This window comes from Strongylocentrotus purpuratus, unplaced genomic scaffold (genome assembly GCF_000002235.5).
Source record: "Strongylocentrotus purpuratus isolate Spur 01 unplaced genomic scaffold, Spur_5.0 spur5_scaffold_7, whole genome shotgun sequence".
Taxonomy (NCBI): Eukaryota; Metazoa; Echinodermata; class Echinoidea; order Camarodonta; family Strongylocentrotidae; genus Strongylocentrotus; species Strongylocentrotus purpuratus.
The window spans coordinates 4241696-4526030 of NW_022145613.1; the positions used below are offsets into that span (position 1 = coordinate 4241696).

A 284335-nucleotide genomic window follows, 5' to 3' on the forward strand; every position below is an offset into this window, starting at 1 on the left:
AATTTTAAAAAGATATCACACATCATATCAAAATTGTTGACCACAACTTTTAGTTCCTAAAGTTAATACCTTTCAACAATATCAAAGCAAGTAGCCAAACTATATTTTTATATCATTTTGCATGCAAGTGTAGACATGGTAATACTTCTTTCATGTAGTTATTTGCCTCCAAAATACTGTATCTACTCATAACCATAGTCTGAGATAATTATATACTGCTAATAACTCTGACTTTAGGGTATTTTATTCTCACTTTGAATTGGAAAGCTTTAATGATATAAATAACAGAAATCATACTAAAGCAAGTAGACAGAAATATACAAGTTAGTCCAATGATGGACCAATGAATATAATTAATTAAATCCCAAAAGTGGATTATTGGCATCCCTTGGCAATAAGAGAGTGGGCAGAAGAAAAGAAGGCCTATATTTGGCCAAGACCTCCTTGGTCAAAACAAAAAAGGTAATAAACCTGTTGCTATTTGTTCACCCTGTTAAAGTTACAAAGTTTCATTTTTCTGATTGATCTAAGGTTAATAGAATCTATTTGACATTGACAACAGGGAATTACAAAGAGCATGTTTACAATACTTCAGATTTTATCAGCGATTTCAGCATTTGGGAGGGGAAATATTTAGAAACCTTGATAATTATGTGAAGTGACTTGTAGGTTAAAGCACAGAATGTTGCAACTTCTCTTCAATGTACCAGTATGATTATTCTGCGACCAAGGTGTGGATACAGCATAATTTGTGATCATTTGCTTGAAAATGTTGTCCTCTACAATGCCACAATTGACATTGCATAGAAAAGTACTTGTATGTCCAATTTTTTGTGGCATTTCAATTAATCGTATTAATGACAATCCTTGATATCAAGGATAAGAAAATTTGTTGAGCAACAAACAGGATGGTGAAATTGATTCATAATCTTCAATTTTTTCCCCTGACATGCTAACCCTCTATAAAATCATATTTTTGTGCCTTCATTAATACCAATTTGGTCCATTTTGATATGTTTACTTCTGGAATCATCTTTCGTGTGTTCATAATCTAGATATCACTCAATACATCTAGTTATAATGAACCGCCCATTCATCTGAGTAGGAAGATGACAATGGAGTAGTCCAAAGCGAAAGAAGGCAGCCGTCATTATTAAATTAACCCTATAACCAACCCCTGATCCACAAATGTCACAAACTAACACCAACTTACCGCTGCTGAGCGTTTAAAGGCAGGGACAACAAACAAGACAAATGAGGCTGGCTGCCTGGAAAAATTGAGTCACATTAGCTTGTTGTTTTATTTACTTTGTAAATTGTGATGTAAAGGGAGTGATTGCTTTGGCAGATTAAGTGATCATGGTTTACATTGTAAAATTAAATTTTGAATTGTAATGAATATGGAAGTATCGGGGTCACTAATGGAAAGTACATGTCTGGATATACATGTACTTTCCAAATCAAAGCCTTTGCAAATTTTGCATGCTTTCCAGATTTGAAAAAAAAAGTTTCTTCTTGCCCACCCGAAAGGATTGAAATTACAACATTGAATTTGTGCCTTTCATGAAAGTTTCGTGTGGAGCAGATGACTGTCATCACCTGAAAACATTCTGTATCTGGTGTTCAGATCAGAAACTAGTGGGTAGAGAGAAAAGACTGAGGACAAAATATAAGTACAGAAAGAGAAATACTATTAGATGGAGATGACAAAAAAGATTGAAACTACTATTATACAACAATGAGGGGGGAATTAGAGGGAAAGGGTAGAGAGAGAGAGAGAGAGAGAGAGAGAAAGAGAGAGAGAAAGAGAGAGAGAAAAGGCGGAAGAGAGAGAGAGAGCAAGAGAGAGAATTATTATCAAATGTTTAAAAGGGATAGATCAAAGAAACCAGAAATATTTCAAAGTATAAAGAAACCGAAAAGAATAAATAAAGAGAAAAAAAAAGAAGAAAGATATAACAGGAAGAATTAGTGAGAAGACAGAATATTGTAATAGGAACAGGAGACAGGATACTATTCATAACAGATTATGCAGCATGAAACAACATCTCATCTCATCGTTAGGAAGATTTAACCTTCTGTTTTACATCATATTTCCTCTTCATCCTGATATCTGTCTATACTGATGATTCATTTATCCATAATGCAAGCATCCGTCAAATCATTAATGTTGTCACGATGAAGATGTCCTGCCAAACTGATCATCCTTTGAGAGCCAGAAGGGCATTACCCTGTCATCGAGGACATGACTGAATGCCCTTCTAGCTTCGGGCACAGGATATGTCATCATATTTGTCCACCTAAATCATTGAATTCACATAGAAACTGTCAACCCTTTCGAGGCTTCCTTTCCTTTCAGATGTAAACATCCCCTAACATGATACAATAATCAATATATCACCGACTATCCTAAATAATATCTCAATTCCCAATCACCACTCCCAATTTCAAGCTGTGATCCCAAGCAACAATGGGAAAGATTACAGAAACCTGTCCAGTTCCCTGATTTATATCTACAATCCGCTCACATCAATCGTCATTTGTAATTTTTGCCCCCTTATTATTCTCTGCCCACCGAAATAGTTCCTTACACCCACTTGAGTGCCTTTCAGATGAGATCAGGGAATTATTGCCTCCAGATATCCTGAATACACCTCCATGGTTGTGAACTAAAGATTAGCCGACTTTTAGAATGTCTTGCTTTAATCTTACAAGAAGTTACTTTTATCAAACAAATCCAAACAAATTTCAGCACAATGATCCTTCTATAGAACCTCTGAGTTAGTACAAGATAGATTACTGTATCAGAACATCCCACCCAATAAGCGTGCTATTCATACTTCTGTTAAGTGTAAGGTGAAAAAGAGTTCTATGCACTCTCCTCAGCAAATATACCAAATTATTCAAATATACTTCAACAAGATGTTGAAGCAATGACATTTAATCATTTCTACTTTTTAGCATCTGCCAACATTCATTTCAAGAACACAATTGGGATAAAAATGGATTACATGATAAATTCCATCAAACGCAATGCATGTATGAAAAGTAGGTTACTTCACACAAAAAATTCTTTGTGCGATATTTTTCTTTTTTGTTGAAACTTGTTTGTAACTTGTTCGTATTTCTTGATACAGCATACGTTTCACTTTTAGATTGTTACATATTTGTATTTGAGTACTCTGTGAACTATGAAAACAACATCCCTTCTTTCGTCATTTCTATTGCACTACCAACAAATCCTCTCACAATTCGCATGGTATCTATTGTTTCATGGATGCTAAGATTGTACATGGTTAAAGCTTGTAATCTGTGGACTTGTGTCTCAGGTCATACCCAAGAGAATAGCAAATGGATGGCTATACTGTCCTGCATATAGGAAGAACCTGGTATAAAACCTCATTTTATTGGAACTCCCAAGATCAACTTCCTAGACCTTTTTTCTTACCAGTTATAGCTATTCTATTTGGAGAATTCTAAATCTTAAGAGATGGCCTTCTCAGCTCGCATGCCATATCTTCTTCATAAGTATGGCTATTCTTGTTTTGATGATTTTATCTGAACATCAAAGTTAGATGAACTTCTCCGTTCATCCTGCAAGAAGGTTTTCTTGTCTCCATGAAACCAAGCTTGTGTGTGGTCTATATCATATGCTTATTTACATTTTGCCATGATATTACTATCCCGTATTTACACTACATGACAGCTACAATATACACACCAAGGTCCGCTGATGGGGACGGGGTGTCAGTCTCCACTGAAGATGGGACGAAGAAACACAGAGGATCATGGGATGCCTCAAGGTGATACAAACAATCGACAACCATAATATCACTTCACTGTTGGTATCAGGATGATAGGAAATAGTGTAAACATGGAAAGTATAGGGATGATGTCATTCGTCATAGGGGGTCGTCATATCTCAACTTGTCTTCATGTATGTAAATAACACAAAGAGCCCGATTTCAGATTTCCGCAGAACAATGCAACAACTAAGGGGTATACACAATGAACTCTTTCTTCGGAGGTCGACTGAGATTGGTAATTGTAGGATTTGTGTGCATGAGCCCCGGCCTTCTTACAAATGAGAATGTGGGGGGGGGGGGGGTAAGACTTACATTTTCACGTGCCATATATCCCTGGTACATGTTAGTGTATAAGCTCTATAAGCCCTCAAAAGTTTCAAATGAATTTCATAGAATTCCAATGACTTTCCCAAGAATTTTTAATACTATATTGAATACGGTATATATACTCTCTTCTGCCAGTTTGAAGACTGGAAGGATAGGACTTTGCATACCCCTTGAGGAAGAGAAAAAAAGAACAGGAACTTCTACACCAGCTGCCAGACGGAAGCAGATTCCAATCAGATATGAGAGCAGAAAGGTATTAATATTCCATCATCAATGCAATAAAACAAACTCCCTTAGGACATCAAGTTCCTTGCTTTAATAGAGCAAGCTGAAAACTGATGACTTCCGATTCCTAAACCTAACATCAAACCAACCATGAAATTAGCCACCATTTCAACACCCCATCAACGACCGCAAAAACAAATATTCTTGCATGCATTTAAAAAACAACCATTGATCTAAATGGCTATGGTATAGCACCTTATAAAACCATCATTAATACAATTCTGTGATATTTGTACTAATTTGTTAGTCCCAGCATGACCTATTTTAAGAGCGTTCAAAGCACTGCCGGGCAGGATTGAACTCTGTCATGGTTGGAATTCCTGAAAATAGAAGATGAATGTGTAGTTCTTGAAAGGGTTTAATATTGCATTAAATTGATCGTTCATGGTGTGGTGAATCTATTGAGGGGTGTTCAGACACCTATTCGGGTGCTCGGGTTGCCCCCTTCATGAACCCAGCAGATATTGAGAATCCATTCATCGATCTATTTCATCCCCATAGCACATTCTCTCACAATGGACCAGACTTCCCATAAAGTCACTATGTTGAAGGTGATCATGTCTTCTGATGATGATTTACTAATAATGTCAAAGACTGCAAATGAATGTTATCTGCAAAAGAATTTTGGTTGAAAATGTATGATAGCTGAGAAATAAGCCGAACCTACACTTCTTGACTTGAGCCTGTACAGGAGAGAGTATTCATCTACCGGTAGACTAGACTACAGACCAGGAGGTTCTCTCATATTGGTCCTGGTATAGGTTGACAATCTATCATCCTGGACCTCACTCATCACAGCATACCAGCCAGGCTTGGGTCCAGTCTATATAACATCCATACTGATACAGACTTAAAGTGGTTATTACACACCATCTAAACCCCTTAACACTTGGAAGGATGCATGAATCCCAGTGGATTTATTCACTTTAACTTCATTCATGAATGACAACAAATAACAAATCGTTTGGTAAGAGAGCTAGAAGTAAGCTAACTATGTCTTTAATTTATATGAGATTATGCCGTTCTGGCTCTGAGCAGATAGGATTTAAAGAGAATCAGTTTTTTTCCAACACTCCAATGAATCAAATAGCAAAGAGTGTGTTCTGTAAGACTCCAGATAGGCCTATAGATTTGAGATGACATCTGTTTAGACCCACAAAGGCATTAACTCATATTTGATTAACAAACACACAGAGTTAACACCCTACTGGTTCCGAAAGATGATATGAGATAACAATATAGAATAACTTGGTGTTATCTTTTTTTTTCTTCATCAGATTCCTTTCTATTTACTGCACTTCAACCAAGGAAGGTGCTTGTGGCAATCCTAACTATCCTGCTTCATGCCCCGTATCACAGCTATGAAACGTAAGATATTTGTGATGGGCTCTGCAGGAGGATGTACTTCGTCCTTTAAAGTCAGACCAGATGTGATATACCTTCCAGTATAACTCTGCTTCTCCAGCTTGGTAACCGGCTAACATTACACCCCTCCACTCCCGAACGAACCCACTCCAAGTCCAACACTGACACATGGAAACCATTTCCACCATAATATTATTCCTAAAGTAATTTTAGAAGGGGTATGCTATGAGTATGAGTGGGAAATGCTTTTTTTTCAGTGATGATATACAAATTTTGTTTGCTTTAGTATCGAGGTGGGCGCATGTACAAGTGGGATTATGATTGGGTTGATAAGGTCATGTGATCATATTTGCGATCAATTATACAAGGGCATGAGAGATTTATAGTGAACATGCCCCTCCCCCCAGAATACAAATATTCTTACAAAGATGTCTCCTTCAACTTAGTTGTGCTACTGTGAATAAGTAATATTAATCATGGGAAACCAGTCCTTTTTGAGACAAATTCTGTCTCTAACATTTGGCTTTCTATTAATGAGATAAGTACAGATAGATATTCATGTATTGTCTGCTGAAGGTCAGGATGTTAACTCTGTGTTAACTAGTGAGTGAATGCCTTTCTTGCCCGCTCAACAGCCAATATTGTTTCTGCCAATCAACATATCATTATATATATATAACAAAATAACTTACAAGACCACAAAGTCTCTGACTCTATGCAAATCTATCTCAGTATCTGTATTGTGTGTACCATCTAAATCCTGTACATTCGCATAATTTGGAATTTATAAAAATTCATTATTTGCACAAGTACAGAAACACTCTGTGAAAGAACGTCTTTCATCTATTACAGGTACATGTATTTTGGCCTAGTTCTACCTGACCTTGTAAAACTATAATAATAGCTGCACGCTTCTCTTGAGTCATTCATAAGCATACTATCACCATCACATCCAATTAGAAATAATTGTCGCAGCCAGATGTGAAAAGATCTGGCCAGGACTCAAACTATCGTTGTACAAGACCAGGGTCGGATTACAATGAGGAAATGTCATTAAGGACTCATTATTCACAGTCTAGACAAAATACCAGGGAGTGATGATGGCCAAAACTACTGCAGAAGGTCATAAAAATTAAAAACTAACTGCTTTTATCTATTAAAGTAAGTCTACTAATAGAGTGATAGGCCCAAATCAGTAACACCCCCCTCCCCTTTAAAAAAAAAAGATAATAATAATAATCAATAGCCAGGAGTCAATCTTGTAATGTAAGACAATTAGAATATTATGATATATTATTGAGACAATTTCCTGGGAGATTTAATGCATAAGTACTCTAAAATAAAATAATTGCTTTTATATAATCCAAACTTGAGTATTCAGCCTAAATTGTCCACAGTCCCCCCCTCCCCCCCCCCCCCAAAAAAAACAGGGATCAACCTTGCATGACAATTAGATTATTATTCTATGGAAGGAAATGTTTGCTACTCAAACCCCAAAAGACATAATGGACGGTCCTACCGCAGAAGGACTCCAAATTCAAACTAAATGCTATAGGCAAATTAGGCAATTAACAATAGTTATATAATTATCCCAAATTGCTACCCCCCCCCCCCCCCCACAAGGACGTGGTCTAAGCCTTGCATGATATTAAAATGGTATTCCATATGAAGAGGAAATGTTTGTGAAAATTGTCATCAACAGATTGGGCCCATCCTTGAATGTGGTTTTTGGCATGCCCCACTTCAGGATAACTTGTTTGTTGACAGCCACACATACACTCAGTTTAATACATTTCCATATTAAAAATTAATAAATGTATTAATGTATACACTGTAAGATTTGATATAAAATATTAATTAAGATGAATCCGTCATTACCGGTACATCAACCTGTTCATGTCCTTGGTTCAAACATATGCCCATCCTCTACTAGCTATCAATGGCAGACATTTGAGATCATTGGGTAATTAAAGTATAGACCACTCTTGGGAAATTGTAATGCTCTTCAAGAAAGAGAATGCTAATCGAGAAAACCTCAATGACTAAATGGCCACCATTGACATCTGTGCCTTTGGTTTGTGAGTTTGAAGTGCTGCAATTACCACTTAATAGAGTCAAATGAAAGCATCTTCAACCAAGCTCATTCAATGTGAAAGAGTGACAAGGACGAGGGTATAGATAGGTCCGAAATGCCTCTTTATTTTCTAAGAGTTAAATTACCCTCTTCCTCAAAATTACCCGCCTACGACTCTAAAATTGACAAATAGCCACAACTAGTGATAGGAATAATAGCTCAAAGTGAGACCTATTGACAGGTAGGTACAATCCTTTTAAAAACCATGAATTTAGATCGTTCTTTTCATTTAGAGTGGTTTAATAGGTAGAATAAACCCAGAGCGGGAATAAGAATAGAGGTGTATTACAATCAAAACTTGATCACACCAAGTCTTTCTAAAGGAGTACAGGAAGAAATAAAGAAAAACAACTGACACCATGTATCTAAGAAATGTAGCCATGCAGGTCCTAAAATTACTTGTTAATCTAAGGAGAACAAATGCAATTCTTGATGTTAACACACACAGCATAAAAAGAGAGAAAAATACATGTACTGGGTGGAGGATCGACTGCCTAGCTACGATCTAGGCAGCATGTGAAGCTTTATTCTGTAAGTTCCTAAATCATTGTTCACCATTTCATCTCCTTCTCAGCGTTTCACCTTCATCCATTGGAAATAATTTCACTAGCAAACATTTTTGAAAAGTTTGTACCTGAGCATTACTTGGCTCACAAATACCAATAATTATCAACTCACCAGGAAACAAATGGCATTAGATTTGAACTTCAGCCAACCTTCAAGAGAACATTTTATCATTATATAATCCCTAAACATTAACCTAATGATTGTCTGCAGTTCTGAGAACTTTAATAGGAGGATTTACAAGAATCTACATAGCCAAATCTCCAATTTGAAACTGAATTTGTACAGGTAATTCTCACACGCAAAGTTGCGATTCAGACAAAAGTCATTTTCAGAACCCTGTTACGAATTGAAGAGCCCCCTATAGCGAGACACACAGTCCACCTGACACTAGATACCTTGAATTCCTACCCCAAGACATCACTCCCCTTTCGTACCTAATCAACTATTTCCTATAGAACAACTGTTTTGTCATGTAACATACCTTATAAAGCTTGACACACTCGCAAAGCAAAACTTCCTAACGACACAGAAAAGAGACGATGATGCCGGCAGCTAAATATTTACTTAAAGGTCGTAAAGGAAATTTTGTGTATAACATAACAGATACAAGTTCATTCCGTAGCAACAGTGGGTTCTTAACCTTTATTACACGTCTCAACTGAAAAGGAAATTTTGCATTTTCATGTATACTAATTGGATTAATTATATTGTGTACCTGGCATAGAATAAATTGAAATCCCATCAAAACACAATCCCACTTTGAAAAACATATATCACATAATTAATGGCATAGTTTATTATTGATATCTTTATTTTCCTGCTACGTATGGAAAATGTACTGAAGGTGGAAACTGAAGAATATTCCTCCAAAACTATGCTTACTATTTCACAAAGCGGTATCTGATATGCAAAAACAAGTTCTATAAACTGATGTTTATCTAATATAAGAAAAATTATTTGACCCTTCTATACAAATTTTGATAGTACACTTACATATATATATAGACTCTACGTAGTATTACCTGAGAGTTACAATATTTCTTCCTTAGCAGTTGTTCAACATGTGTTTGAAAGATGTGTAAGTTTTCTGATTCACGACAGGTGGGATGAATGGTCAATTTGTAATTTGGACTTTTAATCATGGGTCACCAAATGACCACAGAACAAATATACTATTTCCTGTAGTCCATATGTGTCAAATAAGAAAAAATTGCTACAATGACAATGTCCTACAAAAAAGTAACAAGCAACCTATGCACCATTTCACAGCTCAGGCAAAGGAGAGTGTTGAAGATTGTCAGCGTGAAAAAAAGGGAGAGTGGGCGCAAAGTGACCTCCTCAATGTTCAAGGGCAATTCGGCAAATGTTAGGAATAATATTGGTGCAAGGGCAAATCAGAGACAGAACCTCTTCTAGTTAATAGCAGATAAGAGAATCTATAACCTTTTACACATGAATAAAGATCTAGTAGTATGTCTGACTGTCAAGTGACCTATGTCTATGACTTCAATGTCAATGAAGGATCCAATCTTATCTCATTGTCTACATCAGGCAGATGGTGTGCATCTCTCTCTCTCTCTCTCTCTCTTCCTTTCTTTCTACTTGCTCAATTTCACTGTTCCTCTGGTATCTCCATCTTTCACTCTCCCATTCTATCTTGAACTTGGAGCAAAACAATTTTCCTCCAAACTCGCCACTGAACAATTGTACACCAATCCCACAACCTTGAACCGCACTATGATTTACCAAATCAGTTATTTCTGGCTTGAATTTGATCTCTGACTGAACCCAGCAAATACCTATCCCACCTAGACCAGTTTTAGCTCATTACACCTGTCTCATGCCTGCTTCTCACATTCCTCTCACCTCCCCTCTCTCTCCCTCCCTCCCTTCTCTCTCTCTCTCTCTCTCTCTCTCTCTCTCTCTCTCTCTCTCTCTCTCTCTCTCCCTCCCTCTCTCTCTCTTGTGACACCTGCCTCAGTGTGGAATGTGTCGTTTGACATCACAAATTGAAGAAATATGACGGCTTTGTGACAGATTCTCACAGGTAATGTGTAGCTATCCTTGGATAGTGACAGATTTTCATACCCTGGAACAACAGTGTTTACCATATCCACGTTACCAAGCCAATTGTTTGCTTTCTAAAACCAAAATCTTCAAAAGTGTAAATCGGGGTAGTTTATTTCCTTTTCTCTTGAGGTTTCACCATTGTCGATGAAGCACACCATATGGTTAAAAAGAACATACATAGTGGGAAATTCAGAGCAAATTATCAGGATCTATCATGTTCAAAGAAAATTTAACTGTAAATAATATGATTTTAACTTATTAATTTTGTACATGTATGTCAGGGACCCCCACAGGAAATAAGCTTGAGCTTTCGTGGGTTATCCTGTTAGAGCTGACTTAATATTGATCTGTTATTATCGTATATTGTTGTATGTTGGAGGCTTAGCGATTAAAATCAATCAATCAATCAATCAATCAATCAATCTTTGAAACACAAATACTAATACAGGGAGGTCCGTAGCTCCCACCTCCCTCCTAATACCGGTACCTAATCATTAAAATTGAATCACATGTACATGTAGGTTTTCATAGCTTCCTGCAACCATAGAAATGAGATGATTGGTTTAACACTTGACTGACTCAACATGAATGGTTTATAGTGACTTGTTAAGCATTGATCCAGGATAATCCTTCTTGGTGAAGCTCGCATGGACCCTGCAATGAACTGACCAGGGATTGTGGTTTGTCTGAATCCTCTCCTCTTTGTATCTTACCTAACCCTACATCATGATACCGCAAACTTGAAAGGTTAAAGAGGTCAAATTCACAAATTGATTTGAAATTATAAATTTTGTCAGTTACCCAAAGGTATGAAAAACAGGTGATATTGGCTAGTGATATACATGTAGGATGCAAAAGTTAATGTGGTTGGATGAGCAATTGTGCGCTTGTAAAATGGCGACTGGCTGAAATGCTCCCCAAGGAGTGGAGAATGTGCACACATTGTGTGCGGGTTAGCCTTAATCCGATGACCAGGGTAATAATATTTCTGTAAAGCGCTTAGACACATCGTCGTATCAATGTATTGGGCGCTATATGAAAGCAGAAAATTATTATTATTTCTTAAAAGACAATATTTTTGGTATATCTTTGCATTTGAGAGACAATGCAATTCAGGTCTGGTTTCACCCGAGAGTGAAGAATGAAATGGTGGTCGAATACTCCATGAAAAGTCTGTCAAATTAGGTTCAGGTATGTGTGAATCTAATTTGCCACTTTTGATTTCCTGTATTTTGTCTCAACTGTGATCGTGAGTGACAGGAGATGGAAATAAGCCTAAAATCGAAACATCTTTGGGGTAAATAATATATTTATACTCCAAACTGCCCTCAGTGAAATAACACTTTTACATCATGTCCAGAGCACACTATATAGGCCACACACACATACCGGTACATATTGTTTTCATATGGTTTTGAGGGAAATCGCTTTAAAAATATAAACGTCATCAGGCTACAACGATTGCATGGTAGTCAAGTCATGTTCAACAGATTACCAAATATTAAAAAGGGTGATTTGCTTCATATTCAACCCCAAAAGAATCCTCCATGTGCCAAAGAAACCCCAAAAATACATATTAAATTTTGAAAAGTTTTCTCATGTTTTCACACTCAAATTATGCCATTTTAAACAATCCTTGTTTAAAATGAAGCTAAACTAAGTGGTAACAGATATTTTACAAATTATCCTGAAGTTTTCTACAAGGAAAAGGAATAAATATAATGGATATGTCATGGCAAGAAGTTACTGGTAACTTCTGGGTCATGGTATAGTATTAATGACTGCTTTGAGAGAAATAGTTGTTTTATTACGCTCAAGGGAAGGTTAGAATTGTGCTATTCCCCGAGGCTTGCCGAGGGGAATAGCCCAATTCTAACCTTCCCGAGAGCGTATGAAAACAACTATTTCTCGAATATTAAAGCAGTCATTAATACTTTTATATGCCGAAAAAAAATAGACTAAAAAATGAAAAATTAAAAATATTTATCACTTTTGTCGAAGACGGGATTCGAACTCTTGCGTACAACAAGAGGTGTACCGAAAACCAACGCTTAGACCACTCGGCTATGGCCCGCCGTTAACATGCTTGGCAGTTTTCTCCAATATATACATTAAAATGGATTGAAACCGGCTTCGCGTGTGATGCATGCTTCGCAAAAGCTCCATATACGGACTCTTCTTTTACTTTTGCAATGCATATTGGCACGAACTTAGATCAAGATCTATCGGCAGATGTTGTTTTTAATACTAGCAGTCATTAATACTTTTATATGCCGAAAGAAAATAGACTAAAAAATGAAAAATTAAAAATATTTATCATCTTTGACGAAGACGGGATTCGAACTCTTGCGCACAATAAAAGGTGTACCGAAAACCAACACTTAGACCACTCGGCTATGGCCCGCCGTTAACATGCTTGGCAGTTTTCTCCAATATATACATTAAAATGGATTGAAACCGGCTTCGCGTGTGATGAATGCTTCGCAAAAGCTCCATATACGGACTCTTCTTTTACTTTTGCAATGCATATTGGCACGAACTTAGATCAAGATCTATCGGCAGATGTTGTTTTTTTGTTTTTGGAAGTTTATTTTCGTCTTCATGTCAACAATGCAAGATAAAATTGTCGGTAAGATCGATCGAGATTCAATTGTATTGAAATTACCGACCAATCCTTCGCACACATACGGCATCCTCCATCGCTCAAACCATTTTTTAACATGTAAACCTATGGGGTAACCATGGACGCTGACCAACTTTTTTTAATAACCATGGTTATTAAAAATATTGAAATGTTTTATGCATGGTTACCGAGAATTTTACAGGAACAGTTGAAGTTTATGAATGCAATTCGACCAATCAGATGGCTGGATTTCTTAAGTGAGGTATATAATAACAAATAAACACTGAGAAGGGGGGAGAAAGAAAGAGGAGGTGGGGAGCTAGGGTTCCTATATGGTTTACATTAAATTCTGAGCAAGATACTATTTTTGTAACCTAGAAATTGGGAGAAAACACATCATCCCTTCTGGCATGGCTTGACAATTTAATCGAGATTCAAAAACACACAACATCATGACTTCGTTTTCAACACCCTGAAGTTATTATTCACTTTCCACACAGGGAATCTATCTTTCTTCTATACTGAGTAGATATAAAGAGAAAGAGCACAAGAAGATGAATGAATCACACATGAAATTGGGTAGATTTTGGCCTATGGCCTAGATTGTAATTCAAGGAATATGAGAAAATGGGATTTCCTTGCCCGGAGTGATACTTCTGACAAGGCATGCATGCAGAACTTCAAAAGTAGAGACAGGGAAGACATATAAACTTCTCATAGTGGAAAGCTGGTATTCAATTTATGCAATAGTACAAGGGGAAAGGAGGAACTGTGTTTTCTTTTATTATATTTCTATTCAGTTCCAAAACGTTATTGCACTGTCTAAAGCCAGTTTATGTTTTATATTTCAATATTCAGTTCTCTCAACTAAAGTGTACTCTACCAAGAGCAATTTATTGAAAATACTTGCCACTTTAGGCGCATTTATACTGTCAAATACCTCATTTTGAAAAGTCGCGATGTTTCGTGCACCCGGTTACACTTGTGCTGAAACATCACCGACGGAGCTGTTCAGCGATGTTTTGGCGTGTTTCGGTTGGTAATGCGCATGTGCAGTCTTCCCGACCTTTGACCCCGGCCTGCTATAAGATTTTTAGCGCGCGCAATTTCCAGCTAGCGCTATATATAGCTAGCTAAATAGCGATACATCCCATGCGCATGCATGCGATATGTTTTGTTTATCTCGCGTGTAGTATTTGAGGCAAGAGTGGATAAGTTACGAAGTACGGACTACGGCTGCTGATTCAGTTTTCCCAAATTCAATCGAAATCTAGTAGTAAAAACGATATGGGAAGGTTAAGAAAATCATCGTTGTTAATTGTTAATTTCATGCTTTCACTCGTTTCTCTGAAGCCCTTTTCCCCACGTTTGCAGGGACGCTTGGAAGTCTGGTGGAGGAGCTCTCCCTGCCTCCACATCGAAATCAAGAACTTCATCTCATCATCAGTCCAATGGGAATTGTTCACTTCCATATTAATTAATCTAACAAAACACTCAAATACTACTACTAGACAGATATGGCCAGACGGGAATAACGAAGATTGAATAAAGGATGAGTTAACGGAATTGGAACAAACGGAGCTGAATGAACGGATAACACGCGCGACGATGGAAATGCTATTAATATCACACGGGAAGAACGTGGTTTAAAAGAGCGCGGGTAACAATCCGGAAGTGCCGGAAGTCACGTGCCTAACATCGCGATGTTACAACTGCGAGCGGTTATACTTGCCAAACACGCCAAAACACGCCAAAACACGCCAAAAGATCACACTTCGTTTTGGAATGTTTGGGGCTTGGCATGTCTGCCGGTAAAGCGTAGTTGCCCTTGGTAACATCGCGGCCAGGCCCCGGTTTGGCATTTTTTGGCGTGTTTGGATGACAGTGTAACTGCCCCTTTTGATAGAAACAAAGTTTGTCATGGATCTAATCTGGGGGGGGGGGGGTGTAAAGGTAAGTTTAGTTTAGACGAAAATCAATTGTTTCCATGGCAACTAATAGTAATGTCCTGTAAGATATTGAGAACAGGTTGATATAAAGTGCTATGAACTTTGTTTTGGTTGTGGAATCTCAGTTTTTAAAGGATTTCCTTCTGACCTTGACAGATCTTAAAGGTGAGTGGGTCTAATTCGTCAGGAAATGTTTTACCAATGTCAAACAGATCTCCAACAAAAATTCTTCTTATGAGAGATGGGGGGGGGGGAGGCTGGTGGTAGAAATACTCTTTCCTTCTCCTCTTTTGAATTGTGGGTGTGCATGCATCTGTGTTTTTTTTTGGGGGGGGGCAAGGTCATTCATATTGATTTGATATAGTTATCTTGGGACTGGCCTTTAACTTGACCATGTGACCTAGGCTCTACTGCAAATCCTTGGTAATTATTCACAATTAAATAATATTTAGACTTGTGCAATTGTTTTTAATCAGTATTAGAATCTAGTGTGGGCATTAGAAGCGATAACAATGGGGGCCTTAAAATAATAAGTAACATACATCTGATAATCATAACAGTATTGGTAAGAAACAAACATATGAAGTTGAGTAATAAAAGGTCCTATTTCAAGTGGAATTTGAAGTAATATGATATTTCATCCCTCTGGTATTAAATATAGATCCCTAGAGTCTCCTGATCACCCTATATTCCAGACAGTCAGAGATTGATTACGTGCCAATATTGATCTTCTTTTCACACAAACATAAAAAACTTTTCTAAAATGAAAAGGTACAAAAATCTTACCCTCGGGGCTATTGAACTTTCTTGATACTTTGATCAAGCTTTTTGGTTCGGTTATCAAAGGTAGATGCCGACACTGATTTATTGCTCCTAATTCATGTCATTTTTTCTTTCTCCCCATCCAGAAATTGTATATAAAGCACATGTTTAGACAAACAGGGTCCTATTGTCACGAAGACCAAGCCCCAATTGGATGCCGGCGGTGCATAGCATTATTCTGTCTCTCCGAAACATTTCTACTGTGCTGGAGAGATTATTTGAGAGGGGAAATGTAACAATTGCAGTCTGCATGTGGGTACATGTTACGGTTACGATATTGAACAAGACACCCATTTACCATTGTAAATGAGCCATGGCATTCGCCGACTTGGTGTCGAATTTTTATGCAGGAAACACAGAGGCACCGAGCTATGCTGAGAAATGGCTCTTTAAAGAGCGGTAACTTCTGAAGTATCGTTTCATCAATTATCTCTTTGTTTTGCCACCTATTCTCAATTTTTCCCCTCGACTAAAGTCTATGAATTAAATCAGAATCAGTTAAGTGTAGGATACATTTCATAAGCAGACAGGCGGCAACGCTAATGGTCCATAAATATGGACATGTATCATTAGTTAAATGAAATTTCAAATCAATCAAGTGTAAAATTCACTTAGGACTCGGGAGATCGATCACTCTGCCATACTCATTATTCCCACTGCACTTCTGCCAGTGTTTGGATAATTTTCAAACAATATCTTATTAAAATGATTAGAGAACATTGGGAAAAAACAGATAAGAATCCTCTGAAATCAAGTGGAACAAGTAAGCATTAGAAAACCATTCCCACTTCTCTTTGTCATATCTTTTCCTCAATAATTTCAATCAATAGTTTATCTCTGCAAACACACACTCACAGAGGCACTGGTTTAATCTTGTTTATCAAGGTATTTCAATAAGATTTTTGAAGGATCAGTATTTCTTTGATGTCTGATAACCCAACAACAAGGCCTATAGAAATATTTCAAATCTATACAGACATGGTATTCATCTTGTAAAGATCTCATTAAAATTGAACCTTTCTTCCTTTATAGAAGGCTTTCATCTATTTCCAAAGCTGATATTTGTCACTGACAATAATTCAAAGAATACTGATCTGCTTTGAGATTTTATTTAAGCCATTTCAAGTTCACCAACAACAATTTAAAGTTAGTTTTGTGTCATGTCCATACAGAAAATCTTACAACTAAAATTACTGAAACATAAAGACTGGAATGAACAACAAAAAATGATCTGAGCCCAGAACACTCCCTCCATTTCAAAGGGGTCTAGCATGCCTCATGATCTTGACTTCAGGAAAAAGTTATATGCTGCAATAATATTGATACCTGAAACTACACATGAAACTTAGTTTCAGGTATCATCGTAAAATGTAAAATGACATTATTTCTGCCGTCTATCTGCATAAATCATCTTGAGAGCTCTGTAAAAATTCCTTTTGCATGAATCAGTGTCCCCCTCATCTTGTTGAATATTTTCTAATCATGATGTATTTCATGGGCAATTTATCATTAATTTGATATCGTCCTTATTTTCTTTACATAAATATGCTCTTTTTATACTTGTCACAAGGGATAGCTGTAATATTTTCCTGTGATCACTTACCACCACCTCCCCCGCCTCCTGGCTAGCCCTTTTCTTTCTTTCTTTCTTCCTTTCCATCTTTCTTTAATTGTCTCTCTATCTCCCTCTTTTATTTATTTCCCATTTCTAATATTATTTTCTCCATTGTATATATTGTGTTTGTTCTCCTCTTTCTCCCACCCCCTGTCTGTGTTTTTTGTGTGCTTTTTTATTTGTCTGCATGTCTGTCTATTCCTGTCTCCATCTGTAAGCCTGTGTCTCTTTTTATCTCCACACCAAACCTCTGTCTGCAGGTTCTCCTCCCTGACATCCCCAAACTGAATCAATTTTACATCTCTTTCTTCAAACTTATTCTATCATTCATCGCCTGGTGAATACAGCACTGACCACATACTGCGAAGGGGGTCAAATTTGACCCCCTCTACCATTAAACTTGGCTCCTAAAGCTAGCCCACAGTATACCAATTATTCAGCAGGTATCAACTGCCCTCAGGTGGGACCCATTTAGAAAGGGTTAATCCTTCATATTTCATCCATCAACATTTACTCTAAGATGACTCATACATTCTCAAATGATGACAGGTACATGTAGATACTTTACCAGTTTACTGAATATCCCAAGATGGTGAGAGGAGAGAGTGAGAGAAGGAGGAGGGGGTTAATACCTTCAGGTGGTTTCGAGAAGGGGCAATGTGAAAACAATCAGACTTATGTTCCTATTTACTGAGTGATTGCATTTTTTAAATTAAGTTCAATATCAGATATTGTGAAGATAAGCAAGTGCTTGCTTTAGAATCAGATACAAATATTTTTTAGAAAAGACAAAAACAAAACATAATTTACAGTAGGTTTGCGGTAGCACCATGTGAGAGAGAGAGAGAGAGAGAGAGAGAGAGAGAGAGAGAGAGAGGGTTGAGGAGTCCTGAAAAGGACTCTGACTCGGTAATCTTTCTTGGGGGTGTGGTAGTCCTGAAAAGGACTGTTTAGGGGCAGTTACACTGTCATCCAAACACGCCAAAAAATGCCAAACCGGAGCCTGGCCGCGATGTTACCAAGGGCAACTACGCTTTACCGGCAGACATGCCAAGCCCCAAACATTCCAAAACGAAGTGTGATCTTTTGGCGTCTTTTGGCGTGTTTTGGCGTGTTTGGCAAGTATAACCGCTCGCAGTTGTAACATCGCGATGTTAGGCACGTGACTTCCGGCACTTTCGGATTGTTACCCGCGCTCTTTTAAACCACGTTCTTCCCGTGTGATATTTATAGCATTTCCATCGTCGCGCGTGTTATCCGTTCATTCAGCTCCGTTTGTTCCAATTCCGTTAACTCATCCTTTATTCAATCTTCGTTATTCCCGTCTGGCCATATCTGTCTAGTAGTAGTATTTGAGTGTTTTGTTAGATTAATTAATATGGAAGTGAACAATTCCCATTGGACTGATGATGAGATGAAGTTCTTGATTTCGATGTGGAGGCAGGGAGAGCTCCTCCACCAGACTTCCAAGCGTCCCTGCAAACGTGGGGAAAAGGGCTTCAGAGAAATGAGTGAAAGCATGAAATCGGCCGGGTATTCTCGGACGTGGACCCAGATCAAAAACATTTTCTTAACCTTCCCATATCGTTTTTACTACTAGATTTCGATTGAATTTGGGAAAACTGAATCAGCAGCCGTAGTCCGTACTTCGTAACTTATCCACTCTTGCCTCAAATACTACACGCGAGATAAACAAAACATATCGCATGCATGCGCATGGGATGTATCGCTATTTAGCTAGCTATAGCGCTAGCTGGAAATTGCGCGCGCTAAAAATCTTTTAGCAGGCCGGGGTCAAAGGTCGGGAAGACTGCACATGCGCATTACCAACCGAAACACGCCAAAACATCGCTGAACAGCTCCGTCGGTGATGTTTCAGCACAAGTGTAACCGGGTGCACGAAACATCGCGACTTTTCAAAATGAGGTATTTGACAGTATAAATGCGCCTTTTGTTATCTTTCTTAGCATATAGTTCTAAGGACAACTATAGCGCTTGGAGAGGATGAGTGGCTCGACGTTTCGAACAGGTTGACTATCCGTCGTCAGGAGTGTCGACGGATAGTCAACCATGCAAGCCGACACTTACAAGCAGCATCTAAAACATAATTTGTATGATTTTAACTTGTTGTTTTCTCCAAATTTGGCAACTGCCTGATCTGCCACAGGTTAAACGAGCTGTAGAATGAATGTTTCACTGAATCCCCCAGAGATGGGAATTTACTTCTGAAATATGATATAGCTATTCAGAGGGGTTTTAGTCATGACTGCTAAGCTCATTTTTCCCCAGTTTTATTTCCAAGGGATAACCAGGGACATTTCATCACAAAAGACTCCTCACAACTTGAAAGTGGCTCACATTACCCCTCTTGGGCCTCATAATACCACCATTACATCAATGTTTTGCCCTCATCAAAACTGCAATACACCCTAACCCAAACAGGCTGGATTGGTAGTGGTCACCCCGTCCTATGAGTCACACACCCAGATTTAGGACCTCCCACCACCTGCTAAGAACCTGTAAGGGGGGCAATTTTGTACCCCTCAAAAAATGGGTGAATCCCAGCAATGTCCTGAATGAAAAGTCTACTGAAACTTAAAGGGACTATGTCCCATTTGCAGGCCAAAAAAATGAAAAAGTTAAATTCCAACTGCATTTGAAAGATAATACTAATTTAGAACTTCCCTAAAAAAGGTGGGGCTTGAAAATGTCTTCAAGTGGGAAAATAACGACTATTAGTTGTCAAATTGACTTTAGGGCTATAGAGCCCAAAAGTAATAGTCTTGATTTTCAGACAATTGTACCGAATGGTCATACGTTTTATGCTGCGAAAAGATTCAATCAGTATAATCTTGGCCATCACAAGAAGTGGGTTATTGATGTAGACAAATACTCATGTACCCTTTACAACTCTTTTCATGTATGTTATTACCAAAGAAGAAAAAAAAGCCAGTCAGTCACTCAATAGTGTCTAACAGTGAAGTCTAGCAAGTAAACGGTTTTCCTTGCATAATTTGAATATGAGGACACTGCTAACATTTAAATTTCACAGATAGGACATACATGACATATTCATAATTCCTGCAAAGTTCAACAGCATTTGAGGTTGGCTGCAAAAGGGACAAAGTACCTTTAAGAGTAGAATGAACTGAAAGAGTAGTATGAAAGAGTCATTCTTATCTTGAATAACTGTACCGATTGCAAGGCAGTCAAGAAGTAAAGAAATTTAAGTCCCAAATGTCTTTTTCACAGATAAACAAATACAATACATGTATCAGGTCTAAAGCAATCAGTACTTAAACTTAGCAAACACAGATTTATCTTTCTTTAAATGAAAGAGTGAGTGTCTTTCATGCATTGAGGGCCACTAATACCATTGTATGGGGTTACATCTGCTTGAAGTTACTCAATTTCACAGTTGGGAGACTTGAAGGTGCTCCATAACTGTTGTACACCTAAGAATTAAAGATGAAGTTGAGTTCTGGTCATGCGATTGCATTGTGAAAGAAACGGTGTGGAATCGACCAGAAAAGGATGATCATCTAGCGTATAAGAATTTGTGTGAATTGCAAGGTTCTGGAATCATCAAAATGATAAGAAATTTGGCCAAGTCTTGGTAAAGTTTCAAACACTGTACACAGAAAGATGTATATGGGACTACACGAACACGTGGCGTAAAAATCCTACCCCCGAGTTTTACGATGTTACATGACATATTTAGAATATAAAGGCATTTGAAGAGCCATGCTTTTTATGGAACATGTCTTATCTGATGTTCTTCCACACTTGCATAATAAGAACGATAACGCTCACAAATTATTTTTCACCTCTTCCCAGAACTCAACCCTCTCTTTAAGTCCTAAAGCTGAGGAAAAGCCAGATGTTACGGGTGGCTCCAACAATTTCTTTGACGCTTGTCTAGAAAAGATGATTAATATGACTTCAAGTTTAGGATTGTTTGTACAGTTGGATGAATACGGTCTTCTAATTGTATTGAAAATGAAAATTAATATTACCCTTAGATATAAGAGCGTTCGTCTTAAAATTTCCAGGGATGACCGTCCTATGAGAAAGTTCTGAACAATTAAACTACTTTAAAAACTATATGTTTAACAGATTTTTAATATTAGTTTTTGTTTATTGGGGTTCTTTTCGATTTTCTACAATTAATTGAGATGATTTTTTGCATTTTCTGTTTAATCAACAATGATTTTCATTGCAATATTGAGGTTTTTTGTGATAAGTCTCTCTTCGCTCCCGAATATTTGTTAAACCGATTTTAATAGTACCTTTAAAGAGCCCAGAGGTGACGGGTCTGGGCGGGTGTTATCGCGGGTTTAGAAACCAACATGGGGCTTGTTTGTAGTGGAGTTTATTTGAGTACACAACCCCTTTATCGCCTGCAGAGATTTCACAAGATGTCTATTCTTTGATACTTTGGATCAAATAAGAAAGGCATGGGGGAAATGGAAGTTTGTGGTTTCATGCGCACTGCCTTTTTAGTTTTCTGTATGGACTGCTGGGTGCAGTTTACGGTAAACATCGAACACAATCTAATTGATGACTTGTGAAATAAATCAGTGCCATGCTAGGCTTTAGAAACCACAAGTTTAAAAGCATCTGCCATTATTGGCATTGTGTAGTCTGAAAATAAAGTGTTTCATGAACTTCTTTTTACAATATAAAGGTAAACAGTAACAACGATTCAGTGATTATTTGGAATCTTCAGGAGTAAACTGAGCCATAACACACCCTTTGCATGAAAAGATCCTTTCACACTCTAAGTCCAAGGAATTTAAACCAAGTTCAAATATTTTAGCTTTCACACACATCAAATCTTCTTTAACGATATTTTGAAGGACGTAGACATTACAAAGTCACCTTTCCCTGTGTTTATTTTTAAAGGAAATTTTAACATTTTTCACATAATTATGTGAGACCCATTAAATGCTATAATTGCGCGTTAACATCAAGGTCCCAACACTAATTTGTAGGAGTGGGACCAAGACAGATTTTGAGATGCCTCAGTAATGGGCGATTTTCAGATCCAAAGGGAATGTTGATGAACATCTCATGAACACCAGGGGGTAATAACTGACACTGATTAGTATAGAAGGGACTAAAAGATGTTTGAAGTAGGATTCACATCTCAAATAGTCTATTTCCTCATAAATAATGATACGGTCTTATTTATATAAAGTAATCTTCTTTACATTCATACTAGTTTTATTTTCATATCCTGCTGCCTCAAACAGAGGAAGACGAGAGAGGGTCTAATTAACCCCTTTTAGCCAAAGAAGAAGAAGACCAAGGAGGAGGTTCTAATGGTCTAATTTACCCATGATAGCCATATCAGTATTGATACTGCTCGTCCTGCAGGCCCTGCAATTTAACCGAACATTACCAGGTACCTGATTTACATCTGAGTAGAGAGGCACAAAATGTGGGGTGAAAAACATTGTCCTACGATGTAAGCTTCGAGCCAGAATCAAACCCAAGATCTCTTCTATGAGATTCAAAAGCCTGTTCTGGGTGTCTCCCCATTATTTTAAAAGGAACATCTGATACAATTGTTTTAACTATGTTTTTCTACGCTTCTGGCATTGGGAAGAAAAGTGTTATGTGAAGACTGGAGAGAAAGCAAGATGTCTCCTAAACTTACAGTTATGAAAGACTCAATTTTAAAAAGACATGCACCTCTCATATGTAGGTCTATAATATGACTTCAAAAGCACCACAGCAAAATATACTTTTGACAGATGTCAGAGAAGTGGCTTTGAAAGAAAATAACTGCCCAATAAAAAGTGAATTTGAAGGTGACTGAAACTAAATCCAGACCACTATTAATTCAATCAGTTTGAGTTTAATTTGCTTGGCCTATTGCCAGAACTGGACAACTTTAGTCACTATAAAGAGTACCATGAATAAATGAGATTTAAATTGTTGCAAAGTACAAACAACCTCTTTTGTGAAACACCTTGCTTCATATTTACAATAAATGATCAAAGAAACAATTAAGGCCTTGAAAGGCTTGTATCAAATCAAATTAATCTTTTTTCCATTATCAAGTGACAAGTATTTGACAGTTCATTTTGAAATCCATCAATATTTTGATATAGTTTCTTTTATCTTGTGATCGTCACAGGCACAGGCCAGATGAGATACTTATCATTTTATAAAACAAATTCGTTTCAGATGAGAATAAAAAAGACAAATGGCTATAAAAATGGGAGATTGATAGACTCCTGTTTTATGATGTTTATGATATTGAGCCATTTATTACTTGAAAGAATATCACATCAAACTATGACTCATACGAATATCATATTATGTTTATACAGCTGACCTGAAGTCAAATATACATTTCACCAGAACAGAGGGCAAAATTAGCCCTGGAAAAGCTGAAAATACAGTGGCAAAATATTTGAGTTGTAACATTTGCCTCAGGAAATTCAAATTTTTTGACAAAAAGCTGAAAAGAAGCCCCAGAATTTATACCTGGGGCTTGCCCTGCCATTGTACATAAAATCACAAAGTTTATGAAGTTCAATAAAGAAAGTAATAGAAAAACTTTGAAGTTATTCATATCATTATTACTGGTATCAATTTTTATGTAATTGTAAGACAGTAACCAACTTGTAGCATGGACATTATAGCATGAACATATTATAGCTTCCAGCCATGCCTATGGTTACAGCAATTTCTTCAAGTAGGCCTATATCTTTTTTCTAAGAGGTTTGTCATCCTACACCAGCAATTAGACCGAAGGGCCTATCTATGACTGGTCATTATTATCATTAACAGTGAGAGGGAAGCTATGCTTGCTATGTGTGCTAGGTCATCAGGGTATCCCAGCATCTCAACCATGTTGATCTAAGGAGTCACCATCATCATCAAGCCAGGCCTTCTATTTACACTTGACAGTGATAGGAGCATCCCTTCTGCAATGGCCGGCCGGGGCACCCACACCGACCCCCCCCCCCCCACCCCCCACTCCACCACCCTCGAGTCACCATCATCGTCAAGCCGGGCCTTCTATTTACACTTGACAGTGATAGGAGAATCCCTACTGCATGAAATGGCCCAACACCCAAACTGACCCCCCCCCCCCCCACCACCACCCTCTAGTCACCATCATAATCAAGCCAGGCCTTCTATTTACACTCTTGACAGTGATAGGAGCATCCCTACTGCAATGGCCTGGCACCCACGCTGATTTACATTTCAAATTAATGCTTCTACGACAGTGACTATTGCTCTGCCATCAATTCCCTACACTACCAAAATTCCTAGCTTCAACCTAGGACCAAGTACTAAACCTAACCCTAACTCTTACCCTAAACCTAACATAAAACCTGATTGCATCCCAACCTTAGCTCTACATCTTGATGAAAAACAATGCTCGAGCAAACGTTGCTAGATCAAATGTCAGTTCACCATTTGAATAGCATATACCCCATCTGCTCCTCTATTTTCTACCTCAAATCTTATTGAACTTGTTGAAAAAAATAGACCTATGATGCAAAACCAGAAACTTTTGTGAATCCTAACAAGTTAAAAATGTTAGTTGTGATTCAATTATTTGCTGCAAGAAACTTTGGACAACTGGACCACTTGCAGAAGTTGTCCGCATTTTGTCTATCAATCTCTTCCTTTCCAATCTCTTCCTTTACAATTTCATCCTTCTCCTTCTCCTGCTTCATATCTTCCCTCCTTCTCCATCATTATCTCACTAACCTGAAATCATCCTCAGCTCTCCTCTATCAATCTCTCCCCATCTTTTACTCAAATGGAGATGATTACATTTTCATATGAAGCATGCATTTAATACAGGTATGGAAACAGCTATTCTCAGTTGAGATATCAATGAATAGCTCATGTCTTCTTTTCCTTCTATTAACCATGACGAGATCTGTGATGTAAAGCAGATCACATTTAAGACCATTTCTTCCTGTCATTGTATACAGAGATAACATCATTGCTTTCACCATGATCACTTTGGTCTCGGTAGAAGGTGCGAAAATGAAAGCCGCTGTGGAAAACTGATATATGAAAGGCAGTCATAGAGAGGATTGAAACAAGATTGACTGCCTGGCCCAAACCAGGACTGTTATTCGATCTAAAAGTAGGTACAGAAATTCCAGAAGTATCAACAAATAATTCACAGCTACCTTTTCCTTCCCACTTTCTCTGTTTGGTCCAATAATAAACATTGAAATGGTAACCTTTTTGTCCACGTTGGGAAAAGTTGTTTTTTACACCTACGAATAACTGCAGAACAAAGACGTGAAGAAATGGAATGTATAGATATATATATATATATATATATATATATGTATATGGTTCGACTTTATCATGAAGGTCATTTAAAAAGATACTATGAAAAGAATACTTTGAAGCATTAGGTTTTAGTACACCTCCATACCTTACACAACTGAAATTTTGAAGGAGAAAAACTGACATGATGCTTTATTTAAAATAGGATACCCAGCTTAATGGATTTATTTCATCTGCATTCATAAATACATGCAATGTGTGCACCATCTCCACTCCTTAAAGCCTTGTTCAAAGGTGCTATGGTAAACCGTTGCAGGTTTTCACTTTTTCGATTTTTGGTGGCGATTTATGGGATCATATCTGAACAAGCTTTTAGGAAGTATAACCATGGACCTACTAAGAACTATATAAGAATGGACTTTCGACAGCGAGAGTAGTTAAACTCTCAATATTCTGTAAGAACTTGAACATCAAACCAATTACAACATTCTACCAATAGTACCAATACATCTATAGTAGAACAAGTATGAATTCTTGATGCTGATCGAGAGTGAGAGTGAAAGTGTGCCAGGGGGTTTTCAGGGATTGAAAGTAGTGAACCTTTAAGAAATTTAAATCAAAATAAACAAATGTCTGGCCTGGAAGTCTATCCCAGATAACAGGACAATGGTTCTGTTTTTTTAGGAGTCGGAATACTACCACATTGTTGTCTGGTCTCATAAGATTTAATGGATAAATAAAGGTCTTTCAATGATTCACAATGAGAGAGTACACCTATTTCTCTTCGAACAGGAAAACAGCAATCAAAACGTCTCTGGATTCACATTAATTCTAAACAAGCTTTTCCTCATGAAGCATTAAAATATTTGCTTAAAAAACAGATGCACAGACCTTGAATTGAATGAATCATCTTGGGGAAATGGTGTCTTGATAATATCATGGACCTACTATAATAATATACAGGAAATCTCCAGACAATTCGACAGTCTTCCCCCAAATAGTCAAACCTTGTTTACAGATCCACTGGATTAACAGCCTCTGCTACTGTTTTTCTTTGTCAGATATGACAATGATAAGACAATCTTTTTAACCTGATCAGGGATGTTTGAAGTTGAACCCTTTCTGAAGATCTGGATTTGTGTATGTTTGTCAATTTTGCATGTTATACTGTTTTCACACTGGCAATATTTTGCTTAACCCCACCTATAGTACGGGGTTAAGCCTATTCCACTTTCTGTTCAGACTGGTTTTTACCAAAGTGGGCTAAAGTTGGCTAACCCCACCTATAGTACGGGGTTAACTAACCCTGCAAAATAGCAGGGCTAACTCCGCAATTGTGGTGCTAACTCCTGCTAACCCCGCAATTGCGGTGCTAAGCAAATGAATGAGAACAGAAACGAAAAATAGTCCGGTACTACGCAATGGAGCGTATCGCAGCTGGCCAGATGCGAAGTATGTCCAATCATAACATTCACGATATCCGGGGTTAACGAAATGCAGTGAGAACAGCGGGAATTTTCTTATTCCGGAATAGGCGCTAGTACGGGACTAAAAACAGCGAGTGTGAAAAGCCAAAAAAATAGTCCGGGGTTAAGGATAGTACGGGGCTAAACAAAGTACGGGGTTAAGCAAAACCAGTGTGAAAAGAGTATAATATAGTATTCTTTCTACATGACATGAACATTTGATGTTGATTGAAGGTCAACAACATGAATGTGGAAGGAAGCTTATAAACCCAAGGATTCCATCTGTAACCTTCCATTCTTTGCAATATTACAGGGGAAGTTATAAATATCCATGTCCTTAAAAATCTAGACTACTGTACCAATGGTTTTTACAATTTGATGGTGGAAGGAAGGTCAGTTTTGACATTTTGATATGAACATCATGTTTTTCAAAACATAACATTTTCATAACATTCCAGGCAGGTATCAATGGTCCTTCATACTATCCAAAGAAGCAATACTCTAGGTTTGACTGATATGATGACGTTTAGTCACCTGTCATACTACTGGTATTGGTAAGGGATACCGAAAAGATAATAGGCCTACCTATTTTAAGGCCCTCATTTTCATGGATATATTGCAAAGCCTACTTATCTATTCTTAAAAAACAGCGCTTGCACAGGATTTGGTCTCCATGTTTTGTTCTAGAGTGCAGCTTCAAATTTGTCATAAATTTCATTTTGTACCAAAATATTGCCATGAAAGGATTTGTTTTCTTGATTTTCTTGCATATCATTACATTTCGGTGTGATCTGCCAATTTGAAGATATGTCAGTTAAAAGTGTTTCACCAAGCCTTTTTTCAATGACAAATGACAAAAATCAGTGACGAATCTGCTGATAACCAATCAGAAGCAAGGATTTTCAGTAGCTTATAACAAAACCTGTCATTTGTCACTGATGACAAGTTTTGTGAAACACCCACCAGGTGCTAATGAGAAATCAACCTGTTGCGTGTATTACGCAAACCAGTAAACAATCCCTGGAGTCTAATGAGGTTTGGAAATAATAAGGATATGAACAGGGACAACCTGTGTGGTTAGAAGACTTGTGATCATTGGACAGGAGGAGGAGATGACTGGATTGTTTTTTATTTTGGTGTAAAGTGGAACAAACTCTTGTATTTCTCAGCATTTTTTCTAATTTATGGACCTTTGCATGTCATATCTGCCTTCAATTCAAATTCAACAACATTTCACCTCACTTTTAATATTAAAAAATATGAACATCTGAACAAAATACATTAAACTGTTGGCAATTTAATTTCATCTCATCGTCTTTTTTTCCTTCAACCCAGTACATTTTTTTTTTTTTTTTTTAATTCTTTTAAGAACATAATAGGCAGGGTCGAAGAAAGAACATCCAAACAAAGTGTGTATGAAATATCAATATGCTACAGTATCTGATGTATCATGTGTGAAGTTGGAGTGGTACAAATTCAAAATGCCAACAGAGAGACAAGGGAAGTACACTTCTCTTCAAAATGTCAGTTTGGACATACTTCAGAATGTTTAGGGATTACCTTACAGAGCGGAAATCTCTTGGAATCCCATCTTACATATTTTCATCTATCTCCAGTATTCCAGTGCCTAAGGGCTGGTTTCGACTTGAATCAAGTACTCTTATCCGGTTTACTGTTGGAGATGTTACACAGCCAATAACCAGAGGCATCTCTTCAACATCCAAGAGGGGAGGGGGATTGGCAATATCATAAATTGGCAGACAATTTGTCTAAAAATGTTTCCAAACAGCTGAAGTTGTCAGATTTAAAAGAATAAATGCAGACTAGGGTAGAAAGGCTAGATTATAGACCTAGACGTACATGAAAATAAATTCTATAAAGACGACTGAAGAAACACAACTACAAATATCACCCACATCAATCTGAATGGAAGTATTTAATGAGAGTACATGTAATTGGTTCTGAGACTTCAGTTTCATGTTGACCCCTGTGACCCTGTTTCATCATGACCTATATTACATTTCAAGTTCATCTCAATGGTGGTGAATTGTTTTGTCCTTGTTTTTGCCCATGAATGGATATTAGAATTAGAAGTTAAAAGGAAATATGAATGATATTTGTTGATATGGTCTCAAACTGTTCCAAAAATTTCCAAATATATTGGCCAGATATTTTGATATTATGCCCACAACTTTTTTGGTCAACATTTCATGTTTTATTTATCAGCTTTAGAGGCAGCGGTATTGATTAGTTTGATTTGAAACAGAGTTTTCTAACATGTGCCCAGTATCAAAAAGTGTGAGGGGTTTACCGGTATGACCTCATTTGATTTCTTACAGCAATTTTCAACTTACATAAGACATGTCAGTTATATTAAAATGGGATACATTGCCAAGAAAAAACAGCTATCATGAGACATTTCTACTGGTTCAGTTAACCAATTAGGTGATTCATTTCCTTCAATGCTAATTGTCCAATACAGATTTATACAGAGCAGATCAAATTCAAGAAATGTGAAGAATGCTTCTCTAACATTTTAAAGCAGTAACTTCTCACCAATGAATTTCAAAACCCTAGATATTAATTCAGTGTACATTAATTTTCTGCTCTCTTATATTCCTTTAATCTTTATACCAGAGAAAAAGAGAAGTTCAAATCAAATATTATCTATAATAATATCTGAAATAATGTGCAAAATTAAATTATACCAACAGAATAAATGTCCAGATGAAAAACTATTGCAGAAGACAAGTGCTTCAAGTTCTACTGCCATATACCTTCTTTGAAAAAGTTGAGGCAATTTAGGATTAAAAAAAAACTCTTCACCTTCACCCTCCCCCCCCCCCTCCCTTCCTGCCCCACCTCTCTCTCTCTCTCTCTCTCTCTCTCTCTCTCTCTCTCTCTCTCTCTCTCTCTCTCTCTCTCTCTCTCTTCTCTTCATCTCCATTTCCTCTCTTTACTTCCATCTTCACCCTCTCCATCATAATCTTCCTATTTTAATCTAAAAATTTGTTCCACATCTCCTATCTATCTTTCTCTCTCTCTCTATCTCTCTCTCTCTCTTCCTTTATCTCCAAACTTTCATGGGCATGCTACAGAGGGCAAGCATCTCCATAGATCACTACCATGTCTAAACAACTTATAAATCTCTCTTATGATCTACAGATGATAACCATCAAGGGTACAATAAAAATGACTGTGACTGTGTCTGACCCCCAGCAATGACCTTTGACCTGAGGTAAGGACAAGCACTAAAGGAGAAATAAAATTCAGTACTTCAAATATGAGTGATTTATTATGGAGCTGAGGAAATGGCTAGAGGGACAGGGTTATAATTCATGGGTTGTTATTATTTGTTAGAATAAAACTGTGAACTTCGTTCAGATACAGTTTCCCTACATGTTTTAAAGGTAAAGACCAGTATTGGAAACGCCCTAATTTCAAAAAATGAAATGGAAGCTCTTATTACCACTCATGTGAAAGAGTATGTTTTGACTAATACATGATGATAACAATTTTGCCGGGAAACCGCCAACTAATTGATGTATTTGGTAAATTAGTTTATCTATTGGTGTGTGACAGATAAACGCACGTGTCGCTCACGTGTGCGTAGTCCCATATACAGTGCTTGTAACTTTACAAAGACTTGGCCAAATTTCTTATCATTTTGATAATTCCAGAACCTTGCAGATGCTAGATGCTAGATGATCAACCTTTTCTGGTCGATTCCACACCGTTTCTTTCACAATGCAATCGCATGCATGACCAGAACTCTACTTCATCTTTAAACGAAGGGATCCAACATCAATTTGTCATCTCCCATCCTACGCACATTCTATTTGAAAAAGAAACTACCCACCATCCATTATTTCACTTCCTCTTTTTAAGTACTGAGGATTGAGTAATTTTAAAACTACCCTATCCATCTCAATCCATTCTTTTCTCCTGTTTCGTTTTCCTTATCTTTCCCCGACCTTCTACTTTTCTCCTCTCTCTTTTCAAATCAAGCATTCAAAGCGGGTAGGCTCCTAAACAAGTGCACCTACCTATGTACAGAATGTTTCAGTGCTTTGAAGCGTGATTTTAATGTCATATATTCATAAATTCTTCCAGCCTTTGATGTGCAGACTACGTGTTTTCTTATCCACACTGTCAAGTTCTTGTTCTTTAATTGCTAGAATAATCAAAGACCTGTAGGCCTACATCCTCCACTAATTACAGCTAGCCTGTGGTATGGTCACACACATATATCGCTATATTTAAACATTCTCTGCTGTATAGCTCTGATGGTATACTAATGGGGTCTTTGTTGTGGTCCATTCTTGCTTCCTGCCTTAGATCAGGCCACCCCTAACCACAACAAGGTATCCTTATTCTCCCTGGAAACACTCAGTGAACTATAAGCCCACATGTGAAACCCTGTTTCAATATGTCTTCACAGGTTTAAAATAAAAAGTTGAATCTAAACTAAATCTAAATCATGGCTAGCACATTTAATGACAGTCCAAATAGGGAGCACAATATCAGACGTTGTCTTTAGGCCTATATTGTGGACCTTCTCAAAGTATGAATTCATTTTACTTCAGCTGCCGTCATATTAGTGCATAGTACTGGCGATCAGAAGAGTGGCAGCTTGCTTCATTTTGCCAGTACTACAAGTTTAAGAAAGGCATCTGGATGTATACATTAAACTGTTGTTTCAGAATTCTCTTTCCTAATTACCTAATTAATTAAAGATGATATAAAGATGAAGATATACAAAAAATATACAAACGTGACTTTCTTTAGAAGGCAAAGTCTAAAAATATACATATGTGTACATACATGTATATATTACAAGAAAACAATAAATAAAAATGATGTGAAAATATCATCATGCAGCAACTATGGAGGTTAAACAACAATATTAGGAGTAGAATAACATCAAACAAGTTTGAGTGAGATGGCTAGAACTTGGGTGAATTCAACATGAAAATGAAACAGAGATATGTTAAAGTGAGGATGCTAAAACAGATATTATTCACAGTCAGCTGGATATTATTACAAAACAGTCACATATATAGCTATGACATCATAAGTTAGTATACAATAGTCATGAGGGAGAGTTATATTTATAAACATCATGCTTTTCTTAAACCAAGCATCCTCAGGCTTAGTGTTTAATGGGCTGTCAATCATTCAACGTGTAAAGCATAATAATAATAATAATAGGCATTTCTCTAGCGAGGCACATTTATTATTACTCCGGTTTTAGCCTAGCTGCCATTACAGCGCTCCAGTATTTCAAGGAATTAATTCCTGTCAGGTAGTAGGTAACCACTTACCTCACCTGGGTCGAGTGTGACAAATGAAGATTAATGCCTTGCCAAAGGACATTAGTGCTGTGTCAGCTAGGATCGAACCACGACCTTTGAATTTCAAGTCAAGTGCTTAATCAAACTTAATTTAGTGAATCAGGATCAGAGTATTCTATGAAATACATACAGCATGGGTTAAGTTAAACACATGATGCTGCATGGTAGTTACTCCGGTGCTGGATGGGATGATGAAACACAAAAGACCTGTAGTGTTAGGACATAACTTGAAGGGTTAAGAAATGAAAACTTCCGATGAAAAATGGAATTAGATTTGAAGATGCAAGGACGAAGATCATGCTGAAATGAAACCTAGATGAAAAACGAGCAGGACGTGACGATGCATTCTGGTGGTCAACGAGAACAAGGCATGCTGGGATAGGTGGTATCCGTGCAAGGAGGACTTACTGGAGGGATCACTGGTATTTTTGGTGGTTGCCACCGTGCTCAGCACCTCGCTGGATCCAAACTCGTTGGCCGCTCTGAGCGAGAGGACGTAGTCAGAACCAGGTTTGAGATTAGACAAGGTATATTGCGTGACCTCCGAGTTAATGACCTGGACCTCGGTGGCTATCTCCTCCCCGTATGTAAGGAGATAGTGGGAGATGGGGGTGGAGCCATTAGCAGGAGGGTCCCAGTGGAGGGATATTTGGGTGGAGTAGGGTGTGGCACTGAAGGCAACAGGTGCATCAGGGGCTTCCCCAAACAACTTGCTTTCTTCCAAGACTACGAGGGAGAGATAGAGAGTGAGAGGTAGAGAGGAACAAGGGGTATAATGATTAGCCAATATGAAACAAGCCATCTACTGTTAGCGATAGACCATCATCGTTTTACACAAACACATTGACACCGACTATTTTGAAAATTAAGTGCAGTTATAATCAGGGTGGATGAGGGATGTACACACAAAGAATTAGTTATAGATCATTATTCATCCAAGGAACACCAATGTACTTTCATAAAATGGATCTTACAAGGAGAAAGTACAGATTACAGAGAAGGAGAAGGGAAAACTGATCTAGAATCATCAAGTATTAGTTCTTAATCACTCACTAATTGTTTAAGTACGTACACAGATTTCATTGAATGCTGCATATCATTAAAATCCTATCAGATGTGTCTTTCACGTAGGCCTTTTTTTTTTACCAAAAGGCAATCCCTCACAAAATTTTCTTTATATATTTATTTTGTTTCATGCAACGACACATATCAAACAAAAGATGATAAACAAAACATTTAAAACAATTACGTATGCCAATAAAGCCTATATATGTGATAGAAATAACATGGAATACAATTAAGACACAAATAATCACACAGATTCATAATGATATATATAACAGGTATGATAAAAATCAATAAAAAGTCTATATGTTTTATATGTTTTATATCTTTTACATTTTACTTTTTTTTTTGTTACTGTGCATTCATGTCACAAGACCCCATTTTACATCACATATACTCACCATGAAAGGTAAAATGGCCGGATTACACAAATCATGATATAATGTCATCTGTTTAGATCTAGATGAGCTTAAACTCACTGCAAAATTATATTATTATTATTATTAGTTAGCGCCCTTCTTGCTTCAAAGAATTGTTACGCACAGTTTAATCTGCACCTGCTAGGACTGGTCAACGCTGGAGTTGCCAATTTGAGACAGCTGAGATTGATCATCTTCCTGCAAACCTCCTTGGCCAGGAAAGAAGGAATCTTCCTGACTCAAATGATTATGTAACCAATATAACTTAAGTTTGTCCAGACATTTCAGCAATGCATCTTGTATTGGATGGGCCCCTCGTACATTGATTGACATCATTCCGCAACTGCTACAAACTCGATCATTGACCCATTCTGAAGGCTACAGACAAGTTTCTTATAAAAACAAAATTCTTTCTGTGCCACTGGGTTATTCAACGAACACCATGGCATTAAAGATAATTTAATATTTTTATTTCAATATTTGATATTTATCTGCATTGACACACAAGAGATAATGACCATGAATTATATTCATACAACCACGCACTGCCTGTTTCAGACATACAATATTAGATCATTCCAGACCATCACGACCACAACAGTACTCAACTTTATCTTAGTTGAAGGATACAAAGTGCCTACCTGTTTGATGATAATGATACTCATGATTACAAGTAATTTAAGTACCCTTAATAAAGGATTATTCAGGGATGAGTAGATACTCTATTCAAAGAGGATAATCTCTGCAAGGAACGCATCCTTAAATCAAGATGTTTGATAAGTGATCATGACATAAGTATTTAGAACTGACTTGATAGTTGTCAGAATTATTCTGTTATTTAAAACAGGCTTGATATAATTTGCTTGATATAATTTGCTTGATATATATACTCTGTTTGATATATGCTCTAGTATGTAAAAAATAGCTCACCGGTACTTTAAAGCTCAATTACTGTGTTTGTACATGGACCTACTTGGTAGAGCCCCATAATCACATCTTTACTTAAAGCCCATTGATGCTGAGATATCACAAACAGCTTAGGGACATAATGTCTGCTACTAATCACATGTCTATCAGATACCTTTGTTCTTATCTTGGTATGCATGTGCAGATTGATTGTATCTCATGTGTTGTGTTAGGTTAAACGAGACAAGAGCCTAAAGGAGCAATTTAAAGTAGCTGGACAATAAAGATTTGTCTGTTTGGGCTACCTCTATAGATTGGCCTGATTTCAAGAGCTTTGTAAACAGGGCGACACAATCACCAGTACTTCTATTTCAAAGTCCTGTGTCTTTTTGGACAAGATTTCAACTATTGGGAGGAGGAACTTGGCTCCAGGCTATATGTGTTTTCATTCTGTAAAGTGGTGTCTTGGTAAATAGTCCCTAAATTGAAGAATGTTGGCTAAAGAAAATATCACACTTGTATGACTGGAAGCAATAGGGATCAAACCAAACATGCAATCTTTCTTGCAAACAATCCCTGTTTACATGGGAGATCTTGTCCCACTTTGGAGGAAATTGCACAGGTTTCTTGTTACGAAGAGTAAAATACACATGATAGAGAAATGAATGAGCAACTTTTTGAATAAGACCATGTATTATTTCAATATTGAGCCAAATAAAAAACCTGAAAAGTCCTGAATAATGTGGCTCTCCACGATATTTCAAAGATAATGTAGTGTTTCGTAGATGTCAATTGGGTAACAAATAAATTATTATTATTAAACACACTTACAAATTGCACAAAAGATTACTTCAACAAATCTCAAAGAAAAAAAATACTGCAATTTAAAAAGAAATATCTAAACAGACTGACTTATAGTTTAACACAGCAATGTCCTTGACCTAAACATGCATTACTTTTTGTTCTAAAATCTAGAATCCAATAACAGTACCTAAATGTCAATAAACTTTGGAGAAGGTTTATCTTGGTTCATTTATAAAAACAAATAAAACTTAATTTGAAACAAGCTATATTAGCCTTTTTTAGGAGTTCAAAGGTTAAATTACACCACGCTAATCTCAAGGAAATTCTGACCTACATTTTCTCCCCAAAGGTTAAAATATCGCCATATACTTCCCCAAGACCAAATGTAATTCATGTCATCTGGGTTCCATTTGGAGGTGAATTTGACCTGAAGTAAATGAAAATTGCTCAATTTTTATGCCTTTACAAAATCAAAACAAATTGAAACAGATGAAGCTTTACAAGTTACATTTGCTCCACTCGGACTCCTCCTGTCCCTTCCCTTCTCCCACAGCTAGTCTCCATTTTTTCCTGCAAAGTGGACCCTCCGGCAATAACATGGCTGTGACCGAAACAAAGACCTTCTTAAAGGGCATATGATGGGAATATGCCGGGAATATGCCAGATATTTCTGTTTTTCATTGATATTAAAGTCCGGGAAATAAATATGTACTGTATTGGAACTCAAGGAATGAAACCATCTTTAGACATTCAGTTAGTCAAGTTCAGTCATATATCCAATCTCCTATGAGACCAGATGGGGAAATTATCTCTTCATTAAAGTTTTTGACTCGACCTGTTAACATTGGTTAAGATTGAAGGAATTACATTCACAGATGAAGTAGAAATTGAGTTAGGCTTTGGCAAGCTTTTTCTTTACATTAAGTACTTCATCCAAAGATGGTTTGGTTCATGGTTATCGAATGAATAAATTCTTTGTCAATATCAGTGGTAGCAAGTCATGAAAATCGCTGCATTGAATTTAAATGATACAATTAGACCCAAAGAAATATGTGGAATTGCCAATGATGGATGTTACATTTACTTGGTCTTCATTTATGCATATTTGTAATAATAATACACAATATTTATAAGGCGCTTAATACTGGTGTCTCTAAGCGCACCATATTCTGACTAAACAATTATTTACCAAAACTTATTTGTAAATTATATCTACTTCTTTCGATTCAGACATAGGAACACAAAAGGATACAAGTATATTTATCATAAATCACCATCTCAGGCATCCTTTAATCCAACCATCTCAACTCTTTTGCCCCCCTCCCTCCTTCCCTCCTCCTCCTCTCCAAAAGACTGGTATCCGTTGTCAATAGTGACCGATCTCTAAGCAATCCAGACACCATCTAAATTGATGAGGGAGGGTTGAAGAGATTGCTCGTCGACCAGACGTCATGCCTGATTTGAGCCAATCAATAGAAAACTTCCAGTCCAAATGGACATAGAAACCAAGTCTAACGAACATCTGTTGTCTGTGCCCCCTGTACTGATACCAGATACCCGAAGATTTTGTCTTTAACTTTGATTTACATGATGGGAGAATCATGGGATGTTTGTGACACCCTGCAAACACATGCATCATCTTATTGAAGGAGAGTCTTGTTTTTCACCGTTTCAGTCTTATTCAGCATCACACCCTTTAACTTCAGCCTATTACTATTCAAAGCAATAAACTTTAATCACAACTTCAATTTGTACTTGTTTTTTTTTTTAATCTGAGAAGCGGGACTAGCTGATCAAAGTTATACATTTTTAGTTTGAGTAAAATTAAGAGGAAGTTATATTAATTCTAAATCATGTAACATGGGTTACTGGGTCTTGCAAATACTTCAAATTAACTCAAACTTGAGACAATAGCAAGAAATCACTTATCAGTTATCACGATACCATGTGTTAAGCACTTGGATTGGGGATACAATTAATGTTAACATCATCTCATTATCTCTCTACAAAACTGTTATACATTTTATATTTTAAAAAATACAATGGCAAATCTAATATCTGTCAACTCTTGAACATTGAGTGTAATATACGTTTCTCTTTGTTTCCATTCCATATATAAATTCAATGTCCTTAATAGTGTTGTCAAATCAAATGTTTGATTTATTTTTTTCAACCCACCAGTGACAAATATAAAATATTGCCAGTCAATCAGTCACATAACTGTTATAACTATTTAACATTTTGTTTCATAAACATTTGTAGCAGTATGTGTTGCATGTAGGTCAACATAAATAACGACAGCCTAACCCTTTAAACTAGTTTTCAATGAGCTCCAAATGTAAAAATCTTGAAATAGAACAATATTTCATACAGAGCTAATTCCCTCCCGGCTCTATTAAAGCAGACAAAATTATCTCATGTTCAACCATTGAACCGAAACTTAAATATGATATCTTGCGAGAAAATGGTCACAAAACTCTTCATTTGATTTGATTTGAACTAAAATGATAAAAAAGTATTATTATAAAAATGTTAGAAGTATTTATTGCAGACATAAAAACTGCAAAATATGGCAAAGATTGTGGAGGGAAATGTATCCCACGATGGTAATAAACTTGAAGGTTGTGATTGTTTGATATTCCGCCTACATGTAGCCCCCTCGAAACATACAACAGGTTTTGATACTCTTCTCTTTCTCACTCTCCTTCATCTACTATTTCATATCTGTCGCTATTGCAGTCTTTTCATCAGACTTCTGTCTCTTGTACCCTCTCCCTCCCCTTCTTCTCTTTATACATATATTCCTTCATCTCTTTTTGCCTTCTCTTCCTTTTTCTGGTCCTCTACCCACCCTCTTTTTTGCCCCCCCCCCCCCTCTCTCTCTCTCTCTCTCTCTCTCTCTGCAAGTCTATACTCCATCCTCTCTCTCTCTCTCTTTCCCATTTCAGGTTGCACCACCTTCTTTCTCTCCGTGTGTCATTCTCTCCTCTTTCTTTCTCTCCCTCTCTGTGTCTCTCTCTGTCGATGTATGTCTCTGTGTGTTTCTCTGTCTGTCTGTCTCTCTCTCTCTCTCTCTCTCTCTCTCTCTCTCTCTCTCTCTCTCTCTCTCTCTCTCTCTCTCAGTTCTGTCATCATCAGACCGAAGTTGCAAATAACCCGCTATTTTAACTACCCCGATCTCAAATTATAGCCAGCTGATTTGAATCTTCATCAGCCCGCAGTTGCAATCAGCGGGCTATTTGATCAAGAAAGTATCCAGAGAAATATTGGTCGTGTTTCCAAAATAGCCCGGTTAATTTGTCCGAGCTAGTTTGTGATGAGCATATCTGTCTGGTGAAGATGCAATTTTGAGCTTCGGGAACATATCCAGAGTCTGAACATAGGGGGTTATTTTTGCAACTTAGGTCTGATGAGGACAGGCCTCATCTCTCTCCCTCCATCTCTTTCTCTCACCCATCTCCCAGGAGGTATCATCCTGACCTTGCCTAGCAGCTGAGTTCCAGCGCTTGACTTGTCTGAATGTATGCCAGGTTCATGAATCAGATACCAAACATTGAGACATTGATTACAGCATGGACCTATACTACGGGCTAGGGTGTTTAGGCCTTTTCATGTGGCAGGAAGTTTATCCTGGTATAAATACATCCTATTAAAATATCATTTATTGTGAGCCAGAAGGAGGTTAAATCTGAGTTAATGCCCTTCTGGGTCTCAGCAGACGACATTCTTATACATCCACAACATTCAAGTGGCTGCATAATCTTGATAAACAATTTTTACCATACCGGTAATCCTAAAATGCAGGAAACCTTCATCTTTAGAATATCAATTTTGCCATCATAGAGTACCATACAGCCATATCCTGTGCGAAAACTGTGGACATGATGAAAATGTCATTCTTAACTGTAACGCAATAGTTATTATTCGATACACATATAACTTCCCAGTGTGAAAGAGGAGATGATTACAGCTGTAGTCTTTCAGGCAGGCCATCATTAAAAACTTCTCACATTTATTGCACAAGTACACATGTATCTACAAAATACTCTATCCACATCATACATAAAAAGCCAGTCGATATATGTCAAAAGGAATACTAACTGATGTTCATCATTCCAAAGATGAAATCACGAACGAGATGGAGGAATGAAGAGAAAAGAAGATGGGTAGGGCATGGATGAGGGGATCGACTGAAGGGGTGATGAGGTGAATGAGACAGACAAACAAGAGTGACACGGCTGCATACTTCAGAAATAATCATGTGAGATATCTGTGGAATAGCAGGACTTGACAGTGACCAAAAAAATACCAGCACGCAGGCAGCTGAGGGGACGATATGATGAGAGTGAGGAGAAGAAGATAGAATGCTAGCTGTTACCTATTTTGTGTTTCAATTTGAATCAACATACAAACCATGTGAGCTGATCAGTATGAAGAGTCAAATAAAAGTGCTCTAGTACATACTGTCATAAAACAAACTCTCAGGACATCCAACTGTAATAAACCTTTTAGGACAGCCATTTTCATGGCATGAAACTTTCACAAATTGCAAAAATTGTCCTGCAATTCTTTTGCGCCATGAACTGTTGCTAATCTGAACCACTTGCGAAATTTGTGAACATTTCATATTTTCAGTTTCTGCTTTTACAGCGCACTGGTTACACATTTGAACGAAGGAGATACATAAAATGTAGTTCTGTGACTGAATGGAGTATTGAAAGACGGAGTAATATATCATCAAAATGTACACTTACAAGTAATGCATGTCAACAGACATTTTGAGATCATGATGACAAAAAAATCCAGACAGATCACAATGATTGGATTTAAAGCAAGACATATCAATTTGAAGTAGTCTCTCTGTATCAAAAGGATGATGAAAGACAAATAATTGCAATTGATGTACTGAAAAAAGAGATAAGTTGAATAAAAAAGGAGATTTGGCATGGATGAAGAAGAGTACTTACTTATGGCATATGCCGTAAGTAAATTTTGAAGGTTTGTTTGAATGCCTAGATTGAATGTCTTTGTCACAACATAAAGTAAATTGATTTCCAATTTTGGTGTAGGGGTGGGGGCTTAACAGCTATAATTGGTATCATTCTCATATTACAAAGGTATGGCCCTTGATCCTTTCTAGCCCTCACACCCACAGACACATAAATCTTATTCTTCTTGTCATCTTCCCAAACATGGCAAAAGTTCATCTCATCACAGCTAGTCTTTTTACAGAACATGCTTCAGACCCTTAGAAATAAACCAAAACAAATCTAACTGGAAATTAGAAATGCATTACAAGGTATCGATTCAAAGAGTGTCTATTGAGAACAAGGAGGACATTAACTATGTTTTATAGACTTAACACCCTTATGGTCCTCAATAGATGATATATCAGCAAAGATAAAGAAAAAAGTAGACCAATGTCTAAAACTTTAAAAGGAACAGGGATCCAAGTCTCAGCTAAATAGAAAGAAGTCCGTTTTCTGGAAACATAAGACGAGATACAGAACATGCAGTAGGGAACCTAGGATCTACAGCTACTCAGCCCTGTTGACGACAACAACCACAAAACTGTCACAGAGCAAAAGCTAAAGAAAAGAGGTTTAAAAAAAGAAATAGATAATCTTGACATAAAAAAATACCAACATGGTATGCCATATAACATGTTTCTGATTCACATCACAACTGAGAGGAGACAGGGGACCCATGTAGTTTAAGTGGGACATATCCTAATTTCTCCCCCATACTAATCCATAGGACAACATGTCTGGATCGATACTATTTCATCTTTTCCGACTAGTTTCGCTCTGAGTATCAGCATGCTCACAGCCTCACACCTGGGTTCTAGTCATGCACCTTGATATGACGAGGAGAACTTCCTACACATCCTCCATGTGATCATGTTCCTCTGATCACTATCAATACTTGCAGGGATGACTTTCGAAAATCCATTTACGAACAATGATTAGAATCTCGCTTTTTGTATGTGCGAATGAACAAAGTCACTAAGATTCTAATCACAATGCAATGAGTGTAGATGAAATACGATGAGCAATTTGAGGTTGGACATGAATAAGCTCTTGACCAAATGGCAATTTACTATGAACTAGACCCTGATACCTATGTGTGGGAAGTGGTATCATGGAGAGGTGGGTAGGGAAGACTGCATGAATTTCATAAGGGCTAGTGAGAATATATCTAAGAATTTCTAGGAGAAAGATATCAGTTACTGATAATATCTTGCTTGCTGATCAATATTAATGAGCCTTTAGCATCCGTTTTCAAAGATCCAATACCTCTTCTATGACATACTTATTGTGGTCGTTGTCGTTGTTTCACATCAATATGTAACAAATCCTCATGCCTTTACCTTGAGGAGTTTGTGGGTTCATTAGTACATCTGGCTTCCACCTTACACCTGGGAGAAGGAGAACAAGCCGACCAAGAGGCCCCAAGAGCTCTCAAGTCGAGAGTCAGACGAAGTTCAAGTCATGGTTTCCAGTCCACCATATGTCACGTCTCAGGGTCAAGGTTGTCAAATGAGTCTTAATGGGTAATAAGATCTAAGAACTACCGATCCCACCTCACCTCCTCATTCTAGAATTTTGAGAAAGAGTTGGAAAGGAGGGTGGAGCATGAAAACTGCTCTGACAAAATATGTAAGGAACATACTATGAAGCTTGAAGACATCAAACATGTACAAGGTGCATGTTTGAGAAGGTTGACATTATTTGTAAAACTCAGGGAAAATTATTGCACATTTTCATAGAATTGAGAAGCTAAAGTACTTGTAACCAATAACAAAATATTAAAAAATCAGCACAATTTAAATAGCCTAGGCCTACTCAGTAATATCTTCCTACATGGTACCACTTGTGCTAGTTGTACAAAGTTGCCAGATTCTGACTCGTCTAATTTAATTTTAGCTTTAATTTAAAAATAGCTCATTCGAACATCAACTTCCCTTGTAAGAATTACAGCTTTATAGGATCCAAGGAAAGAATGGCTTATTGCTAAACTCCGTTCCCCCTCCCCCACCCCTAAAAAAAAAGACACCCATAGACCTATAGAGCTTATTGAATTATCTTACAGAGTTGCTACCCCAATCACTGAGTTACTACTAGGTAAGCTAACATTTCCCCCCATCCACCTGATCTGTTACAGGTCACATTTATGTAACTGAACTAAAATTGCATTAAATGATTATCAGGTGAAGTGCCGGAGAATCGATCAGACCGGTGGTTAGAAAGAAGCGGGCTCCTATGAAGTAAACACTACAGGTGTGGACGAGAGACACAAGAGACAGGGGTCAAGAGAGTGACAGGCACAGGGGAAGAGAGAGACAGATAGACAGACAGACAGGCAGAGGGGTAAATAGGGAAGGAGAGAGTGGTAGATCTAAAGATGAAAGGAAGTTGTTATACAGTGAATATACAAAGACAGAAGTACAGGACGAGGGTTGTTTGTGGAAGGATGTTGGCTCTTTTGGGGTGCAGTGACATGAATACATTTTGAGATGGGTAACAGGTGTACTATCGACAGGGGTGCCAGGGACACTCAGCATTCCCCACCCCACTTTACATGAAATAAGGATTAAAAATAATACTCTCTCAATTAAGGAAGAATCATATTTAAGGATCATAACTACGACCTCACTGGCCAATTTCAATTTAAATAAGACTGAGTTAAGAGCCAACACATCTTCCGTCATAAATCAAGTTTCTAATCTCTTTCATCATAGCCATACAAGACTTATGGGTTGGAAGCTGCAGCCCCCTTCAATACAAGAATGTTAATATCACACCAACATTCTGGGAGCTGCCATGTTTCGGCTGTGAGGTGGTCTTCATTGTAATTGAAATTTCTTATCCAATTATTGTATGACAAATAATTATATCATGAAGATTATGTCAAAGTTTGCTCACTCACAAAATAAAAAAAACAGGAAATACTCAGGCAGGAGATGTCATCCCCCCCCCCCCCTCCCGATAAAAAATTGTGCCCATATGCCAATGCATCTAAGCAAGTTTTAATATTTCCAGATTCCTTTTACTGTGTTGTCCTCAGGTTAACCTGTTAAGGTCATGATGATATAATACAAGGCATGGTCACTGCTTATATCATTACCTGTACAAGCTAACAAGATCCAATTTACCAATCAACCTGAGACGACTTGTAAAAAATTCCTTCAGAAACGTTGCAACGGTCAGTCTGATTTTGGTTCGTTCATTCAGAAAATGCAAAGTTCTCATGAAATACAATAAAGAAACAACTAGAACTCTGTCAAAATCCACTACTGAATTAATTTGCTGAATTTGAGAGTCTGACAATGTAATTTATAAAGAAACGGTCAGGAAGGTATAACCATGACCAGACTTGCCAACATCTTCTAATTTAGACAATCTTCTTTTGAAGTATCCGTTGTGATGACCTTAGAGATATTTTATAGTCACACAGGATGTTAAGACTATTTAGTTGGTAAATTACCTTAATATAGCTAAATGTAAACAGCAAATCTAATTTACTAGAAGGGAAAGGTGTAAAGTGGTTGTTAGGCAACAGACAGAAATGAAAGTATTGGTGATGGTGGTGGTGATGGTGGTGGTGATGGTGGTGGTGGTGGTGGTGGTGGTGGTGGTCAAGCAGCAGATGTTGGTAGAAGAGGGCACAACTTGGTTGTGCAGGTGGTAGTAAAGATGGCTGTAGTAAAAATGGCTGTGTGAAAGGAAATTACGGTGGCACATGTGGTAGTGGTTTTGGTATGTGTTGGTTGCACAGGTGATAATGGCAGTATTGAGGTTGTGGCCATCACTGAGTTTGTGGTAGTTGTGGTGGTGATGGTGGTACATGGAAATGGTAGTGGTAGTGGTGGTACCGGTACTTGTGGTGCTGTAGGTGGTAGACTGTTGGTGATGGTATTTTTACAGGCTGGCATCATTTTACCCACAGTTCAAATGACACATAAGTATTGAATACTCCTTTTCTTTTACAGATACATATTTTTACATGCATATTTTTAAAAAGCTTTTCAAAATACATTTTTTTGTGTGTGAGTTTAGGGACACAAATTTCAATTTTAAACTGGAGCTAATCCCTCACTACTCCCTTCCATTTTTCTTCTGTGAGGTAAAATTCTCCTGGTGGTAACATTTCAAAATTGACATGTTGTTTCAAACTTATAGCAAAGTACAAAAACCCAGACAAAAACAAACCATTCCCTAAAAAATACAACTTCCTAATTCCTATTCCTTTTCCGGGAAAAAGTTAATCTTCTCACAGTGAGACAAAAAAATAATAACAAATCTCTAATCCAGATCACAACTGGGAACAGCTTCCTACTCTTTCTTGCAGATGTGTGTTTAACCGATATATTTTTTTTTACGAATAGTCTGTGTCATTTCAAGTTTATCTTTTACACTGCCCAAGCTTTCACCATAAATAAAAACATTGAATTGTCATATATCTCATATAGTTCAATTTTTTTACAATAAGTATAGTTTTATAGTTTCACTCAATTATGATCTGAGTTGGTTTCAGAGTAATAACAGTGAAATAATGATATTTTAAAAAAAAGTAAATGAGAAATATTGCGTATTAGGAACATTGAACATTAAACAAAAATTAAACTGTTTTTTTTTTTTCATTTGCCCCTAAATTCTTTCCAGTTTGAAGATACACAGAAAGTACACTACTAGGGCTATTGTTAACAATAACATTAAAAAACAAAAAAACAGTAAATATGACTATGAAATTGCAATTTTTGTTATTAATTTAGGGGTTTGCTTCATACCAAGATATTTTTCACATATTTCACTACAACGGACTAAACAACTCAATATGTCCGAAAAGTGATTAAAATAACATAAGCCTACAGGGGATAGTAAAATTCCTTTTTGGGTGAAATATTTTCCCTCCTAATCTCAAATAGCGTCTTAAATCATATTTCTTTAGTATACCATAAATTTCAATTTTGAGGGGGTGGAATGTTGGCTTCAAACTCAGCATAAACATTTTTGAGATGTGAGTCAAAATTTATGTCCCTCCAGCGATGGATTATTAAAAGATATTTTTCTTTAAATATTTTATGATAAGAAACATTCCTAGATAATATGCATGCCCATGCATGCTATGCTAGATTAAACATTAATGCCAAAGACTTTAACTTTATTTATTGCCAATGGCTATTCATATCAGACATTCCTACAAATCTACAAGTTGTGAATGAGCCAGGTAAGATTTTTAACAATTGTGATTGAAATCTGTCACAAATAATCACAAAATGTTGGACATTTTTGCAAAAGTTTCAGTCTTGAAATCATAAAACTTTCTTTTAATACAGGGTGGCAAATACCATCATGAAATTAACTCGAGAAAGGTATTTTAATACCTTATTAAATCTACCATCACAAATTGTAATAGGTATATGACATTGTTCACACAATAGCCAACACTGTACCTCATCACGATTAATGACTTTTTTGAAATAATTACAGTTAACGGCTTTTTAGAAATATCTACAATTAAAATTGTGAGCCGAGAAGCTTAGGAGTAGATTAAGTTTAATTATCTAGGCCTTTGATGGTCCAGCAGTACCAGCATTGTGCTTGGTTAAAATTATGTCTAATTAAACTACAGGTTTTATGATTAGATTACATAGTTCATTAGTTCAATTATTATATGCAGGTGGGAAGTTTGACCATATCTGGGGCCTAGCTGGGATAGTTAAACTAGTATCTATGCTGGCTAAAAGTTATGCTATCCTTACTCTCCTAGCTACTAATGGGTCTTTGAGTGATAATGGGGTAGGGATAGTTTACCAGCCTGCTGACCAGAAGGCCAAGGGTTCAAATCGCCAGCTCTTTAGTCTGTGCCAGTGCAATGATTCTGAGGAGAAAAAAATAGATGCTATGCCACTATTATAAATGAGGAAATATTCCAAAGGTTGGGTGAGCGAAAAGAACAAGAACCACACAACAACAACAACAACAAAATTTTAAACACTATACACCTTCAATTTTATTTCAAAAAATTAATACTAAGATTACTTATATTCAGGCAACCATGAAGCTTTGTAAGAGATATAAATCAAAGGAATTTAATTGCTTGTAATGGAACAGTGAATCAACAAGCAAACAATACAGACCTCACAAAATATTAACACAAAATAGGTGAATGAAACCTGGATGGATGCTTCATTTAAACAGGCCTAAGTGTACGGGTATTGTCAGAACATACATGTAACATTAGACCAATCCAAATACTTTTCTCAAAATTTCCCCAAGAGGATAATGTTCCATGGGCAACATTGTACCAATCCTACAAGTCCTCAAGCACTTAAATATCCCCAGGACAAAGACTGGAATGGGTTTTACAAAGCTACCCTCAAGTACCGAACTGAAGAGCAAAGCCAAAAAACAAACTCGGTCTGTTTATTCTAACCCTGTAAATCGGTCTGTCAACATTCTTGAACCCAATGTACTTAACGAATGTAAATGCTTCATGAGTAATTCTGGGCTTTTCAAGAGGGATAATGTACAAGAGCTTGTATTTCTCCATTCTTTAAATGTGATATGTCACAAAAAGAAAGGAATTTCCTTTATACCATCAGTATATGGAACTACAGGTAGGATTGCACATAATTGAAAGTTGTGACACAGGGACTGCCATGGAAGAATCAGAGATTTTTTTAGCCAGACAAAAAGACAGTCCACGTAAATCGTAAGAAATGGTACATGAAAATATGATTAAAATATCTAATATTCAATGTCTTCATAAGCCCTTAATTATTACATTCCTTAAATATTTTTGTTTGTTTAATCATTGAAAAATATACTACATTTTTTAAAAGGCCGAAACGCATTCTCATAGCTGGCATGATCATAGATCTTGCCTTGTGCAACTAACAAGAACAGGTGATAGACTGAAATTTTATAACTCTACACACTGTTACTTGTGAATAAAAGAAGAATACAAACGTTTCATGACAATGGTATTTGAAGTACTTTGAACTCTAGGGTTCTAATCAAACTCAATGAATGGAACATTTCTTTCATTCAAATATCAAAAAGCGTAATCTCTGTCTGACCTGTCTCCTTAGCTTTCACACAACGCTCCACATGATTAATGCCGATGTCGATATGTTCGCATGGCACCAGCAACGCAGTTTCAAACTTTAAGTGATGCAAAACCTTAAAGTTATGACCTTACTAGAAATAATATGGGTTCACATCGCACCTACCCGAAGACTGCTCATGGTTTTAGACTACTGTACAAGCCTGGCTACAAGTACAATGTGCCAAAACATTGAGGTTCCATGCGTCTGACTGGTATGTCTTTGATTTAAAGCCCCTCTGCACTATTTTGGCATGGAGGGATTAGACCTCCCTGCATGGTCACTGACAAGTGGTTATCTCATCAAATCAACTCTCAGTTAACATAAGAAAAAGGGCATCATGGGGGACCAACGGGTACCGATTAGGCATTGTTGGCTGTGAGGGCGCAAGTAGCTATACAGTGGGGCTTTAACTTTGATAGAGTGCCCCCTGATGGTCAGGGGTATTGTACATTTCCAAAAACTTTAGTTCATCCATAAATGTTCTTTACTACAATATACCCTTGAAGGTTAAAACTATAGGCCTGTTTTCATCGGCTCGAGATTGCCAAATAACCGGATATTTTAACTACCAGTATCCCGATCGCAAATGACTCAGCTAATTTGCATCTTCATCAGCCTGCAGTTGAATTAGCGGGATATTTGGTCGAGATAATCATCCCCAGAAATCTTGGGCTAGTTTGCAAAACATCCCGCTACTTGTCCGGCTGCTTCACCAGCCCGAAGACTCGCACAATGCGCGAATGCTGAACAAAAAATCTTGAGGTCAAGTTTCGAGTTTCGAGTCTCGAGCTGATGAAGACGCGATTTGTAACTTCTGGCTTATTTCCCAAATCAGTCATAACAGGCTAATTGGCAATCTCGAGCTGATGAAGGCATACCTATTGAGTCAAATTGGAACTTTATAGACTGTTGTGTAAACCAATCTGTGACGGGACATTGATCTGCATTGACATCAAGGTTAATGTGAAGGCTAAGATCAGATGAATAACAAATTTTATCAGATTAGATTTGATTGATGTAAAACCAAAATATCACAAGTTAAAAGTTCAACCTTGCAATTTTTTTTATTTTAAGTCTTTTATCAGAGCAATCATTAAAACATAAAAGCAGGTGGATTTGAAAACCATGTACCATATACTGCTCAAAATGGAAGAATTTAAGAAACTGATGACGCTCGTCACTGAGAATATTTACATAACAAAATTCTGACAAAAGATGTTATAGTCTGGGTAATGACCTGACTAACGACCCACAGTATGATTGAAAGCAACCAACTGAAAGATGAACTGATCCTAGAAGGTTGCCTTTCCACAACACGTCTCTGAAACTTCTATACATTTGAGAAATGATGATGCCAGCAATTTCAATGAATAACTGCTGGAGCTAGAAGGGCATTATCTCTGTGTAAAATGAAATGAGTTTCAACGTCCTTCTGGCTCCAAGCATATAAATTGTGTCTTGCAGTCTAACTATAGGTGAGATTATTACCAGTAATCTAATAGGCCAAAGTTATTGTTTACCGCAATGCTATGCAAGTAAACTGACAGACACATTCTCAAATATCGTATTTGTATCCTTCCCTCTCCCTCCCCATGTTGTAGTTAATTTCATGCATACCGATTAAAATTGTTGCTTTTTCATGAAATGATAAACAAATTTTTAAATATATTTCTGTAATTGTTATTTCCAAATGTTAGTATTTTCTAATCTATGAGATTTCTCCATGAAATATTTTATCATGAAAAATATTATCATATCATCAATTTTGCATACACGTACACACATGAAAAAGTCCAATTGAGAATTGTGTCAATTTGTATAATCCTTATATTTATTAAAAATACAAGTGGTATATAATGGGAATGAGATACAGGAGCATCACTCCTGGCAAGGAATAGATACTCTCCTGAGTTTTGGACTAAAGGAATTATTACTTCCTTCGCTCCATCCTGAGAGATAACAAGTTGCAGGAGACACAGGAACCTCAACAGCCTCCACACTTCCAGGAACATCAACCACAATAAAGTACAGGCGACTTACTCAATGACTCAATTATCTACGTCTCCCGATGATGTCCAAATTCATTACTGACCATGCATCAAATGCTTCCTCCCGAGTCTCAATTGTGAAGACCATACGTTGTACGGTTTACTTTATCTCTTGACCCATAACATCCACAAACATGCACGTTGTATACTAGTCCACAAATCATGATCAATAATATTCTACCACCTATTTTACCTATACCATTCCACATACTATTCCATCTATATACTATTACACCTATACTATCACACCTTTACTATTCCACCTATACAATTTATATCAACATCCCCAAGCAAGATTTCGGGTCTAATCTCCTATATTATCCTAACACTAACTTTGAGTTTACATAATAATCCCTAAATCAAGCTAATCTTAACTGATTAAGTCTATTTCTTTGGCACACACACACATTATCTCATTAGTATATTGAGAGATTTAATTTTCTATAGAATACAGTAGTTTATTTAATATGAAATAGCTCTAAAATTGGTTTGTTATAGCTGCTTAGTCAGTATCAACCTTAATACATGTTGACTAATAGCAAACTTGTAGAACAAATCAGTTCTGCTAAAGACAGCTCTATGTTACTAATCACTTCAAAAGATAAAACATATCACTTTGTAAATATACTCCATATTGTTCACCTCAACAAACTGCACTTGGAAATGTAAGCTACTTAACTTCTTACTCAAGTCATCAATTTTGTGTACATCACTACTTCCTACTAAATAATATATTGCTTCAAATTGAGAAACTTAAAAACACTTCAAACATCACTTTAATTCCCTGTAAGAACTAGATGATTAACCTTTCATTTATCACCAGTGCTATTATGCACAGTTGCCTGTTAGTCACATTGTGCAGATTTGGACAGAACAATAGGCACTAATTAATGAAAGTATTGCTTTGTTTTACACAAAAGCTTTGCAGAACTGCCCATTTCTGGTCCTGATTTTCTACATGAAAATCCCTGTAACACCTGGGGGGTGTTTCACAAAGATCCTAAGTTAAACTTATCTCTAAGTTGGACTTTAAAATTATGGAAAGCCATTAGCATCTTTGAAAATATTTTGTAAAAGTTATTTTGATAGGCATAAAATGCTGATTCAAATCATTCATAGTTTCTATCATCAAGGAGACTTCATGTTCTGGATGTGGAATTCATAAAAAGTCTGAAATACTTGAATTTCTGCTTTTGAATATATTTCATTTTAAGGCTCCAATGGCTTTCCATAATTTTTAAGCCCAACTTAGTGTTAAGTTCTACTTAGGATCTTTGTGAAACACCCCCCAGTAGTCATGTTCACTAAAAATTGACACAGGGAGGTTATTGTAATAGTATATAAAGAGTTAAATGCTCTGGCTTGTTTTCACTCTATTACAGACACACTCATCAACTTTCATTTTCTCAAAAGAAAATCTTCTCAAACCAAAGAAAAATGTATCATTGGAAACATGATATGTTCTTCCAGGTCTTGTTTTACATGCTTTTATCTATGAACAAAAATATATATATATTTTTCATCTATATTGACGGAAAGTGATATTTCTTAAATTTTGTGTAAACTAAAAATAATGAAGAGCTCCTGAGGGGAATCATAGAGTTGTCAGTTGGTGTAATAAAAAGGACCAAACAACCTAAACAAAATCATTTAATAGTGATTCTTTTTCTGTATTTTTCTTGTTTCACTTTGAAATATTTAAATATATTAACTGCCAGGGTGGAAAACCCTGCCCTGTTACGTATCTTCTATGTTGTGTGCATAATGATGATTCTTAAAGGAAGGACCATTAATAAAGATATAATGAATTCAATCTTGTGCATGAGACACATTAAAGAGCAATAAACACCAAGATTTTACTTCAGAGTATTGTTGGCATCCATGTTTGGTTGGAAAGCAATTATCTCATTCCATTACATTTTGATGTGGGTTTTTGTCAGTTTTCAAAGCATGAATACTGATTAAAACACACCTTTACAAAGGGGATACATTTGTAGTGAATGAATTGCTAGGCTTTCTGTGATAGCCATCTTATGACACTTACTCTGCCTCTGTATACATCAACCTTTGATTGAACCGGTAATTGCTTCTTTATTCACTGATGTACATGTACGACCACATGTATTCTTCACTGCTTAAAACAAACCTGATAAAAACATTCATGTTTTTGCCCCAAAACAGTGATGATGAGAACAATGTGATTTAGCGGTAAACTGTAAATGGTGTCTTCTACAAATCTTCATTGTGCATTCTTGGTTTTAGTAAAGAAACATCGCTTTAAAATGAAATAAGTATTCAGATGCCAGCATTCCTTGTGAAGAATTGAGATTCTCACATACCTAAAGAGGACTGTAGGCATCATAAAGTAGGCTTTTAGTTGAAGTTGCTAATAATACAAAATAAACCGACAATTGTGTTCTATTTCCTGTCCAGTTTGTCCAAAACAGTGATGATATGAGAAAATCTGATTTAGCAGCAAACTGCAAATGGTGAATTCTACGAAGCTTTATTGTGCATTCTTGGTTTTAGTAAAGAAACATTACTAAATAAGTATTCAGATGTAAGCATTTCTTGTGAGATCCTCACGTTCCTAAAGAGGACTGTACGCGTCATAAAGTAGGCTTTTAGTTTTAGTTGCTAATAATACAAAATAAGCCGATAATTGTGTTCTATTTCCTGTCCCGTTTCCTTATTAGGAAGACAACCTGATTTAATACTGCTTCATCCTTTTAACACTAGGTTGAAATTTTTCTTGTAAATGTTAAACAATTTGTTTACCCCAAAAGAAACAAGAGAAAGTCGATTAAGACTAACAATGGTTCTGAGAGGCTGCATGGAAGTACAAAACACACTATTATATCAAATTGAGTATAAACCTGAATACATTGGTGGAGGTACATGTATACAGGCAAACAAAAATATAAAAGAGAGAGAGAGGGGAGAGAGAGAGAGGGGGAGAGAGAGAGAGCAAGAAAAAGAGTGAGAGCAAGATAGAGAGAAAGAGGGGGAGAGAGAGAGAGGGGGAGAAATAGAGAAAGAAAGAGAAATAGAGAGAGAAATAGAGAGTGGAGAGAGACAGAAAGAGAGAGACAGAAAGAGAGAGAGAGAGAGAGAGAGAGAGAGCGAGAGAGATGAGGAATGGTGTGGGGATGGCGGAGAGCTCACAGACTATACTGTTTAAATGCCCCTCTGGTAGAAATGGCAATATTTATATTTACTCCCTAAGCCCATAACTCGGAAGAGTATACTTTCCTCCCCAGAGTAGGCACCTCAGTACATTGACCTGAATTTATATAGAAGCAATAAAAGGAAACTGATATGAAAAACATCTCAACAAATATTTTAGGCATGCCTGGAGAAATTCCTCCTAAACCTGCAAATCCCACATCACACCTTAGGGTTTGGATAACACTTCTGTCAAGCCACCTTGGGGCTTACCTCCTTGACCAATGCTAACAGATTGGCCATCTCGTTTAAGGAGGACTTAGCGCCCATTGTGGACACAATCCCTCAGTAGGACCAAAGCAGGGACCAGTTCATTAGACCTTGATCTTTTTTGAGGGCTTAGCATCATTTCTACGATTTCAGGGAAGAATAGGATAGCTTTCTTGGTCTGTAGAAGGTTGGCTTCAAGTCTGTGTTTTGGGCTAGGTGACCCAAGAACAAATAGGGTTAGGGACAACCCACTTCTATCTCTATCTCCCTTTCCCTCCCCCTCTCTCCCTTTCTCTCTCTCTCTCTCTCTCTCTCTCTCTTTGTCTCTCTCTCTTTTTATCATGCACTACTTCTCAGACAAAGGAGCTCTCCACAAGTTAACAAATTACAAATGTAGAAGTCATACCACTTCACCTTCTGCTGTTGAAGTAGTTATGTAAGAAATTGACGTGTTCTAAACGGGAAGTGGTTTAACAATCGTTCATTGTGCCTACCTGTCTGGTTTTACAAACCACTTACAAGTCTAGCTGAGGTTACGAGCTGTTTTAGAAGCCCAGCATGTAACTGATTCACACCACTAGGATTCACACATACCTGCCTAGTGCATCCTTCCTACTAGCCTATAATCTAGGCGGAGTGCCGAGCTTTTTTCTTTGCTGCTAGACTAACCCTAAGCAGAACGTCTGATACGGCGAGACTACGAACCGTGAGTCGCGAAGCGGCTCACCGCCTATAATCACTGGTCTAGCTTTAGTCGTTGTTTTTTTATTATCGACCTTGAATCCGTGGCAGTTTTTCATACGAAAACTGGCACGGATTCAAGGTCGATAATAAAAAAACAACGACTAAAGCTAGACCAGTGATTATAGGCGGTGAGCCGCTTCGCGACTCACGGTTCGTAGTCTCGCCGTATCAGACGTTCTGCTTAAGGTTAGTCTAGCAGCAAAGGAAAAATCTCGGCACTCCGCCTAGATTATAGGCTACCTTCCTACCAGCATGACCAGCAAAACTGATGACATATTTTGATGTCCCCTTTCCTGTGACAGGGTACATGTTTTATAACATGTTCTTCTAAAAATTGAAAGTTAAGGGCTTGTCATAAAGGTGAATGTAATCTTTTAACATGGGCCTGGTACCATAACATTTACAAATGGTCTTTTTAATGAGCTGAACAGTCCATCTCAGGCACAACAATGCTTATTAGGCCTGTCTTCATCAGCTTGAGATTGCCAAATAGCCCGCTATTCTTTTAAGCGAAATCACCTCAGCTTTTGTGCACTAAAATCACTAATTAATGCAAAAATCAAGCCATCTCATAAAAAGACAAGACTTTTCCCATTTTTTTTCTCACTTGGAGCCCAGACTCAAATTCATATGGTTTTGGGACAATAAATGGGTCTATGTTTCAATTACAAAAACATATAATTTGGAGGCCTGTGTGTTCTGGGCACCCATCAGAGTACCAATCAATAGCCCATAACACTAGTCCAATATTATAATATGTGAAGTAAGAGAAGAATAATTTACTTATTCATCACTGAATCTTAATTAATAGAGTTACCTGGAAACAATCCTACAACATTCACAAACCCTTCTGAAAGTCAAACTTTGACAGATCAATTTAGTCCACAATATTTCACAAGACCATAATCCAGCCACATTTTTGCCACCTGCAGAAGAACCAATGTGCATCCATCGGAAGCACTCTAACACCTCTCAATAGGGAGTCTAATTTTTTAAACACTTACCAATTACTGACTAATGATTTAATGACCTCAATATATTTCTTGACCAATCTGGGTGACCACTTTGGCCTTTAGATGATGACTATACCAAACGACCATGTATCCCATCATACCTGGAAATGTGATCAATCTTTTTCAATTACAGCCATAACTTTAAAAGCTGATTTAAGTTCAACCAAGTCAGTTTATGGAGTCCAATATTTTTTTTAACTAATAAAGCATCCTGAAGAAAAATATTGTAACACACAGAAATCTTTTATAAATAATTTTTTTAATTTTTTTTAGTCAATAGTGAGTGAAAATTGATTTTTTTTTTTTAATTACAAAAGTTCAAATTTGGAATTGATCATGCCATTTATACAAAGCGGTCATTGTAACATGTACAACAGTCTTTAGAATTGAATAATGAACGGATGACCACAGGCACCAAAGTGATAATGACCGCTTCCACTTCGATGGCTGTGAGGTTCGTTTATCACAGGCACCTCACATGAAGGTCAGGTCATTATGAAAGGCGTGACCATCACTCATTGGTCAAGCCCCTTCGTCCACCCATTGACCTACAACAAATTTTCTTATGGGTCATTCTTGTTCTGGGCATCTGGGTGGGCTGTGTATATTACACCTTCTCTGACCAACTGAAAAATGAAAAAAAATCACAAGTTGAACTTTAGTGTAGTCTTACATTTTATAACAAACCTGTGAATTACAACAACATAAAAAAAAACTAGACCAAACAGAAGAAAAAATAAGAAGTAACATTTGGGGGCATTTCTAGATGTCTCCACTCTCCAGGCTATTTCTATGATTCAGGGGGGGGGGGGGGGGAGGCGGCAAATTTGATAGAAACTCTCAAGTATTCTGATATATTTGTTGTTTCCCTCCCTCTAGCTACTCTCTCTCAATTTGTATGACCTCATCTCACCTGTGGAGCTATGTTGCTCTCTCTCTTTCTCTGTCTCTCTCTCTCTCTCACATACCTCCTCTACCCCCTCTCTCTATCTATTTCTATGTTTTCCCTTAACATATCTCCTCCATTATCTGGTCTCTCTGTTCTTCTTCTCCAATCTGTCTGTCTGTCTGTCTCTCACTCTCCATCTATCTATCTATCTCCTCATCTACACCCTGTATGTCTCTCTTTCTCTCTCACACTCTCTCTCTCTCAGTCTTTCTCCTACACCACCCGCCTCCTCACTAATACGGCACACCCAAAGCAAGGTGATGGAGATGTCAACCCTTCATTCTCTAGAGGTGTCATACGAAGGTTGATGTCAAGGTTACAGAGTCTCAGATCTGTTTGCAAGGTATGCCCAACATGTGTAGATACATCTGTAAATCATGAGCCAGCATGCTTGGAAATTACCTGTTTAAGAAACCCTCAATGCACTTTCAGTATGTCAAAACTCTAGACCAAATGTATTTTTATCAATGGACAGGGTTGCAAGAGAAAGTGTCAAGTCTTTATTTTGCTCTTTCAATCACACCTAAGCCTAGGAAGGGAGCTCTCTCTGTCTCTACCTATCTCCTCATCTATTATTTCTCCCTAAGATACAAAGTATGGAAATGAGGCTATTTTGTGAAGAGTAATTGTTTTAACTTCTGAATATCATTTCTTCTTCAATGTAGAATGTGGAAGTGAACATTAATACAGATTAAACCTAGTTATTACAGGCTGAAATCTGACAAAGAAAAGTATGGCCTATATTAAAGTTCACCTAACAAGGGAACCATAGCAGACCTCTTAACTTAGCCTATCAGCGGGGAAACCTGCAGGAAGGATATCGCTTTCATCTCCCAAACATACCAGACAGTTCATACACCAGGTACAGTCCCATATGTTCCTTCATGCGTCGGCTAATACATACACCCTGGCGATTTACTCTAGCCGGCTTATGTTTACAACAACACACCAGGTTGAATGAACGCCTCTGAAGTACGATACTTCAAATGCCATTCAAACTGTGAAAATCCAAGACTTAGGTTACAATAACATGATTCCTTTTCTAACAAGCTTTTGAGATGATATCTTACACCTTATTGTGTCTGATGCATGCATTTATGAAGGATTGGAAAGTGTGGGTCATGTGTAGATTGACAGTGCTACTACTTGTCTTAATGCAGCAGTTAGGTTGTTAATTACCAACAAACTTTACTGTAAATCCATGAACCATCAAATGCTTAAATGGCCTTTTTATTGTCTAGCATGACATGGGTTAATTGCTCCTTAATTTTAAAGTCACTTGATAGAACAAGATCAAACTACCATTTTACAGCTCAAATGATCTTGGAAGTTTCCTTTCATCTCTAATCCTTCCCCTTACAATAAGATCTTCTCATTAACCTTACTCAAATGGCAGTAAATCGGATGTATCATTTCACCATGTGCAAGCAGCATAGATGGTACTGGTAGCATCCCAAGTAGTTAATACATACGATTAGAACCCTAGCTTCCCCATTCCCAAGTTCTCAACTTCTCAGCTCAGAGCCCTATCAACAAATCATCTACAAGGGAAACTCTAAAAAGAATCAATACCGGGGAAACCACTAGACTGTTAACAGGGGCTCCTAAATAAATGAGCTTATGACGGATGAATTGGTCAGATGAAAGGAAAGCAAAAATAGTTGGCAAACGATTAGCTTGGCCCATTTTCATTGCTATTCACCTTCACTGTTGGCATTGAAATATACAACAATATATCTAGGTATAGAGTGGTAAACTGGTAATAAACTAATATTCATGTAGGCCCACATGGCACTCCTTGGTACTCTGTCAGTATTGCATTGATAACTAAATGATTGCTCGCAAGAAACAATGACCCTCTATGAAATTCTAGTTAATTCATACAATATCTAAATATTTGAGAAAGGTTTGGGTCTATTTTATTTAATTCAACATTATTTCTATGACGGTTCTTTCACGAATTTATCTTTTTCTAAAATTCAACTTCATACTTTACAAATATGAATCCTTGGTTCTATGATTTAGTAATCCTGGTAAATAGCATCTTCAAGCACATGCACGATACATGTATTTTTTGTATACAAAATGTTTTAACTTAGGCCTAGGTCCTTGTCCTTCTCCTTCTCCATTTGAATATATTGATAGAAGAAAGACTGATATGTTTAACTTCCAAAAAATTAAAATCTCTACATAGAATTCATTATTCTACATCCAAGAACAGCCTTATTATTGAAAACAACGCGAATCAACATTTACATGTGTAAGGAAGTATCAAAGTGCAGAGTATTATTTTCTTTTGTATGTTGCTCTGCGAAGATAACGAGAACTGACAAGACAGGAACACAGTATATTTTCAATCACATTGATGATAATGAGAAACAAGATTCATGGCCATGGTTTCACGATGATGTTTGCTGAACCCACCTCCCATGATCCACCAGACAAGTTCAACAAATGTTACAGGTGCTGCATGGGTAGTCAAAAGTCAAATGCATCCATTCACAAAACCTGGCCAGCGTGCCATGTCTGCCAACTTCTTCTCCCAGTCCAATTCACTGTTTACCCAGACACCCCAAGAATGTTTTTGAACCCCGGCCAAGAATAAAATCTTTTCCAGGCTTTCACAACATTGTCACATTTCTCACATCTCCATTGAGTCTTGAGAAGTTATTCTCCTTCTCAATAGGACGGCATCTTGGAAGTGAGACATCCTCGACAACTTCTTACAACTTCCCTTGACAACCATTTGTGTTAGCAATCTGGGACAATGGCTTGTAAAAACTCGGACAACCTTGTACGAGTGGGAAGAAAATAGTTGTTTCCCAGGTCTTTTGCTATTTTTGTATTGTTCTGCTTGACTTGATTGTAAGCCCACTTGACTTCTGAATTGATACGAACAATATTCAAGAAAGCACTTGATGTAGTGGGCGGTTTCAGTAATTCAAGATGAGAATACACCTTTAAAAAGGCCAAGGACTTCAGAACAGGTCCATCCATACCAAGTCCTAACAAAACAGTACTTAGGCCTGGAAAGAAAAAAGGTAGAAAATATGTTGGGCTGTGAGCCATTGAGCTACAGACAGGGAGAAAAAAAAGGATCTTTGGAGGTTTCAAACAGAGCTCTGGAGAATTCAGAAAATAAGTCTAATTATTGCAATAAGGAGCAATACCAATTACTGCAGTCTGCAAGCAGATCTATGTAATATTTACATGTACAGTGGCAAAGTTTCCACGAACAAAAGAGTACTTTTATTTACACCAACATACAATTAACTACTAGTACAAGAGGGGGCAAAATACAAAATAATATACAAATTAAAAATTGTAATTGGTTAAAATTTCAGGTCTTTGATTATTTGTGTTTCTTTACTGAAATTATGAATCATTTTTTCGTGTCAAAACAATAATCTTCCTCAACCTTGCCAATTGCTGATGACACTTGTGGACAACTTCCTTTAATTCCCAGTGAGAATATGGTTCATGTACTCCTGCTACAGGTAGTTGGGTTTTTAACCTTGAAAACTGAAAGAATGAATTGTGTGAAACAGGGACAGGAGACGATGCGTGAAGTTGTTGAATGTAATTTTTTTTCTTTTTTTACATGTTGTACGAAAATGCCACACATATCACGTAGACACGTATGTCAGATTTGTTTTCTTCTTCAAAAGATTGATGAAAATCCCTGGGAAAATTTTGGTGGTGCAGATATCATTCAAAGTATTGTATGGAGGTTATCATTTTTATATAAAGTTGTAATGAATAAATCAAATACCAGTTAGGAATTTTACAACTGCACTCTGCAGTCTATATTTTGAGAATGTTAACTAAATCATTTCCCTAGCCTCTATAGTTACCTAACAAATGAATATCATTATCCTCAGCTGCATACAAAGCCATTCTTGACTCAATATATGATCTCATGTACAATATCAAAATGTCAATGAATGATGATACCTTGCAGATCACAAAACATGCAATTGGTTCTACTTTTCAAGCCCCCCCCCCCCCCCCCCCCCCCCTCCCCTTCAAGACTACCAGTAAAGCCTTTAAATTTGTATGCATAATAAATTTGTCTAGGTGAATGGAGTTGCTTCCTATTCCACAGGAAGTAATATTTCATACAAACAATGCCAATAGGGTTTACATAGACTAATTCCTCTCATATGGAGCCTGGATCTATGTCCCTCTTCACACTAACAAAATTCCCCATATACATTGTACATGTAGCCAAGCTAAAACCATATACATGTTGTTATACCGGTACACTAATTTTTCTAGTGTGAATGTCCTGTAATGAAACAGGCTGCTCTACATAGACTGTTGCCCTTAAAAGTTGGAACATTTTCCATACCTCTTTTCATAAAGTAATTGTGACAATAATATGGTTTATTCTTGATACACGTAGATAAGGTTTTGATCTTCTTAGAACTTTATTGATCACTCTTAACTAAATTGTCACACAGATTGATTAATAAAGTTCTGAGAAGATATCAACTTTATCTAATGCATCAAGAATAATCTGTATTACCAAAATCATTTCACGAAAAGAGGTATGAACAAATCATTCCAACTTTATGGGCGGCAGTGTAGTAAAATAGAGGATTGAGCATTACTTCAGGTGTTTATGTCATATATTGTTTGAAAAACCATAACACTGAGGGGGGCTTATTGGGAGCATGTCCAAATATATTATCATCTTGTAGATCCTCAAACAATACCATAACATTAGTGAACATTTGATGTCAAATGACCTCCCCCAAACTATTTTTAGAAGATATTTCTTCATACAATACTTTTTCAGGTTTTCAAGCATGCATGCCCCTTTCATCAAGACGATGAATCTTTATACATGTATGAAAAAACAAAGTTTGTACAAATTTCCCCCTGGTCTGAATAGGTCGTATAATGTCACCTGCATTTGACCCTGGTATTATTTCTTTTTCTCAGGCTTGTTTAGACCCCTTAGGGCACTGGCTGCTCATAATGAGGGGAAAATAGTGGTTTTATGCTTCAAAGAAATACTCTCTATTGTTCCCAAGCGGTTTGTTTCCTGTTCAGAGGTGTGCAAATTACAGAAATTGTGTCCTTACATTTGCAAGTTGCAACTACATGACAGACAATACGCCTCACTTATAAAGTTTTATGTCAGTTTTGTGTATATTTTAGTGTAATATTTAGTACAAAGGCACACAGGTGCATAAACACTGGGATGGGGCACGTTTGAAGGAAATATCAAATCTTGTTTATTGTTAATTTTTAATGTTTGGATGTGGAAAAGAGCCAAATAGTGACCAAGATTGAAGGTACAAACTTCAAAACTGTGGTTGATGAACTCAATAAAAGTGTGAAAATAATGATTCCTTCTTGAGAGGCTCGTTTTAGATATGCTGCAATATATTATTATGCATTTCTCGGTTTTGTTTGTTCAGGAGGCTTTTCTACCATTTCATTTTAATTAAACATGTTTTTGGGGGCTCCTTTCTACTTTCTAAAGATAAATCTCTTGCCAATTCCATACATTCTTTCACTAATAGTTTATTAATTAATATTTAGGAGGTGTTTTGGGGGAGGCAAGATTACATCCAAGGAGCTCCCATACAATGTAGGTCTACTTTACATTGTGAATCACCCATATCATATTTTTCAATCTCAGCAAATATTCTTTGCAGCCATTTCCTCTTCTCTGAGTGATAAATCTTGACTTGGGTCACTTCTGATGATGGCATCTGGTCACCAAATGGTTCTCTGGAGGGCCATGAGTATAATTGGAAGGTACTCTGTATATAAGTACTTATATGGCTGGTGACCTAGCTAGCTATCAAAAAGTGCCAAGCAACTGTCTGCAGACTTCAGTTTCAACATGGTATGCAGCATAACCTTCTCTAAGACACCGTTCTCACTCACTTTGAAAGTGGTCTTAGTTAGACCGCTCCAGAGGAACGGGTCTTGAAGAACGGTTTGCGAGCGTTCACACTCCGAGCAGTTTTTTATGGCTCAAACCGCTCCACGAGTCAAAGTGGTCTTGTTGCTATGGCAGCTCAGGTCAGCAGGTCAATTTTTTCGCGCGCGGAATACAAACCGTATGTACCGTACTACATGTTTTGCACGGAACGTCACTAGCTCACTTCCAGTCAAAGTACGCTTCCGTTCACATTGCACGTTAGAGCGGCCCAAACCGCTCTTAATAAGACCCGTTCCTCAAGACCACCTCCCGAGATGGTCTTCTGGAGCGGTCCAGAAGTCCACTTCCTGGACCACTTTGACCGTTCACACTCACCTAAGAACTGTTCCTGAGGAACGGGTCTTAGTTAGACCGCTCCAACGAAGTAAATGAGAACGGGGTCTAAGTCTTCTTTGCGGATAATAATTGGATGAAATCTATTCCAAAATATTGGATGAACATGATGGAATGCTGCCTGAAATATTATTATTGTGTAATAGAAGCACATTCAAAGGGGAAAACAGTTGAAAAGAAAGGAAATACTTGTAACATATCAATTTAAACCCACAAAAAATGTATTCACAAGCTTGCCCTTAACATACTAGGAAGAAATACATATCTTCCCCATATCATTTTTCTTCATATTCTAACAGTACATATTCATTGCATGAAACCCTGGCTAAATATTGACTTAAGCCATCCCCGCCAAGTGTCTGCATTTTATCCCATCTTCCCATTATTATTATCCTTCTCAGCCCAGACATGGGGCATGAAGCTGAACTTGATATCATAATAATCATGTTTTTTTCAACAAAAGGACATTATTGACACAATGCTCGAACTTTGGAATTCTCTCTTTTCATAAAGGAGAATTAAATGTCCATTTAATACTGTTTTCAAGCGTGCGTTTATGCCCTAGAATTAATCCAAATATTGACCTTCCAGTCTGATATTCAAAAAAAAATTTATAGATTCCTTGTCAAACTGTTCTGGAGAAGGTAAACATGCAATTCTTCAGCTTAGACTAGAGCCAGAATGCTCTGAACTCTTAGCAAAATGATGTGAGCAAGCTCTTTGTGTCCTCAGAAGATAGTAACATTCAGGGCATCTTGTCGGGATGAGTCGGGTTTACACTTTGCAACTAGTTTGAATACATTCAACTTTTTTTTTACTCAAATGGATGAAAGAGTCTTTTATCAATTCAAGAAAGAAAAAAAGGTATTATGCAAACCAAACTTCTGCCAAGTCCAGTACCTGAGTTCTATTTTTCAAGCACAGAAAATTGAAAAGTGCCAATTGAAACTTCACAAATCTAATGAAATTATTAATATCCCTCATTATCTTCATTTGATGTACAACTGTTGTTCCCGATAAGTCCGGCTCTTTTCATACTAGAAATCCATTTTTTAATTACAGAGTTCAAATTGCAGAAATGGGCACAGTTTTCAATAACATTGGCCCAGGGAAGTTGATGTGTCTGTATCATATGATATTGTGTTTACAGAAGTTGTAAAAAACATGAGACGGATTCTTAATGTCTCGCCACAGAACAGGAAACTGTGTGTTTAAACAAATATAGGAAGGAAGGATGTAAAAAGATACATCTAGGTCCTACCAGTAAATGTCTAGGTGTGTTGTTTTCATTCAGAGAGCGAGACAGAGAGAGAGAAGGAGGGGTGGGACAGGGAGAGAGGAGTGCAACAAAGACCCATACTTTCTGTATATAAAGTGCCTTCAGGGTTAAGCAGAGATCAGTACCAAGTCTGCTTGCCTCCATCAATTCACAATTCAGGTGAAAAGGGGTCTGTCTTCACTTCTTCCAAAGCCCCTTGCCGTCAGCATCACGCAACCGATGCCTCCGTCCTCTAGAACCGCCCTGAAAGTCGCTACCTACCAAGCCTTTAAGGGCTCTGGTTGGTGAAAATTATCCAAATATGACCACCTGCACTTTCTATTTCCTCTACTTCTGGGAGGATACATCTTTTGAGGGAAATCATGGAGGATTTTAGAAAGGTTTGGGAGGTTTTTTTTATTTGAATAGGCTGTGAAATGGCTCCAGGTTGTATGAGCAGTGGCAGGGAGGAATGCTTTTCTTCAATCAAGGCAGTAGCCTCATTGTGACCTACACCACAATCAGAAAGACAAACAGGTCCTTCACTAAATCAGCCATTCAATATCTTCAAAAGCTAAGTGTAATACTGTAAAGCTGTTATATTTAAAGGAAAAAAATCCTAATCTTAATTCTGATGTATGCCACTGTCTTAAGCATCTGAAGAATTTATCATGATTGTATTATAATAATTCATACATTATTTATCTAACAAACAAAAGGCTATTTGTCTCTTCCCTGGAAATAATTTCAGCACTTTCATCAGTTTATTACTAGTTACATACCAGTTACTTTTTAACAAATCCTTCAACAAATGGCCTTTACTAAATCCATTTGTACAAAAATATTCAAACAATCAAGAATATTAGTGGCATATGATTAATATAAGTGCCCTTATCCCATTTTTTATTGACTTGTTTTCCTCAATTTCTTGCTATCAAAAATTGATTGATGGCAGCAACATTCTTATCAATTTGATTGAAACCCAAAAAGTGAGAGTTTTCAAACTATTTATTCAAACAGAACAAACCTGACACTTGACCCTTCAAAAATGTCTACAATATAGCCTCTCATATTACTTTGGTTTATATCTAGTGTAAATTTACAAGACTTTATTAAAGTTCTCTATTAAACGAACAGGTTCCTTTGATAATCTCACAGCCAAGCTCCCCATGCCATTTCCATACTTTTGTCATATTTCCCTGTGCTACTGTGTCACAAAAATGGTTGGAATTCTTTGGCTATGAAAATAAACTTGACCTGTTGGCACCAGATTCTTGCAGGGTCAGGCATCGGACAGGTGTAGATCATGAATCTTTCTCCTAGCCCTGATAAGGTTGATTTCAAAACCAAACTAAAGAGGATTTGGAACTTTTGGGGATATCATCAGAAATTTTCTTTGAGAAGTAAAAGGTGGACGATATCATATATTGAGAGCTAGAACGGTGTTTGCTGTCGACACTTTGTTAAATGGTATGCGTTAACGCCCTTACAGCTCTGATTAGACATTTTATTAGAGTTTTAGACTACACTGGAGAGTCATGTTCAAAGGGCCATCACAGACATAATTATGGTCTGTCTAGACTATACATGGACAATTAGGTCTATGGTCTACACCAAGTCCAAAAGACCTTCCAAGGGAGACAATTTAAATGAACAGCGTAAGAAGTTAAGAACAAGCCACAAACTCCTTGGTCACTTGGCGGTAAGGAGTTGGCATCCTGAACAGGACAAACAGGTACACTCTATTTAAGAATAAGATTACACTGGAGACCACTTCACCTGTACATAAATGGCTATTATTGCCTGTGTCTACATACATGTAACTGATGGGATTACCAATGAAGATCAAGTATCTTTGCATCACACCTACTCTTCAAGGAAATAAAACCACTGCTAAAGTGATACAATCCTAGCTTATCTCTCATTAGAAGTGGTTTTCATTGTCTTCGAAGCAAGCTCTTGGTCAGTCTCACTGTCAAGTGTGTTGGGATTAGGATGAACCAGCTAGGCTAGGTGGTCTAGTAGACACAAGAGCAGTTACCATTGTGCCCATTGTTCAACAAAGTTGATTTGAAGTTTTAAACCTTCATGATGTAATATAACAGTATTCTAATCCCCTTTCATCTCTGTTGGAGGCATTTGTACTTGGTGAATTGTGAAAGCGGGATCATCTGAGCCACCATAGAATAACAACATCTAGACCATTTATCCATTTAAAAACTAAATAGTTAAGTTTGGATACTTCAAAAGTCAAATACATAAAGAGGAGGCAGTGAATGGCGGTGGTGACTTACACACCAGTCCTGAACAGCACGAGGCACCTTTCTTACTCTACCTGCCCATCCATCAGCATCAAAGAGTAAAACAATTTTTTCTGTCATGCTCAAGTAACCCAGCTTAGAAGGATGTATTCAGGCCTATTACATCATATCCAGAAATTTCAAGCTTCCATTCTTTGTAATTCTCTGTGGTATTATCATCATAAACTTATAACGCAGTTAGCATGGTGAATGGGCTTAGCTTAAGATATTAACCCCACCTCCTCACACACAAAAAAAAGGTTGATAATTTTACTATTTAAAAAAATATCAATTTTACAAACTTCCAGAACAAACTCATATTTCATATATACGGTAGGCCTACATGTACTTCAACAAAGAGCTAATTGATGCCATTTCGCTTTCAAAACACTGTGCAAACAGGCTTTCAAATAGATGCACTGGAGATGACCAGACCACCAGCAGTGAAGGAATGCTATAGATGAGTCTGGGTAATCCATTGTCATTGTCATATCATTCACGAACACCTCTACATGTGAAGCTAGTCAGATAACAATAAGAAACCTTATTACGCAGAAGAGAAATACTTACAATCCCTTATTTAAACATTTTACCATGAAAATAACCTTTTGACTTAACCTATTGCCGGGAGGGTGGTTCCTGTATACTAAAATTATGGAGATGACAGAATTAAGTAGTAGACTAGATTTAATAGTACATGTATGTATCAGAATATCTCACAATTACATTCAAAGTGCACTCACTTCTTATCGAGGGGCTCTGTACGGGGCATGGATGTTGAAAGATATCTACGAGGGAATAATGTAAAGATAGCAGACATTCTAGCATTCAAGTTCAAATACATACTGGCATACATAACAAGCCGATCTTACACACATGATAAGGAGGGCATGTTGTACTGGGGTGAATGCAGACTATGCATGTGGGTAATGAATAAATAGCTTGGAGGAAGCATCCTAGCACTTGGTAGTCGTTAGGCGAACCAGCTTGAGACGAGGCCACAATTGGCCACCGCTGGTTTAGTGGCAGATCTTGCCCGCTGCCTTCAACTCTATGTGTCCATGCCTTCACCTAGCCTAATTCAAAGCAAATTGTTTGACATGACTTTTTTTTTGCCTTCATAATATAATAGACCATAGTTTCCAAGTAGAGTTAACTGCATCAATCCATTTCATCTTTCCTACATCGAGGGAAAAGTTTAGAAAGGCAAAGCCCTAATATCCATCCTTGACAATTTATGGCAAACATCAGACTGATTTAGAAGAGACAGTATAGCTAATTCATCCTATCACTACCGTATATGGCCAAGAAGGCTGGACTTACTTGTTTCCCATGGAAGTAAGACTATCCTTTATCCTGTACAACATTGCATCTAAAATCCATGTGCTGTCATCTATTAAGACAGGTCTACGTTTGCCGGACATTTTTCCTCCATCATCGCCGCACGACATCACCTTTTTCGCAACCCAGGTGCCAAGAAACAAACCGTGCATCCTTGCTGGCCCATATTTAATACCAGATCCATAATCTCCTGCTCAAATCTCTAAAGAATTAGTCATGACGTTGGGCGACACCTTGTCAGACTAATGTTCATGTTCACGACCAATCATGCTGGGTTCTTGTCTGTTACGATGGCTCCGCGGAGGTCAGGCCCTCGTTCTGGCATGTTTCAAGGTGAAGAATGCTAACTAAAACATTGATGGGTGGCTGGGCTACTCCTACGTCTCATTAGCGTCCAACCAACAAAGGTGATGCTTGGCAGACAATGTTTTTGTCTGAGTGCTACATTTTGTTATTTCACCAGCAGCTATTTCTCTATGAGTAGTACAGGTATTCAACATTAGGAAAGCTAAAGCACTGCTACAACAGGCAGGCATCATATATGTTTTTTACAGAACTATGACGATTTATGCACACTTCAATCACTTTCAATATGGATACAAGAAAGTTTGACACCACACTTCAATGTGTCTTAATTAATAAAGAATTCAAGATGAGTGGGAATTACCAAATCTGGTTGTAAAAACAAAAAGAAAATACTTGGGAATTTCTTTTAGGCAATATACCGGTAATCTTTTGCCTGACCTGAGCTGTGCTCAGTAGAAATCCACAAAATTGAACTAAAAATATACAAACCTCTACAGTCTACACAAAATAACAATCCACTATCAACAGGTATCTAGAGTTCTAGACATACTGACAAATATCAATCATTTCTACATGACAGACTTTCACATTCAAGCCATACCCTCTACAGTATCTAACACATGATTAATAACAAAAATATATCAACTTTGAACACAACGACCTAGATTCTAAGTCATTCATACCAAACTCTTCAACAAAGAGTCTGCATTACACAAAGATTCAATTGAGCATGAATAGAGAATTAAATGTTGTTATATCGATGCATGTACAGTTTTACACACACATTATCATCCACTTTTCAGATCACTATCCATCAAATATTCTGCTGGGAACCTGAAGATCTATAAATGTTTGTAAATTGATAATCAAAGATGATAATCAAAGTTCTTGTATTGTTTATAATCTTACCTTCATAACCTTGGGGGCTTGCTTGGTGAATCGCACTCAGTATACAAAACATGAATATGAATCCACATTGAAGGGCACTGGAAGGCCCAAAATGGTGCCTGAATAAAAAGAAAGTGAAATAAATATGATTTTTCATTAACTGATAAAAGGTGTTTCCCCTGAAATTCTATATTACAGATGTACATACATATCATTAAACAGATAGAAGCAAAGACTGGCAATAAATTCCATAACAAGCCTTAGTTTTATTGTAGGGGCATATTGCATTGGTGTGGGGGTGGGGTCCATGGCATGGGGATAGATCATCTCCATAAAAAAAAATGGTAATATTTACAGGGGTAGGGGCACATGCCCTGCCAGTACTGTATTTCTGTTTAAAGATGATTTTTAATTTTGGTATGGTAGGGCCTGGTACAAAGGCAAACTAGTCTGTATCTACTCAATAACAATGATAATGATTTATTTTAAAGCTATAAGTTACTCTTCATTGGACTTTTAAATTGCCACAGACTTGTGATATATCATTCTTTGTTATGTTAATGCAGAACTGAAGATCAAGAGCTAGTAGTAGCACTTGCAAATTAGAAAATTAATGTCAAAACTTTGTGTCAAACTTTAATGAGCATCGATCCCGGCATCAACAGGATCAATGAATTTCATTTTCAAAATTGAAGTCAATGTGAAGTAAATCAATATACATGTACTGATAAAAAGTAACAATGTATGTATTCCATGTTTTCCACCACATACATCATTGATCATCATCACTAAGACAAAGATACCAACTCATCATGGACCATGCCGACTGAATCAAAATGTAATTATTCAATAACTCAACGTGCTCTGTAAATAAAAGTCATGAAATCACGCATCTACTTCGTCTAGTTCATGCAAAAGCAAACATCCTTACCTTGGTGCCATGTTGACCAGATTTCTGTGATGATATCCAGATGTATTTTTAATGTTTATTCCGAAAAAATAGAGGCAGGTCCAATCACTAAATGGATACCAACGGTGCGCTAACATCCAACTATGCCGGAGCTGCGGCACTATCGGTATTCCGTATTCTGTTTCAATCAATCCAACTCATACAGGCATGGATGCCCCGCACTCACAACCTCTGTCAGCTGTACTGTTCCAGCTGAGATGCACACTCGAAGTAAGTTTTGGGTTAAACCGGTGTATGTATCTAGCTGTGTGTGTACCGTGCCGAATCGAACTATCCACAATTTCTATTGCCAATTTGATACAGAATAATATTTTACCTCGAGATAAGAAAAAAGTTGTATACAAAATATATACAATAATTTTATTTAATATATAATAACCAATTATGTTTTTTGTTTGTAAATTTTTTAATCGTACAAAAGACATTATATCTAAGAATATACAGTTTATCTGATTAACATTTTGTATTAATCTATTGGGCTATTCCATTACTAAGAAAATAGGGGTAGCACTGAGGTTATAAGATATAAAAGTTGGTATCTGTTTTTGATTACCAGTATTAAACAAAAAAATAATAATATAATTTATGTTGTCACTTTCTAAAATATTTTTAAGAGTAAAATTATCAAAGTTTTGATGATTTAAAAATAGATTATTTTACATTTATCACCCCATTATATGTGTGGCAATCTCAAATGGGTTGACCAATCAGAACGGGTAAAAGTTTTACACCTGTTGTAATATCCTCGTTGAACAAGTTTCATCGAGGGTTTGTATTGGAAACCTGGGTTGTGGTGGATATTGGAGTGGGTGTTGTAAAATGCAAATAATAAGGTGAAAATAATATTATGTTATGGTGGTAGTGGTAGTGTATTGGTCATGCTGATTGTGGTATTCTAGTTCGTAAAAAGTACTGGTGGTGGAGGGCAAAATAATATTAGTTGTTGGATTGCTGGGGATTTGTTCTTGGATGGTGGTTGGAGTAATAGTGGTGGTGGTGTTGATGTGGTTGTTGTTGTTGTTGGTGGTGGTGGTGGTGATGCTTATGAACTTAGTGGGTTGTGGTGGGGGTGACAGTGGTGGGGGTATAGGTTGCGGTGGTGGTTGCGATGATAATATTAGTTGTTGGATTGCTGGGGATTTTTTCTTGGATAGTGGTTGGGGTAATAGTGGTGTGGTGTTGATTTTGATATTGATGTTGGTGGTGGTGGTGGTGGTGGTGGTGGTGGTGGTGGAGGTGATGCTTATAAACTTAGTGGGTTGTGGTGGTGGTGACAGTCTGCGGTGGTGGTGATGGAAATAGTGAATGTGGTAGTGGTGGTGGTGGTGGTGGTTATGAGTGACGGCTATAAGTTGCAAGATTGATATAGGGGTGGGTGAAAAGTGAATATAGGCTGCTATTGCGATTATTGCCGGGCTGTTGCAATATAAGCGATGTATGGATGGAAAGAGGCACGCGTACGAACCACAGTGACAATAGCTCCAATCCTATCCCAATAAATTTGGCGTCTACTATACCCATCGTCTACCACCCATCCAATTTTCTTTCATTACACATTTTACGACCCATTGTCAAAGTTCTTGCGGTAACTTTCAGAGAAAAAGCGGGAAGGGAGTCGGACAACAGTAATCGGTAGTGGGTGCCCATTTTATCGCGTGTGGTCAAGCTACTACCCGCATAAATATAGAATGACGGTGATACGGGCATCTTACACAACACATTGTTGTTTGTTGTGTGTGTGCATGTCATGAGATATGAACCTGATTCCTCTTTCCTCCATCGTGAGAGATTAGAGGGATGTTAGAGTAATGAAAATTATGACAGTGATAAGACAGTGGGGTAGTCAACTACCCCACTGTCTTAACTACCCCACTGTCTTATCACTGTCATCATTTGCATTACTCTAACATCCCTCTTTTCTATAGAGTAGCGTAGAAAATCGTTGAGGAGAGTTTAATTACTTTTTCATATATTCAAACAATGAGACATTGAATACCATTTCCTCAGTTTTAAAAACAGGTTTTTGTCTACCAATAACACTTGGATTTCTGTTTTGTTTATAATTATATTTGTTTAAATTTACTTTCTGGCTGTCTGTTCTGGTATTTTAAAAAAAATTGTTTTTCTCTTCGGTTTTGTGTTGTTGTTGATGTTTTTCGTTCGTTTGTTTGGTTAAGAAAATTGCATGCACTCTGTAAAGCGTAAGATATGAAAACAGATGATCATTTACATACCCCAAACTTCACATTGTATTTCACCCTATCGAAATAATATATTTAGACTTCATGCGATTGAATGCATTTTTCTTTTAAAAATATATAGTGTGTAGACCTATGTATACCTTCTCAAAGTTATTTTGTCAACTTTGCTGGGTTTCATTTATATTTTGTGTTTACTAAAAGAAGAACTTTCTGCACTAATATAACCCGGGAAGGAGGAAACAGATGTAAAAATAAAAGGTGGGTGTGTTTTCAATTTACTCTAACTTGGAAATATTATTTCAAATGTAATGAACAGCCGTTAAAAGACAAATGATAAATTATAAGTTAGGAAATGACAACTCTTATATTTTGTTTACATTTTTCCTTCCGTCAGCATTCGTATTATATCTGTCATTAACCCCTCTTACCAGAACTATAAATTACGTCAAAACAAACGGGCTTTCTCGAACAGACGCTGACCTGATATAATTGGCTAACCGAAATAATAATCAATCTAAAAACCAACTTCACAAGATAACGTGTAACCTGTGACACATTATAGAGCTAAGCTAAACATAAGGAAGTGGATCATTTTCCGACTATTTCCCCGTTCGTGTCAATCAGACTCCTTATCAGACAGGTTCATGCAATTCATCAAGTTGATGTTTATTTACGGAAATGAGCAAAGGTAATTCACCTGGTCATTATTGTTAGCCGCTGCGATTACTCATCGTTATTACTCTCTCGTCCTTTGCCATTCTTTCCTGTTCCTAAGGTTCTCTTATGTCTTTCCTGCTGTTTATTTCTTTCTTTCTTTCGTTAATTCGCTCTTTCGTTCTTCCTCCCCATTCTCTCACTGTATTCTGTTTGCCTCATTTTTCTCAGATCACTTTCTTCCTATTTCAATGAGTCTTTATGCTTTTCCTTTCCAATGATCTTTATTTTTGAAGAACGTTTTTGAACATTGAACATAACTTGTAACCGGTCTTTCTGCTTCCTGCCTCTACCCTCTCTTTCTCTCAATCACTTTCTCTCTCTCTCTCTCTCTCTCTCTCTCTCTCTCTCTCTCTCTCTCTCTCTATCTCCCCCTGTCACTTTCATGCTCTCTCTCTCTCTCTCTCTCTCTCTCTCTCTCTCTCTCTCTCTCTCTCTCTCTCTCTCTATATATATATATATATATGGAGGTGGTAGAGGAGGTGTCGTGGTTCAGTCACTCGACTCTCAAGTCTCAAGCCAAGGTTTGAGGGTTCGAATCCCAGCCCGGTACTCATGTTTTGGCAAGATAAATAGTCCACGATTGACACTCTACACCCAGGTGTAAATGGATACCTGGCAATTGCTGTGGTAAAATAATTGCAGGGCCCACCGGAAGAACATAATGTTCATCCATTACCTCATAAGCTAATCTAAAGAAAATGACGTTATGAAAGGCTGATAGTGGGCCAACGCAAATTTTGTTTCAAAATACAAAATATAGCAAATAATATAGGAGTAAATAACAATGAAGGCCAACATTACATATTTCGATACGAAAGAAAAATTCATCAAAGGGTAATAATGTGAAATGATAAAGACAAGCTGATATGGAACAGAAAAATAGAGGTTGTCAGTAAAATCCGTTCATTGATCTGTTGTGTACATTTAAAAGCACGCAATATCTGTATTAATAGTTGGCTAGACAAGCCTAGAAAGGGCACTTCGACAGCTTTAATTTGCAGTTTCGAGTTAGAATAGAAGAAACATGGGATCAAAAGTAGTCCCTTTTCGTGTTTCCATGTCTGAAACCATTTTACCAATATCGAAGTGAATCGAAACCCTGGGGTGATTGAAGTCATAATACATTTCAAACTGCATCCATCAACAGGACATTGCAACGGGTCAGAAAGATAGAAAGTGCTTTTAGTCAAGATTTACGCAGAGTTTCGCATTCTTAGACGCTGAGCTCAGAACAGAGAGGTGTGAGAGTATTTGTCTGCCGTAAATGGCGCTCTTCAAAATATTACTATTGATCTCAACACAGCTTTGGCCAAGCTGTCTGATTTCGGTAGCTTCGATCTGAATGACTCATGAAAATGACACATGTGTGGGAGATTTTTATATATCTTTATTTGGTTTACTTCATAAATTGTCAGTGAATACATCTATGACAGCCATGGGGCTTGATTGTGGTGGACCACCGTAGGTTTAATCATGAAAATAGGCTTGAAAATAATGGATTTAGAAGGAAATACCAACCTGTGGATAATGCATTCTTCTTGCAATAGTCATCTTACGAATGACTTCATGACATCATCCCTCTTCCTGTGCAGTATGTGTTTTTTCCATAACAGTCACAATTTGAAGAAGAAAACAAAAAATTCTTCAATTTTTGGTTTAGCTGTTGTTGACAATGTTCTGCCACTTGGAAAATCAAAATCAATCTTGACCTTTACAACAATCTTAACTTACATTTAAAAAAAAACACTTATACTTTTAAAAGAGATTATTCAGTAGCCCAATGCACCACCTATTGAAATAAAAATATTGCCCTTGAAAATTTGTTGAATGTCTTTACAATCGTTTTTATTACCATCTTCCATGAATGTGCACCTATACACAAGTCTAATATTTAACCAGATAACTGTCTATTCACCCAAGGAGCTCAAGTGTTGGGTTTGTATCATCCATGTGTTAAATATCAGTAGATCAAGAGGCTGTGAATTTGTTGAAGAGGGATATATTCATATTATTCTTAGTGGATAAATCAAGAGAGAGGGAGGCAGACAGACAGTGGGTGAGAGAGAGAAAGGATGAGAGATAGAGAAAAGGGGGGGGGGGGAGGGGGAGGAAGGGAGAGCATGAGGGGAACATGGGGATGACCAGGAGTCTGGATACTGAAATAAGATTAATTGGCGATCGGTCTAAAACCTGTTCATCTACTACCCAGTTTGTCTATTCCCATATGGTCTACACCCAGCTCGTTTAATCTCCATGTGGTCTACGTATCAATTGGTCTAATGACCATTTGGTCTACTATCTATTTGATTTAATAATAATTTAATCATGAATAATAATCATCAAATGATTACTAGACTTTATGGATGGTAGACAAACTGGGAATTAGACTAACTGGTTATTATACTAAATGAACAATAGATCAAATGGGTAGTGGACTAATTATTGTAGATTAGATCATACGGACATTAGCCTAAATGGACATTAGACCAAATGATAAGTAGACAAAATTATCATTAGACAATGTGGATATATTAGACGGGCTGGGTGTATACCACATGGGAATAGACTAAATGGGTAGTAAACGAACTGGTTGTAGACTAAAAAGCAATTTACCGGTACCCTAAAATAATACCAAGGACACATATTTTTTGCACCTTATCAATCATTTTATTATTGATCACAAATAAATAATTATAATTCACAACTTATATCAAAGATTTAGAATTTAGATATTCGAAATACCCTTTCCGGCAAAGATTTCATAAAATAATATACACACACAAATTCAATATACAAATATATATTATATACTTCATTCATATATTCTTGTTCATTGATTGGTTAAAAGTGTGTTACATGATAACAAAATAAACACACTATTTTGCCAAAAGGAATATTTACAGTTCCCAAGCCGTAATAGTACCTCAACTAAAAGAACTATTCATCAATCAATAGCATAATATTTACAAGGCAAAAATGAGACAAAAGATTGAACCCCTCCCCCCCCCCCCAAAAAAAAAAAAAAAAATATATATATATATATATGTATATATATATATGTATGGTGTTGGTTCACTATAAGCACATATATAGTAGCCCAGCAAATTGTGGAATGTCCTTATACCTATTGACACTATTTACAGTTTTAATGCAAATTACAACAAAGATCAACCTTTTAAGGTTTAATTAAAGTCAAATGCAGCAATAAATAAATTTCTGATATATAAAAGCAAACGTTTTAATTCAATTGTTACTCCATGTACTTCTTGTATAGATTTTACAGGAAGCACTATATAAATATATGGCACTTTACAAAGATGAATTATAGCTATGTTTGGTGGTTATAGATTTTACAGGAAGCACTTGCAAATAATGCACTCTTTATCACTATATGGCACTTTAAAACTATATAAATATATGGCACTTTACAAAGATTAATTATTATTGTTTGGTGGTCATGTTAAGAGGAGGCTCCTATGGGTTAACAAAAATCTGCGCATAAACTGTGCCCATTTTAATAAATAAAAATATATACAAACAAATTGTCAAGTTTTTCTAACTTCATGAAACTGTTCTTTAAGAGTGTAATATCCTGCAGGTATATACTGCCAGCTACGGCAGGAAGTTGCACAGAATGGAAGTGCTTGAAACAGAATGTAGAGGTGTCGAATAAATTAAGTGTTTTTTCCTGAATATCCTGGTTCAAGATATATCTTTGTCAATGTCAGAAAGATAGAGATATTACAACAAGCATAACATACATACTGGTCAATGTATTTTACAAGAAATGTGTGTGCACATATGTCAAAATTAAATAGGGTAAATCATGTTTCTGATTACCCTCTCCCACAGAATGCACATGAAAACGAGAGACTGATCGTGAGCCTATAGAGTGTGACCCTTTCTACCATGAAGTGGATCAAGAGTCCACACATCCATGCTGTAGTATTGCACATTGGTGGTACAAGGCACACAAACACTCTTCCTTCATTTTTAGAATTTTGGAAGAAGGCATGATACAGTAAGTTGACTTTGGAATGCTTTGAATTTCAAGAAATCACTTCTTAAAGAGAAGGTCGAGTTCTGGGAAGAGGGGAAAAACAGTTTGTGAGCATTATCATTGTATTATGCAAGTGTGGAAGAACATCAGATAAAAAATGTTCCCTGAAAAGCATGGCTCTTCAAATGCCTTAATATTCTAAAAGATATGGCATGTAACATCATACGAATCGGGACAATTTTTTTTGCCACATGTTTGTGTAGTCCCATATATACATCTTTCCGTGCACAGTATTTGTAACTTTACCAAGACTGGGCCAAATTTCTTATCATTTTGATGTTTCCAGAATCCTGCAGTACACACCAATACTTATATGCTAGATGATCAATTTTTCTGATTGATTCCACAATGTTTCTTTCACAATGCAATCGCATGACCAGAACTCAACTTTATCTTTTAGTCCTTGAACTTGACAATGATCGAATTCTCTCATTCCTTTAAAGCCTCGGTTTCTGTACGGAATAGGCACTTCTTGGATTGTTTATCGGACGCTCTTGCATTCTAGCTGGCTCGCTCAATTCTTCCTGGGAAGACATGATTTCATGGAAATACTCAGGTCTGAACTCCGCGTTACTCCGACCAATAATCTGTCAAGAGAGTGATATAAAGCATAGCCAGTGAAAATGATAAAATTCCACACACTCTACAACCAAATTGTAATACCAATATTGTAAACGCTAGAAGTACACTGCAATGAAAGTTGAAGTCACATTGATAAAAACTAGATGGACCTTCGACCGCGTGCAGTCGAAAATGATGCCTCCGCCTTGGAGCAATTTAATTACAAACCAAAACAGAAGCTAGCTATTTTTGCATACATAATGAGCCCTGTGACCTTTGTCTCGTGACCCCAAAATCTAATCAGTTCATTGGCTCTGCAAGATAAATACATGACCCAAGTTTGGCGGGAATTCATCAATGGGTTCTTGAGATAAAGCGATCACAAGCTATTTTTTAATACATAATGAGCCATGTGACCTTTGAACTTATGACCCCAAAATCTAATCAGTTCATTGGCTGTGCAAGATACATACATGACCTAAGTTTGGCGAGAATCCATTAATGGGTTCTTGAGATAACGTGATCACAAGCTATTTTTGCATACATAATGAGCCCTGTGACCTTTGAACTTATGACCCCAAAATCTAATCAGTTCATTGGCTGTGCAAGATACATACATGACCCAAGTTTGGCGGGAATCCATCAATGGGTTCTTGAGATAACGCGATCACGAGCTATTTTTGCATACATAATGAGCCCTGTGACCTTTGATCTCGTGACCCCAAAATCTAATCAGTTCATTGGCTGTGCAAGATACATACATGACCTAAGTTTGGCGAGAATCCATCAATGGGTTCTTGAGATAACGTGATCACAAGCTATTTTTGCATACATAATGAGCCTTGTGACCTTTGACCTTGGGTCTCGTGATCCCAAATTCTAATCAGTTCATTGGCTGTGCAAGATACATACATGACCCAAGTTTGGCGAGAATCCATCAATGAGTTCTTGAGATAACGCGATCACAAGCTATTTTTGCATACATAATGAGCCCTGTGACCTTTGATCTCGTGACCCCAAAATCTAATCAGTTCATTGGCTGTGCAAGATACATACATGACCTAAGTTTGGCGAGAATCCATCAATGGGTTCTTGAGATAACGCGATCACAAGCTATTTTTGCATACATAATGAGCCCTGTGACCTTTGAACTTGGGTCTCGTGATCCCAAAATCTAATAAGTTCATTGGCTCTGCAAGATACATACATGACCCAAGTTTGGCGGGAATCCATCAATTGGTTCTTGAGATAACACGATCCCGAGAACGGGACGTACGTACGGACGGACGGATGTACGGACGGTCGGACAACCCGAAAACATAATGCCTCCGGCTACTTTGTAGCGGAGGCATAAAAATGAGTATGCTTAATCTCGTTGAATGAAATTTTGTGCAGTCTGGTAAATTGAGAACATGATAAAATGTTAATAAACTTAAGTAAAGTATGAGCCTCCCTGTTTAATATGATGAAAAAGCTTAGGTTATAATGAAAAGCTATGAAAACAGATTAACATTCAAGGAATTCCTTTCTACCAGTAACCGTCTAATCGATAGGTGGAGAGTGGGAAATGTGGATTACTGTCCCGCCAAAAGACAGTAGCGCCATGCCGGGGTTCAACTCACAAGAGTTTTAACCCCTTGACTGTGACACCTCTATATGTACTTGGCGTTCATACATGAAGAGCCCTATACACTTACTTGATTCCATAGACAGCGAGTAGAAGTCCAACGATGATACCCACAATCTCATCCAAGTACCAGACATGCAAATCATAATGGATGACTATGGTGCTAATGAGCATACTGAGTGCTGTGATCGCCCCAGCCAAGGAACTGTAACCTAAAAGAAACAGAAGTTATAAAGGATAAACGCATTAATTTGATGAATAATGCCATGATGTTGGCAATTAAAATTACTGATTACTTGTAACGAGAACAAAATAAATTAGGTAATGAAGGTAACCAGATGTTTTTCTATTTCAAAATATGTTCAGTCAGTCTGCACACAAAAACAGCATACAATAAAACATTCATGAGATGATATCAAACAAATAGTCTTCTATAGTATCAACCTTCACAATGCTTTAACTTCTGTTTTGCATTTTCACACAGAATATGTAACTCCATTTCAGCACACCATACATTGTGCACTTATTTGAAATATTCAGGAGAGTTGCCATAAGGATTCTGAATACCGGTAATAACTTCTAGCATGTGCTTGTTTTTTACTTCTAGTTGTGTAAATATATCTTCATTGTATATCCCATGAAATGTAAAAAACTCAAGTAGATATTAGGAGGTACAAAGGCAACTGTTTCATCTTCAGTTTCAATTTAAAGGTAATACAAAGTTTTGGTATGGGGTCATGAATTTTGGTTCAAATGAACATATTGGAAGCATATAGACTGAAGACTATAAGACTGATATTACTTTAGCTTTAAACAAGGTTTCTTGACTACAATCGACCAATTTGCTATTCCCGTCTGGAAATTATATATCAGAACTGCATATTCTGAGAATTTCATGGTCGCAGCTACCATGGAATGGCCTTAGGAGCATTTCAAATATTTAAAATTTACTGGGAGCACTGGTAAGTTTTGATTATTCAGATTTCTTGAAAGCAGAAGTGTTTTAGGGGCTAAATTTTCTAGTGTTCATAATATATCTACAGGGACATCCAAATATATCAACATTTTAAGAATTACTATCCATCTAATTTTCAAAATTTCCCAAAACTTTGCATTACTTTTAAGGGACCAACCAGTAATAATTTATGTATTCAAATTCTTTTGAATAAAATGAAATGATAGCCATCAGACTTTCACATAAAAAATTTAAAAAACGAAACTACAATTTTACAAACATTTTGGTTGTAACTTACCATCAGACTGAACACTTGTGCTGTCTAATTTCTTGGCAATGATGAACTTGAAAATGGCTAACGTTGAACATACAAAAAAACTCACTATTGCCAGAATCAGAAGCCACATACCCTGTAGGCAAAGAATGAAACGATCCACTTTGAAATGTAACAAATTAATTTTAGTATCATGATGTTCTTTGAAAACCTAACATAAAATTGCATTGCTACTTTAAAAAGCTCCTATGCCTCCTTAAAGTTTGAAGTCATATTAAGCACATGCAGAAAATCATAGAAAAGGTAAAGAGAAAGTTTGAGAAAAACCTAATGAAAATTTTTTTTAAAAGCTTAAAAGTTTCAAATATCCCGAAACAAATTTCTGACTCTATGGTTCTTTTTGGAAGCACCTATCCATTAACTTTTCATGGACGAGTTAAAAAAATATCTAAATTCTTGAATTATGAAAGAGTATAGATGTTTGATACTTGTTGCCAACAATATATATTATGGGTATCCTGTTGAAAAGTTTACATTAAAATATGTAGCTTAACTATTATCATTTTTTTTCTTTATTTTTTTTTTTTTTTACTACTTCCAATGAACAAGAAATGACAGAAGAAAATACATAAATATTATCGAAATTGGAAATATCAATCAAGAATATAGCTCAGAACTTGAACAGCTGGTGTGATATAGAATAAATATGAATAGATCAATACTCACACTGACAGTCTCAGTGTCGTCAATCAGATCTGGAATGGCTCTGGCAAATATAGATACCGCTGCGATGATAAAGAGAGCCCCTAGGAACAGGAGAGATCTGCATGCAAAATAATAAATACGTTTCTTTCTCTAAAACAGATGTCAAATTAATGAAGAAGATCATCTTGATATGAAGTTGGTTTTAAAGTAGACATTCCAAGAAAATCACAAATATGGCCGAAAATGTATCGCTAGGAACCAGAAAGCTTACAGATGGCAATTAAAATCAATAATTGTTACTTTGAATGTTTTTAAGTGGGGAAGTTTGTAATCCTTGTTCAATCTAACTTTCCCTTATGCAATAATACAAATTATATCAATATATGGCATTAATGAATGTCTACTTTAATGAGAGCAGAAAGTTTAAGTTTATGTAAAGTCCCATATAGGATGAGAAACTTACAGGTATGTACATGTATTTCGAAGAAGTAATTGAATGAAAATGTGTAAATTTACTATGCACCCTCCCCCCCCCCCCCCCCCCCCCCCCATCATAAAGCAAGTGAGGTGAACATCATGTGTCCATTTCTATATATACCTACTGCAATTGTTCTTTCGAGAATAATTATAGAATGAATAAAATTGGTCAGTAAAAAACAAATGGGTAGCTGCTTACAAGGGAATCACAGAGTTGGCGTCATTCACAATTGTAAGCCATAATTTGTGTTGACAGTTGTCAAATTTTCATCAAACCTTCACCAATATGTTTCTCCATCCCCCCCCCCCTTTAAACAAAGAAAAATTAGATTCCAGGATAGACTTATCCTTCAGAAAGTAAAGTACTATAACACTTCTTTCAAAAAGTTACCTTGAAAATAGCCAATGATGAACAACCAATCGTGTTTTATTGAGAGGTCAGCCTCGAATATATTATCAAACAAAAACATGAAACAATGGTAGATATGACATTTTATCGTAATTAATACTTGAAAATAGCCAATGATGAACAACCAATCATGTTTTATTGAGAGGTCAGCCTCGAATATATTATCAAACAAAAACATGAAACAATGGTAGATATGACATTTTATCGTAATTAATACTTGAAAATAGCCAATGATGAACAACCAATCATGTTTTATTGAGAGGTCAGCCTCGAATATATTATCAAACAAAAACATGAAACAATGGTAGATATGACATTTTATCGTAATTAATACTTGAAAATAGCCAATGATGAACAACCAATCATGTATTATTGAGAGGTCAGCCTCGAATATATTATCAAACAAAAACATGAAACAAAGGGTAGATATGGCATTTTATCGTAATTAATACTCCAACACCTCTTTATAGACAACATGCCCTACTCTAATCCTTGGCAAGGCCATCAGGTAATAAAGTAGATACCATTTCATAAGATCTTAATTCTCAAAACAAAACAAGTACATCTTTCAAGGAATCTAAAAGCCTATTCTTCCTCTCAGCTTGCATGTCCTTCCCATCCTATGACTTTCATTGCATTGTTACTTCACACCAAATTATGCTGGTAGGGGTGACCGGTCATTACATGAATACAAATGGGAAGGACAATACCAGTAAGATTACAAGTTTAAATAAAGAAAGGGTACACAGACCGTTGTTGAGGTCACTTTGACAAGAGAGTACAAGTTTCATAGTGATGGTATTCAAGTTAATGGTTGCTTTCTAATTTCTAATTCATACTGGTATAGCAAAACGTTTTCATGTTGCTGTAAATAAATCATCAAACACATTACCACAAAGTCTTTTATATTTGATATTCACATATCATGGAGAAATATATAACTCTACTTTTAGTAACATAACATAACATTACATAAACCACACATGAAAACAAATTGAAATTTAGGGTTTGGGTATCTTATTTCTCCAATATCTACTGGTCTATTCTTATCTTAGTTCAAACAACTAAGCAGAAAGCTATCAAGCTATTTTCAGAAGCTTTCTGTAAAATTGCAGAACATCCACATGAGATATCCGTGGTAGATGTGAGCTTCAATTTGTACCTTGGGAATGAAGAACAGGGAGCGTTTCACAAACCTTTTTTGATGACAAATGACAAATATCAGTGACAAATCTGCAGATAACCAATCAGAAGCAAGGATTTCAGTAGCTTATAACATCAAATGTCATTTGTCACTGATGACAAGTTTTGTGAAGCACCCCCCTGGTTGTATCTTTATGATAATATAACCATTTATTAAGGGTGCAACTTTGTTGGGATAAAGGGCTGTCACTGCAACGACTTTCGCCAGCTAGAATATCAACATTCTAGTTTCTATATTTTGCAAGCAAGCAAAGCAAGCACACACAATATTTTGTATATAATGAGTAAGGTCATCATCTACCTTCCTATTTCATGATAAACATTTTTAAACAGACTTAAGCAAATTCTGAAATACAAAATCATAAGAAGAACTCATCATGAACTTTTACAAGAAGAAAATAACCAAACTAATGAAAAAACAAAAAACAAACAAACAAAACAAGAAGCTTGTTGAGTTTGTAGAGGTACCTACATTCTTTCTTTCTTTTCTGAACGAACTGAGCTGAGCGAACCCATGAATCTCCATATAACTACTACTGAGGTTCCTACATCCAGCAAACAGTCAAACTGTGAAAAGAGTATTTATACAAGTTATATAAGAGATATATGAAAAATTATTATCATTATCAACATCATCTTCTTCTTTTCTGCAGCAGTAGTAGAAGTAGCATTGTTATTTGCATCACTATTATTAACTTCTTAATCATCATTTTTGTCATCATCATCACCATCATCATCATCATCATCACCACCAGCATCACTATCACTATCATCATCATCACCACCAGCATCACTATCATCATCATCATCATCATCATCATCACCACCACCATTACTATCATCATCATCATCATCATCATCACCACCAGCATCACTATCATCATCATCATCATCATCATCACCACCAGCATCACTATCATCATCATCATCATCATCATCACCACCAGCATCACTATCATCATCATCATCATCATCATCATCACCATCAGCATCACTATCATCATCATCATCATCATCATCATCATCATCACCACCAGCATTACTATCATCATCATCATCATCATCATCATCAACATAATCATCATCATCATCATCATCATCATCATCATCATCACCATCATCATCATCATCATCACCATCACCATCATCACCATCATCATCACCATCATCAACATAATCATCATCATCATCATCACCATCATCATCATCATCATCATCATCATCATCATCATCATCATCATCATCATAATCATCATCATCATCATCACCATCATCATCATCATCACCATCACCATCATCACCATCATCATCACCAGCATCACTATCATCATCATCATCATCATCACCACCAGCATCACTATCATCATCATCATCATCATCATCATCATCATCAACATAATCATCATCATCATCACCATCATCATCATCATCACCATCACCATCATCACCATCATCATCACCATCATCATCACCAGCATCATAATCACCATCATCATCACCACCAACATCACCATCCTCCTAATCATAATTTCCATCATCATCATCATCATCATCAGCACCACTATCATCATCACCACCATCATGACCATTCTCATCCTCATCATCATTGATATCACCAACATTATCACTTGTTTTTATAATAACATAAAAACTATTTGTTACTTTCATTCAGAAGATACCATATAGAGCTCTATACCAGTTCAAAATATTTGATGGATTTCCTTTTGTTAATTAACCACTACTACAAACAAAAAGCATGTGGATGTATATTACTTGCTTAGCTCATATACTTACACCGAATCCAAATGCTGCTGAGCTGTTGGTTGTATCTGATACAACTATTGATAAAACGAATAGAAAAGTAAAGTGATATTACAAAATATTATTACTACTATCACAATGCATTGTCTAAAATCAATAGAAAGTTGGTTAATAGCATTACATGATGCTCACATTCTCATTTGATACGTAACAAAATACATTGTGTCTTGAATCTAGCCTAAATCAGCTTTCACAAGGGGAACAAGTAAAGTACATTGTCTTTATCAGCATTCATGTATTGATGCTAGTGTTCAGTCTGGATAGTGCAGACCCTGTCGAATATGTCATGAAAAAATGTGTCTTAAAGCCCATGAGTACTAGTGTAAAGGAGGGATTAGACTACCCTGCAAGATCACTGGACAGGTGGTTATCTCATCAACTCAGCTCTAAAATAACATAAGAAAAAAGGGATCATGGGGGACCAATGGTCACCAATTAGGCATTGTTTGTTATATAGAGGGCGCAAGTAGCTACAAGTAGTGCAGTGGGCCTTTAAATTTAAGTCTGGATGACGGCAGGTTGTCGAATGTTGGAACTTACCGAAGCTTAGAATACCGATTATGAGAAGAACGATGACGGACGCCCAAGAAATGGCCAAAGCTGCATGGCGCCATCTAGAGGTCTGTTCCATGGACAAGGGTTCTCTTTGCTGCTCCAGGAGATCTGAACAATTACATCATTGGGAGAGAAAAAGAATTACAGGAAAAAAATGTGAGTCAAGTGTTGTTGCGCAAGAGAGAGAGAACAAGAGAGAGAGAGAGAGAGAGAGAGAGAGAGAGAGGCATACACACAAACACACACACACATGCAGAGGTAGAGAGAGGTAGAGATAGATAGAGAGAGAGGGGAGAGACATAGAGACAGAGATAGACAGAGAGAGAGAAACAGAGAGAGAGAGAGAGGGATATTCCTGTCACAAAAGTAATGGTATTCCGACTCTCTGATAACAACATTTTGAATTATAATTGATTTACTCATCTGTCTGAAAAAGAAAATTGACTTTCATCAGTTTAACAAACATCATTTAACAGCACTAACACCTAACACTATAATTTACTGAAATAGACATTACAATATGTACTAAATATCAAAAACATATTTCCAAATGAGTGATAGGAGTATAATGAACCCTTGCAAAGAGGCAAAGAGTTTTGTTGTTGTGCATTTTCAATTGAGAGCAAAGGGGTTCTGTTCATTAATCAATAATTCTGTTCTGACAGAGTCTCTTGTATTGACGCAAGTCCTTGATTGCTTACAGGCTTTGTGTATTTACTCAATCTAAGTATTCACATGATTTCAACCAGATGTGCGATATGAACTCTGGGCTGTTGGTTGGTATGCCGAAAAATAAACAATGAATCACAATGATTGTCGAGTACACACAGCATATGTACCCTCATTAATCTCCCAATACACCTGTAATTTAGAATTATTCACAAAGGGACAAGCATTATGCATGGCAAAGTATTTCCAAAATATACCATCAGAAATTCAGTGTTTTGGCATATATTTAAAGAAAAACTAAATTCTAATAACTAATAAAAAAACATTTTAAAAAAGCTAACTAGAAAGATTTTGCCCTATCTAGTATCAACATTAGATCAACATCCGCCAGAATATACGATTAAATACATATATGGTAAATGTATGATCTAAGTTGCTTATAATTTTTTTTGCAAAATAAGAAAACAACTTTATTTTTGTGGAATACCTAAAACAATGATTTGTTTGTTTGTTTGTGTGTTGTTTTTTTTCTTCTTGGGGGGTGGGTGCTTCATCAATGACACGATGGCTGATTACTCAGAGCTATCTCGTAGCTACTTGTTTGAACTTACTTTCATTCATTGTAGTGTTCTTTCTACCATGATCCCTTACTCCTTCTCCATCCTCCTGTCTCTCTCCTTCACATGCTGTGTAATTCGGTCCAGAATACTTGGAATTAAAGGGCATGTGCTCAAGATGCAATGCCTCGACTGGTAAGGTCCCCTTCTCAACCTCATTATTGTTCATGATGCTGATTGATTCCTTTAAGTTCCCTTAGCTATAAAGCAGGATACAGAAATCTGTGAAATCAACAAATACATTCATAAACTGTAGACACCATGCTTTTTAAAGTTTACGAGGCAGAAATATAACATTTGTCTGTTATGTAATATATTCTAAATTCAAGTTATAAGTGTGACAAATCGAGTGCGGCGGTTCCCTGTTTGTTCCATTAGATGATCAAGGCTAATAACAACTTAACCGATTCACTATCAGATTTTGTAAAGGTCCCACCCAGTTCCTGTAGGCAATTGGTTTAGATCAAGTTAAGACAACAAAAGAAAAGAAGGAAGACATTCCAACATGAAAAGAATTTAAGAAAACATTCAATGTGCATGCATGTACAAGTATTAATTAGTAAACTATAGAAGAATAAAACTGTGTTCCCTGTTTCTAAACAAAGGCAGAGACAGATGAGAAAACAGGGGAAGGAAAGAAAGGAAAGGCTAGAAGGCTACCAAGAATGTGAGAGAGAGAGGAAGAGGGAGAGAGAGAGAGGGGGAGAGAGAAGGAGGGAGAGAGAAGGAGGAAGAGAGAAGGAGAGAGGAGGGAGAGAGGAGGGAGGGAGAGAGGAGGGAGGGAGGGAGGGAGGGAGAGACAGGAGGGAGTGAGGGAGGGAGAGAGAGGAGGGAGGGAGACAAGGAGGGAGGGACAGAGTGAGGGACGCAGAGAGGGGGGGGGGGGAGAGAGAAAGAGAGCATTCAAAATACTCACTTCCACATTTGAGGATATTTTCAACAACAAACGAACAAAACTTCATTGCAAGATCAAGATGTCTTCGTCGACTCACTGAAATATCTCTATGTCAAGGCATGAGCAACAAATACATTGTACAAACCACACACTTGTACCAAGTAACTCCTTGCTCGTACTAAGACAAAGTATTAATCAACAGCTTCAAATATGATTCACTTGAGGATCAAAGAGCTCCGCCGAAATGCCAAACTAAAATCTGTTTGCTGCTACAATGCAGAAAACAAGCAATAAGTGAGGAGAATGCTGAGTGTATTATTGACTGATCACAGCTGTACCATGGACAAAAAAAGCAAAAGACCAGATGTTTCTGTTCACCTTGGGAAAATCATAAAATTAATCATAATCGATTCGAGAGCTAGGCATGAACACCTTCTTCTGGCAAATTTCACACAGAGTAAATAATAAATAATAGAGAAACGTATGATTGCAGAGCCCTTAAAGAGAAGGTTAAGTTCTGGGAAGAGGTGAAAAATGATTTGTGACTGCTATCATTGTATTAATTATGCAAGTGTGGAAGAACATCAGATAAAAAATGTTCCCTGAAAAGCATGGCTCTTCAAATGCCTTAATATTCTAAATATGGCATGTAACTTCATAAAAATCGGGACAGATTTTTATGCCAGATGAATTGGACACACCACACAGAAGCACCCCTACTTTGTAATGTGCTGGATAGGCCATTGCAAGTAATACCTAATGTTCAAAATGTCGCCTCTTAATGCAAACTTTTTTCCTGCTTTATGTCATCTATTATTACTCGTATCAAATTTATCGAGCTGGAGAGCAAAATTTTACACTGCACCCTTCTTACTTTCTCATCCGGCATCCCTTTAAAAGTTACCCTATAATTTACAGTCTGAAGACAGACAGTCTGTAACTAGCACCCTAAACAAGGCAACATGTTGGAAGGTTCCCAAGCCATGTGAACATAACATCATGTATGTTTAATACCAGTATGTTTAATACCAGTAGAATTAAACATTCTGTTTTTGGTTTTAAATTCAGAAAATACAATTCAAACACTGATCTGATAGACGATATTGGTAACTACCGTGTGTGTCAAAAAATGGTTACACTCAGAAAATTGTCATTTATTTTAAAAGTCAGCTATGAGCGAAAGGTTATCGTACATGGTGTAAAAGAGTGTTATATCCCAATATTGGTAACTAAATGAACCGTGTAAGTCCAAAAAAAAGTTTACACTCAGAAAATTGTCATTTATTTTAAAAGTCAGCTATGAACGAAAGGTTATCATACATGTTGTGAAAGAGTGTTACATGTATATCCCGAATCGTTTGGTATCATTTTTGTGTGGTATGTGTTCACGCCTGGATGAACAGGAGGCATCTTTTGCGAGAGTGCAAAAATCGACTCGTGCAAAATTACCAAAATGAGAGAAAGAGTTGAATGTATCAAATGAGACGCATTGCATTTGCTTTTTGCAGAAACAAAGTCACACACACACACACACGCACACACGCGCGCACAAATGTTCTTTGATATTTGATATGTGTGGCATGATTAATTTTGTTAGGAATGTTATTTGGATCTGCAAAGACCGAATTAATACCCAAATCCCAATTGTTTTATTCAAACATCACATGGATTTGGCGCAAGTCGATTGTTGCACTCTCTTAAACAAAGTCTCATGTTCATCCAAGCGTGAGCACATACCACACACAAATGATACCAAACGATTTAGGATAAAACACTCGTCAGTAAGATGTATAATAAATTACTGTTCATAAATCACAAAAATATGCAAATCTCAAATTGGCAATTTTGGCTTTGCAGTTAATTGCTTTTCTTTGCAAATATGCCCATTTTAAAAGAAAGACATTATCTTGCTGGAAATTTATTTGAAAGAAAGGGGGAAAACGGACAGGTTGCTATGTGTAGTCCCCACAAGCTTCATGCCCATCAAGTTTTCAGAGTGTGTCCCTTATTGGCTAATGGATTTTATTTATGTATCATCTGGCAAAATTGGACAGTACGATTTTGGAACATATGATAGCATGCAAGATTGAATGATACATTACCTTTCTTCAAAACTTGAATTCAACACTGTAAATGTATTAAAGGTACTACATGTATGTCCCATTTGCAGGCCAAAAAAATTAAAAGGTTAAATTCCAACGGCATTTGAAAGACAATACTAATTTAGAACATCCCTAAAAAAAGGGGGGGGGGGCTAGAAAATGTCTTTAAAGGTGAAATTCAAAGAAAATCACAAATATGTCAACTAATGTATCACTACAAACTGGGAAGCTAACAGATGGCCATCGTACAACTTATAGGTCAACTTCATATCGGGTGATTTATAAAAATACAAATACAGCCACCTCCATAGCAGCTGGGATATACAAGAGATTCGCCAGAAAAAATAACGATGTTTTAATGACGTCACTATATGGACCAACACTGCCCAAGCAGACGACATCCCATAGAAAATGAACATAATTGCAAAGCTATTATTTCTCAAATTATAATGAGTCTAGTGTATATCAATGTAATGGCATGTCAAACCATTCAAAAGGGGATATGACCCTATTCTGGTAACTAAAATCTGTTGCTTGTAAATACACAGGATAGAGGTTAATTAACAATCAAAGAAACCAGACTTTCAAATTGAAAACCCCCCGGAATGATATTAAGGACGGCATTTGTTCCCTCTTGAAACGCCGAACATACCCTGGTGTGTGCAGTTGAATATACAATGGCGTCTTATTTTGTTTACAAGCGACAGATTCCTTTATTTTAGTATCACTGCATTTGTCATCAAAATAAAAACATGCGCGGGGTTTAGAGTGAGGCAATAGATTATACATTTAGCCTGACGGTAGTGAAGTAAGAGATAGAACTCAAGAGAAGATGAAACACAGCTAGGCACTGAAAATGTGTGAGATGTCATGGGGCATCGTCTGCTTGTGCAAGTCATGTCCATACTGTGATCTCACACATCTCAGCAGCGTTCGGAGAGCTCTTCAGGTGCTATGCCGGGGCTGTATTTAAGCATTTTGTAATTTATAAGCATTACTTCGAATGTTTCCAAGCATTGAATTTTGATAACCTTGTCGAATCAAAGTTTCAACTTCGCAATAATGAGAATAAAGTTAGTTTTTAACATCAATGAATATCTACTTTAAGTGGGAAAATAACGACTATTAGTTATCTAAACGACTTAGGAGCTATAGAGCCAGTAAGTAAAAGTCTGATTTTTCAGACCATTGTACCGAATGGTCGTACGTTTTATCCTGCGCAAAGATTCAATCAGTTTAATTTTGGCCATTTCAAGAAGTGGGTTATTTATGTAGACAAATGCTCATGTACCCTTTACAGCTCATTTTATGTATGTTATTACCAAAGATGAAAAAGCCAGTCAGTCACTCAATAGTGTCTGACATGAAGTCTAGCAAGTAAACGGGTTTCCTTGCATAATGTGAATATTAGGTCACTGCTAACCTTTAAATTTCACAGATAGGACATACATGACATATTCATAATTCCTGCCAAGTTCTACAGAATTTGATGTTGGCTGTAAGAGGGACATTGTATCTTTAAGCAAGCTTACCTTTGGCAGAGTAGCTGATCGATGTCTTCAAGTTGACTATTGTACAAAGACCCGAAGTAATCAGACAGGTATGAGTCAGCAGTGTTTTCAGGTTGAAAGTAAAAGAAGCAGTCCTGAAATTAGTCGTCCGTTGGCGGATCAAGGGATGGGTTTCTGGTTACAATCAGGAGAAAGACAAGACAGTAATAAAACAACTTCTGCAGGGAGTCAAAACCTCTTTGTAGATAGAATACTTTACCTCAAAATGTCTATGGTAATACCATGCAGAGTGACTGTAATTATCCAACACTATATAAATCCACAATGATATAATATTGGGTAGGTTTAGCCAAAGGATGGACTACAATTTGCTCTCAAGTCTCAACTATTTATAGAAACACAACAGTGAAAGAAGGGAAGTCTAACGGAACAAGTGAACATCATGAAATAAGGTAGATACATACAAAGTGCAGGCATGTATATTCCTATCAAGCGGCATTCAACTTCCTCTCATTTACATACAAGGCAATGAAAAACGATGATCTCATTTCCCAAAACTGATCTGTGCGCTAATGCTTTATATCACATGATTGCTTGTATAAGAAGTGTAACCTAATTCCTGGGATTAATGTACCTTGATAACTGCTGCTGTAGTGTGATATTGAGTGGTACCCTCAAGTTTGACAATGACTATGGGAATTTAATTTTTTTTACAAAGAGCATGTGAAGATAACTAAAGCTTCACCTACTTTCTCAATTGGAAACAGATCATGGCCACCAAAGTTCACATGTGACAGTAATTATATATTGCTAAACGCAGGTTAAGTAAGAAACTTACATAAAACAGCTAAGGGCAATCAAATCTTTGCAAGAAGTTGAGTTGTGTGAAAGAAGAAAAAAAAAAATCATCAGAGAAATAGGTTTGTGAAAAGTTCTTGGACATTGGACAAATGATAAGTCAGTTATGAATTTTTTCAAGGTGTTGATCACTACATCTATGTGAAACTCAAATTTGTAAATTAATAAAGGTTCTTTGAAAAAATTCAATAGATTTGAATATTTTGTGAACAGGTTTATCAAATTAACTCCATCAAAGTGCCTAAAATGTGAACTCTGGATTTATAATAATTAGATTATACTAATAATTATGAAAATATGAAAAGTCTTACAAAGTACCAGAGCTGAAATTCATGCACTTATCTATCAGTACTCAGCAGACAATTCTCCCCTCTCTTTCTTTCTCTCTCTCTCTCTCTCTCTCTCTCTTGTTCTCTCTCTCTCTCTTTCTTTCTCTCTCTCTCTCTCTCTCGTTCTCTCTCTCTCTCTCTCTTTCTTTCTCTCTCTCTCTCTCTCTCTCTCTCGTTCTCTCTCTCTCTCTCTCTCATGATTCTCAGTTTTAAAGCAGATTGCACTTACCTTTTACATGATGAAAAATAAGAGCAACAAAAACTATCCTGAATCAATTAACATTGTAAAATCTTTCCATCTGTATTCAAAGGGGTTTGACCAACAGATCTCCCTCCCTCGATTCCTAGGACCGTGCTCATCCTACTCCCTCCGTGAGAACCTGGGAAGACTTAAACACTAATATTGACCACTCCCATTGTACTTCTGACCCTACACCTCAACAAGATGTAACTCTATTGTGTCAATTATGGATTTCTTGTTCCGTCCTCCCTATGGGAAATATCGGCAGGCTTTCACACGATTGATCGTGGCTGGAGGGCAAGTTAATAGCTAATTCTTCCACACTTAGGACATTATAATGAAAAGGGAAGTTGAATAAGGTTGGGATTAGATTCATTGTTACATAACAAATTTACAAGATTATATTTCTGTTCTGTTATAATTACACACACTTTACATTGAATGAATGATAACATATTGATGAATAGTGCTACATGTTATATTTACTTTCTTAGATTTCAATCCATGATTGAAATTTGTCATACAGGGCCTAGAAAAAGCCGTTTTAGACTTTATTCCAACAAAAGGAGAACTAGACTAGAGCTAGAGCTATGCATGACTGACATGTCATGTGTAGATATAAAAACCTAAAAATAGCTAAATTAGGGTCTATATTTATTGTTAGATCTAACTTAGTCTTAAGTTAATACATTCATGGTTTGGTTGTTTAGATTAGGGCTTGGGGGGGGGCAGTTGCATCCCCCAATTAAATTCCAACATGGTTTATTTCTAATTTGATACCAGTGATTTACAAAATGTTGCCCAAATGGCATGATTTTACCAAACTTCCGGGGGCTCTGACCCCTGGACCCCACCAAGGGCCCTAAGGCAAGCCCCATGAAGGCTCATCTGATCGTAATTAAATGCCTAAAAACCCTGAGCTTCTGGGGGCTCCGTCCCTGTACCCCACTCCAATTAGTGACCTGCCAGTGTCACAAATAAGGTATCAAAATATGCTCATCCGACCTTAATTGAATGCCAAAAACCCATGAGCTTTCGGTTGCCCCGCCCCCTGGACCCCACCAAGGGTCCTAAGGCGGGGCCATGGATGCTCATCTGATCGTAATTAAATGCCTAAAAACCCTGAGCTTCATAGGGCTCTGCTTCCTTTAGCCCCCCCCCCCCCCCCCCCCCCCCCCCCCCACTTTAAAAAAAGTTCCGCGGGGACTGCATGTATGGCAGAGTGGTGGTGATGCAGATTTTTCTCTGCACCCCCTCCCCCAAACATTTTTTGCTCATTACGCCACTGGCTCCAACCAGAGCTGAGGCAGAGCCAATAATGACAGCATCAGAGTAAAGAGTGGCTCACAAACTGAACATTAGACCTCTAGTCTAGACCTAGTAGAAAGTAGTAGTAGATCGCATATAATCTGAAATGATTTCACATGAAGTAGAGTGTAAAGCCAGATTTTTATAAGACAGGGATCGATCATAGGGTCTTACATGTAGATAGGAACTTAGCCGTAGCCTAGCCTAGGCCTGAGATTAGGGTAACTGAAAGAAGCCCACGCCCCACTCCACTCCACTCCACGAAAGATACTGAATTGCACTCCAGCAAAGCATAGAGAGTCAATGCTAATGCGTATTGACCTCTAGCACTGCATAGCATTGCACTCACGATCATGAATAGTCCATACACACAAATGCACGCAATAAAGACGATGGGGCTGATCGGCAAGTTTGACAGTAGAATTTTTAAATTATTCTTTCTAACGAACATCGTTAAGTTGTATTTTACTGCTATTTAGGTGTCATCAATTGTCACTAGATTCTAAAGTACCAATTTTTTGTGAAATCAGTTGAGTTTTTACAGTGGTGTTTGAAATGTTGAGAATAAAAAAATAGCACAAATCGCGTGACCGAATTCTATTCAGCGTGACCGAATTCTATTCGGCGTGACCGAATTCTATTCGGCGCGACCGAATTCTGGGCAGAAAAATGCTCTGTCTTCTTTCGGAAGTATTTTGCTTAGGGTTCTATCATTATTCTATATTTGAAGTGACTATAAAATCCTGTTAGAGTTAGAGGAATAAATTTCTTTTCTTTTGATGGGTAGATTGCCAAATAAAAGAGGTAAGAATTCAAAATAGCGATTCCCCCTTACATGTAAGTGACCGAATACTGGGCACTCTACCCCACAGGCCACAGCTTTTAAAATTTTAATACACTAGCTAGCTAGTACACAGCCAGGAAAGTAATGCAGCTATGTGTGACTGAATTGGAGAGTTGGAATTGGAGAGTTCAAACTCACAACTCCCTGATTTAACTTTACAAAACGGTGCAATAACTTGAGCAAGGTTTGGTTAGATCTAGACCCTAGTTCAAGTTCAAGGTTATTCCCCAAAATCTTATAGTTATAGACCTAGGCCAAAATCTACATCTAGAAAAGTCTAGACACGCCCACTCCATTTTTTTGGTATGGTAGTTCAGGCCTTAAATTTCAACATTTTTAGGGCAAGGCCACTTTTCTGTAGGGCACATTCCTATATTACAGCACTAATGGGAAGAATTGGAAAGGGCACAAAAAATCTCCAAGGCCAATGAGAGGGGCATTGAGGCCAATCAAAGGGGCATCCAAGGCCATGGCCTTGGTGGCCTTGGATTAATTTAAGGCCTGGTAGTTTTGAGTAACTATGGTAGGCTATCCCAGTAGATCTACTACTTTTACTCAAAATGTACAAAGTGGTGCGTCCTAACTTACCCAAGCCTCCGGCCAGTCCAAGGCCCAGCTCGCTCCTACCCGATCTCACACATTATCATATCATGTAGTCTAGTCTATTTAGTCGAGAGTTTGTCGGAGCTAGCGGGATGCATATCGTGCAACTAGTGGATGCTTAAACTTTAAGTTCTCTCGAGGGCGCTATATCGTCGAGCTTAAGGCTAGCTAGCTGTTTCCAGCTATCCCCGCATCGATCGTGTGGGCGTGGACCTGCATCGCATCCTAGTCAAAGGAGAGATAACTTGGGCGAGATGTCCTCAACTAGGCTAGCTGCGTGCGCGCGCGGTACTTCAGATTTTCTTTTTGATCTAGTCTACTGTAGATCTAAATACACGTATAAAGGTGCGATATATGCGCCATTTCGTAGAACTACATGTATCATACAGCATTTTCTCTCCAACATTACGTGCACAAGCCTACCAAAAGAATATATGTAACTAAGAATGCCTCTTTTACTTTGACAAGTGCCCCTATTCATTTGTAAAAGTGCCCCTTCCCCTTTTGTATAATACTAGTGCCCCTTTTATTTGGACACGTGCCCCTTTTCCTTCGACAGGTTCCGATTTTCCTTAGCAATAAGTGTTCGAGTGCCATTTTTAATTTCTTGGAGGTGCCCCTAGTTAAGTACGAGAAGTGCCTCTTTTCACTTTTGATAAGTGCCCCCTTCACCTCTGATAATTGTCCTATTTAAATCTTGAGAGGTATACGTGCCTCTTTTAATTTGACTAGTGCCCCTTCCCCTTTTAATAACTACCTCCATTTTAACTCGGATAAGCGCACCTAATATTTGCACATGTGCCCTTTTCCCTTTCTAATAAGCACCCCTTTTCCTAATGATTAGTGCCCCATTGAAAAAGAGCCCCTTCCCCTTCTCATAAGTGCCCCTTCTCTGGTAAATGACCCTTTTCAGGTACGAGAAGTTACTCCTTTTCACTTCAGATAAGTGCCCCCTTCACCTCCGATAAATGCCCCTTTAAAATCTGATCGGTGCCCATTTTCTTTCAACTAATGCACATATTATTACAAGTGCCCCCTTTTCATTCACATAAGTGCCCCTTTTCAGGTGCATAAGTGCCTCTTTTCACCTCTGATAATTTCCTTTTGAACAATATATAACAATATCTTATAAATGTCCCTATCAAAATCTGACGGGGCCCCTTTTCCGTCGACAAATGTCCATTTCCTATTCTCATGACTGACTTTTTTCATCCCCGGAGAGTACCTCTTTTTGAGGGTGTAAACAGTGCCCCATTTTCACCTCTGATAATTACTCTTTGTACTTTGGCACATGCTCCTTTTCTTTCCAGATAAGTGTCCCCTTTTTCTCTCATCATTAAACACGCCCTAGCTAATTTCAAGCGACTTAGAAGAGCAATTTCCTCCAAAAGGTCGCTCGTTACGCTCGTACGCATCTATAGATGATATACTCACGTTACTTTTAAAAGGTCTTTTCAGTCTTCCGTCATGAGAATGTGCTTAAAACCCTATTAGGATTGGGATTTTTCCTCTTTATAAGATGTAATTTTTCGCACTGCGACCTCACACATCTTCAAAATTTTCCTCGCACACTTGCACACAATTTTTTATACAATCGAACCCAACGGCAAAGCATGATGCTTAAGCAATATTTTATATGGTGTATAAAGTGAAACAAAATACTGAAATCATCCCTGATAATTGTAATCACAATGTAGGGGTATATACCAATGTGTAAACAAATGTATATTTTCGCTTTGAGATTTCCCTTTGTAGGTGCCCATTTTTTCCAGAAAGTGCCCTTTTTTCTTGGTGCCCTCCCCCCCCCCCCCCACTTTGAAAGTCGCTCGGCCGCCCCTGGCCTCTAAGCACTGTTATTTGAGTCTCAAAACATTTGCTGACATTTTCGCACTGATTTTGTGAATTTAAAAAGGTGAACATGTCGGACTATAAGAAAATGCTCTTTTACAAGCACAAGGGGGTAAGAGGAGACATTTTTTTTTTTGGGTCCCGAAAATTTGACCGATCGATATATGTTGGGGGGGGGGGTAAGGTTACCTATTAGCACAATTTTTTTTTTTTTTTTAATTAAACAAAAAATGAGGGGGGATTTCCTCCAAAAATACACGCAAAAAAATAAATTGAGGGGGGGGGGTTCGATCTAACAAGTACCCCTTTTCACCTCTGATAAGTTTCCCTATTTTTTCTAATAGGTGTCCTCTTTACTTTGACAAGTACATTTTTCGTTTGTATTAAATGCACCCATTTATTTCTGTATCTTGCCACTTCGCTATTCATTAATTGTATCGTACCCTTTCCTTTTCAATCAAACGTACCAGTATAAGGAGCAAAGAAATAAATATTAACCTATGATATCATATGTTATTCCAAGTTTTAGTTATATACCGTTTAATTTATGAAGAAAAAAAGAAACAATTTATTAAGCTATATAACCGTGGCAAATAATGATACTAAATACTGTTGATGATGATGATAATAAATAATAAAACTAACAATGATTATAATGATAATAAAAATAATAACGATGATGATGATAATAATAATGATACAAATAATAATAATAAAAGATAATAATACTTTTTCTGATTTCTACGTAATCGTATACATTTTCAATAGTGTTGTGAGTTCATTTATTTTCTTATATTATTCCACTATATAAAAAACGATTTCTATCCGTGTTTCCATATGAATATGTCATTGTACATTTGCTACTGTGTATTATCTATTTGTGTATATTGTTTGTTATTGTATATTGTTCATGTGCTTTATGTAATGCCAAAAACTGAATTTCCAAATGGACCAATGCAATTAATCTAATCTGATAAGTGTGCCTTTTCAGGTGCGAGAAGTGGTCCTGATTACCTCTGAAAAGTGCCCCTTTTCCTTAATTTGTAATAATTGTATTTTTACCTTTAAAGTGACTCGGTAACATTGCCTTAGATTCTGAAATAAAATCCTGTATTTAGCTCATGCTGCAATCATAAGTATAAACCTTTAGGTCAGTCAGGAATACCATTACTGTTTACAAGCCGATCGCCTGTCTGATTATCAAGATATTAATGATTGGAAATCGAAATTTCTTATTTCGTTTTCCTTACGGTTTTTATAACACTATATTCAATTGGGGGGGGGAAATGAGTATGGTAAAACCGGTCACTCAATGATTTTTACGTTTTTGAGGCACTTCATGATCATTTTGAAGCGCAAATTTTTTTAGGGCTTCAATATTACACTTATAGGGCCATGGATCTCAGATTTAACATTTTTAAACGATGATGAGTGCCCCTTTTAGGTATGAGAAATACCTATTTTAAGCTCTGAAGTATAAATATATAAAATATAAGTTCTCCTCGTTACTGTTGATGTAATTTCCCTTTGATAATTAGTACCCACTTTATCTATATTTCCCACCGTCGCTTACAACTTTTGTGCCCCTTTGCGGTCATCTAATACCGGAGCCAAATCTTGTTCTAAAGAATCGAAGCAGCCCAAACATAATTATGAACGAAATGCCCCTATTAGAAATATCATCGCGGTCGTTTTCAAAGCTATATATTTAATGTTCCTTATATAGACTATCATGTATAATAAGCGTGCCCTTTTCATACAAAAACGTTTTTCCTATAGCTTTAAACTACCTTGGCATATTCTATACAAGCGCTAAAACACATACTTTCCTACCTACCATCATATAAACCTCATGTCCTCTTAAAATTCATAGAATTCCAAGGTAATCATTTGCTCTGTGTTCAGGAATATGAAGTTTTATAACGGATGTTAATATTTAAATTGTATATTCACAGAACAAAAATGATTGCATCGTTATTATTCAGTAGATTTTTCACTGAATGTCATTTTAACACCAGTATGCAATTACTGACTGCTATATCTTTTTAATAAATATTGGGATATTAGAATTGCAAAAATGGTAAATGTTATTTTGTAATATTTGCTGGTACGTCTGGGATTTTTTTTGTTCCCTTCCAAATAGTTTGAAATCTATTTTGCATTTGATTCGTGAATTGTTATGTATATACAATATATGACTACACATTTTGGATCCATTATTACCATTACCCTCATCATCTTCAACAACATTTATAAGCTGATATAGCTCATAATTATGTAGGCCCAGTGGCGGATCCAGCCGACGGGAAGAGGGGGGGGGGGGGCAATCCGTGTGAAAATATTAGTTGCGACTCAGCCACCGGTGAATAACCGTCAGCCCCCCCACGTGGATCCGCGCTTGCAGAGGATCCAGACGGCGTCAAGGGGGGGGGGGGGGGTAGCCAAATCTTAATACAAAATTTAGTGCCGACTAAGCCGGCCGGCGAATAAGCGGGGGAGGGGCGCTTTTGTTTTTTGTTTTATAAAGGTTTACTTTACGTTATTATCCTATTTAAAAAAAAAAAATCGTTTTGGGGGGCTAGGGGGGGGGGGGCGGGCCGGAATAATCGCTACGTGGATCCGCCCCTGTGTAGGCCATTATCAATTAGAAAATTTACATGCTTTGTTATTTGTTAAGCTTACAGGTTACGAATACCGAGTTGAGATAATGTTGGTATCTAGGCCTAAATATAGACTAATTCACGAACGAAAAACGTAATGGATTTCATACTCTTGATAAACTGAATTGGTAAATGCTCCTCTACTTTATTCATCACACTGTAAACCAATGTGGTCTAGCAGGGGCGGCGATCCCGGGGGGGGGGGGTGGGGCGGGGGGACACGTCCCCCCTCGATTTTTGTAGGGGGGATCGTCCCCCCGGAAAATTTGAAAAAGTGCAACAAAATAATGTACAGCAAATACTGACCAAAGACTGCAACACACTATTAGGCTTTGGAGGGCCGAAGAGTGCAGCATTTAGACAAATAAAAATGCAAATATCTTCTGGCTCGGGAGCTATGCTCCCTCCCATAATATCCTTCAAAATATACAAGTAAATATTGTAGAAAAGTGAAGTTTGAAAAGTAGTATATTGTTGGTTTTCATACTATAGTTTTGCTAAGGAATATAATTTTGTAATAGAATAAAACTTCAAAACCTGTGAGGGGGTAGTCACTTCCGTTACCTTCACCCCTCTCGTTCTACTATGCTCCCTAACTCGTGCTTGGGGCAGTCCCCCCCCCCCCGATACAATTCAAACGTGGTTTATTTCTAATCCGATACCAGTGACTAATTTACAAATGTTACTGAAATGGCATGATTTTCCCTGAGCTTCCGGGGGCTCTACCCCCTTTACCCCACCAAGTGCCCTAAGGCAGGCCCCTGGTTGCTCAGCTGACCATAATTAAATGCCTAAAACATCTGAGCTTCCGGGGGCACGGCCCCCTGGACCCCACCAGGGCCCTAAGCGAGCCGCTGGATGCTCATCTGACCATATTCAAAAGCCTAAAACCCTGAGCTTCCGGGGGCTCCGCCCCCTAGACCCCACCAAGGGCCCTAAGGCGGCCCCTAGTTGCTCATCTGATCGTAATTTAATGCCTAAAACCGCTGAGCTTCTGGGGGCTTCGCCCCCTGGACGACACTCCGACTAGTGACATGCATGCTCTATCTGATCACAAATACTTTAGCCCCCCCCCCTCCCACTTTGAAAAACGTTCCGCGGGGCCTGCATGTAACATGTAAGAGCGGTGATGATGCAGATTTTTTCTCTTCTCCCCCCCCCCCCCCAATAAAGGTTTTTGCTCATTACGTTACTCTTCCCTCGTTCCTCGCATTTCGTCCCCCCCCCCCCCCGGTCATGAAAAGAAATCGCCGCCCCTGTGGTCTAGGGTAGGAGAGTCCAAAAGCCCTCACAAGCATCAAGAGTGCACCTTTTTCAAAGCATAGTCTTCTTCCTTTTCAACGCTACCAAGTGCCCCTTCCAGAAAATAAATCCTTCTTTGATGAAAATTGCCCAATTAAACAACTAAGCGTATCAAATCAACATGGAGAGATGAGATGAGAGATGTTCTCTGAAGTTTAGTATTAACTAAATAATTGAAGAAGTTCATCTGGGTGGTGATGTAGTTTGATTTTTTCCCCCTTCATAATCAGTAGACTTCCTTTTTGGGGGATAAACTTTCATTTGCTGTGCTGAAGCTTCTTCAAAACTATGTCGTAGCTGGCGCTGTCGCTGATGCTGCAAGATGATGGATAGGACCTAAAACCCAACGGAACGAAATGTCAATCGGTCAAATTTTCAAGTTTCGGGACCCCCCCCCCCCCCAATTTTTTTTCTTCATGATTTTACTGAACAATTTTACTCTATATTTGTGCATCCACACAAAAAATTATTACTATCAATATAACTTGGATGGCTGGTGTGAAGAAATAAGATTTTTAGGGGGGAAATGGGAAATTATATTATCAACTAAACATGCGTCCCAATATGGATTCTTCATCCAAATGTCAACGAGAGGCAGTTTTTAACTTTAAATGCCTACTTCCAAGGTATATTTCCAAATTCCAAGGTATAAATTAGTGGATAGTGAGGCAATGACGTCACGGACTCATGAGTGAGTTGCCAATTTGTCTTGTGATTTTCAATTTTTTTTTCATGTAACTTTCTTATTAGTTATCTGATTTTGCTCAAACATTTTTAGATTGGTTTGTCTGATTTTTCTGCTTCTCATTGAAAGTAGTTTATTTTTGGAGTAGACTTGCCCTATGGTCAGTGTTTAATATTTAATTGTATATTAAATGTTTATGTTATATGATTAAATAATCATATGTGTTTTGGCAAACAAATATATGAAAAACCTTGTCAGATCCCCAGAAAAGAAGCTTCCAAAGACGTGAATAATATGTATGCAACACCTACGTGGATCCTTGTCATTTGATTGGAGGATTGTTGGTCACATGATATTCAATATATGTTATATTGCACGAGCGTGCATTTTTGGTTATAATTATGCGCCGTGCCTTTTTGGCCAGTATAATGCAGACTGCGTACTCTCTGCAGTGCGCGTATCCCTGCGTGTATCTGACGCGAAGGCTTGACTCCAACTTTAATTTATCTTTAATTAAGGAGTAAAGCATAATTTGTTGATTAACGTTCTATTAGATCTTCTTCGATGTTGTATAAAACAAATAATGAATGTTTTTCATTCGTTTAATAGTGCTAATATTTTCATTCGTTGAAAGATTAACGTTAAAGGTACCATGTCCCTTTTGCAGCCAACCTCAAATGCTGTAGAGCTTTGCAGGAATTATGAATATGTCATGTATGTCCTATCTGTGAAATTTAAACGTTAGCAGTGTCCTCAAATTATGCAAGGAAACCCATTTACTTGCTAGACTTCACTGTCAGACACTATTGAGTGACTGACTGGCTTTTTTTCTTCTTTGGTAATTATATACATGAAAAGAGTTGTAAAGCGTACATGAGCATTTGTCTACATCAATAACCGGCAATAACCCACTTCTTGTGATGGCCAAGGTTAAACTGATTGAATCTTTGCGCAGCATAAAACGTATGGCCATTCGGTATGGTGGTGTGACCAAAGTTCGCGCGTGACCTAAGTTCGCTATCTCAAAAAATCAGTAAGATTTCGAAAATCTGATATCACCAACGGAAAGAGGAACATAAAATTACCCACATATGAAATTCTTTTTGGAATTGTGTACGAAATTGTGAAAATATTGACAAAAGATCGGCAAATTTTGCAACCCGTTTTAGTCCGTTCCGAAAAATTATCAATTTACCGATAAGGGTCTGAAAATCTTCAATTTTTAGAGCAGATTTCCTCTAAATTGTAAGTAAAAAGTGGTACCAACTGATTGTATGATGTCTTGCCTTGCAAATTATAACATTACCTTATTTTTGATGCATCACATTTTTTGTTAAATCAACTGTAAACCCCCGTGCGTGAAGTTAGGTCTCGTTGTTTTTATGACTTTTTTAGATGTAGCGCGCACGCACGATCGGACATCGAATTTTTAGATTGCGATATCTCCGAAATCCTTCCACGAAATTTTGTTTTAGTTGAACCGATCTGTAGCAAAAAACTTTGCCGTCCATTTGGTAATAATTTAAATAAATAAATTTGTGTAGAATATGAGAAATCATAGATCGAACATCACATTTTGGCATTTTGTAATGTGTTCTAAAATGTCCGCGAACTTTGGTCACCCCTACATACATTGTCTCTTTGGCTCTATAGCCCTAAAGTCGATTTGAAAACTGTCGTTATATTTTCCCACTTGAAGACATTTTCAAGCCCCATTTTAGGGAAGTTCTAAATTAGTATTATCTTTCAAATGCAGTTGGAATTTAACTTTTTCATTTTTTTTTTTTGGCCTGCAAATGGGACATAGTACCTTTAATTCTATTTAACTCGGTTGATGCCTCGTTGAATAAAAAATGAAAATATTCGCACTATTGAACTCATAACCATTCATTATTTGTATATTAGTCAACCGGTCTATTTGCGCTCTACATAAAATTTGATATACTTTTTTCTACACAGGGGTTAGAAACATGTTCGAATTAATTTTCAGTGCATTACGTATGATTGAATATTTATTTTTTTGAAATTTTGTAGTAGAGTCTAGTTATTTCAAATCGGATAATGCCTCAAACTTTCACAACTTTGTTTCTTTCATTTTCTGCTCAGAGTTTCTGTTACAGAATCTACTATAATTAATATTATATCGAGTTTTGATGTAAGTAAATGTCCTGGTTACGATGAAATTAGTGCTAAAATTGTTAAATCTTCTATTAATGCAATTGTGTCTCCTTTGTGCAATATATTTAATTCTTCTCTTGAAAAAGGCATATTTCCTAATGCATTAAAAATAGCTAAAGTTATACCAATTAATAAGAATGGCAGTAAAAATATGTTGAATAATTATAGACCAATCTCTATTTTATCAATTTTTAGTAAAATTTTAGAAAAAATTGTTTATGAATAATATATTTTATTGAAAAACACAATATTTTGCATAATAAACAATTTGGCTTTAGAAAGGGATATAGTACTACCCATGCATTGATTGAATTAACAGATAAAATTGCCAAAGCCTTTGAAAAGAAACACATAGTGATATCTCTCTTTTTAGACCTGTCAAAGGCGTTTGACTGTATTGACCATTCAATTTTACTTAAAAAACTGAAATATTATGGAATAAGGGGAAATGCAATACAGTGGTTTGAAAGTTATTTGTGCAATAGGAAGCAATATGTAAGCGTTGATAATTTTAATTCAGAACATAAAAGTATTTCAGTAGGTGTACCTCAGGGATCTAATCTCGGCCCCCTTTTATTTTTACTTTATATTAATGATCTGCAATATGTTAGCAATATTTTATCAGTAATTTTATTTGCAGATGACACAAGTTTATTTTTATCAGGTAAAGATCCAGTTGCATTAAATAATCTATTAAATTCAGAAATGAAAAGCATACAAACTTGGTTTACAGCCAATAAACTCTACATTAATCGCGATAAAACATGTTATATGATATTTAAGAGTAGGAATTGTAGAATACAAGATAATGTAATAAATATTAAACTTAATGATCTAAGTATAAAGAGAGAAACCAGTACTAAATTTCTTGTAGTAATCATTGACGAAGACTTGAACTGGAAGGAACATGTTAATTACATTGCTTTAAAAATATCTAAATCCATTGAAGTCTTTAATATTTTAAAACACATTTTACCTCTGAAGATTTTAACAAATTTGTATAACTGTATGATTCTATCACATTTTATGTATTCTAATATTGTATGGGGTGGTTGCTCATTTTATTTATCACAAAAATTGTTTTTACTACAGAAACGTGCAATACGAGCAATTACCAAATCAAACTATTTAGCACATACCCAACAATTATTTAAAAAGTTAAAAATATTGAATATATTTGATATAAATAAATTACAACTAGCATCGTTTATGTTTTCTTATTCTAAACAACTATTGCCCAATAACTTCCATGACTATTTCGAATATAATTGCAACATCAATAAATATAAAACAAGAAATTCCAATAAAATGTATGTACCTTTTTATATTTTTAATTTTTCAAGAACTACAGTAAGTTTTAAAGGCCCACAGCTTTGGAATGAGTTGCCAAACGTATTAAATGAAATATCCAATGTTTTTACATTCAGGAAAAAATATAAATGTTATCTTCTTAATTGTGAGTAGTTTTATTTGATCTAATTGCCTTTTATGTGATTTATGTAAATAATTATGTTGTGTTTTTATGTGATTATGCTATGTTATATTATCTGTTTGTTTGATTGTTTTTATTTTTTATATTTTGTATAATGTATTTCTTTTGAAGGGTGGAAATATAGGGGATCAACCTTGACAGGCCAATGGCCTTTGTTGATCCCTCACATCCTCCACCCTTCATCCTTCTTTCATCAGTACAATGTAAATGAATGTTGTTTTTTTGTATATATTTATATTGTTTTAATTTATGATTTGTTTGTATATCTTTTGATGTGTTTTTAAAGTGATGTGAAATAAATTGAATACTTGAAAAGTTTGAAATTTGAATACAGATCGTGTCACCGTAAATGTACATAGACGTTGTACAACATGCACGTGGATCGTGCGTTAACCTTTGACCCCACTTTATTCTTAGGAAAGTGTATGAAATGGCGGACAGACGACGTCGGAGAAGAGTTAGGCTTGATGACAGTGAAACCAAGGAAGGAGAAGACGTAACTAACAGCTCAGGAGATGTTAGTATGATTATGATGATTGACTAGTGGATTTTAGTGACTTTTTGTCTGCCAATTTTACACTTTTTTAACATGTACCGGCACCTGCGATTGTGACTGTGTGGAGCTTGCATTGTAATTTGTAGCGTGCGCGGCCGGTGTGTATGCATGTTGTACCCGCCCCAGCCCCAGTCCCTGCCTGGTGCAGTGTGCTGTAGTGAATGGAGTCGCAGAAAGCGGCAGAGTAATATGAGCTTGTGTCTTTGAAAGTTTGAATGCTTAGTGTCTATAAATCTGTGAGCCAAATTGCCTTGGAATTGAAAAAGAATTTGCTTTCTATTTCTCTAATGATTAATCTTTATGTTTTTGATGTGCTGCAGAATATGTGATTGTGAGTCAAATTCAAAAGTGAAAATAGACTAGACGGTAGACCTATCTCAAAACCTGATGATCAAATTTGATTTTGACAAGAAAAATGGTTGTTTCGTCCTTACTTGACATGTTGATTGTCAGTTCACATAGAAGTTCTTTAGCTTTCGTCTAGCGCATGAGCATTATGTTCATCCGGGTCTCGTCCGGTCTCATTTTCCTCAATTGGCGCCTTCAAGGGCTCTTCTTAAAAGTGTTAGGAAATAGGAGCCCCAAATTGGCAAAATTTCACTTAAATTGTAATTTAATGTGAAAGAGGATGTAATTTAAGACACACTTCTACAAAGATCCCCAGAGTGATTGAAGACAAACATTGATGATTGATAAAAGAAAAAGAAATTTGGGTTTTCTGTTGCTGTGCGCAGAAAAACGTAAATATTGTATACTTTCATCAATATTCAACTTCAAACACATTTGATGACATCCTCTTTCACATTATGATACAATTCAAGTGAAATTTTGCGATCAAATTTTAGGGGCTCCCAACAGGCTTCAACTTGAAAGCTTATTGTGTTTATAAATGTAAAGTTATGTTCATTATATCAGCATGGTTACATGCATTTCCGGACAACTTCTGCGCTTTCTATCTGTGTTTCCTGTATTGCTTTGCTGAATTTTGGCATCAAATTTTCATCCATCTGATAACTATTCATGAGAGTTTAAACATGGATAGAACTCGTGACCCGTTTCCAAGAAGATCTGTGGTGCATGTGGGAAACTTTCTTATTGTTAAGATGAATGCATTTTTCAAATTAGTGTCAACTAATAGTCAATGTCTGAAGTGTGCATCTATAGGCATTTTACACCAGATCAGAAGTAGGCCTACCTTTCTGGTGTAAAGTGTTAGCAGTTGGAGAGCTTTAGATGGAAAATTGTGTCAAATATTGATGAGCAGTAAATCTAATAGGGACAACATGGCTTAGTCCCCTTTGAAGAGAAAGCAATACTTGATGTCAGTAGCGAATCAAACGGTCACTAGGTCTCATTTGATTATTAGAGTGCAGATTGCAGAATGATTTGTGGGTAATGGTGTTTCATAATCTTATAATTTCTGATTTTGTACTTTGTCTAATGTTATTCCCTGTACAGGAGAGTGATACAATCTTAGATGAAGATGAAGAATCTGATTACGCAAGTGCAGAGGAAGCGGACGCTCCCACAATTACAAGCAGTAATCAAGAACCGGGAACAGAGAATGAAAAGGTAGGCATGTTCTGTCCCGGGTTGAAAGACTTAAAGGCATCGTTTAACAATGTTAAATCTGAGATGCATTGCCTCAGGTTATCAGTGTCTGTGATATGGTGTAATAATTGAAGCTCTAAAAAAATGCGCTTTAAAATTATCATGAAGTGCCTCAAAAAAGTAAAAAACTTTGAGTGACGGTTTTACCATACTCATTTCCTCCAGTAGACTGAAGTGTTATAATCTCAACAGTTTTTGAAATTTCTATTTCCAATCGTAAATGTCTTGATAATTAGACAGGTAAAAGTCATGAGATTCCTGACTGACCTAAAGGTTTATATTAATTATGATTGCAGCATGAGCTTAATCCAGGATTTTGTTTAGAATGTGAGGCAAAGATACCCAATCCCTTTAAAGAGAGGCCATCAGATTTATGTTTCTAGAAGTATGTTTCAAAGTTTTTACTCTTCTTTGACCATCTACTCATCTTCACTTCACATGATTGCTGCTACAGTGTATACAGACTTGTGCCCTTTGGAATGAAGAGAGATTCCTTGACCTCAGACATATCAATCAAAATGATATGTTAGCAGTTGTGAACCCGATGCATGGAAATTATCCTGTATTGTTTGTATTTAATGGCGTGGCTTAACTCTACTTTTTTTTCTAAGATATAATTTTAATTCACGTTCTGAATGCAAGAGAAAATGTAATCATTGCTTCATTTCATTTTCTTCTATTCGTTTTCTTTTGATGTCTAGGAGATATTAGCCGCACCAGTACCTTCTGAAGATAAAGTGGGGGAAGGAGACCAAGATGAAGAAAAGGTGGAGGCATTAAATGTAGTAGCTAAAGAAGAACCAACACCTCCTGGAGACAAAGTGGGAGAAGGAGATCAAGATAAAGAACAGGTGGAGACATTGAATATAGCAGCTAAAGAAGAAACAGATCCTTCTCCTGTTTCTCCTACTCCTCTGGATACTCCTCTGGATCCTCCTGCACCTGCTCCTATGGCTACTTCTGTAGACGTCCCAGTGGAGCAAGATACTCATGAACCGCAACCTGTGGAGAGCATTCCTGAAGCTTCTGATGATGTCCCTGACACCACTCTTGGAAGGGAAGTTCAAGGAGAACCAGGAGGTTGTGATGCCGATGGAGTCCTGCAGGAGAAGGAGGGGGAGGAGGAAACTATCACTACTCATCCAGATGAAGGGACCCAGCAGGATACGAGTCACGATGCTTCCATAGATGGTAAGTTTGCTTCATGTAGATCTTCTCATTTGGTGCATTTGTTCATGTCATAAAAGATTTAAGCACATGAGGGAAACAAAAGAGAAATTTTGCCTATACATGTGTTTTATGACTCTCAGAATTATCTGTTTGTCTTCACGGTCATTTTACATATGAATCCGTCTTTACCGTAATTAACATTGTGTTAACTGCACTTTTGTTTACCGCCGGTAAACATAAGAAATAGGAGAGAAGGGCAAAAGAGACCCCGTTTACTAGACATTGATCGATGCTATCCTGGTCAAAAGGTGTGCTATATTTGGTCCGAGATGTCTAATGTTTCATCTTAAAGATTGCCTAGACGAAACAACCTTTTGTGTTAAGTTAATTGCCCAATAATAATGACATCCGGCGTCCCACGATCATGCGATCGAACTATTATAAAAGCAGGCGCTAGGTTATGTTTAATTCATAACCAATTAATATTCCTGTTTATTTCTTTTTTCCTGTCAGCTTACTTTTTGTCATAAAAGTTGGTAACATCAGCAATATTCAATTTTTCGCTTCTCTCTCTCTCTCTCTCTCTCTCTCTATCTGTCTCTCATTCGTTTCTCTCAAGCGCCGTTGATATTGGCATTTATTGTCGTACAAGTCGGTAACATCAACGATTTTAAAAGACTTTTAATATTTTTCTTCCTGCTCGCGAAATAGCGGGGTGCAGTTTATACTTAGTTTATACAACATTAATTACTGTAGTTTAAAAAAGAAATTACAAAGTTTACAGTAGTCAGATGTCAACATGAACATGGATTTCCTTTAATAAGTTTTATTAGCATCCATTATGTTTAGTGTCAAAATGTCTTTTTTTGCAAACTTTCTGAATCATTGTACCTCAATGAAATGTGCATAATGTTTTTGTGTCCTTTTTTTCTCCACAGTACAAGAAGAACCAGAGAAAGGAGAGCAGTTGGCAACTACTATTTCAGAAACCACAGAAGAGCCAACAAAAGATGATGGTGCGGAAAGAACAGAGGATGTGGAGGAGCGTCCAACTAAAGAAGAAGATGTCCTCCAGGAAACAACTGAAGAGGTTGATCAACCTGTACCAGATAAGGGTAGTCAACCTGTACCAGAAGTGGGTAGTCAACCTGTACCAGAAGAGGGTAGTCAACCTGTAACAGTCGAGGGTAGTCAACCTGTACCAGATGAGGGTAGTCAACCTGTACCAGACGAGGGTAGTCAACCTGTACCAGAAGTGGGTAGTCAACCTGTACCACAAGATGGTAGTCAACCTGTACCAGAAGAGAGTAGTCAACCTGTACCAGTCGAGGGTAGTCAACCTGTACCAGTCGATGGTAGTCAACCTATACCAGTCGATGGTAGTCAACCTGTACCAGAAGAGAGTAGTCAACCTGTTCCAGAAGTGGGTAGTCAACCTGTTCCAGAAGTGGGTAGTCAACCTGTTCCAGAAGAGGCTAGTCAACCTGTTCCAGAAGAGGTGAATCAACCTGTTCCAGAAGAGGAGGAAGAGACTCAGGAGGGAGATGTGGGAGAAGAAAGGATACCAGTTGGAGAAGGAGATAGAGAGATGGGGAAGAATGAAGAAGATGAACTGGAGGAAGGAGAAATAGAAGAAGAAGAGCTAGAAGAAGGAGAGATTCGTGATGAGGAGGAAGAGGAAGATGGTCCAGACGAAGAAAGGAAAAGTGGAGATGGAGAGGTATGCGGATAATCTTTAGTTATTCACTGTTCAAGTACTGAGTGGATCCTTATCATATGATATGTTAGGAGCCTGTTAAATGTTGTGCATCATTTTACTATCACTTTAGTTCGCCAACACTCTTATTTTTAATAAACAAGCATGCATTATCAAAGTATTGCTAATGTGAAATTAAACAACATCATACCAAACTATCCAACACACAGATGCACGTTTGCCAGTAACCACCTAATGGAGTATTTAAAACTTAAACTTGGTGAATTGGTCAATCCTCAAGATATTTTTATCCTCTATCTAATGTTTCATTATTGAAACTAATGATCATTGTTCATTACATTACAATTTATACAATTAATATTACAACTCGGTAATACCTTTATCCTGTAGGAGGCTCCCCAGGATCTGGATGTAGATGAAGACAGAAAGAACCCTCAGTTTGTACCAAGGCAAGGTCCCTATTACATGCATGATAGCAGGATGAGCGATGATGACGAAAAGAAACCAGAGCCCAAGTAAGAATAACATTTATACCTCTTCTTTGATAAACAATGTAGAAAACATCAAGCAAGTATTTATTTTAATTATTTTAATTATCTTGATATCATTGTTTCTTGTTTGTTGTTGTTGTTGTTTTGTTTTTTTAGGGGGGGGGGGTTTGGGGATGTGAGGAGAATGATAATGTGTAACTCTTCATATACCGTAATGTTCATTTGAAAATCTGTATTTATGTAGGAGATCTTTTCTGTTATTTTCAGTTCTTTTTTGTTTTTGTCAATCTTTGTTTAATTTTTTATTCATTTTTATTTTCAGTTTCTCTGTATCTTCTTTGTTTATCTGTTGCAAAATGAAGCATTTTGAAGATATCTCAGATATTATTATCTTGAACTTTTGTCATAGTGAAGGTGCATTCTTTCAATACTCTGCATGCCTTGCATTTCTTTGATCCATAGGCCAGTGGAGAAGAAGAAGAAGCTGTGGCAAAACGAGGACCGATGGAGGCATGATAAATTCGTCGATCAGGACCAAGCCCCCAAGTCCAGCCAAGAGCTAAGGGACATCTACGGGATGGACATTAGGACAAGGAAGCTGGAAGATGTACCCATACCTAACATAGGGCGTGGCAGGGGGCGTGGTAGAGGGAGAGGAAGGGGACGAGGTAGAGGAAGGGGATATAGGAGGAGAGATGATGACGAAGAGAGTGAGGGATGGACAGATTCAAGGCCTAGGAGGTAAAAACTAAAATCTTTACAGATTTCTGTAACAGATTCACTTTTGTTTTCCATGTGCATGCAGAGTGAAAAAATTATTTTTTCATGATACAGATGATTGGTCTTGTACTGTATCTAGTAATGCTGCTGCAATTTCATTATTGACAGTTATAGCATAGTCTCATTACACTCTAAGATATATTAGAAAAAATAGATAAATGAAAGCGGTCAATTTATTGCACCTTGTAGATGTCAACTCCTCCAATATTAATTCAATAGTTTTGTCACTAGGTTCTTTTTTGGATCAAATTAAATGTCTACAAATATTAAAGTGATAGCAATATACTATGTCATACAAGCAATGACTGTGACCCTTGTAACTACAATTTTTTTTTCAGTAACAACAGTTTCTAGTGTCTGCTAGACATCTCACCTGCTATCAGTGGTGAATAGACTTTTCATGAATTAAGGCATTGACAACATCGGCTTTACTTGAATCATATGTTTCAGGCCTACCTACAACAGAGAACCTGCCTACAACAGAGAACCAGAGCCCCCATCCAGAGAGAAGTTACAGGTGGAGGAAGAGTGGCCAAGTCTACAGCAACAAGAAAATGTGCATGTGTCAAAGAAGGCTGTCCGTGCTCAGACTCATAACAGCTCCTGGGCCATGGAGGCAGAGAGGGAAGAAGCTAGGCAGAGTTACAGAGAACCATACAGGAAAGAGGAACGTGGGTACGATGACAACTACTCAAAGGAGCGATACACCGATGACAGGGTACAGAGTGATAATAGGAGACCGGGGAGAGGGCGAGGCTACCGTGGGAATCGCAGAGGTTACCAAGAGGAGCGGAACGACCAGCAGCAGCAGCAGCGGACTGTGGATAGGGGTGAAGGGGATGACAACGAGTATGAGAGGCAATGGGGCTACAAGGGTCAGGGAGGACCCGCGAGAACAGCTCAAAACAGTGGTGAGGGAGACAGTAGGAGTTCTGCCGGAGCCAACAAAAGTGCTGCGGGAGACGGTCAAAGTGCCGCGGGAGACAGCAAAAGTGCTGAAGAGCGGGCACACGATGCTTACCTTGAGAGACAGAATCGTAGAAATGAACGCTACAGGAATGATAGCTCAACAACAGAATTCAATCGTGAGGATTATGAACGCACTGGTCGGCAAAGCAAACAGGAACAGGACCACGGGTATGAAAGGAGAGATCGTCAACAAGATGACGGAAGGAGAGATAATTATCATGATAGGAGAGAACAAGATATTAGTAAAGGACACAAGCAGCAATGGGTGAATAGCAATTACAGATCAGAACCTTCAAGTTCTGGTGGACGCTATAGGCAGGAATCTAGTCGACAAGATGCCAGGTATGACACTAAGTATGAAAAACGTAATACTCGAAATGAGAGTAAAGACAGTAGGTATGAAAGTCAAGATGCTAGATACGATACACAGGACAGTTATTCAAACCAAAGGAGGCAGGGTTCGGGCTATAGGGATAACCGTCGGCAGGAAACAACATCCCCCAGAGCAGGTGGACGGGCTCCTTCCTCGGAGAACGGGGAAGAGAGCGTTCAAATTTCAGAGGAACCTGTGAGAGAAGTAGAAAAGGAAGAGAGCCAGCCACGCAGACAGCGTGAAAGCAAAGCTTATTCAAGGGATCGTCGCCAAAGAAGCACAAGGCAGGACAGCAAGGACGACCCACCAGAGCAGATCGATGAAGAAGAGAAGGAAGGGCTGAGGAAATTGGTGAAAGAATTAAAGGTTTCAATGCAGGATGGCACTGCCTGGAGTCACGGCGACCAAGATGTTCAGTCCAAACTGGAAACGAGACCCATCATTGAACCTGTTGGAGTGGAAGGTAATGTAGTCTTGACCATGATGTAGAGTACTGGGCCCTGTCTTATAAAGAGTTTCAATGGATCTGAATTGATGGCAAATTCTCCAGCAATTGCTAAACTGCAATTGCCTATCCCCCATATATTTGTCATTGATATCCATTCCATATGATCAAGTTTGGTCAATTACAAATCTTTATAAGATATATCGGAACTGGTCATTTCAATTATTATGTATAAAAATATTCTTTTGAGTTATTTTGAATGGTGGATAATGTAGTAAATAGGATTCGTTGTGGTTCATGAGTTTATAAAATCATCAGATTGATCCTCTTGCTGAAAACGTTGTTATTAAACAATTCTTGGCTCCTTACAGAATTTTTTGTAAGGATCCTTTAGGCTCTTATTATTTTTTGTTGTACTTTTGTTGTACTTTTGTTGTTGCGTCATGTAGTTTTAGTCATTATTGTGTCCTCACATATTAGTTCAGCAATTAATGAAGTTTTTTTAATTTTGTTAATCTTAGTTCCAGTGGAAGGACAGGAAGAATCACAGCGCCAGGAGAGATACGACAGGAGAGAGGTAAGCCTGAAACACGTATATGCCTTTTCTTACCTAACCTAGGATTGCAACTGTAGTATGGATTGAAAGTTGGCCCTACTGTTTCAGTTTTATTTTAGTAAAAGTGAAAGATGTTGAATTATCTGTAGTATGTCGACATTACAATCATGAATCAAAATCAAAATAAAGCTATTCTTGACCAAACTTTAGCGTTCAAATTCATGAACTGCTGTCCGTGACACTAAATGGGTGAAGAGTGCACCACTAGAACGAACATGTATGCATTTATAGCATTTACCTCTTATTTCTCCCATTCCTTACTTGGTCTTGACAGAGAGGGCGCCCCAAGAGGTATTCTTCTCAGCGTCAGAGAGGTCAGGAAGGACCAGGTGGTCCACCTTCAGAACAACCGTCAAGAGGAGGGAGAGACAGAGGTGAGACAATACTTTCATTGGATCTGTTTGTTTGTCAGCACCAGAAAGTAGTTCTTAGCCTACAAAATGGGTCCCAAACAAAGGCGATGCGCTAGTGCCCTCTGGTAAGGCATTAATCCTCATTATTAGGTCTCTCTGAGAGGACCTAAAGCCGTTGGTCCTCTGGTTGCTAACAAGCATTTATGCTTTCTTAGCAGTCAGATAAACTAATTACCACTACTGCAAAAGATATACTCTTCTGTATTGATTTCCTAAGTACTGAGGAGCATCACAGTTGCTTACTATGCAAGAGTCGGGCTTACTTTTGGGGGATGTGAAACTAGCATCAGAACCCTTAGTTAGAGAAGTCATCAAAAAAAATTGGCGAATAGAATGCCTGTATATATTTAGAATATGTTTCATGTAGAGCTTTAAACGTCCAGATAAAAGTCGGCCTCGTTCAGGGAAGTTTTTGTGTGTGTTAGAAATCGTGTGAGTGTCATTTTCAATCGCTCTGCTGATTAGATTTCTGCAGTCTGCACTTTATCAGCACTTTGATTTGGTAAACAGAAATGGCATACATGTACCGGTAGGACAAATATCGTGCCTGTTGAAGCCTGTTTGATATTTATGCCATGCTGTGTCTTGTGCTATATGTATCTTGTTGAGGTGTAAAGTATAAATCTGTTCAGATTGGAAGGATGTTGTACTTGTCTTGAATGTTTGCTTTAATTTAATTTAATTTAATTTTTAAATCTCGACCAGGTCAAGGTTACCAGAACAGAAGAGACTACCCCTCCCACACCCCTCCACCACAACCCCCACCGATGACATCACCACCCCACCATGTCCACCACCCCACCCCAGTGAGTGGGGCGGACCCCCATGTGCTAGCAGGCAGCCCAGAGGCTAGGATGGTCCCACCCCCACACCCGCCCCCTCCTCATGATGTAATGATGCCACCACCTGATGTGAACATGCATCCTGGTAAGACACTTGCAATCTTTAAAAACAAATTTTATTTTTTCTCTCTTTCTTTCTTATTCTCTTTTTCTTTCCTTAAGGATTTGTCTATTGATTGCATTGTAAAGTAAATTAAATTCTTAAGGGGTTATCATAATGGTTCATTGTAAAGTAAACGGTTGTGATTGTGCAGTAGTTGGGGTAGGATTCTTCATCATCAAAGCAAATTGATTAAATGTTGCTGGAAGGCACAAGCAGTGACTGAACACAGATATGGGTATATGGTACTGCAGAAGTTAATTGAATTTTGGTTAAAATAAAAAATGATGAAAAGTATTGAACACAGATGCAGGTATATTGGACTACAGTGCGTCCCTGAAAAGACGAAACCAAGAGGTGTTGTGGTCGAGTGGATACGTCGCTGGACTGTTGATCACAAGGTCCGCGGTTCGAGTCCCACCGCCGCACTACTGTCCTTTTGCAAGACAATGATCTACATTTGCCGCACTCCACCCAGGTGAAGTAAATGGGTACCTGGTAGTAAATATTATCTTGTTTTCTCTGTCTTCCAGGAATGAGGCCTCCAGGACCACCAGGTCAGCACCTCCCCAGCGCTGCTTTCTTCAGCCCCAACCACCCTCCACCCGGGATGGCCCAACCACCCCCTCCAAACCAGCTACCTCCGCCCCAGTTTGTAGGTGGACCTGTCATGTTTGTTGGGCCTCACTACCCTGTCATGGGTTCTCAACAGGGCCCTCCACAGCAGGTTCCCCCTCCCCAACAGGTTCCAGTTCAGCATTTCTCTGGTGTGCCTCCTCAGGTAAGTTGCCATCTGGCTGTGTATCAAATAGAAAGGTGCTTATGTGAATTATAAAATGGATGGAGCCTAATCAAATGATTGATTGTGAGCGTACACGTGACCAGGCATTTATTTTGCCTAACACGTAATTTTGATAATGACTGGTCATTATCAAATGCTAATGACCGTTCATTAGTAAAATCATGTTATAAAACATGGTTGTTAGACTGTTCCAAAGGGACCTTGTGTGGGTAATTCTTACTAATGCCCTCACTGCTGTGTATTATTTGTATATACTTGACCAGCAGTTAAACATTTCTAGAAATACACATCTTAATGATTTGCTCCCCCCCCCCCCCCCCCCATTTTTGTTTTCTTTTTTGCTACATCCGCACATCATGTTTGCATCTGTACATTGTCTAGATTGATAAATGTGATAATTTTCACTATATTCCCCCTATTTCTTCATCCTTTCATTTTACAAAACTTACAAACTTGGATTTGATTGATGATGTCACTCAAATGCCAAGGAAGGAAGTATGTGCTTGGAGTAAAAAATCTCAATGGAAACATATGTCTTTCATCCTAAAAAGGGGTGGGAATAGGGGAATGCTAGTCACCCTCAAGGTCTTGGCCTTCAAGCAACCAATGGGCATAAAAGTTGCACATGTTTGAAATTTTATACAAGATGACCTTATTGTCAATTAGTTTGAAGATAAATAGATTTCGTCAAAATGCATATATTTTCTTGAATATTCTTTTTATGCCTCCCTTACGAAGTAGCCGAAGGCATTATGTTTTCGGGTTGTCCGTCCGTACGTACGTACGTACGTCTGTACGTACGTCTGTACGTACGTACGTCCCGTTCTCGTGATCGCGTTATCTGAAGAACCGATTGATGGATTCCTGCCAAACTTTGGTCATGTATGTATCTTGCAGAGCCGATGAACTGATTAGATTTTGGGGTCACAAGGTCAAAGGTCAAAGGTCACAGGGTTCATTATGTATGCAAAAACAGCTCGTGATCGCGTTATCTGAAGAACCGATTGATGGATTCCTGCCAAACTTTGGTCATGTATGTATCTTGCAGAGCCGATGAACTGATTAGATTTTGGGGTCACAAGGTCAAAGGTCAAAGGTCACAGGGCACATTATGTATGCAAAAACAGCTCGTGATCGCGTTATCTGAAGAACCGATTGATGAATTCCTGCCAAACTTTGGTCATGTATGTATCTTGCAGAGCCAATGAACTGATTAGATTTTGGGGTCACGAGGTCAAAGGCCAAAGGTCACAGGGCTCATTATGTATGCAAAAACAGCTCGTGATCGCGTTATCTCAAGAACCGATTGATGGATTCCTGCCAAACTTAGGTCATGTATGTTACTTGCAGAGCCGATGAACTGATTAGATTTTGGGGTCACGAGGTCAAAGGTCAAAGGTCACAGGGCACATTATGTATGCAAAAAATAGCTTGTGATCGTACAATCATTAGAACAGATTGATGGATTCCTGCCAAACTTCATTTATGTATCTTGCAGAGCCAATAAACTGAGTAGATTCTTGGTTCATAAGGTCAAAGGTCAAAGGTCATTGGCTCATTATGTATGCTAAAATAGCTTGTGAAAGCATTCTCATTAGAACTGACAGATGGATTACTATTTCACTCAGGACATCTTGCAGAGCCAATGAACTGAGTAGATGTTAGGGTCATGAGGTCAAAGATCAAAGGGTCATATATGTATATGAGAAATTGCTTGTAATCACGATATTCTGAGAACCTGTTAATGGATTACAATTGAACTGGAATTTTTAAAATTTCTTCTGTTTTGGTTTCTAAAATTGCTCTATGACGGAGGCATCATTTTCGACTGCGCGCAGTCGAAGTTCCATCTAGTTTGTTAATAATTCAACAAAAATAGCTTAATGACGGGAATATTTTTTTCTTTTCTCCACTTCTAGTCCGGTCCTCCTCCAAACCGTCAACATAATCAGCGACGTGCCCCTCTACCCCAAGGACCCCCTCCCCCATCCCAGCAGCCCCCACTGCCCCAACCCCCATCATCCCGCCAAGCTCCTCCACCCATGATAGGAGACGAACCCCTCCCTGGGGCCCAGATGGTAGGGGGAATCACCTACTACTCGCCTGAGTTGCAGCAGAGCATGATAAGAGCCCCGCCCACCCGGAGACAAGCCAACCCGCTTCCCATCGAGGTGCCACCAGATAGGGTAAGTGGAAGTATTTGTAACGAGGGTTGTAGCATGGTGAGAATCACCCAATATCTGGCATTTTATTTCTAAGAAATGTATGTGTGTATGTGTGTATGCCCAGACCCCAGCTGTTTCAGGCAATTTCAATGGTATACTGAAACTTTGTAGGAATCTTTGTATTGTACTTGTACATAACCAATTGAAAGGGACGATAGAGAAAACTGCTTTAACTTAACTTTTTGAGGCTGAATTATATAGTGGCACCTTTTTTACATGCCTTAGGCTTGGAGGGGGCTGTCTGTCTGTCCATCATTGTATGTTTCAATATTTTAGTAAGGTTGTTTTGAATGAAATTCTAAATCTTCTAAATCCATGCAAATTTGTATTGTTTTGTTTCTTTCTATTTTTACAGAGCGGGAGATACAGATCAGACGATCGCAGGTGATCATGGAGAAACAGCTTAGTTTCACCTTTCATGCGTTCCTTTTGACACTCTCGGCTGGTTCAATGAAAATGTCATGTAGCTGATGATCTTCTTGTATCATGCTGATTACTTTGTTCAAATAATTGTTTTCACACCCAAGGTGAGCCTATGTATGAAATCATCTGCAAAGTGCCAACAATTTTGCAAAAATTCTTAGCTGATCTGACCCTGTTGTGGTCATTGAATGGTTAGATAATTTATAGAAACAAGTAGACTAGTTTGCAGAAGTACATGTATCTGTAGTTCAGTTGATAGACATATTTTGAAGCAATTTGATACAAACTTGTAATCTGAATCAAATATACTTTTTAGCAATAATAAGACTAGATGCAAATTGTTTTTTCTATATTATCTTGAAGTTAGACTGTTGGTTTGTTGCCGATTTCGATCATTTCATGTTATTTGTCCATTGTTTTGATACTTTCATATTAGCACAAAAGTGTGGCATCACTGTCCAAAGAAAAAGGACAAGTTTAAGATAAAGTTGATTTCAGTAGTTTCAGCAGTTGAAAATATTCTTCTGTTGTTGCTAAGCTTGTGAATAAAGTGGATTGAAAATGGAAAAAAAAAAACAGATGGGTTATTCCTTAGTCTGTTTATTTATTAATTTTGAGACCATGCTTTAGAGAAGCAAACTTTTCTTGTCAGCTGTGAGCAGAAGCCTCCGTATGGAAATTTGCATGAATTTGAATTCTTTATGAAATTAGCCGATTGGCTCTTAGTGAGCCAAGAAATTCCATTGAGCCTCTAAGGCTCTTTATTTTGTAGCTTACAGATTTAAAAAAAAAATGTATATAATTAAAAAAATTGAATAAAGTATATTTTAAGATTTATTCTTTTTAATTTGGAAATTGCATAATCAGGATGTCTTACACGAGTAGGATGTTTGTTATAAATTTATTTTTTTACTTTCTTATTTGAGGCCTTTGGTTTGTTTGGGTTTTAATTTTTTGTTTGTTCACCTGTTACTCATATAATTTGAGATGTATTCAAATAAATTATCTTACTGAAAGATATTAAAGATGAACATTTATCTTTATGATCTCTTATGTTTTACAAAACAAATTCTTCTACTCTGGAAAGAAGACACAAAAAAGAAAAGAAGCGTAAATTTTATTTATAACACGTTTTATTGGGTCCAAATGCAACCCTATGTCACATTTTTTCTCTTTCATACACTTTCAAATTTTCTATTTTACAAGTATATGTACACACAACAACAGCTTGTCATAGTATCTGACTAGAATAGATATCAAGAGTATTTCAAGAACGAAAGAAGTTGTGTTCCCATTGCTTCCAAGTGGTCCATCAACATCCACCATGTGCAGTCTTGCTATCTGTTAGTGTACAGATAGAGGCTGTGCATTACACATGTGTATATTGCATGACCAATAGAGACAGCAGTGGGAACGCAGCCTGATAGTATGCATATACTTTGCATGAATCATGCAAAATGAGGGTATACATGACACAATACAGGATGATGATATATTAGGAGATGTGGAAGCACAGAACTGTATACAATCTTAGGAAATTGGTTAGGACTGCATACACTAAACTGTATACAATCTTAGGATGTAACTTCAGACTGCATGCATTGAACTGCATACAATCTGTAGGATAATTGATAGGACTGTATACAATCTTAGGATATAACTTAGGACTGCATGCATTTAACTACATACAATCCTTAGGATACCGGTACTTGATAGGACTGTATCCTGTCTCAAGGATGCATTCATCTTTGCAATGTTGCAAAAAGAAAAGAAGACCCAATAAATAAATAATAAATGATGGGAAATCAAAAACCTGTGTGTCAGCAGCAGCAGCAGCTAGTTACATGTGTTTATGAGCACTTCCATGATGACATTAATAACATGTTGATTACTTCCCAGAATATATTTGTACTGGAAATTAAGAGTGTAATAAAAAAAGGAGTGAAGATCAATTTTGCTTCATGTCGGCTCGAAAAATTTAATGTCATTGCATTTAATCCATAAGTTGTATACGATGGAAAGAATATGGTATAGCGAGTAGCTTATGTTTGATGTTTTGGTGGTCGTACAAACAACGTGTTCATTATAGAAGTCTGTACTCGCAGAATGTCTGAGATTAAGAATTTCTCCGATTCAGCATGCTTCAGTTGTCTGAGTAGTTTTGCGTTGAGAATTGTTTAATCAAAAGGCAAAGAAAATGCAGTTCTTAGTTTTTCAAGTACGAGCATTTGTTTAGGACCGACTTTTGAAGAAAAAAAAAATGGTTTGGAAACAAATTTGTTGTACTGAAATGAATGCTTACCAAAATGCAGCAAAAATGCTTTTTCAAATGAGTTCTTATTCAGACTCCGACAAGTCTGAGAATGCTCATGAGTTGTGTGTTCTTACTTCATGTTTATTCGTACACAATTTGTTTTTCTCCAAGAAATTTAACCATAACATGGTCTGTAATAATTAATTAAACAATAATTTAATGACTTCTTGCAGAGGGTAATGAATCGAATAGGTTAACTTTTATTGAAACTATTAACGTTTGTATAGTTCAAATATAGAATTTTACTTGAGAATAGGTGTTTTTATGTTTTTTTTAATGTTTTATGAGATGGAGAGTGAATTTCTTGTATTTGATAAAAGCTTATATCTGAAACGAGTTCTAAAGTAAGTCAATTATTGTAAACTTCAGCCTATGAGAGTAGTAAGAGAAATATATATAAAAAGTTCTTCAAAATTGAAAGTAACCAATTTAACCTGTATTTCCTACCAACTTTTAAAATATTTTATTATATTTTATCTTGAATACTATAGTTGTGTGCTTAAATTATGCAAGAGTTTTTTTTTTCTTCTCTTTTACAATTTATTCATGGTTACATTGACTAGTTACTCTGTATTTGTAACACTAAATCTGGATGTTATTTTATGTATAATTTGAAAGTGTTAGTTTTTTTTTGTAAATCTTAAGAAAAGTGATAAATTCAAGAAGATTTCACAGTTTAAAAGAATATAAATCGTTTATACCATGCTCTACATAATTTGTGTCTATTTTTCTTGTTTCTGTTACATCATCTTAAAAAGCATGATTTGATTGATTAATTTGTTTATAAATCAATCAAATTTGAAGAACAAGATCAGGAAGGATGGGTTATAAACAAAGACAATTGGTATGAGAACATAAGAGGGGAGATGAGATGAGGGAGAAAGAGAAAGAGATATAGAGAGAAAAGAAAGAAATGGAAGAGAGAAAGGAAAAAAAGAGAAGAGAAAGAGAGAGAGAGAGAGAGAGAGAGAGAGATCTTTAGATAAAGAAAGAGAGGAGGCATGTTTCAGCAATATAGTTTAAATACTTAAATGTCTGAAGCAATATAAACCAATGTTATCATGAAAGTTTTGATAGAACTAAAAACAATCACATAAATTCAGAACTCCGTCCACACACAAATCTTTGTGTCAACAACATTTGGTGATACCCGAAGACAGTGGCGTAGCCGTGGGGGCATGTGCCCTTTAATAGAATACAGAACAAAAGGGAAAAAAAGCACACCCTCAATATCCCCCAATTGGTGGCCTCGGTAATTAATATTTCATTCACCTAGCAACCAATGATCCCCACCCAGCAACCAATCATCCCCACCCAGCAACCAATCATCCCCACCCAACAACCAATGATCCCCACCCAGCAACCAATGATCCCCACCCAGCAACCAATGATCACCACATAGCAACCAATGATCCCCACCTAGCAACCAATGATCCCCACCCAGCAACCAATGATCCCCACCCAGCAACCAATGGTCCCCACCCAGCAACCAATGATCCCCACCCAGCAACCAATGACGCCAGGCCCCCATAATGTCTGCATGCTTGCTACGCCACTGCCTTTTAAATACCAGCTGTTACGCAACATGTAATAGCAAGTACACATGCTATTAATTGCATGGAATGGTAATATTTGAATTACACGAGAGACACTTCAAATCCTATGAGCTGAGAAAAACTCTGAAAAAATGGTACGGCAGAATGATACATAAATTCCATTCAGAACATTTCAAAAGTACACATTTTCAAATATAATATGCATAAATATTGAATTTATCACTGAACACAAGTAACGCATAACAACTTATTAAAGTCTTTGTTAGCTTTGCAGATAATACATGGGCTAATATGATCCTCTTTCTTGAGATTGGTATAAGCTGGTATAAGTAAGTATAAACTCTAATCATATCACTCAGAAAAGGGTTGATATATAATTGCTCAAACTTACTGTGTAACTAGTGTTGAAGCATCAGACTAAAGGTTGCAGGATGAAAGGTCATCAGGGTAGTGACAATGATTTGGAATTACTTTCGCATTGATCCACTACAATCAGCCCTACACGATTTAAGAGAGTTTTGTTACTTTGAAAGTTTTGTTAATCACTAAATATTTTCATTCATCAAACGTCATTCATTTCCCTTCTATCTTCGAGGATCCCTATCTTTTATTTCAGCACATTCTAGTAAACATATAAACTACCTCAACGGCCATATATAGTGTTAAATATTACCTTCAAACGTAATGATTTAAACATACTTAATAGTGATACTTCTATACTCTGCATGTCATAATTATATCAAATTTAAAATGGTTCGACTGGCTGGAATATAACGCGCTGAATGAATTAAAACAAAAAAATAGATTAACTTGCAGACCTTAAAAGAAAATCGAGATATAAAATTTCAAAATATTATCGGAGCGCTGCCAAATGATATGTTATGATTTATACTTTTTACAATGGTAATATAAAGAAAACGAATGAATTGAAATGAATTAAATAATACCATGAAAACCATGTTCTTTCAAGTCGTCAGCCAAACTACTTTTAAATTACTGGAAATAAATTTTTACTTTAAATTTTTACTTTAGTTATTTCGATTCGATTGGTTTTAGGTTAAGATTTGATGCCACTAGATATGAAGATAATAAAAATAAGATCGTCGAAGTTAAGTTCTGTCAAGTTAGCCACATGATTTGCTTGAATTGTCAAAAGCAACACACTTGTAAAAAAAAAAAAATTATCATAATGCACCTATATTACGTCACATTATATTATACTGTTAAATAACTATATATTATATCTGAAACAGAGATCTGCATAACTCGTTATAAATTAAACTATGTAATCTTTTGTTTAGATATTGCCATTTTAAAAGCAAAATTTAGCATTGAAATGATGAACGCTATATTAATCATAATAAAGAAAATATGAAATTGCCTTTTATCTAAAAATGTTACCATTTCATACATTACATCTGCAATTACAATTACAACGTCGTCTTTACTTTTGTAATAAAAATGACTTTACCATAATAAGTTTAAACATTCTTAACTAAGCAACGTTTTAGTATATTGAAGGTAGGACGTGAACACTAAAGGTCATGATGATGGAATTTTATCAAACAATTACATTGAAAGAAGCATTTCTAACTGAATTTATATTCCATCTGATATCATAGTAACCCTTAGGACATCAACTATACGACTGAATTATCTATTTATGCATATAAATGACATATAATTAGAGAACTGTAGGAGCTCGGGTTGTATTTGATGATCAAGACATTTTCTCTTGTATACTTTTGTTTTCTTGACTAGTTGACAACCGAGCAAGAAATCAAAACAACCCAAGACGCTTTGCTTCCTTACGAATTAAGTATCCCTTTTTTTTCTTTCTTACTAGTTCATCACAACGACTGGAAATGTTTTGTGTCGTATGAAATGAAGTACTAAGCATTTGAGGTCAGTGAAAATTGCTTTCGTCATTTGGCCTCTATTTCATCTCTTACCAAATCTAAACACACATGACTGGAAGTAAGTAGCTTTAAAAAGTGTAATCTAGAGTATGACAAAATTACTTTGTATATCATAATTACTGCGATATTTAGTTAACTACTCTACTTGGTATGAATAAAATGATTCAATATTTTCTGAAATGTATTTTTCACAAAGCCTTTTAAAGATGACTGAGTCAGCTCAAAATATAATCTAGATATAATACCACTTGAATATAATTCATATTTGTAATCATTTGATAAATGTATATACGCAAAGCTGCAAAATGTATTGCCGCAGACATTCAATCTGTTTCTTTAAATAATACATATAAATAAATAGTAATTCACTGTATACTTTGGCTATATCTAACCAATATAACTTGTTTAAAATGACAAAGTCCTTAAAAATGCATCCTCTTTTATATTACATACCGCTTTGGTAATAATTCTCCGAAAATATTTCAATAATTTACGACGAATGAGTCTTAAATATCTAAACAACATCCTTTCTAAAAATTGTTGAAAGTAAAATATTTGACGCCTATTATGATTTCGTCTGCACAAAATGAGCCTTCGAAAAACAGGCACACAACAATATGGAAAATATCCTCACAAGATAATGATTATCATCGTATAGTAGGGTAAAATGCACACACGGTTATAAAACGGAACGATATTATCCCTCTTCTCATCGAGGGAAACAAGTTAAAACGTCCGATCGTTTTCCCTCAGTCAACTGTTGAATACAAAATCGAGGTTACGGTTATTTTATATTTACACTGTACACTTCATTAAAACCACTACATCTACGTTATTTCCTTTTAAAAACCCTCCCTTTGAAACGTGGTTATCTACAAATAGAAGGGACCACTTTTGAAAGGTGCCCGTGTTCACATTTTATTTTATTATGAGGTTTCGCTCTAAGCATACCCCAGGAGAACAGATTATGTATCCAATGGCTTTAAGAAACATAGGCCCGAATTCACAAAGAAGGTTTGTCGACAAACCTTGGTTTTCGTACGTCATATGACGCATTTTACGCGTTTTTTTACAAAACTGGTTTGTAAAGAACAAAAGGAAGTTTGGCGAAACAAAAGGAGGTTTGAGCTCAAACCTTGGTCTGAGCTCAAACCTTGCTTTGTGAATTCGGGCCATAATGTTTCTCGTCCGAATGAGGTTAGTTTTCCATGAAAGTATTTGGCGCCGTTGTGCTCTATTTGCCTTGTCTGAAAGCTACAAATTCTCTAAAGTATAAGTGCTGACTTTTGATGCTGTACTTGATGACATCGTGCATAGTTGCATGTACTTGCATTCCTGCAGAGCTATTGTAGTCTGTAATTAGGGCCATTTCTTAATATCCAAATACAAACTTCAAACCCTTCTATAATTCTAAAGAATGCTTAGCAATTATTTGAAATTCGACCAAATCGTGAAATAACTTCTCACGGGAGTAGGGGGGGGGGGGGGTAATAGTTATCCAGTTGATGTTTTGCCCAATATAGTTATCCGGGGCAATCTAATGGGTCGCTGAGTCTAAATCAATATGATTGAGTTTAAAAACGGGGGGGGGGGGGGGGAGTATCCCGACTGTAGTACATTGAAATAAGCTATACAATAGATTATTTTCTTGTAAATCTCCACTGTAAAACATTGAAACAAATTATGCTTAATAATGGTCGTTAATGCGGTACGTATTTGTCCGGATCTTTTCAGATTTAAAGGTGGCATTTATACGATGGAATACAGCAACCAATAATTAGCAGGAGTCAGATCATCATTGTGACAGTCATCTCAAATTCTCGACGTTCTTGGGTCATGCATACCCCCGTAACAGTTCATCTAACTCCCTCGACTGAGATAGCACATCAGAATATATCATAGCATCGGAATGGGACTGATCTAAATCTGGATAGTTGATGACGTCTTTTCGTCTCCTGATCATGTGTTGACTGTTTGCTAGGTCAGCATGGACATAATGTTTTATTAATGTCCGTCCATTAATTGACCCTTTTCTCTTGTTTGATCTTTATGTAACATACACCCTCTCATCTCTCCCCCGATCCCTGACGACCCGGCGCATGCGCAGACCCCGACGACTCGGCCGCCCCAGCCGTTGACCCGGAAGTAGTGGCCTGATCATGAGGCGCTTCTTCTTCCTCGATGCCGTTGGCGTTGCTGGTCTTGCGGGCTGCGCTGTCGTCGTTCGTGTCGCTTTTATGGAAGACATCTTTGTTTGGTTTCTGAACGATCGGGTCCTCGTCAATGTCCAAGACCTTGACTCCGGTGTGCTCTGTGTTCATGTAGGAAAGAGAGAGAAAGAGAGAGAGAGAGAGAGTGAGAGTGAGAGAGAGAGTGGGAGAGAAATGATAAAGAAAAGCTTCAGTTTAAGATTAATTTCAATCGTATTATTAAGGAAATTTGTACTTACAGGAAAAAGGTTAAAATTCAGTTAAGATGAGATTCTTTACTTTCCGCATGATCACAATTAATCCATACATAATACTCGTGTTACTTACAGAAGGTTTCTTGCATAATTTTGTTTCAAATTCCGATTTTCGGAAACTATTGCAGAAGTCCTTATACAATTCTTTCAGAAGTTCTTATACAATTCTTTCAAAAACTCTTCTAAAAGTTCTTATACATTTTTTTCCAGAAACTCTTGCAGAACTCCTTATACAATTCTTTCAGAAGTTCTTATACAATTCTTTCAGAAACTCTTGCAAGAGTTCTTGTTCAATTCTATCAGAAACTCTTACAGAAGTTCTCACACAATTCTTTCAGAAAATCTTGCAGAAGTTCTTATACAATTCTTTCAGAAGTTCTTATACAATTATTCTTTCAGAAACTCTTGCAGACGTTCTTATACAATTCTTTCAGAAACTCTTGCAGAAGTTCTTATACAATTTTTTCAGAAACTCTTGCAGAAGTTCTTATACTGTATTGTAACAATTCTTTCAGAAATTCTTGCAGAAATTCTTATACAATTCTTTCAGAAGCTCTTGCCTAAGTTCTTATACAATTCTTTCAGAAACTCTTACAGAAATTCTTATACAATTCTTTCAGAAACTCTTGCAGAAGTTCTTATACAATTATTTCAGAAGTTCTTATACAATTCTTTCAAAAGTTCTTATACACTTCTTCAGAACTTCTCATACAATTCTTTCAAAACACTTGCACAAGTTTTCATACAATTCTATCAGAAACTCTTACAGAAGTTCTCACACCATTCTTTCAGAAAGTCTTGCAGAAATTCTTTCAATATGAAAGTAAAAACTTGCAGAATGTCTTACAGAAGCTCCACAGAACTTACCTTGCTGTCCAAGGTCCCTCCACTTGGACTTGTTTTTGTGTAGGTTTTCGTGCCAGCTTCGAAGACACCGTACCGGGATAGAATTTCGTCTACCTATACTGACCCTTCCTGGGCTACTGGGCCTATCACGATCCTGTAAATCACAATGTGAAAGTCAGTATCAGGGTAAATTATGGCTTGTCAAAGAACATGTCGAAAGAAGACCAATACATTAAGTAATATTCTTTTGTTTGGCGACGTCTACGAACACATGCTTTGACGCCATAACACGGTTATACATCGTAATCCGAGAACATTTTTTCCATGATTATGGCGCAAAGTTTGGACATTGTGATGCACGTCTGTCGCTAGTCAGTTATTCCATTCTCACCGACGAGCTTAAGGGACTTATATTTCTCTTCTAATTCTTAGAAATAATAATGATGATATGTCCTGGATGTAATGATATAAAATGGATGTCAGAAAGGTGAATTAAGGAGGTATGAAAAGGCCCTCACGTTCATTGAGTTGTTATTAGCTGGTGCGGGAACACTTGCAGATCTGGGTGCAGAGCAGGGCCGCGCCATGGGTATAGAGTTCCTCTTATTCCGCACTACGCTGTCTGCTGATGGAGAGTTTGAGGCGGAATTAAGCTCTTCCCTTAGTATCCGATCTATCATATCACCACATATGTTCATACTTGGGTCCACGATGAAATCGATGAAACCTGGATAGGAAAAAAAAAGATGGCGATTACACATTAATCTTGATAGACTTATGATTATCTAGTGTGTGTGTGTGTGCGCGTGTGTGGGTGTGTGTTTCGACTTTCGAGGGGGTGGGAGGGTGGGTGGGTGCTGAGGGCAGGGGTAGGTGCCCATCATGTGGTGTTCGTCTTCATGGATCATTACGTTAACATTTTGCTGCCTGTCGATGTGTTTAAAATAAAAACCTTTTTGTCTCCATTCGTCCTTCTCTTCTCTTTATTTATCCCTCCTACTTCTTCCTCTTCTTCTATTTCTTCTTCCAACTCTCCCACCCTCTCCTTCTCCTTCATTTTATCATTCTTGTTCCAATCTGAATATTCAATAACAATAATAATAGCCTTTTGTTTGACTGCCGAAACAAGCCTATTATCTTACCAATTTGTGATTCAGCTAGGAGTGTGGAATTCCTGTCGCAGAGTGGTGAAATTGGCAAGCCCATTTCTCTTTCTCTGTCACCCTGTACACAAAAGTAATATAAATAAAAATGAAGTATATATTTACATAATATAAAAGAAAACTATGATGCATTAATTTCTTGTCCGTTTTCTCGTTAATGTCTGTAGTTATGGAGGATCAAACTACTCAACCAACAATGTTTGAATTATATACAAGCTACAGGGATGAATAACCGTCAGCTTATAAATGCACTACATCAACAATTAAAGACAACCTATTACCTATGATCACGATGAGTAAGTGCAGCATACGTCAAAAATGTAGGAAAATTTATCATAGAGCTGTTAAATTAGGTGTTATTAATCACAACTTCGAAACCACATAGAACTTCATAATTCATGATCCGACTGTTCTAAAAACCCTCCACTGATCGGTTCCTCCCATTTTCTGCCATTTTCAAAGCCAACCTGTTGCCAATGTGATATTCACCCATAGGGAAAACCAAAGACATGTTACATACCTGCCTGAAGAACTCGCGTATAAGTAACGTAGTCCATTTGTAATGGAACTTCCATTCCTTGCTTGGATGACTGATGTCTGCACAATGGAGAGTAAGAGCCATCACTTTGGGTTTGTCCAATCTAATAACCACAAAAAAAATAAGAAAAACAACTTGACTATAGTGATAACTGAATTTTTAAGTTTCCTTGTGAATTTATCGTTTATACCAGAGCCATCTATACACAAAGTTAGGACAACTTGGTTTCACTGGGTCACAACATGGCGTATATTCTTTAGTTTTCTGCTAGCCCAACAAAGCAGTAGTCGCCATATTGTGTCCAACTCGAACTGGGTTGGCCGAACTCTGTGTATAGATGGCTCTGGTTTATACATAAACAACACAAGTATCCATGTAGGAAAACCGCGATCGTCAAAACGTTTACAACACAACAGAAGATTAGTCCACAACCGTTTACAGTCATAAAGGTTGTTTGTCTTTTTTTTTGCTTTCACGAATGAAAATCTCTGTTTCCGTTAAAAAAGGAAATGGATCGTTTGCCCAACCTTTCTCATAAACTTAGTACTAAGACCGAGTACATTGCAAGATCACTCTTTTGTAACAAAAATTACAGGAATAATCAAACACTTTCTTTTAGTCTTGAAAATAACAACAACAACAAATATTGTTTTTTGGAGGAGGTGTCAAACAATTGGATAACTTACGCCTCTGTCGTCGAGATCATTGATTTCATCTGCTTGATCTGCTGGAAATGGAACGACATGTCCGTGGCTAGAACCATGTCAATTACCAGGTTTCGAAGCTCCCTGAGGGGGGAAATAGAGACAAAAATGGTAATAATCAAGATAAAGCCAGTCGGGATATTCAAGAAGACTTACACAACCTTTTGTTATCCAAAGATGTACAATGCGCGAGCGATTTTCATTATTTCACTAGACGATATTCAAGAAACGTAGACAAATTATTGTCCACTATCTTTAGATATTATTCGCATTCCTATGGACGTATTGTCACGAGAATCATCAAATAATTAGTTTGAATCCTCATCACCACATTTAATTATTAAGGCAAATGCCTATCAATTCATATTATGCTTAAATTGTAAATGGTCTAAGTCTATGGAAAATGCATACTCAGTTTTGGGGAACGGTACATGACAGTTCAAAGAAAAGTACGTACTTGAATTATAATTATTTCCGATTCGAAACTTGCAAAATGCATGCTTTTGCATGTCGAATTATGCACACAGACGAAAGGAAAATAAAGCATACGCTGTTCTTATGTTACTAGTAATCATGAATACATGCATTGTGTGGATGAGGGGGAATACATCCATGGACATCGTTTCACAATGAAGGATTAATCAGTTAATGACGAACCCAACCACTGAATATCTTTCTTCTAAAACAAGCTCATAATTACGACAAAGAGGATTGCTTCACTATACGGTTCACCTAATAGTTCATTCGCCTATTATTTAATGTTTTATGCACGAATTCCTGCGGCTAATTTCAAAATATGAGGTCTTATTGTAGTACATAAATGTACGTGTGCACGCTTCACTTGACGCGTACATGGCGTGGTGAAACTTAAGTAATAGGTTATTGCGTCAGTAGTACGAAACGAAAGTCAAGATCAAATTTCTTTCGCTTGAATTTTAAAACCATGGTCAAATATCCATATTTTACCTCTTGAATTCCGAATAAAATAGCTTTACTTGCTGTTTCATGAATTGTAAGGAGAAGTATTTCGATTTTGTCGTTCATAAATACTAAATAAATAAACAATAAACAAATGTTTATAGCGATATACTCACTTAGAATGCAAATAACAATGGTCCAAAAAGAAAAATTGGACTTAAAACGTACAATAAAAACTCTTACCGAAGTATTAGAATACTTTAAGGGAAAGTTTTGGAACCAGTGAGATACACGATAATTTGAACCGAACCTTCTTTCATAATATTGATCTCACAAAGGTGATCTGACCCCGACTAAATTTTTCAGAATACTACATGAACCTGTGTTTCTAAAAAAGAAACCTATCCATGCATTGGTCTGTGAAATTGCTCTGCATGACATGCACACAATACTAATGAGTGTCTGCTATCAGAAGTGTCACGGTGGTTAACACCAGATGAGCTGGGAAGCTAGGAATGGGGGCTCCGGCAGCGGAGGGGGCGACCCATTATAGGGGCGTAGCCAGACCATTTCAAGTGGGGGCGGGGTGAAGGACCGAACCGCCGACAAAAAGCCATATATTAACACTCAGAATAAACAAGTAATATAAATAATGGACTCAGACTTTTAAACTTTACAACAAGGGAAAGTATTCGTTGTAAGATGTTCAACTTTGTTATTGTAAGTTCCATCCCCATCCCACAAGCAAATCCAAATGGATCAATAAATAAACGAAGGGATGGACGTCGAATGAAATAATGAACAAATATGTAAATAGATAAATAAATAAATAGATACATATATTGAATGAAAATATTTTCGTTAGATTTTATCAGGAAAGGTCGCAATTGTAATGCCAACAGAAATACTGAAAGGGGGGGGGGGCGGAATCACCATCCCACATCCTCTCTAGCGACGTCAAACCCGTGGGAGGGGATGATCCAATTATGTGGGTCAAACGGGAATACAGACTGATGGACAGTTACTCTGTACAAAGTATCGCTTTGTGATATGGGTAACAACTCACCAGAGATAAGGGGGAGGGCCCGGGAAGGGGGTGTCCTCCTTCCGCTTGACACTATTTCTGTCAGAGATGACGATTGATATAATTGTGGGACAGTTTATAATCCATCGTTCGTGTTTGTTTAGCTTGTCACTTTTCTACATTACAGCCATTTCTGAATCTGAATGACTCTCACTCTAGATTTTGAACGTTTAAGGACTCAGGGAAGTGTGCTACTGCTCTTGTTTTGAAAAATGTTTTTTTAATTTGCAGTGTTACATATTCTCTTGTTACATGCTACAGTTATAATCATATATAATGTATATTTATATTATATTGCGACGTAGATGGATTCTACGCCCACATGCTAATGTATATACAGTTTTTATTATGATTGAACGCCTACTCTTAAATTAACCTGACAAAAGAGAGTAAAATACATGTTTAAGATACAAGACTTTGCTGCAAATAGCTTTAGGCAGTTTAGGGTATTTGGTAATCGATGTTGTAAAACGGCCACCCGCTCTATTTTCTTAAATATATATCAGCTGTTTGCCTCCTCCAATTTAGCTGTTTTATTTTACTCGGACGCAAAACCAACTCAAAACGTTTTTCATTGTGACGTTACAATATCTTGCTCCAATTATTCCCTCCTCGGTCTATTAACCTTCTAAAACGAACTTTACGTCATACGCTCCATATACGCTGTACATTAAATGAAAAAGAAACAACCTTTTAGTTTGTGTATGTTACAACATCAGTGTTTATCCTCCATCATTATAGAGAAGTCCCCCACTCCGCCCATTGGCAGAACCTCACACTTTAGCATTCGAAGAGAAATCCATTTGGATTATTTTGAACCCTTTATTATAATTTTTGGTAGTTCGTTCTTGTTCTCGTTCTCATGCGCTCATGAACATCGTTTATATTCCCCCAAAATGATTCGGATAAGTATCTATCAAAGTAAAGATATTCAGCTACCTCACTACAAAAATCTATATCTCGACCTAAAGAAACATTTGAAACATGGAATTGTTTTCGGGTTCAGACGTAAACATCATTTAAATAATTACAAAAAAACAAGTAAACAGCAACAACAACAACAACATTAATAACAATAATAACACTTACGTGTACTCTTCTTTGGAGAGGTTAGCAAGGATATTCCTTTCATCATCTCTCATGAGACGAAAAGAGCTGCTTATGTGATGGTTCTCTAACACTGCTCGGTCATTGTAGAACATTGCCATGTCAGATCTGAGAAGAGAAAGAGAACATTATTATTTTGAGAGAAAGGTGACAAAACAATGAACGAAAACCGATGACAAAACGCGACACCGTGACACCTATGTGCATGAGGTGTCATCGTTTAATGTTTCATTCACTTGAATCTCAACCCAAGAGTTGATGGTTCGAATCCCAGCCCGGCGCTAACGTCCTTTGGGAAGACACTCATCTACATTTGCAACTCTCCACACAGGTGTAAATGGGCTCCTAGCAATTTATAGCTGAGGTAATGATAATTATAGGATTCACAGAAAGGGCGGTATTGATACTGATGTGGCTATCCTGGGTACAAATATTTTGTTTAAAGACAAGGAACATGCAATACCTGGGTATGCTAGGAATGAATGGCAAAAGAACATTGCTTCACTTAAAGGTAAAAACACTTATGTGGCCATCCTTTTGAAAGACTAAATTTAAAAAGAAGGTGTGTGTGCGTGTGCGTGTGCGTGTGTGTGTGTGTGTGTGTGTGTGTGCGTGTACCGATCATACAGTGCGATGGTCTTTAGAGAGTCATCCTTCAGTCGTTTACAAGTTTTTTCAAATTCTATTTTTTTTAAAAATCTATAACACAAATATTCTAACGTAAGCCTCTCCATGTCCCTCTACTTCATCTGTCCGATGGAGCTTTCATTTCATACATCCTTCAATTATTCATATTCCATTAACCTTTAAAAAGGTTTTACGTTTTCATTGTTAATCCAGAGAAGACCTTTGGATGTGTTTTGTAAATCAACGTTTGGATTCAGTCAAGGTAATTCTCACGGAAATCCAACGAATTTTATACTGAATTTTAAGTACTAATAATAGCCTAATTCATCTGTAAAACAAATTTGATAATATATTGAGAAGCAGAAAAAAGTGGACGGGGGCACTGTGCCTGTCAAGATAATTTTTTCGCATTTCTAGTGTCAATGGCTCCTTTTTATTATTACTTAATAATCGGAAAGCTGCGGCGGTAAGAGTGGTTGTAGCAGTGCTGAATTTAGGGAATCCAAAACATGAAAATGAAGTTCGGTCACCACCTGACTTATGCACGATTGGTGTTTAAATGAAGGGGGGCACGAGCCGATTTCGCTCCCCAAATCCACCAGTCATCAAGATCATCATGATAATGCAGACGATATGCATACTATACTCTAGGAGATTGTATGGGGTATGGGGTCAGCGTTGCCATGGAGACCATGACGAGGAGGATTTTTAAAGTGACAAGTTACAAGCGGGTTTATCTCTACTAGACGACATGAATGATAATTACACCGTCACGATTGCAAATTGAAAGTTGAGCTCATCTCAATCCGTCTTCACCTAACTTAAGGGAGTGAAGAGGGATGAGGAGTGGGCTTGAGGTATTCTCTCTTCGGGTGCGAGAAGCATGATTATCTGCCTCAAATCTAACATAAACCTACATCCTCCATCCATACTACCACGACAAGCAACCCACGTCGTAATCATTCTTCATTATCAAATACAAAAGAAATCTAATAAAAGAAATACAATGACGGGCTTGCTGAATCTCTAATGTTCGACAACCCTACTGGAGTCACGTATGTTTTGACGATGGTTGAGCCTAGCGACGTAAACATTGAAACTTAGTCTCTAGATGACATGCTCTTCGTCAGCACTCGAAGCAAGATTCTCTTGGAGTCTTCTTGGATTGACCTTAATCTTAACAAATAAATTCACGAATTGGAATGCAAGCCGAATTCCATGCTCTCTATCTTCATCCCTCATTACTCCCCCTTTTCTGTTTTGTTTCGGCTCTTCTTCGTGAAGAACATTTCCGGCTCATATATACATAATGTGCGTGTAGAATGTATTTACTCTCTCCTTCCTCGTCTTGCTTTCCCCCTCTAACTCTCTTCCCCCTGGCCTCTCCTTTTCTCTCTCCCTCTCCCCCTCTCCCCCTCCCTCTCTCTCTCTCTCTCTCTCTTTCTCTCTCTCTCTCTCTCTCTAATCATAGTCGTCTGACGCCAGACAAATCTCTTCTTACTAATTGTCTCTTCTCTTTCCTGTTCCATACGGCACACTTTTATGAAATGATTTATCATTCTATTAACATTGATGAGCAAGGTTTTCACCCCGTCCTTCTTCTTTGTAATTTACATGATCATATCGAGTATCACTTGTAATATCTTTCATTCACACCTCTGCTAGTATAGCTTTTTGGCATTCCATTTCAGTTTCACTGTACTTACTCAATAACCTCACCTCTATTCTTCCATCTACCCCTAACCCTGTAACACATTGCTGTACTTTCATATAGTGTAAAATATCACGGAACCACATAGGCTACCTCTTTATATTGGATATCGATCTGCGCGTCACTCCCCCGGTTCCCCATATTCTTCTGATCTTCTCTACCCCTCTTCCCCGACTGTCCTCCTACCCCTATACCCCCTCCATCTTCTCTCTCATCTTTCTCCCATCTCTCATTCTTGCCTCAAGCTTCTCTGAAAGTCTCCCTGGATCCATCTCCAGTCTGCACTGAGGGATGTGGAATTCCAGTGGATCGGTGCCGGGCCGTTGGTCCAGCTGTTTGGGGACGATGATTTAACTCCTGACGATGAGTTACGGCGGCCCCAAAATGCAAGGAGCCAGTCACGAATCGTTGTTTTCCAACAAAATCCATCAAAATCTTCCTGTCAAAATGTTGCCTCCACCGCCTCGGGGGTCATCCTACATGAAACATGACTAATGAGAAGTTGTGCAAGACACTTGCCAAGGAGTTTACAGATAGAGCACAGTGAAAAGGAAAACAATCCATGATAAAACACTGAAGTGGATGTTGCTTGCAGGCGATTTGAATAAGGAAAGTGAAGGACGGCCATTTTGAATGATTGATTAAGATCAGACCGGAAAGGAGAAGTGAGCACCCCTAGGCTCTTTTCACAAATATAGCATACCCCGTTTTAGCAAAAATAACATCAATAATACTATCTCCCCGTACCATTCTGTCTTCATGTGAGTAATACACTTAAATGATCATTGCAGCGTTAATAATATTAATGACGGTACCATTGGTAAATAGTTCTGTACTGTTAAATATCATTATTGCTAAATCTTTACACGCTACTATACACGAGGATGTAAAATGAGACTTATACATAGTACGATATAAAGATTGCCGGTGCAATGCTTTTAACTGAATTATATTACTTTGCAATAATAAATAGACAAGAAAGTGAAAGGTCGTAAACCCATCCGGACACTGGAAGAAAATAGGACAGTCTCGTGCTTGGAGTCTAGGATATACGCGGCAAATTGGCAACAATTTCAATTAGAGTAGCTCAGCAAACCTGACTAGATACACAAACCCATGAATTGCATTAGCCTATCATAAGAGAGCCGTCCTTTTATCCCACCTCTAATTAGGTTCATGTGTCACATGACTACCTACGTCATCAGCGGTAGATATGAACTAAGTCGGTAGAGGAAAGCGACTTCGTTATTTATCGGAATGTCCGAGGTAATGACAGTGCAACGTTCGTCGTTCATATTTACAAATCTCTTGAAGTAGGGAAAGATTTATCTGCATATGCTTCCGGGGCAATTGTCATCATTCAATGAAATGGGTCCTATTCCGGTCAGGGAGCTGTATATGTTTGATAGGAAACAAGCAAGATTGCATCCACGGTTATGAGATCTATTTATCGTATAAATCCAAGCCCGTCTCATTATGAGTGAGCGATCTGAGACATGAAACATAAATTAAGATTGATACAACCTCCGTGTATACCAAGTATCTATGATAATTCAATTGCCGTGTTCCTGTTTGCCACAATCAGGAATATCTTCCCGATATTAAATGCAACACAAGTTCAGTTGCAAGGAAACAAAATAGTAATAGATCAACCATGGAAATGTGCCTCCAGTCTTAATACCAAGCAACGCCTTCATCTATCAAATATTGGTATTTAGTTTATAACATACACTCAACAACTATTCTCATTGTAATGAAAAAGACAATAGTAAAAAAAAAGAAAGAAAAAGAACAAACAAACAAACAAAATTACTGAGTCAATATCGAGCTCCTGAAGAAGTAAAATGTTATCAACATAATTATAATCACCCACAATTAACAGGCGGAGTTGATTTCTCCTGCATGAGATAATTATGATACATAATTATGCCCCCTCCTTTAGCGTGGAGCAAGGCCGTTGGTACATAAAAATGTTTGTTTATAAATGTATTAGTCTATGTCACAATGCAATAGATTATGCTCTATGCTTGACCATTCACTGAAACCGTCACTTCTAAGAAATGACCAGTTCCTTAAGCTAATGGCGTCCAGTTAGAGGAAATTAAAGATAATTAAAGATAATCGAAGGGTGATTAGACATCCAGATAGATAACTTTAATGAGGATGATTTGGTATGAGAAAGAATAACTTAGCATATCCGATAAGCGATAAGCTAGAGGATTAATTATGAATCCGCACATTTTTTACATTTAGAAGTCCTGATTCGATTTGATAAAGAGGTAGATAGGAAGGGGGGGGGGCAAAACAGCACAAGCAAAAAGGAAAGATGCTTTTTTGTTGGTTGTGGTATACATTTCGGAATGTGCCAGGGAATCCTGTATCCACCACTTCAGGATTTTGTGAAAGGGGGGGGGGGGGTGCAAAAGTTCAGGACATCTGGGTTAGCCTAATAAAAACCAACTGTAATATTTTTGTATCTCTTTGAGTTTGAATGGTGGGAGATTTATTTACGATATTCCTTTTGTAACGAAAGGAAGATCTCGTAAATCCCCTCCATAATGCAGTGATTTAATAAATGCATCGCTTTAGTTTTAAACAGTGATTCAATGCGAAACTTGCAGTTTTGCTCATGGCGGCAATATTTCGGACTGACGATAAAATCAGGAGTTAAATTAGTTCACTTAATATAATGTATATTCCCGAATTCCCGACTAAATTCTTCTTTAAATTAGTATGTGGCAACAATAACTAAATTCCAAATATTCATAGAAGAAAGACAATTTTAATTCAAATTTTTCTCTTCATACACCCACTAAGCCTGTACCGCCTTGGCGAAATTTCTAAGCGATGTGCGCTTGTAAGCTGTTTCTATAAAAAAGAAAAGCTAATACTTCTAATATATGCTATCAGATAACCCGTGTGTATACATTTACTCGGGATAATTACATTACTTTCGCCGCCCTCGGCACATTCTCCTACGTCCAATTGTTCCTTTTCTGTGAAGATATAAAGTGATTTTCCATTTGCTTTCACCAAACTCAAGAATCTTTGTATATTTATAGTTAACATAATTTGCTATTGATACGGAATAGGTTGTTTGCGTCGTCCTGGAGTGGAAGCGTATTCCTTTACACTGCTATTTAAACCATAGACACAGTGGTGTAAGAAAGGGGGCACGGGAGGGACACGTGCCCCCCCCCAATAGAATGGTGGGGAAAACAGAGAGAGAGAGAGAGAGAGAGAGAGAGAGAGAGAGAGAGAGAGAGGAGAGAGAGGGAGAAGGAGGGGACGGGTGGGGGAAGAAGGAAAAAAGATAGGACGAAGAGGATGTGAACGAAAAGAGGAAAGGATATGACCTGTTCACTAATCGGTGAGCTTATTAACTCGATGTTCATCTACCAAGTAAGACCTGTGTCCCCTCCCCCTCCCATAACCCCGTGATACCAGAGTCCCCCTTCTCAATGCCTCGACCCACGCTATGCCACTAAGCATACACATTACCGAAATGAACCCAACCTCTAAGCAGCGAAGGTAAGATGCTTATGATCACGTAGAAAGAAAAAAAGACAGTTACAAAATAAGCTCTTTATAATTATACAGCGGTTTAAAGGATTATACTAAATCTAGACTAATCATACACTTAAATTAAGGTAGCAGTTAGATGTGTTTTCAAGTTGCTGCCATAATTGCGCTATTTGTCTTATGAAAGTGCGTCTCTGATAGTGTTAACACAATCTATTATTATTGGTATCCTGTTTTTTACGTCATGATTTGTTTTTCACTCTCTGTTTCTCTCTCATATCTATCTCGCTCCTTCTCTCACACACACACACACAAACATGTACACACATCTCCGTCTCTCCTTCACTCACTTTCCCTCCCTAACCCCCCCCCCCCCCCTCACTCTCTCTCTCTCTCTCTCTCTCTCTCTCTTTCAATTCTACTATCAAAGAGGAAAGCATACTATTTCCAGGGCAGAAACATGAACACAATGGGACATAACATTTTCATGGTCGCTTCAATGAAGCCTCATCTATTTTGAGATCGTAAATGTGATGATATTCTGCTGAATGCCAATAGTTTCCTAAAGTCCATTGTGTTTGCCGAGTTGATCAATACCATGGAATATGGGTCACTTGAAACATTGTTTAAAGATAATGCTAGAATAAAGTGTTTACGGATTTATGCAACTACATACGCTAATTATCATAAGGATGATGTTCGCCAGGAGGGTGCGATGGCACTGTTGTTAGAGATTACGTCGGTGGTGCCTGGGTGACGATGTAATGGTAATGTTAATGGTGATGGTGTTCGTGATGATGATGATGATGCTAGTGATGATGATTGTAATGACGTTAGTAATCATGATGGTGATGACAGTAATTACTTTGATGAAGTTTTAAGATGAATATTATCAAGACCAACAAACAAACAAGAGTTATTAACTATTAACTATAATAAAACAGCTACCAAAACACAAGAACATTAATACACTCAAGAAAAGGAAAATACATTGAGAAATAAAAGCCAGCAAGAACCATTACCCCCCCCCCTGTTCCCCTTGTCTGTCTCCAAAATCTCTCTCAAAGTCAATGCAATGATATTTCAATATATTTCAATGTCCTTTTTTCTTCCTCGTTTGACCACCTCCTTAAATCTCAACTCTCTCTCTCTCACCTCTATATACTACCCCTGTATGAATCTCACTGTTCATCATCTATGCATAAGAACAATAATCATTTGATCTTAAGATACCCAGGGTATCTACATTAGTATGTATTACCCCAGCATTATGAACCCATTTAATACCCCTGGGCCAAGAGGGACAGAATTATTAATGTGGGCAAAACAATATCTTGTTCAAGGATTATGCACCAAGCAAAGCAAAGATCGAAATCGGGCCCTCTCGTCCACTGTCCGTCTCTCTCTCTCTCTCTCTCTCTCTCTCTCTCTCTCTCTCTCTCTCTCTCTCTCTCTCTTTTGACTCTGTCCCCCTCTTTTGACCCTCATTTCTGACTTCCCCAGTTGGTTTAACTTACTTGGTGTTGACATGGAATGCATTTGTAGTACCCGTGTGTTCAAAGTCGTGAATTATTGCTGCTAGAAGTGAAGCGAAGATCTCTAAGTCAGACAGCCAGTGCTACAAAGCAATGAGAAATAATAACGAGTCAGTGTAAAAAGTTAATTAAGAGGGAGGGGTGTGTGGTTGAACAAGAGAGAGAAAGTAGAAAGACGAGGGGTGGAAGAGGGGATGGAAGAGGAGGGGTGGAAGGGGAGGGAGATAGAGGTAGAGAGATTGAGTATGGGGGTGGAACAAAAAGTTATATGTACAGTTACCAACTGAATTATTCATAACCCTTGTAAATTTGAAGTATTTTGTGTTTTCTGGTAAGCCCCAGTCCCATATAAAGCCGGACCAGCACGGACGAGCACGGACCACTCCGGACCATCCCGGACCATGGTCTGGGGTGATCCGGGATGGTCCGGGATGTTTTGTTCAAAAAAGTGTGATGCTTTAAAAGCTACAGTCCCATATACTTCCCGGACCGTCCCGGACCATCCCGGACCCCATCCGGGTGATCCGGGATTCGGTCCGTGTTGACACCGTGTTGGCACCGGGTGGTCCTGGATGGTCCTGGATGGTCCTGGATGGTCCTGGGCGGTCAATAACTCACTCCCGGACTGCCACGGATCAACACGGACCGCCCCGGCGCCACTACGGATGACCCCGGACCCAGCACGGTGGCTACACGGATCACCCCGATCAAACTATTGTCCCGGACCGTCCCGGACCACCCCGGCAGTTTTTGACCGTCAAAAACATCCGGGGTCGACTCCCGGACCGCCCAGGACCATCCAGGACCATCCAGGACCACCCCGGTGCCAACACGGTGTCAACACGGACCGAATCCCGGATCACCCCGGATGGGGTCCGGGATGGTCCGGGACGGTCCGGGACGTATATGGGACTGTAGCTTTTAAAGCATCACACTTTTTTGAACAAAACATCCCGGACCATCCCGGATCACCCCAGACCATGGTCCGGGATGGTCCGGAGTGGTCCGTGCTCGTCCGTGCTGGTCCGGCTTTATATGGGACTGGGGCTTTACTCAAGAATGAAAGTTGGCTGGTTGAATTAGGGCCTTCGTTGAATAATATTTAGATATAAGCTTGAAAAATTGCATCAATTGATGCAATTTTTTTTCTTCACAAACTGCAAAAAAGGTCGCAAAAGGGTATGAATAATTTAGTTGTTAACTGTACATACATGTATAATTCTTCTGGATAGGAACCTGCGTGTCATATTCACTTTTATCCGTAAAATTGAAAAGCTAATAATCGATTGGAATACACAATATATGAGAACAAGCGAAGCAGACAGTAACTCGTGAGTCACACATTCTATCCATGTACCTAGTATGTGCAATATGATACCGCAAGCTCGTCAAAAGAAAATAATATCGAATCTTGTTAATAAAATTTATGAATAGCATGAATAACCATTACGGCGGATCGCGAGAGAAAGAAAAACATGAAAGAGGTTCGCGCGTTCTCGCAGGTATCGATTAGCCTTGGTCGAAATCAATTGTCGCTCAGATCATCAAAGAGGAAATGCAGACGCAGAGAAACCAAGAAGAAAAACATGAATACATTATACTGCATAATGTTTAACACTACTCGGTAAAACCACTAACGCGGCCTAGTGTGACAAAAATACTGCGTCACCATGACACCATAATATATAAGCTATGCATAAACTAGTTGGTGAGGTAGATTGTAAGTCCACACAAAATTTGATGGCATGAATTATTTCGGCACGTTTCTAAAGACGCTGTCTGCTATACACCTCTTTTCGGTGTTACCTCTGTTCTCTCTATATATACTCTCTTGCGCGCATATTCTCTTCGATTCACACATATACCTGCCTCCTCAGATTACACTTCTTTACGCATACGTCGCTAGGCAACCAAAGTAGACGTTACCATAGCAGCGCACGCCGAAACAATCTGCTCTAAATGTAATCAATGTAGTAATTGATTGGGGATGATAATTTTAACGCTTCTTTTTCAGCTTTTTTCTCCCAGCTCCCTTTATTGTTCTTTTTAGTTGATCAATGGTCGGAGTTTTTATTCGATCCCCAGGCTATGCACTAATTCGCATGTCTATTAATCAGGACACCATGTTTGACGGTAGTTCTTCTTTATGCATCTGTCAGAAAAGAATACAATCGATATAGTTTGCACTGATTTCCTGCTTATGACGGTCTCGATGGATCATGCCGTTTCATTTCTTGTTTAAATTTGAAACGGTTTACTTAATGTCAATCAAAGAAAAGACATAACGAATAAAGCTGCCTATTCATGATCTCATGACAATTCTTTTTCAGATTGCTAAATCCTAGATACTATACAAGTATTATATACAACGAAATACTAGCATGATAACTACATGGATTAGTTAAGATACTTAGCAATGATCACTGTTAATCATTACATCAATCTCATCCAATCATTTCAAGCTTTGTAAGGGAACATTAAAACAAGTTGTAGAATATATTTTTACACATTACATCAACATATATGGTCACATTCGACCTTAAGAGTCAGCAATAAAATCTGAAGAAGGCCAAGGCGCCGAGGCGCCAAAAGCTAACCGATCCGAGTTTGACCTGTTTGACAGGTCATTATTCATTCTATGAATTGGCAGAATGTTACTTTCAGCCAACAATAGTTTGTTTCTTTCATATTTTGAAATCAAGCATCATCAGACTCCATCGCAGTCTGCTCAATCTTCTATTGTTAAGCGAACATGGAGTCCATATTTAACCTATTTCTATTTATAGAAAATGTAAGCATCATTCATTTTGAATGTATCAGAACTCTAAAGACGGCTGCACGGCTAAAGATTCGCAATGCAAACAGCCAGAGAAAGGAATATTCACCAAACCACGCAGCTCTTATTATAAACCGAGTAAACGTGTTTCTACCTCGCAACTTCTCTTAAAGGGATCGTTTAACAATGTTAAATCTGAGATACACGGCCCTACGTGTTATCAGTGTCTGTGATATGGTGTAATATTGAATCCTAACAAAATTGCGCTTCAAAATGATCAAGAAGTGCCCCCAAAAAGTAAAAACCTTTGAGTGACCGATTTTACCATACTCATTTCCCCAATAGACTGTAGTGTTATGAAAATTTGTAATTCCAATCATAAATATCTTGATAATCAGACAGGCGATCGGCTTGTAAAAGTCATGGGGTTCCTGACTGACCTAAAGGTTTATAATTATCATTGCAGCATGAGCTAAATCCAGAATTTTGTTCAGAATCTGAGACAAAGTTACCGGATCCCTTTTTAAATAATGACAAGTTTCCGAATCAAACTTCGTCCTGAATACTGAATACGTACAGGTCTACAAAATGCTTTGCGATGTCTGTATAATGTTATTCAATATTATCCAACAAGACACGCACCTCGAAATGAAATAGGTGCTAAATCCCATTTTGAATCCCCACACCCGGAATGGAAACAATGATCTCAGCTTCCTAATTATTCTTTAAAGAGTATATAAAAGATGAATATTTAATGGTAAAGTAACACAAATTTGTTGCTCAAACTTTAGAAAACATAAACCTATGAATAAATAAATGTAAAGGCGTTTTGGTTGCGTTGAATATCAACGTCACACCAGTACCGTTTAAAATTTTGAATTTCAAATTTATTCCTAAATCCATTTACGTTCTAATCCACTTTGACCAGTGGAGGCCATGTAACAAATGGCTGAGAAGTTAACTACTTTCCGACGGTCCGCTGATGAACGGTCACAAAGACGGTTGGTTATACGGTGAGTACACGGGGCGGTTACAACCGCTTTATAACTTATTCGAATACGCCGTTTGACTTACCACAAGTCCCATCCGTGCTAACATATGATGTACTGTCTGTGTGACGTCAGCCGCATGGAGGAGGTTGTGATAGGGGTTGCCGTACTTGCTGTAACCAAGTTCCATAGCGTCCAAGAAAGCACCGAGTACAGAATGAGGAATCTACAAGACGAAAAGAGTAACAAATGAAGAAAAAAAAAATTGTAGTTAGAAGAATAAATAAAAAGAAGAAAGTAAGATGAAGAAGATGAAGAAGGAGTATTAGAAGTAGTAGTAGTAGTAGTAGTAGTAGTAGTAGTAGTAGTAGTTGTGGGGGTTGTTATTTTACCTGACTGCTAAGAAAGCATAAATGCTTGTAAGTAAGCAACCAGACGGCCGACGGCTTTAGGTCCTCTCCGAGGGACCTGGTAATGAAGATTAATGCCTTACCAAAGGGCACTGGCGCATCGCCTTGGTTTCGAGCCCGGGTCACCGGATTACGAGACCACTGCTCTACCGACTGAGTAGTAGTAGTAGTAGTCGTCGTCGTCGTCGTCGAAGTAGTAATAATAAAAGTAATCGAAGAAGAAGAAGTAATAGAAGAAATAGAAGAAGAAGAAAAAGAAAGAAAGGACATAAATTCATTACATTTCCCGCTTAGCTCGATTTACGAACCGTTCAAGGGATATCTTTATGCATTTTAATTTGTCTATGCCTTTATCTATGGTGCGTTGCAATCGATGCGTCAATTAATGACGTAGCACTGCGTCGGCGACTGGCGCAGTCTTTGACGCACCATGGAAGAGTTACATCGTGTACAAACAGGAAGCAAAGTAAATACTATAACCCGTTAACTACTGAATTCTCCCATTCCCATATGTTTTTATAATGGAACACCTAGTCCCCGTATGCAGGGGATTAATTACTGATTCGAATTAATACCACACATCATGTCAATTGCCTTAAGAGGCTTGGCTAACGTAATTAATAACGAAATAGAAAGGACATTTCTTGTGCAAAGGGCATTGATTAACTTATGTCAAACGAAGGACTACACAATCAAATGGATTATGATTTCTAATTTTAAAATTTGACAGTCACAGGATTCACTTCCTGACGTACAAAGAACCAAAATTAACTTTTCATGGACAAAAAAACAGAAAGTGAGACAAAGACCAATAGAAAAAAAAAAAACACGAAAGACGTTCGTTTATTGTGTCGGTGTATAATATTGCATCAGCTGCCGTGAAATTATTGATTTTGTCTCATGAAGCAAGCATGATGTATGTATCATTGGTTGCTGAGTCGGACACGGATCTGATGATGGTCTGCTGTTGTCAAGAGATGACCTTAAACGACCTTCAACAAGAAGATACAGGGCTGGTAAAAAATAATAGATGCTATTTTCAATTAGGGTTAATGATGATGCTCTATTCAGTCGAGTTGTATAGGACGACGGTACACGAGTTTAAAATCATTATCACCCATAATTACGATAATAGGTCGATTAGTTTGTTGGTACGTCATGAATCTTATACAAAACGGTGTGAAATTTGTATAGAAAGTTGTACGGTGGAAATGGAACACGAAATGAACAAACATATAAGTATTATCATTTTCTCATCTTGCAATCACCTGTTAAGGATCTGTCTCAGTGCAGGTTATGGAAGCACGTTTTAAATGAATAACAAATATCACTGTCAATATGCACTTGGATGTTACAGTGATCTCAAATGTAACTTTGAAAATTCTTTAATTTGCACATTAGGTTAAATGGATGTAAGCTTATTTCGACAAGCCCATGATCAGTGTGAATAATGAAGATAATGATGTTGTTGATGATGATGTTGATGGTGGTGATAATGCCAATGATTTGGAACGAGAAAGATTTAAGTAGAAAATGGGGTTTCACTGGAAGTGCAACTAATCATGTTGATAAATAGTAGACTATAAATGCGTCGACCTCAATTTTTTGGTTATACTGGTGGCAATTAAAATTGCTGCTGCTTCTTTCTGCCAACAATATACACTTCAAAGGTAGAAAACACTTTTTATACACCGACAAAGTGCTTTCCATTCACGCAGTAGAAGTGCAGATGAGCCCCATTTCGCTTTTACCAGGTGAAGAGTGTGACGTGGTGATGTGGGTACAGTTTTTTTTTATCTGCCGGATTAATTTACATTGTCTACTAACCCGCGATGTCGTTAATCAAAAAGCAACAGGAAAGCCTGCCAAAATGCACCTTTCGAAAGTCATAACGGTCACAAGAACATAATGAAAAATTTCCTTTTAATCCGTCCGCTGGTGTAATATTTGAAAACAAGGTACGACACAAAAACAGGGTGCCGCAATTGAGACCCCACTGTACGTGGATGAAGGCTTCCCTGTTTTGTATCTTTGCATGCATGCGACAAATAAGGGGCTCCGAGTATATCATTAGCCCCGGATACGACCCGTAGGTAAGCGAGAAAGCAGTTATCTGCCCCGAGTGACAATGATGAAGAAACCCTATCTGGATTATTACCTGTGTAGCTGGTTTAGAAGAGTTGTTGGGGAAGAAATTGAATCTTCAGGTGAGGACAATGGCAGGGTGATGGATGAAGGGTGTGAAGAGGAAGATGAGGAGAACGTGTGTGGAGGACGTGAGATGGATCGGTAAGGGGGAGACACAGGGCGAGCGAGTGAGCAAGTGAGTGACAAGGAATAGATATACAAGAGAGCGAGGGAGATAGAGAATGAAAGAAAGATTAAGAATGAACAAGACATCGTAATGCTAGCGCATAAATTGTGACCGGACTACGCTAACTTTTGAAAGAAATTCTAAGGGACTAGAAGAACAGACGGCTTAAGATTAAGGTCCCGAATCGTAATATAAATAGAAATATCGAAAGTGCGGGCCTTTTAAAGCTATGCATTCGGAGAAAAGACAGACCGGTCGCGGCTTCGAATCGTAATGACGTCAGACCAACCGTATGAATACCAGTCGACTGGTGTAGGCACTGAGAACATTGTTCCGACAGGAAGGCTTAGAATACCGGAAAATTTCATTTCCATATCACTATTCGCAATCAGAAATATATTTTATTCAAAAAGTTGCTAGCTATATGCATTCATGATTGTATATCGGATTCTGACCGTGTAGTGAGCGGTGGCGTTAAAGGTTACAAATAAAATCCTTCAAAAAAACAACAACAAAAAAAACAGAGAGAGAGAGAGAGAGAGAGGGGGGGGGGGGGGGGGTAAAACCCTGAGAAAATATCAAATGGAAGAGAGACAGGAAGTTTGGTGTAATCGTTGGGGGATACTGTCTTATTTGGCTTTTGGCTATCGCAACACACCTCCTCTTTCCAATAAGAACCGTTTCCCGATACATGATCACGTTGGATACACACAATGGAGCTCGAATCTGTCAATAATCTCCGCATTTTACACCCTTTTAATTGACGTCTTCATATTTCAAAGTGTTAAAGTGTGCCTTATTTTCTTTGTAACAGTTATATACCTAGCTAGGCCAGAACAAAATTAATTAATGAAGGTAATTATGAAACAACGTTCTTTTTAACCTACACTCTGCTTGTGAAAGCTATTTTTCTTGTTTACATCTGTTGCATACTAATTCAGCATCACTGATACTCAAATTGACTTGCAGAATTGAATGATGAAAATATTGTGTACCCGTTGAATATGACAAACCATATACATATCAATATAAGTATAAATTGGGATCTTGGATTTTGACATGAAGCATGGTTTTGAAAATAATGCCCTATCATCCTCGTAAAATCGGAGGATGATGAGAGGATGATGAGAGTTGGCTGAACTGTATTTCAGAGGATGCATGGTTTGGAGGAGAGACGATGTTTGAACAGCCGTTTGCACAGTAAATGAACTTGACAACCGGGTCATATCGCTCTGTGCTGTCTGCCACCACCAATCACATAGAAAGACGGAGAATTTCAAGTGGTCTGTTCACACAGCCGATAAGCAAACGCTGACCCAAACCAGGACACAACCCACTCTCTAAAGGCCCGTTCAAACGATCTTTAGGCCAAGTACCGCGATTGAGTAAGATCCTTACAATTTGCATGCAATGTATCGCGTGTGACTACTCCTGAAGTGTAACATCCCACTTCCCTGTGTGATATAAAACATTATCTGAAATGTTTAGACTACTGAGATATGTATCACGAACGGTTTGCTGTCGAAATGTGGCAGTGATGACATGCGTGAATGTTTATCCCGCTACGGCGAACAACATGATGTGTGATGGTCGAATTATGACAGCCTTGTGTGAAATTAGAATTGACAGGCTTTAAGAGACGGATGAGAAATAAAAGACGATATTACGGGCTCCATTATTTCCAGATGAAGAGGAGCATAAGAAGATAAGGATGTTATGAATAACTTTGGAAAAGTGATGTGACTCAAGGCCTTAAGGTATTCCAGAGCAGAAGCAAAACACATCGCTGTGAATGTGGAATCTCACTAAAGAATGTTCGATGTATGATCTATTCTGTCATTGAAGGGGATTGTCACGGGGTATTTTTTGTTTTTCAGATTTTGTTACCCCCGATTTCGACAGAGTTTGCGTGCGAATCCATTTCCTTTCCATTATCTTCACGAAGAGCAAATCGAGAGACGATCTCCGATACACTGAGCGCCGAAAGAATCTCACTTGGAACGTGATCGTAAGGGGAAAAGACCACGTGATCTGTAATGAAAGAATTTCTGCTTTCGCACATCATCCGTACAATGAGGATATGCAGAAAAAGAAGAATGTCTAGCAATGTTAGTATGCCAATGCATGCGTGAACATCATACAGCTACTATGTAGCATGCGTGCACACCACTGTGCAGGTCGTGTAATGTGCTATAATGCCGAAAAGAAAGAAAAGAAAAGATGTTTTAGAGTTTTCTATAGTTTTGGATATCTGTATTAGAAAAACTGGAAATCTATTGAGAAATTCATCATTCCATATACCTGGAGATATGTAGTACGCTGTTTAGGAGTATGCGAGATATATACACTTGGTATTCCTAAGCTTACCTGGAACTAAGACCGCTTTTGTAATCAACTGACAATAATTTTGTGCAGTAACTTATCCTTTTTTTAAAAAAGGCGTTGCATTAGCTGGAATTCTTCTGTCAGGGTTAGAGGCATTCGATTTGTACTATAATCTGCACAATGCCAACATTTTCCAAATTAAAATAGACTTACTTAATTAATTAAAATGATTTACAACGCTCTACGAGATTGACATAGTCGTAACCGGTGTCTTGAAAGAATATATACCAATAATATCCGAAAGTCATTAAAAGCCTTCAAATTCTTGTCAGAACGTTTTCTCTGAATTGGTCATCCTTTATCTCGATTAATTCCGAAATCGATTCTTCGCTCAGAAGCAGCGTTTTAAGCTGTCTCCAAAAGAAAGTAGACATCACGTCTTAAGGTTTTAAAGCATACATCATGGTAGACAGTTCGACTCGGACATAGAACGACAAAAAAGCGCGCGCACTATTTTTCTATCAATATTTGCACACATGCGCAGCCGACGGCAGACTGAGCCAAGCTAATACCCGGATGCTAAAACTGTCACCAGCCCAATGAACCTTAATAAGAAACTCTAACGGGATCACCGAGCTTGGTTAGGTGGGATCAAAGAGAATCTCGAACCTACTCAGTAAATTGAAAGAGGTAAGTACACTACACTACCATCATCCTTCAAAAAGGAGAAAATCTCAGTTCAATTTCCATTCAAAGAATACGATATCACCATCAATTTACATTATGGGCTACCGATTTTCAAACGTTTTGATAGAAGCAAACTCAGCTAGAATTATTCCGAATTTGTCTCAAACATACTGTGGCATTGAAACTGTATCTGTAACATTATATTTTATGGGACCAATCACCATGTACCCTGTGAGGAGACATAAAATCACCCCAAGAGTTAAATAAAATTGAGACATTTTAAATCTCAAAAATCCTAGATCTTAATTAGAGGAGTAATTAAAAAAAAAAAATCAGAACCATTCTCAAGATCCATGAAAGCTTTTTTTTTTTTATTAACATTTGTAATTTTGAACATAATATTTTCGAAGTTTAATAGTCGTATCAAGATTAAGAATAAAAGATTTCATCCCCTTGGAATCCAGGTAAACTTTATCCTCTCCTTTTCTCCGCCCCGTTTCCGATCCCAAACGTCTAGATTTACTTTAAAAGTTTACTGACCTTGAATTTGGTTTGGAGATCGTAGCGTGATAAAACCTCCGTTGCTAGGAATTTGAGGGCGTGGCCATCGGTCTCTGTATCCAGTAAAAATATGTCGAATGACCAATCGTCGATCGTCTGTGATGGAGAAAAGATACATATTTATTAATTTCAGATTTATTGAAATCTAGGTTAGGAAAGTTTAACGCCGAGTATAGTTAAACGTCCTATAGCTGTTAAAACGAATGTCAGATCACTATTTTGATACACCATGGACAGAATACCGTTCACATTCCACAATTTAATACAATTTCACTTTTTACTTTCAAGGGAACATCATAATGTTATGACTAAAGTTCGAACTACATCATATTTAAATACTCCAAACTGGATTATTGTGCATCATCTTTAAGGTGTCGCCAATTTGAGATGTATTATTCCGAATCATTAGTAGTGGTCAAAACAATGTAGTTGTATAGCCAAATAATCTATTGATAATATGATGGTGGTGGTGGTGGTTATTTTACCTGACTGCTAAGAAAGCATAAATGCTTGTAAGTAATATGTGTCTTTTGTACTGTTTTTTCGTTTTTCCATTAACATCAGAAATAAATTATGAAAATATTTTTGTCTTCTGGAAACTCAACTGTTTAACAAATATTTGTATCTTGAATAGTCAATTTTATTCATTTTATAAATGTAAATGACCTTGAATACATGTTTGTAAATTTGATTCAAATGAAAATCAATAAAATCCCTGTAGAGGGAAACCTATGGTTAAAAAGCTCTTCGTCACCCCAATCCCCAAAATTCATCAAAGCGGATTTGTGTTCTATCCCTCGTATACATAGACGTATGAAATATGCTAACAGATCTCAACTATTGCGAGGGAGCGAAGCAAGCGAGCAAAAATTTAACTTTTATTTTGTAAAGCTGTCGTTTACTCATCAATGTAGACTTAATAAAATAGTTATATATTCGGAGATCTCGTTGGCAGTAATCATCATGATTTTATTCATTTTGCGAGAAGTGAAGAGAACGATGAAAAAAAAAACTCTTTGTTGTGTTGTAAATTTCATTTTGATATTAATCTATATTATGTGAATCAGTAACAAGGGGAAAACATGATATATCTTGAATGAAATATGTTGTAAAAGGTGTGTTAAAAAATTACCGAGAATAGTTGAAATTACTGGCATTTGTCCTTGAAAAAAAGTAGCCTACATCTGTATAACTATCAAATGTCCGAAAACTAGTTTTATATATTTTTTACATGACAATAAATTATCCAGGATCTTGAATCTTGAATTTATCAAACTATTTTAGTGTTGCGACATTCAACTACAAGACTCGCTATATCAGTTAACCTTTATCTTTTTAACATTAGATGTGTAGTCTAACTATGCAGGTTGGTCTATTTGATCCTTTCTTATTCTAAATTAGCAAATATTTCTATCTTTAGAAAGAAGGCCATCGATCATGGTAAACATACTCCATATTTCCATAAAAAGATCCTCATCAATAAATGTTCTATTACCAACTAGGTAGTACAAAATCTATATACTATTTCGCTTGCGATATACAGTCAAACATTTCCTAGCCTTTGTATGCCTTGATCACTTTGTATCCATGCCGCATACAAACCCAGTTCAATCAACTATTCATAGCTATCTGTAGGGCACATCGTTCTTTTTATTTCTCTCGCATGTACCTAGCCAGGACCGCGCGATCAAGTTGTTGCATAATTCAGTGCTATTTGGTAAGTATTTCAACATAGTTCACGAACCTCCGATCAGTTCGGGCATACCGGTTGGGTCAAGCCAAACCTGGGTGGATTTCTTTTCTTATTCATCGAAACACGTTTTCACTGCGTCGTTTGGAGGGGATATATCTCTCTTTGGGGTGGCATAATCGTATCTCTTTAGGGTAAGGGAAGGTCGTATTGGAGGAGTTGGCATGTGCGTCCTTAAACGATTATGATATCTTATTCATAGGCCATAATTATTCTAATGAAATGTTTAAGACCAAGTCAGACATAGTGAATAAGTGGTAATTCCTGATTAACATTGAACACGTTTCTTATGAAAGCCACAAGGAATCATGAAACGAATACGAAATGGGGATGATTCGTGTAAAAGTACATTCCCCGCACACACAAGTGAGAACCCTTGCGCACACTACCCGTCAAGTGAGGACGTGAGGTCGAATATTGAGACGTGCGCAGCGGATTATCTTGCCCAAACGCTCCTCCACCTTGCTGCACCATGGATTGTATCATTTGTGCATGGCTTGGTGGAAAGCTGACACAAGACAGGGGCAATGGGAACAGGGCTGGTTAGAGATGCATAGTGTAACACGTATGCCATAGACGCAGGTGGTCGTTCCTGATCGGATCCTTAACAATTTAGAAGATAGCCTCGGCAATGGGTGTAATGACGAGGGCTACAACCATCCTCTACCTTGCATTTATGGGTCTCTCTGGATAGGACAACCTGTCTGTCAGGGGAATAAAATGCCCTCAGTTATGCCCTCTTTAATTAAGCTCATATCTATTCCATAAGATGATGCATCGACATAGGTAAGGGCGTCAACAAAATCTATAAACATGGTACCTTACGATCACTTTCGAACATTCTTTTGTTGTCTTGATCGGTTGTCTGATATATTTCATGAACTTTGTGAAAGGTGTGAGAAAAAAGAGTCACACTGGTAGAGAAGGCGAGAAGATGTTTGCCGAAGAAGAATTACAAAACTTATATATTAAGTGTAATTAATGTTGTGGTCAAGTAGTTTATATATCTGACTGGAGATGTAATGGTTGTTGGCAAGGCATAACCTACATTCGCCAGACTCGGTCAAGCTGTAGTAAGTGGGTAGGCCTACATGGGTAAGGTTATTCTTTGAAAATGTTGTAATGTACTGAGCACTTATAACAGTTTCAAAGAAGCTACATCTAGTCAATTCGAAGTTCTGAAGAACCACAGAGAAATGCTGTATCATGATGTGATAAATATGTAAGATACGAGGTTTTATAATACATTCAAACCTGTCTTAGTGGCCACCTCTCTATAAAGACCACCTGTTTATAGTATAGCCATTCATTTGTCTGTCGCTCGAGAGAAATATGTGTTGTAGAACCAGTCTATAAAGGCCACCTGTCTAAAATTGCAACTTTTTCTGTTTCCCTTTGGTGACCTTAATAGACAGGTTTGATTGTTATACTAATAGCGATACAAATTATAATCATTGTTATTATCATCATTACTGTTATTGTACTTATTATCATCATCATTATAATTATGTTGTTGTTGTTGTTATCATCATCATTATCCAGAACCTATATTATTACTTCAAAAGAAGTTCGAATAATACATGCATTAGTAATTCAATCTAAAACAGAAAGTAAAAATATCTTGATGCGTGTAACCATGTTACTACTAAAACTAACAAGTCCCTGCTATTACTATGCAGAAGATTATCAAACAAACAACAATGCTCTTATGCACATTATTCTTCAAAAGTTGACAAATTAGGTATTAAAAGTGATAGAAAGCGGGTATTGAAGGATTAGATGAGAAGGTGTGTCATAGTTAAAGAGAGAGAGAGAGAGAGAGAGAGAGAGAGAGAGTAGGGCAGCAAAATGAATGAAGCAAAAAAGAAATGAGATATGATGCAACATAGAAAAGAGAGGGAGAGAGAGAAAAATACAATAAGAACTCCACAGAGTACGTGACAAATAGTGGAAATTTGATTATTTTAGTGTTCCATCTCCAATCAGCCCCCCCCCCCCGAGAGGCTAATAATTCTTTTACAATCACATTAATGTTGACAATCGAATTTTAACAATCCATATTTTTCTTTCTATCTCATTTCTCATCTATTACATGTTTTTACCAAATTTCTTTGGAAAATAGAAATGAGTTCTAGTCTTCAATATTTTGGGGAACTTTTAGTTTGACTCGAAGAGCATTTATTTTCCATTAATACTGAAATCGAGATTTCCTTTAACGTGTGCGAGGGGGGGGGGGGGGGGGGGGGGGGGGGGGGGGGAATGGGGGAGGGGGAAGGATGGGGAGAGGATGGTTGGGGAGATACACAGTGCAGCAGCACCAGGTGCAATCGGGAAGGATGTGATAAATATTGAGGATATCTATCGATAGCCACTTGTGCCAAATTGCTAAAACATAAGTGCTCTGCGAGCGTGGTGTTTCCGAGAGGGCGAGAGTGAGCTATATAGAGATATAGAAAGAAATAGAGACACATATAGATAGGGAGATAGCGATTGAGAGAGAGCGAGAGAGAGAGAGAGAGAGAGAGAGAGAGAAAGAGGGAGAGAGAGAGAGAGAGAGAAAGATGTAGAAAAATTAAGGAGACGAAAGGGGTAATCGAAGCGAAAAAAAGAGAGAAAAGGGATATAAATAAGTATATAGAGGGAGGAGAGAGCAAGATGGAGTGAGAGAGTGAGAATGTGTGAGAGAGAGAGAGAGAGAGAGAGAGAGATAAGACAGATATAAGGAGGAAGAAGGAGAGAGGGAGAAAGAGAGGTAGAGGGGGTGGGAGTGGGTGGAGGGGGTAGGAGTAGAGAGAGAATGAGAATGAATGGAGTGGGAAGAAGTAAACAAAACAAAAGGAACAAGACATTGAGATAACAGAGGAGTGGAATGGACAGAGATATAGACACATGTATATATAAAGAGAGAGAGAGAGGGAGAGAAAGAGAGAGACAGAGAGAAAGAGAGAGAGAGAGAGAGAGATATACATGTATGAAGACTGATACATATTCTAAAGCTTGGTCATATAATAGAGAAATCGATGCTTTTAGAACACTGTGAATCACCATATTACGGGCAAGAGATGATCATTCTTTTCTTCTTTTGTTTACAATAGAACGAGATAGAAAGTAATTGTATAGTATTAGCAGACTATTAAAAGTATGCCATTTTTCGTTATATTGCATCACCACCTACTTACACCATACTCGAAGTATATTCAGCATCGATGAAGCGAAACATAATTTATCAAGACAAACTATTTCAAATATATTTAGGTCAGCATACTTGAACCTTTATAATTCTCTCTGAAGTGTGCCCTTGACAATTTTGAAATAGAAGTGGGCGACGAGGCACCCTCACATCCTGACATTCAAGAAAATATTATCACTTGCATGATATTAATTGCGACTTTTATTCTAAGCTCGTCCTTTCAGTGATTGTGCTGTTTGAAATTCCAGTTATTAACTCTGTCTGAGACTGCAGGCAATTACTTTAAACTAAGACGGCAAGGTCATAAGCTCGGTCCATGACCCCAGAATTTACCTGAAGCAATCGCCCATCACTGTCTACCATGCTTTCATTAAAGCAAAATGTTTAATAAACAGCGACTACGTCATGACGTTATGACAGCTAAGTACACTTTATTTTAATAGAGGCGCTGATGCTTGCATTTATTGTAACAAATAACGAAACAAGTACTTAATTATCAAGCAGACAATAATGACAATAGTCACACTGAAGTATTGATATAATTAGTGCTCACGAGAAGAAAGAAAACCAGGCAAAATCATTAAGCGTAATAATGTTAGATCAAATAAATGATGAAATCACCATAAAAACAGCATGGGAGCATTGTTTACAAGAAAAATTTTACTAACACATATTGCTTTTGGTGAGCACTCCTATAATACAGTGTAATTTTTACATTACAAACACTAGTATATGTATACTACATATTACAGCGGGATTATACTTCTACATCTTCTGTAGACAACTGAAAGCTATACGGATGGGATGGATCCTTTATATACTCTTTTCTCGATAGAACTTCTCCCCAAACTTGATAGATCCTTCTCCCCCAAAACTGTTCAATTATGTTTTAAAATATATCTTTGAGACATGCTAGATTCTATCCCAGAGAACTGCACATTTCTTACTGTCAAAATAAAAAAAAAATATATTTTGATATTTCCGTCTCCTAAGATGAACAAGAAGCTCACGAATCAAACCACACAATGGCTCAGCTAAATAAAAATACACTATGAATCATTTTCTCATCAAATTTATCAAATACTATTATCTCCTACAACAGTTACTATGTCTGCAACTGCTTCAGAATAATAATGATTGTATTGATGAAACTCGGTTGTTTCCAAGAGGAGGAGCAGTAGGGTGTAAAAAGTTTTTGTTTTGGTAGGAGAGAAATGTAAGTGTGCAACATTTACACAACAAACAGTAATGAATTAAAACTATATAAAGACACATGTTGAGCTTGGTAAGGACTTGGTAAGGCTAGAAAAAAACTAAAATACACCCATCCTAGCTCACCCCCCTCTTAAGACACCCTGGATGAGGGAAGGAAAAGAGAAACTTGGCTCCTGGTGCAAGATATCGACCATCTTTCTCAGTATTGATTTGCGAGCTGTTTATAGGCTCGTTTTCTGGTCTACGAAGGGGGGTCCATTCACTCGTCATATCGAACGGAGACACATTAGTGGCGTGCAGATTCACGAGAATTTTCTCAATATCATGTAAATTTAGATGGAATGCTTTCTCTGTTTCGTTGATTGAATATTCTTTTCTCTTTCGTTTTGTTCCCTTCTATTCTCCCCATTTGTCACATTCGAAAGTGTGATGTCTTGGATGGTGACGACCGTCGTCTTCAGACCCAAAAGAGACAAATTGCCAAATTAATTATCAATAGGATTTAAAATCAAAGAAACATGACAAGCCCGTTAGTAAAGCCCTCCTGTGAATGCGTGTAAAATAATCACGAAGACCGCACTATATACCTTCAAATGTGTTGGACATCACGTATTTCCGTTATTATTCAGGTTGTTATTTTTTTCATTAGTCTGTGTACTAGATATTGTTTTAATGGCAATCACAATAAAAATGATTATTTACAGGAAAGTAGTCATCAGAGGGTAACTAACTAATACAACAAGATGAAAGAGACTTTACTAGATTTCTAATATCATATTTTTACTTTTCACTTCGTAAAAATTAAAGTCAGAAGTAAGAGTGGCTCCAATAAATACTAGCATTAAGGACATATACAGCAAAAGAAGGAGCTATCATTTAAGAGACGAACAAAATGTGTGTGTGTGAGAGAGAGAGAGAGAGAGAGAGAGAGAGAGAGAGGAAATTTGTATTTATAGCTTCTTCAACAATATCAATGTATATTGCACAATCAAGGCAAACTGGCTCATGGATACTTGTACTATAATGGATGCTATTCATGTTAACTATATATTCAAAGCATTTCCTGCAATCAGTATATGAACATAATTATCCTCATTTTATTACAGATATGTCATGAGCAAAAGTGACTAATTTGAGAAGGAAAATGCATGAAAGAAACAACCTTCATGGAATAAGATTAACTTTTGAACAACAAGAATGTTAATATGTGTTGCACCCTCCTCACACTACACGATCATCTTGTGATCCGATTTTCAAAGAAAGGGCAATTGTATTCGATAGGAAATCTAAAAAACACATAATCATCCTAATTTAGCTTTTGAATAATGATAAGAATACTAACAATGGAAATTTAGGTGCATTAAACTCTTCTAGCCAGAACAAAAGCCGACTCGGCTTCAGTTGGTAAACAATCGCAGTCCTGGTCTGACGTCACTACGATTCTTAGCCGATTTAGCTTTTCCTCTTCCAAGGAAGCATGAAATCCCTTGAAATTTAGATTTTATTAACCATTAAAGAATTCAGCTCCTCGGTCATTAAAATGTTAAATGTTTGAATGTTCGTATCAAATGCTTTGCAAGTTCTTGAGAAAAAAAAATCGTAGTCGGATCGTATAGTACTGTGCAGCGGGGGCTTTAGACAAGGTGACAAATGGGACAACATGAAAGGCGCCAGAAAAATGACTTCATATCTGATAAAGATGAGTTATATTTGATGGAATTTAGCTCGCCTATAATTCATGATCTCATCTAACACCAATGGTTAATTCGATTGTCATCATTATAATCCGCACACATTTTTGAGCGGTAATAATGTTTATAGAGAAGGCTTACGTGTTATGTGAGAGTGTAGACGTGTAGAGATTGATACGACGTGCGGTGTTTTCCAGCCATTTCATTTGTCAAAAGATGCATATTTCCTGACTACCTGACACAACCCTCGATGATGCATTACCCGATACAGGTGTTTTGCTGGTTAAAATGTACCAGCATTTCTGGTTGTCATGGCTACATCACACCATCTTTTTAATGCCTTCTGTTTCCCCGCTTCTTTTTATCTTGCAGGTTTTGTCTTCCATACGAAGCGGAATAAAAGTGTGTGGAAAGTACATGTGTATGAATCTCACTTTGTCGGCTACCCCATGAATGTTTTATGATGTATATAGCCTACCCAGTGTTTGATAGACCGCGTAGAAGGATATCGAAACAAAAAAGGTAAGTGTGATGATTTACGCAGATAACAAAAACGCAGACAATTCAAACATCTGTTTTTCGAATATCACGAACTTCCCCTCCACAAACGGTTTTCTTTTGAAATTTGAAACAAGCCGTCGTGATAATATTTCAGAAATCAGATTGAAGAGTAAAACTCGAAGTTACTTCCTGAACAATTTTACTTTTACTTTATTGATGTCAGGTGAAAGTTATCTTTTCTAAGAGCAACTAAGGGCGTTTAAAAGAAAAGAACTCATTACATTATTGTAATGTTGTTTTCAAAGTATGTTGTACCTAGGGAAACGCATACAGGTTGATAATAACATACACTGATAATAACACTTTTAAACGAGATAAAATTTGTGAGATTAATTATTTGAGTGATTTTATATGAGATACACTGATAATAAAAGTTTTAAAGAGAGAACGTTTCTGAGATTATTTATTTGAGTGATTTTGCATGAGGTAATAAAATCAATTTCTAAGTTTGTGTGCTCTACATCGCTTTCATGTTTCCAAATCCGATGGCTAAAACCATTAGAGGTGATTCACTAATCAAGATTTAGACATCTTTCATGAATACATACATTCTTACACGCAATCATGTCGATTTACGGTAAGATCAAGATTATGACATCCTCTTGAATACACACATTTACATGTAGTCATTAAGCTTTACCAAAACTGATTAAGAGTTGGAAATTAAAGCGGTAGCACTCTAACCTAAAGAAGAAACAGAAATAACTTCCTTTCCCAATCTCTTCTCCAAAGGCTGTAAAAAATAGTGTACATTTTATAATCTGTATATACTTTTGTATAAATGGGGAGAAACAACATTACCTAAGCAATTTATTTCATGTCAGATAAAGTATTAAAACCAACGAATAATCTTTTTCGAGGGTCAGATATAAAAATAATCGAGGTTCTATGAAAACAAGCTTAAGTTGATTAACAAAATTTCTCTATACAATAAATCACTATTTTATATTTTAAAAAATTGTGAAAGTTTGTTAAAGTTCGGGTGGAAAAAAATGTATCACCTTCCTTTGATGTATGCACTATATTTTAAAATTGCCTTTATTAATATGTTTCTGTTTTGCTCTCGACAATATCTTGCAGGATATATTTTTCATACTTTAGTTTGGTTGGCTGTCTTTGACTAGGAATGATTGGAAGGAACATCATCAACTTTCATTTCACGGATGTTTCCCGAACGAGATTGAGGCTGTGAAGAGTTATGACGCGAGACTATGGAGTAGATAATTCGAATCATTAGCTCTCAAATACTTTCTGAGGGAAGTCTTCCTCGCCTCCTAAGTAAGCCAATTTAGCAGTACTATTTCCAGGGTCAGGGGAAGTGTCGAAATAAATTTGGTGGAGCCCCGAGGGAAGACGAGAGGCGAGCCTTTTGGCGCAAACCCTAATACCCTGATTGAAATAATAACGGAAGTCACGCTCAGATGGAATTTCAGATTTGATAGAACTATGAGCTTCATATTTCTTCTTTATATGTTCCGTCTATTCGACTCCTCATTTCGAGTACCTACCACACAACATTCTCAAAATCTTCGAGTACTGACAACATTGTGGAAAAGGGAACACGACACTAAGTTAAACTTCCAGGGGTAAAGCACTTTAGCTGAACCCCAAATTAAATTTCTTAAAGAGAAAATTAGAGAAAGAATCCTCTCCGCCAAGCCCAACCCATTTCGATAGGAACTACAGGGGATATATTACTTTATGGAGATGGGAGTGATATTAGGTTAGGCAACCAGAATAAACCCTCGAAATATTTACCAAAATGAATGATTTATTCAAAATTCAAAGACAAATATCTAAATATCCCTTGACTAAAGTACATGCCCCAAATGTATTGCATCAATATGTCCAAGTCCCCATTCGAGTAAAATTAAAATTTCAAGCACTTCCATTATCAGATGACAATAAAACACTCAAGTGCTTAGACCGGTAATGGCGAGAGAATTCGGTTTTAAAGTAGGTCCGGACCAACGTCCTCAAGGAAAAGGGTACTTCGGAACATCCGATTAAATTCCAGCTTTTCCCGCCTTCTTCCCCTCTCTAATCAACGTAACGCGCCAAAAAGACACACATGACGTATGAGTTATCTTGCGAGTCACGTGCTCATTCAAGCGCTTGTTGTATGCGTGGCTAGCATTCGAAATCTTAGTCTTCTGGCGCGGTCAAGTGGACACCTCGCCAAATGACTTGAGGAAAGACAGACAGACAGAGATAGAGAGAGAGAGGGGGGGGGGGGGGTGAGACGAAGAACTATACTGGCAAGCATTTGCAAAGGCAGAGAGCGACAATGATCATACAGGATCGTGAACGATACAGTATTAGGCTTGCATATTGCATGAGTAAATTAGGTCATTTGCGAGGCTTTGATCACCCCGCAATGGATGGAAAGAAAGATGAAGTCATGGTTACGCCTATTGCACACGGGGCGTCAATTGCTGACACAGGTCTGCGTCAGCGACTGACGCGGTCTTCGAGGCGCCTAGTGAGAGTGACATTTTACGAAATGTGAACGCAACGTGAATAATAATGACAATAACATTCAGTCCTTGTATAGCGCATAATACGTTATGAAATAACATCTCTATGCGCTTCCAAAGAGCTTTGTAAATTATTTCCCCAAGCTTTTAGCTCCGGCAGCCGTTATCAGCGCACAGTGCATTTCAAGGAATAATCCTACCAGGTACCCATTTACCTCACCTGAGTTGAGTGTGGCAAATGTAGATCAATGTCTTGCCAAAGGACATTAGTGCCGCGGCGGGATTAGTGCAAACACTGTGATGAATTACTGGTATATATTCACGAATTGCCTGCAGAGCGTAGGTAATATCACAATTGAAATAACGCCTCGCGCACAATGGACACGAGGACGGTTCGTGTGACGTTGCTCAGGTCCGGCACGCTGGAGTGGTGTACTTAAAGCATGTACTTAAAGCAGGACGTAAACACGTGAAAACATGAAGTGGACAGGTACAACGTTAAGGACAGGAAATGAGGAAGTAAGTTGCAATTTAACATGAGACTGACGTCCTCAAAGAACATTCCTCTTCCTCTCTTGTCTTCTCGAAGTTGTTTTATTCACATCTAACGAAGATCTTCGTCAGGTCTTTCCTGAATAACACGCTGCTAATGTCATCGTTGTCCTTAACTTCTTCAAATTTGTAAACTTCTTTTCTTATATTCTCTGTTTGTTCTCCTTATTTCTTATGTTGCTCCTTTTCTTTCCCCCACCACTTATTTTGTAAGTTTAACCATCAGGTCTTAACTCAGGGCGTTTTCAAACAGGAAAAAGTGTCACAATATTAAAGAAACTACTGGAAGAGGATACGGACGGCTACCTGGAAAAGGATTTAAGGGGAACTTGCATAACAACATTACATAATTCACAGACCTTTTCCGAGGGTAGGTAGCAGTTGTTCTTTTTAATTCTACCCCTGTTTCTGCGGTCAGATTCTTGTTATGGAAATTTCATTAGAAGATGGTAACGCCACATGTTCATCATGGGCAGCGGTTTGTATGGCATGGCGCTGTTATGGCGTAAACTCTATGGGCTGATCGGCCGTAACACGTTGGGACACCTAGGCTTCATTTTCAGACGGCGTCGCAAATCAAATTACTCCATCTATAGGTATATATATCTATGGTATCGTTTCATGTCCAATAATACAAACGCTAAACCATCTGGGTCTGCTACGATCTATCACAGTCTGTTTTCGGGAGCGAGAAGGGCATGAACTCATGCACTTTAACACAGAGTTAACACCCTTCTGGCTGCGCAGTGATATTGTTTTGCTGTTGCTTCTCATTGAGAGAAAACATTTTTTCAAGTTTAGTGTAGAAAATCGTGGTATATTGGGTAAGCATAGATTTCCATGATAACGACGACACGACTCTGATCTATAATTCAATAATCAATAAGTATGTATATAATATATATATGTGTATACATTTCTCTTGCATGACAACAAATTAATCAATATTTTGTATTTATTACCTTAACCTAGTACGTCAAAAGGATATAAATATATTTCTATATTGGGATATGTTAATCCCTTACGTATTCGATAAAACAAAAATGATCAATCGTAATTATTGTATGTTATTGTATGCTCATAATGTGTGGGGAGAATAGGTGTGTGCGCGTGTGGGGTGGATAGGTGCGTGCGCGCGTGTGTGTGTTATATACATTACGCGAACATGAGAGAGGAGTACATTATTATTGTAATGCCAAAGCGATACTGACATGTGACGAAGTCGGATACCATGTGCAAATTAATTCAAGCGTAAGTGGTTTGTTGATGAAAGAATTCATCACAAATGGTCTGAGTGGCTAAACTAGTGGCTAATTTTGGTAACAAATGCTGCAGGGGTGTATATTTTGGAATGGAAATGCATAATGCACGCCGGTACAGAAAAACAACGCCATCGTGAACGCGTAATGGTGACTACTACACATACACACAGAGACACACACACACGATCAAATGGGAATTAATGATAGGGAAACGAGGGAATTTCATGCCCTTTCAGGGGAAAAGTGATTGTAGGAAAATGAAGTGAGCAACAGGGAGAGTGTGATCAAAAGGGCGTGTATGAAAATAATTATAGAGATTAATGTGTAATTAAGACGGATATAAATAATGTACAAAGTACTATACAAATGAATGGTGCACGGTTTTGTATATATATATATATATATATATATATATATATATATACCGTGAAAAATATAAACCTTGTTGATGATATAGAATAAAGGAATGTGCTTAATTAAAGTCCCTCTAAATTGAGGGGACCCCCAAAATCGCCAAAAATGTTAATGGCAAAATTTCATATTTGTATCGTAATGTGAAAGAGGATGTCATTTAAGATACACTTCTGCCAAGATTTCTCCCAAAATTTGGTTTCAAGACAAATATTGAAGAAAACAAAATACACAATTTGAGTTTTCTGTTGTACGCAGAAAACCTAAATTTTGTTTTCTTTCATCAATATTCGACTTCAAACACATTTATTTTGAAAATCCTTGCAGAAATGTGTCTTAAAAAAACATCCTCTTTCACATTATGATACAATTTAAGTCAAATTTTGTCATCCAATTTGTTGGGGCTCCTAACACTTTAGAGGTGAATTAATAATGTATTGCATCTGTCTGGAATTTCGTGTAAGAGACGTATTTATACTATCAACTTCTGAAACAGAGAAAGGCAAATAATCCATCTGGCTTCCTATCATATATAAATAAACATTAAAATAGTAAGCGCCAATTGAGAAAAAGAGATATATCTCATAACCCGATTTTGAATGTAATATTTGTGACCTTTTTAAGAATAACAAATACATTTTCATTGTCAATTTCATTATAAACTTTTCAATTTAAAGACATGCCTACCCTGATTACTTCTTATATCAAATACAATCAGTATGAAATACTTTACTAATGAGCTTACATTAATATATTTGACTATGTGTAAAATATTTTATTGTAGCACATTGATATTCATATATATATATATATATATATGTATGTATCGGACTCTAAAGTTTCTTTGACTTTTTATACATTATTTCTACTATTGTTATTTATCTGTTTGTATTTTTTTTATTTGTATTTAAAATCCAACCCCAAATTTTGGTTGCAATAAAGAAATAACAATAATATCTGTACTCTTATTTTGAAAAATGAGAACGCCATAAATATGGAATAAAATAATAAATAGAGGGCATAAGAATATATGGACCCGCTGGTGAGAAGGATAAGTTCATTAAACTGGGATGATAGAAGTTAATTTGGTATACACCTTCATATCTTAGGAGTAATAGAGCGTAGCATCATTATCACAGTACATTGACGACTTTCGCACGTGAATGTGTGAGGCAGACGGGGAGAAAAATGGTAACGGTACAAACGACCAAGAGAGAGAGAGAGAGAGAGAGAGGGGGGCATGGAAACAAATGACAGCATTTATATGATGCAAAAACAGAGGGATTCACATGTATCCTGATACAGGATGATGACAATACGATTACAAATTTTGGAATAGCATCTTTGCTATAACTGTTCAAAAACGAAATGATGATACCTATAAAGTATCCAAATTTATTGATGAAAAACAACATGAGTTCAGTGTGTATGTTTGAAAGTTCGTTATGTCCAGATGCTATGTAGTATTCGATGGAGACAGATGAAACTTTTGAATGAAGGATGTATCATATAGCCTACTTAAGATAATGATGGTACACGAACATACAATGGTGCAAATATGATTATGATGGCACAAATAAAACGTGATAAATTATCCCAAAGATTGGAACTTTAACCAGATCGCAAAAGTTTAACAAAAACATGTTCGGCCTACATAACTATATAGTTTATTCTGAAAAGAAGACATGGCAAATAATGCGTGTGTTATAAAGACTGAGAGAATGATGGGTGAGGGAGAAAGAGAGATGGGGAGGGGGGATGAGATAAAGAGAGACAGAAAGAGAGCAAAAGTGGGGCAAGTGAATACGAAATTCAGCTTTGGGCAATCTTTCGAATCTCAGGGTTATACAAGATATCCGGTACGCCGTTAGTCAAAGTTGGGAAGAAAGTTGACACCTACCTTGAATATTTGAATGACCTTTGCCGGTAAGACTGTTCCCGCTGTTGCAGATGTTCTCCGGAACATTCTAAAATGAGAAGAAAAGGTGGATTTTTGATAGAGAACGAGGTTGTTAAGTTGGAGACTTTGACAGGGCAAAAAAGGTTAAATTGTGAGAAAGGTCGAAGAAGATGAGGGTTTAAGGGATTAGGTAAAGTAACAAATCTGTTGCCTCAGTCTATCTGGCATTGCTGTCAGATGATTATAATTTAAAGGCGCATTTAGCATTGAACCAAGTTGTTGGTTGAGTTGAACTGAGCCCATATGTGTTATCAAGAAAATAGAAGGTGTTAAGGAAATAGTACGAAATGCGTGAAACACATGATTACTGTTACTTCTAGAAACTCACATGCCTGTACCTTTTACTACTAAGTTTATACTTTATCCTTTTTCTTTTGACATATCTGAGTCTATATATCTATTATCAGCAACAAAAGTTGTTTACGAAGATGTAAAGTAAGACAAACAAACATTATGAGGGCTGGTGGTATATTGGTGGAGGCTAGAGGTCCATCATTATTTTGTCTCCCTCGACCCGGAAATATTTAATAGTACCTGGCAATGCCGGGGTACAGGGTCTGCATAAAGAGTAAATATGATACCGCTTCTTCTAAATATGATCAATAATTTACTGTAATCATGAACGTTACAATGGAACTATATAGGATCTCTTACCGGTCTATGAATAGTCCCGTTCTTAAGGCCTGGACGATACTCCTGAACCGAGGTTTCTCATCCCCTAGTCTTGACTTGGTCGACTGCCGACTGAACGTCGAGGTCAACCAGTGTCGTACCTGCTCCGGTACCTCATCTGACGTCACCTCTGAGAGGTCGTCCTCCTCTTCGTGATAATGATATCTACTGCGAGAGAGAAAAAAAGAGGATATAAACTGTAAGTAAATGCACATACTCCTTGTGAAATAAGACTGTACATCACGATAAGAAACCGCACCCAATTTTTATGATTTTCCATACCGTTGTCTATTGTGATGCATTAACAAAAAATCACGATCGTGATTATCATTACTGATCAATCAGACAAAATTGTAAATATATCCCCTCACTCCTCTTTGTATCGCTCCACAATTTGAAGAGAAAGAACGAGTGCCTTCTCAAATGGTAGGGATGTAATAAATGTATCCTCCTTGTTTTTGTTTTTTACAACACGTAGAAAGTAAAATCAATACACCGAAATTAAATCATGAATCTCTGGTACCCAGGCGCGTACGAAGGATTTATTTCAAGGGGGGGGGGGGGGTTAACATTTATAAATCGGGCCGAAAATTTCGCAACGTCTCAGCCAGCCGCTGAATAAGCGGGGGGGGGGGGGGGGGTAAGAGGACATTTTTTTTTTTTTTTTTTGGTCTCGAAATTTGTAAATTTGACATTTTGCTCCGTTGGGGGGGGGGGGGGGGGGTAAGGTCAGCCTTTTTAGGTCAGCCATTTGTGTTTTTTTAATAAATAAAAAAAAATCCAAAGGGGGGGGGGTAAGGGGGTTATGGGGGGGTTACACACACAAAAATACCAAAGGAGGGGGGTTTAACCCCCCCCCCAACCTCCCCCCCCCCTGTGTACGCGTCTGCTGGTACCTCTCTGATAATTTTAAAATATCACGAACTTAAGCGATGGCAAGCATGAGAATGACTTAGTGCTGATTGGGAAGGAATAAACGGATGAAATGAGAAATAGTTTCATCACGAATCCTTTTAAGACCTCTATATTTTTGGGATGCCTCGGATGCATCACATGTGTAAATATAGCTGACACTCTTCAAAAATAGTATAAGAGTATAAATATAGAGGCGGAGATCCCGTCCTCAAAAGAAATTGTGTCACTTACGGAAGATTCTTGCTTTAAGTTTCTCATCTTTCCAATTTTAGAGAAGCTGCCGTGACAGCAGTTTCTTAACATATAAATAAAAGGGTGCTGGTAATAAATGAATATAGGCATAAAATAGATATTCTATGAGAAAAGAATGAATAACAAAAAGTCTCTAAGATATAACTTGAGCTAAGATGACACCTGGTATAAAATTTGGACTCATCGAACCTCTTCCCCCCCCCCCCCCAATCCTATCCGTACGTCTTAGCCCTTCGCTGCTCCTTCCACCCTATTCAATTTGCTAATCAACATCCCCGATGATGATAGCAGCAAACATTGCAACATCCGATAATCCAATTTCTGTGCTGGAAAGCATGTTAGTGACGTCACGGGGGTAAGGGATGGGTTTTTGATAGGATTAGAAGTACACATCGACCTTTTGTTTCTCATTCAATGAGCGATGATGACATGCAAGACCCTGAAGGTATATTGACGGGTAAATAAAGAAAACGTATATAGAATCCTACGTTCCTGGAGATCGGGAGAGTAGGGTGTAGTTTGGGCCAACTATTTCTATAGCGTATAACATAGCGGTATCCATATATACAAGGACCAATATGATATAGGAAAACAACTCCATCTCACACAGAGTTCCATCTAGTAGGTTTTGTTCGTGGTTTAACGTCGCCATAACGTTGTAATAATAGACTCTCCTACAACACTTAAACAAACAAAAAATAATTCGAACCAGCTACAACCGCAACAACAAATGCAGGAAGGGTCTTCAGATTATCAAATTCAGGGCAAAAAAAAAACCCACCTCAAACAACTAAACAGAAAGAAAGGATATACTAATTAAAAAACTTAAAATTAAGGTTATAATAATTTTATATATTGGTCATCCAACAATTAAAACAAATATTGATATATTGCATTCAGTGTTCTAAGAATAAATAAAATCGTTAAAAAAAATGCTATGACAATACCTTTTGATTCACTGATTATAAAAATACAATCTTTATATTCCATTTGATGATTTCTAGCGTCTAATTTCCTCTTGACACTTAGGATAAATTTGAGGTCTGCGTAGGAACGTCAAAAATGTGAATGTCCCTAAGAATATATATTCTTAGGGATCTTTTAGATCCCTTGTTGACTATACATTGTGAGACAAACGAATATCACTAGCGATATTATTTTCAATACTACATCCGCAATGAGTAATATATTTAGCATTAAAATATATTCTCTTCGTAGCAATATTTTTTATACATTTAACGTAGCAAAACTCTTATTATGAGCCTGATCTAAGTCCTTAATTATATTGCCAACTTCAACGTCTACACCCCATTTGCCTGGTCCTGACAGCCAGCCATGGTAAAGACGTCATTCCTTTAAAGAGTCCAGAGGGGGTACTGCAAACCCAATCAGTAGGGTGACAGGAACGACAGCTCCTGGTTCGTCACGTCCCTGGCTAAAGGCTTGATATATAACCCATACCAATCCAAGGTTGTCATATAATCTTAGAAAAAACATCCTCTGTCGGAAAAACAACTTCTTCTGATTTAGAAGTAAACAATGTGATCCCAATCACATTTCTAATTAAGTGAGCTTTGCTATTACTATTATTTTCCGTTTTTGATAAAAATATGAATATTCGAGAATCTCTGCTAATATGGCTTGTATATAATGACTAAAATTTAAGTCATCGACAAAATCAGATGCGAATTACATGTATATGTTTATATCATGCACAAGTTTCTAGATACATTACTCGGCTGTATAATACCACGGACCATGTCTCGGGCGTGCTGGTAACTGTTGTAGTTACACGTATTACATTGACTTATAGAACCCATTGAAATATAAAGCCAAAAAAGCTGGTAAAAGTGAAATTCATACAAACCCCAAACCAGTAATTCATTTTGAAAAACAGAATAAACGCACTCTCTTTAAGATATATACGTTTAAAATTCATGGGAACAACAAGTCAGAAACATAGATTGACGAGCAAAATTCATCCACAAGAGACAAGGAAAGTCTCTCCTTATTTTTTAAACTTTGCTTTCCCCTCCTTGCTTGTTTTAACATACGGACAATAATCTTATAAGGATGAGCGTTTCGACAGGTAACACCCTACCGCACTTTTCGTGCGTTCCCAATTGGCCTCACCCCCTAATATGATTTTTTAGATGTACGACTTCTTGTTTATATCTTTATGGGGTTGTTATATTTAGTCATTACTAAAGGCTCTTGTTTCCTTAACATTTTTATCAATCGAATTGCTTTTTCTTCAATAATTGCTTTCTTCTTAACGCTAATCAAATGCAATGGTTTCAGTTTCTAACATCGATATTGTAACTTGTTATTGATGATCAGTTTCAAGAAAAAAGGCCAAGGTGCATCTCATATTAAGTCCCTGGAAACTGCCTGCAAGATATTGTTTTAAAACTGGTACGATCCTAACAAATGTTTAACCATTAGATGTAATGATATCATACAAAACAAAGGGATCAATTTCGAAAACGAATCTGATCAACAACTCATTTATTACATCACTTTTAGAAATTCAGAGTTTTCAAGGATAAATAATGCTCGGAAATCTATTCTTATCCATTTGTTTGTGCCCGGCCTGTTTCTTTTTCTTTTCCATCCGTCCCTTTTAAAAGCAAAGAGAGTATTTACAAACAAATCCCCCAAAGTATAAGAAGATGTCTTTTTCATCATTCGAATCTTGTATCCACTTCCTAGGGTGTGCACCTTTCAATAATTGAGCAGCTTGCATTGAATACACGCCTAGCCTCTGCCCATTCGTTCACCCCATGGTCCCAAGTGTAGAACTTGCCATAAGTAGGCCTTGCCGAGGGCTATGCTAACAATTGCGTCGTTTAAGATGCTACTGAATAATTCATCGCAGCTGGGAGAATTCGAGACGCAAAATGGCCAGGCAAATGTCTGTGCTTAGTCGTTCAAATCATAAATAACTACATATATGAATGTATAGCACTGGGCAGGAGGAGATTATATGATTATAACTTATTCAGTAGAAGGTTCTTATATACGATTTACAGAAATTATAGGAAGGATACAGAACCTAGTTTTACAGCAATTACGTAGTCAAAGATATTGAGTATTTAATGACGTCACTATCGACTGCTTTTTCTAATGTTAGGATTTATAGATCAATACCAAATTCGTAAATTGGAATAAGTAACACGGTAATTTAATCAAAAGATCTAGTAAAAAAATACGGAGACGGCAAAATAGGGGACCTCACATCTGTATAATAAGCTGTAGCGTCCAATAAATTAAAAGGTAACTGAAATTTATGATTGTCGATTGTGGTATGAATATTGGAAAGATCTATATTTTAGAATAAGTAGATTTATGAGGCATATTTCCATCTTTGGAACTCTGTTGACATTAAACATCACTAAGTCGTACACAATCAAAGACTTTATAACCAGACATTTTCAAACATTCTAAGCTGATACATAGCAAAATTGATGAACGTTTATGTTGTGTGTATGAATAAGAGCAGGATTAACCAGGTGTGGCATTTTTATGACGTACGTCCCTCTCTTTATATACACATCGTAGAGTATACATTTCAAATTTGTCTGGCATGGCTAAAACAAACAAAGTCCCAAAAGCATAGTCCAAGAGAAATTTATGTGTTTACCTATAAATCCAATCTAATGGTTTTTCAAAGGGCGATGGCAATATATTACCCGTGCTTTTGTTGTACACGTTCTTTACTCTTTCCTATCGGACATGGACATTTTACACTGATTAGCCTGCCAAAGAGAAGATTTCTATGAACACTTGTTTTTGCAACAATCTGAAATTATCACCGCCATCTTTCATTAGGGATATGGAGAATGTGTTGGCACCTACCATGATTGCTTCTGTAACGCGAACCGGGGTGCGTGTGAGGGGTGTCGCCATAGAGAGCAGAGAAAAGGCGAGGGGTAAGGCATAATGTCAAGAAAGCCTTCAAACTACAAAGAAGCAAGCGATGAAGGGTAATATAAAGGGGTTAGCAGTTGGTAAGGGAGTAAAAGGGTAATAGAGAGACGCCAGGAATACGTATAGCGGTAATAAGTGGTGGGTAGAGGGGCTAATAGGCAGAGGTCGGTAGTTTGTAGAGGGGTAATACAGAGAGATCAGGAGTGGGTAGAAATGTAATAGAGAAAGGTTGGCATAGGGAAAGAGGGGTGGGTAAATTCCACACTCCTTTGCATCAATTGGTTATGCTCCTTTATTTCTTCAAGTGATAAATGATCCAAAAGCTAACAGAAGATGGTAAATACCTGACTGACGTCATTTTCATTTTCAAGAAAGGTAAGTGCATCGTTGTGCGTTCCCAGTTCTACCATAGAATTAGGAAACAAACCTTAAACAAATCGCGTTTACCCATGGATTGCATAACGTCCATGGACAGTTTTGGGACAGTTTATTCAAAGAACTCGAATACCTTGAAACAAAAAGATGTGTAAACATTCAGAAGAAGTTTTTGATGTTGTTTACCTTGCTTCATCTTGCTTGAGGGTATCTAGGACAGAGGCTGCATACTCCAAGTTCTCTTTGAGGTACTTCTTCGATATCTCCTCCCTCTCTAACCTTAAGACCAGACTGCGCAGGCGTAAGGCAGCTAGGACGGCCCCTTGTGGCGAGGTGGCAGGGGGCATGGACTCGCTGACTTCAAGATCAATGCTAGCTAGGGACTCTTCGTCCATCGATTGTGATTCTTGCCGCCTCAATCTCCGTTTTGTGTCTGTCTTTTTTATTATCCTATACTCCATTTCTGCATTTGGCGAGGTAGAGAAACGAAACCAAAGGACGAATCGTACATTTTATTGCTAAGATAATTTTTAGAACTGCTGTAATTGCTAATTTCATAAATGTGCTAAACACATTCCGAAAATAAAGGAACAAATCTGCACCCCAATGTACAATAGCAGCACCTTACAATAAGGGGTACAAATTTAAGATTAAAGGTGAAAATCTGCACCCTGTACGAGAACGATGCAGCAGGAACCGTTAGACGAGCAAGTGTTTACCTTAAAGAGTGCAGGTGAACCCTAAAATTGTTTCTATCGTTCCAGATTAGAGTTCATATTCGTATTTTTTTTTTGGGGGGGGGATGGGTTTGGGGATATAATAGTAAATGACAAATCTTCCAAGTGATTGTATACTTACTTTAACAAAACATTTCAGAGCCTTGTGGGCAATTCATAATTCACAATTCACAATAACCAATAAACACTCAAATTATCAGCAAACTAAAAACATCTGACGGGCATACTTTTACCCCAAAGGGAAAACTGAAACTCATAGGACCTCTTTCCATATGTAGAGATAAATTTTCAGCTCAACATTTTTTAATTAACAAAATTGTCAGCTATCCAACTGATAGTTGAACTAATGGATTAATCAAGTTTAACTTAAGTCTGCTTTTATTATAAAGAGTCACAGCGTCTGCTTTCAAAAACTTTATATATATTGCTGAATAACTTGATTATAAACTTTATGAAGCACAGTCAACTTTGATCAAATATTAAAAGGAAGCAATAAACTGCAGCTTCCACTCTTTTAATACGTTTTCAAAAGGTTTACGTCATAATAATACATGCACTACAGGTGAACTAACGCTGGCCTTGATCAACGCTCAAAACATGGTAGCATTATGATACGGTGGTAACGTTAAACAAAGATTATCAATGTCAGTGTTTAGTAATCGATTTCTGGCTACGTCTTGAAATAAATTCATATAGCAAATCAGTTTTCCAGATCAAAAATTTAAAAAATATTTAAAAAATAAGACCAGTTGACGATTTGGGGCATATGTTCACTTCACCCGGGTTTGCTCTAATTAAATGTGTGAAAGGGTATGAAGATGCGAGTTACAAACATGGTTAACTTGTCTAAGCTGATTGTAGGGAAAATTTGAAAATGCAGATTTGCATGATTTGTAAAAGTAGAAATATAAAAATGTACTCACTTTTTCCCTCCACTCTCGCTCTAGGACTGCCAGGGCTTTCCTTATTTGCATTTGCATTGTTCGGTGGATTGGCAACTGGAGAAAAAAGAAAATAAGAGGTGGAAGAGATTAAATAAACGGTGAGACAATCTCTGTGGTATGGTAACGCTGAAAAACACCAAAATGGTTGTAAACAACGATGGGTAACGTATACAGTGCTGAAAATCGGTGACAACCTTTTTATACGGTACATCAACAAAATATGAAGACAAAACCAAAATACGTATTCCATGTGAAGGAGTAAAATACTTAATAAAATGAATAATCTCATTGCATAACAAATTATACTTGTGGACCGCCAGGAGTGTCAAGTCTGACAGACATGAACGCTTTACAAAAATCCATTATTATTACTGTCGCTTTTTTAACTTGGTAAAGAATTACGAGGATGATCAGGTCAATGCCCAATTCAATCGAACTTTTCGCCAACAATTTAGCATTGTTTCAAAACGGAAAATACAGAACTTGCACCACTAAAATTAGGGATGGGTGGTCCTGGTCATTATTGTGACCTTCGATGGTATCTATTTTTTATCCAAACAACCGATCTACTACTTAAAGGCATCGTTTAACAATGTTAAATCTGAGATGCATGGCCCTACGTGTTGTCAGTGTCTGTGATATGGTGTAATATTGAAGCCCTAAAAAATTGCGCTTCAGAATGATCATTTAGTGCCTTAAAAAATCTTTGAGTGACCGGTTTTACCATACTCATTTTACCCAATAGACTGCAGTGTTACGAGAACCGTTAGGAAAACGCAAAATTTGATTTCGATTTTCAATCATAATATCTTGATAATTAGACATGCGATCGGCTTGTGAAAGTCATTGGATTCATCATATATGACCAAAGGTTTATAATTATTATTGCAGCATGAGCTAAATCAAGGATGTTTTAAAGGATAATGCAATTTTGAACTAACGTGGGACGAATATCTCTCGAAATGAAATCCCATTACCAGAACTCAACGTTAGCTAACCGTGAACATTCAGTGTGTCGCAAAGTTAAGAATGGACTACCTGTCGGTGTTGGGCATTCGGTGTCATGCCGGCCTAGCCCATGTATGGGGTGTGTATGTGTTTTGCATTAGTGTCATTGATTTCAGCGCGGCAACCACAATGAAGGTACCCGGGAAAACACCTGTTCGAAGATACCTCGCATCGCCAGCATGAGACATGGGGAGATATCACATATTGATCCATTTGGCTTGCATTTGTCACTGATGAATCTCTCCGGGGCATACGAGCGTGGGGATGAGATAGAGAGAGAGGGAGGGAGGGAAGGAGAGAAAGAGAAAGAGAAATAAAAAGAGAGAGGGAAAAAAGAAAGAGAGAGAGAGAGAAAAAAAAAAGAAAGAGAGAGAGATAGAAAGAGAGAGAAAGAGAGAGAGATAGAGAGAAAAGAAAGAGAGAGAGAGAAAGAAAGAGAGAGAGAGAGAGAGAGAAAGAGAGAGAGAGAGAGAGAGAGAGAAAGAGAAGGGGATGGAGGGTTCAGGGAACGCACTCCATTTCCAACATCAAAACCCAACATGTCTTTACAAATCTAAATTTCTTTGTTACTCTACCCATGACTTTAAAAAGTGTAGATCGAGACAGAATTAAACCAGAAACAGCTGCATGACTTTAAAGTATTGTAAACATTATATTAACTTTCCACTGTATTACATCGCTCTTGAATAAAGGCAGACAAAAATAGATATAATTATGATCGTATAGTTTCGTATACGTGAAAACATGTCACACCTGTCTTATATATTGTAATGTTCACGCCAAATATAATTACAACATTTTCGACATTTTCCTCAATCGTCTTAATATTTCGTAAAGTTTATCTACAAAATATCGGGAGACGTTTTACATTTGTCACAAGCAGGCATGCGTCAAGTGTGGAGTAATTTTCCACGTCAATACTGATCAACTGAATGGAACAATAAATATTGCCTTGCAGATATACTCATATGCATGTCAATACATTCATCAAGGCGCCATTGGAAGTGATAATATACAAAACGAGAGCCCATATAACAAAAGCCTTTCTCATGTGGAGGTGATCCTGCCATCGACAGTTTTGCCTCTGGCATTATGCATAATAACGCTCTCCTACTTTCCAATTTATTCGCGATGATGTGTTATATAGGACACTCAGAATTGCCTATTTACACAGAGTCACTTTCACTTAAAAGACGCAATGGAATGATATTCAACTCTCGATAGAAGAGGAAAAAAATCATCGGTTTTATATATTATAGTAATTCTACGAGGTTATAAGGACCTATCTCCAGGAGACAGAACGCATTGATACGAGTTTGACGGTCCATGGCGACTGATCACGAATGTAGATTTATATACGACGCATGCAGTGTTACGATCTATGAATAAAAAACATACCAGCAGCCATATTATTTCAATCTTGGAGCAACTGCATCTGTTCCCTCCATGTGCCCCCCGCCAAATAGCCCGGGGGCCTGTGCGTATACGTCAATGACGTCAGTCCATCACGTGTCTCGTTTCTTGGCGCACTTATTATGATATTTACGCGGGTTATACGGTTCGACGTTTTTTTCTTGCCTGGGACTGAAAGTATGATAGGCTACGGGGAAAAGAGTAATGAGGTTTTCCCCTGGCTCAGGCTTAGAAGTGAGCTCAAATCTCACTGGAATAATAGGCATTGAAGTTGCACCATTATCTTTCCATAACAAAATGCAGCATACGAAGGTTTGAAATCATACACTTATCAAACAGTACAGTAAGATAACACTCTCTTGATCTAACTAAAAAATGCAAGCATTCTAAGAATAGAAGTACAATCGTGCCACATTTTGCTCGTTAGCAATGAATTCGAAAGCCATGATTCTAACAATGATGATAATAATAACTTTTATTCTTATCTATTATACTTATTATATATATAGTTAGACAAATATTTCATATCTTTTTCTTGATTAAATTGAGTCATAACGTATCATGTCAAATATCATCACAAAGGGTTTCATGGCATAACTACAGCACATCAAGAATAAAGTCAGTGACATCTGTTTAAGGAAATTGTTTCCCATGAATGGTTATGAAAAACAAGAAAGCCATGCGATTCTTTATGTTCAGAAGTTTATGGTTACATTATAATCAATCATAATTTAAAGGGTTCTTGTACAACACACTTGCCTGTCAGAGCGCATATCACAATATAATTATCAGCACCTAAGTAATCACTTCACAAAAAATCATATAAAATTGACACACTCATCAAATTCAAGTTACCGCACATCTACCAAGAATTTAATATTTCCTTTTATCACCATAGAAGATGCTCTCTCTCACTCTCTCTCTCTCTATATACATATATATTATACGAGTGAAGTAATTCTGCCTTGGCAAAATCATTAACCGTATATGGCAGACATTACTGTCATATTGAATGACATTTATATTGCCGATTCGTTCAATAATACAAAATATAATAATATATAAAAATCACACAGTTTTTAATGCATCATGAGAACTAGGTCGAATGCGCTCTCACTTCGAGGATTTCTTTCATTGATGTTTGGTGTAAATATTAGACATGAAAGGTATACACATAAAGTACTATGCAAACAGAAATACAAAGAGCATCCTACGTTACCGTAAGGAGCATAATTCAACAGTAGTTGCTATAATATTTAATAGTTTCGAAATCACAAGGGACAAAGCGAATAATGTGACTACATTTATATATTTTCAGATCCTACGTTGTTTAAAAAAAAAAAAAAACCGCTGAAAGATATTCTCCTACAAAAATAAAACACACACACACATACTCGTTATATCAACAACAAATACTAATACTACACATTACAGCGACGCTAAGTATTTCCTAGGAATATTGAATGAAGAAGATTACATATATGTTTAAAATAAACAACTTAAAACATATGCGTACAACATACAGATGCCTGCCATGAATGTTGCTCCATTAAAAAATACATTTGGGGTAGGCGGGTAGAGGTCGGAGAAAATAGAAGAAATTAGAAATAGAAATTTCACATCATATTGTAACTAAGACCATATATCCCAGAAGTAAGTATCCTGACATTGTATCCACATGATAAGTCGTAAAGAACCGATTAAAATATGTTGATGGCATGCCCAAGGTATGATTTCAAGAGAACACCACGCATTATGCATGACATGGATGGCCGAGACACACCAAAGTCCAGCCTTTAATAAGTGCCGAAGTCTCTGCGATGAGTGCAAGTTGATGACAAGAGTAATCATCGAGTAATCATGAAGGATTTTTTGCTAGAATGAGTAGATAATCCCAATTCTACTCGGCACGGACGACGGAGACGACAAGCGTGAAGCAGAGAACAGCTCATGTGATGAAATTGGAGAGAGCTGTTGACTCGATCGGAAGGAAAAGGTTCTTGTCTCCTTTTAACGCTCTTCAAACGAGATAATATCACAGATGGTCGCTCAACGGATACTTCTTCAATTGCTTCGTCGAGGCACCATCCGGGTTTTAACAAATGTTGTTGTTGCATTTTGGATTGTCAGTCACTAATCTTGTCCGTCTTCAGAGGGATCAAAAACACAATTTCCTTAGACTTCACAATTTATATAATTTTCATGCAATCTATACTTGCATAACATTTCGTAAAAATATTATCATGCTTTTTTTCGCACTTATACCTTTCACGTGCAAATCAAACAGTGTCTGGTAAATAGAATAATCTAATGAAGAAAATCTAACATAATAAAACTCACTTTAAACGTCTTGTTCATATATGAGAGAGAACGACGACTTCAAAACAGGTTTTGCCCTAAAGTAAAAGCACCTCTATCCTACCTCATGAATTATAGAAAGCATGGATGAATTCAAAGATAAAAAATAGTGTGTGAACATTCGAATTATAATGTAATATCAAAAGTAAGATATGTCTAAATGAATTGTAAAATAGTAGTTTTATTTTGTCTTGAATTGAGTTCAACAGTATACAAAATTACGTTCTCCGTTCCAATGTAATCTAGCAATTTCCTATAATTTCTAAGAAAATGAGCATGTGAATTCTAAAACAAGTTTAAGTCTCGTACTTTTGTAAAACGAAAGAATTAATTAATTCTCAGACCGATGTTCAATAGACCGATTAATAACCATAACAAACCTTAAATTGGAACAATTATATGCGTGAAGTCCAATTTGAATGCAAGCCTAACTGAACAATTATAATCTAATAGACCATAATTCAATTTAACCTATATTAAATGCATCAATTTCCCCAGGAAAAGTCGAATGAGAAAACGAATAGAGAATTTTCAGCGTATTCCTTTCACACGTAGGGGGTAAAGGTACATTTTTTCATTATATCTAATTTACAAAAAGTCGATTTCAAATAGTTAACACTTTACAATTTGTGCTTTATAGAAATTAAGTATGACACTCTTTTGAAGGTATAAATACGAATTGTAATGATATTATAGTTTTGTTCCCATGCCATCTCAAATATTATAATTTTGTCATCCTTGTCAAAGTGTTGCTACTTTTTAGAAAAGAAGAGGGCTGATATCGATTGACCTATGGCAAGTGATATGACGGAGCCATTGGCTGGATGGAGCAGAGTTATTAAATGCTGTTTCATCTGGTTTTTCTTATAAACGTGTGTCTCCTTCATCATGCTTTCACAACCTGAATGTGAAAAAAAATCCAATAATTGCCTTTCCAATCTCCTCCAGATTGCATTTTTTTTCTACCTGGGCATTAACAATCTGGATTTATGAATTTAGAAAGTTTGGCAGCTGAGAGAGTGAGCGTGGAAAAGTATAGGATTTCTTTCCCTGGTTAGTCAATACAGTATGCGAACAACCGTGGAGATATTTTGTGTGCGTGCGTGTGTGATAGCAGTGCGCGTGTGTGTGGTGAGTGTGTGTGTGTGTGTGTGTGAGTGTGTGTATGTCCCTCAGCGTAGTAAACACGCCTAACGCGTCAGTGCTAAAGTTAATCTGAGCTGACCCTAGGGTAAATTAGGCGTACTGTGTCAAAAGGTACGGTGTTGAATACCAGGCTATTGAGCTTTGAAATTTTGCTCTATAATATTGCATGACAGTGTAATACCATGTCCGGAGAGCTGGTCAATGACGGTGGTCAATGTTGACCCATCTCTGAAGTGTGACTGAAACCCCGCGGTGTGACATCCGTATACTGAGATATAAAGTAATAACCTTGGAACCTGTCAGACATTTCACCCACAATGAATTTGACAGTATAAATTGCATTTCAAGATTCATCCAACAGATGACGAAATTGTTTACATATCACGTCTTCGAAATAATATGTGGTTCACAAGATGGGAATTGTAAAAAATTATGAATATTATGATATCAGTAAAGAAGTTATCGTAGATAAATATTCATATTAGCTGCAAGTCATATTTGTAATCAAAGAATAGATACAAAACAAGCACATCTTCAAATTTCAATAAGAGAAATATCATGCCTTTTAATTTAATAATTTATATTCTCAACCATGAATAAGGAATGCATATCGGATATGGACTACTTTTCAATAAATCACATATGCTTTCTAGGAGAGTTAGAAAGGGTAAACGACGTCTGCTTCAAAACAGACCTCGATTTTTTTCAATCTATTCGATGGCCTTACAATATTTCCGACACCTCCGCCCTTAGGGTATACCTCCTCGCAAGTGAATGTGTAGATAACCTTTCCTCTACACTTTACACCTCATCATCCTGCTTGTTAGACCAGAACCATAATCCCTGGTCGGATTTCATCCTTTATCACTCTGTGATGCTGAGGGTAGCTCTACGGCCTTAAACTAGGTCTACGTTCATATCTTATGAAGATAGCTGGTTTACGTATTAAAGGGGCATGTTCCCCGTATTCCAGAGGGCGCTCAAAATACGAACGCGCTGGCGGACGGCGCTATAGCTGCCTATCGACGCAAACAGAATACGGCTCTCACGCAGATGGCATGTTCCGATAACTACACTGGCGGGAAAGTGCCCCTTTAAGATATATGTGCATATGGACTGTTTTATGCTGCATGTACGTTTCCACAAACGGTCACACATTTATTTCACATAACATAGGGTCCTCACGACCGTCTAACCACACCGATTACTGAATTCTATAATACTTACAGGCTTGATTCAAGGAACACCCGTGTCCCGTAAGCAATGTGTTAAGTGAAAGATTAAAAAACCTAAGCATGTTGAGCTCTGGTATTCTATATTGATGCTTATCCTTGTATCCATTTATTTAAGACACATTTGTTACATTTTCGTGTTACTGACATCAATAGAGGTATTCATTTTCCAAAATCTATAACACATCTTAAACTAAATCACTCCACTGCGGAATACAGTCATTCCCAATTTCCCATAAACACATGTGCACGAACACAGAAACATTTCTTAACATATGCCAGCATCTTGAACCCTAAGAACTCCTCCTCACATTCGGCTAATATAATGGATGTAGTGGCCCCGGAGAGACCAAAAGGGTTCTTCACATCATGCCCTTCTATCTGTTTCCTCACACCTCTACTCATTTACTGCACTACTCGTGTTTGTCTACGCGTGGGTCGATTACACATGCGCGAGCACGGATAGGGCGAGATTAATCCCGAGTTGAAGATGTACCCGAGGAACGGTACACAAACACCGTAGCATGCCAGATCAATGCTCGATGCGAGATCCTGCCAGATCCTTAAAGGGAAATACCATTTTTTTCAGAATCTGTCTCAAGTCTTTGTCATATCTGAATTCGTTTTTCTCTTTCATTTCTCTCTTCTTTTTTCATCAGAACAGCACGGAGGGTGAGTTGCCTTTTGCGTCTTTTAATTCCTTAATGGGAATATCGTCATAAGTCAACGTCACCGTACTTGTCGCCTTTGGCATCTCTACAATTTTTCAATTTTTTCGATAAAGGGAAAGGATAAGGGAGTGAAAAGGAATGAGGAAGACTGATATATTTTCGAGACAAAAAAGGAATAAATTTAGAACACGTTGTTTTTGCAGTTACATAGCATTAATTGAATGCTTTACATTTTTTTGAAAATAAATAGCGAAGTGCCTATACATATCATGATTATGATCCAACGATTTTATGACAACTCATTTCCTCAAGTAATTTTCATCAATGATGACAGGGAAATTTGAACAATAGTTTAAATATATGTCAATCCATAAAGAAGGACACGGTTTTAATTGTAGAGTAAAGCGATTGAGATAGCCTAAATCGAAAGAGCAATTGAACACAACCCCTTCCTCTCATCCAACACTACACACACCAACAAAAGCACACGTCATCGCACACTCACATATAAAATAAAACGACTGGTTCATTCATGTTTGCCTTTGATCACGAGGGTAGGCATCTCGTCCATGATAAGTGCGCTCGCTTGGATGGCTTTTCGGCAGTTTATATTGCCCTAGTATTCAATTTTGAAATCCAATTTTGCGTGTATTAAGTTGGATTACAGCGTATGGGTATTCAATCCCTGAGCCTAACATAAAATTCAAGGGAGTTGATTCAAGTGAGGTAGATAAAGATAGACATTGGGATACAGATAAGGAAGAAGAAGTCTGAATAATGAATTCAAAGGAGAAAGCTGATATAATGATCAGCGAATACTAGTAGGTGAAAAGGAAGAAAGGCTAAAATCTGATGGAGGAATTGAGGGGAAGAGACTTTAAAACTCGGTAATGGGTGAAAAATAATAGAAAATATCAAATTAAAGATGGCATGACGAAGAGAGGGAGAGAGAGAAAGAAGAGAGAGAGAGAGAGAGAGAGAGAGAGAGAGATAGAGAAGAGATAGTAGTGATAGCGAGAGAGAAATAATACAGCGAGAGGAAAAACGAGAGAGAGGGGGGTGGCTGGAGAGGTAGAGAGGTAGAGAGATAGAAACAAGACAGACAGATATATATATAGAGAGAGAGAGAGAGAGAGAGAAGAGAGAGGGCGCACTCACAGGACATGGGGTCAAGTGGAGCCAAGATAGAGAGGGAATAATGAAGGCAAATGAAGCCACAAGTATGCCACAAAAATGTGAAACGCCAAGCGAGAGGGAAAGTGAGGAGTATTTCCACAAGTCTTCTATATTTCTAATCGGTTGAAGTATTGATTTCAGGAATGTGTGCATTTTACTTACAAATATGTATTTTTCACGATTTCTCATATTGAGTCTTATGACTTGGCCGGGGTAGCTGAAATGCGGGTATAATTATAATAGCATTTCCATTCGCAAAGCGGTGCATTGATCACGAAATCATATTTCTTAAATTTGATGTTGAAATGCAAATTGTTTTAAACATGAGTATGTCAAATAATACAAAGCTGCTAACATTACATATTATTTGGTATAATATTATTTTCCCCACTTGTACAAAAAAATTCATGTGTGACGTTGATATAAAAGAAATACAAATGTATTTTTAAAAGCTTAATGAAATTCATCTTCTCTGTGAAGAAGAAACGTCTTTCACAGAGCAGCGAAGAGAGCGAGCAGATAGTGTCATTTTTGTTATGATAATTAAACTCAACGCAGCTTCCATCCGTCACATTTCAATCAACTTCTGCGGTTTTCGAGACTTAAAACGCGGTTTATTAATTCCATTTATTTGATCAAATTGAATAGTATTTCAATGCAATTGAAATGCATGGTCTATGATGGGCATCGTTTCGCAAAACGAGCCCACAATCACAAGGAGATGTGACATTTTGATGATGGATCGCTCCGTTCACTTAGAAAGGGTAAACTATTCGTAAATACGTCTATTGCATTTCCTGTTGGATTTGGTGCCATAAGTTTCACTGGCGATCTCTGAAATGAACTGAAAAGCAGCATCGAGTGTGTGTTTGTATTCAAATGAGTTAAAACACATTGTCATCATTAAATTAAGGGCGCTTTCCAATTGAGTTGTGTAAAATATATTTAGAATTTTGAATTCATCGGACTTCATCAGGGGAAGATATGAACTTAGTCTTATGATTTATTTATTTATTATTTTTGCCTGGCATTAAATGAAGTAAAAATACACAAAGAGCTTTTGTCATGGAAAATACGTAGCAATATACCAATACAGTATGAACAAAGAAGAAGATAGACACACGAGTCAATCAATGAGGATAACCTCAAAAATTGTGAGTTCAGTCGAGGAAGGGATGACAGGGAAGGGGGTGGGGGTCCTCTATATTACCTGATGCAAAGCTGAAATTGTGATTGTCAAGGATATAGAGCTAGATATGATTTGTAAGCAACATTTTCTTACTGCTCTGACAAATGAAACTATCATTTGTTGCATGTTGTTTGTTGTTATTATACCATAAATAATTTAGAAACATGTATAACCGTCGATTAATTTATGAAAGCAGTTATCAACATCTTGTAATTGTTTATCACGAGTAATGTCATTCGGCCCTACGCTTTTAACAGGTTTCAACGGGAAAAGATGGTTATGAAAAGAGAGCGCACTGCCTGGGATGCAATGAGTTGTCATTAATATGCTATTAGTGGACGATACGAAACTAACAGAGATAAATTAAACACTAAGTACAGGTAACATTTTGGATAGAAACCGCAGGTACATTACCATTGGGTGTGTATTACTTGTCTTGTTGAGCACAGGTCGAATCGTTAACATCGATTTCATCCTCGAATGCAACAACAACAATGTCAAATTTATGAAATGGGCTGAGTATTATTTCAGTCTCATAAAATGTAAACGGTCATCTCTTGATCAAATACTTGCGTATTTTACATCACCACCTGTTTTCTATATATACCACCCTCTTCTCAGGACGTTACCCACATTAGCTGCTTCCACCACCGCCTCGGAGCAAGGGATACGGCGTTTATTTTGCATTCATATTCCATGAGAAATCATTGAATTCTAATCAGCCTTGAATAGATTCTTGTCGATGCCCTGGCGGAATGGATGAAAGAGGATTTAAAGTAGCTCAAGCCGCAGGTACAGGTCACCACATATGTGCACTCGCTCGGGTTGCCCATTTTGAAGTGGAGAGCACCAAGTTGTGTGTTTTGATGCTAATTCATGTAAACACTTAAGCTCCATCGCGAAGCGGCCGCGCTTCCGAAGTACCATCGACGACTGAATATGTTATTTACGGCACACGGCGACATGTGAATTGCACCCTTTTTAGAATCTTTACCCCATCCTTTGGAAGTGCTTGGGCTGGCTTTTGAGGCAAACCAACGCGAAAAACGGTAACTCTGTAGTGGCACTCTAAGATAACTCGTTGAAAATAAATGAAAGTTAATGTAAAAAATTGTCTGAATGCTACTACATGTTAGGGTATAATTATGAATAATGTAGAAAGCACTAGAGCGTATGAAACTGGTGTCATGAAATTATTTATTTGGTGTAACAAACATTAACATTAATGACAATGGTGTTATTATTAGTATCAATGATTGGTTTCGTGTTTCGAACTTAATATAATTATTTCATGCTTGCAAGGAATTTATAATCGTTCAATTATCTAAAGAAGAATGTAAAATACATGCAAAGCAATAAACATTGGGAAAACGAAATTTCTTTGAACAAATTGTTTGAATCCATATAGATGTTCATATCTTTACAACAGGTGGATGATGGGAATCGATGACGTCATAGATTTGTGTTCTTGTGACCGAAATGTCTGGTACGTGATGAGCATTGTTGAGAGGAACATGTTAGACTTTCATCAAAATTTTATTATTTATAATTGATTTACCGGACAATACGCGTTATCAATCATAAATGTCAGTAAAAGAAACATTTGCTAGGCAATGTGGGGAGAGGATAATAGATTATGATGACCGAATGGTCTGAGACATGTCTATTGTTTATAGCAGAAATAGATCAAAGAGAGGGAGATTATTTACACTAATTGGATATAATCGTGTGTATATCGGTTGGGAGATGGAAGCTGATAAAGGATTAATAAGTAGTCATTAGTTAAACATTACTACCAATTTTGATAACATCCGTTTTTGCGCCAGATGGGCGTTATCTGCTAGATTTTAATTTACAGCTAATACCCTTTTTGCTCCAAATAGACGTCGATGTGAAATAATCAAGATACTGAATCATAATATCTCTTACAATTGTGATGAATGAACGTACCAAGACGAATCAGGTATAGAGAGGGAGAGAGATACTAAAAAGAGTTGACAAAGTGACAGGAAAATTGACGGAGGTTCAACCTTAATTGTATGAGAGGAACCGATCATGTATCACGCGTGTAGGTGTCTTTCATCTCAGGGTCAATAATACAAAATATAAACAAGTAAAAAAAAATTGCTTCTGTGACAACTTAACCGTGTTTGACATGGCGTCTGCTGGGTTGTTTTGCATGCAACAAGGATAGCGTGCTAGAGTGCGTGAGTGGAATGGTTCTCTCACTGCTGTTTAGCATTACAGCGATATCATAAATTCTGCCTGTAGATCGCACTGTACGTCACGGAACGAAGGTCTGTGGAACAACCGCAAATTGCCATTGATAACAGGTCTCATCTCAAACTATTACTGATGGTGGCGCCTGGCAAATTGGAAGTGTTAATTCGATGTCATATTGAGTAAGCTATTCATGCGAGCCGTTAAGTTTTGTTAATGGGTTTGAACAATTTCCATTGTGATAGTTGTTCAATATGACATGAAGTGTTCAAGAAAATGTGAAATTTGATGCGATTTCAAATAGTAAACCATTTTCACAAATGATTACGCGTATCAAAAATTGGTATAGAAATTAAAATGCAAGTCATTAGATTAGAAGTTCAGAATAACAAGTATACGCACATTGACGGTTAATCCAACAATTTTTTTTCCTAGCCCAATTACGAATAAAAAGAACGAGTCATCCTGCTGGCCTTTTAAGTTTCAATCGAAAGAGCACTATCACGTGACCCCACTATACCTCTAAGGTTTGTGCCGCGGTGGAACGCACGTAAATCGTTTTAGATTTCGCTGATTAACTAGGTGACGAAAAACACGAGAAGATTAGGCATACAGTGGACTTAATACACAAGTAGGAGAAATATGGCGTGAGGAAAGAAAGTATTGTGGACTTGCAGAGTTGAACTCTAATGCTTACCGAGCTTTGCCGTAGCACGCATGGAGATGGAAATAGCATTGCATGATTTACAAGGCAACAACGTTTTGGTAATGAGAGTTTGAAAGAGTCTGACATTGTACGGTGTAACCAAGTGAAGCCCCTCTTTGTTCCCCAAGAAAATATCCAGGGTCGCTCTTCTTGTTAAATCTCTCTGATATGAGGCATGTTTGTCATTGCTAGCAAATCAGCACATGGCCAATTTATTTCTTAATTACGTAGAGTAAGGTAACCTTTTAAGATAAAGCGTACCAGCTGTTGTACTTGTCCCAACCAAGATTACTCTGATTACAATTTAATATCGTAAGTAAACAAATATATATCAAAAGTGTGTCGTGAGCCCTATGTAACAGGCCCATATCCAATGTTCATGTTTGCGTAGAGATATAGAGTTTTGTTTTGAATGTTGAAACAAGATAATATTACTCTTGGCAGACCGACTTATTCCTAAGGGTGACATTTTCTCGGGAGGTACCAACGGGATTTGTGAAATTAATGACATTTAATCATGAAAGAGCATTCGGGACAAGACCTTACAAACACAGTATAGCTTTCAGCAGCTGCTCTGAGGGATAATTAAAATCAACGTTGCGAAAATAAAATATTAAACACGTATAAAATAGGGGACTAATCTCAATCACTATTTAGATTTTAAACTTTTCTATCTGAACACATATCATGACCAAGTATACAATAACCATAGTTATGACAAAATATTATTTGTAAAACTTGATTCAATAAACATTTTTTATCGAAAGACATATCATGACCAAATATAAAATAACTATCGTTATGAAAAAAAAATACTTGTAAAACTTGATTCGAGGTAATCAAGCTTGATCTTTGGACAATATTAGCAATATTAGCAAGAATTTGCTCTTCAAAAATAGACTTAAGCATTTGAAATCAAAGTAAAGTAAGGCAAATTCAATTTTCAATCATTGTACAGTCCATTCACCATGTTCTACAGCCTAATAGGGATTATAACATCCGGCAAGCTATCTACCAACTTCCGATATTTTAGCTTACCTGTTCGTGAAAAAATACATTTAAATTGAAAATAAATTGAACATGATGTCGACAATTTTGTTCGATCATGAATTCAGTTTGTTTATTCTGAATTACATTATTCCTTATTATCGCTGGTCCTTCTTTTTTCACCAGTAACACGACCTTGTTTACACTTTGTTTCCAAGTCTCACCTTAACTGCTTCTTTTACCTCTTGTACGTCCATGTGACAAGGTGTTGTGCTGAAAAACACTCTAGAAAAACTGTATGGATGAGTGGCTTTGATCTTGACAAAGAAGCCTTTGATATTCTGGTCAGACCCGCGTTCGATCTTTCGCCCTCAATAGTTGATCGAACCACTGGTTTCTCACGTACAAAACTCCAAACGTGCATGCGATCGTGAAGTTAAGATCGGTTTTAGACCCTTGATCCAATCGAGAAAGTAGCTAGATCATTGGGCATGACCGCCACCTAGTCCGAGCTGTTAAACGTAATTCTCTTCTCTTCTCAATTACGACACCTTTTTCGTGTCTTACTTCAAACAATCTTTGAAGTCTGCCGAATCACAAAACGTAATACAAAATATAGATTTGGAATAATGAAACCATGATGGGAAACATACCATTGGTGAACTAACTAGCTTAGCAGAATAATAAGTCATACTCAAGTACTTTAAAACTATTAATCTGCAAGAAGATCGTTTGTTTTATGAAACAGCACTAATCATTTAGCACTGTATTTATCAGGCGTTATGCATATCACAATTCACCAACGATAATCAAGTATTCATTCCTGTAGCCATATACCAATTACGCACTGCAATCCAGTGTCCTAAAACTATCCCCCTCTTTTTCTGAATTAAGGAATATATTACGTATTCGAATATTTTCTTTGTCTTCACGTTCTTCTGAATGTATGTCTTATATTTCTCATTTGTTAAATACAAGACTTGCCTATCTTTTGTTGCATATCGTTCAGGTCAAAAATTATGATCTTGGCTTTCTCGTTAAATATATATGAAATTCAATCATAATACAACACAAATACTGAAGAAAAATACCCGAAGTAATTTGTATGCTATTACTTCTTCACTGGGAGAACACTGGGAGAAAGAGGCAGCTGTTCAGCTACACGTTCCTTCTTGCCATAAAATGTACAGAATACAATAAAGCAAAACCAGTTCCTCCTTAGAAATCATGATTCAGATTAGGGGGAACATGAAAAGGAATCTCAATCAAGCTTGGCTCAATTATGCATTATAAATAGGTCCTACGGTTACATCCAGTCTAGCCTATGATTATTAGACGTAAGGGGAAGCGTATCTAGGCCAACTAATTCAAGGCACACAAAGAGGGTCGGTTCATGAAACAGTATGAACATTAAAGTGAAGATACAAAATTTCATAGAACGGGGAAACCTTTGTCACCATTGTCACTTCATTAATGTGTTAACCTAAATAAGGTACCATTCTGATGGTAGTCATGTATTCAGGGCTTTCCATCTTCAACATTCTTATCCGTTTAAAAGATATTTTGAGCCATGAATATTCATAGGAACCATGCTTGTCTTGAGTTTATAAAAGATAAGTTCTTTTTATCAGTCTTCTGTATTAACTGTGATCTAATATTTATCAGTTTGTATTGCATAATAGCCGAATTCGTTTAAATTAGCAACAATTTAGTAGTAAATAATATTTTACATAAAACCGAACAAAGAACTTTTGAAAGGGAACGCATCAGAATTAGACGATAGTCATTCTTACCAAAACAAAGTGTTCCTACAACTATATCATGTGAATTTTAAGCAAAACCGCGAGAGTTTAAATAGTAAATAGTAAAAGTTGTAAATAGCAATGTAACGGCCATCAACATCAATAATCATCACTCGACTAAAGAGCAACAAAGTTAGAAACTATTTACTTTTCCAACTTTTACACATTAAGATCTTTCAATCGAGGCAACTCCCCATGGTAACTTTGGTGTAAGACCAAACACGAGGTAATAAATGTCGACCTCATTGCAGTTTGATGACAAGGCCAGTGGTACAAGAGCCTAAACGCTACATGATTAAAACAAACCGACATTACGAGCTAGCCTGGCCGACAATCAAGCTATGAAAGACAATCTTTTACATCAGGTGGCGTGAGTCTTGAGAATAAGTCGACAAGAGCCAACATGATCCAAGACGTGAGCAGTTCAAGTGGTCCTTGCCATGCAAGGTTTCGACGAGATGTAGAGGTACGTCAGAGTGTCGTGTGTGCACCAAAGGGTAATCATTTTTCAATCCATTGGGACACTGTCGCATCAAGCACCTCGTAAAATTCGTCATCTAAAATATCAGAAGCCAATTTCATTTTTTTGTCATTTTCTACAGGTTCTGAGAAAGGGTAGCACTGTCTTTGCTATTTTATACTCCGCTGTTATTATTTTCTTATTCTTACTTATAACCTAGCAACATATTCCACAGGTGTAAACCAACAATATTATTGTTTGACGCCCCCAACCCCCACGCCCACACACATACACACTGCAATACGACATTATTGACGTATACCTTATAACACCAACATATAGACAGGTACAGTTTTCCCTTTCAAGCTGATCGGGAGGTTCCAGATTCTTATTTCACACGCCCAGCTATCCATTCCTTTTGATAAAAAAAATTGTTTGTGCATTATAATTGAGGGATACAGTGGGATTGAGAGTCCATAAGGTCTAATCGGCTTCTCAGTGACTATGGATTTGTCTTTACATATCTACACCGAGCCATAGAGCAAAATCCCAACATATCTAACCATGTTTACGCAAGCACCCAAGACAATCGGAGGTAGATGTAAACAAGTGAAAAAGACGACCTTGCACTCTAAAGAGACAACATCTACTGTTGGGGCAGTGGTATTTTTAAAACACGGTTGTGTATTTATACGCTAAATATACGATTCAGAGGATTCGTATTTAGATCAATGAATTCGCCTCTCCAAAATAATACACTTTACAGTCTCCCTACCGAAAACTATCTTCTTTCTATTATTAGAAGAAAGATAAAATCTGGTTTAAATCTGGAACTGTTAGAAGCATCTGTAACGAATGAGGAATTAAAGTTTCAAATAAAGTAATTTTTCACATATTATCTAATGACCTTTTAACCATGTTTCAAAATAGTTTCTCTACCCGCCGTTTATATCACGGAATATTCTTCTTCTTGGTGTTTATCACTTTGATGGCTATTTTGATGTCCTCTCTCTGAAAACAACCCTTCAGCAGAGATATAATAAATGTAACTAATAACAAAACAAGTAATCAAAAAGGAAATTGGAAGAGAGATATAAGTGTGATACAATGAAGATAAACAACAAGGTGACAGGACTTTTATGCGTGAGTGGATATTCGTCAGGACTTACATAGCTTGGAGGAGATTGTGTGTAATATATTGCTTTTTTGCGCCTTCTCCTTGATTAACAGGTGTGAAAGCATGTTTATCTGCCCAGGGTCTATCAACCACAATCATCATGAACATTCAGTCTCTGTTTGTGCGGCATCATTTAGCCACCCGACGTGAAAGGCTCAACTAAAAATAGTTTCAGATCAAACTTTGAGGAGCACAAGATATTGGAAGGGGTACAACACTTTTACCGAGAACAAAGGAAAAGCATAGGTACCCATTTATGATGAATTTGAAGTTATTCGTTGGTCTATTGTTGACAGCATGTACTGACAAAATATTTTATTTTGAAATTTCAGGAAGGAGTCTTCGGTATTGCATCTAGTTGCCATGATGTAGTTGTTTTGCTTTCCAAACCATCCAAACAAAAGATGCACAACCGCTACTGTTTAATACGCAAAATACACAGATATGACTAGGTTATTGACAGCTGCTGACTTTTGGTAAACACCGATTTACTAACATATTAACGTGTATGGCTGGTTCTTTCCTGGGAACTTAGTGACGAGCTATTCCATTAACCAGACATTATTAAATATATTTGTGGCTTCCACCCAGTAAATAAGATCGATTGATCGATTTATAACCAGACATTATTGAATGAACTACAATACTTGAAATCCGGGTTGCACACATTATGTAGGGCAAACTTCTGGTTAGTACAATCAATTATATATTATGTATATAAATGCATAAAATTTGGAATTGTTAGTTCTATCATGTGACTTGGCCTTCAATCCTTTCGCTGACATATGACCTCAACATCTTAAAAGAGATGCATCAAGTTCTGTATTTGCAAGAGACTAGCCACGTATTCTACATTGAATCGAAAAACCTATGGTTTTGGGATATTAATAGAATTGACACTTTGTCATCATTTGAGAAAACAATGAATCAATATCATTTGAGGCAGGAAAGCATTATCTACCTTTATACATTGCTCCTGATTAGAGGATGATATTCGGGGAAATTAGAAAGTTTCCTGAGTCTGATTATCTCGAGATGTCCCGGATGTTAAGAAAATATTCCGACAACTGATTTGATTTCACCAAATGTTGTTTTTTTTGTTAAAAGAGAGAGCGCCCCACCCCACATTTAGATTAGCTACCCTTATGAATGATTTCAGTGCACACTTTTATATCGGACTTTTTTCCTTTGACACTAACCCCAGGGCCGCTACGTCTAGACGTTTACGTCACCACTTCTCGAAGACATCACCGGCCGGAAATTATAAGCCGCTCAGAGAAATTTTGATGATAGACCCTCTTCCTTAATTACAACTATGTTTCCTCTTAAATAGTCTATCTAGGGTCGCATTGTACACCTGTTCCCTTTACCCAAAACAGATTGTAAGAACCACCGCATCTTTTAGATTGGAACCCAAAGTAAACCCCACTCATGTTGCGTTGGTGTATACAATCAAGTATATCTGTTAAAGATTCTTAGAAACTGTCTGACCTTCTGTTACAATGTTGACGCGTAACATTCCCCTCCTTCTTCATACATTGCCTCTTTATAATTTAACTTCATATAGAAACCTTTGAATTAATTCCGCAGTGCATATTGACACTCCTACTCCTACTTCAGCTGAGCTCTCTTTTTATAATCCTAAAATTGCTTATCGTCCAGAGGTTGAGCTTTCTTTCAAAGCCTGCCTTTATTTGTACGCTGTATATCGGGTATCGACCGTCGGGATATAACCAGGAAATTAATCACAATTTGAAAACATGAGTCTCTCCAGAGGAGAGGGTTTGTTTTGTTTGTCGCTTCGTTCTCATCAGATAGACTTGTTCTACTCGTACAATCGAGGGCCTTTTGACAGGATTGACATGGCAAAACTCTCTTGCAACGCTGATGGATGAAGGACAAAAATCTATCAATGATGTCTTTTTTTCTCCGTAAAACTTTGGCACGAGACGGAGTGACGTCATCTTGGAAAGTCAACTGAATCAATTGATCATCTCTATGTTGTAACAATGATTGAGCAAATTCGAATTTTAATCAGTTACTGATGTCTTTCAACAACATATGGTTAGCATAGTGCTTCATTCAAGATAGTACATGTTTGACGCGATGTCTAGAAGGGTCGGATACAAAATCACTAAATAAATAAATACTTTGTTGCGGACGGGGCAGAAAGATACCCAAGAACAACTAACACAAAATTCAATTATATAAAGAGAAAGAAAAGAATATTAAAAATACATTACTTGCATTCTTATCAACGTGACTTTCCGAATCGAAGAAAACCTCCAACCTCAACATAAACACAGTTTATATCAACACAGTAATGGCAGTAATTGAGCATGAACATTTCGACTGCCAACTTCTAAGAAATGCTATTTTGGGAATGAAATGCACTCTGAAAAAGAAATTATTGAAAAAAATGACCTTAAAAAGGCTTCTGAACAGTTGGCTGAGTGCTACATTGAACTCGAAAGTCCCTATACATCCAATACAATTTCTGTCCATATGAATTGATTTCATATAGCAAGAGATTTGTATGATATCAGGTCGTAAAAAGGCTAATCTAAAGAAATCCCCTCACTTATGAATGAACCAATAGCCATCAATTTGAGAAACACTCAACAATAAAATAGTCAATTCAAATATTAAAAGACAAAGTTTTCACACCGACATCCGATTTCAGATTTTTGTTGCCTAAAAAATTCATTCGTTTTTCTCACATGAACCCTCGCCCACACACACATGCGCACACGCGCATGTACACACAAAATTAAATTAAAACTTATGAAATAAACATGCAGAATTATACAAAGTGATATGTATTCGAAATCATCAATGTTCTATAAATATATTTTACATTTATGACATTCTACGTAATATATAAAAACCCAAATATTCATTATTATTTCATGGTACAAGCTTCCTTCACCGATAGCACATTTTTTAAATATTTTTATATTATAAACATCCTCTTTGGAGATAGAATCAAGTATGTTAATTTATGACTGTGACACGATACATTATATCAAAACACATTATTTCGAGCTAACAGCAAGACTTACAGTGGTAGTGTAGACAACTATAAACAAGATCAGTACAGGTGTTTCAGATCATAAGCTGCAATCAACATTGCAAATAAAAAAATGTGATGGTATGTAGACATGTAAATCGAACGTATAAGAGCCATTACTCGACCCCCTTCGAAGAAGAACGACAAAACCAGTGGGGTCAGGCAGGTAACAGCACTTAGATGAACGCACTGTTCCACATTCTTCATTCTATCGGAACTAACATGGAGGCTACAGGTCTGATGTACCAGATACAAGCAATTAAAGAGATTGAAGAGAGTATAGGAAGATTGGAGTTTAATGGAAAGATTGATATGTCTGTCGCGTCTACACGCCACAATATGCTCTCCCTCGTTACCATGGCAACCATCCAATCCCTAAAAGAACTTTGACAGTAGTTGGGGTGAGCACCGAATAGGGGCATTTTGGATGTGAATAGCGGCGTGGGAAGGTTTTCTCCTACTCAGAAGGACCTCAATCATTACTTCAATCTCACATTATGGCATCTTGCCTAGATATTAACATGTTTTCGGAATGTTTACCTATAAATTATATTCAGTCTGCCCAGGAAGTCTGATGGTCATGATAATGATTATAATGAAGGAATTGAAAGTACTAAACAGTTAATTACACTTTTAGTATTTCGATATCATAAATCATCTGATCTTAGGATGTAGTATGGACATTCTTTAGTCGGCTTAATTAAATTGCTCCCCGTAAATCCAGATTAATGTGTTTAAACAACAGGAGTGCACTGAATTGAATGTTCTAAAAAAAAAAAAGTTTGATGAGACATTGGGGTTTCTGACTGAGCCTAAATGTCAGAAGTTCAAAGCAACTGATGGTAAATTAAAAAGAGAATATATTGAGAGGAATTAACGTGACTATGATGCTGCAGGAACGCTCGAGAGCATTACGTTAAAAACTCCCAGTCACTGATAGCTGGAAGACCACGTGCGTCCCTACCACTTTCCATGGCACCATGTGAATAATACATGTTTCTAGAGCTATCATCGGGATAAACGAGGGCAAATAGAATAAAATGTGACGCTTGGGTATGAAAATCAGGGCAATGGGAGTTCGAGAACATTGTTGAGGTCATGCACTATATCAAAACGTACCAGTGTTGGGTGATGATTATGTGGAGTGGATGGATTATGCATGGATGAGAAAACAGAACATTATCTGAAATCGGAAGGTAGGCTTTCCTCAATCATGATGATTGGATGGTTCTTTTGTTTCCTCCATGATGTGATACAGCGTCTTAAATTTACCATTTCACATTTCAACATGGTCATAGAAGCACTTGATCGGAGACGCGAAGGTCGAGGGCTCCAGCTCTTGAACGGTAGATACTTCTTTAAGCAAGGCATTTAATCTATATTGCTTTTCTCCGCTTGGGTATTAAAAAGTAAGATGTGAACAATATTGTGATATGGTCAGCATTGTGCAAGCCTGTAAAGATGTAAAAGGGCACCTTGCTCCTGCACTCCTCAGGAAGTGGAGAAAGTGCTCACATTATTGGCAGACAAGCGACCAGGGTAATGGTATGTTTTCAAATTGCCTTATAATTGAATTTAGCGCCTTCTAAATTCAGTCAATTATCATTTTTAAATCATTTTCAGGTCCAAAACAACGTATATCCTTTCAAGAAAACCCTTAAATAAATAGCAGTGGTAGTTTCCAAATATATATATATACATATATGGTCAGGAGGTATTTACGATTCTAGTACGCCTAACATGTGGGACTCTTGAAAAGCCTTTATGTCAGTGGATGTATTCATATTTGAGTTTCATCACCGAAATGGATTCTCTATTCAATAAATCAGTATATAATTTGATAATAAAGGAGCAGGCGTCGACTATATATCCCCGACGAAAGTAACATTACACGACTGAATACATTTTGTTTTTCGTTCCGAATGCCACGTCAATTCAGCGTTATATAATGCATATGATGTTTGATGTATATATGAAGACTATCATAGTATGTGTATGAAACCTACTCATATACTTTGAAGTAGACATAATATATGCTTCTCTATCTGTTCCTGTTTCTACATTAAATGACTGAAGACTGAATTACTATCAAGAAATATAACAAATCACTACTACTACGATAACAATATACTACTACAAAAACATACGCTTGCATTGTATCGCTTTTAGACAAACTGTCCTTTGAGACAAAATGGTCTATAATGCAATTATAAATACGTAGGGAAATGAGATTAAAGGATGGAGGCGAACATTTCAAAAAAGACTGAGGAAAGTTAAACGGCAATTAAAGAGTGTGCAAAACTGATTTCAATCAAAGAGATTAAATATTCGACGTCTTTGATCAGATTAACGTTAAAAGCAAGTCTTCAATCGTGCATGCATGGGACTATAGCGTAGTGACGTACATGCGCTGGGAGAAAGAGGGGGGAATGGAGGGAGAGTGAAAGAAATGGGGGAGGGCAGGGTGGAAGGGATTTGAGTAATATTGAGGTTGAGTCGGGTTACACTATTGTTTACAATAAATTACCCGAAAAAGAAGTCTAAAAAAAGGAAAACGTGCCTGGACAGACACGAAGTCAATAGAGAGCAAACGGAGAACAGTCTGGTATGTAATAGGGTTGCGCAAGATCCCAAAGCCTCTTCTCTTCCTTTGGGTAACATTCCAACGCAATTAATAAAACATTCTATCGTGGATGGTTTGGCGTAATACTCCCGCAGGTATCATCCATCAGTCTCGGTCCCACACATTGCTTCTTGCTGCAGCTTTCCTTCGACGCTTCACAGCCCTCTTATATATGGCGCAATGAAGCGGTTTGATTTAAAACCGCATAATTCGTCCAATATGGCTCATACCCCCTTCTCACGAGACACAGAAGAAATCGAAGACTCTTGCGGCTCGCCATAAAGAAATCCCCCCCCCTTGAAAACCACTGGAAAGACGTGAATATAAAGGCTAGTTTACGTCCCTTTCCTCCATTTCAAATAATTCTTCTTAATCGTTTTAATGTTGACAGATATTCTGCGGTACATTCTTTTTCTTTAAAATCTCATATTAAAAAGCAAACAAACACGAGTTTTCTGCGGTTGGTAGATGGACGCTATATTCACGTTATGTTATTTCCTGCAGCTCTCTCCATTGCACTCTTTTTGCATTGCGTAGTAGTGGTTGAGTTACCTGTTTTTACTTGTAAAAAGCATGCTTATTAAAATTGCCTCCATACCTGTTTACATTACAACCAAGGGTATGGTATTTATTTACTAAATTTTCACTAAAATGTTAAGACATTATAAAGACCTAATTATCTTTTTCTACATTTTGCTGTGTGAATTCATTAATAACTTGGCGAATATAATTATACGGATATATTCATTCCCATACCATGCACTGTAAGACAATTTCGTAATTATTATACACTATTGTATGGTACCGTTCCATTCACTAAGAATGTGTGCTGTAATATCGAAATGGGAACGTTCTTCCCTTTATATCATGTGAAATTGAAGAAGACTAGAAGCAGGTATGAAGAGAAAGAGAAGCAGGGTAGAAGGTGAAACGAAATGACTGCCATCATGGCTGCATTTATTGGCAAAACCTTAAAGAAAGAGCCTGACATCTTATCTGGCGAGCATTGTGAGGTGTTTTCTGTGCCACACAATCAGGAGCATTTTGAATGTTGCATCGGTAAGGGTATCCAGCGAAGTGCTCCGGTGTACCATGAATGATAACATTAGACTGCAAGGCCTAGGGATTCAATTTCCACCATTCCCCGTAATGCTTCCCGGTCTGTTCGCTCTCTTAATAAGCCAGGCAGACAGAGATAACGAATGACATTCAGAGACAAAGATGCTGGCAGGTAAACCCACTCCTCAAAATTCAAAATAAAATGTTAAAATCATAGAAATGAACGTGGCCATTTCAACTACCAAGATACTTACTCACACACACACTGACCCCACTCAAACGTTTTTATCCCACTCGAACAATACATCGTTTTTATCCCACTCGAACAATACATCGTTTTTATCCCACTAAAACAATACATCAACTTAAAAATGCAAAATATCAGACAGATAGTTTGGGCTTAGAATACCATGGACATGGAATGAATTGATACGAAATTTGAAAGTATACTAGGATAAAGAGGTAGGCGAGGCAGAGTATCATGGCACACGGAATAATATACTATGAATAACGGGATACTTAAACGAAAAATGATAATTAAAGAGAACGAAACGAAAAATGAAACATTTTGCTCTTTACAAAGCCTTGACTGTGGTAAAACAAATTCTCTGTAGCAAACTTAATATTTTTTCACAACGTTTTGAAAAACGGATATAAATCTACCATTATGACTAGTATCATTTACGTGTACCATCTTTTGCATAATACATGCCTACATCATCATTGATGGGTACTTTGGTTAATATATGGAACTCTTTCTATCATGGTGTATGCTGAAAATGGAGTACATATGTGTTTCAAATACACTCATGGTATACCCGTGTTTGTTCACCTACCCACCCATCCTGTTGCTAGTGGCATCTTTACTACTGATCTACCTGCAATACAAATTTCATTGCCATATAAATCGATACACAGTGATGAAGGCTTGTTTCTTTAACGTTGAGTCGAACAAAATTACCAATTAGACGAAGTGGCTCATACGCCCACGCAATATACTGAAATCTGGTATACAACATAAACGGAGATGCTCGTGAACATTTAAAAGAAGAAAGTTCGGTTAATACCTGATTTCCATTGAATCTAGGTCTGTATTGAAAGAGCATTATGTGACGAAAATGTCACGGAGGATTTGATTCTCAAGTCGCATAAACCTTTCCATATCATTGTCAGGAAAAAATGTATGTAGATTTTCTCCTCTTGTATAATTTGCGGTAATGAATAATCTAGATTTGTCTCAGGCTATATGTATTGCGAGCAGAGCAGCGGTTGTGTGTGTCTTTGACTATTATTTCATCAAATATTTCAGCCAGTCTTGCTTTAGATTATCTCGTCTACAAACGTTAAGTTAAACATCAAGTGATTAATGAAACTGTTAATGTTATGGGGCATATAATTTATATTCCGTTTGAGATGAAGGGATAGTTTAAGTATAAAACAAGATTTTTAAAAAAAATCCTGAGGTACATGTATCAACAAAAAGTGGTGTGGGTGGGTGGACGTGCGATATATGTGTGTTATGTGGGAGAAAGGAGGCGTGGTGAAGAGGGAAAGAGACAAAATACAATTAGATCTGTGCTACGGAGATTTTAATTCTGTAAATCATGTTCATTTGAAGCGATTAGAAAGCCTAAACCCACAAGAAGAGCAAGAAACCAAAGATAGCACATGGTGTAGGATGGTCGCATTATGCGCGTCTCAGTTCAGACATTCGACCAAATAGTGACGACTTGCCGCGGGAAATAGAACAGGAATAGATAGAAACCTGCCTCAGGTCGTAATCCAGGATTCCCTATTTTTTTTATTTTTTACAAAAGACTGAGTATGACAACACAAAACAGAGAGAAATAATGAGAGAGAGATAGAGAGAGAGAGAGAGAGAGTGATAGAGAGAGAGAGAGAGAGAGAGAGAAAGGGAGAAAGAGAGAGAGAAAGAGAGAGAGAGAGAGAGAAAGAGAGAGAGAGAGAGAGATAGGGATAGAGAGAGAGAGAGAGAGAGAGAGAGAGAGAGAGGGCAAGATATATAACACTTCCAAGCCTTACTAGAGCTGCAGCAAAAAAGAGAATAATCAATAATTTTGTCTATGACATTTTTCCTTCAGCATCATAAGCCATTCTTCATCGATTTAGCTATTCAACATTATGAGGAATGAATAACAGTCTGACGCGATAGAACTTAAACAATGATTTCCATACAGATTCATTGACATTTATGTGCTATATGTAATAGAAAATGAACATAAAAGTCTCGTTGGAAAAATGATTTAAAAATAGATCACATTAAAATGTTAATAGGCTGTTGCAACTCGTTACCGGTATGAGAACACACATTTACATGATGTACCTCACTTGATATTCAAGAATGCCATACACGTATTAACTGGATATGTTGATGTGCAGCAGTGACAAAAATTGGTGAAAACGCAGAAGCTTTTTAAAGCGATCACTTTGGTATGTAGACTGTGAAGTGAAAAATATGGATCCTCTTAAAAGTCAACGACGTCGCCTTCTATTCATACCAAACATATTTCACTTCTGAAAAGATCGCATTCCACCCTACGTCTGCACATCTTGCAGATAGTCCTTTGCTAGTATAAACTGTGCCATATTTGGTAGCCTAGGTAGAATCTCAACGCAGAGTCTCGTCATATTCTTGAGCAATTTAGAAGGTCAGAACGATCATATTTCTATCCGAGAAATCAGCCCGAATTGCTCATGTTTATTGCTCCGATTGCCAGCAATATAAACAGACAATCTTCCATAAAAATATGACCGCAAGATGCGTTACCATAGCCAACAGAAAATCATCATGGACAGACTGCTCTGAAGAAACTTTCATCACCTGTATGCGTCGACCACTGTGAAGATTCGGGTACGCTAAACAGCCAAATTAGATATTTCAATTTAAAAAATGGCAGTGGTAACAAAGGTCTTGGCCCACTTGCTCTTTTTGCAATTGATGGACATTTCCTGGTATAGAAAATAAACTGTTGGAATGTATATCTCTACCCGACATTAACGATACACTTTCCGCCTACCTATGTTTATGCATCTTGCGTTATAGGAGAGCATAGTATGGGAAAGGAAAGACAGAAACGCCGTGGATGGAGAGTATATACATCTACATGTTCAAAAAACAAAATTAAAACAAAAACTAGTAACTAATATAACGTGGTATTGAATATTAGCTTCATTAACATGATTTTTAAAATTTGTGTCAGTTCAATCTAGTCATAAATTGCGATTTTGTTCACAATATCACACTAAAAAACAGGAAATGATTTCGTTCAATTACAAAAACTTGCACTTCTTTACCAAGACAGAAAGGATACGTATCAAGTTGACAAAACTATATAATGTACAGGCCAAAACTGATCTACGAATGCCATTTATTTTGTCGAAATAGTCGCATAGATGGGAGAAATTCAGGGTAAAAGACAGTGAGAGAACTCATCACTTAGATGGAAAAGCTTCTTCGAGAAGCAAGCCGGCAACGTTCCTGTTTATCTGACTGTTACCATCCATTGCATTGACCTAGGGAACAATTACAGAAAGATCAATAGGAAAACCTAATTACCTACGCAGAATCGTCCTTGTTACGTATCCCCAGTCCCCCACACTCGCCTTGTCTAGAAGCCATTCACACTTGCTTCTTAAACTAAACTTCCCAATAAGTAGTTTTCATAAATGGATGAATAAGACCGGAACATCCGAGTAGCCTGACAGCTTACGAGACCGATGTCCAACGAGACCGACGATGAAGGCTTCGTTCGCACTCCGAAAATCTGGGCTGAAGCCAAAATCTGTGACGTATGTCAGACATCTTTTGGACATAAGACAAAGAGGATCATTCAACTAGGCTGTAAGCATCAGTATTGTTAAATTCGATGACGTATTCTGTACTTTGTGCAAGGACTCCTGGAAAAATATTAGGAGATGTATATCAACGTTTATATACAAAGTATTGTATTCTCGCTGAGCTTTCGTAAAATATTTTACAATGGCAGAATTGTAAAGGCAATCATAAAATAGCCAGTTATCACAGGAGTGAATGACAATATTTTACAACCCAAAGAGATTTTAGTTTATTATTTGAATTAACACAATATTTATTTTATTACTCACATTACTTATTCGTGAGTTTCCATTAAGTTTTTAATTTGTTGTCAATTTAAGAAGCACATTTTGATACGATTCACGGTTGTGCGTTGGTGTGAGGAAGATATTTGTAGATCAACGCGCAAAATGGCGCGAAAACGATGCCACCTAAAATGTCATCGCTTCCCCAAGGCAGAATCTACGCCTTACATTGTGAACGGAGAGCAGATGAAGTCTTTGCCTGTATGGAGAAGAAATTCAATTCCTTCACTGCAAATGTCAAAATAACATCGCATCTCCCACGTGGAGGTGTTGGGTAATTTGCAGTGGCCAAGACCATCCAAATCGAGAAATATGCTATGCTATACGAAGGAGGGTCCTTGGGCACGATATAATCCAGAAATTAGCCAAGCAGGCTTGTATAAACGCAGTTGATAGAGTTAAAGGCAGAGTTGTTTTTACCTTCTGTTTCAAAACGGCTGTTGCGCCTGCGCGTTTCCTTCCCTGGCGCCTTTAGTGATGTGGGGAAAGATAACGATTTCCTTTATTACGTGCATGTAGGACTGAATCAAATGCATTTTTACATGTAATCTTGAGCTCTGGTAAGTGAGATGGAAACCGCATAGTAAATTGTGAAAAACGTTTTTTTTTTTTATGTTTATTTCGTGCGTGGTTCTTCACATACATGATGTAAGTCAATTGTGTAAACACCTGATGGTTTTATAATATTTTTTTTTGTCTGCGATGACGAAATATCATTATGGGTATTTAATTGATAAATGTGCGAATATGAAATTAATTTCTTACCTGCTGTTCGTAAATCAAGAGAAAGACATGGAAACCCGCAGAATGAAGCAAGAAAAGAAAGAAAAAAAGAAAGGGGAAAAAGATAAAAGATTAATCATTGCATTTATAAAATGACTTAAATATTATAGAATTAAAATCTCATCTCTTTTATAATGATAAGCAAATAAAATATACTGCTCTACGTCGATGAATTATAATTTTTGAATAACGTATTTGAACCATGATGAACTATTTTGAACTGGGTATTTCAAATATAAATTTCATTTTAATTTTACTACTATTTTAGAAGAATTGTAACACACCTGATAATGTAGCACCTGATCCAAATTATATATGAGACTTTCACACATACTAACTAGAGCAGTGGAAAAAAAAATCTATATCCATGACATTTGAATATTCAAGAGTCTTCATCCAACTAGATAGTGTACAGAAAATCATGAAATGCCAAATTAAAGCAAGTGAAGCGACATTGGAGGGCATTTATTTTCACATCAACTATTGCCACGACCAATGTGTTTATTCCAAGAAGGGGCCCACTGGAAACCTTGGTCATTAACTAAAGGCCCCTTGCTTCATTATGTCCCCTCACCCACATTATAAACATTATCGTCATGCGGCTGGTGACGGAATACATGTAAACTCATTAACCATCTCCATATACCTAGGGTCCGATACGAGGCTGATATAAGGGTAAGAACGAATGAGGAGACGGAGGATGGGTTGAGATAACTGTTACATAATCCGGGGAATTTAACCGGGTCTGATTTCCTATAGGGAGAAATTAGGCCAGTGACAGGTCGCTTCTTCGCGCTCTTTTGGATACGATATTTGATCCCTACACGCTTTAATTATGTCCGATTGGATACAACGAACGAGCAGTCAAGCAAACTGGGGCACAAGTATTTGTGCTTTTGCCAGAGCCTTAAAATATATTTTATCCGTATATGCTTTTGAATTAGTGCATTTTAAATAATACTAAAATGGAAACAGCTTACAAATTTCACCTTTAAAACTGATTAGATTGCCAATAGAATGTACCATAAACATGATTTTCTTTCATTTATGTCAATAATTTACACTCACTGTCTCCTCACCCTGTTTATACTTCACCCACACGTACTGGCATCATCTTTCACTGTCCCCCTTACAATAGGGATTGTCTCCCGATCGCTTTGACAACGTTGAGTAATAAACATTTTCCTACATAGACGAACATGGAGTTCCATTTGGGATTGCATTTTAACAAAAGATCACATCCATAGCAAAGCTTTCTTTTGACAACTCAGTCCCTCAGTCTCGTTGCTTTGCCCCAAAGATCATATATATTTATAGGAAGGCCATGTACCAAAGATGCATGAAAGTGGGTGGAAAAGCACACATAGTATTATGCAGTGTGTTCTAGGAATCTGTATACACGACACGGCATGTCGACGGAGAGTAATTGCGCAATTTGTTTAATGTTAAAAGCAATCAAGCTTAGCACGCTGGTTGGTTTAATTAATCCATTCACTCTATTATAAGATGTCATCCCAGCTTGTTTTGTTTAAGTCTGTAGTTATTGCAATTTGCGTGTGGCTTTTCTACGGTACAGTGGAGGCAGAGAAATGCTACTAAGACACGTCTGCGATGAAGGTGAACGGATCAGAGACATGAGCAGACTTACTGAGAATGTTCAGGCTAATCATAACATGGGGATAATGCTGTCCTGTAAATCACCATGACTGTAATAATATACATCATCACACATCCTTTCATTCCAGGGATGTACCTTATCTCTCGAGCTTAGCAGCACGTGTATTGTCTTACATATTACTCACATAACATGATATGAAAGTTAAAATAGGAATATCCTTTTGGCGTATACACACACCCTTTTCGGGAATAATGTCATAATTGCGCTCAATCAGCATCATGGGCGAGGTAATGAATTGAAGAGAAAATGTTACAAAGAAAGAGAAAGAGACAAAAAGACAGAGAGAAATAGATAGAAAGATAGATAGATAGATAGAGAGAGAGCGAGAGAGTGAGAGAATGAGTTTAGAAAGGTCTGAGATAGCTTTCTATAGCAAAAAGACACTCTTCTGTTCCTGTTGAAAATAAAGATTGAAGACGAGGATACGAATAACATCTACCGGTCGCATTTCGTTCACCACATATGCCCTTGACTTATATCAGTATCTATGTAAATAATTAAATGCTCGGCCGGGAATCAATGCGATTAGATGATCTGCACCGCCTTTGTTATTGAAATGATAATTGTGTCATCGCGAGTTATTACAGTTATACATACAAGGCCAGTTATGACATAATAAGGGCATTTAGTATTATGATGTTTTGAGTTATGTGAGTTAGTATGCTTATCTATCCCCGCCTCCCTTGTCAATTACAAATCAGTTGATTGTTTTAATTACCTTGGTGAATAACCAGTGTTATACCAGACAATAGTACCATATGTGGATCGCATGGCCGTTGTTTTATCTTTAAGAGATATGAGAGGATGCATGGACTAATTGGAAGCAGACACGAATAATGGCTAATTGTGGAAATGTAAAAACATGCTGCCTAAGTTCTACTTAATATAAATGAAGAATTTTTTTTTTTTATATTTGTGATGTACATGCTGTCGCAGTCATGATAAACATGGTAAGGATACAGGCAAATCGTACACAAGATCACGGTGTGGCAACAGACACTATAACTGACATGGCTATGACTGTGAAGGTGAAACACTTCATCAAACGACAATTAAAGTATTCATCAAGTTTGACATTTGCATAAAAATTGCTCGTAAGTACGCAATGAAGATGTAGAGGTTATTTAGTCCCCTAATTGATGAAAATACTCTATTAAAACTTGATGAACCCAAACAAAATCACGTGTGATTGCTTTATACATGTTATCTACGTAAGATATGAAGTTCATATTTCCCCTATGGGGGCCGTCGCTCTCATGTCATCTGAAATCTGCAGTCCTACATCAATTTTCCTCCAGGATCTAATTTTGACATTTTAATCTTCACCAAAGAAAAGAAAATCCTCTTTTAAGATGGATCTAAAATAACAATTGTTTAATCAGAAGCGACAGATATGATCCCAGATATGCCTCGGAATTTAACAATATGACCCAGAAATGCATTAGCTTGCAGGCACTTCCCAAACTGTCGCCAGCTAGATCTCTTGCAATTCTGGGAACTGTTGACTCGATACAGAAATCAATGGGAAGGGAGAAAGAGAAATGACATTGGCGCTGCTAATTAATCCTGGTTTCTTTATTAAATGGTTAGGAAATTCTTGTCAGTTTTTGGATAAGTAACACGACAGTTATAGTTGTTTAAAATCCATGCTGTATATCATCAGTGATTAAAATGACACTCTATAAGCTGACTTTGAATGATCACGTTTATCGTCATTATAATATTAAAGTAGGGTATATAAAATGATATCAATCTCACAATAATCCTGTATGGTATACATTAGCCAATAATTTAATAGTCAACTTTTTTTTATCAATTCTCTAGTTTTTGAGACATACATACAGACGCGCGCACACAGCCACATATATCAAGAGGTTATGGTGGATTAAATCACATTTTCGCAATGCCTGAAATACTTTCAAATGTATCTATATAAGGAGAAGGTTGAGTTCTGGGGAGAGGTGAAAAAAAAGATGTGAGCGTTTTCATTTTTATTATGCAATTGTGGAAGAACATCAGAGAAAGAAATTTCCCCTGAAAAGAATGGCTCTTCAAATGCCTTTATATTCTAAATATGACATGTAACAGCGTTAAAACGAGGACCTCATTTTTATGCCACATGTTTGTGTAGTCCCATATACATCTTTCTGTGTACGGCGGTTGTAAATTTTCCCAAGACTTGGCCAAATTTATTTCATTTTGATGATCCCAGAACCTTGCAGTACACACCAATACTTTTATGGTACATGATCAACTTTTTCTGATCGCTTCCACACCGTTTCTTTCACAATGCAATTGCATGACCAGAACTCAACTTTATCTTTGAGCCTTGATTTATACCGCAAATAGGGTTAATATGGTAGCTCCGACCGTATGCTACGCCGCTTAGCTCCATGAAGACGTTTCTCCATTTTGTGTGCCCCTTTTTAATCATACAGATCCTCTTTCGAGACGAATATCTATGCTGTACAGACAAGATAAACTTCACGTTGCCTCTCATAATCATGCATCTATGAACGTATCAGGCATACGCGCGCATTTATATGATAAGAAGTAGGATGATGACGACGGAAATAACGGGTGCGATATTCCAAGTATAAGTAGCCCCCATGGAGTATTTATGAGGAGTGAAATTGCTTCGTGCCTGGCATACATGGGATACACTCTAGGCGATTATCCCTCCTCAGAACACAGTGAAGGGAGGGCTACAGGTGCACACTGAGGAAGGATTTAAAAAAGCGTCGCTTTTGCCCTCGTTCTTCTATCTCGTGTCTAAATTGCTCATTTTACCTCTCAGTCATAACCGATGTGATTGCAGTGCAGCATTCACTATTTTCAATGTGTTTGTTTTTTCTTAAGAGCACATAAACAGTATGCCAATTGTATATTATGTGATGGTATAACAGCTTAAAAATTACACGGAGGAGATATTATTTATACAAAAGTTACTATTCTACTTAGATTTTTTGATATTTAAGAGAATTTTCTCCATTAACAAAAAACACATCGAAAAGACTTTACTTTTGCCTACATCAATATGAGAATGTAAAAGTTAAACGGACATTTCTCAATGACATATATATGATACACATATACTGACTATCTCTCCCTCTCTCTTTTTCTCTCTCTCTCTCTCTCTCTCTCTCTATCTCTCTCTCATTCAATTATTATCCAGGCCAATTAATCAAACCCTTGCCACCTCGATAATTATCATAACTCCCAACTTATCATTTGACGTTCGTCGTGAAGTTAATCTTTTCTGACTGAATTGTAATTTTCCCAAATTGACTCGGTAAGAATTCACCAGTAAAGTTGATATCGCACTGAATTTCTCGACAACCGTAAATAATTCCAATAATGAAATATTTCATTCATTACCTGTATATTATGTCAGTAAGGAAAATTTATAGCAAAGGGGTTCCCGCTTCCAATGTCATTGACATGGCACACTGGCGTCGGTGCATATCATGTATAGAGTTTAATGAATTACAACGACCCCCAACGGAAAAATTAATATTGATAAATCGAATACCGATGAACTAAATTCAGATCCTGAGTATTACATTGCTGCTCCTCTAAAATATAGTGTCAGTAAATTTATCAAGTCGTACTTTGGCATATGTTTATTTGCAACCAACATCATTTTTTACACTTACCGATATAAAAGTTTGTTTTCCATGGTATTCGGTTGGATATTCTGTTGCTTGGAATTAATTTTTCCTTGTTTTAATATGAGACACACAATATAATGATCTAATCTCTCGAAGATAAAAATGGGACGCAAACCACCTGTTAATCTGGAATAAATATATATCTTTTCAATGGCAGGTTGAAAAATATCAAACACAACCCCATTCAATAAAGTCACTCAGTCATTTCAAAAGATACTCGATCGATTAAGAACGTATTTAATGAAAGTTAAATACCTATACTAATTTTGAAAAAAACACATAAACAGTTATGATAATATCGCATATAATCTGCTCATACCTTCTTCTTCTTCTGCGGTGTTCACACTTGTACAAGCATTGCTTTTTAGTGGACCCCTCTGTTTCCAACATGTATTTTTTATTATTTTTTGTTTTAAATGCTATTAATTGATTTGTAATGTTTTGTTGGAAAGATGAATAAATTGAAATTAAAATTGAAATTCTATTTATGACCACCCAAGCCAAATTATCCGCAAAGAAATGCACATAATTCATCCTTTTCCTCTTGTTAAATTTGGATACTTAAAAGCTGCACGGGTGAAACTCAAATGGTCCAAATCTTGTAAAGGTCGGTAATATAAAATTATGACAGCCATACGGGTACCCGCGTATAAAACGAATGATGGGAATGGGCAAGTGTTTTTCCTTCATTTGTTTTTATTGCTAAGGTTTCATACCAATATAAATGCTATAGTAATACTATTGGTATCCGATTTCAGGACAGGACTTTACTGCATTAGCATGCAATTAGGGGGTACAGATAAATAAGTACCATATGCTTCTGTTTATGCCTCTGTTTATCGGTGTAGGCAAGAAATGATTGACTGCTTATTGGAAATAGACATGGGGGAATATAAACCTCTATGAGACATGAAATAAATCACATCAATGGTGAAAGTGAAAGAAATATAAACTACGACTTGAAGAAAGAGGAAAATATAAGTCACCAAAGTGCAGAAAGCACTTAATTTACTATCAAATGGAAAATATGAAAGAGAATATTTAACTTTTCATAGACTACTCAGCGAGAGTATTTATACGTACCGTATGGAAGTATTCAGTTATGATTTCAATGACTTTTTCTTCTTCACGTGGTTCTATTGGAGCAGATGACGTCATGAAAAGTGCAAAATCACTTGAATAAATGAGCATAGCACACCTCTTGAATTGATGACTAGTACAGGGGTTTTATGTCCGTATATCAGATGCATAATCATTCACGCCAAAGCGAAAAGTGACAAATAGTCTTTCGATAAATTAAGAAAATGTCTTCATAGCAGAAACAAATCTAAATAGACGATCACTGAACATTTGCCATGGGTGAAAGGAACATTCTTGTTGTTTTCTATCTATATATATATATATATATATATATATATAAAGGGTTGCATTATCACTATTCTTATCTAACAATCGAGATATCAAAACATCATATCGTCTGAAAATAGATTTCAGTCTGAATCAAACATAGTTCGGTCAATGACCAACCCAACAATCTTAATCTCACTCTTGTCGTTTTTATTAACATCACATAAATAATATAGAGCGAGTGAGCGAAGGTGTGGTTGTTTCTACCATGATCAGCATACCAGCTAACTTTTACATAACAACGGCACACACAGTAATTGAGAAATCCATCACAATTTCACGACAGAGGCAATGCATTGATATTGTGTACTGCAAAGCAAGCATAGGAAGGGATCTCAAAAAAGCATATATCATTAGAGAGCCTGTTCTCAATTGTACTGTTATTTATAAAAAGAAAATTGTTGTGTATCGGAGTTGACATGAAGAAAAAATATATATTTATATTATTCTCATTGCGAACATGACCCTAAACTAAACTGTATCATTGCACTGTGATAACGATGCTGTATTATAACATTAGCAGTGAATAAGCATGCTATACAAATTTAATTACAATTTCTTTTAAAAATTCACCCAATCATAGATATTTATCTATGATCATGTAGATGATGAAAAATTTAAATTCATAAATAATGAACTAAGAAAGCATTTCCCCTTTGTACAAAAATAGATTATGGGTTACCGGAAGCACAGCATTATTGTTTAATTAACGGTCATACATCTTTCATGCTGATAAAAAGAGTGCATACAAAAGGCAAAGCCCGCTTATTTTTTTGTTTTTTAATCTTTCTTTGAAAATACCATAGATTATGCCTTATTATCTGACGTGTTTATATTACGTTACAGGTGCTAACTAATCATTGATCAATATTACAATGTGTTTAGTAATATTGTTTGGTAATCATTATCTTATATATATATATATATATATATATATATATATATATATATATATATATATATCGCTTTGTCTCTCGTTCTCTCTCCCTTTCTCTCTTTCTCTCCCTCTCTGTCTGTCTCTATCTCACACTTTTCCTCGGTCTCCCATGCTGTCTGCACTATTATCCTCCCTACCTCTCTTCTATATTTCCCTCCAGCCCTAAGTATGATGATTGTGGAATAGAATGTTAAGCGAATTTTATGAATTGTATTAATTTGTATATATATATGTGTACACTGATTTTTTAATTCATTCACTGCGTGATATGTCTTAATACGTTTTATGTTTGTATAAATATTTATGTTTTTACAATGTACAAAGTTCTGCAATTCAACCATCTGGCTGCAAATGAATTTTTAATAAAACCATTATCATTACCATTACCATTAGAATATATATTGTTCTATTAAAATAGATGGCTTCCCCTGTGGATAGATATGCATATAGTTTGCCATAATTATAAACTACATGTTTAATTATTCCACAACCCGAAGTCTTCTTTAAAAACATGAGCCATCATACTCAGAGGCAGACAATCAATGTGGCATTTTCAGTCTAGTACTCCCGTGTACAGTCCTCTTCTCGCGCATTGCGCTACGTAGATAAGCACTCAATCCACATACTCACATACACACACGCGCACGCACACAGTTTTCACAATTACTGTTACTACTTAAGTTTCAAACTTCTGATGAGGGAGAGGGAGAAGGAGAGAAAGAGAGAGAGAGAGAGAGAGAGGAGGGGGTAGAGAGAGAGAGATGGGGGGGGGGGGGGAGGGATAGAGAGTGAGATAGAAGAGGGGGGTATTAAAGAGGGGGAAAGAAGAGCCAAAGGGAGGAACAGCGATGGGATTCTTGTGCGATGAACATGAATGTTAGTAAGCCCCAGATCAATTATTGTGATAATATGACAAATAGTACTATTAACATTAATTGATATTAATATCACTTCATGATCTGATGATGGGGGGGGGGGGGGGTCTTCGATAGCCTACCTTTGATTCAGTTAACGTTCTTCCCGCTCACATGCAAGTTTGTTCTCGTTATGCTACAAACGATTTTGCATGGCAAATATTCATTTCCACCCACTTGATCAATATCATTCCGAAATTCATAACGCCGCCGGGAAGGTTCTCATCGAGGCATCATTAGCATGGTAACAAATCTCTCGAATGCAGTCAAGTCACTGGTGGTGACAGTATGATACTTTTTGTGATCCCAGTCTCATATAAACAACAAATGGCACAGCTAGTGTAAGTATACGTTGGGTTTAATAATCTACCTAAGTTTGAATTGTCTTCTTCAAATTCTTCACATAATAATAGTTCAACGAATGCCTGTGTAATTGGTGGACCGTTCATGCCTGGAATTCTCTCTTGTCTAGAGCATCTAAAGACCCTTTATCTTAGCAATATTACTACCTAGGTTTCCTCCCGACCAAGCTTCTTTTATGACGTATACGTTAAGCCTCGGTCACAAATGCCATTACGAACTGCTACGAATGCCGTACGAACGATTTTCAGACAATGGAAATTGTTGTTTGAAATTATTGCTGCAGTTGTCACTTGGCACCTGCTAATAAGGAAAAGAATGATATTATTAAAACTAAATAATCCAAACCAATGCTATGTTGTTTTTTACAATTCATAATAACGAGATGCAATTAAATCAAAGACAAAACTTAGGGCTACTCTTACTATCGCTTCAGATAAAAATGCCGAGCGAATGATTCAACAACCTGCGGACAATTTATATATATATTTATTTACTTATTTGTATTTATACATATTTCTACAGGTACACATGATCAGATATTAATCTGTTTCCCATCTTGGATCTGGTAAAGCATAATACATGTATAACAACTTGTAACAATAACAAAGTATAAAAAAAGGAAAATACAATACAACGACATTGTGGCAGACATATTTTACACACTAAAATGCACTGGGTTATCATACTTCATGATTCATCAAACCTTGTTAGATGTGATTCTGCTCTTGCTTTTATATATTTGTTATTCTACGTATGTGTCTTTCCTCCCACTCTCTACCATCCCTCTCGTGCATGAAAATTACTCGGTAAATCGGTTGCAGCGAAGGCTACAAAGGCGAAGTTTTTTTCTTCAACTACAACGATTTGGAAGCATCATTTGGTAATTGAGAAGTCTGAGTAGCTCTGATCCCTCTATAATAGCTAAATTGCAAATCTCTCTCTCTCCCTCCCTCTCTCTCTTTCTCTATCTCTCTCTCTCTCTTTCACTCTCTTTCTTTCCCTCTCCCCTCTCTCTCTCTCTTTATTTGAATCATAGGCGTTTAACTCCCCCAGTTTCGTTTTCCATTTTTCTTGTGCTCCACGATCAATACACGCTCACCCACACTAACACTGTGTATCTGGAGAATTCTGAAACAAGTATTATGATCATCTCATTACACTTGGAGATATAGCTACGGATTTCGGGTAAAATGGGGAACTTTTAATATGCAAACATTTTAAATAGAATTAGTGCTTGGCATTTAACAGACTTTCATGGAAATAGCCCTCGGTAGCAGAGAAGGTCGATTAATAAGGTTTGATAATTTTTTTTCGATTCTTACCGATTCCATATTATATTAACTATGACAATCCTTCACTGAGGTTTATATAGACAAATCTCCTGATGAATGGCATGATAACTAACCTGATTGATAGGAATAATTAGTCTGAATATTCTATATTATCTAAGTAATTCATGATCATGGAATCACATGTTGTTTGAGGACGACAAACCAAAGCCAGGAGGGAAATTATAATGAATACGTCAAGAATCAGACGATAATGGAAAACCTGAAAATGGCTTTCATATTACCAACGAAGAAGTAAAAATGCAGATACAAATACTACAGGGGCTTTATGCTAAGGCAGAAAATCCATCGACCGGTTTGCAGCAAACAGGATTCTCGCTCCCCATCTCTAAGTCTCCTATCACTGTCTTCAATTTTGTTCATTTATTATAGCACGCACTTCATCAAATATTTTCTTCTGGGCTGTCGTATCTGCGGATAGCACCTAAGGCCCACTGCATGAGAGAGGCAAGACGGCAGAAAGCAACTGGGATAGGTAGAAACGAAACACTGCCGTACATCTATCCGTGGGAACAGACGATCATATGTGATATCTGATAGTGGGCCAGGAGATGAAATATTGCAGTGACCTTAATCCTAGAAAAAAATTAGATAACGAAAAAAAATTGAGGACCTTATTGTAGTCGTCTGCTGTAGTAGATTGAAGCATGCAACATACCATGGAGAAATCTTGGCTGTTTGCAGGGCAGTGCTGAATTTCAGCGCATGCAGTAGTTTTGATTATGAGCAAACGGCTTTTTACGAGTTATTTTCGTTCAATTCTAAATAAGGTTTGTGTGTGTAATTAAATATGGGTGAATGATTTTCAACAGGTTTAACGTTCCAACTTCATAAAGATGCAATAAGGGGAGATATAGAATATATATTCGATAAATAATGATCACGATGACATAATTTATAAGGGAAATGAAATAACGCCCTGTAGTCTGTAAACTTTTTAAAGTGAATGGTTCTATGGAGAAATCACAGAAATTTCTTCGCGAGAAAAGGAATTAGTAGAACTTGACCTATATCTGAGGTTCACATTTTTATTGGTTTTGATTTCAATAACCTGATTTCGTAGCAAATTCTGATTAGATACCTGTTATGATTCCCTCACAAAAGAGCCAAAACACACACACGCGCGCACACACCTACCCACCCTACGTCTACCTAAGACAGATTGAATTACGAAGAGTAAGTGTAGAGATGGGTGATGTGTTGTAATGTTCTAAAGTGCATTATACAGTATCGCGTTCGTAACCACACAATAGTCACGCAACTGCACGAATAAAAGCGCTGTTTTACATTAGCCTGATGTGCTCATAATGCCTACTATTTTTGTCACTGAAATCTAAAATACCAAGAAACGCTCACATAATAAGCAGACTATGAGAGAGGGCATTATTTCATTCCAAACCACATGAGAAAGTGTCTGTGAAAATATGTATGTGAATCTACCAAATGAGTACATGTATGTCTCTATGTGGGTGAACATTTGTTGTGGGGGTGTGTTTATAGTTCATGATACAATCTATGGGAATTCAAATACCACCATGAATTTCAAGGTTTGATAGACTATTTGTATAAATGATACATTGTTATTATTGAGATTGTGGCGAAGTTTAAAGTGGAAATTAAATTGAAAACCGACCATTTAGAGCAGCTTGTGTATAAATAGGCCTATACGAATTCAAAAACATTACACACGATGCAATAGCATGGTTAATTTACATCACGCATTATGGAATACTCTCCCTCAATGAATTAAAAATAGCAGTTCTGCTGAAATGTTAAAAAACAATCTTAAGAAATATCTGTTTAATTTAGCTTATCATTGAGTACCAGTACCTTTTATGTCTGTACCTTTTCTATTGCACTTTTGTATATATTTATCATGTATTTCATCTTTTGCATAAGCTGCGCCTTGAGCATTTGACTGTCAAGTGGATTTGGCGCCTTGTAAATCTTATGTATTATTAGTATGATTATTAAATAAAACATCCTTGACGAATTACGACATAAAAGTCATAATTTATCAAGGATTCTATTTACTTGGTTCAACATATTAAATATTGACAATATTGTCGAAAACTACACCACTAATCACTAAACGTTGCAAATGGTGCAATGCTTGCGAAATCCGACATGTTCCTTTCTTTCTTTGAAAGTGACTGTTTGTTTAGCATTGGCTATACTTAGTTTCATATACTGGTTACAATACCGTCAAACTTATGATTTTACTGATAATCCTGATTTGCATGTAGGCAGGAAAGGTACTATTTCTGGCTTTTCCTCGTCTGGAAAATTCAACACAAATAAGCAATTTTTGATAGACACATATTCCGATTTAATTATTATCAAAATGATTTGAAGAACGATATATCATATTAAGCCCTCTGTGCATTATTTTGCAAGAAGAGATAACCAAACAAAAAAAATCATACACTGTGGACCGCTTTTATTAGAACTTCATAATAAACTTTTTTTTCTACTTGCATTTCATCCGCGTTTCACCTGTAATATTGAACACACCAAGAATTAACATAACTATACCTGCTTTGAAAAAAAAGCCGCATCAATCAGCGATTCGCGAGGGATATAGTTTTATTTCTAAAAAAGGAACGTTGTTTACTTGTGAATCCTGGCATACGAGCTTAATTGGGTTTCTTTTACATCCATGGAGGATTCCTATAGTGTGGTCAACCCGACTCTTTTAGTTATCGAAAACACCCGCTGGGGATTGACGTTTGGAAAATATTGCATAATTCCGTGAAAAAATAACCGACTGAACTCAATTTAATTGGGAAAAACGATATATTTTAATATCCAAACTGTTACTAGGCATACAGATATTCTGGTTGTATGTATATTTGTAAATAAACATTGCTTACCAAAAATTATTTTGGTTGTATTCATATTTAGTAGTAACAATGTAAGATCATTATTACATGTATTATCATTTTTTGATACAGTGTTTCCAATTTTTTCTTCAAAATCCCTATATGGAATGATTGTTTCAGAGTAAAGGGATATGCTCTGTATGCGGCAAGATTACACGGATAATTATACTTCATGTTGTCTTTCTCGACACATTAAATTGTCTTCCAATGCACTACAAGTGTGATACAATACTCTTCCTTATTTAAAAAGGAGGAGAAATAAGAACTATTTACTTCGGATTAGAATAGGTACGCTTTGATAAAATAGATCCATCTCATTTTTCATTCGCATAGAAATCGGAAAAAGCAGTCGCAGTTATTCTGATAAAGTGACATTTAGTATGGATGAAAAGGTATAAGAGATTATTATCTCTGCGATTTTTTTGTAATAGCATGCAGGTTTCATGGTGCCTCGACAGAACCCTCGAGGTTCTTTCACTACTAAACCTCGGTATTCCCTTTTCTTGGTATATTCTGTTGCATATCTTTTCTTTTTCTCTCCCTTTTTTCTCTCTCATACTTGGAATCTTCTCTTAAATGTGTAAATTCACATGCATTTACGCATGATTATGCACAGTGCATTTGCATTCAATCTGTTTGAATTATATTCAAACAGAGTTATGGAATAAATGAAATGAAATGAACTGATTTTGAAGCTGATATGACTCTTACATGAAGAATGGTAAAATACTTAATATATAATACAATGTTGCTTGATATATTTTAACAGGACAGGGCGGCAATTTGACAAAAACAATACAGTGTCAATACACTCATATCAAAACGATATTTTCAAACGTATATTTCAAGAAAGTTAAATCATATAAACTTACAGTTTATGGTGTGTGCATCTAACCATACAGTGGAATGATTATATAAATTCAAACATTCAAAGATTTCAAACAACAAGGCACCTTTTTCATTGAGAAAAAGCTCAGCAAAATGTTAATGATGAAAAAGGAAAGATAGATGTACCTTAGTTTATGTGATGTTGCAAATTTGATATATAAAACTCACCATGGCTTTTCCCCTTCTCTGTTGGATTCGGCTTTCCCTCCATATTTGCAGTCAGAAATTGACTAATAAATCTCCTGGACAGCGACAAACCAACAACCACTCAACGACCCTCGTCACACGCCGATTACTAATGCACGGAAATACCTCAATTTTTGGTCGTTTGTCAGAGAGAGAGATAGTGAGAGAGAAAAAAGGAGAATACAGGAGATAACGAACTCTCACTGTTCAACATTAAAAGAGCTCGGAGAAGCAAGGAAAGACGGCCAAACATAGACTCCAAAAGAAACGAGCGCCAGACACTGTCGACCGTCCCTGGAAACGCTGGCTATTCATTTATACGTGTTATTGGCAAATCACATGCGCGATGCGAATGACGGGCGATTGTACAAGTGGTCTTCCCCTTGGTAGAAAGCGTTTTGGCGGGAAACTAGTAAAGCGGGGTCGACCCGTACTCAAAATGTGCGCGCACGCTTAACAACGTGAACGCGAGATAACCTTGCACATAATGTATACCGAATAATAAAGATTTAAAAAAATGAGAACTGAAAGTTATAGTATAAACCTTTACTCGAGTTTTAGAAATATATTTCTATATTGTATTTAAGCATTAAGCGTGTATTAGACATATTAACAAATCAAATATAACGGTCTACACATTCGGTACGAATGATCAGCGAATAATAATACGATAAAGTGTTCTTTGAAGTAAAAAGAAAAACAAAAGTGCTTTACTTGTTGAATATCTACTGGCCTCTTACCTTATCCTTCTGATTTCGCCATTAATGAAAAGAACGTTTCTTATATTATATTTTGTTTTTTCCTTCTATAACTTGTCCTTATATTATTCTTTCTTTTCTTCAATAACCTTTCCTTACATTATTCTTTGTTTCTTCCTTCTATAACATTTCCTTTTGTTATCCTTTTTTTTTAACTTCCTTCTATAACCTTTCCTTATAATATTCTTTGTTTCTACCATTTATAGTCTCATTGTGTTATTCTTTGTTTCTTTGTTCTATAACCTTTTATTATGTTATCCTTTTTTTTTTTTTTTTTACTTCCTTCTATAACCTTTCCTTATGTTATCCTTTGTTTCTTCTTTCTATAACCTTTGCTTATGTTATCCTTATTTACTTCGTTCTATAACCTTCCCTTATGTTATCTTTATTTACTTCCTTCTATAACCTTTCCTTACGTTATCCTTATTTACTTCCTTCTATAACTTTTCCTTATGTTATTATTTTGTTCTTCCTTCTATAATCTTTCCCTATGTTATCCTTTGTTTCTTCTTTCTACAACCGCGAAGCGATCTTGTGGATCGGTCCAGAAGGTCGCTTCCTAGCACGGTTGTCCGTTCACACTCACATCTCTTACTATTTTCCAGAAGTGATATGAAGTATTCTTACTATCCATGTACATCTATATAATTATGTTTCTACTCCTCAAAAGAGATAATTGGCCTGTATTCTACCTAGCGGTAGGCCAAAAGAGGAATTGGAAGCATTTTGATTAAATTTCATCTCATCTTTTATCTAATCTATCACTTTCAGAACGTGATGCATAACATCGATTTAAGTAACGTATACATAATATTATACAATTTATACCATTATTAAATAAATTGCATTCACCTGAATTCGTATGTGTCAGAATTAAATAACATGCACTATAGTTGAGTTTCCACCGCCAAGCCCTGCTGTGTAATGGCTTTTTGCGAACCTGACGGTAGATATTATGTTCAGAACTTTTACCTTAGGGGTTAAGTACACTGTGTATTCAGCTCAGCAAAATGCATTCCTCCCCCTCTTCCCATCTCATTCTCTCATAGTTTTCCCACTAGATCGCGATGTGCACGTCAGGTCAAAGCTGAATATATTTGAGATCAGGTTCCGTGATCTATCGTTCACCTTTCCATTTGTCCCTTTTCATTGAGGAACAAGGCGAAAGGCGTTTTTCTAATGGCTACCATTTTCTTGATTAGGAGTGAGATCTTCTCACAGAGCTCAAGACCCTTCCACACTTTCCACTGTTATCCGGAGCATGCACGGCTTGCGATCCTGAAAGAGTTCTTTCATTTTGAGTGCACTACCTTGCTTTTATCCCCTGGCATTGCAGCGGTTGATTAAACGTCGAGAAATGGGTTCGATGCCATGTTCAAAAGTGTGAATAGAATAGGTGTTTTAAATAGAGGACGTGATGAAGAGGAATGTGACACTGGCGAAAAGACAAAACCTCAAAATGCCTTAGTGTAGACATAGAAATAGAAATATCGAAGTTGGGGTAATTCAGATGTGTAAAGGGGGGAAATAAGAAAGTCTTTATAACGCAACTTACAAGACCACAGAAAATAATTTTCTTACAAAGGGGATGAATATTGATCAATGGTTAATAGGGACGATACGAACGGGAAAGACAAAAATGAGACCAGAAGAGGGAAGAGATTGAGAGAGAGAGAGAGAGATATATATATATAGAGATGGAAAGGTGACGGGGGTATAAGAAAACCAAAATGGAACGAAAAATCGATGGGGAAGAATATTTTATTTCTGTCCAGTATATTATCACGCACTGCAGCATACCAATTATTTTGAGTTCACAATCAATCTATTACTTCAAGCAAAAATTGCGTTTACCATTGTTAGTATGTTCAGTAGTTTTATCAAAATAGGAGGCAAACATCGTAAAAGCCTGCATGTGTTTGGAATACCTACAGAAAGTCTTGTTATGTCTGTCTCTCCCATCATTCACCCATCCTATCGCAATGTCTCATTCTTCCTATTTGTCAGAATCTCCTTCCCGCTCTCCACTTAGTCGTGACACTCTCTCTACCACATCTTTCTTTCTCTCTTCGTTTTATCTCAGGCGCAATCGATGAACTTAATCTCCTCTCACATTAGTTCTCTCTACCCCCCCCCCCTCTCTACTCTCTCTCTCTCTCTTTCTCTCTCTGTCTCTCTCTATATAGTACCCCCTCTCTCTGCCTCTTTTTCTCCTCTCCATCGCTCTCTCTCTCTCTCTCTGTCTTTTTCTCTCCTCCCAGCTCTCTGTCTCTTTCTCTCCTCCATCTCCCTCTTCCATCCCTCATGTTCACACCTCACACCTTTCTATCTCTTATCTCCCCCTCTATCAGTGGCTTTCCCTCGTCAAGTCTCCAGCTCGTTACTCCACCTGTACAAAATGACACGGGTTCCAAAGCCCTCCCCAGAGAGCCCCCCTATATTGACTTTCTTCCATGATCGTGTTTGCGTTCATGATTGAAAAATGCACCCCTCTCGAACGCAGATACATCTACGTATCAGATACAGAGGGCCATCGCCGCGGACTTCGATATATTCAAGGATGGTTGTGTCGAGGATAGGGATGGCTATAGCATTGTTTTTAGTCTCAAGTGTTTCTTGATAGACATTCATCATAAAGTAAAATGGACACGCGGTTAATGTTTTGACATGTTTTAAAGTAAGGGCATAAATCCTGCTTTCCATCCTCATTCCTGGTTTCCATAATGCAGATTAATATAATTCTTTCTTATCATAACCTGTTTCTTCTGCACAAGAACGCTTTTTTGGATAATCTAAATGATAGCTCTAGCACTGATTCGTATCATATTCTACACATAATTGAAAGAATCGTGTGCCCGTGAATATTCTGTAAAAAAATATACTTATTTCTCTTTCTGCTTGTGTTATGAAAGCCAATTATGTGTTGCTTTCTTTTGGATTGTGGAAAGAAATTGAAATAATTTAGCCGACTTAAAATGCGCATAATATTTCATATGTAATGCTGTGTTTCCATAGCAACTAGGAATCCATTAGCATCCCCCACCGGGTCTTACCGATATCGGTAAAATTTAAAGAGAAATCTGCAAAGCGCCAGCGCACTACTGTATATATCCCCCAGCATGCACCATAACATAGCAAGGCAATCGGCAATATCAGAGGACGTCTTTGGGTCGATAGAGAAAAAGGGAAATGGCGGCGAGTATTTACAAACCATCGCATTAACGCCTGATCATATCTGCATCTTTCGATCATATCACCTAATGCTATTAGAGGTATGCAATGGCTATGTATAGAAACTGTGGGTTATACAAGGAGATGTGGTTTGAAATACCCATGTAATGGGATTTGCTTCATGCAGTCAGACCTTCTCATTCGAACTTAATGCCCTGAAAACAGGTCTAGGCGTCAACGCAAATACACGGACGATATGCATCCGGTCGGCTTATTAATCGCTCCATTAAGTTGATTGACCATTGAACTAAGTACACAAAAGCATTCGATCTGACGGGGGTTCGCGATTGCCTGATTATTGTTCTTGCGCAAATGATTACGGCGATATATTTATAGAGATAATAGGGAAATTAAATTGTGTATTTGTCTTATGGGTCTCGAAAACTGGTGGTAAAAAATAACCACCGCCAAAACATACAGGATTCGTTTGTCCCTTGATTCAATTTTGTTTTGCTGTTTAATTAAGGAAAACGAAAACTTACTAGACAAAAAACAATAACAACGAAGACTAATGGGCGATTAGCATTTAATGAGAATCATATATTGAAATATATCAAAAATAGCACGAAAAGTATTTGAAGTAATTGAATGCTATCTCCATCATATTTCGAGTTAATATATGTTTTCCTTCTGAATCTTCTGAATTTGGAGTCAGCAGGGCGGTATTCCGCATGTCGCTAACTTTATTTTCGCTAAATTTAAATTGCATAATTGTTATAAAATGCCATTCTAATGTTGCTCTGTCATGGACTTCAAAAACACACACATATATATATTAAATAAATACGACATATTTGAGGTTAAAAAGAAAATAGTTAACTAATTCTTCTGTAGGGACGTTTACACCTAAACAAACGGGTGCAAGGGAAGATCTAGGGAAGATGTGAACATGTTACGTTACCATAGAAACTCAGCATTAGTCGGTCAATCCCCTCACTCGAATATGAACTTTAACCTTTTCCTACGATTACTTCATAAATCATGAAATATCCTTCACCAAAAGGGCATTGCTATTTATCATAGACTGTAGGAGCGTGTACAAGCTTGTATCTGAAATGGCAATAGACAATGCATCGATGTGCAATCTAGAGCAAGGTATGTGCCTAATTGTCCATAGACTCCACACCCAACGTATATCTGTAAGTCAACGTTTTTAAAACTAAGCCCCCACATATTAAACTAAGGCCTGTTCGTGTTTTCCATTTTGTTGTAGCTAACGATGCTTAACATGCCAATTACGGCTGAGTACTTGGACTCTGAGTGTTTAACAAGAAGTGAGTTGGAGAAACATAGGATAGAAGTAAGAACAAGACAGGTGCCAAAACGGCTTGGGAGAAAATTCTACTGAAACCGCAAAACCGACTGATTAAGAGAGGGCCATATTTTGATACCTAGGCCATGAGGCATGAAAAAGCATTGGATAAAGAACATCGACGATTTCTGACAATTCCTAAAGATAATCTAACTTTTGTAATGAGGTCATTTTCTCATAAACAATAATGTTACTTTATCATACAAAAATACGATAGATCTTTTGTTAGATTGAAATAAACATCAGTGAAGTAAAGGTACCAATTTAAATTATCTACGCTTTTACGGTTGCTTGATTTCTGGACAATACCTACACCCAAATGTTTTAAATATTGTAAACAATCTTTGCTTAAAATTATATAAGATCCAGTCAAACGAATATTATAATCTGAGTTTAAGTTGATTGAGGACGAATGTAGTGTGGTGCCATACAATGAGGTCGTTTGAAAAGAGATGGCGCTATTACAACGCACGGTATCGCCTTCATTGCTCTGTTTCTGGCAAGAGCCTATCAGTATGCGAGATACCCACGTGATCACGATGATGACGCCATTTATAGCTACAGTAAAGTACACTGATTGCAGCTAACTGCTTGCAATATTGTGTGGGTGCATACAACGGTACATTTTATCCGCTACCATCAATCACGATATGGAAAAAACGATAATGTGTAAGTAGGGTCTTTGACAATATTATTTGTTTAGCCACAGGCACTTCAAAACCTTGAAATACAATTGCTATAAGATTTGAAAAAACAATAATACTAAATTTGCATTTGAAAAGAGGAAAAGTTGGAAATTAGAAAGATAAATTATTTTCCCTTATATCATGTACATGACGATTAAGAACATCTTATAAAGGGTGAATCATTTATTATTAGGCATGCGAATTGACATGTTTATACATCATTGACAAATTAAAAATGTATGAACTATAATATTTTTAAAATGTTAAACATCGTTTAGAAACGAAATATAATGACTAAAAGAATAACGTGTACTGCAACAACAAGACTTTATATCCGCATTTAAATTAATCAACATTGCGCTCACGTTGGCTTATACAGAACAATCCATGATATCTCATTTCAGTTCTCTTTCTGTCTTGTTTCCTCCTTTTAAGCTCCTGTTTCTATTGTCAGTCTCACAAGATTGGTAAATGCGTATCCATTTTGGGTTAAATATTCAATTTCATGAACTGGGCGGGGGGGGGGGGGTAACACTGACTCTGCGAGTGAAAAGCTGGAAATTAGAAATCGATGGCACATTATATCCTCGTCTAGATTCTTTCGTTAGTGATGAGTGCCGCCATAATTGAGATTTCCCCTCTTCATGCCCCCCTTCTTAGCCCCATGTTGTGCTTTTCACGGGAGTAATGACATCATCGTTGCCATGGGAAAACCCTTGATATCGGTCCCTTGTTTGGAGGAAACTCATCACTCAAGAGTTTATTTATATCAGTCTGAGTTCACGCCGGAACATATTATATGGCACGGAATATATCCAGACAATATTGTAATATTGATTAAAGGGTAAAGAAAAGCAACACCAAAAGGAATCTAAAGCAAAGAGCAAACCTTAAAGCTTGCCAATAGATTCCTTCACCACTCCGCTATCCATGGGAATCAGTTACAATGCTCCATAATTTTACTTTTAAAGCTAATTGTATGAACACCATACCAATTGTTTGCGATCATTCTCTATTCTGATATCCTAGAACCCCGACCTATATCCACAACCATCTATAATCATACAGCGCCCGCTTTGGTTCACATGCATACATTTGCATGTAGAAAGGTACGAGTGGATGAAGAATGAGGAAGGGTCAAAAGGCAAATGTTTGTAGATGGAAGAAAGAGAAAAGTGCAAAAGTAAAAATGGGAAGAGTTAACCTAAGGAAAGAAAGATGGAGAGAAATAACGATAGTGGTTATAATTTGGTTTGAGAGAGAGAGGGGGAGAGAGAGAAAGAGTGAGAGAGAGGGGGTGAGAGAGAGAGAGAGATAGAGAGAGAAATATAGTGGAGAGAGAGAGAGAGAGAGAGAGAGCGGGTTAAAGAAAAAGCAGATACATAATGGCTGGCGAAAAATGAACTCGTTTGGAGGAACTGAATATATTCATGATAGTGAAGTGTCTTCCTTGTACTTCATAGCAATGCACTATTGCGTCATACGCATACTATAGCTAAAAGTGCACTTACAATCGATGAATGCCAAGCAGTCAGCATTTTCTTCACATCTTTTTTAACAAACAAGAAATCATTATGAAACCAAGTCAAAAATAGAACGAATAGTTCTGCTACGTTTCGGATTTACAATTATCAAGATTGGATCCATTCGGTGGTTTTTCAGTTTCATAATACGGTTCGCCGTAACGGTTTGACTAAATTCTATCAGGTAAAAATGTATTTAAAAAAAAAGAAATATGCAGAAAGGATCAAAAGAAAGTATCAAAAACATAAATTGATTTATACAATAATTCAGAAGAGGAAAAGATGGATGAAAAAGAAGAAGGAGAAGAAGTAGAAGAAGGAGAAAAGAAGAAGAAGGAGAAGGAGAAAAGCAGTAGAAGAAGAAGAAGAAGAAGAAGAAAGAAGAAGACCACACTCACACGCATATCCATCTAGCATACCTGTTTTCATACTGGATGCACGTCTCAACAAAAGAATACGCTTGAAGCTGATTAAAGTAAAAACGAGGGTGATCCACGCCGCCAAAAATGAAAACAATGCCTGAAACATGTTCCTTCAGTCCGGGGGGATATCGGATACAATCATGTATTCTTATAAAATTCAGTCAATTACCACTACATCCTCGCGTTCGACAACGACGTGAAAAGATATTTAGTGCGACAGGCAGAAGGTAGTAGCTACGGAGGGCAGGCTGGCAAATACAAGCAAATTATTTTGGTTATCAGAATCGGGTCATATCCCCTTTTGAATGGTTTGACATGCCATTACATTTATATGCACTAAACTCATTAAAATTTGACAAATAATAGCTTTGCAATTATGTTCATTCTTTATGGGATGTCGTCTGCTTGGACAGTATTGGTCCTTATAGTGACGTCATTAAAACATCGTAGTTTTTCCGGCGAATCTTTCGTATATCCCAGCTGCTATGGAGGTGGTTGTATTTGTATTTTTATAAATCATCCGATATGAAGTTGACCTAAAACTTGTACGATGGCCATCTGTTAGCTTACCAGTTTCTAGTGATACATTAGTCGACCTATTTGTGATTTTCTTTGAATTTCACCTTTTGTAAGATGTGAACATGCATTTATTAGAATGGTATTCTTTCCCCCATTTTATTCATAAAAAATCACTTTAAACACAAACGATATGCGCCGGACTTTTAATTTGTTGTGTAACTTACTGAAATGACGACCGTGGCTCAAAAATCCTTATATTTAATCACATAGTGTCATAGTAAACAATGCAAATTTAACTTCAGTCTTTGAAAATTAACAGGAATTAATTTAAAATAGGCATACATGAACTTCTCCACATAAAACGTTGGCGGAGGTTGTTTTCCAAAATTTCTTCGTCTCTCACATTAAAGGCATCGTTTAACAATGTTAAATCTGAGATGCATGGCCCTACGTATTAACAGTGTCTGTGGTGTGGTGCCTCAAAAAAGTAAAAAATCTTTGAGTGACCGGTTTTACCTTACTCATTTTTCCCAATAGACTGTAGCGTTATAAAAACCGTTAGGAAAACAAATTCTAAAATTTCTAATTCCAATCATAGATATCTTGATAATCAGATTGGCGATTGGCCTAAAAGTCATGGAATTCATGTATGACCTAAATGTTTATAATTATGATAATAGTTATGAGCCAAATCCAGGATTCTGTTTAGAATCTGAGTCAAAGTTACCCAATCCCTTTAACAACAAATGCAATCAGGAGGAAGACTAGTTGGAATAGCAAAGATTTAATGGCGTAGCACGGACGTCAACACTGAAAATACTTTGTTGGTAACGGATGAATTATTTTGGGTCTAAAGACAAGGGATGTTCGCTACCTCCCTTTGGTCTCGTCTCTCATCACCTATCACTCAAAGACACGGACTCCAAGCTAGATTTTCATCCTATAAGCTCAAATTTTCATCCGCTACCACGGACCTTCTTAAAGGCCCATAAGAAACCCCTCCAATTTGCGAAGTATAATAATTATATCGCGCATAATAAACCATTACACAATCTGGGAATAGGTTATCATTATTACCGTAGTCTGATAATATTTAGTAGGATGTAATATGTTAGTTGCAATATCATCATATTCAAGACAGAATGTTATTAATGTGAATATTGATACTGGTTCTGGATAGTAGAATGTAAAGATACTATACATGCTATGCGCATTGACGACACATCCGCAGCGTGTGTTTGCAGCCATCAACATACACGTTTATTAAAAGATAAAGATAAATAAGAACAGAAAATACCAAGGGAAAAATGCACGTTTCCTTTCTGAAAGATTCGTCTTTTTCTTATTTTGTTCGATTCGAAAAGAAAGTTCATCTGACCTACTTCTTGATTGACCTTCGTTGTCTACGGGAGAATCTCGTCTGTTAAGATTCATCCTTGAGTCTTTCGTCAAATCAAATTTGGTTTATCTGACGCTTTTCTTTCCCTATCACCTGTGCCACTTTTCTCTTCTTATTTCAGTGACTTTTGTTACTTTGTTATGCCAGGCAAGTCTATATTCCTTTATTGTTCCGTCTGTAGTTTCCTCAGATTCTTCTCCTGTATTCTGTTCACATTCATTACCAACCAGCGACTTTTACTCAACTTTTAAAAAATTATTCTAAATCTAAACCCTTCTATCCTAGGATTTTATGGAATTTATTTAATAACTACATATTGTAGACCTTCAGGCTATCATACAAACAACATGGTACTTAGAAATATGGTTCTTCGTCTAATCAGTATGGATGAAGTTTCTCCTTTCCACGTCATTCTTGGCTTTCAATTCATTCACGATTTCGTGACGGGATAAACTTTGATCCGTAACCTTAAAGGATGCCCTAAGGATGAAGATCTCCTACATGTAGGGTGACAGTCAATGAGACCGGCGTTCCATCAGACCGTTCTACTTTCGCATTTTATTTGCCACGAAAAACAGTTTCCATGGTAAGAAGGATAATTGACGTTTAAAAAATACATAGAATAAACACTTGTAGATTTTCATGACTATATAAACACACAACTTTGTTGTTACCAGTATTAACAACAAAAAACCAAAACATCACAATACTACATTGAGCAACCAATGGTGTACGACAGAACCTGGCTTTACATCGGTTTGCATTTTAATCTGGCAGATTAGAGAGTGTAATTCTTGTAAGGTCTTTGTTTACGATAACCATGCAGCCGTTACTACCAATTTGGCCTACTTTGGGACGTCCGTCATCAGAAGGGCATGACAATATTCGTCCTTTTTCTTTAAGATTCATAATGATATTGGTTGCTTTGTTTGTTTTACCTGACTGCAAGTAAAGCAAGTGTATGCTTTTACGTAAAGACTTGGTCACAACGGATCGTAAGAAATGTTGCCGTGGTATAGACCCATAATTGTTTTGTCGTGGCCAGATCTTGCAACATGCCCGCAATCTATTTCGAGGGGTCATAAGGGCTCCGACACATTAAAGATGGTTTGGCGATTGACGTGTCAGAAAAAGACATGTCGTGGCTATGTCGTGGTTGTGTTGCAAGTCAGTCATGCGACAGTCGTTGAACCATCATGAGTTGTTGGGGGCTGTTTTTGTTACGTGATTAGGTCGTGGTTCACTCGTAGGATGCGCGTAGGACGCTAGCGCGTCCGTCTCCCAGCCCCATTTAATAAAACTCATCAGGGACAAATGACAGTTTTTGTTATAAGCTAGTAAAATCCTTGCCTCTGATTGGTTATCAGAAGATTTGTCACTGATTTTATCTTTCTCATTGAAGAAAGGCTTTGTGAATCGGGTCCCTGGTCTGTTGCCTACCATTTGCCCTCGATATTTTTCAGTGGAAACAATTCTGCCCGAATTTAATCCAAGTTTGTATCCAGTATGCCTCCCAAGAAAATATGTTGCAAGACTAACGCACGACAGATTTGCAATGTTGTCCGAGCCTCTTATAAAATATACTATTCGTGAGACAGTCGTAGGAGAGTATTGCTACAGACGTAATATTATTTCAAACAAATTCTTCTGGCATCTACGACAAGATATTAATCGGACGACAGTCGGAAGACTGTTGCAAGACTGTCGTAGGACAGACCGACGATAGCCACAAGACATAGATCCAACAAGAAAGGTGTATGTCCAATTTTGCCTCAAGATGGCAAGTCGATGCCACGACGCTCAAAATTTTGCAGGACTGGCTTGCATTTTTCGACATCCCTTTAAAAGTTTGGCGGGAACGGTTTCTTTGACATGGAGACCTAGCTGCTGCTTGGCGGATCGAGCGAAGCAAAATCGGAAGATTTAAGAGATATAAACATGTGACGTCATCACAAACTCATCGCATGTGGTAATCATTCAGGTGACTGATGAAATGAACGAGAAAAAAAAACAAAGGGAAAGTCCAAGATACTGACATGTGATGCAAAACATAAGGGGTATAGACAGATTACCTATTTAAATGGATAGAAAAATGAGTGAGGTTATAAGAGGTTTAAAGGAGATGGGAAAGTTGAATAACGTTAAGAAAAGTAAAGTTTATATGTTATTCTAGAGCATCCGATCATAATATATCTGGCAGGCCTTTCAAAGAATCGCATTTGGACATAATGTGACAAGGTGAAAGAGAAGAGACAAAAGAAAGAAAAACGAAATAGACCATTTAAGTGGAACATAAATTCTTCTGCTTGTAATAGATTCCTTCTCGAAAACTCCATGATTAAACCCGGGTAGTAACGAGCATTATCTTTTAACAATGTTGGAAGTATCCGACATTTGAAGTTTCTAACGCAGTGGTGAATGTTTAATGCTCAGGAGAAGATACCGACTGTTTAAAAAATGTTGAGGTATTTTTTGTCAAAGCAAATAGTATCAACCAGCAAATACATTTTTAAGACGTAGCGAAGAGAGAGAGAGAGAGAGAGAGAGAGAGAGAGAGAAGAGAAAGAGAGAGAGAGGGGAAGAAGAAGAGAAAACTTTCCAAACTTACTCAAAACTCGTCTTCTGAGATCACGTCATCAGTGTATGCTAATGCATTGGCACTCAGAGGCATCTCGTTCAAGTTCTCACACGCAACCCACTTTTTCCTCTCATCCTCCGCCAGAACACAATATTTATCTTCTCTCTATCTACTTCCACGGTGTATTTCATCCTAAATTGTCTCTGACGAGCAGTAAAACAACAAATCAATAACCCAACTACTCTTTCAAAAAAACACTGGCTTGACAAATGGTCGTCTCAATTATTTTCGTTCGAGATTTACCAAAGGAGGTAAACGAGCACGCGGCTGTTGACTTAACCCTTGTAAAGTGATGTACATGTACGCATAGACTCTTTTAATGGAAGCGAACTGTTTTTCACTTTTGTCTTTCTATGTTTAAACCTTGGAATAACTAACCTGCCTAATGGCGAGATTTTAACAAGCGTACTTTATCATCGGAGAGGTAGACATTGGGTAAGAGGGGGGGGGGGGGGGTCAAATGATTTTTCCCGAATGAGTATCTTCTTGTGTCTTCAGTATCTTCTTGTTTTTTGGCTAACTTGCCGGGAAATCTGATCTTAGCAAGGACGTCGTTGATGAGGTATTCGAATTGTGTTTTGGCGGTACATATTAAAGTATAGACCAAAATATACAGTCGCGTCACAAATACAATATGTGACCATGCAAAAGAAAGTTAAGTCGAGAATCGAGGCTCGAGTATGTGGTAAACAAGTTGGTCGAAGGGGAAACAAAATTTGCCTAAGGCGAGAAAAACAAATGTAGAAACAGAGAAAGAAATTGTGAAAAAAATACCTACAAAGCGAAACCGAAACCCAGATTATATTGATTGTTGCAATGCGTTTGGGATCCCTTGTGGACGATGAGATAGAAAGCGAAATGATGGGAACAGGGGATGAGCCATAACAAAACCCACATACAACTATACAAAGACAGAGAAAAGGAGAATGCTGATGGAGAGAGAGAGAGAATGATGAGAGAGAGAGAGATAGAGAGAGAGAGAGAGAGAGAGAAATAGAGAGAGAGAGAAAATGAGAGAGAGAGAATAGTGATAGATTGAGAGAGAAAGAAAAAGAGAGAGAGAGATAGAAAGAGAAAGAGAGAGACAGACAGAAAAAAGAAAGAAGGAGAGAGACACAGCGAGAGACAGAGAGAGGAGTAGAGGAGAGAAGTAGGGGGACAAAACAGACAGACGGGGGGGGGGGTAGATACTTGTGGAGCTATATAAGAATTGCCTATTAACCTTTGGATGACAATCACTAACGAGCTTTCTAACCACCACTGATTACTCCTCTCAACACTCATCTCATACCAAAGATCACAGCAGGGGAACTTTATCTGCACACTAACTTCATAACTTTCTTAACTCCTTCCGCACATCTCTCCTGTTCATAGAATATTGAATATCTAACTCTCCTTCTTATCCTGATCTTTCCAACTTGACAATTAAGATGACATTACCTCTTCATTTGCTTCTCCAGAATGCAATCGACAGTGAAAATAAGAAATGCCGATCGCAAAATGACATCTAAAGAGTCAATGGAGATGCAGCAAAAGTGCCTCCGAATATAGTAGTGATTAGAGAGAGAGAGAGAGATATAGATAGAAGGCAATAGACAGTTTTAAGTAGCGAAGTGTTGATTAAAGACAGGCTGTGCATTAACGAATGCACCTATTGAGAGACTTTAACGAGGGCAATGGGATTAATTCACGGCTCTTAAGCCACATGAGGAAAAGCAAGAATGTGATTTATGCCTGCTAATTGCAGTTGGGAAAGGCGCGAGAAAGGTCTCTTGAGCCTTTTATGGGTCCGTTAGCACGCCACGTAAAGTGGACGCAAGGGCCCTCTTGGACGCGGCCAATCGTTCACGAAATGAAGACTGAAGATCGAAAAATGAATTTAGTCTTCCTATCAAAGTGCATTAATCAGTCGAAAGCAATTTTGAATGGTGGAAACGGTTTTAATTTGTGAAAGATGAGACAAGAGTATTTTTCTCTTCATTTTTATGGAATGATTGAACGATCAATTTGAGATCATGGGTTTCATAATGGTTGCCCTTGCATTTGTCGCTACCGTCATTCCTATACTAATTTGTACATCAGAATATTCTATGTTTAAATTTGGTTCAATAGTGAATAGAGATTAAAGCTATATCTAGTTCTCACGGGCAGTTCATCGTAATACAAAGACATTCTTCCTTACAATGATGCATATACTACCAAATTACCTTTGTTCGGACTGGGTAAGACTTTATTTTGAGTACTTTTCCATGAGTCGTTTTCAGTAGGTCTGGATGGGAACAGGCCACTAGGTAGTGTAGACGGGGTGAAAGTAAGGAAGTCTGGTGGACAGGGAAGAGGGAAGATATTCAGTATGCAACTTATCGTAGATATATTTTTTCTCTCCTATATTTGGGGGTGATTATTGCCAATATTTATTTTTTTCTCTTTCTTCTCATTTCCTCAGTATCCTGGTACATAATACTTCTCTATAATACGGGGAGGGGCGAGGAACAAGTGCCCCAGGTCTCAAGAAACTGCGCCTTTATTTTACTGCATGTTGTTGATTAATATCTTTCCGCCTATCACTGCACGCAAAGTCACGCAGTCCAAGACAGTAGCCGCCATTCTCTTGGGCAAAAACCCATCATGTATGTATTCAGAGCTGATGTTCATATTATTCAGCATTGTCCTTAATCCTACAAACATTAAAAACCAAATTAGATACATTTCCACGAGTTACTGCTTCAAGCATTGAGGTAGAATCCCCAAACACATCAATCACTTCTTATCGTCAACATCGAGCTATTTTCTCACTCTCTTTGCCATTTTTCCAAAAAGAGAGTCATTTATCCGATTGAAAAGGATAAAAGCCTTGATGAGACGCTGCTTTAGCGTCGCATTTTTTTCGTTGAACGCTTCCCTGGCGCCAATATTGGAGAATGTTTCCCTGGCGCCAATTTTGGAGAATGTTGGCGGCATCATTAAACTATCATATAATGTGCCTCATTGGCGTCGGTTCGTGGTATTTTGTGCGCATTTTCATGTGACTGTTTTGATGTTGATTGAAAGTAGCTTATTTGATATTACTTTTAAAAGAAAAGGATCTGAAATAATAGCACAGTAAGCTAAAGAAATTAATGACTGAGAAAGACCGGTTCATGTGGGTAGAGAAAGGAAAAAATGTTGAGAAGTAAGGAAAAGCCATCATCAGTTCACAGATGAATGACATTTCGATAAAAATCTAGAAAATTATAAGGAGATGCAAAATGATAAATTAAATTAAAGCAGTAAGGTTTTTATTTGGAGCGAGGCTCATGCCGAGTAGGAAAAACAGGATAATGATTACGTGAAGCAAAGTCAGTGTTAGAAAGGGAGATAACAAAAAAAAATTAAATGAAAAAATGAAAAAAAAAGTGTAAGAAATCGGATTCAAAGGTGTAAACATAAATGTATTTGAGAGGGATGCAGGAAGGAAAAAAAAATCTTAGGGATATGACAGAGATCAAAATTCCGATCACATTGTTGAACCAAAACAAACATCCAAGTTATCAGCACATCCAAAATCTATATAAAACGAAAACAAAGCAAGTAACCTCTTATGCCTCTGTCACACCTTTGCATATTTGGCTTGAGTATTGCTGCGTATTTATGGCAAGCCGTTACATTTATTCCTTTTTCTTGATATCAAGAATTACCATTACTGTACAACAGAAAATCATTTCCTTATATCAACAATTAATTTTTTGATATCAAGAAATAGGAATAAATGTTAAAACTGCTTGCCATACATACTCAGCAATACGGAAGTCAAATACGCTGAGGTGTGACTGAGGCATTAAATCAAAACAGGACAGGAAATAAAGAGAGAAGAACGAGGAGGAATCAAACAGAAACACTAGTAATTATGTAGGTCTGCCTATGATTGTGTTTCATTTCGGGATTTCCCTTATGCTATAATTGTTAGGCATCTGACATTCGTACTCGGAAATAAGCGATAATATGTCATCAGATTATTCCTATGTGAATATCGCCATCTCGACGCGCTAGGCTGTCAATGTCAGGCAAGATAAGATTGTGGAAGACACGGGAATTGGAAGAAAAAACCTCTTTATTTTTAACAAACATGGGAGTATTTCTTGCCAGAATCTACCCAGAATTTCAGGTTATGCTGTCATCAGACGTGTTTGTGGACCGTTTGCATGGCATGATCTCAACAAAAATAAAACAATTGAAATGAATTGAATTGAATATTCGTTGGTTGTATACGGGTAAGTTTAGGGTATTTTGTCCCATACATTACTTACAACTATCGACAAATGTACAAGGAGATGCAATGTGATGAATTAAAAAATTATATACATCCAGGTTTTCCGAATATCCCATGATTGTTCGATGATTGTTTCAATTTGTTAGTCCCACCATAGTTTGAAACAGACAAAACATAAACAAGTATTGATACTTTTGACCTATCTTTATATTTTCCTGGTACATGATAACTTTAATATGGGACTCAAAATTACCAAATATCTTGGAATTGCTCAGATATTTCGGGTCAGACATTATAGAATAATACTAATTTTCATATTTCATATTTCTCTCTACATAAACCCCGATCCGTCCCCACCCATAACTCGCTGATAAATATATTTTCATGAATAATATGTCATAATAATAATAATAATAATAATGTCATCGTATTGTAAGGAATCCGTAATTTATCTATAATCTCCTTTTCTTTCGTTCCTACACCCTCCATTTTTTCTTTATCCATCATCGTTATCTCTCTTAATGCTGAGTTAATAAGAAGTCTATATTTCTATATATTACCCCGCTCTTTCTATTCTTCTCTTCCATTTTTTCTTGACCCTGCATGTTTAATTCTCTTTATAAATAATGAGTCCATCTTGTTTTATTAAAGGGATCCGTGTTTTCTCTACCACCCCTCTCTTTCTCCCCTACTCCCTCCAGTATTATCTTAACACATGGCGGTTATCCCTCTTTATATATGACTAATGAGTTCTTCTTATTGTAAGCGATCCGAGCTTCGTCACTGACCAAATCGACATCGATTTGGAGATCGCATGGCACGCGTTAAAGGCACACCGCGGCCAGTGCACTTTGGCATAGTAGTGATCATGCCGCGGCATGCAGTCACACACCTGTCAATACGTCACAAGGCTTTCCCTTGGCTTTCCCTGGCAATAGCGGACAAATAATTTGTCGCCTAAATCAAGGAAATGTACGTTGAATGTCCAACTTGTATGTGATATCTGACGTAAGATTGTGGTAGGCAGTACATGTATATGCTATTATACAATAATGAATGGTTATGAGTTCAATAGTGCGAATATTTTCATGAGTTGAAAGATAAACATTCTATTCAACGAGGCGTCAGCCGAGTTGAATAAATGTAACGTTAATCTTTCAACGAATGAAAATATTCGCACTATTGAACGAATGAAAAACATTCATTAATTGTTTCATACAGGCACGTAGCCAGAGTTTGATTTTATTTATTTATTTATTTATTTATTATTATTATTATTATTATCATCATTATTATTTATTTATTTATTTATTTATTTATTTTTTTTTGGGGGGGGGGGGCACATACATGTAATACCCCCTTAACAAACACGGATTGTTTTACAAGTCCTTACGGATCTCACATATTCGCGGATCTTTCACGGATCCTTAAGATTTGGCCACTTTTACGACCGGTTTAAGAGTTATTACGAGCTGTTTGCGGTTTATTACGGATCATTGCGAGTTATTACGATGTATTTACGGCAACAGTCCACGATTTGTTACGAGTTGTCACGGATAACTATGAGCAACTAACGTGTTAGTTTACTGTTTACTGTTTACCTGTTTACGTGTTGTTACGAATAGTTACGAGTAAGTTACGAGTATTTACGAATCCTTACGATTTTTAGCCAAAAAAATAATAACTGAAAATGAAGTGTTCGAATTTGCAGTTTTTATACCTTTCCCCAAATCTTAAACAGTTCGTAAGCATACGTAAAGTATACGTATTTATTCGTAAAGTACCCGTAACTACACTTAAAATGCTCGTAATAACCCGTATCAATCCGTAAAGCCATCGTAAAATGACCCGAATAAAATCGTAAACAACACGTAAGCACACGTAACCATCCTTAAATTGCTCGCAATAATCCGTAAATAATCCGTAAACAAATCGTAAACTAACCATAACGAATCGATACAAAAATCTATTACGAGTCATTAACGGATTCTCGCGAGCAGTTTACGGATGGTGACGTGTTGTTGCGAGCGGTTTACGGATGATTACGGATTGTTACGAGCTATTTACGCGCTATTTACGGACAAATCAATCCGTGGACAATCGTAAGAAGATTGTTGACATGTCAAAAAAGTTGCCTCTCCTTTCACGGATCCTTAAGAGTGTCAACGAGTTGTTGCGAGTTGTGACGAGTTATTTACGGATACAAGCGAGTTATTTACGGATGCTTGCGATTGACTACGAGTTGGCGACTCGTAAGGACTTGTAAGAAAAATCCGTGTATGTGAAAGGGGTATAATCGATCGAGGTCAAAAAAGGGGTCTGCAAAGTTCAACCGATCTTGGAATTTTTGGGGTGCCCCCCCCCCCCCCGTGGCTACGTGCCTGTTTTATAAAACATCGAAGAAGATCTAATAGAACGTTAATGAAAAAATTATGCTTTACTCCTTATATTAACAAAAAATATAACAAAAAATGCACGCCCGTGTAATAGAACATTTATTGATTAGCATGTAACCAACAATCCTTCAATCAAATGACAATGATCCACGGAGGTGTTGTATAATAATGAGTAACAACAAGAAAATAGATATTTGTCCCAACAACATAATGAGCAATATGAATTCTGCTTTCGAGCAAGATCTTGCTATGCGCTATATTCTACTGGTCTAAACGACTTACCTACATATCGATAAGAAGAAGTCATTATAACTTAGAGCCAATTTCTCATGAGAACAAATGTCAATGACTGCTATAAATGTAATATCGAGTAATGATGAAGGAAAACAACAAATGGTTCACCAATCTTTTCAAAAGTGCCCATGTAAAAACAAAAATTATAGCAGAAGTTCTATACGTAACGTATATCATTGAGAATGAATAGTTCTTCTCTTTAAAACGAAGGCCTAATCATGACCAAAGGAATATATAAAGTTGGGGGAAAAAAGGTTGTTAATGAGCGATACCTGACTCATATGCGATTCATCATCACAAAAACCAAAATAATTTACAAAATGACATTTGTTTTAATTGCAAGGCCAAGGGATCGTCAAAGATCAAAATAAACAATTTTGATGCTATATAGCTTGATATGATTTACGAAGAAAACGACAAGAGGTTTATATGGCAAATGAATGAACTAATTTAGAACTATGCATAGCTTTTGATGACGTGAGCAAATACACTGCAGAGGGATTCGTAAAATATATTCATGGAAATGAAGTAAAAGAAAGGGATAGAAAGGGGAAGAAAGTGCCATGTAGACACTGCATCATTATGCAAATAAATGTATTTTTCTAATACAATAACAGTGACCTCCTTTTGCAATCCAATGATTGATAAAATGACTGATTACATTTAAAGAGCTTAGGCGATCTCATTTCTTAATCCATCAACATACTTCAAACATCGAAAGGTCAGACACATCATACAGTGAGCATGGATTTCCCTGAAGTAATAAACAAAAATAAACACTTCAGTCGAGACCTGCGGTCGAGACAGCAGTGAAGGTGGATACAGATTCCTGACACTAAAATGCGTCAGTGCTATCCTCTTCAATAGTGTAGAACGATCGACCTTCGCATTGGAGATGTAAAATTGAAAAATAAATAAATTGTGGTTTTAAAAATTATCTACATCATGGGGAGCGATAAATGTCTATTCCTATTAACCTAATTGTTGACACAGTATTTTATTGAAACCTTAAGAAAACCCACGTTTTGTGAATCTAGGATAAATATGCAGGATTCAGGAAGTTCACAATATGACTAGAGGGATCAAATCTTTATCTTTGTTATTGCAAAAGCACATTATTTGAGAACCTACGAGAAACCTTCAATAATGGAAAGAAGAGGCAGCACATAGGCAGGTGCATTGTGGAGCTTTCTCAACATCACATCTTTAGAATGTAATTAACTTTGTACATGATCTCGTGGCCTGGGGTTATAGTCGGGGGAAACTATGCACCAGTGGATAAAATGAAGCATTCTGTGTGTTCTTTATGGTGATGGGATTTTCGCAATATTGTGAGCGCGGTCAACGTAGCTCCATTTAGACTACAAGTACAGGTTCTCGGCTAGAATGACCGACCCCTGAGCAACAATTTATTCATGAAGATTCTGACTTTGATCGATTTATCCAGATATGATCGATAAATCATCCGGTGGTTGGGGTCATATCTTTGACGGGTCAGCGATGTGAGATTAGGAAAGAATACATCTATCATGAAGAGCGAGAGAGAGAGAGAGAGAGATACAACGAGGTGCCTGGTTCCTTCGCTCTTTTTCTGACGTCATCAGGCTTGTTTCATCACGATGACCCGTACTCTAACAGGGTAATTTACTCTGATAAGGAAGAGGAATATAAATCAAACGACCCACATGTTCCTTCCCTGAGGATTTCCGACATTTCAGCGAAATTGTAGTAAACGATGACTGTATGATTTACTCTGAAATATCAATGAGACCTTAGAATGTTCCAAAAGCGTATTTTTTGTACAATATTATATACGAATTCCTATACGCCTGTGAGACATACTGCTTTTACGTTTTTGTGTCTAGTTTTTCATGTGCTTTATTTTTGTTTGAATTATAATTGTATTTGTTTTGCTTTAAATTCAGAAGAATGTCGAAGCCAAAAGCTAAACCGATTCTGTGTTTGAATTGCGTCGTCCTATCACGTTTATGATCCTGTCACGTGCATAACCGATTGGTAAATGAATTGCACACCTATCTCGTTAAGATGTTGATGCATTCAACTACACGATTCTACCTGACTGCTAACGATATATTATTCTTTTATGCGGCTCAAAAGCAAAAACCAATTTATATGATTACACATTTTTAATTCATCTATTTGTATGGGAATAACAAAATTGGTTTCTTCATCTTTACAAACACCAGTCTCTTAGTAGAAGTTTAAAATAACTCTTTACTATTATAAAACTAATCTAATTAAAATGATTTGTTTTCTTCTTCAAAAGCCATCAATGCTATGAACATTCTCATTACTCACTCTATTGTACATAATTTTGGAAAATCATTCTTTTGTATGATTGACTGCATCTCAACGAAACATTAATCACATTTGGAAATACATTATGAAAGTCGTCAAATTTCCACCCATGCGAAAGGGGTATTTGCACTTCTGCAATTAGTATAACGAGTTAACCTGGGCTGGATTTAATGAAACCTCGCACCTTTCAAAGGCATTATATCCGTGTCTGTAACATCAAAGCTATGCCCTCGTATCAAAGAAAGAAGAGGAGGAGGAGGAGCAAAAAATGGTTCCGTTAATAACAAAGCATGCTGTACTTTACATTTTTGTATTCATCCAGCTATTCTCTAGCTGATATTAGCTTTCTTATAGCTCGTTGCCAAAATACATTTACCGGGAACACGACACGTTCGATATTAAGTGCTAACTGAATTAGGGTGTAATCTGTAGTGGCAGTGACATTGGAACAAGCATGGGTTCGTGGTAGTCAACGTAGTGGTGTATCTCCACAGTGTCATACAGAGTTCTCGACATATAATATTTATACTACTGCAGCAGTATCAAGTCTGCAGTTGGAGCAGAAGGCGTGTGCTTGCCCGAACTCCACACAATATTCTTCAGTTATGATAATCTTCAGAATTTGTTTTGAAAATAACATTAATTATAAGTGTGTATTGTATACCTAGTGTATCTAGTATTTTCAAAATAATGTTACACGCATTTGTTTCTATTATCATAAATCACGTACAGGTACTAAAGTTTAAGCAACTGAAACAGATGCCTTAGTTTCTGATAAGGGGATGGGCAGGAATTGTTATCATTAAAATCTTCCTTTTCCTTCCATGAACAAAAATCAACGCCACCACCTCCTCAAGAACAACCACAACAACAAAATCATTAACTCGTCTGCTAAGAATCTCTGTACGTGTCAAAAGCAATTTTAGGAGATTGTCAGAGTCAGAGTCGTGAAACACCTGCTATATGCCGCTACATGAGTAGCGACCAGGTACCCCTTACAACCCCCGTTAAAAACCTCTGGTGAATAGGGGGTCGAGGGACCGCATTACGTCGCATTACCAGCCTGAAGACGCGTTAATATACCCAAGCTCTGTCCCGCCCGTTTCCCTCCCACACCACTACGTCAAAATCACATCATCATAAAAGGCAAGTTTATTACCTCTCTCAATAATGCATTACCCCTGTACACAAAGCCAAGATGCGCAGCCTCGCAGGATTACTTTACAGTTTATCACACCGTCCCCGCCGCCAGCCAGAGATGCGTCACTGCTAGTCTAGTATCCAGACTTTGATGTTGCGTCGCTCCATGACATTGAGACTGGCCTGGGATTTGCCATGGGCAATCGATCATTAACAACTAGATATTTCTTTACTATAATCTAAATATTTTAAAAGATAAATCACTCATTTCAGTCAATATTTGAAGTGTTCTCCTGATAATCACAATTGATTTCACGAACAAAACCCTTTGAAAAAGCGTTACTCCTACTGCTATAATGCGAACATTTTCTCTGCATAATTATACATATGTATATTTGTCTTGATCATATCACTGACATACACAAATAATACCAAGTTCCGAAAGAAGTCCAAAAACAAAATTACAACTCTTCCAAATAAGGTGAATACGTTAACAAGTTATGTATGGCGAGATCTACGGTAGATGTCAACACATTGATATGGACATAATCATCTGTAGATTTAAAAAAAACACAACTGTGTTGAAAGAAAATGTAATTATAGGTAGATATTGTATACGAAATGATATTACAATAGCTTCAAGGTTGCAATATCATAATTCCCTTATCCATTCCCAACACTATTATACAGTTTACTTTATACTTATTATCGTCAGTATTATCATCACAACTACCCTCTTACAATAGCGCGTGGGAATAGATTAATTTTCATTGTAGTTTGCAATTTTGAACACATGAATTCTCCCGATTTGAATAGCATGGCCATTGTAAATAATTACTTTCGACCCACGCAAGTATCAGTTTGACTACGGAGTTAATTTGTTGAGCTAACAAATGGGAGCCAGATGTTTCTTTCTTTTCATGAAATTGATAGGATTCTAAATTAAGTTTTTTTCCTTCTCTTTGTCAGTCCATTGATACCACCATAGGTGAGCGAAACCGATCCTATATCAAAACCTAATTTTACATCAGCCTAATCTGCTAAACTGAACTCATATTACTTTCCTTGTTTTGGTTGGAGCGATGTCAATAACTCTAATTCCAACAATAAATCTTGCTTATGGAGTGAGCCAAATCCTTTTGTTTTGCCGATATAAAAATAATTGGTTCTTTATAAAGATAAATTCTGTCCCTAACAAGAAAGTTCGGCTTTCGCAATACTACCAGGAAAAACGTCTGATTGCGAATTGACGAAGAGTAAACAAAAGCAATTCACCCATGTCAAGCAAATGGAAACAAATCCATCATACGTAGTGCCCTGAGCAATACAACATCGTCCTGTAAATTATGCAAATATAACACTATGCGGTATACATGTAAGTGCATTCACTGGACCTTTGTATTAAATAACCATTCCTCTGGGCGTACTGCCTTTAAATATAATATCAGATAATCTTAGTACATTTGAAACATATCTTGAAAAAATTCAGCTAGAACACGATTTCATGCTTCTCTGGTGAGAATAAATCGGCATCAGTATACGACATCTGATTTTTGTATCTAATTATCCAAAGGAGAAAAAGAAAATTACTATATTAATGAAGACAGCTTTTGTTAAGGAAGTAATCAAAACAGTTGGAGAAATGATTCCGCGATTAAGAAGAATCATCTTATGAGTTCCAGGGCACGTGTCAACATACGCTCATGTAAGACAGCAAAAAATAGGTACGCTAAAAACAAATCACTTTATTTTTATTCTTCGCTTCGATCATAAATAGTGTTTTTCAAATGCCCCAGAGTGATCAGATGTGATACAAACACAATCGTTCAGAAAATGAAACTCGGTGCACGAACTCATTAAACATGAGTCTTAATAGGCTCCAGGGCAGAGAAAGAGGAAACATTCGACAGTTGTAATTAAACGTGACATGGGCTCCATTAGCAGTCCGACCAGGGATATACTCTCCGCCTAGCATCCCTTGAGCTACATACTACTTGGAATATTCCTCGATGGTATGAGCAGATTCAGACATGCTTAGTCTAAGTAAGGAGAGAGTTACTGATCTATGAATGGCATCGTACGCAGGGGGAAAAAATCATACGAATAATGTATAATACAGAAAACCCTTATTAATCTTAATGCTTGTCTTTCCGATAGCTCTGCAAACTGATCCCTGCTTTTCAATCAATATTTTGATAAATTTGAAACCTTATTACGATATACTTCAATAATTCCAGCTATTAAACATTACAAATATGATGCCTTTATGTAAATATACAAAGGTTCCGTTAACCTAATGTTTTAGACAACTGCAGCATCGTATTAATACATATGTTTGTTTTTGCTTTCTCATTGTGACGGTTTTCACATCATAATACAAGGGGTGGTAATCCATCTTTAATTCTTAATGATAGAGACACTATACCGAAGTGACCAGATAAGATAATGGTATCTTGAAAACCAGAGATCGGCGGTTAAAACCATATAAGGGTACCAGAATCTGTTTATTTGTAAATCTTATGATTTTAATTTTTCATCTCAGTATGGCGTATACCTCATGACGCGTAGGGCCTCTTCTTAATAGAATGTACCACACAAGGGGCCAATCTTGTCTGTTTCTCCGAAATCTAAAAAACATATCAAGGGCAGGGCTGCCCTTACTGAATCGCAATAGTCTCTTAAACATGTTCGTCATTTTTCTTTTCTGTAAATGATTAAGCCTATAACTGCGTTTATTCAGGACTTGAAGTTGGAAGACGTGTCGGAAATCTGTCTTAGAGGCAAGCTCCATGTGAAGTCCACCTGTCTATAGTGTTCACCTATATTGCCCTTCAGAAACAAATATCTTTTGTGGATACTGTCTAGAAAGGTCAGCTGCCTTCACTGGTCAATTTTTCTACATCTTCCTCTGTGACCTTAATTTACGTGCTTGACTGTTCATTTGAATGTAAGGACCTGTCCGATAAGAACGTTACATGTGCTTATTCTGGAAGATGACGTCGCATTGGGCACGATGCGAACGTTTTGTAGATTACACCAGGGGGTGTTTCACAAAGACTAAGATCGACTTTAAGTTGGACTTAGCTATGGCAGGCCATTCATGCCACTGGTTGATATCACCATTGGTCTCTCAATTATGATCTTTAGATAATATTTTTCCTTCAATAATGGACTATCAAAAAAAGAGGAAAATTCCGTAGATTTGTAGACTACGACTTGTACGTCCGTTGAGAAACCAATGTCAGGAATGGTTAGTAGATATAGTGGCATGAAAGGCCTGCCATAGTTAAGTTCACCTTAAATTCGATCTTAGTCTTTGTGAAACACCCCCAGAGGTTGTTCAGGATGCCCGGTGAAGCCATCCCTCTAGTCAGTCAGGCCAGTATCATTCATCAGTACCTCATAAAGATTTCAGCCAACGCATGAGCTAGTGTGATGTAACGGCAGCTCACCTGAACGGACTGACATCGACAGATTGCCCTGGACCTCGCCTACGCACGTCCAGCTGTTCCAATCATAGTAACTTTCAAAGCACCCGTGAAAGGGAACAAGATAAGTAGTTGACCAATGTTTTGCTTCATATCAGGTATATTTATGCCTAGTCAATCGTTTTAACAGCCCGTATGTTGGTTTTTATCTGTTAACATATTTATTATGTAAAGTGATGTTGGGTGAACATTGTTGTTTTTAGGGCAAGCATCGAATAATGCCCATAAGATGGAAAATATCGCTGAAAATAGAAAATTAAAACTTTTCCAATGATCTGCATCTTTAAGAGTAACAAAATGCTCTGACGTTTTCATCACAGTACAGGTTAGGGAGGGATACCAAAATTATGGTTGGCTTTCTCACAGTAAGTTTGTAAATACTCGTGTGTCTAGTATCTCCATATTAAGAGGCATGTAGTCTACATCCATCGAAACAATAAAAGAACAACGACATATCCATATGAATTATTAAAAAAAGGCCGTCAACAATCATTACTTAGTGCTTTGTATGAAACAGAATTTCAAAGATAACACCGATATTATCCTTAATATAAAGGAAATACATGTACATGTGTATAGGTGCTCATAATTCCAAGCTTATATCCACATAAGAATACACAAATGTACATCCACCCCCACCTGATTTCGAGAAAACATTGCATTTTGAAGGTGCAAGTATGATTGAGACTGCTAGAGTAATTATCAGTCCCTTCTTGATGATTAGGAAGCATTCCTAACCGCGAAGATGGGAAGAAGAAATTAGTCGGGTTCCAATTACGATCAGCATTGATTGAAACGTCTGCTTCTTTAATACACACACTGATGAATCAACTAACATATACTTCCAAAACAGAGAGGCCAATGACCCTCTCATGGAGAAATTTCTTTTATCGTCGGAGGCAGGGGAATACTTTTCTCGGATTCTTATTTCCCCTGCGGAAAAACATGACGATGCAAAAGACCTTTTACAATCATTCAGCATTGAATGTTTAAGGGTTTGATCTCGAGTGTAGTCATTTTTTTTTTGTTATGAACGTAATAATCAGATGAGCAGAGAACAGTCTTAAAACCCAAACGTAAACTGTTGCAGGTACTAATATGGTATTTCAGCTGCGTGCAGGGTTGTGAGAAAAGAGTGCCCTTATACCTAACTTTTCGCTATCTAAACATGTAAGACAAAAATGTAACAATGCAAATTTCCGACTCTTGATAATCCGATGACGAACGTTTAATTGAATTATACATAACAGATATAAAAGTTACTACAAATTTGTAACATAAATGTTCGGGAATCCTGCCCATTCTTAGACTTTTAACGAGCAAAAATCTACAGGGCACAAAATCAAACTAACCAAATCATTTACGGTTGATCTTCATTGTCATTCAACTTCTATCGCCTGTCCTTTCCTTTTCATCTTCATAATCAAAACTGTAGTGTAAACACAATCCTTTAACACGATGGCCATGTCCCACGAGCTCAGCTGTTCAGGGTAGTAGAATGCAGGCTTGTTTGACTGAAGCAATGACGCGATGTACAACTGAGAAACCTTGCTATGGCTCGGTCGTCCAGCTGCCGAGAGCTCATCCTATTTCAGGAAAAAGCAACATGTAATCAGCCTCTGCAAATATTTCAGTTCATACCGCACCGTATGGTTCATTCCCGAAAATTTGGAAAGTATTTGCAAAGTAAACATGACTGTATTTTGAGTTTTTTTTCTTCAAACATCATGTCAAAGAGGTTATTTGGAGCCTGTCATCTAGGATTGTCTCTTCAAAGCTAACTGGATATTCCACATGACTGGTAACTCAGTCATTTTCTCTGAATACCTAAGGCATGCAGGGAATATTTGGATTACAGCATACATCATATCTAGATGGTAATGACTGAACCGATTAATGGAATCAAGGGAGAAACTATGTGAAGAACCCGGCGCCGCTTAACCATCACTTGAGCTGTCGAAGGCGCTTTGGGAATTACTGTTTGAAGGATGGAGACTCAGAGAGAGAGAGAGAGACGGGGGAATGGGAGTTACAGAGAAACAGAAGGACAGACACAGATAAAGAGAGAATGAGAGAGTGAAAGTGAGATAAAGAAAGAGTTAGAGAGGTAGAGAGAGATTGAAGAAGAGAGACAGAAAGGGAAAGAGAAGTAGAAGACTTGAGGGAGATGGAGAGAGGGTGTGTGTGTCTGAGAGAGAGAGAGAGAGAGAGAGAGAAAGAGATTGGGAAGACCTGAGGAAAATAGAAAGGGAGGTTGAGTGTTTGTGTACGTATGTGTGTGTGTGTGTGTGTGAGAGAGAGAGAGAGATATATATAAGAGGGAAAGGGGGAGGGGAGGTAGCCACATGGCTCGGAAGAGAAACACAAGGGTATGGATCATGGCCTAAATGGATGCGATTCCCCCTCCATTCAATATTAGATTTGTATTGGCTCTTCCATTTAAAGTTCAATTTCTGTTGCAGTAATACAACTCAGTTAAAGGGATAGTTGAGTTCTGTTGCAGAGGACGCTATTGTTGAGATAATGAAAAGTTGAGTGTCAAATTTTAAAGAACATACAATTTAAATGACAAAATCATCTTTGATTGATCAAAATCGGATCAGAGACGGCTGAATTATCCACGATTTCTAATATTTTGTGTACCACCACAAATATTCGATAATTTGAAAAAGCCGTTGAAAAAACGAAAATAGCGCCTTTTACGTTGTATTTCAGCCAATGCCGATGTTGGATTTTTTTTGTTGGCTTTGTCGTGTTGGTTATATTACGCACAACCAGCCGGCCCATGTATTGTTATTATTAATGAATTAATTAATAAACGGTCACCGTATTTGTTTGAAAGTGGAGCTGAATTGGTATGATCGTATTGGCTAAATGTTTACACATTTTGGGGTCTAACATTACCTTCATAGCAATTTTAGGTCCAACAAGGGCACTAGAAATGTCATAGATAAGAGTAAGATCAATAACCATGCACTTTGAAGGCATTTGCAGAAAACAGAACTCAACTATCCCTTTCATACCTATATTGCGAAAATGCATTAACATCACAATTACATTTACTTGAATTTATGCCACAATCAAAGTAATTTGTAGTGATTCTGGAGAACTGGTTAAAGGCTAGTTTAATTAACTCTTAACACGCATAGTAGCTCATACAAATATTTACTATTGAAATGATCAAATAGGAAAAATGCAACGTTGGCAATCACTCCCTAAATTTGGGCATAAACCGGGCGTATTCTTGCCAAATGACGGTGTGACAAAATAATGTCTCCGATTTTTAATTGAAATAAAATATTGACGACAACAAAACTGACAGAGTGTCTTCTAAAACGGAGTCAATATGTTTAATTCTTAAAGTTATATCCAAAACTAGGATGTCATTAAATCTATTTCTTATCCATTTCGTCTTTTACCATCACGATATATCACCTTAAACATGTTTTGCAACGCAGATGTTGTGTAGGTGTATGTTTGCAATCAGTTAGTTTGTTCATCCTTCCGTCATCAAGTCACGTCGCAATCAGAGTGGAACCGCTTTTATTGAAATGCGTGGCTTTAATCTCGCCCTTCTCTCGTCAAATAAGAAAAATCTGTAGTCCTGGAAAGTCAATTACGACAGCCTATGTTCCATATGGCACAGATTTGCCCTGTAGATATGTTATTACACTGGCTTCCTTGAGCTGTTCTCCTTTACACGATGATTCAACTTGTTGAAAATTGGCGTACTGCAAATATATTATAGGAAAGTATGAAGTTCTGCTCGGTGTGCGAGACAACACACAACAAATACAAGAAATAATGATGCTCCGTTAACGACGAAACTACTCAGTTTTTGTTCGCTAATACTTGACAAAGAACTTAGGGTGAACATGTAGAATTTATTTTTGCACGGAGCATTATTATATCTTGTATTTTGTGTATATATATATATATATATATATATATATATATATATATACATAATATATTCCCCTTGTAACAAATATTTTGTTGCACAAACTCACTTTGTTTACGCATTTACTGATCCCTCTGGATTAACCTGGACTGAGAAATATTAAAAATGACGTTTAACTGAGTTCACTCTCGCTTCTCTATATAGATGTTCACCATTACACCTGTTTGAAAGTTGACCTCCTACGCATTTCATAGAAGGAATCTGATGTTTCCATTGTCATGCATTTACTATTCTCGTCATCGAACCTTCTAATCAATCATTCTTTTAAGTAACGTTACGAGACTGACCTTTATTAAGCAAAGCCATTAATCTTACCGCATAAATGAATAAAACACTGCACTGCACACTTTCCGCGAGTCCAAACAAACCCATATGGCATTCCCAAATGAAGAAGTCGGTCCACATAATGCATTTGTATGGTAACATGGCGTGGGTTTATAGCAACAAACTCATGAATGGTTTTGTTTAAAAGTGAATCATAATTAAGAACAGGTTAGTTTTCTCTGGTGATGGAGCATAATGCAACGTAACAAAACAAAACAGCAAAAACCTAAACAAACAACAGTGGTTGTTAACGATGTCTATCACGTCTTAAGCTCTTAATTAATAGCTAATGATCATAACCAATCGACATTATATGTAAATCGCTTATTATACTCACGTTTGAGAATATTCTGATAATCATTCACCATGCATGCACTTTGAATCCAAATAGATACACTGCAGTTAGAGGCTCCTCAAACCTCATTAGTGATAGGATGATGTTTTCTTTATACATGACATTTGTGTCGCCTTTTCATTTATTTTTATTTTTCAAAATTGGGACAAAATCGTGTCTATCATGTCTATTCGATGACAAAAGAAGTAATAATTCTACTGTGGTATGTTTGAGAGCAGGGAGGATTAGTACAGTTTGCAAATGAGAAATATTTTCCATTCCAAAGATGATTGACACTTTAAGCCGTTGGGGTAGGGTTGGGAAAACATGAATCTGCGCAATCTTTCCACAAAGAGTAAATAACGAGATATAAATATTATCCAGTTTGATTGACAAATATATTGGTTTGGAACATCATATTGAGGATGCCTCTTGGCTCTGTCAGTGGAAATGAACACATTATCAGTTGATATTGTGGGCAATTTTTCCATCTTGACGAACATTGTGGACAGAACGAGGCAAACTACTATTAGAGGAAAGCAATTTTGTCGGCAGTACTTTTCTACACCATCCTTTGATTTCTTCTCATTACACCCCTTTCAAAAGGTGAATCGTATTCTAAAACTAATGATTATCATTGCTGTCTAACCCAAACATGGCAATGTGTTCATCTTTAAAAGTTCAACCTGTGAATATTGATAGAAATAGAATGTACAATTTGTTTTTATTTAAATCGAAACATGGTGGAACTTCATGTTATCAGCTCTAAGTAGACTGCCTCCATCGCTCTGAGACAAACGTGTTGAAGCACAGGATACCAATGATAAATTGAATCAAGACAATGATAACAATGTTTGATGTTAATTAGATAACTAGGTCTAAAATAAATAAAAATCATGAAATTTATCAACTTATAATGCATAAATCAAATGAAAATATGGCGCTCTAAATCCATTCGTAAATCTGAATACAATGCACAAAAAGTATATAGCGTACATGTATAATGGCTTTAGTGCTAATTCAACGGTTGCACTTAAAATTAAAAGGTAGTAAAACAAAGGATGTATAAATAATCTGATAGGAACAAAGAGAGACGAAGGGAAGGATCGGAATTAATGGAAACGGAATTAATGTAATTTAAAAATGGGAAAGGGATTATTCAGAAAAATAGAGATTTATATACAGAAAGAGATCGAAGAAAGAGCTGGAGAGAGTTGGGGAGAGACAACGAAAGAGCATGATATGGAGATGGAGAGAGAAAGAGACGAAGAGAAAAAATAGATAAAGAGAGATGATAATAGACAGGATGATAGCGAATGAGAAAGAAAAAGGAACGCGTAATGGATTCCTCTCACCACGCTTCGATTAAAAAGTGTCGAAATTCGAAAATTTAAAGTGAAATGGAGCGGGCTCGCGGGCTGGTGCCATCTGGTTGTATGGGTCAATAATATACTCGGATTTCGACAAACACACCTGCTGGTAACAGCAAATAGACATCCCTATGTGTGAAAGCCCAGACCTATGCATTACATGCTCTTCATTAGAGCACATACCTGTCGACATGATGGAGAGTGATTCTACGAGAACATACCGAGAAGACAGTGCTTCTCACGATATGTTCGTCACTGCATGAAGATAAGACAAGTCATACAGCTTTTTGATGCGAAAATCATCTTATATTGATGGAAAGCTGAGTTTAGATCCTTTCACATGGATAGTGTTCTGAAGATTGATAAATCTTTCTACACCCCTATTAACATATTCTACGTTCGCAGTTCAATGGACATATTCTGTCTCTCATCTTTCTTCCTATTTTCCCTTTCTCTCTGTTTATACGTCTAATATAAAAGTATTATCTCGCTTGCCTAATTTTGGCTTTTAAAAATGTTCCTATATGCATGAACACATTACGTCATTATGACATATATGCATAAAGTTTGCACATTCAAACATCAAATTTTGTGTGTGATATTTATTACATTGTGTTGCTTAGCAATAATACCCTAAAGTATAACTGTGAATATTGCATATACTTTCTCAGTCAACCGTCTACTTTTCTCTCTTTTTCTTTCTTTCTATCTCTCTTGTACTCTCTCCCTCTCTTCAAATACCTTCCTCTGTACCTTTTCATCTCCTTTCTTACCTCTTTTGTATGTGTATAGGTCTACTGATGCAACGTCCAATTCTTTGTATTCTTAGTTTTGTTAATACTCTATTTCTTTTGTAGATTCTATGTTTATGATATGTGATCGGGATGTTACAAGACCTTTGTAATCCATAGAACCTGCGCTATGTTATGTTACACAATTGACAAAGACATGTCATCTGCACATGGCAGGATGTATTAGTTTAGCAGCGATTCATACATGAATGCCTCTGAGAAGATATGCCATGTGAGTGTACGTAGGTGGTGTGTGTTAGGAAGAAAAATACTAATACAACATGTCTGTAATATCAGGCAACATAAGCAATTACGTCAATCCAAACCAGACATGTTTAAAGCAGCACAAACTGATGAAATACAACCACGACGATGGAAGAGAAGAAGTAGAGCATATAACGTAAATATAAGAGATGAAACAAAGTGGATAGATAGGGAATGCAAGATAAAGACTTGGAAAATGATAGAGTGACAGAGAGAGAGAGAGAGAGAGAAAGAGGAGTGAGTGAACAAGAGAAAGGAGAGAGAGAGTGAGAGAGTGGAAGGGGGGGGGGAGACGAAGGAAAAATCCATGAAATATTGAGCTGTTGAGCCAAACTGATATAATCACAATGTCTGACAGCCTCTGTTAAACAATGTCCATATACCCTACTACTACTACTACTACTACTACTACTACTACTACTACTACTACTACTACTATTACTACACACAGACACAAACGAACGCACACACACTCAAATCAACACACACCATACCCACATAATTTCAATTTTTTTTTTTAGGGAAATGATTACATTTTACTATGAAATGTTAAACGACTAATCTTCGCGCCAAGGATATAGGGGACAAAGATATACATTTTACAACACTAATATAGGCTACTAGTAGTGGAGCAACGGCTTTTGAATGTCTCTATCTGGGCGAGTCGACAGTCAAGTGTTAGTGAAGGTTGGCAAACTCAATTTCCAAAGACAAATAAGACTAGATTCCCCGATATTAAACAGGTGCACAGAGCAAAGACTTCGATCAATACCCGTCATATGAGTATGGCTGCATCATGAAGAATGGGCCGGGCTGCAACTTTACTCCGGGCGTAATCCACTTTTCAATCGAAAAGCAGCAGTAAAACTGAGCTCTCTATCTCTCTCTCTCTCTTTCTCATACTTAAACACACCCTCACTGTCTCCCATCGCTGCCATTCACACACACATACACGCATGCACACCCAAACACAGTCTCTCTCTCTCTCTCTCTCTCTCTCTCTCTCTCTCTCTCTCTCTCTCTCTCTCTCTCTCTCTATCTACCTCCAAGGGGGACACGGGCATTCCATTTACTTAAATGTGTGTTCTAAATAAATCCACTGCTCCACCTATCGGCAATATCTGTAATGAATGCAGATATAGGTCTCAATACATAGTGTGAGAAATTGCCATGAAGCCCTACTGGAATGGCATCATGAAAGTGAAATAGGAACATAAAATCATCACACTTCATCACCAACATATCAACTCTACCCCGCGTGGACAACTTAAAATGCATTATTAACACAGACTCTTCCAATCATTTTAGAAACTCTGCTGCATGTATCCTTAGACCTGCTTTACACTCTTTAAGGAAGTGTCCTCTCCTGGAAAGTTCTTATCTATGAATGTGAGAAATGAGTTATTAAGGGGGGGGGGTGATATTCTTCTTTCTATTTTTTCAAACCACCGCTACTGACTTGAACGTACTTTAAAGTGGACATTGGAAAATGGTACAAGAAACACATCCATAACGATACATCTTCCTTACTTTTCAGGGAGACATCTGTAATTGAAGTACAGTGGATGTCCCCCGTTAGCGAGAAAGGTTCTTCCTGGGATGTCCATGAAAGCGTCCAGGGTACACCCTTTCGCTGGTGAAGCTCAAGGGGCTGGGGTGGGGGTTAGGGGCAACGGAATCCTCGTCGACTCCAAATATATCAAAACTTATCTGTAGTATGTCGCTGCCGTTTAAGACTCTTCCATGAAAATAATATATTACTTACCAAATTTCGTTTGATGCCCTATAGTTGAATGTCCATAAAATCATAAAATGTATGAACAGGTTACCGGATTTATCTTTAAAATATTGGTACGTATACATAAACATCATATAAATATAAACCTTTATCAAAGGGCGTATCCGAAGTTATCAATCAAATATTTATTAATTTCACACTGCAACATTCAAACAATTATACATGCAGGGAAGATCATGCTATTCCCCACGGATCAATGATATCTATACATTTGCATGTAAATAGAGGATTCATATTTTGTGTTTCTAGCTTGGGGCCACGGTCAAGTCGAAATGACAGATCTACATTCGACGAAAATTAGCACAGAGAAAGTTTAATTTCCTTCTTCTACACGAAAATCAATATCAGGCGGTCACGAATACCAGGTATCGATTCTCAGTGGCGCACGCCAATTTCGATTTTTCTAATGCGATATAGGGGCGCAGAATCATCGTTGTATTTGTGCTAATGGGTGTTGGGAAATCCAAATCAGTTGTTTCTTAAAAGGGTTTTTTACCGTTCTACAGTTTCGGTAGACGTCTATCCCTTCTACAAATTTAGGTAACGATATTGATCAACGCTATTTAGATTTCCATTTCCCCGTCTATTAAACTATTAAAAAGAAACCCGTCTATTTCTCGTTTCAAGTGATATTTAAAAAGCACGGAGGGAAAACACCTTTTTCTTTTTTCGTTTGGTAGATCTAGCATCAACTTCATTTTTGCCAATTCATTGTTTGATTTGACAAAATAATGTATCGAGACAGTCATTCACAATTCACTTGTAAAACAGTAAAATGTTAGATAAACTGGTTCGATATGATAAGAGAACAGAAAGACAGTAATTGGTTTAATAGGAATATCAAATATGATGTCAGAAATCAGATCAAAGTTTTAGAGAGCGAGTTTCCTTATTATTATCATTAATTTGTTTTCTTTGGGGGTTGGATTTTATCCATTTGACATCTTTCTCCGTTTTACTACTTTCTTTTAATGGATCACTCCTTTTGTTTTTTTCTCAGATTCCTCGCCCTCTTTTTTCTACGTGATTGCAGGTATCAAAGAATCCAGGCATGAAACTAATGTACTCCTGGTTTCTTTTCATATTATCATAAATAATTGAACCCTTCTCTTACGCCCAAACTCTTCTCTCTCTCCTTCGCTCTCATTACATCTCTCCCCTTCCCTTCTCCTCTCGCTAGGTCTTCTCTCATTCTCTCTCGCTACCCATCATTTACCCAGTTCATGTCCTTCTCCTTACCTTCTGAAACATAGTACAACGTTGACGCCTTTCAAAGTGTATCCGTACGAGTAATTCGTCCGGATGGAGAGGTAATTTCCTCTACAGAGGATGTTGAACGCCCACGTTGTAATGATTTCAAACACATCAATTCACATACGACTTCTACATTTCATAATCAAGCCGGTAAATCAGTATCTTAATCGTGTCACTTACCTACATACACACAAGTGTGTTTATGAAGGTTGGTTAGCGTGGCGGATGATTAAGCGTCATGATTGGTCAAAGGTCACGTGGTGATGATTGTAGAGGCGCCATAGTACATCAAGCAGAGCCAAGGGAAATATCATGTGGAGGAAACAAATGAGGAGCAAAAATATGTTATGATTTGGTGGAATAACATATTATCCTAATCTGTTTCATTAAAAAAATATATGACATTTATAGAAATAAAAGTTCTAGAAAAACAAGGAGTAAGAAATATGGAGGGGCTAAGCGGACCCAGTTTGCTTCCAACAATGACAAGAATAATGTTATTTCCTTTTATGTAGATGTTTTACCCTCAATATGAAAGATGTTTTTTGTTTACGTATGTCTTACTTCGTATCTGTACTTCTTACGTCTTAAAATTTCAATTTAAGAAATGGGAATTGAAATAATTCAATAGTTTACACAAAATAGATAGAGGCACAGAAAAGGACAATGATATTTACAGTTTTAGATGGCCCTCATTGCCATAATTCAAATACATCGGATAGACACCAACACTGAACACATGTATAAAGCACACATGCACAACGTATCTTTGTGACGCCGCATGGCGTGTCACCAATAACTTTGCAGCCACGTTTATTAGACTCTCTCTCCAAGTAACCACGCATGACCTTTGGGGGCCTCTGTGAAGCAACCTCAGACAAAACAAGTCTGGCGGTTCTTTTTTACTCTCATTTACATCCTGACTCCAGTCTATTTCTTCTTTATTTTTAAGACTTCATTTTACGAGTGAAGCTAACCCGCCGTACATATACTGAGATCGAAATAGCAATAATCAAAGAGTTGTTGAAGGCTTTTCTTGTCCACGTATTTCACAAGAGTCTGTGAAATGCGCTGGGGAATGATTTCATGCTGTGTATCTTATTTGCTATGCTTTCTCATCAATCACTACCGAGTGTGTCCTTTTTTTAAAGAAACAGAATAGATATTGTAAGATAAATACAGTCAAGCCAAGGAATGAAAAAAACTGTGAGGTAAATTCTCCAATATTCTTTAATATTCAGACGGCTAGTACTGCGTTATTATAATGGGGCGTTTGATATCACGTTTACTTAAATACAAACATGAACTTGCTTTCTCGAAAATCAGGTACAAAGTATTCAGTCAATATTTCACATGAAATCAAAATTATTTTCAGTTACTTTTATTTTTTAATTGAAAATAATTGCTTTATATTTACTCACATGTGGGGCAACATCGCCCTCTCTCAATCTTACATGATACCCACATTTTAGATGACAGTTCAACGTTAACAGGGTAGACATTACCAATGATTATGACGTGAATTGAATACATTCGAGTCCAATACCGCACTACAGAGTGATTGACGTAGATTGATCACAAGTGATATACATTACATTCGTGATGACGTTTTAGATAGAGCGAGAGATCCGATAGAGCCCCCCCCCCCTCCTTTCTTTTTGCCCGGATGTTTTCAATCCATTATGATCTTCGTCACATTTCACGGTGCTGTGCTCACGCCCCTGTCTCGAATGTGTTATCTCATTCTTCTAGAGTAATCTTGTTGTATGAGGAAGAGAACCGAACTAAAATAGACAACTAGATTGTTGTCTTCGCATTTAATGCAACCGTAACAAGAGTGCAATGTTCGAGATCCAGAAATGGGCGACTGAACCCGAGAGTGCATCATTACTTAAGATTGTATACAGTTGCACTTTTCTGTGTGACTAAAATAGTTTATCGATAAGCCTCGATAAGTGTAGGTAGTTACCTTATGTAATCATTGTTAAACTCAGAATATTGGTCTAGGAATCTAGAATGTGGTTTGAATGTTTGAAAAATAGATAATTGAACTCACAGAAACGATTTATAACAATTCTAAACGTAAACTCCCTTTTAAGAAGGTGGTAAGACTGGTTTAGATTTACAGAAATAGCAGAACGTTTTTCGACAATGCGGTTACAGACGACGAATATAAAGTAGGAAGAAGGAGAGAAAGAGAGAGAGGGGGAGAGAGAGAGATAGAGAGAGGGGGAGAGAGACAGAGGGGAGAGAGAGACATAGGGAGAGAGAGAGAGAGGGGAGAAAGAGAGAGAGAGAGAGAGAGAGAATAAATTTATTGAGATGAAAAGTAAAATAGTGCATAAATTACAATTAAAAGATAGATACACATGAACTATATATAAAGAGAATATCATTAAAAAAATAAGAAAGAAAAGATGGGTTGAACTGTACTACATGTATATAGAGAACATAATGGAATTAGGAAAAAGGAAGAAAAAAAAGACAATCGAAAGTCGATCCGGTGTCTGAGAAGGAAAAGAGGAGGATATAAAAACAGCAAAGGGCCAAATAATAGAACGAAGGACAAAGTTTAAAATGAAGGCATTGATCAAGTACAACCGGGACAACTTGAGCGTAAGACAGGACAGATAGTGGGTACTTGAGACCAACCACTTCCAAGGACTGACTCCCACATCGCCATACCCCCTCATTAGATGAGGGGAACGCCAGTGTCAGAGGGTAGTAGACCATGCTTTAAAGAAAAGGTTGAGTTCTGGCAAAGATGAAAAATATTGTGTGAGCTTTGCCATTTCTTTTAACTTATAAAAGAATACGGTAGTATACTTGTTCCTATAATGATTGCTCTCGAAAGCCCTCAAAATCGAAACTTTAATAGGATACACGAATTCCTTATATTACATAATCATCCATCTCAAATAAGTTCAAGATAGTTTCCTTCACAATGTAATCGCATGATATAAAGGTAGTGCTACCGCTTCTAAATCTCAACATCAACAAAATTAGTTTAAAAACTAGTTTAATATAATGAGTCAAGAACCATTGTAAGAAGTGTTTTACGCCGTCTTTAGCTATGAAGATAAGTTTACAGTAATGACACCCACTTGATTTAAACACATGAGCGCCAAGATTTTAAATCTTCTACTTTTAAGTAATTTGATTAACGATTGATTTAGACGTTAATCAGTGTTTTTTTTGAATTTTTTTATCCATCTGAAAAACCCTCTTATTTATTTCATCCGGAACAAACATCAGTTCAAGAAGACAATTTCATATTTTCAAAAGTTCGTGGCATTCCGCGTGAGATGAACACACTGTTTGCTTTGTAAGTCAAATGCAAAGAATAACACAAGTAGGTCCAATATGGACACATTGGCCTGGTTTGATATCTGTCTTTTAAAGCAACGTCAAGCCTTGACTCGCCTGACGACATGTCCTTGTTCTTCAGTCACCCCTCGACTCTCAGGGGGTATGGTTGAATGGAACATGGCCATCACCTCCGGCACCCTGCTAAGGAACTTATGCAGGAGCAGTCCTCATTAAACAAGTATTCTACGCCGAAATCGTATTTTCTACTGTTAATTAGAAGCGTGTATACATGCAGAATTAGGATGGTAGCTCCCTCGACGCACCTGTGAGGAGCCAGGACGCGGAACATGGTCCTCTCCGTGTCTTTGAACAAGTTTAACATGTTTACGAGAATAGAGCTCTCCTGGTCTAGTGGGTATGTCTCCGGACTATGGATCAACTAGTTTGCGGTTTGAGTCCCGCCGCCACACTAAAATGCTTTGGATGGACATTAATCTACATTTGCCACTCTCTACCCAGATGTAGGCTTTTATTGTTTGAATGTTTTAAGCGTGTTCAAAATTGTATGGGAAGCCGGAACAACTCGGTGGTTGCACACGGATCTCGAGATTTCACAAATATATTTTTCTTCCTTTGGTTAAAGAAATTCATATTTTTTTAATAAGATTGATACTGAAATGAGCTTTAATACCCGTTATCCTAATTAAAAAAGGGATGGGAAAGTCTGTCGCATTTTCATAAAATGCGTCAAGGATCAAAGCTTGAAAGATAAAAACAATAACAACATGATTTGAAAACGTAACAATACACGATCAAAGGGGTAACCATATGATCCAGAGGTTGGAACTATGAGGTAGAAAAGAGAGAAGGGGAATGCGACAAAAAGAAATGGGAAGAAAACCAGGGGTAAAGAAGACGAGAGAAGATGATTTAGAGAAGAAGAGAGAGAGAGAGAGAGAGAGAGATGGGGTATGTGTGAGTATGAGAGAGAGAAAAGGAGATGGGCTGTGTGTGAGAGAAAGAAGGGGAGTGGGAGAGAGAAAGAGAGAGCGAGAGAAAGAGAGAGAGAGAGAGAGATAGAGAGATAGAGAGAGAGAGAGAGAGAGATAGAGATAGAGAAAGAAGGAGAAAAATGGAGAAAGAGAGAAAAAGAGAGAAAGGGGGCAGTGGGCAAGAGGTGGTACGCGAGATGAATAATTCCTTCTTTCTCGCCGCAGCCCACAGAATAGTGATATGCCACAGACACAAGTGGCAATGGAAGCGGTCATGATTGTTTTATTTAAAATGCACGGTCACGGCCCCTTACAAATTGAACGCGGGACTACAGAACACCAGGCTGTCTATGCACACTCTATCCATGGTGCAATCTACAGCGGGTTTTCACGGTGAAAAGCAAATATGTGGGCGGAGGGAGACGGGAATCCCTCGGTATGTTCACCACTTGCATTTATAAGTGGACACGATGACATTGGGGAAAACAGATGAAATAAGCAAAACAGACAAACGAATTAAAAATAATATTCGTTATGAAGACATTTAGTATATCAATAATGTTTTAAGATGGCAATTTAATCGCTGTATATCCAAACAATTGTAAATCCAACCATGTTACTGTCCGTGTGGTATAACATCTCGAGCTGCGTTTCTTAGTATGCCTTAAGATCTCACACTAAACGGGCACCATACTGAGTTGGCAATTTTGCTGTCCATATGACATGAAATATGACGTGGTGCTAAGAATGGACAACGAAATGTAATCTATGAAGTAAATTGGATCAATCATTGATGTACTTTAGGTGGTTGTCAGATGAACAAATATATATGTACGAGCAACAAATAATTTGTTATTTCACAACAGAAAAAGAATTAAAACCAACACGTATGCATTGTAAAATTCTCAGCCTACTACATCGACTTCTCATATGACAGACTGTCATACCTTTCATCTCAATGTTATCTTGATTTTCTGATTTCCTCACTTCTGTCAGTCGTTAACAAATAATTTTCCTCTGCGTCAACACTTCCATTTCTTTATCTTGATGTAACCCTCCCTGTCTACACAAGGCCGCGTGTCTCCACGATTAGATTTCCCTTGTCAAAAACGATGTGTACGTGTACCATTGTAACGTAATACTCATACTTTGCTGAGTCTTCCTGCAAATGCAAATACCGACTTGAATTTTGGAGTTAGCAAACGATAAGCTCCCGATCGCCTTCTCCAAAACTAACTCTCTCCTTTCTCCATCTCTCCATCTCTCTCTCTCTCTCTCTCTCTCTCTCTCTCTCTCTCTCTCTCTCGCTCCCTCCCTCCTCTCCCTCTCTAAACAAAATAATGTTTGAATGTAACTCTTTCATTCCCGGCGACACTTTTAGATCATTTAAGATATCTAATATCCTACTCATCGTTTTGTTTACATACAATGTTTCCGCCATCCAGAAACCTTGCACAAATGCCCCTTGTAATCTTATTTACCTCTCTCTAACTCTTGCTTACTCAATCTCTCACTCAATCTCTCCTGATATAAATATATATATATATATATAGCCCTATCGGGTATATTAAGTGGATATCATAAAAGTTATAACCCTAACCCTAAAACTCATCTGTAGAATTATTGTCCTCCCAATGACAATGTCTACTCAATGACTCACTTTTCACTCCATATGTCCGTCTAATGACACCTTTAGTAAAATATACTTACAATATTATGTATACACATTTCAAAAAGGGAGGACAGGAATGGGGGACCTTGATTTAAGCTACGCAACCATTATTCATTAATTTCCGTTTGCATTATATATCAATCTCACCCGCTCTCACACTCCCTGTCTCTCCTCCCTCCTTCTCTGTTTCTCTCTCCCCTTTCTATAATACGGGACATTATCAAGCTTTTTCTGTATTCAAAGCTGACTCCCAGCCCAGTCGATGAGAGGACGTGAGCTGGTTGAGACATTAACGATTAAACGAGGTGAGATAACAAATAAATAAAAAGCATTTCCTAAAATTGATTCCGATTGTTCTGAGGTAAGAGCATCGAATGTCTTCGGCTCTAAATTGGTGGGAACATGAAAAGACATCGCAAAGCGAGTATACCGCGTGGGTTACGTCAAGCAAATTATAGATTCTTGTATGGTCACCTTCCTCCATCTTCACCTTTGCAAGTACGAGTCCTCTATTCGATGGTAACACATAATTCGCACTTAAAACTGCATTGAAAGCATATTCAATTACGTGTCTAGGAGATATACTGTAGTTCATAGAAAAGTCTGTATTTCATTTCAAAGTTATGAACAAGCCTCATAGAATAAAAGGGAATGGCGACGATGAAAAAAGAGCAGTGAAAGCGAAATTAAGAAATACTACTACTACTACTACTACTACTACTACTACTGATATTAATAACAACAATAATGAAATAGATAATCATGACAATAATATTAATAACGTCATTAATAGTAACAATAATAATAATAAACAAAATCGTGACTATGATATTCATGAAAGCTGAATAGAGTAAAAGAAAATCAGGATTATAGGGGATAGAAGATATATACATATAATACAATAGAACGAAGATTAATGATAGAACAAAGAGGATTACAAAAAGCTGAAAAGCTAAGGACGTGAAAGGGAAGAGTGGATATGAGGCTGTTAGGAGGTAAAACAAAAGGGTTGATTATACATAGAAGAAAGATTTAGAGGCCTAAACTCACAGAGAGAGGAGGCAGATACCTTAGGAAAGGATTGTGGTTTATGAAAGGGAAACCAAAAATCGGGTCGGTCAGAGACCACAAAAAGGAAACTGTAATGAGATGGTAGCCAGGAGAAGAAGAAGCACACATACATGCAGGACAGCTAGGAACGCTCGGTATTAAAGAAAAACATCCGAGATAAGCATGCTGAAAATACATCGTGGAAGCGAACGTGGAGGCAGCCTGGAGGACAGTGTAGGCTCATATGACAATCCCTGCGAGACTTTGCCACAACCTATTTACCAGGATAGAGCAGGAGGTGAATAATTACCTCATCCGAAAGAAGACGGAGGAGCTAGATCACTCTATTTTGAACCAAGGTTCGTCTACTTAAACTTTGGTATTTGGATTTCTTAGGCACAATCCCCGGCTTATGGCGGTCTGCCTGGTAGCATTTTTGGGGACGGGGATCACGGGAAAATGATGACAGTTTTAGTTACCTTTTGAATGGTAAAGAAGCATAAATCTAAAGAATAAGAGAAAGAGCAAGACAGAGATATATATAGAGAGAGAGAGAGAGAGAGGGAGAGAGAGAGAGAGAGAGAGGGAGGGAGAGAGAGAGAGAGAGAGAGAGGGAGAGAGAGCGAAAGAGGATCAAAAGAGGGATAGAGGGATTATGCGAGTGCAATTTTTTTCTTCAGTTTATCAACTACTACACCTTTCGACCACCGAGGCCCCGCGAGGTTAAACTGTAATCTATACCTTTCATCAAAACATGGTCAACCGGGTTCTGAAGGGTTACTTATATCAAATATCCAGTTTCATATGCATTGGTTTCTATATTTATAGTAACCAAACTCTATTCCATCCTGCTTGTATGGGAAGTATGAACTGTCTTCAGTAGATCTGAACTCATTAGTTACAAGACTGATAAGCCAAACACAATTTTAGCATCTACGGCTATAGTCTAGGGCGATACAACATCACGGGTAAGGACACCTGCTCATGACCTAGCAGAGACACAGACAGAGTCTGCACCATTCGGGCATGATGTAAAGTCAACCAACTCGACGTTTTCCTCTGTAGAATGATAATTGCTCTTGTAATGCTTGCATGTTACAAGAAGCCTTTAATTAGAAACGGGCATGCCTCTTTGCTTTTTAGTGCTCTTTGTTTTTAGTGGTAATCCGAAAGTCTTTTAGGATTTCATAACAATTTTGAGTGTTCTAAAACCATATAGACTAGTACACAAATATTCATACAAACTAAATTGTAAACCACTCATTGCTAGATAATTCTTTTGAAAAAACATCTATACTAAAACTCGCACTATCGTCAACATGTAGTGCATTAATTTGACCAGCACCGTTTTCATAAACTTCGCGTCCACTTGGCTAATGAATTGATGATGTGACGTCATACACATCAATGGTCAGTTGCTATGCAGTGGCAACTTAAAATGGAAGAATATGCCACGAGCACACGTTGCTAATGCCAGGGCATGAAATTGATGACGGTTCTGCCCACCGTTGTCCTTTCTAAAGGTATAGATTTTTCGGCGATAAAAGGAACTTTTTTTCCCATTCACACTGCACTACAGAAAAGATTCTGAACAAATATCATTGCACGAATGATTTCTCTATTTCCCCCCTCCCGCGATCCTTCACCTACCCAGAGCTAGTCTGTAGCATAGACTCTAATTTGAACTATTGACACGATTCCATGAAGCCATGAGCCGAGTCTAGATCTGGTTGTGTCAGGAGCAGTTAGGGAGCAGCTATAGCACAGGGTCTATGGACTGCAGTAGTAGAGCGTGTAGTCTACATGGACCCATGGTTCAGACACTCTGTCACGCACTATGACTAACAAGGCTTTGTGCCTGCAAACTAACCCAGAACTTCATCAGAGAGGGATCACAAACCTATCGGCGGGAAAGCTACTTCAAATAACGGATGCGACCTCGGTTAAATTATTATTTGGTGAACGTGCCCAATGTTCGTTCGGCTGGTGTTGAGCCACGGTGATGGCCAACACGAAGGGGAAGATCGCGAGGAGATGAAATAGGAGATGGAGATAGAGAGGAGGAAGGGTAGGACAATGCTGAAGCCCCGGCACGTTCTGGTATTATCATGCCGACAGTGTTGGTCTAGACGCTCTTTCTCTTGACATACTTTACAGCCAGCGCTGTTTCAAGCCAGATAACCTATATATTTGACAAATAAATGCTTTCTGGCGGTCATGTGCACAATTTATATTCACTTGACCGGCGATAACACACACAATGGAAATTAATGTTTTAAGCCTATGTACAATATCCGTAACCCCCTATGGATTGATGATACATCTAGATACAGAGAGAGAGAGAGAGAGAGAGAGCTCTCCGTCAACTTTCTTTGAATTTACGTGATAAAATTATAAATATAAACATTAATCTGCTGTCCTTTTTTTGAATTTTCCTAAAATGGGATATCAAACAGATGAGAGATTGAATTCATTCAAACCTGGCAATAATATAAATTAACGCGTGCAACCATAACATCCAAACAGCAGAGGTATTGTGTGCGCAATTGCACGAACCTCCGAAGTTTCTTGTCTCTTTCCTCTCAATTCTATAAATGGGTTGTACAAACATTTAAAACAGGCACCATATGTTACTAATATCTTATCGATCTTATCGATGCTTGAGTAAAGGAAGAGATTTGGCACACATTTAGATTACCGATTGCTTTTTTTACATAATAAATTCGGTCTAAATATATATATATATATATATATATATATATATATATATATATATATATATATAACTGATGATGATTGAAAGAGACGAAATCAAGTTAATAACAATATTACACTAATTATGACAGAGGTACTTATATACAAAAGCCCATCCAATCATGCTCATTGGGAAATGTTTATATTTTTAGAAACTTTTTTTTTCTATGGATAATTAAGTAACCACATAATTATATTCACCGGTAAACAGAAAATGTAGAAAGGCCTTTCGTGCATAATGTCATATATTATATTGACAAACATTTTTCAAAATGGTTTTGAGACTTGACATTGTTAATATAGCAACACGTATGGCATATGTACAATATGCATCAGGTACAGTACATGTACTGAAAAAGTATACAATCTCCCGCGTAGGAAAGGATTTGCAGTATATTTGATTTACACGAAGCAAAAATGAAGAAAATGTTGAATATGAGAAACAGAAACGCGGGAAGGAAGAGAGAAATAGTCTGCCACAGTTGTGATGAACTAGAAAGACCCGAGTAATCTGATTTGATGAAATCAAACAGAAAAAATACCCTCGAGACTAGGGACATCATTTGCAATCAACTTAAAAGCATGTATATCTCAGTGAGCGTGCTTGTGTGGGAGTGTGTGTGTGCGTATGCGATATGTGTGCGTGTGTACATATGCGTGTGCGTGTGCGCGTGTGTGTGCGCGTGAGCTCTAATAGGGTGTGGTTGATTCATCGATACAAATAGAAAATCCGATGGGCAGAAAAAAATGCACATTTATGGTAGACTACCTGAGAATATTTTATAAATCCATCTGTCATAAAAGAGCTTTGGGGCATTCGTTCTCTGACTTAATGCAGTCAATGTATGTTCTAGATATGTTTCATTTGTCGCTTTCTTCGTTTTTTCTATTATTTATGTTACCTTTCAAAGCGCAATTGTGCATTATTGTATGAGGAATATTTTTAGGCTTCTTAACTTTTGAATTAATACTTTGTGAACGATTTTCCCAATATAATTTACACGCTCTGACATGAAATTTGAATAAACTTAGCTTATAACACAATAACAAACCGTTTTAATGTGATAGTAGTATGATTATTAATACTAACAGTCTCCTTTTGGTAAAACACCATAAGAATTAATAATGAGATCATCCAAACTGACTTGAACTCGAATTAATGTTCACTATTTGCCTCTCAAGTTCTGTATTTTAATTTATACCACCATCTTTCAAGATAATTACATTTTTTAAACACTTCACTGGCTGACTGATTGACTGAACTAATTGTGATAGCTCTTAATAAAAAACGTGATACTTAATGATTTGTGTTGGGTTTTTCTTCCGTTTTGTTTATCCCATTAAACTAACAAAACAAATTTTGCGATGAACGAAGAATTCGGTATTATAAATGAGGAACGGGCGTTGGTCGACATGTTGAATGCAGCATATTGAATAAAACTATACAACAGTGACATTCATTCAAGAGAAAAGTATTCCACTAAATGTGGTTCACGTGTGAATAGAATATTCCCATTTTCTGGCATCGATATCTCTCTAAAAAGTATGTTCATGCCTAGGACCCTAAAGAAGAAAGAAAAAGATAGAGAGAAAGAAAGAGAGAGAGAGAGAGAGAGAGAGAGAGACAGACAGAGGGGGATAGAGGAAGATCGAGCGAAAATAGATGAGGTTAGACGTGTAAATGTCATATTCCAATTTGTTAATCAGCTCTAATATTGTCATGGCCATTTAATATTACCAATCACTTAATCTAATGAGCATTGAATGGCAGACAATTTGTCTTACGCAGTGTCACTCTCCGGCCATTGTCTGATGGGCACTAGCCCGTGCATGCAGATACAAGATAGTTACACGATATTGTTTGTATCTCAATTTGATGATGTGCTAGTATGTAGGCCAATTATACTCAGTAGATGATTACCGACAGCAATGAATTCAAGTGAAATAATTTCACAAGCAGAGCACTGTATCTAATAGGGACACTATCAACAAGGGAAAACATTCTTTAACATAACTTTAGTTTATAAAACAAAGAATAATGAAGTACACTATTGCATCATGGAGCTTATTCTTGAATGGTGGGGAAATGGAAATATTATTTGATCAGCGAACCATTTATAATTCATACAGAATAATTCAGTGCGTACGTATGAAGAGCTCATTTGCTCCTCCTTATGTTATCTTTGTTGTTCCCACATTGTGTTGTTGAAGACGCTTGTAAAAGAACTTCTAAGCTAAGCTTAATTGATCCGGTAAGGATGGAAATAAGTTTCTCATGTTTTTAAATTCCCAAATCATAAAATAATTTAATGGTGTTAATGTCACATGAAAGTTATTAATTACTCTGGAACTGCCCCTATATTACATAAATGAGTATTAAACTAAAAGGTTTAACAAAAGTTTGGACGAAATATTGATGCAGTGTGTGTGCGCGCGCGCGCGTGTGTGGGTGTGTGGTCCCATGTTCATGTACATATTATTTCCATATATATCTGCGTGTAGTGAATACGATGTACGTGATTTTTACTAAGACTGGGTAAATGTTGCTCTCCTTCCGATTACTATGTGCAACACTGCACCATCAATTGTTCATTTTAATTGTATTTCAACAAAAATACCCCTTAGCAGAACAAAACATAATGTACACCGTTTATTTCAAGTCAGTGATATTGTTTGCATCGCTCCCCTTTGATTCAACTGTGTTTGGCTTATCTTGACTCACCCTGTACTTCAATAGTACTGTTAGCACGACGAGCCCCATGTGCTACGGCTCGCATCCAATTATGTTGTAATGTTTCATCCTTAAGCAAAAGCGATCGTCCGATTAATCAACGGGTCACGTGACCTCGTCATGTTCATGCGAGAGACGTTTCTCCTATAACTGAACATCCAATCGCGATTCAAGAATTCTCATTAGCCGCATAGACTCATGCCCACGGCTCTCGTGAATTAATTTGAGCATTTCAACCGACATGCCTATAGATAGTAGTTGTATTCCGTGATTTGAGGTCACGACATATATGTAGCAAAGGCAAAAACAATTATGATCATTGTAACTATTCCACTAAGTCAGAATGATACAAAACATAAAGTGACAGTGATATCAATTAGATTGTAGTATCCTTTGATGACGTCAAATTTTCCTTGGTTATACATTTTATCAGCGAAACCATAAATAAAAAGATTTGTTTTAAAATTACTTGAATAAAATACAACACATCTTATGCTGAAAAAGTTTTTGCTGGCAGTTCTCAGTACAGAAATAGTTGTCAGATTCAAAGCTGCTATTAAGAGTAAGGGTGGCCTATTTTATTTTTCTCAGAAATTATTATTGCATTCTTAAACATTGAAGGTTAATAGCAAGAATAAAATATAATATATATTGTCTTAGACCCCATTACAACTTGCGGATCAACACCATACACACTACCACGGCCACAGGTGTGTTGTGTGTATAAGCTTATTTTATCGTCCACCAATACGAAAATAATTGAGCCCCGCGAACAAGCATCCGACCCGGGCTCATCACAAATTTAAAAGTGAAGGGGAACGGCTTTGGCAGACACTTGATAGACTATATAAGTATATTGAGTCATGAATCCCACTTAGGCCTGAAAAGCAAATTGACAATAGGTCTCATCCTCATTATGATGCGGGATCAAGTAAATTAACTCAAGCGTTTTTGATGGGACTATAACGAGACTGGAGTCTTTCGAGTTTCGGTTAGGGAACATAATTGATTGTACACATTGAACTCGTATTGCGCAGCTGTGTCACTATCGCTATTAGAAGTGAGGCAAGGCATATCATAAGTGGAAATGTGAATATGAACATGGATAGAGCAATAACAGTTTGGAATAATAGCAGATTATAAGGATTTCAATCAGCGGTAATTACCCTTTTATAGCTTGACGACACCTTAACCAAGGAGGATATTACAAACCTAGGTCGGTGTTGATGTTGTTGTATGGTTTTTGTTTGTAATTAAATATACGGAACTACCTGGATGTTGAAAAAAAGTATAAAATGTCATTCCGGAGCAGCACCATAACCCAATGCAAGAGCTCATAAATTTAAATGTGATTAATTTGTATTTCGTTCACCCCGTAAACCGGAACTACCCCCAATATAGGGGGGGGGGGGCATGACCCTCATGTTCAGAACAGCTGATTAAAAATATCAAGGGAGCTGTTGAAACAATGGAGTACAAGCGTGTATAATTAAGAATGATGATGGTAAAATAGACATTACTTTTGTCAGTAACGTTATGAAAATGAAACTATAAACAGAAAGTGAAAATAGAAGACAAGTAGATTAAACTTTTTTTTTTTGAAAGAGAAGCGGATGGTAGTGACTAATATAGCTTTAATGACAAACTAAAAGTGGAGAGCTACGTGGAAAACAAGTGTATTGATGAAGCAAGCTAAGAAACCATATGTTTAACATGTTCATCTTCGCTTTGAGAGTTTCATCAAGGGATTTCTTTTATCCCATACACGTCCTTGACTTGTTGATAATTATTAAAATTCAAAGTCAAGGTCAAGAAAATATGAAGCTCCCAGCCTTTGATGCGAACACCCTTTCGTGATAAAATTGAATTTTAAAAAGCGATGGGATACTCATACTCTCTGAAAAACACATATCATCAGTATGCACACATTCCATGAGGGCAAAGAAAAGTATCAGGAGGTTTAAAAGGAAATTGATTAGGGTCGTTTCCCATAATGTATGCCCTCCAAACACATGGTGAGGTATTTATACCCGCTTGAGAAGACTTGCATTATTCATCGGCACTAGCACACATTCCAAGGCCAGGTCGTCATAAACATCGCAAGATGCGTGATCACGTAATTCGTCTCATTTTCTTGTAAAACTACCCATCTCAATCTTATAGCTTCTGTAATATGTGACGGATAGGCAATTACCATTTTAAGGAATCATTATTAGGAAACGAATTTTTATTTCAACTCTATCCTTATGTCCTCCTTTTTTTTTTTTTTTTTTTTTTTTTTTTTTACTTCTTCACATAATTCCTCTTCTTTTCCAACTTCTTCAACTAGTTTTTGTTAACTTTCTCTCATTTTCATTCCTTTCCTTTTTAAACTTTTTTTTTAATCACTTCTGTGTTTACATTCTTAGACTTACTTTCTACTTTATAGCATATCTCTCTCTTTCTCTCTCTCCCTCTCTCTCTCTCTCTTTCTCTCTCTCTCTCTCTCTCTCTCTTTCTCTCCCTCACTTTCTTCAGACCATATGGTGCATCCCCTACTCCATGCTAAAATCGTCTTCACATTTTACAGTAAAGTTATTCGAAATGAATACATGAATTGACAACATTACTTTACAGAGTGATAAATTCTCGATTATTACAAAGAAATAAATCACAGGCTTCTATCTCACCGTTTTCCAGTCCTCTCTTCTTTAACATGACCTTGTATTTGTGAGCTTCACCTTAATACAACAGAGGTACTAATAAGGCACTAAGAAGTCAGACAACAGAAATGATATGGCGTGATATCGTCATGTCATCTCAGTTCAGGAGAGAGAATGAAATGAAGACAAACGTTCTCTACGAAACTGATACGCAATCTTAGGCAATATTCCTGACATGAATGCAAATGTGATGAATGATTATGACGAATGATGCGACTATTATTAGCTACAGTGGCACTACTCGTTTACTTTTATTCTCCAGCCATGACCTGTTTTCCATTCAAAAGACTTTCCGATCTAAATCTAAATCTACCAAAGCATGGGTTCATGCATGCCACAAAGAAAGAAGTAAGTTCTCCATAGATATTACTTGATTGCTCAGGGTATAAAGAAAAACTATTGTCGTAACGTATGACTATAATGACACGACTGTAAAGATATTAGAAGTAGGTTAAAGCATAGTATAGAACGAAAAGGAAGTTGCGTGTACACAAATTAAAAAGATGGTGAGTTAAGTGTATGGGAAGCAGATTGAACGTTATTAATTTTCTCTCTTAATGTAACAACCGTCTAATATTCGTCTACAATTTGTATTGGATATAATGTTGAGAAACAATTGGCGGGAACTCCAGCATCAGCACCCCTCCCCATCTGCCTCGAATGCTTATGCACTCTGTCATTAATTCCAGTAAATTTTAAAATTCATCCAACCCTCGACCCAAGGTCTCCCTCCCCCCCCCCCCCGGTTAAAAAAAAAACTAAAAAACGAACGTGTTCCTATCCATCCCTTATTAACTGCATGACTCATGTCCCTCACAACTCACTCACATCTTCTTCAGACCATACATCTTTCTCTTTTTTGGCCTCGGGGATCAAAATAAACAAATAATGAACACTTGGCTTCTTATATTTCTTTCTCTTTAAAAGACACAACTACGCTCTTTCCACCGACCGTACGTTCATAAAAATAATTTACACCTCATAAGTCAATAATTTATTTCCGCTCTTTGGACCGGGAAGCGCAACCATGGCGCATCTAAAATGAAATCTAACATTTAGCCGGGAATAAAAGGCAAAAATAACTCGAACCATGGCCGTCAGTCATGTCTGTAAACTTTAACAATGTTACCTGTCTAATCCGTGTGTTAAATCAACCATTATGTATCAATTATTGTTAATGTATATATAGAAATATATGAAAGTGTTTGAAGGCTCTGTGGAATTTAAAAATGAAATTTCATAGACGCAGTCGAAATTGTCACTTTTTTCACAATAACTGACGATCACTTTACGCACAAATGCTTTCCACGACGGACAATTTCTAGTAAAATACATGCATGAATCAAAAGTGTCATTTTTTCCTCTCTGCCACTGAATAAATAAATGGAGGAGTAACAAATATATCAAAAGAGACGTGATTAAAAATAAACGATCAAACGCGAAACAAGATTGATATGTTTGAGAAATTGAAGTTACCCAATATGATAAGGAGATGAGATCTTATTGTGTATTCATTTATTTAATAGATATTGAATTGACTACGGCGTTTTGTTTACACTCCACTTTGCCCCGTTCATATCTATCGATCATGTCATACTTATTTTGCGTGGGTCCCCTGTAAACACCTCTTTTAATGATAACATCATTGTCAGATTTCGTTCATAATCAGTTCCCATTTATATGATGCAGCACATTAATCATATGGTTTGAAAACGCCATAGCATAGGTAAAGGAAAAAACATCCGAGTATTACATGTAGGTCTAACAAGGAAATCTGAAATCTTTAGAAACTCTGATTATCAGCAAATTCACAAAAAGTACAGTATGCTCAATATTGACCTTTTGATAAAGGCCTATATAATTATATACATTGAATTGACGCTACCTCCATATGAGTTTGCAGCCCTCTATTAGTGTACACAATTTTGTTTAAGTATTTACTTCAAAGCCCTTTATCAGTCAAGCGGTTCAGTAAGCAACCTCCCTCCCACATTGATATGAATATCGTTTTACAAAGCTCTATGAATTAGAAAGATGTCTGAAAAGAAACTGTTAAACAGTTCAACAACTGTACTTATAATGGACATGGTTATTCCTCCCAATTTGACCCCTTCTGTGAGTATAGGCCTACATCGGATCAAAATCTTGTTTTGGCGCACCATAGAAATCAATATTTGTTTAAATATATTACAACGTGCACATATTATTTTCCTGTCTTCCATATAAAGACTTAATGGCAATTCATTACCAATTACCATAGCTTAAGCGTAAAAGTAAATCGTATTAGTATAAGGACTCGGTAAACATTCTTCACCTTTTAGCCTTTATCCTGCCTCAACACTCGAGGAGTAATAATCTTTGATGAGAAGAGAAAGTGATAATAAAACCGAGTTCTGATGGCCTTTTAATGAGTCGTTAATCAGAGAACAGACGACTCAAACTTGATAGATAGTCTGATTAGTTCCGTACTTGAATTTATTTATAGTCAGTTGTGTGTACGTCAATGATGGATGAGGCAGGCGAAATAAAGCAATAAATTGCGCGAGAACATCACTGCGCACATTAATCAACCCATTATTTCCTCCTTTCTTTGTCACGTCTGTCTCTGATGATTGTCTGTGAACGATGGTGGGTAAAGAAATCTTACAACCAAACTTCAAGGTTAGATTTTTCAACATTTACTTTCTTTTCAGAATCAATCTCTTACTCTTTAGAACTTTCAATGTTGTCTGTAGTGACTATAAACATGACATCGCATCGTAAATGATTGAGCAGAGGGGCGGGTGCATTATTTTGTTTAAGTAGAAAAACAACGGTACACGTGCTTATACTGATGTATTAGTAATACAAACATTAGCATATAGCAACGTATGGTTTCTCCGCGTGAAAAACAAAACAGATTTACCTAAAGATCGTTATCTGCAAAGTGTTTTGGGGCAATGCCGCGTTTTCCTTGGGGTCTAAATATTGGAATATATATGAATGACGATTGGAACATGTTTACATTTTTAAAAACTTGTCCTATACTCAATGTCCACTGTTTGCTTTGTCACCCCGACCCAACTCCTTTAAGCCATGGAGTACGCCTTTTTAATTGCGCAACTTTCATTTAATCATTTCAAAATGAAGGCTTATTATACAATATCTTCTATTGAAAGATACATAAGTCATGTAAGTGGCGAATATTTCCTTTTCATGCCAGTTAATTACTATCGCGCAAGAACAGAAATTTATAACAATCTAAATAAAAAAAGACAATGCGTAATTGGAAATGACAAAGAGGTCATGAGAAATAAAGGAGCAGACAACATCAATCATGATGTGTACTCGAGACGAAAGTGAAAATGTATCTCTTGATTATACTCATTTCGTCTCTCTGCCTTCATCTTTATGTCCTGTCTCCTCAACTCTGTCTCTCTATGTCAGCATCATTATGGCGATGATTTTGGAAACACGGGGGCACTTAGGAGAACAGGGACTGATTGAAGTCGTTGTTCAAAACATGGACGGGTGAATGAATAATTTGTTGTCGGTAATTCAAGTGACACAGCATTCATGATTCATTTTATCTCATTACTCTGAGTCAATGTCAGGCAATTTTGCCGTGTCACGTCTAATTACTGGATTTCCAATGTGAACTAATTATAAAATTACTTTTTTTTAAAAATGTAATATTTAGTTAATGTGCCATGATAGATATACCGTACGTCTCTTATTTACATAGAACAAATTAATATTAAAACGAGAAAAAGCCCAACTGAAATGTACTTATGAGTGAAATGTTATTCGTTTCAATACAAACTGTATTAGAATATCGTGTTTGAAGAAACGTTCCCAGTAATTACTTTCATTATCTCATCAAGAAAAGTCTTCGAAACAATAATTTTGTTCCATTGCTCATGTCTTGACAGTATAGGACACACCTGACTAACTGGGGTAAACTTATTTATCTTTTCAATCGAAGGATCCATCGCAGGCGATTGGGATGATTTATAATATCGGCTGATGCATTCATTTCGGACACCTCTCCTGTCTATTAAACTTGCCGCTTTTAAGAAATGTCATCGACCGGTGAATAAATCATTCTTGTCAATCTAATCATCTCCCTACTTTAAACCAGAAGATACATTGTCGAATGATGCACTTATTTCGGGCTCTTCTCTTGTCTAACCTTCCGGAGAATGAGCTTTGAATGACAATATCAGATATTCCTACTGCGGTCTGGCTAGCTGACCGAAGAAAAAATAAACCCGCTTCACAGAGCAATGAGCATTACTACAGTCAGTAATCACTGGGGCAGGAGCTGTACTTCCAGGGTATTACCCAGTCATCACACCAGGGACTTAGCCGTGGAATGGTGGTAGGGCAGTACCCTCCCCTATCTTAACTTGACGAGGCTGTTGGCAATATCCTTAAATGCTGCTTGCTAGTTAGAATGATTAACATGTAAATTAAATGGTCGCATTACTGATTTTCATAAAAATGCATGCTTTTAATGTATTTGTAATGAAATATATTTTAAAAACCATCGCAATTATTTCCGAAAATGCCTGCTCAAGAGCAATTTCAGTCAAGTACATCCAATAGAAATCATATTCGGGTTACGTAATACCACATTGTCATGTTCGCACTTCAATGGGTGATGCACAAGGCTATACTGAAGTTGCCTTAGGCTGATCTTTCGAAAGTAGTTGCCATCGTGTTATTCATGTTTTTCTGTTTTCTTTTTTTCTTCTGTTTTTCGCTCTTACCATTCATTATATATGTTCGATGTGTATTTATTTTGTTTTGATAAGCTATTCTCAACAAAAAATTGTTTGATCTATTATATGTGTGTTCTACTGTGTTTTAATATACACTGCCGAATACTCAATTGTGTTTAAACGATAATCCGAACAATTGTATTTGTGTTCATGATATTATGCTTTTTCCCATCAGTAACCGCGTTTACAAACATAGGGCGAGGTGGGCGCATGTGGGGGCGGCCCCTCCCCATTAATCCAAACTTGTAGGGCAGCGCCTCCGACTGTAAGCTTGGTGGCATCCCGTCATTATCAACCAAGGCCTTGCGTCCTACGTTTACCGAACCACATCGCCTGTCACAAATCACAAGTTATTAACAAAGCATCCCTCACCAAACGCATTTGTACTTTTATGATGCGAGTAGCATGAGCAATCAGACGAGTAGACTTCCGAATGCCATCAACTTGGAACCAAGATGTAGCATACATCTTAACATCACATCCGCTGTGCCTGCTTTTGACCGAGCGAACGAACGAACCTAGTTTCAAGGTAGAAAGCAAAGAGAACTTGCTGCATGTACTTCTTGATTATTCATCCGGTACACCGTGACTTCCTCTGAATGTAGTTCGGTGAAACCATACGCCGTGTAACATCAAGACGAGTCAGTTATGTCGACCTGAAAAAATCCTGCTTTCTAGTAAGTTATTCTGTCTTTCCCGTTTACCTAAAAGCTGCTCGGTGAAGCAAATAAAGACAGTAAGTTCTACATCACATCATGAGTAATGATTGCGAGACATGTTTAAAGTCCATGTATATTCCCGGGATGCCACAAAACGATTATCGCATTTATTTGATTGTGGTTGACAACTAGCAAGATCTTGAAGATACTAAAGATTTGACGCTGTTTCGCAATTTTCCCTCTCTCTCTGTGGAAAGGAATAAGATGTGAAAGATTATGTACATTCTGGATGTACATTCCTATTGGCAACCCACGTGTGTGAAACCAATGGACACGGGACAGATTTGTGATACTAATTCCATGAGATTGATTGAGCGTGGACAGAAATGACCGGTAGTCTTGACTTTAGCTCCTTTACAGACAACGACATTCAAAATTCATCAAAATTATAGACGCAAAAATCAAAATGTTTTGCACTTGTCAATTGATGATTCAAGCCGAAAAATATGAGATCATGTTTGAAGTTACATTTCGATTTTCTTGCTAAATTTATCATGATAAATATTTTCTTCAAGAATGTGCATGTTTGGTAGAAAAACCCTCAATTAAAATTTGTTTGATTTGTCTTTATCTTTGTGATCTAGCAGGCCAAAACACTGAAGATATATTCTGCGTTGTAGATGTAACATAACAACCGATACGTTTGAATTCTGATATGTATATACACCCATACAGACACACACATCCACATATTTATATACCTTATTCACTACAAAACCCACAAACCCATTCCCCCACCTCGTTCTCGATCTACCCCTGATTTCACTGTCGTTTGCGGAGCAGAAAAAAGTCCAACTGAGAAGTTAACTTTGAGCTAAACACACATGAGGGACGCACGAGTGGATGCGAAATGCAGCATGCAGCGATGATGATGTTCTTTCCGCATGCCCGCCCCGCTCATACCTTGCAGTCAAAAAACGCCAAAAGCCATGCCAGTCTCTACTTTAAAGGGGTACATCAAGCGTCGCTTAAATTATGGGAGACGTTAATTACTAGAATACAGATTTTAACGATTGACAGCGGGTCGAATTTATCAAAGAAAACAAGATGAAGTTTAATCATGTTTGTCGGTTAGCGCGAACATTTTAATAAAATATTTGATATGCTTTCAGCATCGTGCTCTACTGAGTTTTAGCCTTCCACCGCTAATACCACACCAACGTTTTTGTGTAGGTGTGTATGAGATTTGAATATCTTGCACTCAATACTGCGGGGTTACCGCAAAAGTGCGCGAAACGATGTAATTATAGAGCAATTAGAAAGGGGGGAAACAGCCTTATAGTAATAACATCTGTGGTTGAAAAAGCAATCAGCTTTGTTGAGAGTATTGTCTCAGATTCTCCAATAAATGAGCTTTGATATATTTTGTAAGCTAACTCAAAGTGAGCAGTGTGGCGCTCTAGAATTACGCCATTAAATAAGTAAGTTCGTTATCTATTCAAGCAATCAACCGTCGGATGAGGGTGGGAGCGTGTGTTTTTGCATGCTATTAAACCGATAAGCCTGTTTTAAAGCAATACCCTTGTACATCGCATAAAGTAATTACTACGTTTCAGTTTAATTGCTTCATATAATTAAATAAGTCAGTCGACTAAGTTTGTTTACGTTTGGATTCAAATGTCTAGTATGCCATTCTGTGGGGAGGGGGGGGGAGAATAAGATAAAGGAAGAGATAATAGAGAAGAAATAGAGTGAGAGAAGGAAGGAGAGGAGGAGGGAATATGTAGGGAGAGACAAAGGTGGGGGATGGTAGAAAATGGAGAGAACACGCTTACTTTTATTATATGCACCATCATATTCCTTGAACATGTGGTATTCAGATACCTCGCATAATTCCCTAGAAGTTCTGTTTCATATTATCTATGAATCGAATGGAAAGAGCATGGTTTAAACAAACGTTTATTTTCGAGTGTAGACTGCAACTTCTAGCGGAATAACACACCCCTAGCCTGGCCTCGTCTTCTCTTCGGCGCCTACATCATTTATATTCTTCGGATGAGTTCGAGTAAAATGCATCTAAGATGGAATCCCATTTCTAGAATCCGATCGGCAAGATGGTAATAAGCTACCCATCATGGGCAAAAATTGAGGCATACTAATAAATAAGGGATCATCTTAATGACGAAGAGTTCCGCGGCCCACATAGATACAGCCTCACTTCCAGGCAGCTCACTTTAATAGAATAGGAAACAAAATTTGATGTAATGGATTTATGTCGGGCCCACAAATAAAGTTTGATGTTCTTAATTAAGTAAATGTAGAAAAAAAGGAAATATTCGCTACGTCCATTATCCTTTCTTTTACAGTATCCTCTATAGGATATATGAGTTAAAAGAAAAGTGTACATATTAAATTAATGCCTGAAACTTAGAATAAGATAAGTAGCGCGTAGTCGTTTGGAATCTACGAGAAATCAATAGTAATGAGGATCCCCCATCTTGGAGATGACCCCAGCTCTCTGGCTGGGCATATTATTCTGCGTCGTTTTTTTCCTCTCTTTTCGCCCGCTTACCTCATATAAACTTCTTTAATTCATCCAGGTTCCATTTGCTGGCACCAAAGATCTGCCTTTGTATCACGTTATGCGCGGTTCTGATATGTTATGAAATATATTTTCTTTGTAAATGTCGCTTTATTTTGTGTTATTTTCTATATCAAATGGCGTCTTCAGGTTTCTCTTGCATAGATATACGCGTGATAAACTCTTTATATTTGAAATATATTTTATGTTGACTGGAATAAAAGAAAATATTCCTCATATTTCCATCACCTGTGGGCGTGTACTGTATAATACATGTTTCTTTTAACCTCACTTCGATGCCGAATGCTCCAAACACACCACATATTATCATGATTTTTGTTTTGCTGTTTCGTTTATCCTGAATAAAAGAAATAGGAATTTACTTTAGTTTCTACTCAACAATTTGTCATCCAATATATCATTGGCAAATACTTTAACATGATACAAGTACATACTTTCGTCCGGCAATATGATAACAATTTTGAGATGCACGAGTACATATTTAGAGTAATGGCATTGGGAGTCTAGCACGGTAAAGAAACACAAACAAGTAAGTCCATGTAACTTTTATATTTTATCTTTCTGTGATGTCGATGGACTTTTCAAACAAGTTACTGACGGCGCTCCATAGTCAATAAGTTACGATTATACGAATTGAGGCATATAATGTGTGCACGTGGAAATTGCCTCATATCTCATCTTCCATCCTTATAAATTCGAGCATTAGATGAGAATGGGTGACCTGATATGTCTTTTAAAATATTTATACGATCACGACCATGTAGCCATGGCTACGCATATTGCTACAGACGCTGTCTATTCAGGTATTATTCAATGCAAGTTCATGACCCGTCTGTGATTGATGGCACGTACCTCTTATAAATCAGGTACCTGAACCTACTTGTGATTAGGTACTACGATTTGTTGGGGTATACGATAACACATAGTTTGCAGGCACAAAAGCCTTTGTGAATATGAACTATAATGAACATAATAATACTATGAATGGGTTCTTGTATAGCGCTCTTGCCTGTCAGATTTGACACTCCTGGCGCTCCATACTATGTGACAGGTTGTACACGAGGCGTTTATACTGACATAGTAGTGCGTCAGCGATTGGCGCGGTCTTTGACGCACCAGTTAAGAGTAAAATCGTACAATAGCTCTTCCCAATAAACATTCACCCTATATTGCCTAGATAATAGGCATTATAGGCAATAACGCAACCGAAACGACACCTCGCGTATGTACAGTGCAACGGCTAATACTCTACATGCCACCCCTATAAACCCTGTATCATGTGTATGGTCATAAGGAAACAGGGTAGGGGCTTCATCAAAAACATCCTGCATTCAAACCGAGGTCTATGCTGAATAGATGACAAACCTTGGGACCCGAGGCCTGGATTAGGCTTCGCTCAACTCCCCTTTTCTTTTCATTTTGTTATAGTCTAAAATCGAACTATGGACTTGCAGACGAGAGAATACCACATAACCAAAGAGAAACTCCTTGCTATAAGAACACGTTACACCTATGACAGACCCGATTCGGAGAAGAAGGAATGGGCCCTACATCAACATTTTTCCTTTGTCGTCTCACATAGCTCACTATTGTTGCCACCATGCACAAAATGATATGCCCCGAATACAACACACCATGATTAAAGTGATTAACAGGAACGCTTCGTTACGCTACATGAGGCACGATCGATATCTTCTTAATATTTCTCTTTTTTCAGCAGAATGAACTCATCTGCTAATTGGGTCACACTAATTGTCAAGCTATCAGTTTTTCAGAGTACCGCAGGTTATATTATGAATGCCCTGATGAGAAGTGGAATTGTTTAACATGTTGTCTGCCATCTTTTTGTGAATCAATATTTACTGACGATTGTTTAGAGAAAGAAAGCCAAAACGAGGATAGACTAAAAGAAAACTATTTTAAGGTAACGCGCGTTACACCTGAAAAGCAAGCGATAGCAAGAATAATTCAGCCAAACCTCAAAGATGAAAACACTTCTCTTTTTCAAGAATTTGAAGAAAAGTTTAAAATTAAAGGTCTTCATTTTTTTATACACCTCAATGTGAGGTCTATTCTAAACAAGATATCGGAACTTAGAATTCTTTTTAAAAGAAAAAGGCTGTCTATTATTGCTTTCACTGAAACATGGTTAAACAATTCCATAAATGATGAAGAAATTGAAATAGACGGATATAAAATCATACGCCATGATCGATCCTCTGGCTCTGGAGGTGGTGTATGTTTCTATATCAAAAATGATATTGCATTTAATATTATGGATGCTATAAGTACTGGAGATACGGAATCCCTGTGGATAAATTTGCTTATACCAAGATCAAAACCAATTGTTGTTGGCGTTCTGTATCGACCTCCGAAAAACAATTTGTTTATCGAGAAATTGTCCAATATTCTTGATACATTAAAAAAGGATGACGAAATAATTCTTTTAGGAGACATGAATATTTGTCTTCTTCGCAAATCGCCACTGGCTAAAAAATATATTGACTTGTTGAGTCTTCATGGGTTTAGTCAACTCATTAAAGAGGCAACACGCGTTACACCTACATGTTCTTCTCTATTGGATCATATTGGTTGTACCAAAGAAAATAAAATAAGTCAAAGTGGTGTCATTGATCTAGGTATTAGCGACCATTATTTTACTTTCTGTACACGGAAAAATGTTAGACTGGCTATAGGTCATCACAGGACTAATGATATCAGATCCATGAAAAAATATACAGAAGAGTCTTTCAATCTTCAACTATCTGTTGTTGATTGGTCACGAATAACTGACTGTACAGATGTAAATGAGGCATGGTCAATATTTCAACATGTTTTTATCTCAAATTTGAATATGATAGCGCCACTGAAACGGATAAGAATAAAACAAAGATCAGAAACTTGGGTGACTAAAGATATTCTTTCCCTAATTCAAGAGAGAAATATAGTATACAAAAAATGGAGGAAAAAAGCAAAAGATGAGAAGCTCTATAAAAGATACAGAGTATTAAGAAATATGGTCCAAAGAGAGGTGAAAAAGGCTAAACTCGTTTACTTACAAAACAAGATAGAAGAAAATAAACAAGATTCGAAAAAACTTTGGCAGAATCTAAAAAGCTTAGGATTGAAAAATAAGAAGCGAAAAGAACAAGAATCTGTCATTAAAATTGATGGGGAATTATGTCATGATAAGATGGCCATCGCTGATGAATTCAATTCTCATTTCACAAATGTGGCTGCCAAATTAGTAGACAAACTCCCCCCTTCCAAAGACTTTTTCAGCGCAGACAATGATTGTATTCGTGACTTTTACGAAAGAAAAGGTGTACGTGAAAACAGCTTCGAGTTATTACCAATCAGTGAACAATTTGTTTTCAAAGAGTTACGTAAGTTGAATGTATCAAAAAGTACTGGGTTAGACTTGATTCCAGCTAAATTTCTAAAAGATGGTGCGAAGGTTTTATTTAAGCCTCTAAGTTACTTAATGAACCTATCTATCTTGACGAGTACTTTTCCAGAGGATATGAAAATAGCAAAAGTGACTCCACTTTATAAAAAGAAAGATAAAACTGATGTTAGCAACTATAGACCTATTAGTGTTTTAAGCGTAGCATCAAAGATTCTAGAAAAATCGGTCTGTGTTCAAATTGAAAGATACTTCAAAGAAAATGATATAATTTATGAATTTCAATCTGGTTTTCGACATGATTATTCGACTGAAACATGTCTAATTCATTTGACTGATTATTTGAGGAGAGAAACTTCCCAAGGGCGCTTTGTTGGTATGGTGCTCCTTGATCTGCAAAAAGCTTTTGATACAGTTAATCATTGCGTCTTATTGAAGAAGTTACAACTAATGGGTTTTGATAAGGCAAGTTTAGATTGGTTTAGATCCTACTTATCTAATCGGCACCAAGTAGTGGCCATTCATGATATTCGTTCCAAACTAATGCCTATAACTTGCGGTGTTCCTCAGGGAAGCATTTTAGGCCCAATTCTATTTTCAAGTTATATAAATGATATGTGTATTTGTATAAAAGACTTCAAACTATTATTGTACGCAGATGACAGCGTACTACTCTATTCAAATCCTGATCCTAAATATATTGAGGAAAAGCTCAGTGAACAGCTGTCTACGTGTGTCGATTGGATGACTGATAATAAGCTTTCTTTACACTTGGGAAAAACAGAAAGCATTTTATTTTGTTCTAAAAGTAGTTCTAAAAAGTCATTTGAATTCAAAGTGACACACAATAATCAAGCAATCAAGAGAAAAGAGTCTGTGAAGTATTTAGGCATTGAGTTGGCTAGCGCAATTTCATTTTCATCTTTAGTAGAATCAGTTGTAAAAAAAGCAAATTCTCGTCTGAAATTTTTGTACAGATATCAAAGTTGTATGGATTTAAAAGCAAGACGTACACTCTGTTTTGCTCTTATTCAATGTTTATTTGACTATGCTAACCCTGCATGGTATAGTAACATAAACAAGTCAGATCAAAAGAAGTTGAAGATTATACAGAACAAAATGGTGAGATTTATCAACTGTTCTGGTCCAAGAACTCATGTTGGCTACAGCGAACTTTCTAAAGCTGGTTTTCTTGAAGTCGACCAAAGATCAAAACAACTCGTATTGCATCATGTGCATAAAATATACCATACTAGGTCGAATCATTATATTCGATCCAACTTCGATCTTGTTACTGACGTACATGATTATAATACAAGAAATAGACGATTCAACTTTAACTTACCTGAAAGAGTAGGTAGTATTGGAAATTCGTTTTATTACAATGCCATAAAACATTGGAATTCCCTTCCCAATGGTGTAAAAGAAATAGGAAACTATGATCATTTTAAGAGGAAATTAAAGGAATACCTAATACTTGACAGTCAGAGAAGAGAAGTGAATGACATGTTATATGATTGAAATTTTTATTCTTCTGTCGGTTCATACTTTTTCATGTTGTATATACTTATGTTTTCGTACGTTATAGAATTTCTACAAATTCATCATTATTTTCCTCTTCTTCCTTCTCCTCTTTTTCTTCTTCTCCTTCTTCTTTTTCTTCTTGTACTTAATATCATTTCTATCATCAGTTTAAATGTTGTTATTATTATCTTTAATAAGTAGTTCTTTTAATTTTCTTATCTGTCTGTAAATATTACTATTTTAACTTATTAATTTTATACATGTCTGTAAGGGACCCCACTGGAAATAAGCTCTCGAGCTTTCGTGGGTTATCCTGTTCAAGCTGACTTTTTTTTATCTGTTATTATTGTATATTGTTGTATGTTGGAAGCTTGTCGAATAAAAATCAATCAATTAAAAATCAATAATCTTTTCAAGTGATACAAGTCACGTCTATAAATAGGTGAAGCGCACAATATTCTTTTCAGTGTGCAGAGATAAATATAAACATGCTGTGTCATTACCGAAGCCATTCCGTCGGGTAAAGGGGTTCACAGTTCCATTTTACATACGTGAAGCAGCTTACAACTGACTTCACAAGAGACACACCTTCATCTTGAACAACTTACTGTAGCTCCTTTGCCTGGGGGAAAGAGCAAATTACCTTTGACCTACGTGACCTTTGTTATGGGCACACACTCAAAAATGACGATTGCAACCCCTTCCGCTTCGAAAGCACCCTTTGGCGTCTCATAGCAACCGTTGCTATAGCCTAGAAGTTTTTCGCGGGAGCGGAGCATTGCAATGCGATTCACGTAGACGTCGAATAGGAGATGTGGATCCAGGATCTATCGCTTCTTGGGTTACATGTTGACTTGACAGAAGAGTATTTCCCGTGAGGTTTTGATGTCATGACCTACAGATAACATTACAATACAGTAAGAATATGTGCATACTCAGTGGCGGAGCCAAGGGCTTGGGGGGGGGGGGGGCATAGGGACATGTGATCCCAGTACAATCTGCTAACCCTTTTTCAAATATTTTTAGACAGAATACATTCTCCTCACCGTATATATAAAAAAATTCATTATATTTCATTTTTTCAGCTCTCCTTCTCCGTTCAAATAATCCTGAATCCGCCTCTGATAGGGAACGAAAAGAAAACCGTTGGTATAGCTAACGTTCTTCATCAAACTTGACCATTTGCAGCAAAAAAAAGGCCAAGTCATGAATTTGTTCATCCAACATGTTGTCGAAGAAAATTGTTCAATTCATGCTGACATAATATGAAGCATTTAATAGAACACCCGAGAATGACAATGAATTCCAAACTACGAATGACCAATCGTGTATATTGCCACTTAATATATGCCCTAACCCTGAATTGCAAAAAGCAAAGTTCCAAACCGATATGGTACAGTTCAAGGAGTCAAGTTTCTGCCCCCGCGAATTGGTCGCTGGTGGTTATTGACAATGACATTGACTTTGACAATGATCATTTCCATCCATAATCTCTATTCAGTAGCTGAATTTGAGCATTATTGCTTTGAAAAATACTCGATACCGAATTTGTATGCAGGTGATCCGTCATCATCGCGTTGAAGTGTCAAGGACAAATACTGGGGTATTGGTTTTATTTGCACCTTTGAAAAACATCTAATCATGCTTGAATACAAATATTTCATTCTGAATTATTTTGATCATGAAGGTTTAATAGTCCTGGTATTAACCGCATATCATTATTTATTTTGCAGTTCACGCAACAAATCACAAATTTGTATATATTTACATAATCATCCGTTTGTCTACAGACTTCATGGTGGTCGTGTTTAACTCTCGTTCGGGTGAAAGATCAAAATGTAATACTTTTAAGTGAAAATGTAATAAAAGAGAATTTCAGGAATAACATGTCTACATAAGGAAACTTTTTGTCTACAGCCTGAAGAGAAAGTTACAGCTTGGGTTCGCCTACGTCACTGACCATACTCAAGGATAAACCATACTGTCTTTGGTGAACCCCTTATACTCCACAGATATCGAAAATATTGTGTATCCTAGCAACAACAAAAGTGTTATTGTTTGAATCCGTAGCAAATTGAAGAATTTCGGTTTTCATTGGCAGACAAAAAATTATACTCACCAGGAGTCAGAGAAATTATCTAATTTTGTGACATCCTCCATCCGATCCCTAACGCCCCTCCCCATGGAATGTAGGTCGGACAACTATGACGGTTTTTAAAGAAATATTTTACTACAGACACTACGGTACACCGTCACAAAACAACAAGCGGCATTATGCTTTTAAAAGACCACTTTGGAAATATTTACCCGGTCTATAGTTCGACAATTGTCACCCTCTGTCAACATGTCTATCTTCAGTGCATTCTGCAAACACTGGACGAGTAGGCCTTGGGATGTTTCTTTGTGTGATTTGTTGTTTGGTGACAATCTCGTCATCGTACAGATTAGGCCAGCTCATATTTGTACTATGCGTTCATTAGGGTTTA

The 284335-nt window shown here is 37.2% G+C and overlaps 3 protein-coding genes and 2 long non-coding RNA genes across 7 annotated transcripts; 1 reads left to right on the forward strand and 4 right to left on the reverse strand.

The window, feature by feature from the left end:
* Window positions 1-67087: 67087 nt before the first annotated feature.
* On the reverse strand, window positions 67088-69758 carry LOC115919985. Its single transcript, XR_004062106.1, has 2 exons — window positions 69478-69758; window positions 67088-68665 (listed from the first exon to the last, which is right to left on the reverse strand). It is a non-coding gene; the product is annotated as an uncharacterized LOC115919985 (long non-coding RNA).
* A 7032-nt stretch (window positions 69759-76790) lies between these two features.
* On the reverse strand, window positions 76791-95193 carry LOC100892062 (transmembrane protein 163). 3 transcript variants are annotated; one of them, XM_030974292.1, is made up of 10 exons: window positions 95044-95193; window positions 90897-91049; window positions 86362-86589; window positions 85067-85189; window positions 84500-84543; window positions 83178-83272; window positions 80638-80734; window positions 79936-80047; window positions 78753-78894; window positions 76791-77081 (listed from the first exon to the last, which is right to left on the reverse strand). In XM_030974292.1, the coding sequence occupies exons 3-10, from the start codon at window positions 86534-86536 to the stop codon at window positions 77009-77011; spliced, it is 861 nt and encodes a 286-aa protein (XP_030830152.1). In that variant the 5' UTR covers window positions 86537-86589; window positions 90897-91049; window positions 95044-95193; the 3' UTR covers window positions 76791-77008. The 3 variants fall into 3 exon arrangements, with proteins under 3 accessions (XP_030830152.1, XP_030830153.1, XP_030830151.1); XM_030974293.1 differs by lacking the exon at window positions 95044-95193 and adding an exon at window positions 91340-91470; XM_030974291.1 differs by lacking the exon at window positions 95044-95193 and having other exon boundaries at window positions 90897-91333.
* A 10416-nt stretch (window positions 95194-105609) lies between these two features.
* LOC105447255 (actin cytoskeleton-regulatory complex protein PAN1) lies at window positions 105610-121778 on the forward strand. Its single transcript, XM_030974669.1, has 13 exons — window positions 105610-105740; window positions 107238-107351; window positions 108092-108581; window positions 109499-110280; window positions 110668-110792; window positions 111231-111509; window positions 111999-113353; window positions 113857-113912; window positions 114226-114325; window positions 115070-115291; window positions 115840-116087; window positions 118028-118294; window positions 118689-121778. The coding sequence occupies exons 1-13, from the start codon at window positions 105654-105656 to the stop codon at window positions 118719-118721; spliced, it is 4158 nt and encodes a 1385-aa protein (XP_030830529.1). The 5' UTR covers window positions 105610-105653; the 3' UTR covers window positions 118722-121778.
* LOC115919940 lies at window positions 121185-125631 on the reverse strand. Its single transcript, XR_004062071.1, has 2 exons — window positions 122490-125631; window positions 121185-122342 (listed from the first exon to the last, which is right to left on the reverse strand). It is a non-coding gene; the product is annotated as an uncharacterized LOC115919940 (long non-coding RNA).
* Window positions 125632-126266: 635 nt separating this feature from the next.
* Window positions 126267-180858, reverse strand: PDE1 (phosphodiesterase 1; the record flags this gene model as incomplete). The annotated part of the gene is given in 15 exon segments (NM_001098448.1): window positions 126267-126856; window positions 127877-128009; window positions 128374-128582; window positions 128998-129079; window positions 129539-129659; window positions 130243-130344; window positions 133352-133477; window positions 140747-140847; window positions 144615-144755; window positions 150806-150916; window positions 165836-165902; window positions 166550-166735; window positions 172226-172502; window positions 173700-173775; window positions 180830-180858. Coding segments are annotated over 14 exon segments (1977 nt in total), but the record flags the coding sequence as incomplete, so codon positions are not given.
* Between the last annotated feature and the right edge of the window lie 103477 nt (window positions 180859-284335).

What these genes read in the sequence shown, in the direction of transcription:
- LOC105447255 (XM_030974669.1), top strand. Translation starts at nt 105,654, where the DNA reads ATGGCGGACAGACGACGTCGGAGAAGAGTTAGGCTTGATGACAGTGAA. An exon ending in AGAGATACGACAGGAGAGAG is followed by an intron (nt 113,913 to 114,225) that starts GTAAGCCTGAAA and finishes TGGTCTTGACAG; the next exon opens with AGAGGGCGCCCCAAGAGGTA. An exon ending in AAGAGGAGGGAGAGACAGAG is followed by an intron (nt 114,326 to 115,069) that starts GTGAGACAATAC and finishes AATCTCGACCAG; the next exon opens with GTCAAGGTTACCAGAACAGA.
- LOC100892062 (XM_030974292.1), bottom strand. Translation starts at nt 86,536, where the DNA reads ATGAACAATAATGAGGTTGAGAAGGGGACCTTACCAGTCGAGGCATTG. An exon ending in GAACACTACAATGAATGAAA is followed by an intron (nt 85,190 to 86,361) that starts GTAAGTTCAAAC and finishes GTAATTGTTCAG; the next exon opens with ATCTCCTGGAGCAGCAAAGA. An exon ending in CAGCAGCATTTGGATTCGGT is followed by an intron (nt 83,273 to 84,499) that starts GTAAGTATATGA and finishes CTCTTTTCACAG; the next exon opens with TTTGACTGTTTGCTGGATGT.